General features: G+C 42.0%; 4 protein-coding genes, 5 non-coding genes and 1 pseudogene across 20 annotated transcripts; 2 read left to right on the top strand and 8 right to left on the bottom strand.

Annotated features, from left to right (window-relative positions):
• Nucleotides 1-17,748: 17,748 nt before the first annotated feature.
• On the bottom strand, nt 17,749-41,576 carry NOP58 (NOP58 ribonucleoprotein). 5 transcript variants are annotated; one of them, XM_086345774.1, is made up of 16 exons: nt 41,325-41,576; nt 36,875-36,951; nt 34,827-34,879; nt 34,511-34,631; nt 30,731-30,852; nt 29,268-29,404; nt 27,499-27,563; nt 26,542-26,676; nt 25,360-25,505; nt 24,657-24,783; nt 22,945-23,108; nt 21,953-22,087; nt 21,437-21,498; nt 20,530-20,663; nt 18,449-18,615; nt 17,749-18,046 (listed from the first exon to the last, which is right to left on the bottom strand). In XM_086345774.1, the coding sequence occupies exons 5-16, from the start codon at nt 30,836-30,838 to the stop codon at nt 17,996-17,998; spliced, it is 1,431 nt and encodes a 476-aa protein (XP_086201900.1). In that variant the 5' UTR covers nt 30,839-30,852; nt 34,511-34,631; nt 34,827-34,879; nt 36,875-36,951; nt 41,325-41,576; the 3' UTR covers nt 17,749-17,995. The 5 variants fall into 5 exon arrangements, with proteins under 5 accessions (XP_086201900.1, XP_086201908.1, XP_086201879.1 ...); XM_086345782.1 differs by having other exon boundaries at nt 34,511-34,693; XM_086345753.1 differs by lacking the exon at nt 34,511-34,631.
• Nucleotides 24,429-24,512, bottom strand: LOC147378010 (small nucleolar RNA SNORD11). Its single transcript, XR_015153916.1, has one exon. It is a non-coding gene; the product is annotated as a small nucleolar RNA SNORD11 (small nucleolar RNA).
• On the bottom strand, nt 25,221-25,306 carry LOC147378011 (small nucleolar RNA SNORD11B). The gene has a single exon (XR_015153981.1). It is a non-coding gene; the product is annotated as a small nucleolar RNA SNORD11B (small nucleolar RNA).
• LOC147378012 (small nucleolar RNA SNORD70) lies at nt 34,651-34,737 on the bottom strand. Its single transcript, XR_015153957.1, has one exon. It is a non-coding gene; the product is annotated as a small nucleolar RNA SNORD70 (small nucleolar RNA).
• Nucleotides 35,509-35,597, bottom strand: LOC147378013 (small nucleolar RNA SNORD70). Its single transcript, XR_015153961.1, has one exon. It is a non-coding gene; the product is annotated as a small nucleolar RNA SNORD70 (small nucleolar RNA).
• A 19,504-nt stretch (nt 41,577-61,080) lies between the features above and the next one.
• On the top strand, nt 61,081-90,789 carry SUMO1 (small ubiquitin like modifier 1). The gene is made up of 5 exons (XM_086345851.1): nt 61,081-64,132; nt 75,847-75,921; nt 80,737-80,814; nt 84,144-84,215; nt 89,959-90,789. Exons 1-5 carry the CDS (start codon nt 63,800-63,802, stop codon nt 90,025-90,027), a joined length of 627 nt encoding a protein of 208 aa, XP_086201977.1. The 5' UTR covers nt 61,081-63,799; the 3' UTR covers nt 90,028-90,789.
• On the bottom strand, nt 87,802-87,886 carry LOC147378015 (small nucleolar RNA SNORD103/SNORD85). The gene has a single exon (XR_015153874.1). It is a non-coding gene; the product is annotated as a small nucleolar RNA SNORD103/SNORD85 (small nucleolar RNA).
• A 1,324-nt stretch (nt 90,790-92,113) lies between the features above and the next one.
• Nucleotides 92,114-218,850, bottom strand: KIAA2012 (KIAA2012 ortholog). 8 transcript variants are annotated; one of them, XR_015143831.1, is made up of 23 exons: nt 217,779-218,850; nt 216,127-216,411; nt 200,520-200,679; nt 198,649-198,804; nt 195,688-195,830; nt 193,980-194,166; nt 193,024-193,166; nt 190,472-190,640; nt 187,003-187,149; nt 183,340-183,510; nt 180,900-181,010; nt 170,679-170,747; nt 160,737-160,813; nt 144,485-144,622; nt 135,324-135,393; nt 110,504-110,594; nt 107,781-107,946; nt 102,052-102,166; nt 99,564-99,901; nt 97,073-97,275; nt 95,914-96,093; nt 94,990-95,209; nt 92,114-93,091 (listed from the first exon to the last, which is right to left on the bottom strand). XR_015143831.1 is itself a non-coding variant. In XM_086345817.1 (23 exons), the coding sequence occupies exons 1-23, from the start codon at nt 217,860-217,862 to the stop codon at nt 92,953-92,955; spliced, it is 3,369 nt and encodes a 1,122-aa protein (XP_086201943.1). In that variant the 5' UTR covers nt 217,863-218,850; the 3' UTR covers nt 92,114-92,952. The 8 variants fall into 8 exon arrangements, 6 of the variants coding, with proteins under 6 accessions (XP_086201943.1, XP_086201923.1, XP_086201932.1 ...); XM_086345817.1 differs by having other exon boundaries at nt 95,921-96,093; nt 99,564-99,715; XM_086345797.1 differs by having other exon boundaries at nt 95,921-96,093.
• Nucleotides 218,851-254,109: 35,259 nt separating this feature from the next.
• FZD7 (frizzled class receptor 7) lies at nt 254,110-268,208 on the bottom strand. Its single transcript, XM_086345853.1, has one exon. The coding sequence runs from the start codon at nt 257,931-257,933 to the stop codon at nt 256,209-256,211; it is 1,725 nt and encodes a 574-aa protein (XP_086201979.1). The 5' UTR covers nt 257,934-268,208; the 3' UTR covers nt 254,110-256,208.
• A 9,894-nt stretch (nt 268,209-278,102) lies between these two features.
• On the top strand, nt 278,103-278,662 carry LOC147378018 (small ribosomal subunit protein uS8 pseudogene; annotated as a pseudogene).
• The last annotated feature ends 9,696 nt before the right edge of the window (nt 278,663-288,358 follow it).

Here is a 288,358-nt window from a genome sequence, read left to right on the forward strand (position 1 = left end):
AAACATTCTCCTTTTATTCATTTATTTTTTCTTTTGGTAGAGCCGAGTAGCATGTGGGATCTTAGTTCTCAGACCAGGGATAGAACCCTTGACTCCTGCAGTGGAAGTGCAGAGTCTTAACCACTGGACCACCAGGGAAGTCCCTAGTTATTCTTTTAATTTGAAATCACTATTATTGTCAGTCTTTTTTTTACATTTATTTTTAATTGGAGTATAATTGCTTTACAATGTTCTATTAGCTTCTGCTGTACAACAACCTTAATCAGCTATATGCATACATATATCCCCTCCCTCATGAGCCTCCCTCCCACTCTCTCTTCCCACCCAGTCTTGAGCATCTAGCATGCATTATTTGCCCTTCAGATTAGTGTCAACATCAGTTCCACTGTCTTCATACATAGAACAAGTATCAGACATTTTCTGAGTATTAAGCCAGCTCTTACTGGAGATAAGCAAAGCTATCTTTGGCACTTTCACATTTTGGATAAGTTTTTCCACCTTGTTCTATCCCACGTTTAGTCATTCTTTGCAACTCTTTGCAACCGCATTGGACTATAGCCCACCAGGCTCCTCTGTCTATGGGATGTTTCAGGCAGGAATACTGGAGTGGGTTGTCATTTCCTTCTCTGGGGGATCTTCCTAACACAGGGATCAAACCCATGGCTCCTGTGTCTCCTGCATTGCAGGCAAACTCTTTACCAGCTGAGCCATGGGGGACACCCCTTCCACCCATGTCTTTGTCCTTAAAGTCCTCTCCATTCAGCAGGAGAATGGGTAGTGAAAGACAGAGGATTGTGCTCGGGAGGTTTTAATGGACCCAGGCATTGTTCCTACCACGCCTGCTCACATTCCATTGATCAGAACACAGTCACATCTAGGTGTAGTGCAAGTTGGAAAATGTATTCTAGCTATGCAGTCAGGAGAAAAAGAACACAATTATGGGTGAACACCAAGTCTCTGCCACACATCAGCAATCATGTGACACCAACACATCAGTGGGCCTGCTGTCTTAAATCCCTCTACGCCCACACCTACCATGGGGCCCAACCCTGTCCACCAGATGGTCCAGAACTCTGCCCTATACACCAGTGCTCCAGCACTAGCTCCACGACCCCCAAGATCCTACAGTCAGAGACCTTGTGACCTGGCTCCACCTACCGGTTGGCCAGCACCAGGAACAGCCTAACCTATAGTCAATGAACACCAGCATCGGGACACTTTAGATGGTGCAGCCAGGCATGCTGTGACCTGGCCCTGCCCACCAGCATGCCAATACCTGCTCTGGGACCCCAGGGTCCTGAAGCAAAAGACCCAAGAGGTCTAGCCCCAGTCACTAGCAGGCCAGTACCAGCTTTACAACACCCAGAAAAGGAGCACATCAAAGGGACAAACTGAAAGAACTCCAGACAGGCAAAACTGGGACAATGTTAGCAGCATAATAACATAGTGTTGGATTATATAACTCAGAGTAAACTTTAGTATATATGAGTCCACACAGATACAAATGAATTAATGAATAAGTAAATGAATGGAGAAAAAGAAATAAATCTTCCTGACAGAATTCCATTTAATATATATATAGATTGGCCCTCTTCCAGATGAGTCTAATCTCTACTCCTCCCCCATCCTGTTCCTCCTCTACCTTCTTCTGAGTAGTCTAGATTTATTGGCTTGCTTCAAAAAAAAAAAAATAGATAAGAGAAAAAAAGTAATATTATAGTCGAGGAATCTGGCAAATTTTGCCTCAACCTAGTGATAAAGGTTAATTTCTCTAGTGATGTTACCTAAGGTCATCTACCCTTGATATAAGAAAGGCACTTCATCTCTAAAGTGTTCAGTTTCAAAAACCCATAACTCCAATCTATTTACGATAGAAAAAAAAAAAAAAACAAACAAACGCCAGAACAGAGAAATCCTAACTTGAGGGACACTCTACAAAGTATTTGACCAGTACTCCTCAAAACTATCAAGGTCATCAAAATAGAGGGAACATCTGAGAAACTTTCATAGCCCAGAGGAGCCTAAAGATTCATGATATTCAAATGTTGTGTGGTACCCTGGATGAAATCTGGACTAGATAAAAGACATTAAGGGAAAACGAGTGAAATCTACAAAGTGTGGGGCTTACTTAATATCTGTGGACCAGTGTTGGTTCCTTAGCTGTGACAAGAGTCCTATAGTAACATAAAATGTTAAAGACAGGAGAAACTGAATGAGTGGTCTATGGTAACTGTATTATTGATGCGACTTTTCTGTTAAGTCTGAAGTTATTTCCAAATTAAAGCTTTTATTTAAAAAATTCTTACTAGGAAAAGTTATTTTTTGGAGAGAGCCTCAGGTTGTAAAATATGGTTTTATATAAATTATTCCCTCTTGAAAGTGGTCCTACCAAGCAAGAAATAGTGGCTATGAAGGTGAAGATTAGGCACCCTTGGAAAAGATCCTTTAATTTTATAAACTGTGCTTTAGGTCAGAGCATATTAGCATTTGGTCTAAGAACTCCAGGCTAAGCACTTATGAGGAAAGTTCACAGAAGCAACATTAAGGGCCTACCTGTCCTTGCCTGAGGCCTTATTCATCTGTCCTTGTTCTCTGGTAGAAAGTATGGATTTGACATCTAAAGGAACATTTTCCCACTGATTTCTCATGCTAGCCTGGGGCCTCTGAGAACTAGGGGGTGAGCCTTCATGTGGAGCTCTGAATCTGGGGAGGGCCAGTAGGGGGGTGATTATGCAGACTGAGCTTTCTGCATTTTCTCTTTCTCCGCTTGGCAGCACAAGTACAAAGTTCTGAAGATAAAAGGCTTCCATTAACACCAAACCAATGGAAGTCAAAGAGATTTCTTGACTACAGTTAGGTCATATGTATAATTTCTCTTTTTCTTTCTTTCTCCATCCCCCCTCACCTCACCCTTTTTAAACATGTGTATGAATCAAAGTCAGGATTTTGACTCTGTTGGGCTGTTTTCCAGCTTCTACATTTTAGGAGTGCTGCAAAGATTCAGATGAAGCTTTAATAGTGAGTAGAAGCAAATGCCTTAATCCCTGGCAGCTCCTTTCCAGCTTCCAAGGAAGGGAGATAAATGGGGAAACAATAAAAACTGTCTTCTTCTATGCAACACCATTGTTCCTTACTTCATAGACATCTGCTCTCTTCACTCATTCAAAGAGCACTTGAAGAGCCTCCCCTGCACTTCAGGGACTCACACCCACTTTTATACCCAGACCTTATCAACAGGACTGCTCTATTTCCTTCACTAATGTGCTCTCTGGCCACAGTCTCCTTCCTTGTTCATTTATTTATTAAAAAACTATTTATTGAGCACATCCTCTTATACTGAATTAAGTGCAAGAGATACAGTGATGGACAAGATGAAACAGATCCTGCTCTTGGGGAATTTACAGTGTACCAAAGGACATAAGGATAGACAAGTAACATCGATAAAGAACTGGGGTTCTGAAAAGTTTGGGGTAGAGGGATGAGACTAATGTAAGAAACGTGGTTGGAGAAGGCTCTTTGAAAAGGTAATGCATGTACTGCAATCTGAATGAAGAATCAGCCTGGTGAGTTGTAGAAAGAATTTTTCAGACTGAGGGAACCAGAAATCCTAGGACCTTGAGGCAGGAATGAGTTTAAAGTACTCAGGGAGCTATGTGGCTGGAAGGCTGTGTTAAAAGAACAGAAGGAGATAAGGCCTGGAAGGTAAGCAGGTTCCATTTCTCAGGGACTTTGTATGTCCTAATGAGTCTTCATTTTCACGTCTTGGGAAGCCATCAGAGAGTTACTACCAGGGGACCAACATGATCAGTTTTTTTTGGAGGATATATATCCTTTTCCATATGAGTGAGTGAGTGAGTGAAAGTCACTCAGTCGTGTCCAACTCTTCACGACCCCAAGGACTATGCAATCCATGGAATTCTCCAGGCCAGAATACCGGAGTGGGTTCCCTTTCCCTTCGATAGAGGATCTTTCCAACCCAGGAGTCAAACCCAGGTCTCCTGCATTGCAGGCGGATTCTTTACCAGCTGAGCCACAAGGGAAGCCCAAGAATACTGCAGTGGGTACCCTATCTCTTCTCCAGCAGATTGTCCCGACCCAGGAATTGAACCTGGATCTCCTGCATTGCAGGCAGATTCTTTACAAGTAAGCTATCAGGGAAGCCCCCTTTTCCATATACCTTTACTCAAATTCACCAACTGTTTTTTTTTTTTTTTTTAAATATTTATACATTTAGAAGTCCCTAACCAATTGTTTATATTTTATCCTTATTTGTTTTTCTCGCATCTTATAAAACCTCTCCCATCTTGTAAACAAATATACCAACAGCAAAAACCTGTCCCTGGGATTTCTTTAGTGGTCCAATGGCTAAGACTGTGTGTTCCCAATGCAGGGGTCCTGGGTTCAATCCCTGGTCAGGGAACTAGATCCCACATGTTGAAACTAAAGATCCCCCCCAAAAAAACAAACAAACAAAAAAGAAACTAAAGGTCCCAAATGCCAAAACGAAGACTGAAGATCTATCTGTGTGTTGCAACTAAACCCAGCACAGTCAAATAAGAAAAACAACGACCTCTCCCTGGATCTCACTTTCCCTTCCAACTGCTGACCTTATTCTCCTCCTTCTCTGGCAGCTTTTCCACATCCTTGCCATTAGGCTTTCCTCTACCTAGATTGCTTACCTTTTATTACTTCCTCTTTCATGGGGCCAATAATTATTTCTTCAGGGTTGAACTTAAAAGTTACTTCCTCAAGGAGACTTTCCCTGACCTCCTGTGTTTTCCTGGAGTCCTGTACTTTCCCATCACAGCATTCCTCTACCGTGTGATTTACCCCCTTGCATGCATGCTCAGTTAGTTCCAAGTCTTTGCGACCCCATGGACTATAGCCCGCCAGGCTGTTCTGTCCATGGGATTCTTCAGGCAAGAATACTGGAGTGGGTTGCCATTTCCCTTTCCAGGGGGTCTTCCCAACCCAGGGATCAAACCTGTGTCTACTGCATTTGTAGGCAGACTCTTTACCACTGAGCCACCTGGGAAGCTCTCTTTTGCTCCGTGAAAATAGAGATTTTAGTTTTCTTGTTCACTGTGTACCCAGCATCTGACACAAGGCCTAAAACACAGTGCTCGATACATAGCTGCTGAATGAGTACGTAACTGACCTTCAGGCACTTGGTGGCTTGCAAGGGCAATGAATGATTGAAGTGAGTGCTGTATGTGATGACAGTACTTTTGTTTTTAATGTTTATTTTTATTTGGCTGCATAGAGTCTTAGTTGTGGCACATGGGATCTAGTTCCCTGACTAGGGAACGAACCCAGCTCCCCTGTATTGGGGGTGCAGAGTCTTAGCCACTGCACCACCAGGGAACTCCCGACAGTATTTTTGTAATCCTAAAGGTTTCCGTTAACTCTGCATATGGATTGTTAAATTAGGAGATGAGCATCAGTTGATGAACTTGCAGGGTGGTGGACATAGGAGACTGGATATCTGGCAGATTTCTGGCCTTAATGTCCAGGGCAGCTAACTCCACACTAGGAGTCTCTTCAAAAGCCCAGACTGGCTCATTCTGTTGTGAAGTGAAAGTCACTTGGTCGTGTCTGACTCTGCAACCCATGGACTATAGCCTGCCAGGCTCCTTCTCTCCCTGGAATTCTACCAGAATACTGGAGGGGGTAGCCATTCCCTTTTCCAGGGGATCTTCCCAACCCAGGATCGAACCGCAGTCGCCTGCATTGCAGGTGGATTCTTTCCCATATGAGTCACTAGGGAATGTCTTGAAAAAAGCTTTGCATCAGTCTTTATTGGTTTCCCTGACAAAGACAACTTTCAGATGTACAGCAAAATATTACCTGGCAGAGACACTGCCCAATCTATGCCTGGTTTTTAGTTATGCAAATGAAAAGACTCTCTTTGAAACAAACATGTTTCTATTTGCTTAAGAATCAGATATCGGTTTTAAAAGACTGGGTCAGAGTGTGAGTATTCTGACACTGGGAAGAAAAGAGCGAACAAGGAAAGCTGGTGAGCCATGAATTGATGCTGAGGTAGACACAGGGTAAGTTACGCCTTCCTAGGTTTTGAAATGGGCAGTGAGTGTGAGTAAAGCAGGTTTAGAGAAGATGAAGAACATTTTTTGGCACATGGTGAATTTGAATTGCCTTTGAGACATCTAAGTAGCAATGATGAGTATATAAAATTTATACATATGTATGTTCATAGAAAATATTCTGGAAAGCTATACTCCTAAATTTTAAGTTATTATGCCTGAGTGGCAGGATTATGGGTGATTTTAATTCTTTTTATTGTATATGTGCTGTGATGAACATGTATTATCTGTGTATCAAGGAGGCACAGGAGAGGATCTCGAGGCATCCCTGAGCTGCTCAGGGCACGCATCCTAAACTCCTTGCTCTTAATCTACTTTCCACTTTGTTTCTTGTCCATTCAAGATTTTTTAGATTCTGATGGAAAATAACTTCAAAAATAATATATGTGTCTATGTATAACTGAATCACACACACAAAAAGGAATTCTACTTTTTCAAAGTTAGTAATGTTTATCTTTTTGCCAGTTTTTCTAAATGTTCTATGGACATCTAATAACAAAGTATGAGATACAAAATTTTAAATATATTTGTGTAGGATATGATTAATTTGGATATAAATCTATTATATTTAAATTATTAATGACATCATGGAGTTCAGTTCAGTCGCTCAGTCATGTCCAACTTTCTGCGACTTCATGGACTGCAGCCCATCAGGCCTCCCTGTCCATCACCAACTCCTGGAGTTTACTCGAACTCTTGTCCATTGAGTCGGTGATGCCATCCAACCATCTCATTCTCTCTTGTCCTCCTGCCTTCAATCTTTCCCAGCATCAGGGTGTTTTCAAATGAGTCAGTTCTTCGCATCAGGTGGCCAAAACATTGGAGTTTCAGCTTCAGCATCAGTCCTTCCAATGAATATTCAGGACTGATTTCCTTTAGGATGGGCTGGTTGGATCTCCTTGCAGTCCTGGGAACTCTCGAGAGTCTTCTCTAACAGCACAGTTCAAAAGCATCAATTCTTCAGTGCTCAGCTTTCTTTATAGTCTAACTCTCACATGCATACATGACTACTGGAAAAACCATAGCCTTGACTTTGCACCTTTGTTGGCAAAGTAATGTCACTGCTTTTTAATACGCTGTCTAGGTTGGTCATAGCTTTCCTTCCAAGGAGTAAGCTGCAGTCACCATCTGTAGTGATTTTGGAGCCCCCCAAAATAAAGTCTGACACTGTTTCCATCATTTCCACATCTATTTGTCATGAAGTGATGGGACCAGATGCCATGATCTTAGTTTTCTGAATGTTGAGCTTTAAGCCAACTTTTTCACTCTCCTCTTTCACTTTCATCAAGAGGCTCTTTAGTTCTTCTTCACTTTCTGCCATAAGGGTGGTGTCATCTGTATATCTGAGGTTATTGATATTTCTCCTGGCAATCTTGATCCCAGCTTGTGCTTCTTCCAGCCCAGTGTTTCTCATGATGTACACTGCATATAAGTTAAATAAGCAGGGTGACAATATACAGCCTTGACGTACTCCTTTTCCTATTTGGAACCAGTCTGTTGTTCCATGTCCAGTTCTAGCTGTTGCTTCCTGACCTGCATACAGATTTCTCAAGAGGCAGATCAGGTGGTCTGGTATTCCCATCTCTTGAAGAATTTTCTACAGTTTATTGTGATCCACACAGTCAAAGGCTTTGGCATAGTCAATAAAGCAGAAATAGACGTTTTTCTGGAACTCTCTTGCTTTTTTGATGATCCAGTGGATGTTGGAAATTTGATCTCTGGTTCCTCTGCCTTTTCTAAAACCAGCTTGAACATCTGGAAGGTCTGTACCATTTCTGTCCTTTATTGTGCCTATCTTTGCATTAAATGTTCCCTTGGTATCTCTAATTTTCTTGAAGACATCACTCAAGATGTTCATATTCTTATTTTTTTCTGCATTTTATAAAATATTCTCAGACGAATGTTAATACGTCTCACTATGACTATATATTTTTTCTTTCCCTTATATGTCTTCTGAATTTTGCTTTATGTGTATCTTTGTCCTCTTGTTAGGTGTCTAATGGCATATGATGTCTATCTTCCTTGTGAATTATACTTTTTATCATTAAAAATATTCATCTTTGTTTTATTTAAAAATAAATAATTTTTTTTTTAAAGAAAAGACTTTTAGATTATGACATCAGGAGCTCTTTTTCCCTCCATGCAGGGGCTCAGACCAAACTCCAAGCACAGTCTCTTTGGCCTTGCCACTCGGTTCTTCCTTCTGGCACAGTTTGGACTCTCCCATAGGCCATGGTGCTGCTGAGCACCCTGAATGATAGAGAAAAGAGGCTGGGGTACACACAGCAAGGTGCTTTTCCCTGTGAAGTATTATTTCATTTTTTAGAATTCTATAGGACTTTGAGAACTTGGACAAAAAGATCACAAATGCAAAATAAAGGGTTGGCAAAATAAGACAGACTTATGGAGTAGATGAAAAGACAAGGCTTATTTAAGACTGAATGGTAGATTATTTCTTGAGAGGTTCTTAAAATGAGTTAGATAACAAACTATTCTTTGTCTCCACTGAAGGAAGAGAAGAAGAAAATGGGCTTAAGTTGAAAAGGGGAGATCCTGGTTAGATCAGTGACTTTTAAACTCTTGGCAATAGAACACTTTCTTAAAAAAAAAACAAAACAAAACTGGAGCCTATTATACAGAGTGAAGTAAGCCAGAAAGAAAAACACCAATACAGTATACTAATGCATGTATATGGAATTTAGAAAGAGGTAATGATAACCCTGTATGTGAGACAGCAAAAGAGACACAGATGTATAGAACAGTCTTTTGGACTCTGTGGGAGAGGGCGAGGGTGGGATGATTTGGGAGAATGGCATTGAAACATGTATAATATCATATGTGAAACGAATCGCCAGTCCAGGTTCAACGCATGATACAGGATGCTCGGGGCTGGTGCACTGGGATGACCCAGAGGGATGGTACGGGGAGGGATGTGGGAGGGGGGTTCAGGATGGGGAACATGTGTACACCCATGGCGGATTCATGTTGATGTATAGCAAAACCAATACAATATTGTAAAGTAATTAGCCTCCAATTAAAATAAATAAGTTTATATTAAAAAAATAAATTAAAAAAACAAAACAAAACCTAAGAATCCAACACACAAAACAGAGAAAAGGAGAATGACTAATGGAAACGTAAGTGGGGACAGCCCAGCACACCAGCTCTTTCACCCCTCAGAGGACTTGCCAAAGCAACTTGAAAACTAGTGGCTTAAATCAGGGGTCAATAAACCTTACCTGGCTGCCTATTTTTGTTTCTGGCTGCCTATTTTTGTATAGACCATGAGTTAAGAATGATTTTTCCAGTTTACCACAAGTTAAGAATGGTTTTTCCAGTTTTAAATGGCTGGAGGAAGAAAAGGATTCTTTTACATGCCATGTAAAAATTAGAAAAAATTCAAATTTCATTGTCTATGAAGTTTTATTGGAGTATAGCCAATCTCTTTTGTTTAGATATTGTCCATGGCTATTTTTGCTCTACAGGGGTAGAGTTAAATGGTTGCAATAGAGAGCATATGGTCTGTGAAGTCCAAAATATTTACTGATCCTTTGCAGAAAGTTTGCCAAACTCTGATTTAGATGAAAGAAAGGTTTTATGATATTGTTTTTCAACACTGGAATATGTGATCAACAGAATTTATATGACTTTTCTTTTTGGAAAGCACTAGGGTTAGGCCAGGCTGTGGTTTAAAGAGGTCCTGTCTGTAAGGAGGGAAGTGACTGGTCTCAACCTCCCAGGATTCCTGAAAGTCAGTCCCTTCCAGCCCTGCTAGGCTGTGGTTTTATCCTTGGGCTCCAGCCAGTCTCCTTCAGATGGCTGAAGGGAAAAGAAGGCAGTTACCTGGCGGTATGCCAAAAATTCCCCCTCCCATCCTCCTTCCACCTCCCAGTTTGGAGCCTGAAATTCCTGGCAGTTAAAAAAAGGATTTCCTTCAGAAGAACACAATTGTGGTAATGCTCTGGCCAGCCAGTCACTACATTTCACAGGGTGGGAAAACATCTGTGATTTGGGAAGAGGAAAGAAAATCCAACGCTAAGAACTGATGAGAGAGATGGGGGAAAGCACTAAGTAAGAGCATGAGAAAGAAAAGCACAAGAACAAGAAGAGGCTGGATAACAAAAGCTTTCTTCCCAATTACGACAGATCATTTAAGATCAAATCAGATTATCTGCCTTAATTTACTACAACCCTTTGGTTCAGAGACTAGCATTTCATATAGATTAGTTTTTCTCCATTATATTGAACAGGTGACCCTTCTGTGATTCTAGTTCTGCTATAAAATGGGGTGAGACCCTAATATCTTCAAAATCATAGGGTGATTTCTCAGTATAAAGTGTAAAGACTAGTAATTGGGGGCTTAGGGAGAACATGTACAGGCAACTGATATATTTCAAATAATTTGTTCATTCATACTTTATGCTCCCCACTCTGTTCTTTATTTGAAAAGGTTTGGTGATTACACTGGTGAAACCACAAAGCTAACAAAAATATATATAGCTCTCCGGCTCTCTGCAGGGAAAAAACTAAATCAACAAACAACAAAATAAATAGCCAGAATCATGGCTTTAGATACAACATATATGGTGGTAGCTTTGGACTATGCCTTCATTTATTTTATATTAAAAAATATATAAATAATACATGTGAAAAACAACACAAGGGTATGATTTTTATAAAATGAAGCCATACAGGAAGGAATGGAAAGCAAAAATCTTTCTCCCTATCCTCTGATCCTCAGATTTCCAATCACTCTCTCAAAAGGTGTCAACTGTTAATAATTGTTTCTTATATATGGGTCCAGTGGGGGGGAAAAATTACATACATATCCTTTCAAAAACTTTACACAAATGGTGTAAATAGTTAACTATTATTTCCATTTTATAGATGCAGAAATTGAGGCTCCAAGAGGGCATAGGTCGACTTGTCCAAGGAAATGAACTAGTGGTGGACACGGAAGCCTGTTGTAAGCAGTCCATGGGGTTGCAAAGAGTCAGACACGACTGAGCAACTGAACAGCTCATACTAAAAGGAAGGATATTTATACAGTATTTTTTGGCGTAAGCAGCACTTTCACGTGAATTACTTTCTCTGACCACTAGGATCTTCCATTTCTGACAGCCGGCTTGCAGCCTCTCTGTCATGCCCAGCTGGTTATTAGCATGTTGCTGGCCTAGCAGATTATAGGATATAAATAGATGTATTTGTTGTCTGACCAATTTTTTTTCCTGAAGTCAGGTACATTTAATGTTTACCATAGACAGAGGAGCCTGGCTGACTGTAGTCCATGGGGTTACAAAGAGTTGGACACAACTGAACAAGTGAGCACATACACACACACGCACACTTGCTTCTTGGTTCAGGTTAAGAAGGCAGGAGTTCTGAGGTCCCAAGAACTCACAGGATGGCTTCCCCACAGTTCTGTGTCATAGCACGGCTCCAAGTGAGTACCAAATCGCCAAGGCTCAAAGGCTGTTGAAGAGCAGTTGCGGGGTAAGGATGCAGCTGTACCAACAACTCTGTGTTGCGCTGTGCTTAGTCACTCAGTTGTGTCCGACTCTTTGTGACCCCATGCACTGTAGCCCACCAGGCTCCTCTGCCCATGGGGATTCTCCAGGCAAGAATATTGGAGTAGGTTGCCATGCCCTCCTTCAGGGGATCTTACCAACTGAAGGATCGAACCCAGGTCTCCTGCATTGTAGCCAGATTCTTTACCATCTGAGCCACCAGGGAGATTCTGAGCCACCAGGGAAACCCACTAAAAACTCTATTACCTGCCAAAGGGTAGGTCTCTGCTGCTGTTATTTCTGCTGTGCTTTACTTTCTTCAGAATTTCCATAAAGGCAAGTTCTACTTTCCAGCTTCTATCTTCATAATTTCCATATTTCTCTTCTTCTACTGAGATTTCTGCTTGTTGTTTCCCTGAATTTCCCCTTCCTTAGAACAAAAAAGACTTAAAAAGAGAACATGACCTTCATCCGAAGAGGTGTGAGGCTTGAAGCTCACTTTATAAACTCCTTGAGGGCAGCCACTGCTGAATCTGTTTCCTTGATTCTGGCCATCTAACAAGTGCCTGGACTGTAGTGGGTTTCCCTAATTGCTTGTTGACCATCAATGCTGTAGCAATCTTAAAAGTTTTCAGTAAAAAGAACACAGAATTAAAGCCAAAAAATAAAAAATAGCATGCTATTGCTTTAAAAATATTACAATTATTTTCAAGCATACAGGGGAAAAAAATAACATCCATATACTCACCAGCACATATTTCAACAGGATTCCAATTATCCCGAGGCTATTAAGAAAATGTTTCAGCATGCACTTTTCAGAATCATAGGGCAGTAGCATTAGAGTGAGAAATGGAACATGTCCTGCTCTATCAGTAAACAAGGATGTCACAGTCATCAGAGTCAACAATTATAGCCTTCCAACCTGAGCTGGTGAGTCCTGAGGAAGCTCAGGAAAGAAAACACCTGCTATCAAGCAGGCATCAGACTGCAGCCATTCCTTATGGTGAGCCCTGAGAAAACTCAGGATGTGAAAACACAGGATACTGGCCCCAGATAGCTGAGGAGCATATCAAGGGAATAACTGCAGTGAGCCCAGACTCTTGCATATTTCCATACATAGTAAAGTGCTAAATTTCTATCTAGTTTTAATTAACAACCTTTTGATGTTCCTGCCATTTGTTGCAAAACCCCTATAAACCCTAGCCCCACACTCAGAGCAATTTCTCCAAGCTATCTGAAACCTGTCTCTCAGGCTGCAGTCCTCATATTGCTCAAAATAAAACTTAACTAGAAACTTTCACATTGTTCATTTTTTTCTTCAACAAGAAGCATTCATAACGATTGCAATGGTATTGACGAAGTTCCTAAACCTCTCTGTGCATTCTCACATGTAAAGGGGGCATAAGAGTATTTGTTAGAAATTGTTGTTTGACTAAAATTTAACAGCACATGACACATTATAAGCGCTCAATAAATGACAATTATCATTTTAGGCTTCAGGTCAGTTCAGTCGCTCAGTCGTGTCCAACTCTTTGCAACCCCATAAACCACAGCACACCAGGCCTCCCTGTCCATATTTTCCAATAAATGATAGCAGACTATAAAGAACCAGAGATGCAGGGCTGTGCTTACAACTGTGCAAGTTGTTCTCTGCACAAACCTGGGGTGGGAGTCATTAATTTGTACTTTCTGGCACCTAGTGGTATAGTTGTTGAAGAAAATTTACCTTTTTCTACTCAAATTCTCCCTTTGGAGGGTTGGATGTGAGTGTATAATATGATTCAGTTCTATTCTGATAAACTGGAATCCTCTGCTGTATTTAGACTACTGAATTTCAAAAGGTAGAAAGGGAAAATTATCTAATTTAAAGCCACTTAATTTAAATTAGTATTTTAAAAAACCATATGCAAAATTGTGTTAGCAAGAAAGAGACTGGGATAACAAAAAGACAATTACGAGACTGTTTCTAAAACAGGAGCCTTCTCTTAACACTACAACCATCTACAATATTTTGGAAGCAAACTGGCACTATTTTACACTTAATCCCTTTGATACAGTAATTTTACACCTAGAAATTTATCCTACAGAAACATAAGTACATGAAGATAAACGTGCAGAAAACATTCGCTGCAGCTTTGTAATAAAACAGCAAAAAACCCAGCAAGAACAGAAACTCTACGTATGCCAAAGAAAAATACTGAATAACAATAGACAAAAATGGTGATGCTGGTATGAGCACTGGTTTAGTATGTTGATAGTCAAAGGAAGACTGAGAAATATGCAGCCATTTGCATGTCTGGGACTAGTTCATAAATTTATCTCATTGATGTTTCTTTCAAAAGATGCTTTTCTATGCGTTTTGCAATATGTTGTGTGCTGCTTCATATCTGGTGTTTTCGTCTCACAAACTTAAAACAGCAAAGATTTTTTTCATTTTTTTATACACCAACTAGGCACAGAACACTTGCAGAATCAGAAACTAAATTCATTCCTTCGAACGCAAATTCTTCTGGACAGGGAACAATTGTGATAATTGTATTTCTTGTACCTATTCAAACCTTGCCTTATTTGTGTGGGAAGAGCAATGATCTGATTAAATGCCCAGCCCCAGGGCCTCCTCTACTTACACTGAAACAATATAGCCACTGTCTGATGCTGGTATCCTGGTGGTCTTCATTTTTAGAAATTTTTATTTTTTGGTGATACTACACAGGATGTAGGATCCTAGTTCCCCAACCAGGGATTGAACCAGCGCTCTCTCCAGAAGTGGGGTCTTAACCATTGGACTGCTAGCAAAGTCCCTGGTCCTTAACAAAGTACACAGGTCTGACTTCCTGGCTATCAATTTAGGTTCTAGTTGGAGTACCACAGGGACAGCAAAATACCAGAAGGCAGTCCACCCTGAAGTCAAGTTGTACCCATCACCAGTTGCAAACTTGTGAAAATGCATTATTCTTGGGCACTACATCCTAGATCTACCCAAGTAATTTACCTTTTAGTGTTCTCCAGGTGATTATAAAGTGTTAGTTGCTCAGTCGTGTTTGACCTTTTGTGACCTCACAGTCACCTGCCAGGCTCCTCTGTCCATGGAATTCTCCAGGCAAGAGTATTGGAGTGGGTTACCATTTCCTTCTCCAGGGGATCTTCCCAATCCAGGGATGGAAGCCAGGCCTCCTGCATTGCAGGCAGATTCTTTACTGTCAGAGCCATCAGGGAAGCCCCAGGTGATTATAATTTCCACAAATTAGTAATAATATTCACTGTTCTAATTAGTTGATCCTTGATGAACAGCAAGGGTTAGGAGCACTGACCCCCATAGTTGAAAACCTGCATGTAACTTTACAGTTGGCCCGCCATACCTGCATTTCCACATCTGCATACTGTAGTATTTACTACTGAAAAAAGTTCTTATATAATTGGAGCTGTGCACTTCAAACCCATGCTGTTCAAGGGACAACTGTACTTCTAGTTTCTCCTTGAAACCAAACTCAGTATAAAATGCTCCAGAAGAATTACTATTTGACACTTTCTGCCAAATACATTTTTTAACAAAAAGCTATTGAGAATAATCTATAAAGTTGTATTTGACTTTTGGTAACAGAGCTTACAGAGAATGGCCACACGACAAAAGAGATACAAAACTGTGTTGTGTTCCAAAACCTGGATCTATCACTTAAAACATTAATAAAAAATCAGAAGTAGCATTAATTTTACTTTCATCTGAATAACACTCAAGCCTAGTTAATTCCTCCACAAGCCATTCATTCATCACTAAACAAATACTTAGTCCATATTACTACTGGCATTAGTGATAGAACACACAGGTCTTCAACTGGAAAGGGGAATGTTCAAGCAATGTAGAAGGAAATTAATGGCTTTCAAAAACCCCTTTACATTCTCTAATTCTCAGAGAAATCCAGTTTCAGGTAGGTATACAGGCTCTGAATACTTTACTACCCTAAATGTTACCTCCACACATCATCCGAGAGCTTGCTGGAGGTCTGGACCTCATCCCAGACCTACTTACTCAGATCTGCAATTTACCAAGAGCCTCAGGTGATTCCTAAGCACGTTAAAACTTGAGATATTTGGCCCTGATGCACAGCTTCCCAGCAGTAGAGCTGGCATAGGGGATGAGCCAGAGCCACATTCTAAAAGATGACCTTAAAAAGCCAACAGATGGATTGAACAGAATTCAAGAACACAGAGTGTTGAGGTTGGAGCCCTGGAGAGGGCAGAACTCAGCCAAGGTTTTGTTAAGTAAGCATACTGAGGACTCAGCAGGCACTGGAGACAACAGTCCTTTAAACCAGAAAATAGAAATTTGCATTTCTGAATGGAAATGGGTGGAGTACAATGGAGAATCAAAAGTTTTAAAGCATGGAATATTTTACGTGCTCTGATCAAAGTTCTTTAGATTTGCTAATCAAACTTCAGTTCAGTTCAGTATCTCAGTCGTGTCCGACTCTTTGCGACCCCATGAATTGCAGCACGCCAGGCCTCCCTGTCCATCACCAACTCCTGGAGTTCACTCAGACTCACGTCCATAGAGTCAGTGATCCCATCCAGTCATCTCATTCTCTGTTGTCCCCTTTTCCTCCTGCCCCCAATCCCTCCCAGCAATCAAATTTAGGTACATACAATTCATCTGAGCTTTTGATTTCAGCCTAAGTATCCAAGATTTTTCTTCTCTTTTTTTGGTCATAGCGAGTGGCTTGTAGAATCTGTTAACTGATCAAAGATTGAACCTGAGCCCTAACCACTGCACTGCCAGGAAATTCACTTGGTTAGTGTATTAAACAGTTAGGACATAGCTGTGATTCATCTAGGTTTTCCCTAGGCCTGTTGGGAGACCACTCAAAACGACTAGAAGGTTATTAACTAGTATTCTTAAGGTCTGTCGTTTCAGACATAGCCTTTCTGGACTTACAATATAACTCTTGTTGATTGACAAACCCTTCACCAAAATTCATTAAAAACACATCTGTTATGTATGTGTCTGGAGTACTGTGGTGTGACATAAAATGGCAATATTCTCCACAAGGCAAAATTTTCTAGAAATGGCTACATGTACTTCATGTAGCATTTATTTCAATTAAAATATCTATATGAGAAATTCATTTTCATCTCTGAAAATTTATATAATTTCATTTCCTACAAACCATTGTTAGGAGTAACGTTGACCATTACCTCTGATTTGCAAATGAGGAACTAAAGAGCTACTGACTTGCTCAATGTTTTGATTTCCACTTGAAATCAAAAGCTTACCATCAATATAGCTTCTTCAATGTTGAACCCTTTTATAAAACTGGGCTACTTATTAGCACCGTGCTTCTGACATACACAAAGATGCAAAACAAAAGCCCATGAAACTTGTAGCTGTCATGACTATAAGGCTGACACTCACTTATTAAATATTGTCTTGTGAAACAAAGATTTCTCTTTTTTGGTTGTGCTGGGTCTTTGATGCTGTGTGTGGGCTTCTTCCAGTTGCAGTACACTGTCTTCTCAGTGCAGTCGCTTCTCTCGTGGCGCACGGGCTCTAGGCGCAAGGTCTTCAGTGGTTGCAGCACGTGGGCTCAGTAGTAGCAGCATCTTTGGTGTTCTATGTCCTGGTTTATACTTCACTCCTACTGACATTTTATTTTTTCTCCTCTTGTTTTTCCTTTATACACCCTCGTTCTTCACTATAAAATCATTTTGTATTGTCTTTTTAAAACATCACTTTAGATTACTTTAAAAACAAATCAGGGTCTAGATTAATAATGATTTTCTTCCACATTCTAGAAATGCAAACTAAGTTAGGGACAGTTTTTTTCTTCCTAAAGAGACAGAAGGAAAGTTTGTTCACCTAATTTTAAAGCTTTGAACACAAAAGATAGCTTTACTTATATGACAAAAACAGAAAGGTAGGAGAAAAATAGAAGAGGGTCCAAAAAGGCAAGAGAAACACATTAAGTGGGATTCTTAAACTGGTCCATCTAATTATCGCCTTCCGAAAGGCTAAATTTCAGATTAATGGTTCACAACTCTCACTTTTCAGGTATAATTATCAAAATACTAATTATCAAATGCTACATAACATAAAGAGCCCCAAATTCTCGACCTAAAGTAGAGAAATCACAGAACTGTCAAAATACAAAGAAAATATTTTTATTTGTATAACAAATATCCTAAGAAATGATGACATAATAAAATTAACATAGTTGAAGTATGTCAAGACACAAATAGGTATGAAATGCTATTAATGATTAATCTTTCTTTCTCATCCAACCTCCCATCAATTATTTTACAGAGTATCTTGGGTATATTTCTGACTGAATCATAAGCATGATGTATCCAGGTGATTCAATTATGAACTCTTTGAAAGAATGGGTCCTTCCATTAGTCCTCATTGACTTTCTTTTTTTTCTTTTTCTTCTTTTTCTCTGGACTCTGAAAATAATAAACAAGAAGGCTTTTGAAAGAGCTGGAAATGTACAAGTGACTAAAAATAACTTTTCTTTATAAAAAGCAGTCTATTTTATTTCCCTTGAAAACAAGCCTGGAAGAAAGACTAAAATCCAAAAATCACCTCCGTGATTTGTAGCAAATGATATTCTCTTCCATTTCAGACCAAACCCATTTTGTAACAAGATTCTAGGTTTGGGAAGCGGCTTTTTATAACATGGGGGTTCCAAACACAATAGTGAGTTTTTTAATTGTTTCTCTTTAATGAAACCACTTTTAAAAACAGTTTTTAAAAAACTACCTGTTCATTTCTAACACACAGAGTAGAATAAAATATGGAAACTCTGCCCATGTCAATAAAATACTAATAATTAAAAACAAACATACAGCAACTGCTGTGCTGGTGCATGGCTCTTCTTCAGAAAGTGGTTCTTCCTTAACGTGTTTCTTCTTGTCCTTTTTCTTCTTCTTCTTCACAGATGTTTCCTGTTCTTCTACAACTTGTACTCCTTCTTCTTCTGTGTCTTCTACATCTTCTACTACTTCTTCTTCAACTGAACAAGTATAAAAATACTACAATTAACATTGTATCAGTATCAGGCTCCTCTCCCTTCAAACCCCTCTGAGAATGTTTTTTCCCAACATTGTAGTCAACTCTCCAATGTTTGTTACATATAATTTTATAGCGGTAAATGTCCTTCAAATATTTACCTAGTATAGTAGTACTAACAATAAATGATAGTAAGCAATTTAATACCTCTGTACACCCAACCTCCTCATTCTTTTTAAAATTTAGTAATGTCTATCTCCTTTGACTGTTTCTAGGGTTTGATGATTTAACACATGAAAATTTATGCAAAATGCTTAGCATAAATGCTTAGCACATTAAAATAAGGACTCATAATGGGTAGCTATCATTAGAAATTCACTGACCAAGCAGTTATTTAGTACCTACTATATGCTAGGGCTTGTTCTAGACAACTGGAGATACAGCAAGGAATAGCACAGACAAAAATTCTTGCCCTTACAAACCCTTTATTTTACTAGGAAATAGACCAAAAAAGAGAAAAAAGGTACACCATAAAATATTTTATGTAGTAAACAGTCTAACGGATAAAAGCAAACAAAGAAAGGAGCACAAATGAAGGCAATTCCTATGGACATTTTATACAGGGTAGCTAGGCAAATACCTAAAAAAGGAAGTGAATGATTCATCTATATTGAGGGAAAATATCCCACATTAAGAGAAGACCAAATACTAAGATTCTTTTAGGAGAGAAGGGAAGTTGGCAGGTTCATGGAATAGCAAGGCAGCTAGTGTGGCTGGAGCAGAGCGACCAAAGGAACAGAATTAGATGAGAAGGCAACGGGAGTGCCACTGCAGCTAAGAATGGCAGTGATGGGTATGATAAATGGTTAGGTGCTAGAAATACTTTCCAAGTAGAATTAAGAGGATGTGCTACCAGAATATACTTGGGTTATAACACAAGTCAATGTTAAAGGCCAAAGCAACCAGGATTCCCATTTATAAAACAGAGAATATCATGTAGAAATGGATTGGGAGTGGCAAAGATCCAGGAAGGTTAAGTTTGAAACGCTTAATGAATATTACAAGTCAAGATTCAAATCTACTAATGGGCTTACAGTTCTTTTTGTTGAGTAACGAAAATGAAACATAGGAGTTAAATAACTTGCTTATGTTTTCTTCACTCAGTGCAGAGCAGAAGTCCACATTTGCTGATAGTGCTTTTTGACCCCTAAGCTATTTAGAAACTAAAAGTTAAATTGGTAATTGCTTTAATGCTAAGCACTCAACACAAGTGCAGCTAATAAATGGGGGAATTTACTTATCAACTTAAGTGAGCCTAGTTCACTGGGGAGCACTTATTAACTATTATTCTGATGGTAGGCTATCCAGTTATTACTCTAGTTCTTTTCATGTAACACAAACAATGAAGTACTGCTGCATCAATTCTATGCTCAACAAAAATATTTCAGCTACTAATTTAGAAACCACATACCTTGTTTTCTTCTCTGTTAAGCTGACTCTCAAAATAGTTCACGTTAGAAATTAAAGTTTTGATACACTTAATATAATCCTATATATTCACAGAGATGCTTTTCCCATTTCTCTTATGATATATGATAAATTTAACAATATTCTAACTCCCTAGAGAAGATGGTTATTAGAATTAGCTTCCAATATGGTGGTTTCATAATCAAGTTCTATGGTATGCACTTTCCCCATTTTTCTTTATATATTTTTAATCGAAGGATAATTGCTTTACAATATTGGTTTGATTTCTGCCACACATCAACATGAACTAGCCGTAAGTGTGCATATACCCCTCCCACGTCCTGCCCCTCTAGGTTGTTACAGAGCCCAGTTTGAGTTCCCTGAGTCATACAGAATTCTGTACTTCTTATGCAACAGGAATAGAAATGACATTAACAAAATTCAAACTAACCTTTAATTTTAACCTTGGCCTTTTTGGCCTTCTTTTCAATAACTTCATCCTCTTTGTCTACTTGTTCAATCTTGCGTTTTTTAGAATAGGTTGGTAATGTGGAGTCACCAGAAGGATCGTAAGTCTTCACTTCACTGAAAGAGCCACAGAATCTTAGAAAATCTTTACAAATGCTTATAATCAAATTAATTCTAAAGAGATTTAAAGGAAACGGTCATTAGGTAATACATGAGCATACCACACTTTCATTTTAGTGACTTCAGGGAAGATTATGTAAGTTAAGTCTCCAAAAGGTAAAGAGATGTCTACCTATTTTCTAGGGAGGTCAGTCACATTTCACGAGAAGTGAACTAAATGAATTCTGATTTAGTAATCAATGTAGTAACTATAGCACAGGAGAAATATTCAATTAAAAAAGAAAAATGTAAGAAATCTCTTTAAACCAAATGATTATACTAGAAAGTAAAAACTGAACCAAGTCAAGTTTTAGGACACTGGGCAATTCACTGAAAACAAAAAAAAGCCCTGAATCAAGTTTAATACAGAATAATACTCCATTCACAAGATTACAAGAGGCAGAGGAATAAGAAGGGATCCATATAGATAAAGATTCCCTAAAACCAAGATACCTGCTTTTGTTCTAACAAGGTAGAAAGAAATAATTAAGGCTCTTGACACAGTTTTCAAATTGTTACCCATGTTCTATTTGCTTCACCACCACCTACTTCATCAGTTTTGAACATTTTAAATAAGAACAAAAACACTTCTCCCAACAAATATCTTTTTTTATAATTTCATAGTGAGGTCTGAATACTTATGCTTCTTAGCTGCTTTTAGACTTTTGTCTTCTGACTCTTTTTAAGCAAAAATTATTCATACATGCTTCCCCCAAATGCACTCAACTTACCTTTTATGTTCATATTTTTCTGCTTTTGCTAACGCTTTTCCTGTCCCACTTATTTTCCTTATCTAAGAAAAGAAAAATTATTAATGTTTTATAAGGGATAATCTCTTTATAATATATACATTAGTATGTCAATAATTTATTTTTTTGGCTGCTCTGGGTCTTTGTTGCTACATATAGGCTACTGTCCAGCTGCAGTGTGGGCTACTCATTGCAGTGGCTTCTTTTGTTGTGGCTCTGCCGTGAGATTTATCTCACGGCATGTGGATTGTCCCGGACCAGGGATCAAATCCATGTCCCCTGCACTGGCAGGTCGATCTTAATTAACCACTAGACCACAGCCACATACTAGGGAAACTCTTTTAACAGTAAGCAGAAATAGAATGTATTAATATTAGACATAATAAAATGTATCATAAAGTAAAACTGACTAGCAGGTAAAATGAAAATGTACATAAGCTACAGTTTATTAATTTTTGATAGGTAACATTTCTACAATGTGCAGAACATGATTCTTACCCCTCTATCTTCCAACGTTCTCAACCTGGCTTCTAGTTTCGCTCTGTTCTCAACTCCCATTGCAGAACTGGAATCCTCACCAAAAGCATCATACCGGATAGCCAAAACAGTCTTGGCTGCCAGCATCCGAGAAATCTAACAAAGAACTTGAAGTCAGATACATTCAAACTATACTCCAAGTTGAGATGTAAAAAAAATCACTCAGTTTATTCATGAAAACACTACAGCTCAATCATTGACTTTACGAGTCACTCTAGGATTTTTTAAAAGTCAGGAATTACAAATCTATTTATTGTAAACCATATTTAAGCCGTTCACCTCCTATTAGAACCTCTGCCACCATGTGATGGCTAACTGAAAAGATCTTGCCAATAGTTCATGTCTAAAACTAGCTCAAGCCATTTTCCCATCTTTTCGTTTTTACTATGTGATATTAGACCTACATTATGAGGTCATCCACAGTTAAGTATTGCCCCCTTTTAAGCTAAATAACATTTCATTTTACTGAATTTTCATTTTATTTCTTTCATCACTCTACTCTAAATTTTATAAAATTTCTGTTAAACTAGGTATGTATAAAAGCTTGAAAGTACTTTTAAGCGTCAGATTCCGCCTCTGTAAAACAGACACTAACAACTTATAGGGCTATTAAAAGCATCCACCAAAGGCCTATCCAGTGTTTAGCACAGTGTATGTGACATCATTTTAAAACGGGTCATGAATGTTGATGTTAAATTGATTTCCTGCCACACAGAAAACTTCTGATGGGCCACACCCTACCCCCGCCCACCAATGAATGGGAGTCTGGAAAAGTACTAAAACAGCAAACACTTTATCTTCTAACCTTTTCTTTCAGTGTACACTAGAGTTTAAAGAATTCACAATTCTCTATTTGATGAAAAAGAAACAACAAAGATTTATTGACCACTATAGAATAAGATCAAAATCATTTGGAGGAAAAAAAGGCCTGCGCCAGGAAAATTGTAACTCACCTTTCCTTTGTGTTTGGGGCTCGTCTGGCCTACAAGTGAAGCATGATAAATGAGACCATACTTTGGGGTATCTCGTCTAGACTTGAGGGCTCTGAAGAGTGCCTTTTCTGCTCCAAGAATCTGAACTGTAGAAGCTGCATGTTTGGCCAAATTCAAAAGAGAACCTTCAAAATAAAAGTAGTAACTTTGAGGAAAGTTCTTCCAAATACAAAAGACCTAGAGTCTAAGTATTATAGCCAAAGAGTATATAAAAATCAGATATAATATAGGATTTTACAGTTTGGAATTAGCCCAAATTCCTGATACTTCAGCATTTGTGATTTATCCATTAACACCACAAGCAGAGGTCTGTGATGAATGTCTATGGCAAACTGAAGCTTATCTGTTTAATCATACGTATCTGCCTGAAGAGATGGTATCACTACCTCACATTTCAGTAGCATACCATGGGAGAGTTCAAAGTTTATGTATTCACAGACATCATCCAATATAGCCCTTATTTTTCTGAGACTTATTTTAGACATGAAATATTCTACTCCTTTAAATATTAAAATAATAGGTAAATGAAAAACTCATTATTAAGGCATCTCAGTAAAACGATGTGATAAATTCATGCTGAGGAGATATAAACACAATCAATAATCAGGCATCAAAAGCTGTTGCTTTGCCAGATATGCTGCACAGATTTTCTGTCAGAGAATATCAATATTAATAGTCGCTCAACCACTAGATACATGTTTAAAATTCAAGAAACGTATATTTCTATTAATCCCTGCAACTCTTCCTGCTACTCATTTAGCTACATCTATGAAATTTCAGATGTAGACAACAAAACCAGCCCAGATGAGCAACCTAGAAGCTGAGGAGATGTGAATGTCCTATTTTTCTGATTAATGATGCAGGTAAAAGAAGTACTCTAGTTTAAACACTTTGATGTAAATAAATTATCTATCAATGGTATATACAGGCACACTCGAGATATAGTGGATTTCGTTCCAGATCACCACGATAAAGCAAGTGTTGCAATAAATGAAGTAAACGAATTTTTGTTTCCCAGTGCATATTGAAGCTGTATGTTATGGGTACTCTACTTAGTATGAAATAGCACTGTCTGGAAAAACAATGTACATACCTCAATTTAAAAATGCTTTACTGTTAAAAACATGTTAAACACCATCTGAACCTTCAGCAAGTTGTAGTAGTAACATCAAAGATCACTGACCAAAGACCAACATTACAAATCTAAGAATGGAAAAGTTAGAAATATTGTGGGAATCACCAAAATACGGCAGAGTCATGAAGTGAGCAAGTCGTGTTGGAAAAATGATGCCAATGGACTTGTTCTACACAGGGCTAACACAAACTATGAATTTAAAAAAGAGTTATCTGTGAAGCACAGTAAAATGAGGTAAACCTGATTTCATCCTCCTGTATTCATCCAATTCTTCAATTAACCAAAACAAACTTCTGACAATGGACCACAAGTGTCTCAGAAGAGGTAGTGACTAAAGATGCCTTCACTATCCGAAAGGAAATCAGGCATACAAATAAAAATCATCATCGAACACTTGGTCCTTAGTCCTCGCACATACACCATTCACTTCTACTTATTACCCAGATTTATCTTTAAACTCCAGTTTAAAAGAAAATAAGATCCTACCTAGAAAACAACTCTCAATACCCATGTTTACAAATTATATTAAAATCATCACCTGCATGAGCAATAAGCCGTGCTCCAACTAATTCCCCAACCATGACTGTAACATTGGGTGCAATGGCCATCATTCGATTTTGCAGATATTCATAAAGCTGGGTTCTATATTCAGAGATTTCAATCACCTAGTTTAAGAAACAAAATGAGTAAGTCATAAATAGTTTAAGAATAAAAGCAGTATAAAATTCACATGTCTAAAACATCAGAGCCCCAAATTATCACAGAGCAGTTAGTTGTACAATCCCAGGAAAATTAACCATTCCTTACCTCAGTTTTCTATAAAAAGGCTGTTGTGAAATTTTAATATTTAAAAATTAGACAATATATGTAAACCTAATACACTGCTTAAAAATGTTAATCAACATTTGTTAAAAAAAAAAACAAAACTCGAAAGGCTAGACATTTGTGTCATCCTCTGTGATTGTCATATAGCTATCTTCAAATGAGGGGTAAAAATTACAGGCTATAAACATTCAGATACTGCTAATAATAGAAATCAACTAGACAGTACTCCTTTAACCTCATTTTAGGATATATTTCTCCCTTGCAAGTATATAAGTCAAGACGGCATCAGATGAGGTAGTGACTGAACACCTTCATATTTATTTATCAGGTGAACAATACATTTAAAAATCATCACTGCCATCAGAAATTACAGAGCTGGTACCACCACCACGAGTTTCCCTATGTGCATAGTGTACCTGAGTGCAAAGGTGCAGAATATTGCAAATATCTTCTTCAGAAACTTCGGTTCCCATAGATATCTCTGCAGCCGCTTTCACTTCTGCTTCAACCTCCTCTGGCAATAATTCAGAAAGTTGAGCTGAGGCATAATTCTTTCTGTCGCCTATGGAATGTTTGCAGAGGATGAGGGAGAATCACTCTTCAGTAAATTACATAAAATCCACCAAAGAGTCAAAAGAAAAAGTAGAGATAAGCCAATGAAAGGGATGCCTGAACAAAACAAAAAGCAAACAAGTTTGACCAAGTAACTTTACACATGTAAGGGCTTGATTTTAGAGATTAAAGTAATTCATTTTATGAACAGTCCTAAGGTTCCTCTACTAGTATTATTATTATAGTAATAGTATACAATTTAATATTAACAGTATAGATAGCAATACTATTTTTAAAATTAATCACCATTAATGTATTTCAGGAAATTTCCCAGTCCCACAGTTGTCCTTATTAATGGCAACTTCAGTGAGACACATTCACCGTAAGAAGCCAGTTGAGGGGAGTGGGGAGCAGATAAATTGGGATCGACATATACACACTATGATATATAAAACAGATTACTGATAAGAACCTGTTACATAGCACAGGAAACTACTTAATACTCTGGAATGACCTACATGGAAAAAGTCTAAAGAGTGGAGAGAGATATATATATATATATAACTGATTCACTGTGCTGTACAGTAAAAAGTAACACAATGAGTGTGTGTGCTTAGTCACATCCTTTGTGACCCTATGGACTGTAGCCTGCCAGGCTCCTCTGTCCATGGAATTTTCCAAGCAAGAATACTAGAGTGGGTTGCCATTTCCTCCTCCAGGGTATCTTCCTTGCCCAGGGATTCAAACCAGGTCTCCTGTGTTTCTTGCACTGGCAGACAAGATTCTTTACCACTGAGCCACCTATACTCCAAAATTTTTTTTTAAAAAGAAGCCCAAGAAAAACCAAATTAGAGAACTATGTCCTCTACTGTGCAGGCCACTGAAACCAAATTTTGTTTTTGAAATCTAGCAGATGTTAATATGGATATACTCCTCAAACATACAAGACTAAAAACTCTGGGAAGAGAATTAAAAAACCAGTAACTCATGTTTTAGAATTTAAATAAATCACTATTTTCAATACCTTAAAGGATAAAGTTACTCACCAACTTTCTGTAAACACTTGCAGTATGTCAAATTATCCGAAATAATTTTTCCTAACTCAGGGAAATGCCAGCCATACCATTCTCTACACCGCATAATGTAGTTGTTTAGTTCTTTATCTAAGTCATCTAACAGGGCTGCAGTAGATTAAAATGAAAAAGAAAACAAGAACTTAAAAGGGTTTTTAAAAAACTTGTGACGAAATAGCCCATCATCCCAAACAGAAACTCTGCACCCATGAAACAATTTAGTCATTTTCACCACTCCAGCCTCTGCTGATCTCTTTTATTCCCTCTATGAATTTGCCTATTCTAAGTACCTCATAAGGGGAATCACACAATATTTGTCTTCTTGCAAGTAGTCTATTTTACCTAGCACAGTGTTTTCAAAATTCATCTATGCTGTACCGTGTATTAGAACTTGTAAGGATAAATAATATGCCATTGTATGCATATACCACTTTGTTTATCCCTCCGTCTGTTAATAGGTATCTGGACTGCTTCTACCTTTAGCTGAATCACGATGCTATGAACACAGCTGCATAAGTAACTGAGTAACTCCTTTCAGTTTTGGGGGCATACACACCTGGAAATACAATTGCTATTTAAAGAAATGTTTAAAATTGGAAACTGTTGAGACTTTGATGTCCAAAAATCACTGAATGATTTATTACATATATAAAGCAAAAAATACCCCACACCCATATCTTAAGGTTTTATCATTTTTCATGGAAAAATATTAGTCAATCAGCTTACATTAATAGTGTAGCGTAATTCCTATTATCCCCAAGTAGTCAAATTATAATTAGTTTTCCCGTTTTCTATTCTGCATTTCCCAATTTACTTACTAAACTTCTAGCTGGTCTTTTTCTTCCTCAACAATCATAAAAGATACAATTTTAATAAGAGGAAAAAACCACAATGAAGAGACAGGTTAGACCTCACATGTCCTATACTCACAAATTGCCTGAACAATCATGGTGTCCACTTTATCAGCACTAAATTTCAATCTGTATCGGGACAAGCTGGGGAGAAGGGAGAAAAATATAAATTACTAAAACAGCATCTAAGAAAAACATTTAATTAACATCTTAAAAAGAAACAAAAAAACTTTTACCCAAACCCCTCTTCTGGAGCTACATTATTTTTTCTACATGGGAAAAATCAGCTAAACAAGAATATAACATTCAAGATCCCAAAGCACACATTTAGAAAGAAAACAATACATCTGTCTCGTTACAACCGACGTTTCTGTAACACAAATTCATTTATGATGACAAATAGGATAATATCATGTAGTCCAAGTCATACCGGTTCATATGACACAATTTGTGCAGCATTCTTAATGCTTTACGCCACCAGTGAGAAAACTACAGCAGTTTCTTCTCTTCATAAACATCCAAAGAGAAGAAAGCCATGGAACAATAATATCGTACATATGGGTTTTCTTAATCCTGGCACTATTAACAGAGGCCTGATTACTTGTTGTGGGGGCTATTCTGGGCACTGTCTGATGTGCAAACAACATCCCCAGCCTCAGCCCAACTTGCCACCTATCTTCTGAGGGATATCTGACTGCCTCAGATGAGAGCGACTACTGTGCACAAGGCCAATTAATCTTAATTTGGATCCTAACTCAATTTAGCTATTTGTTCTCTCTTAGGAATGTTTATTAAAAAGTTTTTCCTGACTCTTGCGCATTTTGCTCATTTATAAAACTCACTTTAATCCTTTCATTAATCTATGCTCATATTTTATTTATTCAAAGGCAAAGGCCTTTGTTTATGTAGTATTTCTCTTTTTTTTTAAGTATTTTTATTTGGCTGCTCTAGGTCTTAGTTGTGGCATGCAGGATCTAGTTCTCTCACCTGGGATCAAACCAAGGCCCCTGCATTAGGAGCACAGTCTTAGCCACAGGACCACCAAGAAAGTCTCGTTAGTATTTCTTTAATATAAACTTGTCATATATATTGTCTTTAATATAAACTTTGTTTTTCTCTTTTGGCAGCACGTGGGAATTTACTTTCTTGACCAGGAATCAAACCTATCCCCTGTGCAGTGAAACGTGGAGGGAAGTTCCAACATGTCTTTTTAACTGTTAACATTTCTTTCGGGTTACAAAGTTACATAGGCTTTGAGTCTTTTACCCACAGTCTTTTTATTTCACAAACCCTAGTACTGTAGTGAAATTTCACTGAATGCCATGTTTTTCAGGAAGACATATATCACAGAAATGCCTGTTCTAATGACCTCTTGTTAAACATGATAGGTTAACATGTTTCTCTTTGCCTCAAGAAAAATCTGAATAAAAGTCAGAGTAAAACAACAAACACACACAAAGCAGAAGAGAAAGATCATTAGCAGATGAGAAAGTTCAGGGAGATGCCAAGTAGATGGAGTAGCAAATGATTTAGAAGATGTAAAACGGGGAGGGGGTGGGGGGCGCGCCGGCAGCGGGAAGCCCAAGAATCGCAGCATCTAACGCTGGAGAGGTAGAGTGCGCCATCACGAGGTTTAGAGCCCAGACAATGAAGCCAAACTGCCTGGGTTGAAATAATGGCTTCATCACTTACCAGCTATTATGACTTTATACATCAATTTCCTCATCTGTTAAATGAGGATGCTATAACTACGTTCCTCTTTAGATTCTTGAGGATTACATTAGTATTTGTAACATGCTATATAATTATTAAGTAAAAATAAGATGACTATCTTCCAGTAAATCTCACCTGTGTGCCAACCCAAGACACATAGCTGTCATTTCACGTGGTTCTACCCCAGGGATTAATCCATCCATCTGTGAACGGATTCCTCTCATAAGTTCATTAACAACAGGACTGTGGATACAACTGAGATTCAGTTTTTCCTATATGAACAAGAACATCTGTATTAAATACAGAAAACTTCTCCTAAATATTAAAATAGCATTGATTTAAACATATACATTTCTCAGTTTCATAAAAGCAGTTTTGGGTATGTGTGTGGGAAGACCACTTGAACATACTGTTGGTGGAGGTCAAAACTGGCATAAGCTTCTAGAAAGGCAGCCTGTGTACATGAATCAAAAGCAATAAATAGATCTGGGTCTCAGGTCCTTTCCCTACAGTCAGGGTCCCTGAGGAACTTTCAAAATATGCACTAATGTATGTAAGTACAAATACACATAAATCTTTATATACCTCATACAAACAGAATGAATCTGTCTTGCAAGCCTTCATTTTTTTCACTTTGTAGGGTATTTGCTAACTCCATACAAATCTACAGTTGTATTTCATCAAATGCAAACGACAGGCATGCAAAATTGTAAATGCTACATCACATTTAAAAGAAACAAATATTTAGTATTTACACAGGAGATATTCAGTTTAAGTTTTTCAAATGGAGAAACTGAAAAGGAGAAAAAGATACTCATAATCCCACTAAGGCAGCAATGTGCCCTCCTATATGCCTTACTACGTGTATGTTTTTTATGCTAAAGCTTTATGTTTTTAACAGAAAAATATGAAGATGAGATTGATAGTACAGAAACTTTATTACGTGACAGTATTAGAAATCACCTACCTAAACAAATACTAAGTTCACAATTCTACCTTAAAAAAATAAAAAAACCCTCAAATCTTGTCACCAGTTTGCTACCTTCAAATACCTACAAGGAATTAATCCTTACTTCAAGAATGAGGGGACTATAAATCAACTATACTTCAATTAAAATAAGAAAAAAGAATGAGAGGTATGTTTGTGTGCTTGCACTGTAAGACCTACTGTAACTACTGAAAATCAAACCATCACAACTGGCTTCTAAACTGTCCTGCTTTTCAAGTTTTGGGGCCTACCTATCCACTCTTTCTTTCCATTCTTACTTTATGTTTAATTTTTAGCAACTCTACCTCCAGTAAAGTGTTCTAATAAACATATACACTAAAAAAGATATGAGTCCATTTGTATTGAAAGGAAAAAAGTCCCTAAACAAAAATATGGCAGGATATATAGAGTGTTTTATCTGAGGTATTACTTATATATCCTTAGTTTTAACAACCACATGGAAAACCAATTATTACATAGTATGGGGGGGCGGGAATCAAGAATTCAATCCTGAGAAATTACAAAACACAATTCATCACAAAGGCCAGGCTTTTTCATTCATTACAAAGGTCAGCTCTGATTAGAAGGCTAAAGAAAACTGTAACTTTACCTTTATAACCCCTCCTAGTTTAGCATCAGCCACAGCCAAGGGTTCATGGGCTTCTTTAACTATTTTCTTCAGAACTTTCTTCAATTGCTTATTGATTTTGCCTTCCATTAGAGCTGTGAATGCTTGTTAGGAAGAAAAACAAAAGAGCTAACTCAAAACTTTATCTTCAAAGTTCATGATCTTATTTAAATATTTTATAAATAAAGCCAAAAAGACAACATACTTCAAAAGCTGAATTTAACATTACTTCTGAAATGAAATGATAAAGATTACAAACTTCACAATCTCATCTGATCTTCCCACCCTCATTTGCACTGAGAACCAGGAGTTAAACCAGATCCAGCATTCCTTCCCTGTACATCACTTAATCCCTGTGAGCTCAGAATTATACGTTAGAAACAATCTGTTCTGTAATAGCAAATAGATTCACTCCCCTATGTCACTATTGGAGAAGGCAATGGCACCCCACTCCAGTACTCTTGCCTGGAAAATCCCATGGATGGAGGAGCCTGGTGGGCTACAGTCCATGGAGTTGCTAAGAGTCTGACACGGCTGAGCAACTTCACTTTCACTTTTCACTTTCATGCACTGGAGAAGGAAATGGTAACCCACTCCAGTGTTCTTGCCTTGAGAATCCCAGGGACGGGGGAGCATGGTGGGCTGCCATCTATGGGGTCGCACAGAGTCGGACACAATTGAGGTGACTTAGCAGCAGCAGCAGCAGCATGCCACTGGGCATCAATTGATCTGATGTTCTGGATTGTGAAATATCATAAAAATCCTGTGACGACTGGTAAAAAGGAATTTATTCATTTTGAAGGTTCTGCCACATTGTAAGCATGCCTAAGTGGAGGTCTTATCTTTGCCAATCCTTGATCCAAATGTGCCAACAGGCCTCTACTACTAATCAATGTCCAGTGATTGGGGAATTACTACTGAGGGCAGCCAATTTGATTTGGAGACTGTTTTCATTTTTGGCAAGCTCTAAATGTGCTACTTTTAACTCTCATCCTCCTTTCTTAGACCTGTACTGAGATTCTCTGGACCCACATCTCTTCTGGTATCTATCTGGGTTTTGGCCAAATTTAAAGTATGACTGACAGAAAGTCTGTCACAATTTCTAAAAGGTCAGGCAGTTTGTGCTTAATCAGCCAGGTACTTGTTCTTTCCTCCTGACCAAATTTCCATTCATTTGAATTTCAAATCCATTTCATCTGGTATCTGGAAGATGAAAGGCGAGGACAAAAGGGATCTAGCTGTCACACACACCTCACAAAGAGGTCTTTACAAATAAGCCAAGATTCAAACTACTTCTGTTGAGTTCTAACAATTTACATATTGTGAAACACTGACCCCTTTCTAATTTACATTTCTCTAATAACTGAAATCTTTCCTTACAAGTGTTTAATCTTTTATAATTAAAAATTTTTATTCAATGTCCTCCCTCTAGCTCTCAATCTTCCCTATCATTTACTTTCACACTTTAACCTAACCTAGTGCTCTCCTTTAAGATTTCTTAAAAGTAAAAAATTTCTACTCTAGATCCTATTCTAACATTCACGATTATTTATCTTCCCTGTATCAAAAACCCTGTTAATCACTCTTCATAATATGTAGATGGTATATGGTATATGTAGATGGTATACAAAGATGGTGACAGGGATAAGGGGAAGCTGAATCTTTCCCTTTCTCTATTAGGCACTCTTCAGCATCGCTCAGCATCTTTCCCTTCATCCAAATTTAGGCTGGCCCCAAATTTTACTGTGGCTGTTTGTAAGACATGAAACTTCAAAGTGTGACCAAGACTAAAAATAAACCTTGCCATGCAAATAGCACATTTTAGCTTCTGAGACCAATATAAAACTGACATCACACCCCAGACTCATCCTTAGGCTACAAGTTTTAAATGTATACCCTGACACCTACAATCACTCAGTTTCAGTTCTGTAATATCAAAACTGCCTTTTAACAAGGAGTGGAAAGTTAATTCCCAGGAAGGATTGTTCTAATAATAAGGTGATCAAGTTCAACTTTCTGGTAAAAATAGATGGGAAAAGTCATTTTAAGTTTCTAAGACCAGATTCCTGGCGGAGCTCACTACTTTCACTCATTTACCCAAAAATATTTATGTGCTAGGGATTTGACAGTGAACAACACAGCCTTTACCCTCATGGAATGTAGACTGAGAGAGTATGGGACTGATTTTAAATTCTCATCTAGCATGACATTTTCTCCATTTATTAACATTATTTTAAGGAATACCAAAAGCTCAGTATGAGTTCAGTTCAGTCACTCAGTCATGTTCGACTCTTTGCGACCCCATGAAGCGCAGCACACCAGACCTCTCTATCCATCACCAACATGCAGGAGTCTACCCAAACCCGTGTCCATTGATTTGGTGATGTCACCCAGCCATCTCATCCTCTGTCGTCCCCTTTTCCTCCTGCCCTCAGTCTTTCCCAGCATCAGGTTCTTCTCAAATGAGTCAGTATGAGATAACCTCTCAATCCCTGGTTGGGGAACTAAGATCCCACAATTGTGCGGTGCTCCCTCTTACCAAGGGCACTTGAGATCAGAGCTACAGCCCTTTACAACTCCAGGAGGAGTTATTCAAATCAGTCTATACGAATAATGCTCCCCAGAGTTGAAGAATAGCTAACACAATTTCACTTGGGACACTACCAAAATTCTACCCATACTTATTTTTAAAACTGTGATGAAGAGAACTATCTTAAAAAAATTTTTTTTAATTTACATTTTTAAATTTTTCCCCAGGCCAAAATGACCATATTTATGCTCTATGGCTCTATGAGGCTTTAATGAATTGATCTATGCAGTCCTAGAACTATTTTAAAAATTGGCCCTACTGTTGACTCCTCCTTCCTCCGCTTACCCCTCTGCCAAGGTTGGGGTAGTCCATTGATATGCCAACATTATTTAATTAGACTCCTAATTTTCACTATATAAGGGAATTACCCTTGTCTTGTGGGGTGAACAAAAATTATTTGGATCAGTCAAATGAATTTTAGGGCTCAACTGTTAGCCATATTCTTCCTTATGATCCTTCATTTTCAAAATATACCACCAAGTAGTTAGCTGACTTGAGTACAGAATTCAAGCAACTGAAAAATTCATGATAAGTTTTATATTCAATCTTCCTGTTTTCCCCAGCATTAAAAGAACATTAGAAAACCAAGTGCTGGGCTTCCTCGGTGGTTCAGTGGTGAAGAATCCTCCTGCCAAATGCAAGGGACAAAGGTTCGATACCCGGTCTGGGAAAATCCTACGTGCCGACGGCATCTAAGTCTCTTTACCACAACTACTGAAGCCCATGTGCCCTAGAGACTGTTCTTAAATAAGCACAACAAAGAATAGCCCCTACTCGCTGCAGTGCAGCAACAAACACCCAGCACAGCCAAAAAGAAAATCAAGTGCCTACTGCCTAGCCTACTTAGTAAACGCTACTCTGTATCTGCTGTCTCATCACTAGGACTAGTTGAAAGATGTAACAGTCATCACCCATTCTTCTAATTCATAAAAAAAAAATCATGCCCTTTTAGGGAAACTCTTATGTATGCTTCTAAAAACAAAAACCCACAATGCGCCCCCCCTCACCTCTTTAGTTTTCTTAAATCTTTTAATAATATTGTGGGGTTTTTTTTTGAACTCTAAAAATGTATATACCTGGAGAGCTGCCTTACTATTTCAACTCCAAATCCTAGCTATTCTCAACTTTACTACTGAATTTAAAAAATCAGAGACCCGTGGACTTGACATTACCTTGATCCCTTGTAGAATAGCTTTTACTGAACTGTGCTTCAGCATTACGCTGTTGGGTTTCCACAGGGAGATCAACTTAACCACTTCTCACCTCTCATCACATGTAGGGGAAAAACCAGCCCTATAGTAAAAAAAGCTAACTCAATGTTGTCTCAGTGGTAGTGACGAATTTGAGTTAGATCACTTAAATTCAGTTTCAAAAAGAATGCATCATTGACAACATTGAATAAGATTAACTTAGGCAACTAAAGCAAACAATTTCTTAATAACAAATTACCAGTATTTAAAAAACAAAAGCGCTAGTCTTTGATTTTACCTGCCAATGCCTCTGCTGTATCCTGAAATTTCTCAAAATGTTTCAGCTTTACTCTAGAATTAAGGGAAAAAAAAAATGTTATGAGGGCACACTGATTTTGCAAATGCCATATATTTAGGAGAAGAGGTAGTGGACTGCTTCCAAGGCATACACCAATAAAAGAAACTTTCCTGCCACTGCATATTGCTGCAAAGGTAGACACTTCATAAAATGACCAATTTCTCTAAATGCTGGGCTAGTAACATTCAGAGGAACTATTACAGGTATTACAGGCTTTGGAAATGGCAACCCACTCCAGTACTCTGGAGAGGAGCCTGGTAGGCTACAGTCCACGGGGTCGCAGAGTCGGACACGACTGAGCAACTTCACTTTCCTTTCCTTTCCTTTAGAACAGCAGAAAAGTATGCCACCGTATCTAAACAGGAAAGATGTTGAAGCTTCAACATAATCTCTGCTGCTTAAAGCTAGACACAGATGCCTTTTACTATACAGGATAGAAAAGGTGTAAGGGTCCCTCTTAGTTTGAGAATCTCATGACACTGATTTGTCCATCTAGTCCAAGTGCCATGAAAAAACAACTCACTGTTAGATCTAAATTTTGCTAACCTCACTTCCCCTCCTCCTCTCTATTCACTTACGTGCAAGGCAACACTGTTTTATATCGAAACAAATACATTGTTAACCCATTGTTGTCTCAGTGGTAGTGACGAATATTTGAGTTAGATCATGCAAATTCAGGTCCAACAAGAATACATCATTGACAACAATGAATCGGGTTACTCAAACAACTAAACCATATAGCCCTTTAAAAGGGAAAACCAAAACCAGTCTTCCACTGAGTCTAAAGCAGTATTATCTTCAGCAATACTGTTCCCTTACCTAGTCGGGGAGCATCCTAGTGGCACCTCAAATGCACACTTAACAATACAAAGATTTTTAAGAAGAAAGCAGTTATTTCACCTTATTCCACCTCACCTCACCACCAATTTCACTCATCTGAAGTGGCATCTATTCATATCTCTATATTTGCATAAACACATATATTGCTGTACAACACATACAAAAATGCAATCATGTTATATGCATTACTCTGAAGTAGTTTTCCAGTATACCATGTTTCTGTAATAGTTTAGTATGACATCTCTTTGGGTTCAATACTCTTTAGCAAGGTTAAGTAGTTTCCTTCGATTCTAGTGAGTTTTTATTAGCATTAGCAGATAAATTATCAAATATGCTTTGGCATTCAAGGACACAATCAAGAGATTAGTTAGGTCCTTACTAAGGACCACGTTCACCAAATGGGCTATTTTACAAGGTGATTCACAGGTGGTGAAACTGCCTTCTTGACTCTACCTTGAGGAAAAGCCAGCTTTCTCCCCCACCACTCATTTCTTAATCTGGGTATGAAGGTTATCATACTCTATTTTCTTGTCCAGAGACCTTGGGGAACACAAGTCTGTCTTTCTAGGATTTATTAGCTAGTTATTTAACCACTTCAGGGTGAGTTAGGAAATATTAGCCAAGAAGAGTAAATACACTAAGTTCAAAAATATCTGAATATCACTAAGAGAATCTGTAAGTTAAATCTATTAGCAGTCCATGCTTTCTTCGTTTTTGGCCACATCTTGTGGCTTGTGGGATCTTAGTTCCCCAACCAGGGACTGAACCTGGGTCCTTGGCAGTGAGTGCTGAGTCCTAACCACTGAACTACCAGGAAATTCCCACAGCCCACGCTTTTGACAATTATTACTTTAAAGTGTATACTTAATTCACAATCAATTTACAGTTTAAAACATCTTACAAAATAGTGATTTTTGGGTGCTTCCAATCTCATCTGCAATTAACACAAATTAATTGAGACAGCCTATGTTCCAGATAAAGAATCTAATAATTAGGCTCATACCACTGTTACTCCTGAAGCTGAGTTCAAAAAGTTATGGATATATTATATGAATATGGAGGACACACAAACTCGCAGAACAAGGCAAAAACAAAAACAAACACCTCTAAATGTTAACTGTTAAGTTCTTAGTTTCATGAAGACTTACATTTTATTTGCTTTCTCTGGAGTTTCAAATTCTTTCCATAAACTATCAACTTCTTGAAGCTTCTTTTCATTTAAAACCTGCAAATAAATGGATGGAATTTAAATTGAGTTGGATATTTGTTAAAAACTTTCTATTTTTAGAGAGCCCCTCGACCCCTTCACAAAGCCTATCATATTCACAAATCAAAAAAAAAAAAAAAAAAATTTGCCTACTCTCTACAGAAGATTTGTTATTTATTGCTATGATCTCCCTAATATGAAATTACTAAGGATTTCTCTAAAACTTAGATACTATTAGTTCTAAGACACATTCTGACGTAAGAAATTTTAACATGGGAAGGGGGAAAAGGGGCACTTTTACCTATGAAACACAGTCATTAACATTTAGGTATATATTCCTCAAGACTTTTTGACTGTTTATGCTACATTTTATTAACATGTACTTTCGGGAATCATGCTATACACTTAACATATCATGGACGTAATTCTAGGTTTTAACAAGAATTGCACCGTATGAATATAACATCATTTATAAATGATGTTTATACATACCCTTTATGTATTTGTATACGTATACATGTATTTCTATAGGACAAATTACTGAAAGTGGAGTTAAACAATCATACAAGAAATGCATGTTGACAGACGTATTGTCAAAATGCCTTCAAGAGCTTCTAACAGTTTCACTTAAATCAAGAATGAATGTAAGTTATCTTCCTCACCAATAGTAGGTGAGAAGTCAACTGTTCAAATATAAGCTAAGGTAGTATCAGTCCTAAAATGCAGTTCCCCCATATTTATATAACACCTCGAAACTGGGATGTCTTACAACTGATTAATCAGCAGTGTAAAATAATGGCATATTATATTTGGTGAAATACAGTATTATAAATATATATATATTTTGCATGTGTTGTTTTATAGAAAGTTAGCTGATCAATGAAAAATTATGCTTTACTGCTAAACTACATTTCATCAAATCCTTAATATCACAGAACATTTATAGAGTAAGACGTATTTCCCAGTTATAGCCTTATACATATTTAATGATAAAACATCAAGAAATTTTCTGTCAGAGTGGCAAGATGGTTTTAAGGATTTGCATTGTTTAAATTTAACCCCCAACAGAGCCAAATCAAATATATTTACAGAACTGGAAAAACAGGAATCAGAGTAATGAAGTAGTAAATGCAAACCACACTTTCATATTAAAAAATAACGAGCTATGAACTGTTCTATTTTTGTCATGAAAACTTTAGAACCCAAAGACATTTTATCAAATCTCAAGAAAGCACTGAAACTTGTAATTAAAGTTATTTTTTTGAAATAATTCACAGAATAATTGTGGTTTTTCGAAAATAGTTCACTCAGAATGTGATCAACCATACCCAAAGGCCAATGATTGCTGAGAGGATATGTACCACCAAATAGGGGATATGACTCATGAGTAAAACTCACCTTTTTTCTAGTTGAAAAGCAAGTATATTTGAAAATAATATTTGGATAAAAAAACTGACATATTTAAGAGATATTATCAGTATTCACTAAGTTAAAGCACCAAAGGAAATGTAATGAAATCATGACCACTGAAAGGTCTTCAAACAAAACCTTGGTTACAGTTATGTTCCCATTTGTGGGCAACATATTGAAACAAACATGAAGTCTGAACAAAAATAAAATAAGGCTACATTTTCTGTTATACAACTGTCTCAAACTTTTAATCCTTCATTTTCAGACAAGGAAATCTGAAATATTAGTATGCAAAATTCATTTAGAGTTTATCATTTTGAATTAAGATGGAATGAATAGCTTAGCTATTGTTACCACTAAAATCTTTAGCACTGCTGTTATACTGTTAACTATTTTACTATAAAAAGCACTATATGTACTTATTTACATTTACAAAAGTGAGTTACACAGTATGTAATTATAGTCAATAAAGCTGGAAAAATATATTGCTTAGTAATCATGTTGTATAGGAACTTTGGTATTCACGTAAGAAAAACTTTGAGCTCTCAAAAAATAAAGGAACACACCACACTATGCTACACAGCAGCACTGTACAATGTGACTGATGAATCAGAATTAAAAATTCCATCTCCCCAGCTTTACCAGTCACATTTCAAGTGCTACGTAGCTGAATCGAAGAAGGAAATGGCAACCCACTCCAGTATTCTTGCCTGGAGAATCCCATGGACAGAGGAGCCTGGCAGGCCATGGTCCACAGGGTCGCAGAGAGTTGGACATGACTGAAGCAACTAAATATGCACGCACCCACACAGCTGTATGCAACTACTGGCTACCACACTGGGAAGCACAGCCAGGAAAGATCTGGGATAGTGAAGGATTGGGATAGTAAGGCTTAAGAATGCTGAGTCTTCTGCGTGCCACGAGACATAAGGAACAAGGCTTGAGTTTTTGCAATGATCTACAAATAATAATTCTTTTAGGTATTGTCTCTGCATTTATATATAACTTCATTAAGGAGTAACAATGTTTTAAAGTTTTAAATTCTTTTTGAACCACTGTGTATATATGGATAAAATGTATTCCTTAAAAAACAAAAGTCTGAAAAAATGTTCTTAAAGGATTCTCATTCAAGGATGAATTTTAGGCAACCAATATATTAATAATTTTATACTCCAGCATTTTGAAAGATCATAGGAAAGGGAGCTAACAACTTTGTATTGCATATTTACACACAGATATTTCATATACAGTAAGATTCACCCCTTTAAGGTGTACAATTTACTTTCTAGGAATTTTCACAAAATTGTGCAACCATCACTTATCCAGAATATTCTGGAAGTCTATTTTATTCAGAATCAATAACTGCTACTAATACTGAATATTTATAAATGAAGCATATTTCAATATATTCAAGCCTTTAGTTATTTCTAATATTGGGTTACATTATAGAAAAACTTTTTTAACAATTCTGAACAAAAAAACTTGCACATAAACATTAAAAACTGCAATGGAATACTCAAGAGTTAGTTTTATGGAGAGTTCTCTTTATTAACAGAAATCAACAATTCATCATATGACTTTACACTTTATGACCCAGATCTAGAAACCACACAATTGCTAAGCCGATTCCGCCCCACCATTAGAGGCAACTACTAACAGTGCAAAGTTACCCTCCCCTCTTAGCATCCAGATCACGACAGTACACATTAACATCAATTTAGATGAAATTCATCCACAGACACTGACTCAAAATACAATAGACTATGTTGGCTAAGAAAATTTGGGGGCACGTGCAGATCTCTAAGAATTTAGAAAAGACTGCAGGAAGCTGGGGAAAAGCTTAATAGAGCTGTTGACAGGCTCTAAGGCACTTTAGTCTCTTAAAATTGCTAATATTACCATCTCAGACAACAATAATGAGAGGAAAAATAAGCAAAATCAGCTTTGGGTTAATTATCTTATTGGTTTTCTTAAAAATAACAAACATTTACTTTAACATGCAAACAGAAGTATATTTTCAAATGTCAAAAGAATCTTGGAAAAATAAAACGAAAACGTCCCCAAGTATTTTGGTATGTATCCTTCCAGACTCTCTGCACCCACACCACACAGTTTTAAAATTCATAACTAGAATCATACCACATATTTTATCTAGCACTTCTTTTGCCTTGTCCGTACATATGAACATTTTTTTTCCTTTGCTATATTCCTAGAGCTCGAGTGCCAGGCACGTGGGTGACACCTGATTTACCTCATTCTTCCTAACATCTCAACAGCATTGTACTATATGCACGTCCCACTGTTCAATTATTTCCTTGCTGATGAACTGAAAGTTAACCTTCCTTATTAAAACAGCGAACTCAAATTGGTTACCTCCAGCTCAGATTTCTTCTCTGGGCTTCAAACTTGAAAGGACCATTGTTATTTCCAAGTTTAACAGACAGCGAAAGCTTCACATAGCCCAAACTGGAATTCTATTATCCTCCCCTCTCCCAGCTCCCAAATCCCTAAAACTTTTCTTTCCTTCCCTACCTCCACACACCCAACTTTTTAAACGCAAATCTCGCATACTTTAAAATCCGTCAGCCAATCCTGTCAGTTCTACCTCCTTTTCTGCGTAAAGAAACTTCATTAACAAAGTTTAGATGAGGTCCTTTCTCTGTTAAAACCTTCCAATCATTCCTCAAAACTCTCAGAACAAAATCTAAACTAGGAATCATAACCGGTAAAATTCTAACACGGATCTTGCTCGCCTAATTGGGCCAAAACCTTTTACCGAACCCGACGCCCCCAACAGCGCGGCCACGTGTTCACTGAAACATGCGCCTCCCAGGCCCAAAGTTTTCCCCTTTCTTTCAGAGCAGGGGGAGAGAAAAGACATCCACGCAATCCTGAACACTGTCGTCCTCTCCTACAGCTTTCCCTCTCATCTGCTGCCCAACATCCGCCTTCCCCCTCCAAGAGCTCAATCTCCCACCGACCTTAAAGATGGCGTAGCCGACGGACGTTTCGAACAGCACCAGCATGGTGAGGACGGGTCAGGGCGCTGCGCGGCTCGCCGCGAGCTCTCCTACCAGTGAAAAAAGACCAAATCTATGGTCCCCAAAGGCCCGTAAGGCCGTGGCCGGCCAAAGACCAGCCTTCCCGCAAAGAAGCAAACCACGTTGCCTAAACGTTCCACACCACACTACAAGCAGAACGCCCGAACGGGAGAGTTCCCCGCTAAGGCCTCTGGGACATGACCTCACTTCCGCCAGATGACGTACCACTTAGAGCGCCCTGACTTCCGGTATGTTCCCGCCACAGAGACTCACAAAAAAACCGCGAGATTTCTTCCGAATAAAACGAGCTTTAGCTGCTGCCAAGTCGCTTCAGTCGTGTCCGTCTCTGTGCGACCCCATAGACGGCAGCCCACCAGGCTCCCCCGTCCCTGGGATTCTCCAAGCAAGAACACTGGAGTGGGTTGCCATTTGCTTCTCCAATGCATGAAAGTGAAAAGTGAAACTGAAGCCGCCCAGTCGTGTCCGATTCTTCGCGACCCCATGGACTGCAGCCTACTAGGCTCCTCCGTCCATGGGATTTTCCAGACAAGAGTACTGGAGTGGGGTGCCATTGCCTTCTCCATTTACACTGTTAGGCTCAGGGAACTCTGAAAGCGAAAAACTTCGCTTCTGATTACTGATTTTTGAACTCCCATATATGATGTATTTTACCTTGAGAGAAATGCGGAGCTGTCTCCTGTGTTTGCCTTAAGCAACTGGAATTTGGGAAATGCTAGCCACTAGACTTTACTCCCCGATCGCCCTGCCTTGATGTGAAGTCCTCAGAGTGCCATGACTGTCAATTTATCTGGAAATGCTCGTAACCGTAATCTAATCTGGCCAAACTGATTTTTATAACCTAAATGTTGTTCAAATATATGTAGGCCATTCCCATTTTTGCTGCAAGGACTCTAGTATGCTTAGACTTTATGTCCCTATTTTAGTATAATTTGCTTTTCTGGGTCTTTTCAGTCTTGGTACCTCCTTTATTCCACCAGTGTGGCTTCCAATAGGAATAAAATTTCCTTCCCCGCTTCCCAGGCCCTGTAGGCAGATTGCTTATAAATGTTCAGTTGCAACATGTTGAAAGGTTTTCCAGTAGTCATGTTTGGATGTCAGAGTTGGACTACGAAGAAAGCTGAGCGCCGAAGAATTGATGCTTTTGAACTGTGGTGTTGGAGAAGACTCTTGCGAGTCCCTTGGACTGCAAGGAAATCCAACAAGACCATCCTAAAGGAGATCAGTTCTGAATATTCATTAGGAGGATCTTCCTGACCCAGGAATCGAACCAGGGTCTCCTGAATCGCAGGCGGATTCTTTACCAACTGAGCTACCAGGAAAGCTCATTCTAGTAAGAAGAAACAGAAAATACATAAATATCTAGTGTAGTAGATAATATAGATAGTACAGAGGAAAAGCAGGAGAGAAGTAGATGTTTTAGGATAGTCAGGAAAGGCTTCATTAAGAAGATTACATTTGAATAAATAAAGACACATAGAGGAAAAGAGGCAAACAGAACAGCATATTCAAAGTCACCAAGGCAGGAGGGTGCCTGGTATGTTCTCAGAACAGTAGGACCAATATTGGAGTGACTCCAAATGACCTAATGAATTAGAATTCTTATCAGTGTACCAATTAGTATATTTGTTGGTTTTCAGTGCTTGTCATATGATATAGTCTTCATAAGAAACTTGGGCAGTAGATACTCTTATTGTAACCATCATTTTCCTTCTCAGAAAAGTTAAGTAATCCAACCCAAGTTTTTCCCTTATCATACCCATGGGCCTTATGTAAATCAAATGCATCTGTTTCAGTTGAGTTCCTGTCTAGGTCCATTCTAGGGTTTCGTGAACACTGAGACATAAACTTTGGAGACTACTCTATCCAGAGAACACAAAGGTGATCTGTGTTCTGGTGACAAATCAGTCTAAGAAAGTCTCATCTCTGACCAGCTAAAATATGGTTTTGCCCATGCATCATGTTCTTTTGAGCTTGGACAAAATGAGCATTCCCTCTAACTAATCAGCTCTGAATACATGGCCAGAATTGAGTTTCTGAAATTAAAAGATGCTTGCTCCTTAGAAGAAAAGCTGTGACCAACCTAGATAGCATATTAAAAACCTGAGACATTACTTTGCCAACAAAGGTCCGTCTAGTCAAGTCTATGGTTTTTCCAGTAGTCATGTATGGATGTGAGAGTTGGACTATAAAGAAAGCTGAGTGCCAAAGAATGATGCTTTTGAAGTGTGGTGTTGGAGAAGACTCTTGAGAGTCCCTTGGACTGCAAGGAGATCCAACCAGTCCATCCTAAAGGAGATCAGTCCTGAATATTCATTGGAAAGACTGATGCTGAAGCTGAAACTCCAATACTTTGGCCACCTGGTGCGAAGAGCTGACTCATTTGAAAAGACCATGATGTTGGGAAAGATTGAAGGTGGGTGGAGAAGGGACGACAGAGGATGAGATGGTTGGATGGTATCACCGACTTAATGGACATGAGTTTGAGTAAACTCTGGGAGTTGGTGATGGACAGGGAGGCCTGGTGTGCTGCAGTCCATGGGGTCGCAAAGAATCAGACACGACTGAGCAACTGAACTGAACTGACTTGTAAAGCTGAGGTCCAGATCCTAAACCACATCTTAGTATGGGCCCAGGCAGACCATCAGCTGGCATTTACCTTTGACATTACCATTTCTGTTTTAACTTCTACATTCCTTGCCTGCAGGGAGCTTACTGTTTTTTCAAAAATAAGATGTATGTGTGTTAAACAATTATAAAATTCTAAAAGATACATAATTTTTAATATACCTACAACATACTGGGCTTCCCTCGTGGCTCAGACAGTAAAGCGTGTGCCTGCAATGCGGGAGACTACATACTAGATCATATATTTTGTTTTAGTCATTCAAAGACATGAAGTACATAATCCTTGCTGTCAAGGAGCCTATGATTGGTGGAGAAAGACAATTAATACAATATAAAAATGATACAACAGAAGTAAGCAAGAGTCTAAAGCTCAGCCTCGCCTCTTACTACTTATAGGTCTTTGGGTCCTTGAGTAAATGATTTAACTTCTTTGGTACTTTTTTTGTGTATGTATAAAATAAGAGTAACACTTACCTCACAGAGTTTTTGTGACTGTTAAATAAGATAATATTTTTGTTTGACATAAATGCTCAGTAAGTGGCCTTTGTTACCATGCAATTCAATTAAGATAAAATAATAATTCAGATAGACTAGTGGAGGGAGATGTCAAGAAGGAAACTAAAGAAATGTGAAACTAAATTGACACTGACTGCTTCTACTAAGGATATGCATACATACTGCATCCCCCTGATAGGAAACAAACATACACACATGAAACGGAGCAGGACCATATGGTGCTTGCCCCCCACTGTGTCCTCTGCCTGCCTTTTGCCTGTGGAAAACTTTAGTCAAAGAATAAGTTTAATCAGAGGAGTGAGAAATGCTGAAACAAAGGAAAACCAGCAAAGGAGACTAAATAATAATGTAGTCATTAAGCATAGTCACGGACCTTCAGTTCTTTCTCAAGGGCTGTAGATAATATTCTGAGCCATATCCTGTGAGCTGTCTTATGGATACTAAAACCTCAGGTGAAGAAGTTAATTACCTGATGACCAGACTGTACCCAGGACCTGAGCTACCACAATTCTGAGAATTGACTGCAAAGAAATGGGAACAAGTGCACCCAGGAACTAAAGATTAACTGTACCTAAAACAACCAAGATGATGGTAGTCAGACCAGTGATAACCAATTTGAAGATGACTGTTAGACATGACTGTGCTGTTTCTGCATGTAACCATCCCCCCACACTCTGTCTATAAAAGTTCTCACCCTCTCCTTGTGGGCTGGGTGGCGGGGGTTGCAGGGGCAGGGCAGAGTCGGCCTTTGGACAGATGTCTGTCACCCTCCACCTGCCCCTCCAGTTGTCGGTATCTGAAATAAAGCAAACCTTCCTTTCCACCAATCTGACCTGTTTACTGCCTTTGAAGCAGCAAGCAGCAGGACCCCCACGCATACCTTTCAGCACGTACACCACTTTGCACACTGGAAAAACGAAAACAAAGCAGGACAAAGCCAGGATCCAGCTCTGGATCCCAAATTAAATGAAACCTTGAGCCGTCCTATAAATTACTGACTCTCAAACAAAAACAATTCTGTTTTTGACTTTTGCAATGAGACTATCTGAAGATATGGGGGGAAGCTTTACAGATAATCGTGTGAGAAAATTGTTATTTTTCCTCTATTTACAGATTGTTAACTTGATAAACTCAGCAACTTTTTGGGTATTTTCCTTTTAATACATGTTTGTTCATTTATTCTGGTTTGTTTTGTGGTGAGCCAGCCTTTTAAATACTGGCCCCCTTAATAACTTCCTTGGCAAGTAAAATTTTTTTTTTCTAAATTACTTTCTCTCTTAGTCTTCTTTTGGCAGTTTCAGATTCCACTGAGAATTCCAGGTGGATTTTACCTATAAGATCTGAGTACACTGCCTTGCCAGAGAAGGGAACCAGTGGGCTATTTTCACTAGACATAATCTTGCTGACTCCTGAGTTCACTCTCATGTGACAACAGAGTTTACTTGGACTAAATCTGGGTTTCTGGTTCTATGTTTCTAGTTAGTGGTAAAGTCTGGATGTAGTTCTGGTTTTGATTTGTATATAACTGGTGGCAGAAACATTGAATCTGGCATTTAGTTGTTTATGATATAACCATTTGGTCTACGCCAGATGGTAGACAGCCAGAGGGAATCTGGTCATGACTGGGTAGCAGAAGTCAAAGTATCTTGCTTTTTATGTTTTTCGAGTTCTTTTTAAGTTCTTGTTGGTTTGTCTTTCTGTTTGTTTGGTTTGGCACTCTATTGTTTTTCTTGTTTGTAAGTCATTATGAATTAAAGAACTAAAATTAATGTATGTGTCTGTGAACAGAAAGTTTTTTTTGAGGTTTGGAACTGCTATAACCAACTGGTGAGTATTGTGTTCTGTGCTTCCTTTCAACCCGTGGCTAAGGTTGAACTATGACTACTGGTTTACTTTTCTGTATGAATGAAAAAAAGCCTTTTCCTTCCCTGCAAAAGAAAGGTAGACAGCTTTTATGATGGTTAATTTGTATTTCTGTATCTATAGCTGTCTACCCTTTCTCTGAAAACTATTATAGATTAATAGGTGGTAAAAATCTGTCATTAGTATGCAATCAGGAAAATCACCATCAAAGGGGAGAAAATGTATACAATGAAAGAAAAACTGGGTGAATTTCCTGGTGGTCCAGTGGTTAGGACTCTGTGCTTTCACTGCTGAGGGTGTGGGTTTAATCCCTGGTTGAGGAACTAAGGGAGATTGCAACCCCACGGACTGCAGCACACCAGGCCTCCCTGTCCATCACCAACTCCCAGAGTTTACTCAAACTCATGTGCATTGAGTCGGTGATACCATCCAAGCATCTCATCCTCCGCTGTTGCCTTCTCCTCCCACCCTCAATCTTTCCCCGCATCAGGGTCTTTTCAAATGAGTCAGCTCTTCTCATCAAGTGGCCAAAGTATTGGAGTTTCAGCTTCAACATTAGTCCTTCCAATGAACACCCAGGACTGATCTCCTTTAGGATGGACTGGTTGGATCTCCTTGCAGTCCAAGGGACTCTCAAGAGTCTTCTCCAACACCACAGTTCAAAAGTATTAATTCTTTGGCGCTCAGCTTTCTTTATAGTCCAACTCTCACATCCATATGTGACAACTGAAAAAACCTTAGCTTTGACTAGAAGGAGCTTTGTTGGCAAAGTAATGTCTCAGGTTTTTAATATGCTGTCTAGGTTGGTCATAACTTTCCTTCCAAGGAATAAGCGTCTTTTAATTTCATGGCTGCAATCACCATCTGCAGTGATTTTGGAGCCCAGAAAAATAAAGTCAGCCACTGTTTCCACTGCTTCCCCATCTATTTGCCATGAAGAGATGGGACTGGATGCCATGATCTTAGTTTGGCCCATATACTTTGGCTGTAATAAATTGTAACCAAGAGTATAGCAGCTGTCAGTAAATTCTGTGAGTCCTTCTAGTGAATTATCTGAGGGTGGTCTTAGGAACCCCCTCAGTTTGCAGCTAGTGTCTGAAGTGAGGGCAGTCTTGTGGAGGACTGAGTACTCTCTACACAGGACAGATGGCTCTAAACTCTTCAGTTTGGCTAACTCCAGGCATATAGATTTAGAATAAAGAAAAGAATCAGTTTAAAATGGATTCACAAGTATAGGAATGAATAAGTATATGAATGTGTGATAGGATGGAAATCTAAATAGAGAAGGACTTACTGTTTAAGGCTTGTCTGGAATTTCACCATCTCCTGAGAAATCTAAAGGGTTCTGGAGGCAAGACTTTTCCTCTCCCCTTCCTTGAAAGGAAATAGGAATCTCCCATATAAATATACAAATGAACTAAGTCAAGTTGTGAGGGAGAGCTACAGGTATAAACAAAGTATTAATAAATCCTAAAGTTATGCCCCTCGATTAATCCATAACCTAGATTAATCCAAACAAATATTACAAAACATAGTGCATGACTTGGGGAGAGATCCAGTGAGAATATTCTTCAGAAACCCCTTGCTTGCCCAAGATTCCAATAAGATTCTACTTATTTGTGTGTGTGAAATATTTTCTGAGTAAAGATGTTAGTATACTCTTGCCTAGCTCCAGAATAAAAGTATTTAAATTATCTTAAATTTAACAGGGTCTCTGTTTCAGATGGTAAAAGCATCTGCCTACAACTCAGGAGACCCAGGTTTGATCCCTGGGTCAGGAAGATCCCCTGGAGAAGGAAATGGCAACCCACTCCAATACTCTTGCCTTGAAAATCCCGTGGACAGAGGAGCCTGGTAGGCTACAGACCATGGGGTCGCAAAGAGTCGGACACAACTGAGAAACTTCACTTTCACTGTTTTATTTGGCTTACAGAGATTAATAGTTACTGATATGACTTATGTTCATATTGTCTCCTCTGATAAGTTTTTAATTACAGTCCTTCTCCAATTCAAATCCCAAATTCAAAATAATAAAACTGTTCAGATGACTTTTATACCTAAACCTTACTTAAATTTTCCTAGATAGCAGTAGGGGGCTTCCCTGGTAGCTCAGCTGGTAAAGAATTCCACCTGCAACACAGGAGACTCCTGTTTGATTCCTGGTTCAGAAAGATCCCCTGGAGAAGGGATAGTGAGAGAGAGGCAGGAACTGTGCAAAATCTTAATGATTTTTGAATCTGGATGATGTATGAGATTTTTGAATCTGGATATTTGGGCAAGAGATGAGGTGGTTGACTGAAATACTATTTGAGTTCTACTAGATAGGAATGTTCCAAGTGAAATGAACTAGGAAGGGGATAGGATTCTCTTCTAGTCAGTGATTGCATTATCACTTTTTTAAATAGTCCAAATTTTATGATGACCTTAAGGACCAAGGGAGGGCTGCCTCTCCCTGTTTAATTCCTAGAGATAGTAAAGGACTTGCTTGGGAACAGACAAGCCAGTCAATCCTGAGTCCACACCCCCACCCATCTCCTTTCATCAGGCTATTGCAGTTCAGCATGCTACCATCCTGCCTTAAATCACTCCCGGGCCAGATATGGGACACAGACACCTAGGGACCACCCCTGCAGTTCTCTACCAAAATCAAACTGTCCAATCCGAAACCTGCTCAGCCTGCTTACCCTGCCTTACCCTTTCCTTCCTGTGAAAACCACAATAAGGTCTTTTGCCCATGCTTTCCCCTCACTCCCGTGCCTCACGTGCTTCCGCATGTGGTCCTGTGTGGTGTGCCATGTCTCCTGCTTCTAGGGATCTATGAGTATACAAACTTCTTCCTTTATGACAGTCATTTTCGTCTGCGTGTTGCAAAAAGTCGGACAGGACTGAGTGACTGAACAACATCTTACTATACCTGATTAAAAGGAATCCTAAAACAAACAAAAAACATACAAATAAATCTGGAGCATATTTTAAAACAAGCATGTCCTTCCCAAAATAAAGCCATACTTTATTCTTGCCTGGGAAGGAGCCTGGTAGGCTAGGCTATAGTCAGTGGGGTGCCAGACATGACTGCTACTAAACCCCTGCTTCTCTGGTGGCTCAGTGGTAAAGAATCCACCTGCCAATGCAGGAGGCACGGGTTCAGTCCCTGATCCATGATAGATCTCACATGCCGTGGAGTGACTAAGCCCAAGCGCCACAACTACTGAACCTGTTCTCTAGAACCTGGGATCCAGCAAAGCCAAAATCCCAGAAGACCCAGCAAAGCCAAAAATAAGTAAGTAAATAAAATTAAAACAAAACAAAAACATACTATAGAATGTAAGCTCAGGGAGAGAAGACACTTTATTGTTTTGTTTTCTGGCCATGCCATGTGGCATGCAGGAACTTACTGTCTCCTGACCAGGGATGGGAGCCACACCCCCTGCAGTGGAAGTGCAGAGTCTTAACTACTGGAGTGCCAGGGAAGACTGGGCGGACTTTGTTTTGTTCCCTGCTGGAAGTGGAACACTACTGCAAAACAAACCAAAAAAACTCCAAAAACCTATGCGGCATTTACAGAGCAGGTGGGTTGCAACAAACTTAGTATGAGTGGCTGAAAAGATGGTTAGCCTTGAGATGCAGCAGCAATACATTTTGCAACACTGTTGCCTGAGGTTACTTGAGCAGCAGACCATGTGTCTACCCAGTCCTGGGTGACCAAAATAGAAAACAGAAATTTAATAGAGGTTATTTTTAGTGGTGTGTGTCAAGACATTATAAGAAAGAGATGAGATCAGGAAAGAATTCTTTCATGGGATTGTAGGAAATAGAAGAAAACAGAGGCAAAAATTTAGAGCCTTGCAAGTAAAAGCTCTGGCTACTTCTAGACTTCCATAGAAAGAGATAAGAAAAGTCTTTGAGCTTTTTCTTTTCCTCTTCCTCTTTTCCCTTCACTTTCTCTTCTTTTTTCTCTCTTTTCCTTCTGGAACTATGTCATTAGGTAGAGTCATTAACTAATGTCCTGGTGTTACTTGAACAGGAGTGAAGAGCCTGGGGTGAGAAGGGTGTCCTACAGAGGGGAGGGTTAGAAAGGGATGTCAGATCATATCAAAAAAAAAAAAAGAAAGGGATGTCAGAACTTGGGACTTCCCTGGTGGTCCAGTGGCTAAGACTCCACACTCCCAATGCAGGGGTCTCAGGTTCAATCTTTGGTCAGCGAAGTATTTCCTACATGCTGCAACTAAGACCCGGCCCAGTTAAATAAATACTAAAAAAAAAAAAAGATGTCAGAACTTGGGCAGGGGAGGGAGACTTCCCTGTGGATGACTACCCAGTGCAGGATATTAGAGTTTGAGGGACATGAGGGCATCCTTGTGGGGTAGCAGGCTGTTGTGAGGTATCAGAACCACATGAGGGTTTGACCCACCCCCAGAGAAGGAGACCTTCTTGTGTTTACCCAGTGGAATTTCAGAATTGCTGTGGCCCAGTGAATACTGTGTGTCTTCAGTTTGTCCTTGTTCTGATTAAGAATGTTTTTCACAGTCTTCAGTCTTCCTTGAGTTACCAGTGGGTGTGTCTGGGAAGATGACTTGTCTTTTTAGTTGATAGGTCATTGGACCATAAAGAGTCATACCTGAGCCTGATGAAGAAAACTGAACAACACCTGGAGAGCTTGGACTTTGAGCTGGATGTATTTACTGGGGTGGGAGGCAGGGTGTGGGGTGGGCATGGAGGGGGACTTTCAGGTGTCCTCTTGCAGAAAGCATTATCTATACAAAGAAAAAATAGTAACTAATATACGGTGACAAAAAGAGCTGACAGTGCCACATCCTTGCTAGCAGATGAGCAATGGCTTTTCCTTGCATTGAGTGACAAGAAAACTACATACCCTAGACTCATTTGGCTGAGGCCATGTGAGTGGATTCTGGCCAAGAGGATATGGGTTGAAATCATGTCCCATTTCTAGGTCTTCCTCATTCTTTCTCTTGACCATTTGAAAGCAGAGAGCATTCAATTTAGGACTCTGAGAAGACTGTGGAACAGGGATTGGTAAACTATGGCCCATAGGTCAAACCCAGGGATTCATCTCAGGTCTCCCGCATTGCGGGCAGACGCTTTAACCTCTGAGCCACCAGGGAAGCCCAATTTAGCCTACTATATATTTTTGTTAATAAAGGTTTATTGGAACATTGTTGTTTAGCTGCTAAGTTGTGTCTGACTCTTTTGCAACCCCATGGACTGTAGCCAACCAGGCTCCTCTGTCCATGGGATTTCCCAGGCAAGAATACTGGATTGGGTTGCCATTTCCTTCTCCAGGGGATCTTTCTGATCTAGGGATCAAACTCAAATCTTCTGCATTGGTTCTTTAGCACTGAGCCACCAGGGAAGCCCCCCTGGAACATGCCCATTTATTTACATATTGTCTATAGTTGCTTTCATGACACAATGGGATCATTGAGTAGTTATGACAATACGTCCCACAAAACCTAAAATATTTGCTATCTGTCCCTTTACAGAAAATATTTGCAGGTCTCTGCTTGAGAAGATGGTGCCACCACATGTTGATTGGAGGCAGAATTCTGAATCAAAATATGAAAAGCTGCCTGCTTGAGCACCCAATTCAGGCTGTGAAGCAAGTGAAAAAGAAAGCTTAATTTTGTTAAGACATTGAGATCTTTGAGTTATTTGTTAGTAGCTAACTACCCTATTACTAAAATACTGCTCTCCCTGGTACCTGGCTCATAGTGTTAGTGGCTCAGTCATGTCTGACTCTTTGCGACCCCATGCACTGTAGCTCACCAGGCTCCTCCGTCCATGGGATTTTCCAGTCAAAAATACTGGAGTGGGTTGCCATTTCCTGGCTCATGCCATTTACTGGCTCATGGCAGGAACTAAATAATTTTGTTTACAAAAGTAGTATATCCATGGTGTAAAAAACAATCTAAATATTACCCCTCAAAAGTTACAGAATTTGAAAGTCACTGTAATCCCTCCTTGATAAAAAACTATTGTTTAGAGTTTGATGTATATGATTATAAACTGTATGTATAAGCTTACATACAAACATTAGGTGACCTGGCATAGTGGCTTAGTCAGACTGCCAGGGTTCAAATTCCAGCTTTTTGTCTATGAATTCTTGGGTAAGTTACATAACCTATTTGTCCCCCATTTTGCTCATCTTCAAAAAGTGTTATCTCATATGGTTGTTCTGAAGATTAAATGAAATAATTTATATTTTGCATACAGCATTGTCTTATAAATGGTGTTTGCTGTTATTAGTAATTGTACTACAGTTAGCAGTAGTATAGCAGGTTTTTTTTTCTTCATAGAAATGGAAATCGTAATAAACATACAATGTTTTTTTTAACACTAAGTATAGCTTGGACATTTTTCCCATGTCAGTCTCTACAGATTAATCTCATTTTTAAAAATGATGGCATATAATTCTAAGGGTGTGGCATATTGTTTTTAATCTTACCCCTCATTGATTGACATAGGTCTCTTTTGGTCTAGAGACTTATGAACTAAAGGGGCAAGGTATCTGCACCCACATACTCAGAATGCCAAAGTGTAGCAAGGACTGGGTACTGGGTATACATAATATAATAAAGTTCCCATTTGGCAAGTGGGGAAGGATGGGAAATATACAGTAGTCATTTGTCCAAGGACCCCAGATCCTTATGGTGGGGAATATGGTCCTGTTTAGGTCTAATTCTAGTCCTTGGGAGGGACTCCCTTGTCCATTGCTCTCCAGGCTTCTTGTTGATGCATTCTGGGAGGTTTTTTGGTTATTCTTCTTGGTCATATGTGAAGTGGACATTGCATGTATTTTGGGGTAGTTTGCTCTGCTTTGTCAGCATATTTTCTGCTCATAAAATGTTGGGCCCCCAAGGTTAAGACCCTAGGGGCAGAGGGATCAATTGGGAGATTGGGATTGACATATACATACTATGATATATATCAACTAGATAACTAATAATGACCTGCTGTATACAGGGAACTCTATTCAATACTTTGTAATGACCTATATGGGAAAAGAATCTAAAAAAAGGGTGGAGATATGTATATATATATATATATATACACACACATATATGTGTAACTGATTGACTTTGCTGTACAGCAGAAACTAACACAACACTGTAAATCAACTATACTCCAATAAAACTTTTTAAAAAATCATAAAATTAAATGAAGAACAAAGTTCAAGGACTTAAATTATCTGCTTTTAAGATATCATAAAGTCTGACACTTATCAGTTAACTTACTTTTCAGCAAAGACACCAAAGCAAAAAAAAAAAAAAAAAGAATGAAAAAAAAGGCATCTGCGGCTTACTTAGGCAATGAGGATTTTCAGGGAAAAGCTGTCAGAGAAGAGAGAAGTCCAGAGAAGTGAGCCCCTACTTTGGTGCCATTTCTCACTTTGTAGAATTTGTTAACCCAAAGGTGATGACTATGGGAAAGAGAAAGTGAACATAAAGCAGTGGCTGAGAGATGGGGAAGCTAAACAGAGCTTTGGGGATGAGGGGTCAAAAACTAGAGTTCAACTGAAGAAAACGTTTTAATCCAAGGATATGTGTGGTGGTGGTGGTTTAGTCGCTAAGTTGTGTCCAACTCTTGTGACCCCACGGACTGCAGCCTTCCAGGCTCCTATGTCCATGGGATTCTCCAGGCAAGAATACTGGAATGGGTTGCCATTTCCTTCTACAGGGTATCACTTATCAAAACTAACCATATGCTAGGACTTAAAGCAAGTCTCAACAAATTGCAAAGCACAGAAGTTGTATACAGAATATTCTCTGAGATTAAAAGAGATATTCTTTGAGATAGATATTAATAACAAAAAGATAAGCAGAAAATTACCATACATTTTGAAATTAAGGAATAAACTTCTAAATAATCAATGAGTTAAGAAATCACAGTGAACATTATAAAATATTTTTAGTTAAATAATAATGAAAATATGAAAATTATATGTCAAATTTTGTGGGAAGAAGCTGAAGCTACATATAGAATGAAACCTTTTATAGATGATACAGAATAAAAAGTTAAAAATCAGTGATCTCAGTATTAACTTCAAGAAGCTAGAAAAAGAAGAACAGATTAAACCCAAAGAAAGCAGAAGGAAAGAAATAGGATAAAAGCAGAAATAAAATAGCAAAAAACATACAACATAGAGAATCAAGAAATCAAAAAGTTGGTTTTTGAAATGATTGATAAAATTAATACAACTCTGATGAGACTATTCAAGAAAAATAAAGTATAAACAAACAATATTAGGAATAAAAAGGCGGGTATCTAACTGATTTTACAGACATTAAAAAGATAGCAAAATAGTTATATACTTTATATCTGATACATAATAGTTTCAGATTAAGGCTTCCCTGGTAGCTCAGCTGGTGAAGAATCTACCTGCAATGCAGGAGACCCTGGTTTGATTCCTGGGTTGGGAAGTTCCCCTAGAGAAGGGATAGGCTACCCACTCCAGTATTCTTGGGCTTCCAATGGTGGCTCAGATGGTAAAAAAATCTGCCTGCAATGCAGGAGACCTGGGTTGATTCCTGGGTTGGGGAGATTTCCTGGAGGACGGCATGGCAATCCACTCCAGTATTCTTCCCTGGAGAATCCCCGTGGACAGAGGAGCTTGGCAGGCTACAGTCCATGAGGTTGCAAAGAGTTGGACACAACTGAGTGACTAAGCACAGCACTGTTTCAGAATAACATTGCTAACACTGTTGTTAATACTAAATTCATTTAAGATTTGTGTTTTTTGTCTCTAGAGTATGTTCCATTTGCTGGGTACAATCAAATTATTGTCCTTTAAATAATTCTTTACTAATTGTTAGATCATTAATTTCACACAGTTTAGTTTGAACTAATTTTTTAAAGAGGAAAATATAAGACATGTTACTGACACTATGTCCCAACTTTGTAATTTTTATGAGATATAATGACTTAAGTAAAATATTTTGTTTAGAAATGCTTCCCCTTGTTAAATTCATCTGTTTTTATCTGAGGCTATTTTCCTTTTGATTTTCAAAAAAAATTTACTCTGACATTAGTCAATATTTAACAGGCTTTTAAAAATGGATTTATTTCAATAAATACAATATACTTAAAATTTTGAAATCAGAAACAGAAAATAGGCTAGGTCCAAAAATCACTCCAAAGAGCATCTAAGTCATATTTTGACACTAAAAACCAAGTGGAAAAGAAGTCAAAATTTTCATTCTATGTTTCTTTCCCCTTTGACTCATTTTTTCTTTTTCTTTCTTCCTTTTCTTAAAAAAAGAGAAAGTTCTCTATCTTCTGACTTCTTTCCCCAGTGAGAAAATGAGTGTGGTGATTACAGATTTCACCAGTTTCTAATTTTAGGCACTGTTTTTATTCATATCAAACATATAGTTTTATTGAAAAAGCCTCATCTTCAGAGATAATAGGGAAATTATTAGAAAAACAGGAATAGTTGAAGTTATAAGCCTGTTGATCTGCCAATGGATGGGAAATCCTTCCACTTTGTGTTACTTTGCTTTTGCACCTGAGGCAAAAGGTACCACCTTTTAACATAGGCCATTTTCCCAACATTTCTTACTTTTACTTTTTATGCCTTTTTCAGCCCTTAAAAATGTTCCAACTACCAATGGCTTCCACCGATAGGGCTTAATTCCCTCAAATGGCAAAGAAGTTGTTTATCCCTCACCTCAGGAATTTATTCTTGGCTGGTTTGTCCATTAATTAACATAGCTGTGGAATTCTGCTTCATCCAGAGTATCCTGCTAGTGTAGGAAAACACTGTTGTGATTCTTTTTTGGAGTAGGGAAGGAGAGCTGGTGACAGCAAAGAATGGCCCAGGGCATGGGTGCAGAATAGATTCCCAGGTAATGTTTCATTTTAATTTCTTCAAGAATCTTGTTTGAGAAACACTAAAAGATTGGTCAAAGTTCTTCCTGTTTCCCAGTCTTTCCAATAGTACTTTCAGACCAGCATTCTTTAGTTTAAAAACTTGTTCTTCCCCTTTACACTAAACTTGGTCACTGGTTCACCGGCTTCCCCAAGCCCAGTGTCTTCTAGTGCTAAGTTGCTTCAGTTGTGTCTGACTCTTTGCGGCCCTATGGACAGCAGACTTCTAGGTTTCTCTGTCCAAGGGTTTCTCCAGGCAAGAGTACTGGAGTTGGATGCCATTTCCTACTCCAGGAGATCTTCCCGACTCAGGTATCGAACCCTCGTCACTTTCCTCTCCTGCACTATCAGGCATGTTCTTTACCCCTAGCGCCACCTAGAAAGCCCACTATCCTCTAGAGTGGCTTTAATTTTTATGTTAAAACTCATTTTATGTTATAACACCCTAATCTTATATTCCTCTATCCCTTCATTTCTCAGAACACTTTAGCCACTCACTTCCAAGACCACACCCTACTCCTTGTTATAACAAGAATTTCTCACCTCTGAAATCTTAAGACACTCTATTATTGTCATAACACATCTAAGGCCTCCTGGCAATAACTGTGGTTTACCTTGTCTGTGGTTCTCAAGCTGAGGAGTGAGGAAGAAAGGAACTAACTCCTAAGGGCATTCATCTGAATCTAGGAGATTTGCTTAATTTGAAAACCTCCACAGGTGACTTCAATGGGCATCCTACAGGTAGTATTTCTCCTGCCCTCTGTACCTGATATAAACCACTGAAGGAACTGGAGTAAGTGTCTCCTGTGTTCAAATACTGACACGTCACTTATTTGTGTGAATTCAATCTCTCTTGCCTCTGTTTTTGCATCTATTAATATAAGATGAGGATAGTATTATCACTTACCTTATAGGATTAAGTGAAATAACAAACATATAGTACTTGGAAGAGTGTCTGCAGGTAAATAAATGTTAAGAATGATCATCATCATCAACATTTATATGCCAGTGATTTCCACATCTCTTATCTTCAGCCTGGGTTTCTCTCAGTGCTTCAGATTGTATCAGTTGCCTGCTAGACATGTTTTCCTGAGTAACTCTGTGCACTTCATACTTACATTTAAATCTTATCATTTTTTTTCTTTTTAAATCTGTTCCTCTTCTCAAAGGTTTTCTATCAAATCTCAAAATGCATCATCACATCAGGTTACCCAAGTCAGAATCTAATAAAGAAAAATAGTATAGATGAACTTATTTGTAAAGCAGAAATAGAGACACAGATGTAGACATCAAACGTTTGGATGCCAGGGGAAAAGGGGTGGTGGTGGTGGAATGGATTGGGAGTCTGGGATTGACACATATACACTGCTACTGCTACTGCTAAGTTGCTTCAGTCATGTCCGACTCTGCGCAACCCCATAGACGGCAGCCCACCAGGCTCCCCTGCCCCTGGGATTCTCCAGGCAAGAACACTGGAGTGGGTTTCCATTTCCTTCTCCAATGTATGAAAGTGAAAAGTAAAAGTGAAGTCGCTCAGTCGTGTCCGACCCTCAGCAACCCCATGAACTGCAGCCTTCCAGGCTCCTCTGTCCATGGGATTTTCCAGGCAAGAGTGCTGGAGTGGGGTGCCATTGCCTTCTCCGACATATACACTACTATGTATAAAATAGATAACTAATGAAAACCAACTTTATAGCACAGAGAACTCTACTCAATGCTCTGTGGTGACCTAAATGGGAAGGAAGTCCAAAAAAGGGGGGATACATGTACATGTAGAGTTGATTTACTTTGCTGTACAGAAGAAACTGTCACAACATTGGAAAGCAACTATACTCCAACAACTCTGGAGAAGGGAATGGCAACCCACTCTAGCATTCCTGCCTGGAAAATCCCATGGACAGAGGAGGCTGGCATGGGGTCCATGGGGTCACAAAGAACTGGACATGATTAAAGTGACTTAGCATGCGTACTCCAAAAAAAAGGATCTAATCAATTTCCAAAACCTGTTGGTTGTATCATATCCATTTTCATCTCTACTACCATTGATCTGATTTCCTGTCATTCTCTTTTTTTCTTTTCGACTACTGCTGCAGTTGCCTTATTTCCCTCTTATTATTGTCTATTTTTCACACTGCAAGCTGGTATTATTGCTTCCACTGATTAGAAACACTTTATGCCTCCCACACCCCTTCACTGCCAACCTTATGTCTTTCAGGATTAAGTCCAAATTTCTTAAAATGGTTTACTAGACTTAGTTTTTGGAGAAGGAAATCACAAACCACTCCACTGTTCTTGCCTGGAGAATCCCAGGGATGGGGGAGCCTGGTGGGCTGCCATCTATGGGGTTGCACAGAGTCGGACACAACTGAGGAGACTTAGCAGCAGCAGCAGCAGCAGGCTTACTTTACTAGACTTATGGGCCCTTGCTTTCCTTGTTGGTGTTTTCCTCTAGCTCCTTCTTTTCAAACCATGCTCCTACTATACAGAACTTGTAATGCTTGCTTCTTTATGTCCTGTCATTTGTCTAGGCTAGGGAAAACCTTTACTTCCCTTTTTCTAGATCAAAATATGGTCTTTGGACTACTGGAGGACCTGGGACTTTTACGGAGGTCTTCAACGTCAAGATGATTTTCATAATAATATTAAGACATTAATTCCTTTTTCCATTGTGTGGACATAGGCACTAATAGTGCAAAACCAATGGTTTGTAAAACTGCTGGCATTTTAGCATGAATCAAGACAGTGACACCAACTGTACTACTATTCATTGTATTCCTCACTGTGAAGCACTTAAAGTTTCACTTGAGAATGTCATTGATGAAACAGTAAATTAATTATGGTAGCCTAATTAATGGCATCCCAAAGATGCCTACTTCCTAATCCCTGAAACCTGTGAATATGTTATTTCACTTGGCAAAAAAATATTTTGCTGATGTGATTTAAATTAAGGATCTTGAGATAGGGTGGCTACCCTGGATTATCTGGGTAGTTCAATGTAATTGTAAGAGTTGTTAAAAGAAGGAGACAAAAGGGTCAGAGTTAGAGGAGATGTGATCACAGAAGCTAAGGAGACAGAGAGAGGGAGAGGGAGAAGGGGAGAGAGGAAGGGAGTTGTGAAAGATCCAGCTAGGTCCTGAAGATGGAGGAAGGAGCCATGAACTAAAGAATGCAGGTGGTCTCTAGAAGTTGGAGAAGAAAATAAATTATCCCTGGGACTTCCCTGGTGGTTCAGGGCTAGGATTCCACATTTCCACTGTATGAGGCATGGGTTCAGTCCCTAGTAGGGGAACTAAGATCCCTCATCATGGCCAAAACAAAACACCCCACAATTCTCCTCGAGAGCCTCCAGAAGATATTGACTCACCAACACCTTGAGTTTAGGATTTCTGACTTTCAGAACTATAAGATAAATAAACCTGTGTTGTTGTAAGCCATGAAGTTTGTGGGAATTTCTTACAGCAGCAATAGGAAACAAACATTAATTTTGCTAAGTTTTAATACTTGAGATGGTGACTGCAGCCATGAAATAAAAAGACGCTTACTCCTTGGAAGAAAAGTTATGACCAACCTAGACAGCATATTAAAAAGCAGAAACATTACTTTGCCAACAAAGCTTCGTCTAGTCAAGTCTATGGTTTTTCCAGTAGTCATGTATGGATGTGAGAGTTGGACTATAAAGAAAGCTGAGTGCCGAAGAATTGATGCTTTTGAACTGGGGTGTTGGAGAAGACTCTTGAGAGTCCATTGGACTGCAAGGAGAGCCAACCAGTCCATCCTAAAGGAAATAAGTCCTGAATACTCATTGGAAGGACTGATGCTGAAGCTGAAACTCCAATACTTTGGCCACCTGATGCAAAGAGCTGACTCATTTGAAAAGATCCTGATATTGGGAAAGATTGAAGGCAAGAGGAGAAGTGGACGACAGAGGATGAGATGGTTGGATGGCATCACAGACTCAATGGACATGAGTTTGAGTAAACTCCGGGAGTTGGTGATGGACAGGGAGGTCTGGTGTGCTGCAGTCCATGGGGTCACAAAGAGTTGGACACGACTGAGCGACTGAACTGAACTGAATGCTTGAATAATGTTTAAAAATATTTTATGCAAAGAAAAGCAGTCTTTTCTGTTCCATAAGGTGGCTATCTGTAGGGGAAAAAAAGCTCACAAGAGATTGAGTTATAAGCTTATTCAGCTGTTTAAAAAAAAAAGGAACAGTATTTTTATGTCAGAATGAATGACAGGTCAATAATGGTTATTCATTGTTGGAATAACCAATGGAAATATAGCAGAGATTTTCTCAAAAAATGAACAGATGAGCCTAACACTTAAAGAAAACAACTGAGAATGACAAAATTTGACCTTTCACACAAAAATTAGCATTTTAGAAAAACTGTATTCATCACTGTGAATTTGACAGTTTCTCAGTATTTAAAGACTTTTTCTGATGTCTGTGAAAATAATATGTTCTTTATATATTGTATAATGAAGTGTGCAACATTTAGGAGACCTGTATAACTCAGCAAATCAATGTTTTTCTAAATGACCAATCCATAATGTTACAAAATTATGCATGGAAAAAAGATCTTCCTGAAGTGTAAGGTAAACCAATGGATTTGTACTGTAACAGAGTACAAAAAGTTCATTGATACAGTTTCAAATCTACATTTCAATTAAGAAACTGTACTAGTCAAGTTTGGGTGTGCTATTGAAGAAAATATTACATTTAGCTACTAATATAGTCTTCTCCCTTCCCCCAGTCACATGTCTGTATGAGGTTGGATTTTTTTTTTTTTTTTACATATTTCAACCAACCACAACCAGTATGGTAACAATTGAATGAAGTAGTATATACAACTATCCTGCTGTCTTCTACAAATCAGGCATTAAGGAAGTTAAAGATACTTGCAAAAATGTAATACATTGTGACTCTATTCACTAGTTATTTTTTGGTTTTGGAAAATATGGTCATTTTTCATACAAATATGTTATTTATGCTAATATATAAAGGATTTATAATTATTTTTCAATGAGTTAATAGTTTAAAATTTTCTCGGTTTTAATCTTTAATATGGTAAATATCAATAGATATAACACACAAAGGAAAACTCTTTATAGAGTCTTCATTCAATTTCAAAGTTTAAAGGAGTCCTGTGATCAAAACAGGACTGCTGCTCTAGCCTATTTCAACTTCCCCTCTGGATTTTAATTTAGATTTTAAAGCTTTATTTAAAAAATATATTTTTCAAATAAAAATCTGTTTATTTTGGAAGCTTTTCATGTCAATCATTATTGGATATGAAAATCCTATATACTCCCTTAATAATACATTGCTGCTGCTGCTAAGTCGCTTCAGTCGTGTCCGACTCTGTGCAACCCCAGAGACGGCAGCCCACCAGGCTCCCCCGTCCCTGGGATTCTCCAGGCAAGAACACTGGAGTGGGTTGCCATCTCTTTCTCCAATGCATGAAAGTGAAAAGTGAAAGTGAAGTTGCTCGGTCATGTCCAACTCTTAGCAACCCCATGGACTGCAGCCTACCAGACTCCTCCATCCATGGGATTTTCCAGGCAAGAGTATTGGAGTGGGATGTCATTGCTTTCTCCAATAATACACTATACTTTACTTATTAGCATTGTATTTTTTGCTTTATATAATAGTTTGAGAGATACAATTAACATATCATACAGCTCACCTATTTATACAATTGGTAGTTTTCCAGTATATTTACAGAGCTATACAATCATCACTCAATTTTATTTATTTATTTATTTTAAACTTTATTTATTTAGACTACATTGGGTCTTGGTTGTAGCACGCAAGTTTGGTTGCTCAACAGCATGTGGGATTTTAGTTCCCCAGCCAGGGATCAAACCCATGTCCCCTGCATTGGAAGGCCAATTCTTAGCCACTGGACCACCAGGGAAGTCCCTCATCACTCAATTTTAAAGCACTTTGATCACCCCCTGCAAAAAAACTTTGTCCTTTAATAGTCACTCCCATTTCCCCTCAATTCTCCAGCCCTAGTAGAATTCACTGAAGCAGTAGCCTGCTAATCTATTTTCTGTATCTATAGACTTACCTATTCTGGATACATCATATAAACAATCATACTTTGCAACTGGCTTCTTTCACTTAGCATAATGTTTTCAAGTTTCATCCACCTTGTATGAGCTCTTCATTCCTTCCCTTTTGTGCCTAATAACTTTTCTTTGTATGGCTATACCACTTTTGGTTATCCATTAGTCAGCTGATGCTCATTTGGGTTGTTTTTCTTTTGCTGCTATGAATATGGCTGCTGTGCATATTTGTGTACGTTTTTGTGTGAACATATGTCCTCAATTCCTTGGGTGTATATCTATTAGAATTACTGGGTCATGGTAATTTTATACCTAATAGTTTGAGGAAGGCAGGAATGTTTTTCAAATGAAGTGTTTTCCAAAGCATTTTATGCTCCCATTAAGTACAGTACAACAGTTCCAATTTCTTCATAACTTATTTTTTTTTCGGTTATAGACATATATCCTAAAGGATCTGAAACGTTATCTCATTGTGGTTTTAATTTGCATTTCCATGATGGCAAATGATGTTGAGCATCTTTTCGTGTCCATTCGTATATCTTCTTTACAGAAATTTCTATTCAGATGGTTTGTCCATTTTTAAATTAGATTGTCTTTTAATTGTTGAATTATAATAGTTCTTTATGTATTCTAAATATTAGACCTTTATGAGATATATTATTTGCAAACATTTTCTCCTATTCCTTAGATTGTCTTGATGAGGTCCATATTATTTATTTTTCTTTGGTTGCTTGTGCCGGATCCAAAGTCAAGAAGATTTATACTTAATGTTTTCTCCAGAGTATTTTAAGGTTTCAGCTCTTACATTTAGGCCTTTGATTCATTTTAACTTTTCAAATGTTATGAGTTAGTAATCCAGATTCATTCTTTTATATATGGATATCCAGTTGTCCAAGTAACTTCTCTTTTAGTCTGTTCATTTATTCTGGAATCTGAATTCAATTCCGCTTATCCATATCCTTATGCTCTATGCTTTTGCCAGTAGGGCCACTAATTTTGTTTTGTTTTGTTTTTTAGAACGAACTCATGGAAAGACCATTCATTAACTCAAAATAACCAAGTCAAGGGTGGGAATCAGCTTCTTCGCACTACCAGTTTAGGAGCTAAAGATGCTCCTAAAGTTTCAGGAGCATCTTTTTCATCAGCAGCCATCAAAATCCCACCCAATGCGATTACGTTTTGTTTTGTTTGTTTTAAGTCAATGTCATTGTGTTTGGCCGGGGTTGGTTAACCGAAAATGTTACCTCCAGGCTAAGAATCACTGGTATTCAGTCCAGTTTATTTAGGGAGGTAGATGAGCAAGGCCAGAAGTAGACAATAGAAGTACTTTGGCTCAGCCTTTAGAAACGCGCAAGGTGTCGGCGGGAGGAGGCTGGCCTGTCAGTACGGTTCTAAACAGAGACTGGGCACCGGAAACTTTTCCTCAGGGGATGGACTCGGGCCCGAAGCACAAGGCCTATCTCGGTGCTGCGGTGATTAATTCATCTGTGCGACCACAACTAAAGCCCGCTCTCAATCCTCCAGCCTCCGGGGAGCCCGGCCGCCCCCAACGAGTTTTCCCGCGTCGCCTTTCCTCTTTCCCCTCTCCGTCCTCACTGAGCGTAGCGGAAGTGACGCAAGGCGTAGCGGAAGTCCCTCCAGCCGCGGTGTTGTGCTGTTGGGTAGAGAGACGGATTTGTAAACCCCGGAGCGAGGTTCTACCTACCCGAGGCCGCTGGTGTGCGGAGACCCCGGGGGAAACCACCGTCACCATGTCTGACCAGGTACCAGAGTGAGAGCCATCCGATAGCGGTGGCCAAGGCCTTACTCTGCAGGTCCGCCTGCTGATCGGCTGGGGCCGGGGATGGAGGCGCGGGGGAGGGGAGCGCGGAATGGGGGAGGGGGCGGCCGGTGGGGACTGGGCTGAAGAGGGAGGGGAGTAGACTAGGGCAGGAGACGCCCGGGCCTGTCGCGGGCCTCTAGGAGCCACCCTGACCCTCTCCGGGCTGGCTCATCACCCCCTGTGCCCCAGCGCCTCTGGTCGCGGCCTCCCTCTATTCGTCCCCGTCTTTTCTCCGGGGCGGACCCAGGTGCAGAGCCCAGCTTCCACTTTCCCAAGAGGGTCGCTGAGGATCCCGCCCGCCTGCCTCTCCGGAGAACTCACTGCAGAAGCAGGGCCCTAGGCCCCAATTATGTAACGGGAGAGAATCCCTGCCCCGGAGGCTCTGTGGCCCTGAAAAGCTGGTGGACTCCACTCCCTGATTCTTGGTCTTTAGATAGTCGCGAAGGGGGACGTGGGGACGGAGGGAGGGAGACATTGTCTCGTGTTGCTGAGAACCTCGAAAGCTCCGCTTTCCATTTGGATTGCAGCTAGGCCGCCGCTGCTCTGCTCTGAGTGTTTTTCCGTGTGGGGGTGCAGAGCTGTCGCCTCTTTCCTTTTACTTTCCCATTTCTCACTCGGGATTGGTTCAGTAGCTCTCCAGTTGGAAGAGAGCACTCAGAATAACCAAGAAACAAAGTAGAACGAAACTGCTAGAGCTACAGAAAGCATTTCATCTGGAAGTTAACCTGAAGATGACTGATAACCTTTGAGGAAAAGGATAGGAAAACTTCGTGTGCGTGAAGCAGTTGCAGAACATTTGCAGAAAGCTTCGTGTTATAGCAGAGTGCTCCATCTCAGTGTTATTAGCAGGAATTTACTTGGGATTTGCATTCAATCAGGAGTGTTCGATTTTCCGTGGTGAGTTTTTCTTCCTCATTCATTCCTAGTTAACGTTGTTTGTGGCTGATGGGCTTTGCTGGTGGCTCAGCGTAAAGAATCAGCCTGCCAATGCAGGAGATGCGGGTTCGAGCCCTGGGTCGGAAAGATCCCCTGAAGGAGAAAATGGCAACCCACTCCAGTATTCTTGCCGGAGAAATCCCATGGACAGAGGAGCCTGGAGGGCTGTAGTTCATGGGGTTGTAAAGTCCTACACGACTAAGCGACTAAACAACAACAAAATGTTTATGGCTAGTTTTTACTTTATAAGGTTTTTGTCTGGCCTTCGTTTTGTTTGCTTAGATGACTTTGACTTTTTAAAGTATTTTTGAACCTTTTGCTTGTTTAATGATAGTTATTTAGAAAACTGTTTCTCATTCAACTCCACAGTGTACTTTAACTTTTAAATTTAACACACTATTCCCTTGGCTTTTAACCCAGTTCAGTTTTGTGCCACTTGGTGAGAGCAAGTGAGGCTTTTGTGGGTTTTTACTGTTGCACAAAACGTACATTTATAAGGTTAAACCATAATCTAGATTAGTTTTGAGTGGATCTTCTTACTAACAGTCTAGATTAACTCCCAAATTGATACGGGAACAGAGGTATAACTATCTCCCTAGGTAGTTGTTTACTTGATTTCCAGGGAGGAGAGAAAGGTGTAAATGCTTTATTTCATCAGCCTTTTATTTTGATGCTCAGAAGTGGCTAGGAAGTATGTTGAAATTTACTATGTAGTCTGAGGAAAGAGCAGTGTACAGAAGGAATTATAAAGTGAATTGTAGAATTTATTGCTCCAGTTTCAATTCCAGCTATTTAAGAGAAACTTGAAGAAATAAAGGACCTAGGACACTAACAGGTGGCCAAAACTATTTTCACAATAATGCTGGGACATTGTCTTTTTCACTCTCATTCTTTCATGGGGTTTTCTAAAGATTGACATGACCTGGGATATCACAACAGATTGAAACATAGAGGCAGATGTGGAAATTCAGCTGCTTTCTATTAAGCCAGATATTGAAGAGATTTGCAAAAAATGCAAAACAGTGCCACTTTTCTTACTAATTTTGTTTTTAAAAAAATGTCTTTTTAAGATTGAAGCTTTATTGCTACTTTCAAGAAATTGTTTTTTATATACACAGTACCATTTAATGAGGGTATCATCATATCCTTATAGGTGTTTCATATTGTTACTATTAAAATACTTTTCATAAGTATCAGTGTGATTTAATATCCTAAAATTAATTATGTGTTTATAAAACATACTTCAGATAAACTGCAGTAGGTACAACCAACCTAACAAAAGCTTTATGGCGTTCTAAATGATTTTTAAGAGGAATCCTGAGACTATAAAGTTTAAGAACTGTTGCTCTATGCTGATCAACCAGTATCATTATTAATAATCAGGAGCCAGTACAATATTAGTGTTGTAGTGCTAGGGATTTAAAGAGATAAGAAGTGGAACTCTTACCCTGATGAAGCTTATGAGTGAGAATCCCAAGTTACTCCTGCGCCATACCAGTAGCATGAGACGACCACAGTCCCCAGAAGACAGTCTTAATATCAACCAAGTTGTTTTAGAATGACATATATTCTGAGGCCCCTCTCCGAGGGTTTTTTGTCTGTGCTGAAGATACTGGAATTGAGCAATAATTTCAAGTTAAAATAGGTGGATGTTAAAGTCATGTAAGACTTGAATTGCTGGGTTCTGCATTGATTAATAGAAAATGATTATTTTTGGAATTTGAGTGAAATAATTTCTCATAATTCTAACAATACTAGCATTGTCCAGTGGACCGTTTTTGAATAATCCTCTAATATAGATTCTGAACCTGAGGATCATGAATCCTCAGGGCTGAAAATCCACTGAAATTTTATGGCAATCTGTGGTTTTTTTGCATGTGTATTTGTTTAGGGAGAAAGGATCCATAGCTTTCATTAGGGGTACATGATCCCTCAAAAGTTTAAGGACTAGCCTTTAACCAATAATAGAGATCCGATGGTGTGCTTACTTTTAGCCTGATTTCACCTTGCAGCAAAACTGAGCACAATATATAGACCCAGATGCCAATGTCAAACTGGTAAGGATAATTTGTACAAATATTTTTCCTTCTTTCTTCCCTGTATTCACATTTATAGTGTTTCTTTTCCATACTCAAGTCATGAAAGACAGCATGGACTTCAGCTCTTCAGTTTAGGTCTGTTAAATTTGTAATAATTGGATGACTGGTTTGGTTCAAATGCTAAATGAATCTGTTGTAGGTTTACTCTCTCCATCCCAACCTCAGAGAGAGGAGGGGTGGAGAGGGAGACAGATACTGATTGATTGAGCTCCTTTTATCTTTAGTCAAGGATTTGGAAACCTTATGTAATTTCGGCTATCTGTTGGTACCTAACAAACTGCTTAAAACATAATGGCTTAAAACAACAGTCTTGTTTTGCTCATAAATCTCAATTTTGGCAGGGCTCTGTGGTTTTGGGCTCATCACTGCTCCTTGACGTGTGGGGCCTTTGCTGGGATTACTCAGGGGGCTGTGGGCTGTAACGGATGGCTTCTTCATATAGTCTCAAGGCCTCTCTGAGTGGTCTTGTCGTGTATTCCCTTCAGCACAGGGACCCCAGGATATTCAGACGTAGGCAGCTCAGGGCTCACAGGATAGTGTTCCAGAGAACCTTGGGTAGAAACCCCAAGCCTCCTAGAACCTAACTTTGGAAATCACTTTTGCATTCTGTTTGTCAGGCAAATCACTAAGTTCAACTCAAATTCAAGGGAAAGGCATTTATTTATTTCATCGTAGAGACAATTGACATATTAGTTTCAGATTATACAATGTAATTATTTGCATATATTGTGAAATGATCCCCAGGATAGGTCTAGTTAACAACCATCAACACACACAGTTACAGATTTTTCTTGTGTTAAGAGCTATTCTCAGCAACTTTCAAATATACAATACAGTATTATTAACTATAGTCACCAAGGAAAAGACATCAAGATTCCATTTCTTAATGGGAAGAGTAACAGAGAATTTGCAGTTATCTTTAATCTACCACACTAGTTGTATTTCTTTTGTTAGGATAGCATCATTCCCTGCAGCATTATTTATATCCCCGTTTTTGGTGTTCGCTGATCTTCCTGTTAGCCTGAGATGGCAGAAGAATATGATAAACTAGGTGTATATTGAAGTTCATAATTATGTATACTACTTACCTCGTAGAATAAATATGTTATACTGATGCTATGACTTGAGCATTTAGTTACTGATACATATGCATCACCAACTCGATGGACGTGAGTTTGAGTGAACTCCGGGAGTTGGTGATGGACAGGGAGGCCTGGCCTGCTTGCAATTCATGGGGTCACAAAGAGTGGGACTGGACTGAACTGAACTGATACAAAGTATTCCATGCCCCAGGAGAGGAATGATACATTCTGTCTTCTCTCTGACAGATAGATACATGAAGTGCTGCTAGTAGATGTTGCAAACATTGATTATAATAAAACATTTCAAATAAAATGTGAACATTACTTAATAGTATTTTTAAAACTGAGTATGATTATTAGGGTTAGAGTACTTATGAGTGTTAGTGGAGTAGTTCAGATTTCAAAACTAAAGCAGTTGTCAAATATCTCTTGATTCTCATTAGCCTCCCCCCATATCAATTAGAATAATATTATATATTATAGCTTTTATATATAGTGTTACAATTATTTAAGTACCTTTCTCCATTACACTGTTTGCTTTCCAGGGTCAGAAATCAGGCTTTACTCACCCTTTTTTTCTGAAGTGCCAGCAATGACTGAATACTTAGTAAAAGTTTTTAAAGGAGTGAGTGGTAAGAGTCATTCATTTAACAAGCATTTATTGAATGTCAGTATGTTCCAGGCACCATTCTAAGCCCCAGAACTGGAAGGTTGTCTCAAAAATGTGAAGCAGCAGGTATTTTCCTCTTCCTCTTTCAATTCCCTTTATGTTTTGTTATTGACGAAGGGTTGATTGTCATGCAGTAATTTTCCTTTTATGATGTTTGCATACCTTCTTGGTCTTTACTTCTATTAGCAATAGAACTAGTAACTTTATCTCCAGAGTTGAATCATTTGCTTCTTCCAGGACATTGGGATTGTTATGGATAACAATAATCCCAAGTGGTTTGCAGGATCTCAGTTCCCTGAGTAAGGCAGTAGGGGATTGAGCCCGGGCCCAGGACAGTGGAAGTGTCAAGTCCTAACCACTGGACCGCCTGGGAGTTCCCCACAGATAATTTTCTCAGCGTCATGTTTGGTATCTCATTTTTGAATTTATTGAAATTGTGTTTTGTTCTTTTTGGTAATTAATTCTCTTGATACTCTACTTTAGAAAAGTCATGTGGGTAAGGTCACACAGATCCTATTATTGAATACTTAGTCTTACAGTTTAAATTATTTTGAAATTCCTACAACATGATTTAAGTTTATTTAAAGATGTGTTGTAATTGTTATTCTTTTATATTTTGACCATTCTTTTTGTATTTGATTGCCTTTACTGAGCTAGTGAGAATCTGAAGGAAAAGACCTGAAGGAAGCTAGGGTGGAGTTCTATTTGCTAGACCCATTGTTCTCAATAGCTAAGGCCAGATATTTTGAAAGGTTTTACTGAAGATTAATACATATATGAAAAAATGTACATAAATGTACAGTTTGCTAAATTTTCACAAACTGATCACATCTGTGCAGCCCGCACCCATATTAAGAATGACTGTCCTGACTGTGTGCGTGTGTCTGAGTGTGTGTGTGTTTCTCTGTCATGTCCAACTGTTTGTGACCCTATGGACTGTGGCCCACCAGGCTTCTCTATCTGTGGGATTTCACAGGCAAGAATAATGGAGTGGGTTGCCATTTCCTCCCCTAAGTGCAATCATACAGTATGTGGTTCTGTGTATGGCTTCTTTTGCTCAGCATTGTTTGGAAATTTGTCTGTATTATTGTGTATAGTTTGTTGTTAAATCTCATTACTATGTTGCATTCCATTGTGTGACTATACCACAATTTACTTATCTCTTCTGCAATTCGATACACACTGAGGTGGTTTTCTAGAAGCTGTTTTTTTAACATAAGCCAAATGCTTCCTATTTAGACCACCTCCTATGTCAATTCGGATTGCTTCTGGACTAAATAACAGAAAATCTGATATATAGTAGGTTAAACAAGTATGCAGTTTGTTTTTCTAATGAAACAAGTCCAGACATAAGATGTTCAGGGATGGTCAGACAGTTCCACTATGCCTTCTTACTCCTTTCTCCTTAGCAGATGTCTTCACTGAAAAGATAGTCTCCTTTTGGGCAAGATGACTTTGTTTCTTTGTTCCAGGCAGGAGAAAGGAATGGAGAAAAGAGAAAAAGTATGCCAAAAAGTATATACCAGGAAAAAGTATGTCTGTCACTTTATATTTCCGTGGCCAGCACCGCATCATGGTGCTGAGAGAAGCTTAGAATTTCCCCCACCCACCCCCTGCCGGCAAATTTAGGAAGAAGGGGGACATGGATATTGGATAGGTAATTAACAATGTCTGCCATACCTCTCTACATTTGCATGCTGTACTTCTGGATACAGTGGAGCCAGTTTGTTCTAGGCTTTGCATAGGTCCACAGTATGGCTGCAGAGAGTAGGGGTTATACAACCAGTGGGATTTTCAGTTATAATTTTTAGTTCTTGAGAAGTTGTCTGTGTTTGTCTGGTGTTGAACTGCAATTGTAGGGTTGAATGTAAATTTTCAGAAGTCCTAGTGTCTTGACAGGTTGACATAAACCTCCAAGTTATGGAGCTAAGTCTGGTCAGTTTTATTCCAAATGTCTAGTAGTGTCTCCTTAAGTTTGCACATAGGTAGCACGAGCTGAAACTATATGAGTATGTCCTTTTAGAATTGTGGTAAATCTATTGAAGTTTGAGGGAGATGACTTTATTGTAATTTGGGATTTTGTATCTTTTAACAATGGATATAATTATTAGAATCATCCAGTTTAATCCTTTGTTGAGCTTTCTTTATTAGGAAGTAAAAAACGGACATATAGTAAGAACTACAGTTACAGAAATTTTGGAAACTTTGAAGGTATTTTAAGTGATTTATTATGGACAAATTTAGTGCATATATAATTATACCCATATACCCATCTCTTGACCTATCTTATTTCATCTACATGACCCCACACCACTTCATAACATCATTTTGAAACTAGTCCCAGACATTGTATTATTTCATCCACAGATATTTCAATATGTATCTCTAACAGAGATTTACTTTATTTTTTTGGCCCTGCCATGTGAGATCTTAGTTTCTGGAATAGTGATCAAACCTGTGCCCTCTGCATTGGGAGCTTGGATTCTTAACCACTGGACTGCCAGGGAAGTCACTCAATATGTGACTTTTTTTCTTTTAACATAACCAGAAAATTTTCTAATGTCGTCAAATAAGAGTAAATGCGATCTTTATTTTTGGTTTTCCCCAGAATCCCCCCTCTTTCAGAAGAATGAACAATCCTTGTAGAACTGGAAGGGTCAGTTTCAGGCTGGGAGTAGTTAAGTGTGGTGCTCTTTCCCTGTGATTGAATTGTCAACATACGGATTGTCATAGAGATTTTTAGCAAAATTTTTGTTCTTTTGACTTTGAAATGGCACAATAAAATTCTTTTCTTGAATTCTGTGCATTTGTAAATGAGGATTGTTGTGTTTTGTGTCCTTTCCTGTTTTGTTCTTCTTTTCAGATCCAGCCATCTTCTATTTCTAGGCTGTTACATTTATATCTTGGTAAGAAGAGTTGATAGCGCCTGGTGTCTGATAAATTCTTTTCTACCATTCTAGTTACCATGATTCAATCTCTAGATGACACAGACTTGAAAATTTAGAGATTTCCAGTTCTTGCCTTTGATCTTGTACGTTCCTTTACTTTTCTTTACCTTACCAGTTTCTTCTGCTCTGGGGCTGTGTAACCTTCCCAGCCTAATAAGCCAGCCCTCTCTGGGATTCTCTTTTCTCTCATGACCTACTGTTCTGGGTCTAGTGCTGAATGCTTTCAGTGTTTTGTGACTAGTGTGCCATACCATTCTGTATTGGCAGCTTCTTTTTTTTTTTAAACAGGGGAGAGAAGGAAAGAAGGCATACAAAAGACACTGAGATTGCTAGAGACAAACTTTGGCCTTTTTCTGTACAAGATCTTCTCATTTTCCAGACTAGTTTGTTGAAGGAAAAAGGCACATGAAAAGTTAGATGACTGCATCGGGCAAGCGTGAGGCTATTAAAGAAGTGGGTACAGATGGCATTGCTCTTGTGCTTCAGAGTTGGGAAAAGATTGTCAAAATGGAGTGACTAAGGAGAGTGGCAGTATTCTTGGAAATTTCAAATTCTAGTGTTCACATGTTTTGTGAAATTGAAGTGAATGCTGAAAGGATTTTGTTTGTATTGACTGTTGTGTACGGTAGAAGTATGAAACATTAGTAAGATTTTGTGGTATAATACAGATGATAGTGCTGTCAGCTTAACTCAGCCAGCATTAAATAATTGCCTGGTGAAAATGTGGACCTCCTCCTTGTAAACTTGTAGGAAAGTCAAGACATACAAAACTGTCACAGAAAATGTTAATTTAATAAGCATATTGAGTATCCTTAAAATACTAGACACTGTACTTGACCAGAAATACAAAGAATAAGGCATGTCGATAAGGAACTGAATCTTGTGGGAAACACAGATATGCAGACATGTGGTTATAATAAAATTAAAGTAAGCAGTATGAGAACATTTAAGAGGGTGATCAGGGGAATGATTTTGTAGAAGTGATGCTTAAGTGGTCTTAAAAGGGGAATAGGGTAAGAAAGGGCATACTAAGCAGAGGTGAGTAACAGGTACAGGGATAGTGGAGATAAGGTAGAGAGTGCCATGTTTAAGGAGTTGTAGATGGTTCAGTTTGGCTGGAGCAAAGAATATTATTAGCAAAAGACGTAGGAGAATAAGGCTTGCTTGCTAGGCAGGGACCAGTACATGGAGGACCAGTATGTGTCAGCTAAGGAGTTTGAACTTAGTCCTGAAGATTCTGGGCAGATCAGATTGCGTTTTAGAGAAATGGCTCTGGTTGTAGTTGGGAAGAATTAATTAGAGGGAGCTAGACTTGGGGAGATGTGGTTCCCAGAAGAGTTCTTTACATACTGGACTTCAGATGATGGACTTCCGTGAGATGACTTCAAGAGAGGTTATGGTAAAGGGAGGATGTGTATTACAGGTAAAGGAAACAAGGACAGCAAAGAGCTGAAGATGGAAGGAAGTTTATAGACATGTTCAGGGAATAGCACAAGTCCAATTTAACCAAATCCTTGGATTGTAAAGAAAGTGGTGAGAGAAAAATGGGAGTTAAGGTTGGTACTGGAGGAACTGAATGCCATGTTGTGGACTTTGTTTCTAGGCCTTAAAGTACTAGGAGCTATTAATGCTTTCTGATAGGGGCAGTTATACAGTCAGAGAGGGGCTTCCCAGGTGGCGCTAATGGTAAAGAACCTGCCTGGCAATATAGGAGACACAAGAGAAACAGGTTCGATTCCTGGATCGGGAAGAACCCCTGGAGAAGGAAATGGCAACCTACTCCAGTATTCTTGCCTGGAGAATCCCATGGACAGAGGAGCCTGGTGGGCTACATACAATCCAAGGGGGTCGTAAAGAGTTGGACACGACTGAGTGCACGAAAACAAACCAGTCAGAGAAGCTGTGCTTTTGGAAAGGGTTCTGAAGCAGTGTGGAGGATGGATTGGAGAAGAGGGAAGAACTCTTTTGTTCTGAGTATCCTCTGTCTAGGAAACACTGGAGCACAGTCAGTCCCATTGTGCTGATGTATTGCTGATCCTCTTGGAGGGGGATGTTTTCTTCCTTGTGGAAACTCAGATAAAGCTTCTTAGCACACCTTCTCTCAGTTAAAGAGGACTCAGGGCTTCTTTGCTCTTTATTGCCTTTCACTGCATGGAATAAATTGTCCTTGTCCTCTCTCAGTACTTAAAGGAAGAAGGAATTGTTTACTTTGAATATAAATTCAGAGAAATGTGGTTGTGAGACTGTTTGAAGACAGTCTTCTAGTTTTCAGGTGAAATACTGTCTCACTAAAGAAGGTTAATTTTGCCAGCTGCCATAAAATGCAGTAGTCAGCAAATGTTGAAAGTACTGCAGAATGATAAACAGGCAAGAATTCATACTAATGAAGTCAGTTCTGTTATCTAAGCATTTCCCTGGACTCTAGCCTGTATCTTAAATTTAAAAGCTATTTCTAGTTTAATATATTTTGTTAAATTTTGAATGCTAAAGAGTTTGTTAGTTTTCAGTTACTGGCATGAAATAAACAGGTAATGGACCTGTTACTTCTGAATTACAGAAGTATATTAAATTGTTAAGAATATACAATATTCTGATTGTATGTTCTTAAGTATACAAAATTCTTATTATATATTCTTAAGTAAGTTGGTTGTATTCTTACTAAAGGGCTTCCCTGGGGCTTAGTGGTAAAGAATCCACCTGCCAATGCAGGAGACTCGGGTTCGATCTCTGGATGAAGAAGATCTGGAGAAGGAAATGGCAACCCGCTCCAGTATTCTTGTCTGGAAAATCCCATGGGAAGAGGAACCTGGAGGGCCACAGTCCATGAATTTGCAAAGAGTCAAACATGACTTAGCAGCTAAACAACAACCGTTCTTACCAAGAGTAGATTAACAACTTGAAATTACTATGAATAATAAAGAAGTATATATTTAAATAAGTGAATAATATGGTTGCCAAACTAAGGTAAAGTGCATGGGAAAGCTACTTTTATCACACCATTGAGTGAAATTTACCAAGCTACCCTTTTACTAAAAATGGCTTACCTTTCTTAATACTTCATGGCAAAGTTGTTTAACTAGTTTATTCTAACTTCATTTTCTTATGGTATAATTTGTAAGAGGGTTATACTCTTTCCTTCTGTCTTCCAATTTTGTTTGCTCTTTACTATTATTACTTACCCTGCTTGGGCTTTTTTCTTGTTCCAGTTTAATTCTAATTTTTTTTCACCCAAGCCTAATCTTTTGAAATTGGATATACTGCTTCAGATAGTCTAAAATAATAACTGATATAAAATGATTTGTTTTGACTTGGGTACATTAAGCCAATACTTTGCTGTTTGATTTTCCTTCCTAAAAAGACTTTGCTTATGTTAATATGATTAATTTATATTTCTTAGTACAGTTTTGTAATTGGAGTAGTTAATTTTTCCCACTAGGTTGTAAGAAAATAACCTTGGATTCAAAATGTTTGGTCAAGGATTCCTGGAAGATGAGCTTCCTCTGACTGGTAGTAGTTGACTGTAAGATAATGGTTTCCAGGTTGTTCCTTTGCCTAGAAGCATTAGTATTGCCTGGTAATTAGTCAGAAGTGCATATTACAGACCTACCCGAGACCTACCGAATAAAAAGCTGGGTGTGAGACCCAGCCGCCTTTTTAACAAGTCCTTCCAGTGATTCTGATGCATGGTGAAGTTTTAGAACCTTTACTGTAGGATTATAATAAAAGAGACTTCTTTCATGATTTTTAGTAAACTGTTGTTTGAGAGAGTAATTGACTTAGAACCTTTTTTGCTTGATTGACTGGCAGAGAAAATAAATGCTTGCTGTATTTTTAGTTGCAAATTTTGTACCCTAAGTCAAAGTAATGGATGAGTAATTAAAATAGCACATAGAAACTTTTATATTTATATGTACTTTCAGGAAGCAAAACCTTCAACCGAGGACTTGGGGGATAAGAAGGAAGGAGAGTATATTAAACTCAAAGTCATTGGACAGGTGAGTTTCATTATTTTTCTCCTTTGACTCTGGAATGTGTGAATGATTTCTGAAACAGAAAAAATGATTCAACTAAGGCAAGTTATTGAAAAGTGGAGTTTCATTTACTGTATGTGCATCTGTTAGAGGTAGGAGAGGGTGATACTGTATTTTTAAATTGTTCCACTAGGCAACTTATCACTTTAATTTCTTCTAGTAGAACTTTTTCTTGTTTAGCATGCTTCAGTGGCAAATACAGTGACTCCTATTAAGTGATAACACTAGAGGCCTTACACAGAAGAGCCTCTCAGGCCTTTTCCTGATCCCTTTCTCTCTGTTGGCACCTGATTTCTCCAGACTCTGATCTTTATCTTATTGACCCTTTTTGAGATGCTGCTGCTAAGTCGCTTCAGTCGTGTCCGACTCTGTGCGACCCCATAGACGGTAGCCCACCAGGCTCCCCTGTCCCTGGGCTTCTCCAGGCAAGAACACTGGAGTGGGTTGCCATTTCCTTCTCCGTTTGAGGTGCTAATAGATAATAAAGGTTAGCTGGAAATTAGTGGAGGAATGAATTTTCATAGTTGTTTGTTTAAGGGACAGAAGAACGGGTGCACTCTCACCATGGAAGTGTGAGAGTACATTTTCCCACATTCTCTGAAACATGGGGTATTATTATACCAATCTTTTAGTTTTGGGCCAGTATGATGATATTGCTTTGACTATTCATTATAATTTTTGTGTGGATATGTTTTCAATTCTCTATATATGTAGGAGTGCAATTGTTGGGTCTAGTATAGTAGTAACTTTGTTTAGGAGCCTTCAAACAGCTTTTAGCAGTGGCTGCACCATTTTATACATTATTCTTACTGACAATAAATGAAGGTTTGTTATTTTACATTTCACCCAGTATTTGTTGTTCTTTTTTTTGTTTTAAATATATATAGTCATCCTAGTGAGTGTGAAGTGGTATCTCATTGTGTTTTTGATTTGTATTTCCCTGATGGTTAATGATGGATATCTTTTCCTGTTCTTATTGGCCATTTGCACATCTTTGGAGAAATGTGTCTATTCAGATCTTTTGTCCATTTTTAGATTGGATTATTTGTGTTTATTTTTGAGTTGTAATAACTTTTCACATGTATTTTGGTTATTAGATCCTTATCAGTTAGATGGTTTGCAGATGTTTTCTCCCATCTTTGGGTTGTCTTTTCACTTTCTGGGTTGTGTCCTTTGTACAAACAGTTTTTGATTTCAGTGAATTGAATGTATCTTTTTAGAAACTTCTTGGCTGTGCTGGGTCTTTGTTCTTTGCACGGGCTGTCTCTAGTTGCAGTGAGTGGGGACCTCTCTATGTGGTGCATGGGCTTCTCATTGCAGCGGCTTCTCTTGTTGTGGAGCATGGGCTCTGGGCACTCGGGCTCAGTAGTTCCCTGGCTCTATAGAGCACAGGCTCAATAGTTGTGGCACATGGGCTTGGTTGCTCCTTGGCATGTGGAATCTCCCAGACCAGAGATCAAACCTGTGTCTCCTGCATTGGCAGGCAGGTTGTTAACCACTGGACCACCAAGGAAATCCCTATTTTTTTCTTTTTTTGCTGTGGTTTTAGTGTCATATATGGGACTTCCCTGGTGGCTCAGACGGTTAAGCCTCAGTCTACAATGCGGGCGACCTGGGTTCGATCCCTGGGTTGGGAAGATCCCCTGGAGAAGGAAACGGCAATCCACTCCAGTACTATTGCCTGGAAAACCCCGTGGACAGAGGAGCCTGGTAGGCTACAGTACATGGGGTCGCAAAGAGTCAGACACGACGAAGTGACTTCACTTTCACTTTAGTGTCATATATAAGAAACTATTATCTCAATCAGGGTCACAGAAATTCACACCTATAGATTCTTTTAAAGTTTTTATGGTTTTAGCTCTTACATTAAGTTTTTGATCATTTTGAGTACTTTTTGCATGCTTTTAGTATGGGTTTGAAGGAGAGTCTAACTTCTTTTGCATATGGCTATCTGTTTTTCCTAGAACACTGATTGAAAGTTCTGTTCTTTTCCCATTGAATTGCTTGGCATCTTTGTCAAAATCAGTTGACTGTAGATATATATGAATTTATTTCTGGACTCTCAATTTTATTCTGTTGGTTTGTAGGCATACTTCAGAAATACTGAGGATTTGGCTCCAGACCGCTGCAGTAAAGTGAATCACTTGATCTTTTGTTTCCCAGTGCATAGGAAAGTTACGTTTACTCGATAATGTGGTTTAAGTGTATAGTAGTGTTATGTCTGGAAAAAAAACAATGTACACACCTTAATTAAAAAATATTTTATTGCTGAAAAGTACTAACCATCATCTGAGCCTTCCGTGAGCTTTTTTTGTTGGGGTAGGATTTGAATTACTGAGAGAATTACCAAATTACTGATTACCAAACTGTGACACAGAGACCTGAAATGAGCAAACACCATTGGAAAAATAGTGTGGGTAGACTTGCTGAATGCAAGTTTGTTACAAACTTTCAAAAAGTTTGTAAAAACCGCAGTACCTGCAAAATTCAATAAAGACAGCACAGGGACCTCCTTGGTGGTCCAATGGCTAGGACTCTGTGCTCCCAGTGCAGGGGCACAGGTTCATTTCTTGGTCAGGGAACTGTGGATCCCATATGCTGCAACTGAAGATCCTGTGTACCACAACAGATCTGGCATAGCCAAGTAAAAAAAAGCAGAGTGTAGTAAAGTAGGTATGCTTGTGTATGTTTCTCCTATGCCATGGATTACCTTTTTAACAATTACTAATTTGTAAGAATTCTTTATATTTACTTATTTTTTCTTGTCTGCTATATATGTTAACGTGAATATTTTCTTCAGAGTCTCGTAACTTACTTATAGGTGGTTTATGTTTTTATTAAGTTGGATTTATCAGTCTCCTTTTTTTTTTTTAATGGTTTCTGAGTTAAAATCTTGCTTTAAAGTAAGGATTTACTAATGTCAAGATTAGGAAAAAAGTCTTTCCCAAAGAAGAGGAGAAGATAACTAAATTTTTTTTAATGTTTTAATTAATTTAAACATTAACTAAACATTAATTAATCGGAGAAGGCAATGGCACCCCACTCCAGTACTCTTGCCTGGAAAATCCCATGGATGGAGGAGCCTGGTAGGCTGCAGTCCATGGGGTCACTGGAGTCGGACACGACTGAGCAACTTCACTTTTACTTTTCACTTTCATGCATTGGAGAAGGAAATGGCAACCCACTCCAGTGTTCTTGCCTGGAGAATCCCAGGGACGGGGAAGCCTGGTGGGCTGCTGTCTATGGGGTCACACAGAGTCTCGGACACGACTGAAGCGACTTAGCAGCAGCAGTAGCAGCAGCAAGCTCTTTAATTAATCTGGAAATGATTTTAGTTGATGGAGTGAGGTATTGCTCTAGAAGTTTTGTCTGTTCCTGAAATTATCCACAGGATGAGAATTTATTATTATTTTTAAAGAAAAATACCACACAGCATGCAGGATCTTAGTTCCCCAACCAGGATCATTCCCAGTCCTGGCAGTGAAAGCACCAAGTCCTAACCATTGGACTGACTGCCAGGGAATTCCTTTTTTTTTATTAATAATTATAAACAAAACATGCAACTTCCACTAATATGTATCTGTGAATGTGTTATGTAATCATTAGAATTGGCTTTGAAATTTTTACAGTGTGCAAGTGCCAATATTTTTTTCTGATGGTTGCCTGATAGTTTACTTGACAGTCTCAGTAGAGGAAAATTATCTGTGATCCCATATTTCAATTTGAGTGACTCAGGTTTTTCATTTTACTCATGCAAGAGAAACCAGACTCTGTATGGTGACTTTTTATTTCAGGAAGAATTGCTCAGTCTGCTCTTTTACAGTATATGTCTCTCTTATAGCTTTGACCATCTTTAATGACACTTCAGTGTCACTTCACTTTTTATTCTGAGTTGCCTTTGGGAATTTGTGATAGTTTAGATTTTTATTGTGAAAGTAGAATAGGTATGCAATTCTGAAGGAATGCATTTTTGACATACATACTTTTACTTATACTGCTAATTTTAATACCTAAAATAGATTATGTTTTGATGCTTACTCCTTGGAAGGAAAGTTATGACCAGCCTAGACTGCATATTAAAAAGCAGAGACATTACTCTGTCAACAAAGGTCCGTCTAGTCAAGTCTATGGTTTTTCCAGTAGTCATGTATGGATGTGAGAGTTGGACTATAAAGAAAGCTGAACACCGAAAAATTGATGCTTTTGAACTGTGGTGTTGGAGAAGACTCTTGAGAGTCCCTTGGACTGCAGGGAGATCCAACCAGTCCATCCTAAAGGAGATCAGTCCTGGGTGTTCATTGGAAGGACTGATGCTAAAGCTGAAACTCCAATACTTTGGCCACGTGATGCAAAGAGCTGACTCATTTGAGAACACCCTGATGCTGGGAAAGATTGAGGGCAGGAGGAGAAGGGGACGACAGAAAATGAGATGGTTGGATGGCATCACCAAATCAATGGACGTGGGTTAGGGTGGACTCTGGGAGTTGGTGATGGAAAGGGAGGCCTGGCGTGTTGCAATTCATGGGGTCACAAAGAGTTGGACGCAACTGAACAACTGAACTGAACTGAAACTTGCTTTGAAATGGGTATAGAGCAAGTTTGAGGATGATTATTTTAATAAAACCTGTTAGGAATGCTAAAAAGAATATTTTGGAGGGAAAATATAGGTGACAAGTTGTATGTGTTTGTATGTAGTATATGTATAATTAAATAATTTGTTTCAGGCAAAGCAAGTAACTTACATGAAGAGTGATAATCCTTTTCCTCTTATCTCCTTAGGATAGCAGTGAGATTCACTTCAAAGTGAAAATGACAACACATCTCAAGAAACTCAAAGAATCATACTGTCAAAGACAGGTCTGTATGTTGTAGTATTAAATTCAGTGCTTTATATATCATTAACTTTCTTTTAAGAAAGCTTGTCAAAAGAAAAGTAATCTTTTGGGAATTCTTTGGTGGTCTAGTATTTAGGACTTTGCAAGAAGAAAAAGAGATCATTTAGGTGTTGGGATAAGGAAAACAGTGGGCTTCCCTGGTGGCTCAGACAGTAGAGAATCTGCCTGCAAGACAGGAGACCTAGATTCTATCCCTGCAGGGTCAGGAAAATCCCCTGGAGGAGGGACTGGTTACCCACTCCAGTGTTAGGATAAGTGAGCCAATAAACTTTTTTTTTTTTTTGCTGTACTGCGTGGCCTGTGGGATCCTAATGCCCGGACCAAGGATTGAACCTATGCCCTTGGCAGTAAAAGTTCAGTCCTCACCACTGAACTGCCAGGGAATTCCCTGTTTCTGTTTTTGATGTTAATTGTTAAGCTCAGTAAAGTCTTACTAATTGGGGCTCAACTAGCTCACATTTGTAATAATATTGATGGGAACTAAAACTGGAAATGAACGTGTATTAGCTGCACTATGCTAATAGGTACTTAGATACGTTCTCATTTACTCTTCACAATAACTCCAAAGAAAATATGTAGTCTTTTACCTCATCTGTAGACAATGGAGTTGATTATTGAGGAGAAACAGTGCAAAAGTGAAAATTAAACTGATTCAGAATTGAAATTGCTGTGCTGTGCTTAGTCGTGTCTGACTCTTTGTGACCCATGGACTGTAGCCCACCAGGCTCCTCTGTCCACGGAATTCTCCAGGCAAGAATACTGGAGTGGGTTGCCATGCCTTCCTCCAGGGGATCTTCCCAACCCAGGGATCAAACCCAGGTCTCCTGCATTGCAGGTGAATTCTTTACCAGCTGAGCTTACCAGGGAAGCCCTAAGGTGCCAGGGGAGATAATATAACATCAAGTTGGAATAATTTTTTATGCTTCAGAGTTTATAGTCTTTAGAAAAAGTTTCTATCTATACTCAGTTCACAAAGGCTTGATAAAATTTTTTCTTATATTTGCTGATATTCATGCAGTGGGACACTTAATTTATCTGAAGTATGGAATTCTTACCCAATAAGAGAGATTGAATCATCTTTCCATTTTGATATTGTAGACTTGCTTCTGTAGAAACTTTTATGACCACAGTATAAGATACTTACTTTTTGAAAGATCCTATATTTAAAATCAAAGAATATTTTGTCCTTGTCAGTTATGTTTAGTAGTTAATATAACCCTGGAAATAATTTAAAAGTAGAGAATTTTCTGGTGGTTCAGTGCTTAGGACTTTGCAGTTTGACTGCTGGGGCCCTGGTCAATCCCTGGTCAGGGAACTAAGAAAAAGTTTAAAACCACCTCCAGGGTAAGTTTGCACAGTCTTGTATATATAAGTGTAGTACATATTAGGAAGATTGTTTGAGTTTTTTATGATGTTTTTGGGATAGTATTTAAACGTGGCGGAAATCTTTTTTTTTTTTTTCTAATTTTATTTTATTTTTAAACTTTACATAATTGTATTAGTTTTGCCAAATATCAAAATGAATCCGCCACAGGTATACATGTGTTCCCCATCCCGAACCCTCCTCCCTCCTCCCTCCCCATACCATCCCTCTGGGCCGTCCCAGTGCACCAGCCCCAAGCATCCAGCATCGTGCATTGAGCCTGGACTGGCAACTCGTTTCCTACATGATATTTTACATGTTTCATTGCCATTCTCCCAAATCTTCCCACCCTCTCCCTCTCCCACAGAGTCCAAAACACTGTTCTATACATCAGTGTCTCTTTTGCTGTCTCGTACACCGGGTTATTGTTACCATCTTTCTAAATTCCATATATATGCGTTAGTATACTGTATTTATGTTTTTCCTTCTGGCTTACTTCACTCTGTATAATAGGCTCCAGTTTCATCCACCTCATTAGAACTGATTCAAATGTATTCTTTTTAATGGCTGAGTAATACTCCATTGTGTATATGTACCACAGCTTTCTTATCCATTCATCTGCTGATGGACATCTAGGTTGCTTCCATGTCTTGGCTATTATAAACAGTGCTGCGATGAACATTGGGGTACACGTGTCTCTTTCCCTTCTGGTTTCCTCAGTGTATATGCCCAGCAGTGGGGTTGCTGGATCATAAGGCAGTTCTATTTCCAGTTTTTTAAGGAATCTCCACACTGTTCTCCATAGTGGCTGTACTAGTTTGCATTCCCACCAACAGTGTAAGAGGGTTCCCTTTTCTCCACACCCTCTCCAGCATTTGTTATTTGTAGACTTTTGGATCGCAGCCATTCTGACTGGTGTGAAATGGTACCTCATAGTGGTTTTGATTTGCATTTCTCTGATAATGAGTGATGTTGAGCATCTTTTCATGGGTTTGTTAGCCATCTGTATGTCTTCTTTGGAGAATCAAAGGAAACTATTAGCAAGGTGAAAAGACAGCCTTCAGAATGGGAGAAAATAATAGCAAATGAAGCAACCGACAAACAACTAATCTCAAAAATATACAAGCAACTCCTACAGCTCAACTCCAGAAAAATAAACGACCCAATCAAAAAATGGGCCAAAGAACTAAATAGACATTTCTCTAAACATGGCGGAAATCTTAACACATTAGTTATTGAGCAGAACTTTCTGATACTTGTGGACTAAATAAATGATTATTGATTTATACTTGTTAGTGAAGTTACTTCTCTTTAAATGAGCCGTCTACTCTCTTTTAGCCATTTTTGTGGAATAAGTGATTAGAAAAATATATTTTAATACCTTTTGTGATACTTATAGTGCTATAAATGCCATCACAGGTTTACTGTAGTTTATCTGGCTTGCTACTGTGCTTTGCCAAATTTCTATGATTTAGTCTGTTTAAAACCAATTTTGCTTGTACAGTTGGTAGCTGGTGTTCATCCAATATCTGATTTTATTTTTATGTTAGCTTATAGATTTGAGAGGAAACTATGTAGAATAGTGGCTAAGAATACACAGGGTTGGGAACAGATTTGGCCTTCAAAGGTTGACCAGCTTGTGTGTCCTCTCTATACCTTAGATTTTCTAGCTGTAAATGAAGATAAGGTGACAATACTCATCTTTTAGGGCCGTTGTGATGAAAAATTTATGATTCTGTATATAAAATATTTGGTATCAGGAGTATCTAGCAAATAGTTTTTACTCAGTTAATGGTAATGATGATTGAATTAGCTGTCTAGTTTTATGTTCTACACATTCTGTTGGAGCTTTCATATTTGCTTTTTGTGCATCAAAGTTTCTGTTATCTCTTATAAGGTTTATATTTGTACATTTTCTGTCTTTTTAGGGAGTTCCCATGAATTCACTCAGGTTTCTCTTTGAAGGTCAGAGAATTGCTGATAATCACACTCCAAAAGAAGTGAGTATAATTTCTTCTCTGAATTCAAGACATATTTTGAATTTTGCATTGAATGATGTGGTTCGCTGGTACCATTAAACTGCCCTTTTCTTGAATATTCTCTGAGTTAACTGATATATTATTTGTCAGAGACAAAAATAATCTTTTGGGTTGAATTTCCCTTTTAGTGCCTTCAAATGTGCCAGTAAAAAGAGGTGAAAAGTAGGGATTGAGGACTTAAATTGTTATAAGGCACATACTATGCCTTTTTAAGGATGGACAGATGGTTCTCAAATTTGGCAGATTTCGGGTTCATTTTCATGGTGATAGTGACCTTTAGAGTTCGATTTTGACTTTTGGCCCATTTTGAGAACTTAATATAGAAGCTTGCTGCTAAGTCACTTCAGTCGTGTCCGACTCTGTGCGACCCCATAGACAGCAGCCCACCAGGCTCCCCCGTCCCTGGGATTCTCCAGGCCAGAACATGGAGTGGGTGGCCATTTCCTTCTCCAATGCATGACAGTGAAAAGTGAAAGTGAAGTCGCTCAGTCGTGTCCAACTCTTAGCGACCCCGTGGACTGCAGCCTACTAGGTTCCTCCGTCCATGGGATTTTCCAGGCAAGAGTACTGGAGTGGGGTCCCATCACCTTCTCCAAATGCAGAAGCTTAGTATATATTTTTGGCTCTGTCATTTTGGGTTATGTTTTTTAATGCTTCTATGCCTTCATTTGTTTTATTGAATATAATGTTTTATTTCTCTGTTTATATATTCCACCTTCTCTACGCTCATTCTCACTCCTACCCCGAGATATCTGAAAGTAATAAAATGTGAGAAAAAGAGTGTGTGTGTATTTACAGTTATACAGATTCCCCTCCTCCAAATACAAAATAACATTTCTGATATTTCTGATAGTGGGAATGATGTATGGCTATTATTAGCTTTTTTATTTGAAAACATTTCAAACTTACTGAATGATGAGACTAGTATAATATTCTCCTGTATAACCTTTTTTGTAGATTCTTCATTTATTAACGTTGTGCTGTGTTTGATTTATCATTCTCTGTGTATGTACAGATTATCACTACTGGTGGACCATTTGATATTAATTTGCAGGTGATATGGCTCTTTACCCCTCAGTATTTGAGTGTTATTGTTCTCCTAAGAGTCACAGTTAAATTATCTAATTTAGGTGATTTAACCTTGATACAATACTGTAATTGAATATACAGTCAAAATAATCTTATTTTGCACTTTGTCTCAGTAAGGTCCTTTATAGCTCACCTGCCTTTTTTTTTTTTTTTAACTTAACCTGGGATCTCATTCAGGTTATGCATTCTGCCTGGTTATCATGCCTCTTAGCTTCCTTTTCATATGAAACAGTTACTCAGTCTTCGTTTTTCATTATACTGTTGTTGTTCAGTCGATAAGTTGTGTCCAACTCTTTGTTTCCCCACGCACACAACAGTCCTGCAGCACACCAGTCTTCCCGGTCTTTCACCATCTCCCGGTGTTTGTTCAAACTCATGTCCATTGGGTTGATGATGCCATCCAACTATGAGGTCCCCTTCTCCTGCCTTCAGTCTTTCCCGGAATCAGGGTCTTTTCCAGTGAACAGCTCTTTGCATCAGGTGGCCAAAGTGTTGGAGCTTCAGCTTCAACATGAGTCTTTCCAATGAATATTCAGGGTTGATTTCTTTAGGACTGACTGATTCATTACACTGATGTTTTTAAAAAGAATTCAGGCCGACTGTATTTTAGATTGTCCTTCATGTAAAGTAATTAGCCTCCAATTAAAATAAATGAATTTAAAAAAAAAGAATGTCCTTCAGTTGGGGTTTGTCTGTTGTTTCCTTATGATTAGATTCAGGTTTGAACATTTGGTAGGAGCAACACTGAATGAAGCTGTGAAATTCCAAGTGCATGATGTTAGGAATTATATGATGTCCATGTCTTACTATGGGTAATACTAATTTTGATCACTTAGTTAAGATGGTAACTGCCAGATATTTTATCCATTGTATCATTTTATCCACTGTAGCATTGTATCAATTTATCCAAGTTATTTTGTAATTAATAAGTAATTTGTGGGGAGATACTTTGTATGAGTGATGTTCTTTAGATATTAGCCTGTGGGAACCCTTCAAGTTGGCACATCTCTTCTTTTGACATCCCTTCATCTTTTTAAATTAAAAAGTTTTTATTTTGTGATGATTTTCAAATTACAGAAAAGTGGCAAGAATAAGTGCAAAAAATTGAACTCTCTTCTACCTAGATTTACCAGTTTTTAACATTTTCCTACCTGTACTTTATGTACTTTATTATTCGCCTCCCCCGCCCCCCACCATATGTGTGTGTATGTGTATCTTCTGAACCATTTGGGAGTAGGCTGCATACACCATGGCCATTTACTAAATATTTTAGTGTGTATTTCTTAAGAACAAGTATTCTCTTTGACATAACTGCAGTACTGTTGTTAAGAGTCAGGACACTGAATACTGTTAGAATACTGTTTCGTCATGTGTCCCAATTTTCCCTTTTATGGTAAGTTTTCTCCCTCATCGTAGGATCCAGTTCAGTGTGAACACGTGGTGACTCAGCTGGTAAAGAATCCTCCTGCAGTGAGGGAGACCTGGGTTCCATCTCTGGGTTGGGAAGATCCTCTGGAGAAGGGAATGGCAACTTACTCCAGTATTCTTGCCTGGAGAACCCCATGGACAGGAAGGAGCCTGGTGGGCTATTGTCCATGGGGTCGCAAAGAGTCAGACATGACTGAGCGACTTTCATTTTCACTTTTTTATCTTTAACTTGGAACTTCAGACTGTCTTTGTCTTCATGACATTTACATCCCCCCCTCCCCCCACTGGAGATCAATTTATTTCACCTAAAATACACTTACATCTGGAAAACACTAAGTTATTTGTACTGGAAAAGGTAGTTTAGACCCAGAACAGGAATCCCAGAGAAACCAGATCAGGAAAAGATACTCAGGAATATATAGGGTAGAAAGAACAATGGTGGGGTGGGGCACAGGGAAGAGAAGGGAGACAAAAACTACTACAGTGTAGCCACTGGATCAGAAAACAAACAAAAAAATACAGTAAAATGTATATCTAAAAAATCAACAATGTATCATATTGGTGGGAGAGGGCAAAGATATGGAAAATACCTAGGAAATAAAAATTTCCTGCTTGATTTCAGTAAGTGGGCATTATGGTCAAGAGAGGGGAAAAAGTTCCATGTTCGAAAGAAACAAGAAAATTAACAAGGAAAGATTCAGTCATCACATTTTCGTCCTGGAACACCCCAGGGAAAATTAAAACTGATAACGATCTGAACATTAGGAGAAAACAAACTAGTAGCCTCACCCCTGCTTCTAATCACTTACACACAACATCCTCTTCTTACCCCTGTGCCTCCTGTGCTGGGCACTGAATGGAATGAACTCCCAACCTGCCGTGCATCTTCAACATTCCCTCTGCCCTCACCAGCATCTTGACAGGCCCGTCTGAGTCTCACAGCTTAAGGACTCGACTCCCCAGCCTTCAGTTGCCCATCGTCAACACCAGCATGGTGTTTTGTTTTGAACTGGAGGTGGTGGGTGCCTCGTCTGGCTCAGAACTTGAGTCCAGAGTAAAGATTGTCATTACCGAACTCTGTTCTCAGAGAGGGCAAGTGGCTCATCACTGCCAGACATTTACATTTTTGAAGAGTACAAACCAGTTATTTTTCCAGAAAGACTCTCAATTTGGGCTGTTCTGTTAACTCATGACTAGATTTGGATCATGTGTGTTTGTCTGGATTACTGTGTAAATGGTGATGTGTCTTTCTCAGGCTGTAATATCTGGAGTATATCACTGGGTTTAACAGTTATCGTTTTTTTTTCCTGTGTGGTTAAACCATTTTTCCTGTTATAATTGAGTAATATGTGGGCACATACTTTGAAACTATGTGACTATCCTTTTTCTCATCAAACTTTCCCCTGTAGGTTTAGTATCCACCTACTTTCTTGAGTACTTCCTTACTGTCTGGCACAAGATATTCCAAACTCATTTTATATTTTCCCTGTCTTAACTTGGTTAAGGCACAGGGATAGGGAGGGAGGCCTGGCATGTTGCAGTCCACAGGGTTGCAGAGTCAGACTTAGTGACTGAACAACAAAAGCTTGGCATAATCTCACCAACACAGAAGGTTATTTGATACATTTTAGTGACACCTCCCTTACTATCATTAAAAGATTTATCTTTTTAGAAGAATAATGGGGCAGTGGGAGAGAGTAGGTATTTAGGGAGTGACCTCTTTGTACTGTTGCTTGTTTACTCTTATCCGACAGTGTACTTCTTAAAGCTGATGGCTTCATATTCACCATAGTTTAAGGACATATGCTACCTTCCCCATTCAAGGGTTCCTTGTACTGTTTGGAATTCTAGTCCTTGCAGTGTTTACCAGGCTAAGTGTGCAATTAAAATTAAATTTTAATAGCATCTTTAATTAATAATTATTTTAACATTCATGTTTTATCACAGTCAAGATATCCATGACACCAGAACCAATTAATCACTTTAAAAAATTCTAAATCCACTTATTTTTAGATTTCTTAGCATATTTTAATTTTCACATTTTGTAATTCTGCACAAAATTGTCCTGTATAAAATATAGAACTTGTCTCATTAGAGATTACTTGAACTTTCCTTTGAACTGTTATTTTTCATTTGCTTTTGTGATTCACTGTAGTTCACTGGAAACAATGCTGATTTTTGTTTTCAGTCTGCCTATTTCAGTGTTCTTTAACCCTGGCTGCACACCAGAATCAACAGATTTGCAGTTCTTTACAAGCCTCATTGAGGCATCTATGGGTTTCTATGCAACACCAGCCTCCTTCTGTACACTTTTATTTTTTAAATAAAGAATGCTTGTAGTTAAAAATGAAAGTATTAAAAAACCAAACTACCAAAGTATATAAAATGGAAAATACACTCTAGATATCTCTGCATTCCCATTTCTCAGAGGCAACCATTATTAATAATGTCTTTAAGAAAAACATTCCAGACACTTCATGCATATAAAAAAAAATTGCATATATTTTGCTTAATGTTCTGTAAAAGGCATTGTAAAGGGTCTTTCCGCGCCCCCCGTTTTCTGGAAGAATTGAGAACTGGCCTGAAAAATCAAGCCTATAGAATTGAAGTGTCAAAAGTAGATGTATAATAACTCTTCACTGAGAGTGGTCACTATCAAAGAAAATAATAGTTAAATTCTAGAAGGAATTCTATATAACAAAGCAAACTACTTAGAAATGAACCCTTAGACAGTATTTTTCTAGCCAAAACCCACATATATTTCAAGTGAAGTCAGGTTTTTTGAAAGAGAAGAAAGAGATTCTGTCGAATAATTACATCTGGAAGTAAAATGATTTTTAGAAAACATGGCATCAAACTATTACTTAAACTATTCTATACATGTTTCATTAGATTTAAAACTCCTTTAAGGTACTTTTCAGAAACACTTAAATTTTACATGGTGAATAAACTGGGAAGTAAAGTTGGCTCAGCAAAGTAACATGAATGATTTCATATTGACATAGTATCAGAAGAAAAGAATATACCTCTCTGTTCTTTGGATTAAAGGAAACAAGATTGTTAGTTTCAGAACAGGATAACTATGGATTATTTTTGTATCTTTTTTGCACAGTTGCCACATAGTTGCAGCCAGTTAAAAAAATAGTACTTTTTATTCTACTACTAACACTTTTCTTTCCTCTTACAGCTGGGAATGGAGGAAGAAGATGTGATTGAAGTTTATCAGGAACAAACAGGGGGTCATTCAACGGTTTAGATATTCTTTTTATTTTTTTTTCTTTCCCCTTAATCCTTTTTTATTTTTAAAAATAGTTCTTTTGTAATGTGGTGTTCAAAACATAATTGAAACTGGCACCCCATCTCTTTAAAACATCTGGTAATTTGAATTCTAGTGCCCATTATTCATTATTATTTCTTTTCATTGTGCTGATTTTTGGTGATCAAACCTCAGCCCCCTTCATATCACTCTCTCCTTTTTAAAAATTACATGTGTGCATAGAGAGCCCGCCTTTTCCAGGACTGTGCATTTGCAGGCTTGTGATAAATAAGATCAACTAATGCAAGTGTTCCTAATGACTTTCCAATTGGCCCTGACGTTCTAGCATGTGATTGCTTCACTCCTGGACTATGACTTTCAGTGGGAGATGGAAGTTTTTCGGAAAACAGAACTGTGGAAAAATGACCTTTCCTTAACTTGAAGCTACTTTTAAAATCTGAGGGTCTGGACCAAAAGAAGAGGAATATCCATTTGGAGTCAAAATGACAGAGAATAATGACTAACTCCAAAGATGGCTTCACTGAAGAGAAAGCATTTTAAGATGAAAGAAAAATCTTGTCAGAAGATCCCAGAAAAGATCTAATTTTCATTAGCAGTTAAAGTTATTCATGCAGAAGTGTATACAACAGAACACTGCTCTTTTTGACTTTATTTGTACTTTTTGGCCTGGGATATGGGTTTTAAATGGACAGTGTCTGTACCAGCTTCATTAAAATAAACAAAATATTTGTAAAAACTGTACCCATGTTTATTTTATTTTTAATTGTACAGAAAGAAAAAAAGAAAATGCTTAAAACATAAGGTTTTTTTGCATCATACTGGAAATTATTGTTCATACATGGTACAGATTTTTTTATGGATTGTGTGGTGATGATCATGACTTTGAAGCACTGAAAGTTACTGAAGTGCCTTCAGAATTAAGGATTTAATTAAGGTCACAATACCTTCTTAAATACTCACTGTTGTTTTTTAAAAAAACTTGATATTCCTGTATGGTGCATTTATATGATACAGTTACCCAATATGTTGAATAAATGGGCACGCCAGAAATTCTTAATTGATATTGATAATTTCAGTTTTTCCCTTAACAATTTTCAAAATGTTCTCTGTAGTTAAGGTTGTTTATATTTTATTTCTTTATATCATCTTTTCAACTGTAAAATTAAAATACTAAATTAGTTCCTTAATTAGAGGGCTTAACTTTTTCTTTTAACTCCTTAATGAATCACAGAATTCAGAATATATATGCACATATGTAATCCAATTTTGTATTATTCCAAGTAGAATGTCATCTAGCTACTTGAGAAGAGCAAATAAAACCTATCTCTAATGCAAACTATTATAGTTTGAATACCCTCTCAAATTTCCTGTTGAAAAATAATTGGCTTGTCTTATAAATCTTATTTTGACCATACCTGAAAAATTATTTGTATTGTACATATATAGTCTAGGTAAATTAGAACTTTTAGACCATTGTGTTAAATAGTACATAGAAATAAGGCCCATTTCCAGAAAGTCCTCATTGAGTTGCATATTTCTGTCAGGCCTGAGAAAACTGATAGGCTATTTGAGCTATCCAGAATGCGCATATATGTAGTTTGGTATCAGCTTTGTTTGCATGTCTGAAGACTTGGCATTTAGGTAGTGGAGCTTAGCTATGGGGGATACTTGATTTTAGTTTATTGGATTCTTCTAAATGCTGTGCATTCTGCTATGGTTAACTGAAAAATGTGCTTATCTGGTTAGTAGTGCTGATAAAATAGGCCTTTAACAGCAACAGTTTAATAGAATATCGATAAGATTTGGAAGGCACCTCGAATAACATTTTAGTGTAGCCACTCTACCTGGTGCTTGACTGCAACTTTTGAAATTTGTAAAAGAAGAGAGAAAATAAAATCAGGAATGGTAATTTCCCACCAGGATGTTTTCCTTGAGTGTTCTTTCTTCTCTTGGTTGAGTTATTTGAGATGCTCCTTTCTCATCTAAGTATTATTGAATCAATTGAATAATGTGCAAGTAGGGTCAACAAGTTTGAGAAAGACTGTGATATATTCACTACAATAGCCAGTGTTTGGGGCATTTTATTTCTATGTTACATAAAGCAAGGAGTTGAAGCATCACATTTAAGCAAGTCCAGTAACACAGCAGTACAAACACAGAGCTTGACTTCTGGTTTGTGGAAGTGCAGCTCCTGTAGAAAGCACCTTATAAGCATTAGTGTGAGATTTCCAGGGAATCATCTGCAAGTATTAAGTTTTTAAATGCAGACTGAAGTATAGAGTGGGGCCAAAGGAAATTTGTGGGAAAATTTTGCTTCAGATACTGCTTGCTGTAACATCTTTTTATGTATCTTATGTATCTTAAAGGTTCTTCATCCTCTTTAATGATCATTCTGTAGTAGATACTTATTATTATTTTTTTTACTTACTGTTATTAAAGAGATGTTAAAGATAAATTATCTAATCAAGACTCTTGATAGAGTCAGTGTGATTTTTAAAACGGGGAAATCATGCTAGTGGCTGGTTTTTCAAGGCATAGTTCGGAGCAAAACCTCAAGGCTGGTTAATTTTCAGGGCTCAAGAGTACAGTGTTGTCCAGTGTAACTTTCTGTGATGAAAATGTTCTGTATCTGTTGTCCAATATTGTAGCCAGTAGCCACATTCAGTTACTGATTACTTGAAATGTGACTAGTGTGACTGGAGAACTGAATGTTTTATGTTTATATAGCTACATGTGGCTATTTACTGGACAGTGGTGTGGATGGAGATCCTAGAGTGAAGTTAGCTGTACAGTGAGGTGAACCAGATGAAATGGAACTAATGGAGCTCAGTATGGAACTTCATTATAGAAGGAAGGTTCTCTTTTTCCATCACCATCTTCCAACTTTTTAGTTTTCTTCTAGTCTTAAGGTCTTGGTATTTGTAGGAAGTGGAAGTAAGAGTAGACCCATGGTCTGGAAATGTTGTGTGTCCACTGTAGGCCACTGGCTTCCTTATGGAGTTCTTGGTGGAAATGAAGATGTTTCTTCAAAGCATCTTTTTGCCTAAGAAACAATTCACACCCATGATCACAACACTTGATAAAGCATCCTAGAAAATTGTCTTTATAAGCTAGTTGAATAATTTTCACTAAGAATTTCAGTAATCATCATTAGATTTGTGGTTACTGACTTGCATTTTAGTGGAAGGTCATACTGTCTTCATTCAGTAACTTTACATATGAGGTTTCAAGGATCATGATCTTCCTACTAGAAAGGTTAAAAGGAAGGGTATAATAGTTCTTAAATCTGTATTCATGAAGGGACTCTCTTGTCTTAGGGATGAAGAAACAGGCCAGAGAAGTTAAAGTATACCTGGGCCAATGTCACACAAGCGAAGATGAAATCAAGCCAGCTGGCATTAAGTTCTAACACTTGCTAGAATGAGGCTCTTTCACACCCTTCACATACCCCTTTAATTATTCTTGGTGGAGGTGAAGATGTTTCTTCAAAGCAACTTGGATTAGCGTTGCACAATAGCTCAACTTCCCCTTGTATTTCTGGCCAGTTTTCTTTGTGAAAATTGCAACTCAGCTTTGCTTTTGGTTTCAATACTTATGAACCCAGTCCTACTGTTGTGATACGTGGAATACAACTTTGAAACTGAATCAAGACTTCCCTTAATCTATTTTGTAATTCCCATAACAGCTGAGGAACATCCAGGAGAACAACTCAAGGTAAGGTGGAAAACCCTGAAATAGAGTTATTCTGGCTTCCTTTTTTTTTTTTCTCTTGTCCCCTGAAGGGTATTTATTAGCTTAGATTCAGCTTAAGTTGTAGAAAATAAATTTCAAGGGGTAAATTGTTTACAGTTAAGATTGGAATCACATGGTTTTCTTTGCCGGACTTCTTCACGCTTCAGTTGTGATGGTTCTAAACAAGGATGACTTTGTTGCTTTCACTAAGGAGGGGAAATTTATGATAATAGCCACTATGGAGGACCTGGTTTTTAAGGAGTCAATTGAAAGCACATTACTAAAGAGACTCTATTATCAGAAAGGTGTAATAATCATTGTAAGATAATAAAGGGGGAAATGCTGCTGGCCCCGATGGCTGATTCTGAGCTATTTCTACTAAAAAGGTCTATCTTTGACCTTATCTACAAGTATTCTTTGTGTCTTGTTCACTTCATTACAGCCATGCTAACTTTTCTTTTATTCTTTGGCCATGCCAGCCTCATTCTTTTCTTTGAACTTTTTTTTTGCACTTGCTGTTTACCTCCTGGGATATTTTTCATCTACATGTTTATGTGACTAACTCGTCATTCAGGTCCCACCCTTATATATCGCCTCTGCTAAGGTTTTGCCCTGGCCAACCTGTCTAAACTAAACCTCCCGCAATCCTATCTCTTTTAAAAAATTTTTTGAATAACATTTATTGCCAACTTAAAAAACCTTTGTTTAGAGTCTGTCTCCCCACCCCCATCCCTAGAATGTAAATGCTATGGGAGAAGAGATGTCTGTCTTTCTTAATCCTGAGTTCCCAGTGTCCAGAACAATGTTTGGCACATAACAGGTACCCAGTAAATACATACTGAGAAAGGCAGTGTTTCAGAATCAGGGGTGGGGGTGGAGTCTTTGGTCTAGTCTTGGTGCTACTCCTAGTTCACTGATAGCCCTGATCAGGGTCCTTCTGTCTCGGACTTGCTTTTCTCATCTGTGAAGCAGAGGGCTGAGCTAGATGATCTCTAAACCCCATCTAGCTTCAATGTCAGTTCTTTAAGCCATCAAAAAATTCTATCACCTTTGCAGCAGGAGAATCTCTATTTTTCAGTTCTTCCAAACCATGCTATGGAAGTGGGAAAACTTCACGTGTCCAAAGGCAGCTCAAAGCTAGTACTAGAAGCAGGCAGTCAAGTCCTTGAACAATCCCACTCTTGCAACTGTTGTTCAAATGTCAAATACCTGGCTTGATCCTGGGCTTGTTTCATGGCTTCCTCCTGAGCCAACCTTGCCGCTTCCTTTTCCTTCTGCCATCTGTCCTCTGCTTCCCGCCGAGTCTTCTCTTCTGCTTCCTGTTTCCGCCGCTGGTACTCCAGCCGTTCTTCTTCAGCCATTTCCATCAGGTGCTTTTGCTCTTCTGCTAGCTGCATTTCCAACTCCTTCAGCCTTTGCTTTTCTGCCTCTGCAGAACAGAAGAACAGGTAAGCTCAGCATTATTCAAGAAAACAACTCTCTGATCTGACTCTCAAGTCTGATTCCCAGGGACTCCCAATGAGATGTTCCATGGTTTACCTGACAGCTGGTTGCCAGATCTTCTGTGGGTATTACCCTGTGTTCATTTACTAACTTAAGAGTCCTTTATCAAGTACCTACTGTGTGCAGTGCAGGGCAGGGTCTGGAGAACCTTGGTGCTTACTCAGCTGGTCTGACCACTCTACAGAGGCATCATCTGCTGAAGCACTTTCCTATTCCTCAAATATGAGGCTACAGAAAATCCATACATCACCTGAAAGGCTGCCCAGCAGCCATCCAGGTGTTTGTTTCCATCTGCTAGGGAAGCAGGCAAGGAGGAGAGCTGTGTCTCCAATTTAGGCAGCTTCTGAGCAATGCTGGAAGGGCAATGCAAGGGGCTGGGTGCCACTCCAGGAGATGACTGGGACCACAAGAGTCATTGCTACAAACAAGTCTTTCTTATTTTGAACTTCTATCTCAGCTCACTAGAGTCACACCTACTAATCACTTTGAAAAAAAAATCGGCTTACCCATTTAGAGTGCTTCACACTGAGACCTAGGATAGGAATAACTCTGGGGAGAATCAAATGAACACCCACAGGGGGATAAAAATATTTCTGTCCCAGATAGAGGGAGTTGCAGAGAGTGGAGCACCTCTCACCAGCCCTCTCAGCTTCCTCCTGCTGCTTCTTTCTCTGCAGCTCCTGACATTTCCTCCGGAACTCCTCCTGTTGCTGCCGAGCTCTCTCCTGGGCCATTTGCAACTGGAGCCACTGCCTTCTCTCCTCCTCCTCCTGCCGCTGTCGTTCTTCCTCAAGTCTCTGTTTCCTCAAGCTGAGAAAACCCATAAACAGGTAAGGGAGATGGCAGAAACACTGCAGTGTCCTTACAGGACAAGCTCTATCTCTGGTGGAGGCTTTGCAGGCTGTAGTTCACAAACAGCATCTCATGCAGAGACTCCTTTTCCAAGGGAAGCCTGACTGAACAGCAGAAGCCAGAACACAATAGGACTGAAACTAGAAGCCTGAAAGTTTCGACAGCTCTGTGCTCTGGGACCCGGCCTTCAGTTCCCAGATCCTCATTTTCCATTCTTATCAAATGGATTTTGAAGTTCCTGTTTCACAGGGTAGTTGGGAAGATTAAATGAGCCCAGAAGCTTATGGAAGGGCCTTGCAAAATGCAGACAGTGTGGCAAGAGGCATAACAAATGTTTGCTGGAACGGATCTCAAAGCCTTCCCAGGAAGATCCACCAACATCTGTCTGGAGTAACCCTAACGGTTTAAGACACCTTATCTATCTTTGGTCCAGACTGTTCCTGGGATAACTGAGGATAAAATGAGACATGCCATTTCCCTTTAGGGCATGAGCCTCTGGAGAAGACTCTTTTAAAGAGTCCCTTGAACAGCAAGGAGATCAAACTAGTCAATCCTAAAGGAAATCAACCCTGAATATCATTGGAAAGACTGATGCCGAAGCTGAAGCGCCAATACGTTGGCCATGTGATGCAAAGAGTGGACTCATTGGAAAAGACCTGGATGCTGGGAAAGATTGAAGGCAGAAGGAGAAGGGGACCTCAGAGGACGAGATGGTTGGATGGCATCACTGGCTCAATGGACATGAGTTTAAGCAAGCTCTGGGAGGTGGTGAAGGGAAGCCTAGCAGTGCTGCAGTCCATGGGGTCGCAGAGTCAGACATGACTAAACGACTGAACACAACAACGATGAGCCTCAGAGCCAATGTACCCCCAGAGGAAGTCAGCCCCACTTGTCTTCAGCTTCCTGTCACAGCCGTGGCCACGACCTCTGCACCCACCGGATTTCCTCCACGCGGCGCTGCTGCTCCAGCTCCAGTTCCTCCTTCATCCTCTCTGCCCTCTCCAGCTGCTCCTGCTGGAGCCGCCTCTGCTCCTCCTGCTCCCTTCTCTTCCTCTCCACCTCCAGCCGTCTCATCTCAGCCCGCTCTGCTCGAAGCCTGTCCCGGGAAGCCTTCTCTTGTTCCCTCTTGACGAGGAAGGCCTGAGGAGCCAGAGTGTTGTCTGTGAGCAGTGATCACTGGTGACCTCATCTTGGCAGTGCGCCCTCCTCCACCCCCACCACATGGCCTCTAATCAGAGATAAGGTGGTTTCCACACTCTGACCACAGTTGTACAAACTCTGCTACCACTGGCTCGGGCTCTGGGCTCTGACTGACCTGGATCCAAGTCTCTCTCTTACTTGCTTCAGAATTCAAGGGTAACAACTTAATTCGTCTAAACTGTCTTCCTCTTGGCTGGCTATTACCAGAATTAACTCAAACAGTGAAAGTGCCAACATAATGCCTGCTGTGCTGTGCATAGTTGCTTAGTCGCTTAGTCGCCAGACTCTTTGCGACCCCATAGACTGTAGCCTACCAGGCTCCTCTGGCCATGGAATTCTCCAGGCAAGAATAGTGGAGTAGGTTGCCATGCCCTCCTCCAAGGGATCTTCTCAACCCAGGGATCAAACCTAGATCTCCCACATTGCAGGTGGATTCTTTACCATCTGAGCCTCCAGGGAAGCTCAAGAAAACTGGAGTGGGTAGCCTATCCCTTCTCCAGGGTATCTTCCTGACCCAGGAGATTCTTTACCAGCTGAGCTACCATGTCTGCTGCTGCTGCTGCTGCTGCTGCTAAGTCACTAAATGACAGCCTACGAGGCTCCTCCATCCATGGGATGTTCTACGCAAGAGTACTGGAGTGGGTTGCCATTGCCTTCTCTGACCATGTCTGCTATATGTGTCTAATAATCACCCAAGGAGCTTTTAAAGATTACTTGAGGCCAAAGCCCCACCCGGACCAATTAAATAAGAATACTTAGGTGGGAGGCCTTGGCAGGTTTTTAAATTTTAATTAAAAAAAATTTTTTTTTTTTTTGCTACTCAGCAAGGCTTGTGGGATCTTAGTTCCCTGACCAGGGATTGAACCTGGCTGGCAGTAGAAGCACAGAGTCCTAACCACTGGACTGCCAGGAAACTTCTCCTCCACCCCAACCACCTACTTAAAAATATATTATTTTTCTTGGTGGTTTTAAAAAACGTCTTGCAGTGATGCTAGTGTGAAGCCAGGGGTCAGAACCACAGGTTCGAGCTAAAGGCTCCTTTAGGGGCAGTCCTAGGTGTAGATGTGTCAGACTCCTATTTAATCTTATGCAAATCCACTTTTCCAATGAAACGTTCTCTCAGTTTCTGTGAAGAGTGTCTTAGATTTCTTGTTCTTCCTGATGCCTCCTCCTCAGTCAGAAGTATGCCTCTGAGGGGAACACTGGATGGCCACTGTCCCATGGCAGCTCTGTGTATCCAGTATGGGGTGGGTACTTCCTTATCTTATTTAGCCTTTGCAGAGGCAGTGCAGTACTGTGTACTGACAATAAATCTAGAAATTCTGAGTCTACAGCAGGCTCAGAGAAGTTCTGCCCACAGCTTAAAATTTTCATCTGCTATATAGAGTAGAATGCTGTAGCCTTGGCAGCTGGGAGAACTGAGAACCAGAAAGGAAAAAGCTTCCTGAAATCCTTTTTGGAAGACCAGGGGCTATAAAATAAATACATAATAATTAAAAATAGTGCAAGAGCTCTGGAGCTCTTTTGGAGTCAAAAGATCTAAGTCTTGACTCTGCCACTTGATGGTTGCCCAACTTCTGGCAGCAAACATCTAACCCTTTTAATCTTAGCTTGTAGGTGTATGAAATGGGGTGCATCGTACCTGGGTCACGAGTGTGGCTGTAGAGATTAAATGAAATTCAGCAGAATTGTTCCTGTTTGCATGTAACTTCTGTGAGTTTAACCGTAGTGGTTTAGCTGTGGGTATGCTTGCAGTGTTCAAAGAAAAGGCAGATAGATGTGTGTGTGTAAGTTGCCTGTGGCCCAGCTTTGTGCCACAGTAAAGCAGATTGGGGATGGAGGAATTTCTACAGTGTTGGGGAGGCAAGCCGTGCATAAACTCCTGGCTTAGTCAAGAATATGTGCTTGGCTCTGAGGCCTGAATTCACCTTTCCTTTTAACTGTGAGGCCTGTACTTCTCACAGACTAGTGCTGTGCCACCTTTCTGCTCATGAGGGGTGGGTACATGGCCTGGCAGTTCGGGAGCCTCACAGAATGTCTCATTTCAGAGGGACTTTGCCACCCTAGTGTCTTTTATCAGATCTGGCATCTTAAAGGGTCAGAAAAAACAAAGTAAAATCAATAAAATTAGGCAGTTTAATATAATCCGGGGAAGTTTTCTCCACCTCTGCAGTTGTACCAGTGAGGACAGAGATCCCTTTGGCCAGAGTGAGAATATTGAAGCCTACCTTGGAAGGGTCCTCGTGGCTTCTCTCTTCTTCAGGTTCCATGTTTCCAGGGACAGCTGCAGTCTGGGTGGGTGATGACCTTCCATCTATAGAAACTTGGCTCTCAGGAGCTTCAACTTTGGAAGAGACCCAAGGGTCCTCTACACCAGAGCCTGAGCGGAAGAAACCTCCACCTGAGCGGTCTTTGGTTTCCTTAGAGTTAATGCCATCAGGCCCACTCAGCTCCGCAGCTGTTTCCAGATTCCCCTCCTTCCGTGTCCTTTTCCCTTTGGCTCCTGTTTTTTTCCCTTTGGAAATTAGCTGTGATTTCTTTTCAGCTTTTGATTCCTTTGACTTTCCTAGGAGGGAACAATTGGGGATAGAGGCATAGCTAATAAACATGATCTCTGTATCCTTTTCAGTGACTTTAAAACTCCCATGTGCAATGGGATCATCTGTGTGCAGATACCTGAGCCCGCCCTTAGAGTCTGATTTTGTAGGAATCTGCATTTTAGCTATCACTCCAAAGATTTTGAGAAGGGTAGTCCATAGACCCAGGTGGTGCTAGTGGTAAAGAACCCGCCTGCCAATGCAGGAGACATAAGAGATGTGGGCTGAATCCCTGGGTCAGGAAGATCCCTTGGAGGAGGGCATGGCAACCCAAATCCCATGGACAGTGGGGTCTGGCCGGCTACAGTCCATAGGGTCACAAAGAGTCAGACACAACTAAAGCGACTTAGCACAGCACAGCCCATAGACCACCCTTTGAGAACCTGCCTCAACTGTAATCAGCAGTCTTGCTACTAAAAGAGTTCTGATTCACCCTGACCTATGGTGGGGACAAGGCTCTCTGGAGGGAAGAAGACCTATAGGCACAGCTGGAAAATCATGCCTCAAGAGTCTAGCTTGAGGTTGCAACTTTGTAACCTGGCACAGTTTGAGCCTTCCATACTCTAGGGCTTCTTTCTCAATTCACCACTGGGGGCCACAAGTATTTCTTTTTCCAGTCCTGCCAATGCTACCAAGTTACAGGCTACAGCAATGTAAATGCAGCAAGACTTTAAAAAGCAGACCTCAAAAATAGATCTGGATAAGCAACAGAGCCCCACTATATAGCACAGGGGACTATATTCAATATCCTGTGATAAACCATAATGGAAAAGAATATTAAAAATGTCTATATTGTATAAACGGGTCACTTTGCTGTAGAGCAGAGATTGGCACAACATTGTAAGTCAACTACACTTCAATTAAAAAAAAAAATCTGGCCCAGGAGGCTGGCTATGCAGTGTCATTTGTTGCTACGGCCTTTGATTTGTTTTGAGGGTCTTCACATGGCCAGGAAGGAATGAGTGTAGGTTTCAGGTTAAAGAAAGTCCTCAGAACACAACATTGTAAATCAACTACACTCCAATAAAAGTTAATTTAAAGAGAAAGAAGGTCCTCAGAAGCATAGGCACCTGAATTCCCAGTGAGGTGCAACACAATGAACCAAGAGGAAAAATGGTAGCTGGAGTAACCATTCAGAGCATGCTGCAAACTTCTCCCTCCCAAATGCTCTCATGGCCCAATTCTCAGCTTGTGACTTGTTTATTATTCATAGAGGCAGGGTTTGAAAGGCATGAGTTTGGAATCAAATGGCATGTTCAGACCCTGGGTCCACCACTTTTTACTGTTCAGTGTTACTCAAATCAGCCAGCCTCTCCACATGATATAATAATGGTGCTTGCTTTAAGGATATGTGGGGATTTCATGACATCATAAATGCAGAGCTCCTAATGAGAGTCAATTCCTAGGCAGGTTGATAAGAAGTCTGGGGTCCCTGAGGAGGAAAAAGGGTCTGGGGCTCTCAAGGAGGAGATAGGGGCCTGGAATTCTTGAGGAGGAAATGACAAATGTTTTTTTCTACATTCCTTAGTAAGGACTATATAACAATAATGTATCCTGCTTGAGGACATGTTTCTCCTTCCTGAAAAACCTTCTGACTAATCTTGTTATCTTAAAATGTATATTATGGGAGTGGGTCTAGTAAGATCTTTACAACCTTGAGACATTCGTTTGATTTATTGTAATAACTAATTTAAAAAGTATATAATTCCCTTCCTAAGACTAGCGAGTGGGGCACTCTCCACCCTCCTTCTGATGTCTATGTCAGAAGCTTTCTTTGTCCCTTTGAGTGATCAAGCCTGGTCCCAAAGCTAAGTCTTCTTTGGAGATCAAGAATCTGACATCGTTCGCCATAAGCTATCACTAATACACTGCGTGTTCATTTAGTAGGTGTTGGTATTATTTTTGTAATTTCCTTTCTTGTTAATTACAGGCCTCCAGGTCCCCCAGTTTCCTCTATCCCTGTCTCCCAAGATACTGACATGAAGTAAGGGCGCAACACCATCTTAGCTGTGGTCATCAAGGAGACTCAGCATAGACAGTTTGTCCCATAGGATCCATGCTGATTCTCCGTGACACCTTCTGGCTCCCATTAGGTGTCTTCTCCCAGATGGACTCTTACCAACAGCAGCCTCTGCTTCCTCACGAAGTTTTCCTTCTTTCTCCCTCTTGGGTGCCTTGGACTTATCTGTCTTGGCCCTTTTCCTGCTCTTGGCTTTTTCAATCAATTCCATCTCCTAAAGGGGAAAATTAAGGAAAGGGAACATTTTAAAGTAGAAAGCAAGGGAAAAAAAAAAATCAAAAGGAGATTATTTTGGGAATTCCCTGGCAGTCCAGTGGTTAGGACTGGACTTTCAATAGTCACTTTCACTTTGAAAGTGACTTCAGCACTTTTAATACCTGGTCAGGGAACTAAGATCCCAATAGCCAACAAATAAAAATAGAAAACAGAAGAAAAGGGAGATTATGTTGAACAAGACAGAATGGCTTAGAATGGAATTTATATGGGTTCCAGATGAAGCAAATGAATTAGACAGAGAGTGTGGAGCCAGAGGGGAGATCCTAAGATTCAGCCTTTGATATAATTTCAGGTATAATTTCATAGAAGAAAAGAGAAATAGAACGTGCTTGATGATCTGCCCCCCCTTTTTAAATAATTACAAAAATTTTTTTTTATTTAGTTATATCTTTTTGGCTGTGCTGGGTCTTTTTGCTGCAAAGGCGTTTCTCTAGTTGCAGAGAGTGGGCTTCTCGTGGGTGGCTTCTCTGGTTGCAGAGCTGGGCTTCAGAGTGCAGGCTTCAGTAGTTGCAGTGCTCGGACTTAGTTGCCCTGTGACATGGGGGATCTTCCTGAACTGGGATCCAACCCATGTCCCCTGCATTGGCAGGAGGATTCTTAACCACTGGATCACCAGGGAAATCCTGTCCCCTTTTTTGATGCTAAACCATCATCTACAAGAGCTGGATCAAAGTGAAGCAGTTTTCACCTTTGACAGATTGCTATCGCCACAATTAATGATTAACTAGTTTAAATCAAAGCCAGCTGTATTCACTGTTGCATCATTTGCTAGCTTTTGGGAAACTTCAAGCATATGACCATGGCTATGTCAGTTTTCACCTTTCCCCAAGGATTGGGACAATATAGTGTTTCTTTCTAACGGGATGGCACAGTCAGGCCATGACTACCCCCCTTAGTACCTATAATATTGTGACAAAATAAGAAATATATGTTTGGTCTTTGAACCTAGCCTCTGACACAGAGCTCCTAAAACCCTTGCACAAACGTACCTCAGAGATAGTGTGGGTTTGGTTGTAGACCACCCCAACAGTGTGAATATGGGAAATAAAGCACATCACATGAATATTTTGTTTCTCAGGGCATATGAAAATTATGTTTACTTATGTAGTCTATTAAAGTGTGCAGTAGCATTATGTCTAAAAAAACAGTGCGCATACCTGAATTTGAAAATGCTATATTGCAAAAAAACTGTTAACTATTATCTGAGCCTTCAACAAATTGTAATCTCTTTTTTTCTTTTTTTGCCGTGTCACAAGGCATGTGGGATCTTAGGTCCCCTACCAAGGATTGAACCTGGGCTGCAGCAGTAAAAGTGTTAAGTCCTAGCCACTGAACAACCAGGGAATTCCCCACAAATGTTCTTAATGGCATCTAGGATGGTGAATACTTTTCAGAAGGTTCTCAATTGACTTTACCCAGATCCATCCAAGGAATCACTAACTGTGGCAGCTATAGTCTTAAGAAGTGTATTTGTTAAAAAATAAGAATTGAAAGTCAAAATGACTCCTTGATATGTGGGCTGCAGAATGTTGTGTTAGCAGGCATGAAAACAACCCTAATTTTGTCCATCTCCATTAGAGCTCTTGGCTGGCCTAGCTGATTGTCAACGAGCAGTAATATTTTGAAAGGGATCTTTTTTTTTTTTCTGAGCAGTAGGTCTCAGTGGGCTTAAAATACTCAGTAAAACACGTTGCTAACAGATAAGCTGTCATCCAGGCTTTGTTGTTCTACATACAGAACACAGGCAGAATAGATTTAGCATAAATCTTAAGGGCCCTAGGATTTTTGGAATGGTAAATGAGCACGGGCTTCAACTTCAAGTCACAAGCTGCATTAGCCCCTAACATGATGTCAGCCTGTCCTTTGAAGCTTTGATGCCAGGCATTGATGTGTCTCCAGCTCTGAAAGTCCAAGATGGCATCTTCTTTCAACATAAGGCTGTTCATCAACATTGAAGATCTGTTGTTTAGAGTAGCCACCTTCATTATCTTAGAGCTTCTGGATAACTTGCAGCTTCACCTTCATGCCTTAAACCTTATGAACCAACATTTGCTCACTTCAAATTCATCTTCTGCAGCTTCTTCACCTCTCTGAGCCTTCACAGAATTGAAGAAAGTTAAGACCTTGCTCTGGTTTAGGCTTTGGCTTATGAGAATGTTGTGGTTGGTTTGATCTTCCATCCAGACCACTTAAACCTTCTCCATATCAGCAATAAGCCCGTTTTATTTTCTTACCATTCATGTATTCACTGGAGTAGCACTTTTAATTTCCTTCAAGAACTTTTCCTTTGCAGTCACAACTTAGCTAACCATTTGGTGCAAGAGGCCAAGCTTTTTGGCCCCTCTCAGCTTTCCACGTGGCTTCCTCATTAACCATTTCTAGCTTTTGATATAAATTGAGAAACATGAGTTGTTGTTCGCTGTTGTGAGACACAGGAGACGTTTCCTTTTACATGAACACTTAGAGGCTCCTGCAGGGTTATCAACTGGCCTGATTTCAATGTTGTCGTGTCTCGGGGAATGGGGGTGGGGGAGAGGCTTGAGGAAAGGAACAGAGGGAACGGCTGGTTGGTGGAGCAGTCAGAACACACACATTTATTGATTAAATTGACCATCTCATATGGGTATGGTTCATGATACCCCAAAACAATTACAATGGTAACATCAAATACCACTTACTGATCACACTTTAGCATCAATATCAGTAACAGATACACAGATGATACCACCCTTATGGCAGAAAATGAAGAACTAAAGAGCTTCTTGATGAAAGTGAAAGAGGAGAGTGAAAAATTTGGCTTAAAACTCAACATTCATAAAACTGAGATCATGGCATCCAGTCCCATCACTTAATGGCAAATAGATGGGGAAACAGTGGAGACAGTGGCTGACTTTATTTTTTTGGGGTTCCAGAATCACTGCAGATGGTGACTGCAGCCATGAAATTAAAAGACACTTGCTCCTTGGAAGAAAAGCTATGACCAACCTAGACAGCATATTGAAAAGTAGAGACATTGCTTTGCCAACAAAGGTCTGTTTAGTCAAAGCTATGGTTTTTCCGGTAGTCATATATGGATGTGAGAGTTGGACCATAAAGAAAGCTGAGCGCCAAAGGATTGATGCTTTTGAACTGTGGTGTTAGAGAAGACTCTTGAGAGTCCCTTGAACTGCAAGGAGATCCAACCAGTCCATCCTAAAGGAAATCAGTCCTGAATATCATTGGAAGGACTGATGCTGAAGCTGAAGCTTCAATTCTTTGGCCACCTGTTACGAAGAACTGACTCATTGGAAAAGACTGTGATGCTGGGAAAGATTGAAGGCAGAAGGAGAATGGGATGACAGAGGGTGAAATAGTTGGATGGCATCAGTGACTCGATGTACATGAGTATGAGCAAGCCCCAAGAGTTGGTGATGGACAGGGAGGCCTGGCGTGCTGCATGCAGTCCATGGGGTCGCAAAGAGTTGGACACGACTGAACTGAACTGAGCACATCACCAAAACAAATACAATAATAATGAAAAAGCTTGAAATGTTTCGAGATTATCAAAATGTGACACAGAGACATGAAATGAGCAAATGCTGTTCGAAAAAATGGTGCTGATAGACTTGCTTGAACTTTCAATATGTAAAATCACATTATCTGTGAAGCCAATAAAGTGAAGCACAATAAAATGAGAGACATGCCTGTAACTTCTGGAGCATAAACATGAAAGGATTGTCTTTTGTTATTCATTAACAAGCCCCTTTCAACAGCACCTGAGATTATGTTAATACCATTATTTTGGAAAGCCCCTAAAAAGGGGCACTGGTTACCAGGAGAACCAATCACGTGATCAGAACATTGGACTTTTCAGCCCCCTGCCCCTCCCACTACCTTAGAGGAGGGGAGAAGGGTTAGAAGTTGCATTAATCACCATTTGCCAGTGACTTAATCAATTCTGCTTGTGTAACAAAGCCCCCATAAAAGCTCTAACCAAATGTGTTCAGACTGCTCCAGGGCTGGTGAACACATCTATGTGATAGGAGGGTGGCACATCCCAAACTCCAAGGGGACAGGAGCACCTGTGCTTGGGACCCGTCAGGGCCTTGCCCTGTGTGTCTCTTCCTCGCTGTTCACGTGGACAGTGAGTCCCCTGCATATGAACCTTCAAGTTGTGAACTTCCAAAGATGTGGACATGCATTTGCATGTCCAATCACGTTAGTTCACGTGTCTGGTGTACATTGTCACATGCATGCGTCCTCTTCAAGTGGTTGTGCTTTTGTGTACTTTACAATTTGATAGAGTAGTACAGTATCTTTACTGCAAGACCAGGATGTTCACCCAATGCCAGCCCTTGTACGCCAGCACTGTTCTACTCTACTTTTCAAGTGTTAGTCGCTCAGTTGTGTCTGACTCTTTGGGACACCATGGACTGTAGCCCGCCAGGCTCCTCTCTGTCCTTGGGATTCTCCAGGGAAGAATACTGGAGTGGGTTGTCATTCCCTTCTCCAGGGGATCTTCCTGACCCAGGGATTGAACCCAGGTCTCAAGCACTGCCGGCCAATTTTAGGGAAGAATAAAAATGTTTTGTTTCTGTATTTGTTATGAATTATTTGTGTGAAAGGGCTTCCCTGGTGGCTCAGATGGTAAAGTGTCTGCCTGCAGTGCAGGAGATCTGGGTTTGATCCCTGGGTTGGGGAGATCTCCTGGAGAAGGAAATGGCAACCCACTCCAGTACTCTTGCCTGGAAAATTCCATGGACTGAGCAGCCTGGTAGGCTACAGTCCATGGGGTTGCAAAGAATCGGACACAACTGAGCGACTTCACTTTACTTTATTTGTGTGAAAAGTATTACAAACCTATTGCAGTATAGTACTATATAGCTGACTGTGGTAGCTGGGTACCTAGGCTAACTTTATTGGACTTAATGAACAAATTGAACTTATGAACATGCTCTTAAACTCATTTGAATGTAGGGGACTTACTGTATCCTTTAAAATATCTTTTGTAATAAATCAGTAGTAGTAAGTAAATGTTTCCTGAGCTATTCTAGCAAATTACTGAAACTGAGGATGGGTTGTAGGAACCCCCTATTTATAGCTTTTTGATCAGAAGTACAGGTGACGACCTGAGACTTGGTGGCTGAAGTGGAACAGGCATGTGGGACTGAGCCCTTAACCTGTGGGGTCTGTGCTAATTCCTGGTAGTTAGCGTCAGAGTAGAATTGTAGGTCACCTGGTTGGTCTCCAGAGAGCTGAAGAATTGGTTGATGTGGGAAAAGCCTTCACACATTTGATGTCGGAAATGATATGAAAGTGTAGGAAAACTAAGCTTCCTTCTAGTACCTTTGTAGAAATTAGAAAAGGGTACCCCCTGCTTCAGAAAGATGCAACCCATTACTGGGATGCAGGGCATAGTGAGTGAACCACAGAGTGGATTTGAGCTCTCACTGCCCCCTTTGCAGTTGGCCTTGTCTAGTAAGCAGTCTATACAACTGGACATGGCAACTGTGATGGGAGCACCTTCCAGGTGGGGTTTTGGACCAAGCGCCTACCTAGGTGTTTACACTCACGTTACTGATGTTGTTTGATGTCTTCTGGTTGAACAGCCTTGGCTCAGTCTTCCCTTCTTTTCCTCTTGGAAGAAAAGATGTGTCTATAGGATCCAGCCCTTCTGGTGAGTCAGGCCCATGTCCTGAAAGTCCTCTGTGCCGATGGTGTACATTATAATCTTTGCTCCTTTGGAAAAAAGTAAAACAGCAGAACCAAACTAAAAAACTCTGGTGTACACACCACTATATGTAGAATAAACAAGAGAATTTGCTGTATAGAACAGGGAACTCTAGACGATACCTTGTTATAGCCTACAATGGAAAAGAACCAGAAAAAAAAAAGTTATGTATAATTGAATCACTTTGCTGTTCACCTGAAACTGGATCACAGCCTTGTCGTGGCGAAGGGGCCAGCATAACTCAATGAAGCTATGAGCCATGCCATGCAGGGCCACCAAAGACAGAGCAGTCATAGTGGAGCTTCTGACAAAATGTGGTCCACAGGAGGAGGAAATGGCAACCCACTCCAGTATTCTTGCCTAGAGAACCTCATGAACAGTTTGAAAAGGCAAAAGATATGACACCAAGATAAGACCTCCTCCCATATGCTTTGGGGGATAGCAGAGGGCAATTACTAATAGCTCCAGAAAGAATGAAGCAGCCGGGCCAAAGCAGGAACAGTCCTAAGCTGTGGATGTGTCTAGTGTTGTAAAGGACAATATTGCATAGAAGCCTGGAATGTTAGGTCTGTGAATCAAGGTAAACTGGACGTGGTCAAGCAGCAGATGGTAAGACTGATCATGGACATCTTAGGACTCAGTGAACTAAAATGGACGGGAATGGGTGAATTTAATTCAGATGACCATTATATCTAGTACTATGGGCAAAAATGCCTTAGAAGAAATAGCCTTCATAGACAACAAAAGAGTTCAAAATGCAGTACTTGGGTACAACCTCAAAAGTGACAGAATGAGCTTGGGTCGTTTCTAAGCAAACCATTCAACATCATCGTAAATGATGACCATACTTCAATTACAAAGAAAAAGAAAACCTCTAGTGAGCAAGAAAGAGGGGAAAATGAACAAACGCTGACTGAACCACTGTGCTCTGCCAGGCACTGCCCTGTGGCGGGCATTTTACACACGTGGTCAGCCCTCTTTCTCTCAACACATCCCTGAATAAAGGAGATTAGAAAGTCTGGCCTTCACTTTTGGGGTTCTCTCAGGCTGAAGTTTCTTTTATCTGTGGCTTAGTTGAAGAAAAAGTGACCTTTAAGAAAGAGTGTCATCAGAACATGAACCTACCTATATATCCATTTTTTACACCCTCTGAATTCTATTCTTGATCAAATTCAGCCACCAAAGTTCACTGCTGTATGACTATGATCCTGTGTAGAACCGCTGTCACGGACCATTTGCCTGGAGGGCAGCTGACTTACGTTCTCCAGGTAAAAATGTCACCACGACAGAGCCACGTGGATTCAGTGACGGCTGCTGCAGCAGCTACTGTTGTGCCAGGCCTGGTCCTGAAGATTTTATTTTTTAGCTAAATCAGTATTATATTTACTGTGCTGGGCTAGTACAGAGCCTTACTATAGAAACTTGAGAAATACTTGTCGAATGAGGTAAATGGAATTTCCTATAAATAAATGAGTCTTTAAGTCATTCAATGTCACTCTATAAAAACCCATAGAAATATCCTTTAGAATTTAGTGGTAGGAAAACCTTTATTTCCCCTGAGGAATAAGCATGCTGCAAACAAGAACCACAAAACCTGATTGAGTTGCTCCTTTCTGGCTTTTTTTGCTTTCACATTCAGTCTGAAAGTCTGAAGTTTTCTATTTTTCAGTTTTCTCTTTTTTTTGAAAGTCTGAACTTTAGTCACTTATTGGAGATTGTTGATGTTGTTTTTTCTTTTCCTCCAGATTAAAATATATATATATATTTTTATATTATCTAGTTTTTTTTTTTTTTTTTGGTGGATAGGCTGGGGTGGGGGGTGTGCGTTATTATAAGCAGTTTAAATCCATTTGGAGAAGATGAAATACAAAAGTTAAAAAGTGGAATTCTTCAGATAGCTGCCTCACCACCCAAGTGCTCGTCCTTCTTTATTCCTAGGGAACGCCCAGCCTTTTTTTGACCCAGGAGGGAATCGTTCTACCACAAGGCAGGTGAGGGCAGATTCGCCAATCACTGAGGCTCATGGGAGGTCACAGGAGGCTGTCGTTCCAGCTGCTACTGCCAAACAAGGCTTAGGTCAGGTGACTGAGCCTGACTGTCTGAGCTGCTGGCTGATGAGCTCATAGTTAGCACATAGCACGTAGGAAGCACTTAATACATGTTAGCAATTTATTCGTATTAATGGTATTATTGATTTTACCCAGGGCTGAGTGAATGCTAAGAGGAGAAACCAAGGTTGAGTTGACAGACCTCTACTTTCTGGGCACGGCCGCAGAGCTCCGCTGTGGAAAAACGGAGAAAGTGGCTTCCACATGGTTCAGAGTTCAACTTTGCTTCTCACCCACCCAGCCAAAGAACAGGTTTAAAAGTGGGAAACACATCACAATATAATCCTTCCCCCAAATCTTTGTTTCTTAGCCAGTAATTTGATTCTGGTTGCCAGAGCCTGTGGTTGGTTAGCTGAGAGTCTTCACGTGGCTTAGAAAAAAACAGAAATGAAGTTCATTAAAAGCAAAGAAAAACAAAAGTTGAGAAGTCCATGTTAGGACGGCTTTGAATACTTACGCCTTTTGGACAGTATCTGCCTCAGGGGTCTGCATGTGCTTGGCCAGGGAAGCACAAAGAGGGTCAAGGGTCATATTCCTCCGCACTGGGTCTGCGAAGACAAAAAGCATCCTGAATCAGCAAAGGACAGCAGGCTGTGATCCCAGACACGAGAATACATCTACCTGGTGAGCAGTCAACAGCATGCCAATTAGAACAATAGGGTATGTTATACCTAGGAAATTCGCAAATGCTGCAGAAACTAGAGCTGACACATGGCAAGTGATATTAAAATCAGTAAGCCCCATTGGGAAAGCGATGTGACAGTACATATCAAGATCTAGAAAAACGTTCTTGTCTTTGATCAGGAATCTCACTCCTGGGTATTATCATAAGGAAAAAATTTAAAAGAAGAAACAAGCTTTTTGTACAAAGTTGTTCATTACATGATCAATAATAAAAAATTAGAAACAGCCAAACAATGGGAAATTTGCAATGCATTATTTTGACATTTAAAATTATGGTTGAAAAGATAAATCAGTAGTATGGAAAATACGATATAACGACAAGTAAAAAATAGTAAACTATAGAATTGTGTATTAAAGCTCTATAAAATATGTGTGTAGATGAATAAGAGCTGGAAGAGAAAACAGAAAGAGGAAATAATATGTTAACGGGGTTTATGTGTGTTTAAATTTTTTCTTAAAACCCCAGCGTGGTTATAACCTTGAAAAGAAAATTGATGAAAAAACTGTTATATTTTGAGGAAGGTTTATGCAGGCTACACAGCTATTGCTGGGTTCTCTGAAGACCGTACTGGGTAGTTTTTAGAATGAGAAGAGTCTCCAGACTGACTTCATATTAGACTAGGATACTTTTTATTTTAGTTACTTTAAACAATTTTTAATTATGAAAGATATATTTCATTGAAGAAAATAGGAAAACACAAGTATAAATAAGAACCCTCCCCATCAACACGTAATTATTAGAATGACTAAAAAGCCTGACTATACTGAGAATTAACAAAGATCCAGAGGAACTGGAATGTTCATTCACTGTTGGTTAAAATATAAAATGGTACAACCACTTAGGAAAACTGACCGTTTCCTGAAAAATTAAATATTAAATATACCATATCATCCAGCCATTATACTTCTAGGTATTTTACTCAAAAAGGATGAAAGCATATGTCCACATAAGTACTTATACACAAATGGTCATAGCAACTTTATTTGCAATAGTCAAAAACTTGCGACAACCGACATACCCATCAACAGGTGAATGGATAAAATGCTAGTATACACATACAATGCAAGACTGCTCAGTAGCAAATAGAAAGGAAGTTTTGATACACTCAACAATATGGATGAATCTCAAAAGAATTATGTGGAGTAAAAGCAACCAAAGAACGGTATGTATGGTATGCTTCCATTTAGTAAATTCTAGAAAGTGAAAACCAGTCTATAGTGACAGAAAGCAGATTGGTTTGGAAATGAGAGAGACTGGTGTTAGAGACCGGAGGCAGAAGAATCGTTTGGAAAAGATGAAATGTTTTGTCTTGATTGTGGTGAGTTTCACGAGTATAGATATGTATTAGAACTTACCTAGTAGATCTTGAGTTCTCATCACAAGAAAAAAAAGTAACTGTGTGTGCTGACTGATGTTAACTGTGGTAACCATTTTGCAATATATATCACATCATAGTGTGGTACCTCTTAAACTAATTACAATGTTATATGTCAATTATATCTCCAGAAAACTAGAAGCTGCCCCTTCAAATCATAGCAATATTTAATGTTTCTATAGAAGAAAATTGATGGTAGAATAATTTTATATTCTACTAAATAATTATACATAATTAAAATCTAAGGAAAAGTGAAGTTGATTGCATTAAAATCTTTATAGAAAAATAGCAATATTTAACACTTAAAGATAATTTATCTAATTGTACAATTTAAATAGGTATAATTTATTATAAGGCTGTTTAAAAAGCTTAACAAAGTTAAGTTATATGGCCACCTCATGCAAAGAGTTGACTCATTGGAAAAGACTCTGATGCTGGGAGGGATTGGGGGCAGGAGGAGAAGGGGACGACAGAGGATGAGATGGCTGGATGGCATCACTGACTCGATGGACGTGAGTTTGGGTGAACTCCGGGAGTTGGTGATGGATAGGGAGGCCTGGCGTGCTGTGGTTCATGGGGTCGCAGAGTTGGACACGACTGAGCAACTGAACTGAACTGAACTGAAGATATATTAATACAAATAAAGTGTTTAAAACAGTGCTGGCACCTGCTAAAAACAAGACCCCCCAAAAAAATTAACCCACCACTACAACAACAAAACCCCCAAAACCCAAAAAACCCTGACTCATGGTCAAGGTTTTATGTATGTAGTTGTACTTACATACAACTACAGCAAATATTTTGGTGTATATACTTTCATGCATATATAGTAAATATATACTCATATTTTAATAAGTTAATGAAATAATACATATAATTCAAATCAACTTTTATGTTATTAGACTCTCCTATATCATTAAATATCCTAAAAATGATTTTAATACCAGCATGGCATTTCATCATATGGATACCTTAACTGACTTAACCAAACATGTAGCTATTAAAATTCAAGTTGTTTTGAATTTTTGTAACTAAAATGTACTTTATATAGCATATGCTTATAAGGAATGTTTCTGTTTACCAAAGGACTTAATTCTTTGTCCACATCTATTACGATTGAAGAATGTACAGTCTTAAGGGTAAAATGTCTATTGCTGAATTGCTTCCCAGAAAATTTGTACCAATTTACATGCCAAAGAAATCGTCATTCATTCCTTCATTTATCCCATGTTTATTAAATACCTGCTACATGATGGTCATTATATTAGGTGCTGGGAATATAGTGGTGAGTAGGATGGATACATACCCTGGTCTCAGGAAGCTTAAATTTTAGTCAGGAAGATGGATACTAGCACAAAGTAAAACAAAAGAAAAATGAAATAATTTAAAAAGTTAAAAAAAAAAACTTTTTGAAACAAAGACTCTAATATTCAATCCCTTCTCTCTTTGAGCAGTAGATTCTTGCATGAATTAATTGATTTTTCCTCAATTTTGTTTATTTAAAGATATCATAACTTCAAAGAGCCCTTTGATGAAAGTGAAAAAGGAGAGTGAAAAAGTTGGTTTAAAACTCAACATTCAGAAAACTAAGATCATGGCATCCGGTCCCATCACTTCATGGCAAATAGATGGGGAAACAATGGAAACAGTGAGAGACTGTATTGTTTTGGGCTCCAAAATCACTGCAGATGATGACTGCATCCATTAAATTAGAAGTTGCTTGCTCCTTGGAAGAAAAGCTATGATCAACAGACAGCATATTAAAAAGCAGAGACGTTATTACTTTGCCAACAAAGGTCCATGTAGTCAAAGCAATGGTTTCTTCAGTAGTCATGTATGGATGTGAGAGTTTGACCATAAAGAAAGCTGAGCGCTGAAGAATTGATGCTTTTGAACTGTGGTGTTGGAGAAGACTCTTGAGAGTCCCTTGGACTGCAAGGAGATCCAACCAGTCCATCCTAAAGGAAATCAGTCCTGAATATTCACTGGAAGGACTGATGCTGAAGCTGAAACTCCAATAGTTTGGCTACCTGATATGAAGAACTGACTCATTGGAAAAGACGCTGATGCTGGGAAAGATTGAAGGCAGGGGGAGAAGGGGACAAAAGAGGATGAGATGGTTGGATGGCATCACTGAAGCTTTAGTTGGTGATGGACAGGGAAGCTTGGTGTGCTGCAGTCCATGGGGCTGCAAAGAGTCAGACACAACTGAGCAACTGAACTGGTAACTTCAAAAAAAGATTTGAAAAGAAAAAATGTACCTGTTATCCCACCAGCATTATTCCCTTAATACTAGTAATAATTTACTCATTTTTCAGTGTTCAGTGGTGTCTGCACTGCCATGCAGAGGAACTTGGGTTCCTTTCTGCTATTCCCAAATGTTAAGGATGGCATCTACGGTCTCATACATCAACCTCCAGACTTTGGAGTGTGGACAAAATTGTCAGTGTATGAGGTTGCTGAGGAAACTGGAAAGGTTGATTGGCTTGGTACCCGGAATTTATTTTGTCTTGGATAACATGTAAATATTAATAGAGAGTTGGAACTGATTTAAGTATTTTTGTGATTAAGAGGAATTCTGTGAAGGTTTCTTTCCCTAATTTGCGGGCTTAATAAAATCTGTCTGATGGAACGGATTTCACTGCTCTTCACAACTGTTTTGAAATTTGGGACAAAGCACTATATGACCAGCAGAGGGCGCGTTTGTATTGACCAAAAGCTGAGGGTTTACAACTAGTGTGATTTCACGGTTTTGATTAGAATTGATATCCTGTCGCTGGGAAGTGGACCATAGAAGAGTGTTTTGTTGTTTCTCTAGTAAAACAACCTTATATTTAGGAAGTATTGGAATAAACCAAGTCAGTATTTGACTAATAGCCTACAATTTTCAGTTCAGTTCAGTCGCTCAGTTGTGTCCGACTCTGCGACCCCATGAATTGCAGCACACCAGGCCTCCCTGTCCATCACCAACTCCTGGAGTTCACTCAAACTCACGTCCATCGAGTCGGTGATGCCATCCAGCCATCTCATCCTCTGTCGTCCCCTTCTCCTTCTGCCCCCAGTCCCTCCCAGCATCAGAGTTTTTTCCAATGAGTCAACTCTTCGCATGAGGTGGCCAAAGTACTGGAGTTTCAGCTTCAGCATCATTCCTTCCAAAGAACACCCAGGACTGATCTCCTGTAGGATGGACTGGTTGGATCTCCTTGCAGTCCAAGGAACTCTCAAGAGTTTTCTCCAACACCACGGTTCCAAAGCATCAATTCTTCAGCACTCAGCTTTCTTCACAGTCCAACTCTTACATCCATACATGACCACTGGAAAAACCATAGCCTTGACTAGACAGACCTTTGTTGGCAAAGTAATATCTCTGCTTTTGAATATGCTATCTAGGTTGGTCATAACTTTCCTTCCAAGGAGCAAGCGTCTTTTAATTTCATGGCTGCAATCACCATCTGCAGTGATTTTGGAGCCCAGAAAAATAAAGTCTGACACTGTTTCCACTGTTTCCCCATCTATTTCCCATGAAGTGATGGGACCAGATGCCATGATCTTCATTTTCTGAATGTTGAGCTTTAAGCCAACTTTTTCACTCTCCTCTTTCAATTTGATGAAGAGGCTTTTTAGTTCCTCTTCACTTTCTGGCATAAGGGTGGTGTCATCTGCATATCTGAGGTTATTGATATTTCTCCTGGCAATCTTGATTCCAGCTTGTGCTTCTTCCAGCCCAGCATTTCTCATGATGTACTCTGCATATAAGCAGGGTGGCAATATACAGCCTTGACGTACTCCTTTTCCTATTTGGAACCAGTCTGTTGTTCCATGTCCAGTTCTAACTGTTGCTTCCTGACCTGCATATAGGTTTCTCAAGAGGCAGGTCAGGTGGTCTGGTATGCCCATCTCTTTTAACTGTTTTTAAAAAAGCTAAAACAGCAGAGCATAGAAAAACTACTGTATAATGATTACCCATGTACTTACCACCTACCTTTGTGAAATCTTAACATTTTGCCATATTCGATGCACATTTTTTCTGAAGAGATAAAACAATTCAGATATCATCTAAGGCTTTATTGTATCACATAAAATCCTATTTCCCTCACTCTCTCCCCAGAGGGGAGTCACTAAGTCATGTCCAACTCTTTGTGACCCCATAGACTACAGCCCGCCAGGCTCCACTGTCCGTGGGATTATCCTGGCAGGAATACTGGAGTCGGTCACCATTTCCTTCTCCAGGGGGTCTTCCCGACCCAGGGATTGAACTCCCATCTCCTGCAATATAGGCGGATTCTTTACCACTGAACCACCATGGAAGCCCTTAAATTTGGTATTTATCAACTGACTGACTTCAGAATATGCTACCCCCTAAACACTGCACCTTGGCATATTGACTACTTTAAGTGGAAGGAATCTGAGAAAGGGGAGTGCAAATTATCAGACCTGCTACTCATGTAAGAAGTAGGTTCTATTGGGTTGGCCAAAAAGTTTGTTTGTGTTTTTCTGTAAGATGTTATGGAAAAACTCAAAAGAACTTTTTGGCCAACTCAATACCTGGAGGAAGGGAGCACCCTTATCTCTGAAGACAGAGGGACTCTGAGAGGAAAGCAGACAAACAAGCCTTGCTCTCCTTCCTCGACTTGATTACCCTTTGTATATATCCCTTTCTCCTATCACATTTTCCCACAACTCTCCACTCTTCATCAAACCTACTTAAAAAAATGCTCAGGCTTAACCACTTCTTCTGGTCCTTATTTCTTTATAAAACCTCCCATGTGACATAAAGCTTATATCAAATAAATTTGTGTGCTTTTCTCTTAGTCTGTCTTTGTCATTTTAATTTTCAGGCCCAGCTGGGGCCTCAAAGAGAGTAGAAGAAAAGTTTTTCCTCTCCTACACAGGTCTCTCCCAGGTGGCTCAGTGGTAAAGAGTCTGCCTGCCAATGCAGAAGTCATAGGAGATGTGGGTTCGATCCCTGGGTTGGGAAGATCCCCTGGAGGAGGAAATGGCAACCCACTCCAGTATTCCTGCCTAGAGAATCCCTTGGATAGAGGAGCCTGGCGGGCCCCAGTCCATGGGGTGGCAAAGAGTTGGATACACTGATTGCACACACTAACAGTACTTTCAGATTTTAACAACCAGTAGAGTTACCAGGCTGTGATGGTGCAGGAGTGGCCGAGAGGAGCTACCCCACATCTGAGGTCAGGGGCGGCAGCCGAGAGGGCTACCCCACATCCAAGGAGCGGCGGCTGCGAGGGTGCAGGAGGGCTGAGAGGAGCTACTCCACGTTCAAGGTCAGGAGGGGCGACTCATCCAAGGTAAGGAGCAGTGGCTGCGCTTTGCTGGAGCAGCTGTGAAGAGATACCCCATGTATCTCTCAAGGTAAGAGAAACCCAAGTAAGACGGTATGTGTTGCAAGAGGGCATCAGAGGGCAGGCACACTGAAACCATAATCACATAAAACTAGTCAATCTGATCACATGGACCACAGCCTTGTCTAACTCAATGAAATTAAGCCATGCCATGTGGGGCCACCCAAGACGGACGGGTCATGGTGGAGAGGTCTGACAGAATGTGGTCCACTGGAGAAGGGAATGGCAAACCACTTCAGTATTCTTGCCTTGAGAACCCCATGAACAGTATGAAAAGGCAAAATGATAGGATACTGAAAGGGGAACTCCCCAGGTTGGTAAGTGCCCAATATGCTACTGGAGATCAGTGGAGAAATAACTCCAGAAAGAATGAAGGGAAGGAGCCAAAGCAAAAACAATACCCAGTTGTGGATGTGACTGGTGATGGAAGCAAGGTCCAATGCTGTAAAGAGCAATATTGCATAGGAACCTGGAATGTTAGGTCCATGAATCAAGGCAAATTGGAAGTGGTCAAACAAGAGATGGCAAGAGTGAATGTCGACATTCTAGGGATCAGCGAACTAAAATGGACTGGAATGGGTGAATTTAACTCAGATGACCATTATATCTACTACTGTGGGCAGGAATCCCTTAGAAGAAATGGAGTAGCCATCATGGTCAACAAAAGAGTCTGAAATGCAGTACTTGGATGCAATCTCAAAAACAACAGAATGATATCTGTTTGTTTCCAAGGCAAACCATTCAATATCACGGTAATCCAAGTCTATGCCCCGACCAGTAATGCTGAAGAAGCTGATGTTGAACGGTTTTATGAAGACCTACAAGGCCTTTTAGAACTAACACCCAAAAAAGATGTCCTTTTCATTATAGGGGTTGCTGCTGCTGCTAAGTTGCTTCAGCCGTGTCCAACTCTGTGCAACCCCATAGAGGGCAGCCTACCAGGCTCCCCCATCCCTGGGATTCTCCAGGCAAGAACACTGGAGTGGGTTGCCATTTCCTTCTCCAGTGCATGAAAGTGAAAAGTGAAAGTGAAGTCGCTCAGTCGTGTCCGACTCAGCGACCCCATGGACTGCAGCATACCAGGCTCCTCTGTCCATGGGATTTTCCAAGCAAAAGTACTAGAGTGGGTCGCCATTGGGGACTGGAATGCAAAATCAAGAAGTCAATAAACACCCGGAGTAACATGCAAATTTGGCCTTGGAGTATGGAATGAAGTAGGGCAAAGGCTAAAAGAGTTTTGCCAAGAGAACGCACTGGTCATTGCAAACACCCTCTTCCAACAACACAAGAGAAGACTCTACACATGGACATCACCAGATGGTCAACACCGAAATCAGACTGATTATATTCTTTGCAGCCAAAGATGGAGAAGCTCTATACAGTCAGCAAAAACAAGACCAGGAGCTGACTGTGGCTCAGATCATGAACACCTTATTGCCAAATTCAGACTTAAATTGAAGAAAGTAGGGAAAACCACTAGACCATTCAGGTATGACCTAAATCAAATCCCTCATGACTACACAGTGGAAGTGAGAAATAGATTTAAGGGACTAGATCTGATAGACAGAGTGCCTGATGAACTGTGGACGGAGGTTCATGACTTTGTATAGGAGACAGGGATCAAGACCATCCCCAAAGAAAAGAAATGCAAAAAAGCAAAATGGCTGTCTGAGGAGGCCTTACAAATAGCTGTGAAAAGAAGAGAAGTGAAAAGCAAAGGAGAAAAGGAAAGATATCAGCATCTGAATGCAGAGTTCCAAATAATAGCAAGGAGAGATAAGAAAGCCTTCTTCAGCTATCAATACAAAGAAATAGAGGAAAACAACAGAATTGGAAAGACTAGAGATCTCTTCAAGAAAATTAGAGATACCCAGGGAACATTTCATGCAAAGATGGGCTTGATAAAGGACAGAAATGGTATGGACCTAACAGAAGCAGAAGATATTAAGAAGAGATGGCAAGAATACACAGAAGAACTGTACAAAAAAGATCCTCACAGCCCAGATAATCACAATGATGTGATCACTGACCTAGAGCCAGACATCCTGGAATGTGAAGTCAAGTGGGCCTTAGAAAGCATCACTATAAACAAAGCTAGTGGAGGTGATGGAATTCCAGTTGAGCTATTTCAAATCCTGAAAGATGATGCTGTTAAAGTGCTGCACTCAATATGCCAGCACATTTGGAAAACTCAGCAGTGGCCACAGGACTGGAAAAGGTCAGTTTTCATTCTAATCCCAAAGAAAGGCAATGCCAAAGAATGCTCAAACTACCAGAGAATTGTACTCATCTCACACGCTAGTAAAGTAATGCTCAAAATTCTCCAAGCCAGGTTTCAGCAATACGTGAACTGTGAACTTCCTGATGTTCAAGCTGGTTTTAGAAAAGGCAGAGGAACCAGAGATTGCCAACATCCACTGGATCATCAAAAAAGCAAGGGAGTTCCAGAAAAACATCTATTTCTGCTTTACTGACTATACCAAAGCCTTTGACTGTGTGGATCACAATAAACTGTGGACAATTCTTGAAGAGATGGGAATACCAGACCACATGACTTGTCTCTTGAGAAACCTATATGCAGGTCAGGAAGCAACAGTTAGAACTGGACATGAAACAACAGACTGGTTCCAAATAGGAAAAGGAGTTCGTCAAGGCTGTGTATTTTGTATATTGTCACCCTGCTTATTTAACTTATATGCAGAGTACATCATGAGAAACGCTGGGCTGGAAGAAGCACAAGCTGGAATCAAGATTGCCAGGAGAAATATCAATAACCTCAGATATGCAGATGACACCACCCTTATGGCAGAAAGTGAAGAGGAACTAAAAAGCCTCTTCATCAAAGTGAAAGAGGAGAGTGAAAAAGTTGGCTTAAAGCTCAACATTCAGAAAATGAAGATCATGGCATCTGGTCCCATCACTTCATGGGAAATAGATGGGGAAACAGTGAAAACAGTGTCAGACTTTATTTTTCTGGGCTCCAAAATCACTGCAGATGGTGATTGCAGCCATGAAATTAAAAGACACTCCTTAGAAGGAAAGTTATGACCAACCTGCTGCTGCTGCTGCTAAGTCACTTCAGTCATGTCTGACTCTGTGCGACCCCGTAGACGATGGCAGCCCACCAGGCTCCTCTGTCCCTGGGATTCTCCAGGCAAGAACACTGGAGTTGGTTGCCATTTCCTTCTCCAGTGCATGAAAGTGAAAAGTGAAAGTGAAGTCGCTCAGTCGTGTCCGACTCTTAGTGACCCCATGGACTGCAGCCTACCAGGCTTCTCCATCCATGGGATTTTCCAGGCAAGAGTACTGGAGTGGGGTGCCATTGCCTTCTCCATGACCAACCTAGATAGTATATTCAAAAGCAGAGACGTTACTTTGCCAACAAAGGTCCGTCTAGTCAAGGCTATGGTTTTTCCAGTGATCATGTATGGATGTGAGAGTTGGACCGTGAAGAAAGCTGAGTGCTGAAGAATTGATGCTTTTGAACTGTGGTGTTGAAGAAGACTCTTGAGAGTCCCTTGGACTGCAAGGAGATCCAACCAGTCCATCCTACAGGAGATCAGTCCTGGGTGTTCTTTGGAAGGAATGATGCTGAAGCTGAAACTCCAGTACTTTGGCCACCTCATGCAAAGAGTTGACTCATTGGAAAAGACCCTGATGCTGGGAGGGATTGGGGGCAGGAAGAGAAGGAGACGACAGAGGATGAGATGGCTGGATGGCATCACTGACTCGATGGACGTGAGTCTGAGTGAACTCTGGGAGTTGGTGATGGACAGGGAGGCCTGGCGTGCTGCGATTCATGGTGTCGCAAAGAATGCGACACCTGTAAACAACAGATGATGTTATTTTACATACTAAAACTTCGTATCAATAGTATTGTATCACTTATGCAACATGCTTTATTTTGCTTATCATTTTGTCTTTGAGATTGTTCTTGTTGTTTAGTCACTCAGTCATGTTCTACTGTTTTATGATCCTATGGACTGTAGCCTGCCAGGCTCCTCTGTCCATGGGATTTCCCAGGCAAGAATACTGGAGTGGTTGCCGTGCCCTCCTCCAGGGGATCTTCCCAACCCAGTGATTGAAGCCGTGTCTTCTGCCTGGCAGGTGGATTCTTTACTTCTGAGCTACCTGAGAAGTCCATGTTTTTGAGATTAATCCCTGTTAATGCGCACAGTTTCCATTCATTCATTTTAAGCTGCTGTACCTTATTCCATTGTATACGTGCATGCTAAGTCACTTCAGTTGTGTCTGATTCTGTGTGACCTTGTAGACTCTAGCCCACCAGGCTCCTCTGTCCATGGGATTCTCCAGGCAAGATTACTGGAGTGGTTGCCATGTTCTTCTCCAGGGGATTTTCCCAACCCAGGGGATTGAACCAGTGTCTCTTATGCCTCCTGCATTGGTAGGTGGGTTCTTTATCATTAGCGTCACCTTCGAAGCCCCATTCCATTGTACGGTGTTACTTGCTCAGTTGTGTCCAACTCTGTGACCCCAGGCTCCTCTGTCCATGGAATTTTCCAGGCAAGAATACTGGTGTGGGTTGCCATTCCCAGGGGATCTTTCTGACCCAGGGATAGAAGCTCAGTCTCCTGCATTGCAGGCAGATTCTTTACTGTCCGAGCCACAAAGAAGCCCATTCCATTGTATAAACCTACCACAATTTATTTATCCATTTTGCTGTTGATGGCTGTTTTATTTCCAGGTTTTTGTTTTTTGTGTGTGTGATTACAAACAATGCTGCAAGGTACCCTCTTGAGTAACTGTTTATATGTGAGTTTCTCTAAGGTATATCTAGGAATGGACTTGTTGGGTTGCAGAGTACATGCATCTTCAATTTATTCAGTTCAGTTCAGTCTCTCAGTTGTGTCCGACTCTTTGTGACCCCATGGACTGAAGCACACCAGGCTTCCCTGTCCATCACCCAACTCCTGGAGCTTGCTCGAACTCATGTCCATCGAGTTGGTGATGCCATCCAACCATCTCATCCTCTGTCCATCCATTCAATTTATTGGGTATTATTGGGTATTTCCAAATTGCTCTGAGTTTCTAAAACTCCATACCTTTATTAATAATGTTTAGAGACTTAAAATTTTTTTGCTCATCTGATTTATATGAAATGATATCTCTTTGTTTTAATTTGAATTTTCATGATTAGCAAGTTTGACTAATAAATAAATGGTTATTTATTTAGGTTCCCCCCCCTTAAAAAAACAATAAACTAAAAAACCACAACAACCCATTTTTAATTTGGGTTCATTGTCTTTTTCATTCTTTATTAGTAGCAGTTTTTGGTGCATTTGGGGTACTAATACTTTGTTGGCTAAATGCACTAAAGATATTGTCTTCTATGTTTGCTTTTTTAACTATAACATGTCAAAAACTTTAATTCTAATATAATTGGGTTTGTCAATAATTTTCTTTTTGGTTTGTATTTTGGATCATGTGTAAGAAAATTTTCCCTTCTTGAATTCATAAAGATATTCTTATATATTTTCTTCTAAAGGCTTAAGAATTTTGCTTTTCACACTTAGATCCTGAATATATCTGATACTTTGTGAAGTAAGGATTAAAAATTGGATAATCAGTTATCTCAAAATTATATAGTGAATAATAGTTTGTGCTTTCCCCACTGTTTTATAATACTTTTCCACATATCATTTCTATATATGGGTGCATTTATTTCTAGATTCTTTACTCTGTCTCTCCCTAAGTCAACATCATCAACCTTAAAGTAATTTTTGATATTTGACTGGGCAAACTCTTCCTCTTTGCTTTTCTTCAAAATTGTATTGGCTATTTTTGGCCATTCTTTATGAATTTTGGGATCAACTTCCACCAAAAACCCTATTGGGGATTTTTAAAAATGGAGTTTCATTGAATTAATAGATACATTTAGGGAGAACTGTCACCTTCAAATCTATGAATATTATATGTAGCATTATATAGAATGTTATGTTTATTCAGACCTATTTTTAGTTAATTTAATAAAATTTATAATTTCTTCATGAAAGTCTAATACTTTTTTTAGATTTATTGATTTATTGCTAGGATATATATGTGTATTCTATTTACATAGGATATATACAATATTTTATATTATAATAATTATTATCAGATCAGATCAGTTGCTCAGTCGTGTCCAACTCTTTGCGACCCCATGAATCACAGCACGCCAGGCCTCCCTGTCCATCACCAACTCCCGGAGTTCACTGAGACTCATGTCCATCGAGTCAGTGATGCCATCCAACCATCTCATCCTCTGTTGTCCCCTTCTCCTCCTGCCCCCAATCCCTCCCAGCATCAGAGTCTTTTCCAATCAGTCAACTCTTCGCATGAGGTGGCCAAAGTACTGGAGTTTCAGCTTTAGCATCATTCCTTCCAAAGAAATCCCAGGGCTGATCTCCTTCAGAATGGACTGGTTGGATCTCCTTGCAGTCCAAGGGACTCTCAAGAGTCTTCTCCAACACCACAGTTCAAAAGCATCAATTCTTCGGCGCTCAGCCTTCTTCACAGTCCAACTCTCACATCCATACATGACCACTTTATTATATATGTATATTAATATAAAATACATAAATACTATATATGTCTTAAAATTACATTTATCCTGCCTTCTAAGCAACACCATTAGACAACTAAACAGTAGAAGGAAAAAAATTCTGGTAGGAGTTTCCCAAGTAATAAATGAAGTGAGTATGATAGGATTTCTATATTACCACTTCATAACCTCTAATGAATTAATGGCTCCACAGCTGCTAGCATCATGAAGAGGCCAGTAAACACCATGCCTCCCAAGGCGAGAACAAGAACACAATGCCCCCCTCCGTACAGTCGTCTTGTCAAATGGAAAAACCAAACTTGCCTCTGATCAAGTCTCTAGAGCTAAGTACTAATTTAAAGAAAATACAGAAGACAGAGAAACATGGAAAACTATACCATGAGAATACAATCAGCAAAATCTAGATTGTGGGAAACTCTACAGGGCAAGTGATGCAATTTCCTAAAAATAAACTAAATGAGGGAGGGAAAAAAATAAATGAGGAAAACCTATAAAGCCATATGTCAACCAAAAAAAGTCATATTAACCAACCACAAACAAAATAAAAAACAATTATGATAATTTTGAGACAATTAGGATGTTGAAAAAATGGATTGGATATCCAATTATATTAAAGAATAGTTCTAATTTGTAGATACAACAGTGGTAGTATGGTTATGTCAAAAGAGTCTTTTCTTGTCTTTTAGAGATATGTACTCACGTATATATGAGTAAAATGGTATGAGCCTGGAACTGGTTTCAGATACTATGGAAGGGAAGAAGGGATTGGGAATATGGGTGAACAGTATTGGCCAGGAGATGGCTACATGAGACTCACTGTCCCATCCATCTTTGTGCATGTTTGAGGTTTTCTATAATAAGAATTATTTTAAATTTGCATTATAAATTGTACTTTATTTTGCAAACACTAATTTTTTCCACAATCGATTTTTGTATATTGATCTATACTCAGGGAAAGATTGAGAGCAGGAGGAGAAGGGGGTGACAGAGGATGAGATGATTGGATGGCATCATCGACTCAGTGGACATAAGTTTGAGCAAACTCAGAGAGATATTGAAGGGCAGGGAGGCTTGGTGTGCTGCAGGCTATGGGGCCACAAGGAGTCAGACACAACTTAAGACTGAATGACTATGTTTAGTAATCTTGCTGAATTTTGTTTGTCTTTTAATAGCTTGTCTTTAGATGCCTTCAGATTTTCTACCTGCTGCTAAGTGGCTTCAGTCATGTCCGATTCTGTGCGACCCCATAGACGGCAGCCCACCAGGCTCCCCCGTTCCTGGGATTCTCCAGGCAAGAACACTGGAGTGGGTTGCCATTTCCTTCTCCAATGCATGAAAGTGAAAAGTGAAAGTGAAGTCGCTCAGTCGTGTCCGACTCTTAGTGACCCCATGGACTGCAGCCTACCAGACTCCTCCGTCCATGGGATTTTCCAGGCAAGAGTACTGGAGTGGGGTGCCATTGCCTTCTCCAATTTTTTACCTAAGTAGTACTATTGTCTGAGAATAATGGCAGGGTCATTTCCTCCTTTGTGTCCTCTTCTGTTTCGTTTATTTTGCTTTCTCTACTGTACTGGAACGATGGTGAAAGAGAAGCAGTGATAGAGGGTCCTTATCCTAGTCTTGCCTCTAATGAGGCTGCTTCAGAAGTTCTACCATTCAAGTGTGATGTAAACTACTCTTTAACAAAATCAGGTATTCCTCTTTCATTCCTAGTTTGATCATTTTAAGTCATGAATGGGTGAATTTTATAAATTGATTTTTCCTTTTGCATCTACTGAGATGATCCTAAGTACGGACACAGGTTTTTGAGTGTTAGACCATTTTTAGTTCCTGGGGTAAACTGAATTCAGTTGTGGTACGTTTGGATACACATATACGAGTGAGACTGGTCTATAGATTTTCTTTCTTATGCTGTTCTTGTCTCTAGTTTCAACTTCTTTTTGGTTTTGATGAATTTGGGTGTCAAGTTAGAAATAAGCTTTACTTCCTGGGAGGTGAAGAGGATTTTCAGGATCAAGGGGCAACAGCTGTATTCTGGGATTCTGGGGGGTTTCCATCCTGGGCTGCGTGGAGTGAGCCAGAAACGGTCTTAAGGATGCATCACTTCCCACTATAGAGGAGAACTTTGAAATCCTTTCCAGAAGGAAAAATAAAGGAGTGATACCGTGTGTAGGTCATCTAGGCTGCTAAGAGCTAGCAGACTACGCTGAACCCAGTGCCAGGGCTCCAGACAGCAGAGCCTGGCAGTGTACGGAGACTGCAGACCAAGGCAGAGCAGTTCTGGAAGTGAGGAGCTGAGACCCACATTGCGAGGCGGCCCTTTGCAGTGGGAAGCACCTTCAGGCTATGGATGCTGGTGCAGGAGCAGTGCCTCCCCTCCTGGGCACGTCCTTCTGGTCTCCCTATTTTATCCCCAGCTTTAAGAGAAACTTTGCATCAGTGGCTGCTTCACTTCTTGGCATAGATTAGGTAGTCATTATTCTTGTTCCTTTCGGAGCTGTTTATTCCTGGTGTTGGGAACTGCTCCTGAGGAAACGCCTTCAAAACCAAAGTAAATTGATCTAAACTAAATGAAACACCTAGGAACACTGAGTTGAGGCAGACTCGGGTTACCTCGGTTTTCATTATTAGCCACGGTTTTGCATGATTCTCTTGGCTTTTAGACCTCAAGTTCCTTTACCTACAGTAGAGATTCTAAATAATCTCCAAGTTTCATGCTGGCTTAAAAAAAAAAATGGTGCCATAATTTTGTGGTGTTTCTCCGACCTTGTAATTATTTCCTAATCAGAAACACATGGATGGCTTTTCCTGCTTTTAAGAGCCAGGGGCTTGGAGTATAGAAACCTGGGTTCATGGCTCAGCTCCTTCACTTAGGGCTGTGTGACCATGGGTTAGTTACCTAATCTCTCAGCCTCATTTGTCTCCTCTGGGAAACAGGGATAAAGCACCTTATCTTATATGGTTATGGTGAGGATAAAATGAGATAAAAGTACCAAAAGAAAAAAAAAAAAGCACCTTGTAAAGTGATCTGCTTCAGAGTAAGTGTCAAACACTCCTTCCCTTTTCTCTACCCAAGTGACGATGTCCCGAAAGCTAGCCAAAAGATAAAGTATAAATGGCAAAGTTTATACTGTTTGGCTGGCACTTCAGGGTGTTGCCCATTTGCCTGCATCCCACCTTCTTCCTAGAGTCTGAGTCGGCCTGTTGGGCAGATTTTGAGACTGTCTGGCTCTGAGGGTGTTCACCCAGGCCTGGGATCCACAGGAGGTCCTGGCAGGGAAAGGCATCACACACCACCGCTGGGAGAAGAAAAACCGACACAGGAGGCCCGGAGCACAGACCCTCAGAGGGTAGCCGAGCCTGCAGTCCCAGCCTCGCTGCAAGGAGGTCAGGAACGACAGGTGGGGAAGGCCTGGTGCTGGCCGCGCTGCAGGGTCCGGGAGCCGCCGGTGGGCGGCGGGGCGGGGACCAGAGAAGCCGCCACCCGCTGGGAGGCAGAGACAGCCGCTGCTGGGCCCTTCTGTCCTCTCTACCCTCTCTCCGATTTGCCACACGTTTTTTTTTTCTTGGAAAACCTGCCTGAAGATTCTCTTCATTTCGATTTCTCCTGGGTGTGTGTGAAGCATTTCTTCTCCGTTTCCCCTTGACCTTTCTGCTTTCTCCCCTTCTACCTGCCAGCACTCCAGGGTCTGCAAACGTTCCCTTTGGTAACTGTTAACAACCAGGAGAATGGATCTCTACAGATGGAGTCTGCAGCCTTGCCTCTGCCCAGTTCTGTGAGCAAGGACATATTCCTTAACTTCGCTGTGCCTCAGTTTTCCCATCTGGCAAAATGAAAATAATAAGAGCTCCTTCTTTACAGGATTGTTATAACAATTAAATGAAGCAATTTGCAGAGAATGCTTAGTCTGATGCCTGGCACACAGTGAGGGTGAACTGCTGCCCCTGTCTCACTGGCTTCATTGCAAATGGGTGAATGCACTCTGGGTTCAGTAAACTCCTTCCAGCATGTCTGACATCACCTCCTCCAGGCAGCCCTCCCTGACTTTTCCCCGTCTCTCCCATGTTGGTCTGCACCAGCTCTCTTGGAGTGCTAAATACATTGAAGACACAGATGGTTTGAACCATGCCTGTACCTGTCTGGCTCCTCTATCAGAGTGGGTGTTCCATAAAGAGTGTGTCTTATCCAGTCATGGAGGGCCTGGCAATTAGCAAGGGATCAGCAAATGGTTGCTAAGTAAATGAAGGAAATCCCCATTTGTGTAGTGAGTGCTGAAAACTCAAGAAGGCCGGAATCTGGGATCTGAACCCTGGAGCTTCTCGGTGGTAACACTGAGACTTCTGCTCTTCGCCTTAACAGAAACAATCCCAAGATCACCGAGTCACAGGAAATGAGCAGTAGAGACTGAAAGGTCAGCCTTCTTATTTCCTGATGCCAGAGAAAGTCAAAGCCTAGAAGCCAGCAGGTTCTTGGCTGCCTCATGCTGGTATAGGAGGACTGTGGTGAAGCCAGTATTCTCATTCTTGACCTGCTGGGCTCTCACTCACTGGCTGCTGTGGCTGAGCCTGGGCTCCTTGTGTGGCACGGGAGCTGCTGGTCTTCCAGACTCTCTCGGTCAGGGCCCACCCAAGGTTGACTGGGCGGCAGAGCTTTATGTGTTGAATGGCGGTTGGCTTTCCCTGGGAGTGGGTGTGGTGGAAAGAGCTTGGGAGAGAGGTCCAGCCCCAGTCCTGGCTTTCTGCTTATCACTTATCACCAACCCTGGTGACTCACAGATGCAGAGAGAGTGAGGGTGGGACATGGACCCTGAGAGATTATCCAGGCCCCCTCCTTGGTTTAAGGGAAAGGAATCTATGGCCCAGAGAAGTGATGTTCTCTAGGCTCTGGGGCCTAATCAAAGACAGAACTGGTAACTGAATCCATATCTTTCAAATCTGAAACTCAGTCTCCTCAATGAGGCTATTCCAGGGTTTCTGAAATAATAATGGACACACGAAGCACTTGAAGATCCTGTTAAGGCACAGGTAGGCCTGGGAGGAGACCCCAGATTCTGCCCAGATTTCTAACAAGTCCCAGGTGGATTTTAATCCTAAAGGAAATCAACCCTGAATATTCATTGAAAGGAATGAAGTTCCAATAATTTGGCCACCTGATTCGGAGATCCGACTCATTAGAAAAGACCCTGATGCTGGGAAAGATTGAAGGTAGGAGGAGAAGGGGATGACAGAGGATGAGATGATTGGATGGCATCACCGACTCAATGGACATGAATTTGAGCAAACTCCGGGAGATGGTGAAGGACAGGGAAGCCTGGCAGTGCTGCAGTCCATGGGGTCACAAAGAGTCAGACAGGACTGAGCAACTGAACAACAGCAAGGTCTGGGAGGAGACCCCAAATTCTGCCCAGATTTCAAACAAGTCCCAGGTTCTAGCTAGAAAGGGTCTAGGCCAGTGATTCTCACAAAAACCAGGGCTAGACAGGCCAGCTCTGCTATGATGTAACTATTTAATGTACTAGCCATTAGTTAGACCAGACTGTTGGGTTAATGAAGGCATGCCAGCTATAGGGCCCTTCACACAGAAGCCAGCGGGGCCAGGCCCTCCTCACCGGCTCGTCCTTATTGGTCACCCCTATTGGCTGCTTCTGTGTCTTCTGTGCGGATGCAGTGCGGATGCAGGTCCTGACTGGTGGCTGTGGGTATGTAAGTGCAGTCCTTCTGGAGGACTTGGACCTTGCTAACCCCTACAGGCACTGTTTCTTCACAGCAAGTATGCCAAGCCCAAAGTTGAGTCTTCCCTATAAGCTCTTAAGGGTAGGAGCCTTGGTTTGTCTTCTTTGAATCTCCTGAATGCTCAGGTACTCATTCCTCCATTTACTGGACTGATTCATCTATGGAACATCTGCTAGGTCTGGCTAAATAATGCACATCCTTGCCTTCAAGAAATATACCTAGCATGTGGGCTCTAATGTGGTACTTAGTGGTTGCTCAATATGTATGTCGGAGAAGGAAATGGCAACCCACTCCAGTATTCTTGCCTGGAGAATCCCAGGGACAGAGGAGCCTGGTGGGCTGCCGTCTATGGGGTCGCACAGAGTCGGACACAACTGAAGCGACTTAGCAGCAGCAGCAGCACCAATAAGTATGTGTGAAATTGGATTAGACTTCAGTGCTCTGGAGGAGGTGGCAGCGTCATCAAATGATAGAGAGGGCGAAGGAGAGCAGCTGGTGTTGGCCGCTCCCTAATAAGGGGCTCATTTTCAAAGAAGGGGTCTGGCTCCTTCGGCAGTTCCTACTGGGGTTGGTGGAAATGAGAGCACTGAAGCCTCACTGAAGTCTCTGCACTTTTGAAAGGTATCAGGCAAATTCTCAAATGCATCGTAATTTTTAGCTTTCCCTTTGACGCTGTAAAGACCAATGGGAAACAGGGATACACAAGCTCCTCTTCTCAGGCCAGTCACAGAGCGGATGGCTAAAACATGTATGGTGTCTGCAGCAGAGAGAGAAATGGAACTTCCCTGGTGGTCCAGGGACTGGGACTCTGAGATTCTAAAGCAGGGGGCATAGGTTCGATCCCTGGTCGGGGAATTTGGATTCCACATGCTGTATGGCATGGCCAAAAAAAAGGAAGAGAGAAATGGCCCACCATGGTGACTCTGAGTCCATGAGGTAGGAAGTGGTAGCATCTGCCAGACAGAGCCATCTACCCAGCTTGGCAGAGATGCTGCTGCTGCTGAGGCTGCTAAGTCACTTCAGTCGTGTCTGACTCTGATGCTAAGTCCCACCTAATGTCCATTCTGCCCTGTGTTTGGGTGGCAGACCCCCTCACATTTTAGCTTGACACATGAACACATAGCAAGACATTTCATTCCCCAACCTCACTTGTAGCCAGGGAAGCCAACGGGATATGAGCAGAGGTGGAAGAGGTGCAATTCCTGAATTAGGCTCTTACAAGGCAGCTGGGCCTTTCCCTCCCTTGTCCTGCACGGTGAAGAGGAAGCTGAGCCAGCTCTGACCAGGCAGACAGGGGTGACAGCAAATGGAGTGCCAGAGAGACGATAAGAAAGAGCCTGGGTCCCTGGACAGCCCTGTGGAGTGGAGCTGTCCCACCCCCTGCCTGCCAGCTCAGACCCTTCCCTGAGAGAGAAATAAACCTTCCCTCTTGTTTGAAGTCACTTTCTTTTGGTCTTTGTTAGAACCAACATCCTAACTACTGCACGTCTGTCTCTTGCATGACAGAGCAATGATGCTCTGAGCCTTTTCTCCTGGTAGAATAGAAATGGTTGGTCTCTAAGGTTTTCTGCCAGATCTGCCTTTTGTCTCCCACCCTGTATTGTTTCAGGCTAGTCACTGGGGGCCCCCTACACTCATGCAGGGCTCCCCAGATCTTTCAAAGCTCCTGAGACTGTTTTAAGGTCTGCCACATTCCGAGGGGTTCTGTCACTACTGCAACATGACCTCATTCAGACTGGGTCTGCTACCTGGCCCTGGACCTCAGCAGAAGAAGGACTCTCAAGGAGGACTCAGTCAGTCCCTGAGAGCCAGTAACCCCACCCTGCCTCCCTGCAAATGAGATGGATTTGGAAAGTAAGTAAATCATTATGTTCCATCATGTTAAACCAAGAACAAGTCTTTCCTGATAGGGCTACTAAACCAAGCTATTTAAGAAGTAGACTGTATCTAACCTTCAGTGAGTACTCACTGTGTGCCGGGCGTTCTTGCAAGCACACTGTGTGTATTAACTCCTGTATGTCACAACCACCCCACAAGAGAAGTACTATAGTATCCCCGTTTTACAGATGAAAAGATACCCAGAGAAGTTTAGTGACTTACCCAAGGCTGCACAGTTAGTAAGAGGTGGAACCAGGATTTGAACCCAGGGACTCAGATTTGATAACTGGTGCTCTTTTTCTTTTGGCTGTACTGTGAGACTTGCAGGATCCTAGTTCCCTGACCAGGAATTAAACCCAGGCCCATGGCCCACAGTCCCAACCGCTGGACCACCAGGGAATTCCCAATAATAGATGCTCTTGATTATTGTGATGCTGCCTAAACAAAGCCCTCCAATGTTCATACTCCTATTATGTCCAAAAGAACAGATTAAACTGAGTCACTGTCAAATTCAGAGAGATAAATCCTCGAAGCGAGGCTCAAGATTGTGGTTCTCGAAGTGTGGTCCCTGGACCACTAGCCCCAGAATCACTGAGGAATTTAATAAAATTGTAAATGCTATGACCTCAGCCCAGATCTAGTGAGTCAGAAACTCTGGAGGCCCAGACATCTTTATTTTTACAAGCCTTCCACGTGGTTCTGAGGCACACTGAAGTTTGAGAGCAGTTGGCCTAAGAAATAAACAAGAATTGAAAGAAGAATGGAAATTTTGGACTTCCCTGGTTGTCCAGTGGATAAGAATCTTCCTGCCTGTGCAGGGGACACGGGTTCGATCCCTGGTCTGGGAAGATTCCACATGCAGAGGAGTGACTAAGCCCATGTGCCACAACCTCACAGCCCACGTGCTGCAATTACTGAAGCCTAGCAACTTAGCAGCAGCAGCAGAAGCAGAGCAATTACTGCTCTAGGGCCCAAGAGTCACAACTACTAAATCCCTGTGCTACAACTACTGAAGGTCTTGCTTTGCTACAAGAGAAGCCACCACAATGAGAATCCTGTGTACCTTAACTAGAGAAAGTCCACGCCAGGGATGAAGACCCAGTGCAGCCAAAAAGAAAAAAAAAGAATGGAAATTTTATCCCTTCCTCGGACTTCGGGGGTGAGAAAGAGAGGCAGAAAGAAAAGTTTCATATTTAAAATAAGAGCTGTTTCCCAAGCCCTCTCTGACTTGGGGGTTGCTGTTTTGAACTGTCTTGTGAAAACTTGCATGCTGTGTTCTCAGCAAGTCCAAGACTCAGGGTATTCTCACTGGATGTGGCCCTGGCTCATTGCTTATAGTTAATCTTGCAGCTCACTACTTAATTTAGAGGAGGAAAAAAGTCCTGACAATTAGTTGTAAGACCCACGAGGGGAAAACTGATCCTTAAATAGTTAAAAAAAAATTCCTTGGCACTCCCTCCTTTTTTTCCCTTCAAAGATTTGAAATCCTTTTTGAACATTAGCATTTATCATTCGGGACAGGCAAATGCTTTCTTTAATTTTCTGTGGTGATATTTCACTGGGTAAAAGACTGTCTGAGTAACCTTTATGGAACTGAGCCGGGGCCTGTCCCTCCCAGGAAATCTGTTTTGACTGACTTGGTCATTGCTTAGATTTGGCCATGTTCTGCACTGCATAAAACCTCCACTGCACTTGGCCAAGACCTTGGAGCCTCATCAGTGTTCATAGTCTGGATATGCGATTTACGATATGGAAGATATGAAGACCAGAATACATTTCCCTGGTTATTGTTACTCAGCTTTTAAAACGGAGGTGGCAGGAGATGTAGGTCAGCAGAAACCTTGCTTAAAAGTTTGACTGAACACAGGGATCAGGCTACTGTAGTATTTTATTGTCTGATATTCAGAAGCAATGAAAAATTTAAAAATGAGTATAAAATTATAATGAATATTAAAATTAATTTTGGGAGGGGAGTGTCATTTGAAAAAAATAGCAAAAGATAGAAACTAGAAAAAGATCAAGTTAGGGTGCAACCCCCAAATCCATGACTTGCACTCTTATCTCCAGTAAGTTCTATGGTCTCTCTCACCCTATGAGGGTCCAGACAGGATAGGAAGAATCGTGCCATCATTTCACAGACTGGTAAAATGTGGCTGTGAAGAGGGTACAAGGTTATTCATTGAGATATCCAAGTTGAGATTCATATTCATTAAAGGGCTATGGTACATGAATTACTTAATTTATCCCTCATGCAAACTTATGAGGGCAGGGCAGTACTGTTTTTTTTTTTTTCCTGACAATTTTCCGGTCAAGCCATGCAGCATGTGGGATCTTAGTTCCCCGACCAGAGATCAAACCCGCGCCCCCTGCAGTGGGAGCTAGGAGTCTTAACCACTGGACCACCGGGGTAGTCCAAGGGCAGTCCTGTTTTCGTCTCTGAAAACAGGATACTGAGGTGGGGAGGTTAAGGAAGAGGTAGGTAGTCCATCTCCAGAGCCCAGGCTCTCCACTCATCTGTTCAGATCTGCTGCTGACCGGCTATCCAGAGAACCTTATGTGACTTAACAGAAAGGTGTCCCAGTAGAAGGACCAAGTAGGGAAAGGAGCCTCCCTTGGGTGGATGCACCCAGGGGTGGAGCGCCTGGGAACAGAGCAGAGGCGGGATTTCAGCCCTCTCTGGCTCCCCCTAGGGATTCCCTGGTGGCTCAGACGGTAAAGCGTCCACCTGCAATGCGGGAGACCTGGGTTCGATCCCTGAGTTGGGAAGATCCCCTGGAGAAGGAAATGGCAACCCACGCCAGTACTCTTGCCTAGAAAATTCCGTGGATGGAGGAGCCTGGTGGGCTACAGTCCATGGGGTCGCAAAGAGTCAGACACAACTGAGCAACTTCACTTTCACCTTCTGGCTCCCTCTGCTGGACGCTTTTATACAGCAATCCACAAACGCAATTCTGGCGGACCCTGCATCCACTCCTTGAGAATGCAAGTGTTTCTCACACAACTGTTTCCACTCCTGCAAGAAGCAATGAGGATAAAGTCCACCTCTGTGGACCTGGGCCTAGCTAACTGAAGCATCCTGTAGCAAGCCCAGGTGCTCCCCGCCAGGGAAGAGCTTCCAGTTCAAGGTATGAGAATATGAGGTATGCCCCAAAGCCTAGTTCTGGGCCTAATCTTTCCCAGAGTCATCATCATTATCAAATGCAGCATCGTTTTTGGAGGAAGTCACATTCAAACAGCTCTGGTCACCCAGAGCTGTGGGTGTCAGGGGCTGGGTCTCCAAAGATGCTGGTCTCCCTTTGTTGTAAGGTCGTCCCTCCAGACAGGGAATCTAAGGTCCCTCACCTGCATACCCAAGTGCTGGGGAAAGCAGGAGAAGCCAGAGACAGACATGCATATGGGGTCTTCTTGTAATGCCCCAAAGTCTCCACTGCCTTCCATCAATCTGCAGCCGCTGGCAGGAAATAAATCTCTCAAGTCCAAGGACATAAAAGCATGTCATTATCAGTTGGCTTGTGATGCATTAAGAGTGCATCAGAGTCTATACTCTGCCTTCCAACCCATGGCCTGACAGGAAATGGAACAGTCATTCCTCATTAACATCTTTGAACAATGCACAGATGCGCAATTCATCCCACAATTATTGTAATCAGATATGATAAAACCCAACCCAACTGTCTCTACCTTGAGCGTCTGGATGATTTTCTCTGAGTTCTCCACCTTCTTCATGATCATCCATCTCTTCTCTACTTGCCTGTTAGGTAACAACAACAAAAGATACATAAGACACAATAAATGCAAGCACTCCTAGGGTCCATGCCCTTTGCTACAAGGGAATCCAGTTTTCTTAGTGGTCTCTTCTCCTCCTTTGTCAGTTTATTTTGACTTAAGTGTCCAAGAAGGCTGCTGCCAGGGTGAATGGCCCTGAAGAGCCAGGTGGGCTTAGCAGTGACCTTGAGCACTGTCTTCATCCGTCATTCTGGGGAAGGCTTGTCTGCCTGTCCAAGCTGTGCTCCATGCCTGACATACTTGGGGAAAGAATGTCACTGGCAAAGACGGACTGACAGAAGGCAGCGAGGTGCCCGCAGGGACTTGGGGGGGCCACAGTGTGACCACTGCAGAGAGGGGGCAAAGTGGAAAGGTTGGGGACAAGTTAGACTCTCAGTACCTTGGTCTTTGCCTTGAAAACAGATGGAAGGTACTGAGGGATTGAAGTGAGGGAGCAAAAGGGTCAGGCTTGTGGGGTTTCCAGGATAACCATGGATTGGATTTCTTACCACATGAAACCCTTTCTTCTTTCTCTGAGTGATACAAGCTGCTTGCAATCCCACAACCCAGAAATCTCTATAATGATGGTCCTCAACACTGACTGCATCTTAGAATTATCTGTGGAACTTAAAAAAAAAAATTCCTAGGCAGTTGTTGTTGTTCAGTCTCCAAGTCATGTCTGACTCTGCAGCCCCATGGACTGCAACACACCAGGCTTCCCTGTCCCTTATCATCTCCCGGAGTTTGCCCAAATTCTTGTCTATTGAATTGGTGATGCCATCCAACCATCTCATCCTCTGCCACCCTCTTCTCCATTGCCTTTAATCTGTCCCAGCATCAGGGTCTTTTTCAATGAGTTGGCTCTTCCCAGCAGGTGGCCAAAGTATTGGGGTTTCAGCTTCAGCATCAGTCCTTCCAGTGAATATTCAGGACTCATTTCCTTTAGGATTGAAGATTCCTAGGCCCTAACCTCCAACGTTAAAATCAGACTTTCTGGAGCTGGAGCATCTTTAAGGCTTCTTGGGTGATTCCAATATGCAGCCAGGATTGAGAACCATGGCTCTTCTCTAGAGGGCAGGAAGAGCAGTTCTTAAGTTGCCAAGGAAATGTGGCGGGTAGAGTCAGTGACTCAAATAAAGCCCCCAGTGTTCTATAAGGCCAGCTCTTGGCCTTTGTCACCTGAATCTGCGTGATACACAGCTTCACTTCAGCCATGGAGAAGGAATCTGAAGGCCCTAGAAGCCTCCCCCGGGACTCCAGTTCCTCAGCCTTTAGCTGACAGTCAGTCACTTTATCATCAAATACATAAGCTGCTTTGAGAAGAGACAATTATCTGCTGATTTGTTTTGACATTCTCTGCTTGCTTGGTGGCTTTTTACCCGGTGTGCTTCTCACCTGTTAGCTTAGTGTTTGTGGCTGCTAAGATATTCTGACTAAGAAAACCTACAGCAGGTAAGTAACTTTCCTTCTTTTGCATGTGTCCGTTTGGAGACAAAGCAGATTTGGCCTGATGCAGTTAAAAAAAAAAAAAAGAAAAATTCATCCCTGAGTAAATGGAAAGGTTTTTAAAAAGAAACGATTGCAGGAAAAACCTGCCTCAGTCTAGTAAACTGCTGTTAGAAGACTACAAAACAGATAAATTTTTAAAAATCCTGTTTATAAATCTTTTTAGTCTAACAGGAAATTGGATTAAAAGGGAAAAACAAGCTTCCTCTTTTGGAAGAATTTCAAAGCCCAGAAGAATAAACCTTCAGTCTTAATAGCAAGCAGCTATCAGCTTTCAGGAGCAAGAAATACTCTTCTCCTTTCACAGATGGAGAGATGCAGACAGAATTGGGGATTTGGAAAGAATTTTCTGATGAGTCCCTGTTAGAAACATAAATAGTTTTAATTTGAAATTCTGGGGGGTTCCCTGGTGGTCCAGTGGTTAGGACTTCCTGCTTCCACTGCCAAGAGTGTAGGCTCAATCCTTGGTCCGGGAACTAAGACCCCACAAGCCATGTGGTGTGGCCTTAAGAAAAAAAATTCTCCCTGTTGCTTAGAAAGGTGTCAAAAACCTATTATTTTTTACATACATGAACACACATGTGAAAAGACACATCTGAGGTCATTCGTTGCAGCATATTAGAAACAACTTACATGTCTCGTCAATTGGGGATGTATTAAGTAAATCATGGTAATTTACACGATGGAATACAATGCAACCATTAAAAAGGATCTCTTAATAAATTGAAGTAGAACTCCAAAATATATTAAGTAAAACAAAAAAGTAAGACCGTAAGCAATGTGTATAATACGTAACCTGCTAAGTCACTTCAGTACTGACTGACTCTTTTTGACCCTATGGATCAGGCTCCTTTGTCCATGGGATTCTCCTGACAAGAATACTGGAGTGGGTTGCCATTTCCTCCTCCAGTATAATATGTGAAAACATATATAAAATATGTCTCTACCCCAGGAAGGGTACACAGAAAACCAGCCAATAGTGGCGTGGGATGGGGAGGGAGCCCAACTGGGAGACATACCCTTTTATAGTTAAATATTTTAAACCTCCTGAATATATTTTGAATTCAAGATTTGAACTGGAAAAACTAAAACTAAATAAAATGCTGTCGCTTTTAATGAGTTACAAAAGCAATGATTGAAACACGGCAATAATACTCAAGTGAGCCAAACAAACCAAAGGACAGAAAATTCAGATCCCAGCTCAGTTATTCTGGCCAGGTCATTCACTCTTCATCGGTTCATTCAGCTTACGACTATATATTGAGTGTCTGTTGTGCGCAAGGGACTGTGCTGGACGCCGGGGGCACCGAGCTGAAAAAATCTGTGAGAAGCTCAGTAACTTGTTTCTCAGTAGAGAAACAAGAAATCTCACCGTTGCCATGCAGTGTGATAAATGTAGTGATATGACAGGTTTCTGCAGGACCTCAGGGGAGGTGAAGCTAAATTAGGCTGGGGAGGTTTGTTTACCAGTGGACGTGGTGCTAAGTCCTGCGGGGAAGGGGAGGCGGGCAGTTCCCGCAGAGCAAGGAGGCTGTGCTGGCGCCAGGGATGTTCGGCATGGCTTCAGTGCCCAGACAGTGGGAATCAGACTCTGGCCAGCCAGATATTGCATATTGCAGTCTGGAGTTTTAAAAAATATTTTTTTGTTTGCTCTATTTTTCTATTTATAAAAGAAATACATTTTTTGATGCCAGGATTTAACCGGAAGGCCAATGGGGATGTGGTAGGAAATTTCAAGCAAACCAGTGGCATGACTGAGCTGTATTTAGAAAGAGTGCTGGCAACAGTGTGGTATTCTAGGGCTGGGGAGGGGTGTGGGTGAATGGGGATGGTAACAAACACTTGGTAAACACAAACTGCAGCGCTAAAACCAGACAAGAGAGACAGTTGCCCCAGGGGTTGGGGTGCAGGCCCTGGACTCAGACCTTGTGCACTGAAGCTTGGATGCTACATCTCAGGCCTTACAGGTCATGTGAGGTAATTACTTCCTGAGCCTCAGTTTCTGCAACAGACAGGGGCTGGGCCAGGTGTCCTGAAGGTCTCAGCTGTTCTTGGAGAACCTTCCACTGGCCCTGCCCTCTCCCCTCACACCCAGCCCCCTATCTGAGCATGGTACTTCTAGGCCCATAGCAGGCTCCGGGAAAGAACTACGGGGCGGAGGGGGAGCAGGAGCCAGAGGTGGGGCTCCAGTTGGCCTCACTCTGTATGACTGATCATAGCCTCTCCATCTGTGAAATGGGAGTAATGATACATTTTGTAGAGAGTTCTTGAAAAGCTAAATTAGGAAAATATATTTGGAAATTCTTTGTAACATATCATTTAACACATGCATTATATGACCAATTTCAATGCCTTATTGATGCTTGAAGGGAATCAGGGTCTCATTTGTGAGTTTCAACTGCAAGGTCGTACAACTTTTCTCATGTATTAAAAAGATCTCACATTTATTCTTCAATAAAGCGAATGGATTTATGAAAATCATAAGGTATCTTGCATTATTAAGATGAAAGTATTAAATCTCTGTTCCTCTTCCAGGTACTGAAAGGCTAAACAAAGATATACAATTAAATTCTTCTCAGGAACAGCGCAGATAAACCTTATCAATAAGAGGAATTGTAGGTTTGGTGGCTTTGAAAACTAGCTCCCTCTCCCACCAGTTACATCACTCTTTGGTTCGCTCATCTCACCAATCCTCAGTTTCCTCATCTGCACAGTGGTGAACTGTACACTTACCAGGAAGGGGGTGGGGGAAATTAAATAAGGTTTAATATGTGGAAGGCCTGCTCTTAGCAGGGATCAGTGAATATTTCTTTCTTCTTTGTGAATCGAATCCTTTATAGATGTGAAAACTCTTTGAAAATTATTATTTCGTCTAATTCTCGCCTCACCATTGAGAGGTAGGTAGGGAGGTTCCAGTATTACTATTTCCATCTTACTGAAGAGGCAGCTGAAGAGGAGTCCCACAGTGTGACAAGGTTGCTCAGAGTCCGAGAACACCCAGGGCTTCCCAACTGCTGGTCAGATACTTTAATATTGATAAGAGTCCACTTAATTCGGGCTTTTTTTTGGGAGGAACTGTCACAGACTCAATGCCCTGAATATTCTTGCTGGCAAAATTATTTTCAAGTGTCCTGGGGTCATCGCATCTGGAAACCAGCTTGGGATTCATCTGCAACTTGCCTGCTGGTGGTCAACAAAGTAGGTTTCAATGACTCTAGGCACCGGAACTTCCCTCCTCAGGGGCCCACTCCACCTCTGGACAACGTCTTGAGCATCAAGCATCGTTTTGCCGTTACTTCTCCTCACTGAAATCCATGTTGTCTCTTCCCCACATGACCACAGGGTTCAGGGTAGTGACAGCCAGACTCTTCTTGGCAGGATGTACCCACACCTGCCTGCGTAAGTTACATCCAAGTAACACCTGACTCCTAACCAAGGACAGGGGACAACTCAGGGTACCCCATTTCAGGCAGGTCCCTCTGTCAGGATTCAAGGGCACCAAGCGATGACTGCCTGTGTGATGGCTGTGAGGTGGAGGCTTATTTCTCATTCTTCATATCCTCTGGGCATAACGTACATACCCTTTGATGTCAGTGTCGAGTATAAGCATATTCAATTCTGTATCTAGCATTAATTGGCATTATTGCTATTTTCTTCCCCACTACCATGACCTAACCCTGATAATTTATTAAAATTCCCAGGGAAAGAAATCTCTATCTTAATTTATTCATCAATTACCATTTCTTTTACAAAAAATAGATTTAAAAAGAAAAAACATGGGTCAATTTTTATGTGAACCCAGATGTACTCTGGGTTGATCATGTTTCCCCAGATCTAAGCCTGATACAGATTATCCTAGAAAATGGGCTGACAGCATTGCCTTCAGTGTTATAAAGAGGTTCTTGAATCTGAGGAGGATTCCACGTGTAATAAATGAAGGCGTCTCTCCTGTAGCAACCTGGGCTGACCTCTGCACAAAACTGTGCTGATACTATCCACTTCTTTGTTTATCTGCCTCTTAGATTACAGATTCCTTGGAAGGCCAGGGATGGCGATGATTCATCTCTGTACACTCAGCGCCTAACAGTGTCTGATACACAGTAGATGTTCAATGTATCCTGTCTGAAGGGAAATGAGCGATCATGGGGAGACAAAGCTTTATGCTGACTCCACAGAACGCAGGTGAAACGGAGGGGAATGGCAGAGCCCCGCAGAATCAGAAAATCTTCCTGCAAAAGACTGGATGAGTGCTTAGGGATGGAATTTTCTAGAAGGAGCTGTGTTGGATGCTTATCTAATTTGGTAGGCGCTGATTTTGATTGGATAGGACTCAGCTGAGGCCTGCAGGGAAGTTTTATAGCGAAGTGGTTGAAAACATGGGTCCCAGGATTTCTCTCGGAGAAGGCAATGGCACCCCACTCCAGTACTCTTGCCTGGAAAATCCCATGGACGGAGGAGCCTGGTGCGCTGCAGTCCATGGGGTCGCTAAGAGTCAGACACGACTGAGCAACTTCATTTTCACTTTTCACTTTCATGCACTGGAGAAGGAAATGGCAACCCACTCCAGTGTTCTTGCCTGCAGAATCCCAGGGACGGGGGAACCTGCTGGGCTGCCGTCTATGGGGTTGCACAGAGTCGGACACGACTGAAGCAACTTAGCAGCAGCAGCAGCAGCAGGATTTCCCTGGTGGTCCAGAGGTTAAGACCACACTTTCACTGCAGGGGGCGCTAGTTTCTTCGTGCCATGAGGTGTGCCCAAGAAACAAACAAACAAACAAAACATGGACTCTGGCGCAGGGCTGCCTGACCAACTGTATGACATTTGAGAAGTCACTTCACCTCTCAAGACCTTACTTGTCTCATCTGTAAAATGGGATAATGCTACCTAGTTTTTAGATTCGCTTTGTGAGTTAGAGTTCTTGCATGTAAAATTTACAACAGAGCCTAGCACAGAACAATTGTTCATTCATGTTAGCAATTGTGATTATTTATATTCCTTTCCATTTCCCTTTTCTGCTCCAATATTTTTGTTTCTTACCCTCATCCCCTGAAATGTGCACTGCTTCCTACATGCACCAGCCAAAAATGAATGAAGTGCCCCGTGACTAGGCAGCAAGTGCAGAGATGAAAAGTATAGACTGAGTTGAACAGCCTGTGTGCCTTTCTTGATTTGAGCTTTCCATCCTTTGATGTGCAATCCTGAGATTTGAGTCTTTCTGCGGGGCAGCCCCTAAGAGTCTGGCAGCTGCCACCTCAGCAAGCAGAAGGTCTATCTAGGGAGAGCTGTTAACACTGAGCATTTGCAAGAAAAGATGTAGTATGAGGGGCAAGGACTGGTCTGGGAGTCAGAAAGTCTAGAGTGTCCCCATCAGTCTCATGCAGAAGCAGACTGAGTTATAATTTCTGTGAGTCTTGAAAAGGATGGACTAGAAAGTGGGCCTTGGGGATGACAGTGCCTTTCCTTCTATAATATGGTGCCAAAATTGCTGAATGAAAACGTGTAACAGGAAAGCACTGTGGACACTAAATACACACACAAAAATTGTAAAATCCCTCACTTGCAGCTTCTAGAGGCTCCATAAATATGTTCTTGTCTTATTTACATAGCAGTTATTAATTTACCATATACGTTGCCTGGACAAGGCTTTATCTGTTTTGTTTGTTGATGTATCTCAAAGGCCCAGAAAGTGCCAGACACACAGTAGGTAGTGGATGCTCATTATGAGTTGAATGAATGAATAGTGCTAATGACGATATCGCATCCCAGGAAGCATCAACCATAATTCTTCAAGCCCTAAGGGAAGAACTAAAGTGTTGCTAAGGAAAAGAAGAGCATAGTTTCATTAACATAAGTGTTTGGGGATGAATGGTGTTTCTCTGAAATTCGTATGTTGAAGAACACCCTCAGTATCCTAGAATGTGACTGTGTTTGGAGACAGGATATTTAAAGAGGTAAAATGAAGTTGTTTGAATGGTCTATAAGCCAATACGACTGATGTCTTTAAACAAGAGGAGATTAGGACACTGACGTGTAGAGGAAAGATCACGTAAAGACACAGAGAGAAGACGGCTATCTACGAGCCATGAGAAGACCTCAGAATAAATCAACTCTGCTGACACCTTAAGTTTGGACTTTTGGCTTCCAGAATTGTGAGAAAATAAATTTCCATTGTTTAAACCACCCAGACTGTGGTACATTGTTTTGGTGGCATACGATGAATAATGAATCAAAGTAATTATTTTGAATACTTCTAGGAAAATCTTTAGGTTTGCTTCCCAGAACCATTCTCTTCTTCTAAGTTTGCCTTTTTGAAACACTCCTCTCCTCCCTACTCTGAGTTCCTATGGCTCCAGGCTGGGAAAATCAGTGTCTTCCATTCCTCTGGCCATGGTGATTTCATTCGTGCATGGCCATGTGACTCAAGCTAGGCCAGTGATTTAGAAAACAGAAGCTCATGGCTATCTTGAAACCATGGGGAAAGAGCCTATCTAAGAGGAAACAGGAAAGAAAAACCCAGCCACGGAGAGAGACAGATTTGGGGCATACGTGACTCGGAATCAAAGCCCCACCTGGCAGAGCTGGGACTGGGACCACTCAAAGCAGCTGGAACCTAAGAACTCTGGACCAGTGAGGTTAGGAGGGTGACCCACGTGAACTTGGAAGTCCCTGCCAGTCTACAGCACTGGAAAGTGCTCCCATCATGAGCCCCACGAGTATTTGACGTCTTCACCTTTGTTTCTATCTTTCTTAGTCACCATTCTTATCAAGGACCTGGGATCTTGTTTTTTGAGGGTAGTATGAAGGACCTGAGATGCTTCCAGGCCAAGACTTGCTTTGTTCCTGATCAGTTTATTTCACTCCAAGGTCATTTATTTCTTGTTCATTCACCTCTGAGGGGGGCAAATAATGGGGAGAAAGAGGCTCTTAAGTCAGAGGATTGTGGGATGAGAAGGGGATCCACTTATGGAGCATTTAGGAAGCCTCTTCCATGAGCCAGTTGCTGTTAGATGCCAGGGCAGGAGGGCATATTGCAAAGATGGACAAGTGCCATCCCCACCACAGGAACTCTCAGTACCCTTAGCTGAATTGAAGCTGAGCTTGGGAAAGTAATGAACTCCTAGTGAAAACAGGGTCAGACATCCAGAAGAGGATTGGTAGTTGCCTTCTAAATAGTTAACTCAAGAGTTAGCCTTCTCTATAGTAGGATTATCAGCTCTGCCCATTTACAATGGTAAAACAGTAACAATTATTGTAACAACTGTCAAGATAAAATGAGTTATATTTACCTGTTTTATGAGTGGTTCAAGGTTATCCTTTCTCCTCTCTCTTCCCTGTCCTCCACCAACCAAACCAGACACCCAACTGATTTGTCCCCGATGGCTGCCTGTGATTACTGTCCTAATTTGTTCTATCTTCCTCTGCTACAAGCTGCCTATTTTCTGTCCCTTCTGATAAAGCAGGAACTCTGAGGGACTTCTGAAGCTGTTTTTTTGTACCATGCAGAAGTGTATTAACTGGAATCCCTGTGTATGTGTCTATAAAACCCCTCGTCTTCTCAGTGTGAGATCACCTTCAGGAACGGCGTCATGTCGAGGTGCAGCTTGCGCGTGTAAAATTCTTTTCTGTTTGAACATATCAGCCCTTTATTTATACAACTTTGAGGCTCTCCTGTCTTCTGAGCTGCTGCCTCCAAGGACTGCTGGGATCCCTGTGAAGAGAAGCAGAAAGCCCAGCATTCATAGGAATGATATACAGTGCGACAAGAGCTAGTCTGAATCCCCAAATATTTATAGAAAGCAATTCTTCATCGTTGGAACACTAATAGTAACACCTATTTTTACCATGGAAGAGACAGGGGACTCATATGTGTGGAGGATAACTTGAGTCTGGTTATGAATTCACACCTGGAGTCAGCATGATGGGAAAGTGGGAAAAGGCACCTTACTGTATTGCTGGGTAGGAGTCACTTTATATAATCCTCCTAACGGCTCTGTGAGGCATATATTGCTAGCCCCATTTTGCAGATGAGGAACTGGAGGCTCTTGGAGGTTAAGTAACTTGCCCAAAGTCACACAGCAGGTAAATACAGAGCCGAAATCATGGACTGCCCCGAACTTTTTTTTTTTCTGAACTCCTTTTTTTGATGAGATCTTTTTGCTACTTCTACAGCTTTCATGAACAGTTATTAAATCTGCCTTGCAGCAAACACAGTTATATCAAGACTTCAGTTTATCTCCAAATTTAAAATGTATTTGATGTGTTAGAAAGAGTGATTTGAACAAATCTAGCAGAGAGGGAAGGAAGAATGGGCTGGTGGAGGTGTCCGGGGGCTTTTCTGATCTCCTATGGCCACAACATGCAAATGTTGTCACCCCACAGAGCATGACAAAGCATATCCTGAACTTGCTTGCCAGCCCACGCTCCGTACTGCAACCCAGGTGCTTTTTCCGGATGCAAACTGGACCACATCATTCTTCTGCTTAAGACCTTCAAAGGCCTTCCCTTCAGGATGAAGGCCAACCCGCTTAGAAGGTTTACATGACTCTTCTTGCCTGGCCTTGGACTATCTTTCCTGTCTCATTCAGTCATTCAACAAATACTTATTGTGTGCTTGTTCTATGCCCAGGAGAAAGCATGCGGCAGTGCAAGAAGCAGACAGAGGCTTCACTCTCAGGAAAACTGCACATACATTCCACTGAGAGGGATGAGGTAACACGCAAATAGGTGGAACATCAGTTACATCTGAAGGTTACTCGTGATATGGAGAAAAATAAAGCAGAGAGGGGAGTGAGGAGCAGCTGGGGAAGGTGATGGAGGTTGCAATTTTAAGTAGTCAAGGACCGCCCCCCCCCACCCCCACAACCCCTACAAGAAAGCAGTGTTTGAGCAAACTCTGAAGGAGGCGAGGGGAATTTTGGTGGGGCTCTCTGTAGGAACCATTGACCTCACCGTGGGAAGAGCAAGTTCAGAGGGCTGCCGTCAGCTCCAACCTTTCAGTTCCGGGAGCAAGGCTGCCCACATGCTCCCCATCTCTGGGGAACACACCCCTCCCTTTTAATTCCTCCTCATCTGTGGTCTGGCTCATCTGTGCCTCCCGTGACATCTCAAAGAACACAGCTCTTCCCACCGTGCCCAGAGAGACGCTCATGCATGTGCAGCCACCTTTTCCTCCCCACCAGACTGACTATAAGCTCCACGAGGGCTGGAAACCATGGCTGTCCTGTTCCCAGGTACCTGCCGTGCCCTGCACAGGGTCAGGAAATGAATACACACTTGCTACATACTGGCCAAACAAAACAAATATCGTATATTAGCACGTATATGTGGCATCTAGAAAAATAGTACAGAAGAACATTTTTGCAAAGCAGAAATAGAGACACAGACATAGAGAACAACCGTATAGACACCAAGGGAGGAGAGGGGGTGGTGAGATAAATTGGGATATTAAGATTTATATATATATATACACATATATGGAGAAGGAAATGGCAACCCACTCCAGTGTTCTTGCCTGGAGAATTCCAGGGATGGGGGAGCCTGGTGGGCTGCCGTCTATGGGGTCCCACAGAGTCGGACACAACTGAAGTGACTTAGCAGCAGCAGCAGCAGCAGCTTACACATATATACACTATACATAAAATACATACATAGGGCTTCCCTGGTGGCTTAGCTGGTAAAGAATCCGCCTGCAATGTGGGAGACCTGGGTTTGATCCCTGGGTTGGGAAGATCCCCTGGAGAAGGGAAAGGCTACCCACTCCAGTATTCTGGCCTGGAGAATTCCATAGACTATGTACATGAGGTCACAAAGAGTCGGACACAACTGAGCGACTTTCACTTCACTTCATGTACAAAATAGGTAACTAATGAGAACCTACCACACGGGGAGAAAAAGAAGGTACAATCTGTAGGACATAAATTAACCTTAAAATGCATTCCAATATACATTAGGTGCAAACAAATACAGTTTGATTCCACTCATACAAGGTACCTAGAATAGACACATTCATTGAGTCAGAAACTACATCGGTAGATGCCAGGGGCTGGGGAGTAGGGGCGTGGGGTTGGGGATAGGGAGTTAGTGTTTAATGGGTCAGAGTTTCAGTTTAGGAGAGGTGAAAAATTTGGGAGATGGATGATGGTGAGACCTCCACAACAATGTGAAAGTTCTTAATGCCATTGAACTGTACAGTTAAATATGGTTAAAATAAGTATATTTTATATTATATAACTTTAACCACCATAAAAAAGCATGGGAAAAAAAAGAGTAATGATAACATTGTGCGCAAGCTACATGTTATGGCCCAACTTGGTTGGGGAGGGCAAGAGAGACATCCAGGGAGCACGTGCTGACCTCGAGGACTGTCCTCTGCGTAGGACTGGGTTCCCTCATTCCCAGAGGAAAGTGACGTGTTATTTTTCAGGGCTGATTTCCTGGGGTCACATACATTAGTGTGCTATGAGATCACCCTGGGTGTGGATTTGATCATTTCCATATTTTCTAGGAGACTAACTCTTGGATGGCTGTCTCTGGGCATAGCTCTCCCTTCCATCACATTTGTATTACTTTTAAGTGTTAATGATGAATTAACAGTGAATCCCCATAAGCAGCCATCATTCTGATGAACATCCACACCCTTTTCCTTTGTTTTGAAATGGGGCTAGAGATAAAGATTTTTCTGGACAAATACATACGCATTTTTTTTTTGTCATTTCAGTTATATATCTGATTAGCTTCTCCAAGTGAGACCTCCCCTCCCTGTTTCTAAATCAAATGAAAGCATGTGGTCCAAACAAGAATCAAACAAAGCATTTGAAGCTTTCTAGCTTCCAAAACCATACATGAGTCACTGGGTGGAATAATAGAAATCAGACAACACTGATTTTGAGGGAAGTTTCTTCATGATCGTCAAGAGAAGATTTTGTGTTAAGTTGGAGGACAAAAGACACAGCCAAGACTCAATCCAATGGCTAGAATTATTTTAACTCCTTATGTGGTGCTCAGATTAAAGAGTAGGGAGTTGAGAGACTTTGAGAAGTCTCTCCGAATCACTTAGCTTATAAATCATTTGATAAAACAAGCTTCTTGACTGTATGGCTCATCTCCCTAAGGTTCAGGGGCCATCAATTCTAGCTTGATGGAATGTTTCCAGTGAGACTCTACAGTCACTGGAATGTGCAGTACTGTTTTTTAACATTTATTTATTTTTTGGCTGCACTGGGCCTTAGCTGCTGCACGCAGGCTTTCTCTAGTTTTGGAGAGCGGGGGCTCCTCTCTAGTTGGGGTGTAAGGGCTTCTCTTGTCGTGGACCATAGGCTCTAGGTGCGTGGGCTGCACACGGGCTTAGTTGCTTCACGGCACGTGGAATCTTCCTGGACCAGAGCTCAAACCTGTGTTCTTTACACTGGAAGATGATTCTTATCCACTGTGCCACCAGGGAAGTCCACACAGCACTGTTTTCGCTTATTACGTTCAAGTATTCTAACAAATACATTATAAAGCAAGGGGGTTTGGGAGGTGAGAGGAAAGAAGATTAAATACATAAATAGGATTCTGGAAAGTAGTGATAAGAGGAAAAGGAAAGCTATGCATTGGGGTGGTTTTTCATTTCACTTATTCATTTGCTGTTTTTCAGTTGCTAAATAAAGTCTGGTGCTTTGTGACCCCGTGGACTGCAGCCCCTTTGCTTCCCTGTCCTTCACCATCTCCCGGAGCTTGCTCAAACTCATGTCGATTGAGTCAGTGATGCCATCCAACCATTTCATCCTCTGTTGCCACCTTCTCCTCCTGCCCTCAATCTTTCCCAGCGTCAGGGGCTTTTCCAATGGGTTGGCTCTTTGCATCAGATGGCCAAAGTATTGGAACTTCAGCTTCAGCATCAGTCCTTCCAATAAATATTCAGGGTTGATTTCCTTTAGGATTGATTGGTTTGATCTTCTTGCTGTCTCTAGAGAGTCTAGAGAGTCTAGGGACTCTAGAGAGTCTTCTCTAGTACCACAGTTTGAAAGCTTTATTCATTTAACTGTTATTTATTGAGTGATACCGTGTGTGCCAGAAAAACACATAAACGAGCAGAGTGATTTCAGATGGTGATAAATCTATGAAGACAATGAAATGGTGATAGGATGGAGGTTGGTGGGGGAGGACTGGGGTTTTCCTCTGGGTGATCAGGGATGACCTCTCTGGGGAAGTGACATTTGAGCAGAGAGCTGGGTGACAGGAAGCCAGTCCTGGAAGGATCTATCTTTGGCAGTCAGCATAGCCTGTATCTGATTATTTGGAGGGATTCTTTGGAAAGGAGAGTTCCTGATATCCAGGCCTGTTCAGCCCCAGCCTTCTGACTCCATCCGGACCTTGTGAGGCACCCCTCTGTTTTCTGGGTGGTAGAGTCACACGCTAGGCTCTTAAAGATCGCAGAATAAATAGTCACAGGGTGTCAAGGTCTCAGGGAGTAGAGGGGAGGAGAAAACACAAATTGAGAGAAGGAAAACAGGGCAAGTAGAAGAAAGCAGAGATGCCCGAAGCTTTTTTTTTTAATGTGTCTGCTTCAGTGAGAATGATTATAAAACTGAGGCAAGGGTGAAATGTTTAGCAGAAAATCAAAACCCATTCCTTCACCTGTATTGTGCTGTACATACTTTAATATTATTATGTTCTGCTAAAAACCCCAGGGAGCCTTTCTCTTCAGGAAATGAAATAATAAAGATTAATGAGCTAATTTGGTAAAGCTGATTTGAATTGCACAGAAGCCATTGTGTTAAGTGCTTGGCATTTAAGAATTTATCTGACATTTAAAAGGAGATGACTGTTAATGAATTCAAGAGCTAATCTTATGCTCTGACAGACTGAGCCATGGAAAATCCAGGATTATTATCACGCTGTAAACATAATGGGAGTCACCTGAAAGCCAGAACAAAAGACAGCTATTGGCTGTGTACAAATATCAATTTGCACACACATATAAAGTAGGAAAACCAACAAAGGACGTCCATCAAATAAAATAAATATCATTTCCTTTCTTACTCTGGGATTATAATATCTGAGCTACAAACTCAAGGTGAAACCCTCTCTTGGATAATTCTCCTTCCTCCTTTCAAGTTGTTTTTCGAAGGCTCACGACCATGGGCTGCAGCCACCGGAACGTCTTATGTTAAGAAGGGAAGGAGATTCTAACACAACCAGCTAGACTGTCCCGCCCCCCATAGGTCCCACAGAGCCACACAGATTCAGATCTGTTGCGGGTGTCTCTTCACTTCTCCCACTCCTTTCTAACTGGGGTCCCCCATCTCTGTAGCTACAGCTTCGTGGCTCCAAGAGGAGCTATTGTCCCACATTAAGGAGGCTGCAACACTCTGGCTGTCTCACCGCCTCCCACGCAGTTCACAACTTCAGTTCTGCCTGAGAGCAAGCTGCCAAGAGTCTCTGGGAACCTGTGGGCCAGCTGGGCTGGAGAAGGAAAACAGAAGGAAGGAGGGCCTTTGTAGGCAAGATCTGAAATATGCTACACACCCCAGCATTATCTTAGTGCATGGAGAGCGGGGTCGGGAGGCCTTTGCTGAAACCCTTATGTGGTCTATCAAGTTGTCACATCAAACCTCTCTGCACACTGGGCGTTTGTCCCCTCCTGTGAGCAAACAAAAGGAAAAGAGTCAGAGGCTCCTTTGGACCACCAGGCCCCCTCCTTGGCCGAGAGTCTGTCCCTCCGCTTCCCTGGAAGGTGGGGGTGGGAGGTGGCTCTGAATCCCAGTGGGGATGAGTAAGTCACTGGGGATGGGGACCAAATCCTGGAAAAGGTCACTCCTGCCTGGAGTTATGAGCTGAAGGGCCTGGCGAGTTCCCCTGCACTTGGCCTTCTCAGGCTCTTTCTTGCCCTTAGCAGCCTGTGGAGCTATTATAAAAGCAGGCGGTAGGAATGGGGACACAGGTGGGGCTGAGCGGGGCTCCCCATGGCTGGACTGCCTGGGGAGGGATCTGAGCCCTGTATACACTGTCAACTCAGGGTGACGCGGAGGGAACCAGCCGTGTAAGGCCAGCACTTGGCCTTCCCAAGTCCCACTCTGAGACCTTGTCTGTCTAGGTTTCCCTGGCCTGGAAGATGGGGAGACCTTCGGTCTTCAGGAGGCCAGAGGAAACACCAGGATCTCAATTCAACAACCCGGCCTGCGAGACGTCCCTGGTGGTGGTCCGATGGTTAAGACTCTGCATTTCCACTGCAGGGGGTGAGGGTTCGATTCCTGGTTGGGGAACAAAGATCCCACACGGTGTGTGGCCAGACCCCTGCCCCCAAAGCCCCTAAACAACCCTGTCTGCCTGCACAGCCTCTTTCTGAGGAGCACATGGGACCCCAAATGACAGCGTGGTTCCACCCACCACAAGTCTGCTCAGTGGTCCATGTGCCTGTGACCTGTGGTCATCCTGCCCATCTGGGCCACTTGACATCCTGGCCCTCTTTTTACATCCTCAAGGCAATTTGTGCTGGGGAAACAGGCCAAGTGGACAGTGTTTTAGAAGTTCTCCACAAGGAGGTGTGGTGGAGGTACAGTTTTGTTGGAGGCCAGAGAAGAGCTTTCTTGTTCCCTGCCTGTCTTCATTCACTTTATCCTCACTTCTGTGGAAGGAGATTTTACATCTTCCTAAGCATTTAAGGGCTTCCCAGGTGGTACAGTGGTAAAAAAAAAAAAAAAAAAAAAATTCACCTGCCCATGCAGGAAATACAAGAGACTCCGGTTCGATCCCTGGGTTGGGAAGATCCCCTGGAGTAGGAAATGGCAACCTGCTCCAGTATTTTTGCCTGGAAAATTCCACGGACAGAGGAGCCTGGCAGGCTCCATGGGGTCTCGAGGAGCTGGACACAACCGAGCACACAAGCATTTACAAATTAGCCTGATAGCCAGTAAACATTAGACCAGGAAGAGAAACACAGTGATGTCTAGATTTAGTTTCTGGGAGAGACTGGTGGTGACTTTTGTTGTCAACTCGTTAAGCTTTCTGTGCCTCAGATTCCGTACCTCAGTTCTCAAGGAGCTTTGGAATAATCAAACACAGGACACTTGAATTCCAAACTTCGACTATCTGGAAGAAAATCTTATCCAGGAGTTCTAATTGATATTGTCCTCAGTTTAATTAAGTGCTTTGTTGACACAACAGAATCATTGTTTATCTGGCTTAGCAGGGGTTGGAGGAGAAAAAATTTAAGCCAAAATAGTGATCTCTTCTGCTCCAAGGGAGATGGAAACTAGCTTTTTCTGTGAGGGCGTGTCTGGCCATATTCAGGCTGGAACTCTGCCTGTATTTGAGACATGACATATTCTATTTTAGACTTAGATGGGGAGATGGGAGGTGGAGGGTTGTGGGGCAGGCAATCTGAAGAAGTCCCGAGCTCCTTCTAACCCCAAACTTTAACCCCGACTGTGTGCCTTCTGTGTTATGTTGACTGTGGTGTGTCTTTTCCAACCTAGCAGCTGGGAGACAGGGGATCTCAACTGGCAAACTGATTTCATTGTAAAAAATGAAATTTTCACTAAAAAAGAAATGTTACCTGTGGTGATTTGATTTCCACGTGGATCCATTAAAAACTTATTTAACCCATAATTTAGCTAGGCTGAGGAGCTGAACTAATCTAGTAATGCTGGTACAGCACGGGGCTGGGAGAAGAGAAAGACATCCTTCCTTTTCTTTCCTGCCCCCTTCCCCTCCACTGCCCTCCTGACCTCTGACCTCTCAATGTTTCTGGGCAGCCACCTTCTGGGGGAGCTGGGGCACTGCTGGATACAGGATCCCTCACCCCCCTACAAAATCTCTGCTTCCCCTTTCCCCTAGCATTCTGCTGTGCTCCCTTAGGTGCAGGTGCTAAGTCGCTTCAGTCGTGTCCGACTCTGTGCGACCCCATAGATGGCAGCCCGCCAGGCTTCCCTGTCCCTGGGATTCTCCAGGCAAGAATACTGGAGTGGGTTGCCATTTCCTTCTCCACCCTTAGGTGCAGGGGGGAGAACAAATAAATAGCAATCCACAATGGGATAGGAGAAACCCAAAGGGAAGTGCAACAGGTAGGATTACATAAAGGAATGAAACAAAAAATTCCAGACGGTATGGAGGATACTTGTAGGGCCTTGGGGGCTGAAGGTGGGTGGAGTGGGTAAGCCATAGTTGGATTGACTCATAGTCCTTTAGGTTATTCCTGCCATTCAAACTTCTCCTTTTCCACATATGAACACTTAGATTGCTTACAAGCTCCAAATTCAGCTTTATAGCAGTTTTCAAGCAGAGAACAAGGGCTTAGAGTAATAATTACTATTGTAATTTATCAGGATTGCCTAGTGACAACATTGTGCTAATCCTTTTCCATATGTTGTTTCATCTAATCCTTGTCACGACCCCATGAGGGAACTACCACTGTCCTTTAATTTTTTTTTTTTCCACGCTGTGCAGAATATGGAATCAGGGAGCAAACCTGGGCCCCCTGCATTGGAAGCACAAAGTCTTAACCACCCGGCCATCAGGAAGATCTGTCATTTTCCTTTATAGATGAGGAAATTGAGCCTCAGAGAGGTTAAGTAACCCCCCTGAAGTCACAGTCAGTACAGAAGAAGCTGGGATCTAAAATCAGCTTTGTTGTTGTTGAGTCAATAAGTTGTGTCCAACTCTTTGTGACTCCATAGACTGCAGCACTCCAGGCTTCCCTGTCCTTCCCCATCTCCCAGAGTTTGCTCACACTCATGTCCATTGAGTCGATGATGCCATCCAACCATCTCATCCTTCTCTTCCTGCCTTCAATCTTTCCCAGCATCAGGGTCTTTTCCAATGAGTCAGCTCTTCGAATCAGGTGGCCAGAGTATTGGAGCTTCAGCTTCAGCATCAGTCCCTCCAATGAGTATTCAGGGTTGATTTCCTTTAGGATTGACTGGTTGGATCTCCTTGCTGTCCAAGCATCAAAAGCAGCTTTGAGGGATTCCCAAACCAGAAGGCCTTTTGGCAACTGCAGGTTGCGTGTTAAATGGGGCCGTGTCTGTCATGACATCTGTTTCCTCATCTGTAAAATGGGGACAATAACTGCACTTATCTCATAGGGCTGTTGTAAGGATTAAGGGAGATAATCCTAAACTCTGCATATAGTAAACCTTAAAAACGCTGGCTGCTATGACCATTTAAAAAGTCCCTCTTGATAACGGAGAGATAATTGTTGAAGGCTATGACAGGTACATTGGAGTAGGAAATGGCAACCCACTCTAGTATTCTTGCCTGGAAAACTCCATGCACAGTGGAGCTGGGTGGGCTACAGTCCATGGGGTTGCAAGGAGTTGGATATGACTAAGCACGAATGCATGCAGGCATGATAGGTACATGGAGGTTTGTTACACTGTTCTCTCTACTTTTGTCTGCATTTGAAATTTTCCATAATAAAAATAAAAAAGAAAATCAGACACATATTGTGTCTGTCACACTAGTAGCCAACATATCAATAAATACAGAATTATTGGAATAAATAATAGCTGCAGTGAAAATTCAACAAACAAAAGCCTCAGTTTGGTAATTAAAAATAAATCCCTCTCAGTAAATTATCCTTACATTGTCAACAGAGTTTTTGGGCTGACAAAGTAATCCTGTGGGTAAGACTGAACTAGAAGATGAAGTTTGCTTAGATTTTAAAAAACAAAAAACACAAAACCCTTTGAATCAAGTTTCCTAACCAAAGCCATTTACAAAACCAGGGAGAAAGAAAGCAGGAAGGAAAAGAGAGGGGCTGGCTGGGGTGGGGAGGAAGAGCACGGAGCTCCGGAAATGCTGTGCCATGCTATCACAAATGAGAAGCAGAAGGTGAGCAGTAAAGTGTGCTTTTCTGGATGGGGAGATGCAGATGGTTAATTCTCCCAGGCATTCCTGCTAGGTCCAATCTCACTCCTCAGCCTCAAAAAGACTCTAAGAAGTATGTCTAGTGACATCTCCAATGTGCACAAGAACAAAAGTTTTCAGAGCATGAAATGCCAAATCATGGCAACCAACGGCAGCAAGTATTCTGAGATGGTGTGAGTTATTAGAGAAATGGGAGCTGAACTTCCATATCATTTCCTTGGAAATAAAACAAGTGCAACCTGGGACTTCCCTGGTGGTCCAGCGGCTAAGACTCAGTGCCTCCAATGGTAGGGGCCTGGGTTTGATCCCTGGTTGGGGAACTAAAAGAATTTGCATGCTGTAACTAAAGATCCTGCATGCCACAATGAAAGACGGAAGATCCTGAATGCTGCAACTAAGACCTGGTACAGCCAAAGCCAAATGAAATACAGCAATAAGTATTAAAAAACCTGCAATCTCTGAATCCTATTTAGAGGCTTTTCCCATCTAGGACATGGACCTTAATGTCAGTAAGAGATTTATTTGTCAATTTTTCTTTTTTTGAGGAGGTAGCATATGCCAAGAACTGTCCTAAACATGTGAGATGTGAGGGTGAGTAGAGCAGAATAAAAAAAAAAAAAAGTCTGTCTTTAAAGAGTAGTAGCTTGTTCTCTAAGATGACAGCTAAAAAGTTCAACAAAAGGCAGGCTATGGTTCAGAAGGACACTGAAACAAAAGGTTATCTATGTACCCTTGCACAAAAACTTAGTGTGTCTACAGGTGTTCTTTTTTTCTCCTGAAAGAGGAAGGCTGAAAGGGGATATGAACACCATCTGTGAAACCACCAAGGAAGCAGATGGGGTAAACATAGGTTTATTCAACCTAAATCCTTAGTGCGCTAGAATTACAGGCTGCTCTTTGAAATCTGAAAGAGGTAAATTTAGGACATACAAGATCAAATATGAATTTATACTGTCATACATTCATGAAATCTGAACTCAAGAAGACAGTATAGGTTGAAATAGAAGTGGCTTTGTGAAATGGGAAAAAGAGACATAATTCTTGTTTAACAGCATTTTTAGGATACTACCGAAGTTCTAATCCCCACAAAGCAACACAACAAAACCCAAGCTAAAGCAAGTGAGAAAGGATGTTTGCTCTCCCTAACAAAGGGAGAGAAAAGACAATGTCAAAACTGGTGAGATGGTTTCTTTATTTTAAACAGAGACACAGTGATTCTTGGAGAATCTAATAAAGTTTGAGTTTGTACTCTGATACTCTTTTAACTGACAACCTTTCTGTCCTGACAACTCCATAAATCAGTGGGCTCAGGGCCTGTCTAGACTCCAGCTTAAAAAGATGGATCTGGATGATTAGAGTTTGATACTTTGAGATCCAGACTTTTCAGAAAAATAGGTGAATTCGTTGCCTCCCCAAAGTCTAGGATCAGAGGGATAAAATGCCGACAAGGGCTTGAGATCCTTAAGAGGAGAATTTTGATGGTCCTATCTAATAATCTAATGAAAACCTAATTAATGTTAAAGAACTTCAACTAACAGTAATTAATAATGGCACTACAGTGTTGACCCTTGTTTCACTTGCTGTATATTTGCTGTTTACTGTGACTCCTGATCATTTTAAGCTAGGTTTGAATAAAACCAGCTCTGCTCATAGTCCCACTTTTCCTCCTTACAGCGAGAATTTTGAAAAAATAGAAAAGAAAGAAAAACAATAAAAAACCAGGAAGATAAAATAAAAATAAAAAAACTCAACCCAACATATTCATAATTTCAAACAAGTATGCCTGTGCTCTTTTGCATGTATTATTTGCAAGTCTTTAAAGTAATTTTTTTAATATAGTTGCAGTCATAGTTGACATCACTTTGATTTCCACTTTTAAAATGAAATTGGTAGTTCTCAACGTGGAGTTGGGGCTGGGGTGTGTGTAATTTTCACCTTCCATGGGGCCGTTTGGCAAAGACTGGAGACGCTGTCACCGAAGAGTGGGTTGCGCTACGGGCACCTCGTGGGTGGAGGCCAGGGGTGCTGCTCAGCATCCTGCGATGCCCAGGAAAGCTCCCTGCAACAAGGACTATCAGGCTCAAAGTGCTGAAGTTGAGAAACCCTGTGTTAAACCTTTTGTACTAAATCACATTTCTAGGATGAACAAGCCTCATTTTTTTTAATGCCGGAATTAAACCCTTCACAATTAATTGAATCGTTTCTCTGACTGTTTCCAGTTTTTCTCTAGGACATCCTCACTCGATTTCCCCCCTCCCCGCTGCTGAGTTATTTCCTTAGGATAAATCCCCAAAAGTCAGAAATACTGAATCAATGGGTATGAATATTTTTTCATGTTATACAAGTTATACTGCCATTTTCCCCTTACAAGTGGTTTGAATCAAATTACAACCCGCCAGAAGTGTTTAAGTGTACCAGTTTTGCCAAAAACTCAAGAGTACTGGGTGTTATTAAAAAAAGGTGAGAGGAGGCACATATCTCAGATATAAAATTGTACCTCCAGTTTGCCTCAATTTGAATTTAAATTGCTACTCAGAAATGAATATTGTTTCCATATGTTTTCTATTACTATCATTTTTGATATGAATTATTTATGTCTTTTGCTTATTTTTCTAATTGGTTTTGTTTTCTTCTTATTTTTAAAAAAGATTTACTTATTTTTTTTGGCTGCTCTGGGTCTTTGTTGCTGCATACAGACTTTCCGGACCTACTCTCTAGTTCCGGTTCTCGGGCTTCTCTCATTGTGGCAGCTTCTCTTGTTGCGGAGTGCAGGCTCTAGGGCACTCAGGCTTCAATAGCTGGGGCTCACAGACTTATATGCTCTGTGGCATGTGGGATCTTCTGGGACCAGGAATTGAAACTGCGTCCCCTGCATTGGCAGGCAGATTCTTAACCAATAGACCACCAGAGAAGCCCAATGTTTTTCTTTTAAAATTGAATGTGATCTTTACCAAGCATAGATAGTAATACTGCTGTAGTTACTGCAATTATAATTATTTTTCTTACTTTTTAAAGAAAGTTTTACTTTCTCCCCTCTCAAGATAGATATGTTAACCCTTCCTTATAGAATTTTAATTTACACTTTTAATAATCTTTTTAGATTCTGCTCACCTCACCCAACCTTTGGCCTCTTACATAGAGAGGCCCTGGGGAAGAGGAAAATCTCTAGTGATTGAGGTCAGCCACTGAGGTAAGAGCAGTGCTTCGTTTCTGATGGTATCCCAGGAACTAATTTCCCTTAATCAAATGAAATGCCTTAGGAGGAGCCACAAGGCAGAAAGGAAAATATATATGAAGAAGAATACCAAATTCTGTGAGGAGTTTGAAGGACCTGCATTAAAAAAAGGGCACCATACCTTTAGGACTTCAGAACTGGAAATGTTCCACATGCAGCTATTAATATGCAAAAAATGCCTTCATAAATACTTGATTCTGTTCACAGTGGGGAAGCAGCTCATTTGAAAGAGGAAATGGGAGCTTGGAGTTGAAACATGTCTGCTTGTCTCCTTTTTCTTTTTTTCATTTCTCATCTCCGAATTTCCTCTTGTAGGCTTCTTCCCCACCCTTTCCCCACTAAACCACCTCCTTCAATTCCTAGGAAGTGGTTGACGTCGGTTGCTACTCCTCTCTATTTATGGATTTACCGCCTAGGCCCTGATTCTCGGCCAGGTGCGGAAGAGCTGCCGTCCTGTGTGCTAGAGGCAAGAGCTCTCGTGACTCCTTATCCCCACAGCGTCCACCGCCTCTTCGGAAACGCACAGCGGAGGTTTTAAAATCCAACCACTAGGGGGCACCAGAGGCAGCCTCCAGAACTGGGTAAATCCAGGAACCCAGGCACGTCCTGCAAAGCGCTGTCTGGCTTTCTCACCCGCCCGTCAGAAATTCTTTTCCAAATCGAGGTGTGTGACTTCTCATTTAAAGCATGGTGATGCCAAAAGATTCCTCTCAGCACACTGATATAAAAGTCAAAGTATCTTGTGTGACTAAACTCCTAATATGGTCAGATCCCAGTGGTGGGAGGGGGCGGGGTGGAGGGGGGAGTGGGGGTGGGAGTGGGGATTCATGGAAAGGAAAGAAGAGCAGAAACTGCTGGCGCTGATAAAGATCAATTTTGTGTGATACCCTAGCCTGCTTCAGAGAGGGAAGGCGACACTGGAAGGAATCTACTACGTTTGTCAGTGGCCCATCAAGGTACATAACTGAAATTCGCTGGGCAGAAATTTGTTTCTAAATCCTTTCCAGATGCTTTATAGTAAACATGAAATTAGCCATTTACATGGAGTAGGTTGAGGAAGTAGTTAAAGTTGAAGTCAGTGATTAATCTAATAAAGAGCCATTAGCCTCAAGAAGTAAGGGGGTGAGGAAGGCATGGAAGGCACCTCCCCCTCTCAGACCTTACCCCCATTTTCTCTGGGTTTGGAGGCTGGTGAGACTTCCTAGACATTTCCTCGATGGCTTTCCTTTCTGGTACTACTTCTCAAGGAAGCAAGACTATTGCAACTTGAACAAACCAACAGGTTCTGGTGGGAACAACTCCCGTCCTTTCACAAAGCGAGGATGTGGGCAAGTCTCAGAGTGAGTGGGTTTGCCAGAGCCTCACAGAGGAAACCCAGGATTAGAGTTGAAGACCCTGGGTCTGGTGTTCCTTTTTCTGGCTGCAAGGTTAATAATTCAGTTTAGGATTTAATTTGACGTGGCTGAGCCATTCTTATTGCAGGTGATATGAGGTCTCCTGGAATATAATGATGGGGCTGTGTGAATTTGGAGTACATGAGGTATTTGCAAGGCCTCTGGAGTCGTGGAATTATTGAAATACAGCATATTTTCCTCAGTCACAGTCGCTCTTGAAGAAAACCTTTCACATTCCATATAAAGGGTATCTTCAAAACAGGCATATTAAAAAAAATGCAAATGTTGGTTGTGTGGCTCCTTAGTAGCAGGAAGGGTCGACTCAGTTGTGTTTTAGCTCAGGGGAGGCCTGACCCAGGCCTGGGGTCCTAACAGCGAGAGTTCAGGTCCTTCCTCAGAACCAACTAGGCACACGCAGGGAAACAAAGTTACTTTTATTATTACTGTGTTTTAATGAGTGTGAGGGAAGAGGAGAAAGCCAGGAAGTTGGAGATAAGGGAGAAATAGAGGCCATGTTGGTTCATCTCTCAACCACCAGCACCCGCCCCAGCCCCCCGCAGGGAGAGCCCGGGGCTGTGCTGCGTCTGCTGAGATCCGCAAAGTTCTAGGAAATACCCTGAGTTATCTCTCTAGAGTGAATCTCAAGGCAGTGCCAGCTTCAAATCTTTAATTTTAAGGAACCAATTTATAAATATTTGTAAACATATGTCCTCGAATCACTAATAAGTATTTTTTTTTAATTTTATTTATTTATTTGGCTGCTCTGGGTCTTAGCTGTAGCATGTGGGATCTAGCTCCCTGACCAGGGATGGAACCTGGGCCCCCTGCACTGGGAGCTCAGAGTCTTAGCCACTGGACCACCAGGGAAGTCCCACTAATAAGTATTCTTAATCCACCCGGATAAAGCATTTTTCTCCTTTCTTCACAGTCTCCTTGCATTTTTTTCTTGGTTGCTATTTTTTCTCTCCCCATTGGGAATGAGAATTAGAGTAGGAAAAAAACGGGCCCATTGGCGCAAAGTCTTAGTCCCCACTGCCTCCATGGAGGATGCGTTTCTGTGTTTCCCTGTTCCCTTTTGACTTTGCAGAAGTCAGGGAAAGGCCTCTTCAGCTTATTCGCGCTTATGAAGAGCCAGACAAAACAGTCCAAGTTGAGTTAAGACATTCCAAGTCTATGAGTTAAGGAACCTCTGTGATTTTATAGTCTGCTTGTCTCATTTAATTGATGAAGCAAATGAGGCCCAGAGAGGTGAAGAATCTCACCCAGGGTCACACAGCAAGCAGGGACAAGAACCTCAAAGTCCCGACTACCAGTCACTTGCTCATGCAGAATCAATACTGTACCTGATTCTCTGGCTTTTGAGTCAAAGGTGAAGTCTCATTAAGATTCATATGAAGATCTGTTCTGGATTCAGTGTTTACTATGATGAAAATCAGAGAGAAAAGGGTCAAGGTTGTCAGATATAGGTCTCATGAATTTTTATGTATACAATACACCTACATACCTAGTTCATATGTGTAAGACTATAAATGTACACATGCTTATGGCATTCATATTTACTTACCAAATAACACATGTAACCTCTATAGGCACAGTCTAAATGCTCCATTTAATAAAGTGTTATAGACCTTATATTCAAATTTCTAGTTTTCTTGTTTTGGTTGCTCTTTAAAAGAACAAAAGTAAATTCTTTGTGCTACTAAAATTCAGATAAAGCTGAAATTAAAAAGGAAATATTGATGGAAAAAAATCTGCTGATACTGTTGAATATAAATTTTGTATGATCCGACTTCACTGAAGTAGGAAAATGCTTCTGCAACCTTCCAGATAGAGAGATCAGAGCCTTCCCTTTTCCTCATTATGTGGAGGGGCAATAGGAGAGGTGGAAACACAAGCAAACAAAGGCAAAGGTCAAAACGGGGCTGGTGGGAGGGGACTAACAGAAATCTTGCCGCTCACCCAGAAGCAGGCACATACGGACAACCACATGGGCTGGCGTGTAACCTTCACGACTCCCCTCCATGGTCGTGCTGTCATACTCGCTATAGGTGTGGAAGCTGAGGCTCAAAAGATAAAGTAATCCACCCAAGGGTGTGCAACTAGTGAGGTTTTGAGTAAGGATTTGAGTCCAAGACTGCCAGACTCAAACTTCATGCTGTTAGAGGATAGGATTTATTTTGTTTTTCTTTTTTTCCCCTAAGAAAGTAAATTTCATGTCTGTAAAGGAATGTTTATTTGAGGAACAGATTCAGCTAAGTGCATGGCTCCTCTGAAAAGGATTTTAGTCTCTTGTACTGGACTAGTGTCCAACACAAAGTTCTTTACATACTTGCTACTCCTAAGTAGTTCTGTGATGAGTCTGGCCGTATGCAATTCTGCATCTTTGCCTCTTTGACCTGAAGCCTCTATTCTTTCTTTGTGGGCTGACTTTCCCTTTCCCTTTTCTGTTGTTTCTCAGCTGTTCTATCTTGCTGGAAAATGGCTTCTGCACAGATTGAAAACATTTGTTATTTGAGATAACTAGGGAAACTGAGGCCCAGAGAGTGATTTCATGTGATTGGCTCAAGGCCATACCTTGAAAGAGTGCGAGACCAGAACTTGAACCCAGACCTCCTGACTTAGTATCTCCTACTTTTCCCCTCCACTTCACACCTCCTCCTGTTAGCCTCACTTGATCTTGCCACATCACAGCTGTTTGGCCCTGATCCATCCTCTGGACAAATCCAGCCCAACAAAATTGCGTTGCAATGAGGTTCACTTGACCGTGGCTTGGAAGGAACCATGAGTCTCTTAGAAAAGAAACTTATAAATTCTAATGCATAAGGAAAGTTCTTGCAACACCAGGAGAATGAATCAGTCAGCCAGAGTTCAAGAAATGTAAACACGTTTTTAGATAGGAGACTGAAAAATTGCTTAAGACTTCTCCATCTCTTGGGTCAAGACCCTGGTAATTTACTGAGGTCCAAGCTGTCAAGGAGGAGACACAACTCAAATTGCATTCCTGGGAGATAGAGCAATGGGGGTGGTAACACTTCCTCTCTGAACCATGTGGCAGGATCTGCCCCTCTTATCAAGCTGAAGAAACTGACTAACCCATCAACCATCGCAGGCAGCTGGGTGTGAATACAGGCACAGTTTTTTCCCATTATTCCTGAGCTGGTGTGTACATTCACAGACCACACACTACACAACTTCCAGGCCTGCCTGAAACTGGGAGCTCAGAGTCTTTTTGTGGTGACCATTTCTGCCACTAAAGAGAGAAACAAAAAACACATCCTTCCCCTGCTGCCCACCATTGGGCCCAAGTAGATTTTCAAATGCTAGCATTAATCTAGCGGCAGGCTTTTAGCAAGGAGATAGCATTCCTGCCAGATAATCGGGCAATTTCAAAGATGACCCTTGCTAGGTGGGGTCTCATGCCAAACCTCTTTTGCCTTCTTCAAATCATGGGATCCTTCAGCAAGCACTCAAAACTTGAAAAGCAGTAAAGAGCATCTGATACTAGCATGCAATATAGATGCCTTAAAATTTCACTCAATTTCGAGAGTAGAATGGAAATATATACTATATGCTACCATAGGTAAAACAGATGAAAGTGAGTGAAAGTGTTAGTTGCACAGTCATGTCTGACTCTTTGCAACCTTATGAATGATAGCCTGCCAGCCTTCTCTGTTCATGGGGATGCTCTATGCAAGCATACTGGAGTGGGTTGCCATGCCCTCCTCCAGGGGACCTTCCCAACCAGGGATCCAACTCACATCTCTTATGTCTACTGTATTGGCAAGCGGGTTCTTTACTGGGAAGCCCTGGATATATGTATACCTATGCCTGATTCATGTTGATGTATGGCAGAAACCAACACCATATTGTAAAGCAATTATCCTTCAATTACAAATAAAAATAAATTTAAAATTTCCTTCAATTTCAATCTATGTTATTGTTGTTGCTGTTCAACCTATGTTGCTGCTGCTAAGTCGCTTCAGTTGTGTCTGACTCTGTGTGACCCCATAGACGTCAGCCCACCAGGCTCCACTATCCCTGGGATTCTCCAGGCAAGAACACTGGAGTGGGTTGCCATTTCCTTCTCCAATGCATGAAAGTGAAAAGTGAGAGTGAAGTTGCTCAGTCATGTCCGACTCTTAGAGACCCTATGGACTGCTGCCCACCAGGCTCCTCCGACCTTGGGATTTTCCAGGCAAGAGTACTGGTGCCATTGCCTTCTCAACCTATGCTGGCCATGTTTAATTCCCAAGTTGTTGTTTATTGTTTTAAATAAAAATGAAACATGGCTATATTTATTGTGATTGTTTCAGAATACTTATTTCTCTTGGTATAGGATGCTCATCTGATATCAAAATAGAGACTGAAAGTCACCTTATCAGGCAGAGTGGGCCACCTGATTCCTTCCCAGTTGTGTGTCAGTTCTTGTGAGAGAATGTCAGACCTGCAGGCTCCAAAGGGGTCAAATGCTTGGTGGGTACAAGGGCAGGAGCTATCAAAAGTGCTGGCGGGAGCCTCTTAAATTATGCATAGCGTCTTTTTCCATCATGCTGTTCCTGAGGCGTGAGTACCCTTTGACCGCTAATGTTCACTCACGGAACTGCCCCCATAACTTGCAGTGGTTCATCATTGAGGGGATGTACGAAGATCATGGCATCCGGTCCCATCACTTCATGGGAAATAGATGGGGAAACAGTGGAAACAGTGTCAGATTTTATTTTTCTGGGTTCCAAAATCACTGCAGATGGTGACTGCAGCCATGAAATTAAAAGACGCTTGCTCCTTGGAAGGAAAGTTATGACCAACCTAGATAGCATATTCAAAAGCAGAGACATTACTTTGCCAACAAAGGTCCGTCTAGTCAAGGCTATGGTTTTTCCTGTGGTCATGTATGGATGTGAGAGTTGGACTGTGAAGAAGGCTGAGCGCTGAAGAATTGATGCTTTTGAACTGTGGTGTTGGAGAAGACTCTTGAGAGTCCCTTGGACTGCAAGGAGATCCAACCAATCCATTCTGAAGGAGATCAGCCCTGGGATTTCTTTGGAAGGAATGATGCTAAAGCTGAAACTCCAGTACTTTGGCCACCTCATGTGAAGAGTTGACTCATTGGAAAAGACTCTGATGGTGGGAGGGATTGGGGGCAGGAGGAGAAGGGGACGACAGAGGATGAGATGGCTGGATGGTATCACTGACTCGATGGACGTGAGTCTGAGTGAACTCTGGGAGTTGGTGATGGACAGGGAGGCCTGGCGTGCTGCGATTCATGGGGTCGCAAAGAGTCAGCCACGACTGAGCGACTGATCTGATCTGATCCAATGCCAAACAGATCTCAGAAAGTACTTTTGCCTTCCCACAGCTTTGCATGTGGACTTGCAGCAGAAACCAGTGGGAGGAGGCTTAAGAGTTAGTCTTCATACCTTCATGGTTTTGTGTTTTTGGTCAAAAATGGAAAATGCAAAGGCAAATTCCAGATTGTTAAAAAAAATTCTTTCCAGTAGAAATGAAACCATAAAAGGAAGGATAATACTGGCCCCTTTACATAGCCTTGCTGACCTTTCCTTAAGAATAGTATCTAAAAATACTTTATTTTCTATGATATGACTCAAGATGCCTATGACCTGTAGAGCTCTTGTTGTGTTATAATAAATCTTGAACCTGTTTGTTTAATGCAGGAGATCAAGACCCAAGATGGCCTTTTGGTATTGTCATTAGCAAATTCTTGGAACAAGATTTAAGGTCTTGTTTATGCTACACATTTTCACTTTAAATCTTCCTGGATGAGGAGGAGGATGAGATGGGCATATCAAACAGTTGCTTAAGACCTGTGAAAGTCTCCAGCCTAAAGATGTACCCCAGGGAACTCTATTAAAGGAGCCAAGTAGACAGATGTAGAAGATATGAGTCAGCCTGGGTTTAAATATGGAAATGTCTAGTTAAATGCAAGGACATTATTTTTATTCCAATTTGAAATAACTTTTTTTACTTACTTATATCTTCTTAGACCAAGGCTAACTCAGTCTCAAGAGTCTAGCTTTGGGAATACCAACTTCTCTCAAACGTTCATAAATTACTTTTTATGGAGAGGTCCAAAGGTGTGTGGCAGTTTACCAAGCCCCAGATGGAAGGCAAATTGAAATTCAAGTTGTGTAGCAATAAAATATCAACTACACTCGAAATCCTCCAACTGACATACATCATACGACTAATAAGGATACTTGTGGTAGAAGATGGCATAGAAGAAAGGAGTTCAAAGAAGAGGCTGAAGGTGGAGCTACATACAGAGTGGCCAATCAATTCGGTTCAATATTCTGTGGAAAATACTGTCCTTGGACACTTGCTGTCAAGCAAGTGTAGATCTCTGGTCTTACCCTGCTCAATCCATTGTCTACATAGTTGGGAGAGTCATTTCTCTAAAATAAAAACCTGGTTATGTCAGTTTGTGTGTAAACAGGATCTCACAGCCTTTAGGATAAATTTCTTTGTTGCTACCTATGAGCCTTCCTGATCTGCTCCTGTCTACCCCACCAGCTGCATTTCTCACCACTTCCTCTCTTAAATGTACCCTGAGGTCCAGGCACTACGAGCTACTTACATTTCTCCCGTGCCACCATGCTTTCTAACCTTCTTATGGTCCCTTTTCCTGGAGCATTCTTTCATCTTTGATACGGCTAGTTCCTATCTATATCCTTAGAAACTCAGCCTTCTTAACCCCCAGACTGAGTTAGCATGTACTCCCCATGTGCTCTCAGCACACTCCACTAGTCTGGATGACTTTAAGGCATGGACTTTATCTCTCAACTCTTATGCCCAGCACATTATTTGGCATTAGTAGATGGTCTATCAGTGTTTGTTGGATGAATGAATGAGCAATCTTTATGTGTCCCGTAAAACAGATGCACTAACCCTTTCCATTGGACATGTTCTGATGCTGGTGTCTTCATTAATTTTCAAGTGAGGGATTTCTAGGAATGAAGATGATGGCAAATGTAAATCCTCAGGCCATAGGGAGATGTGTGAAGGAAGCAAGAGAGAAACCAGGAGAAAAAAAATCCCTAAGAAAACCTCATGCTTCTTTATCGTCCTTTTTATGAGAAGGTAACACAAATGTCTGGAGAGTGATGGAACAGAAAACAGTATTTATGGATTACTAGTTAATAAAAGTTATCATTTTTTAATCAGTCTGACAGGACAAAACTTAATATTCTTAACTTTATTACAGCTGATACATACACACACACACACACACACACACACACACACACCGAGACATCTTGAAATCCATACCAGCCTTAAAGTGCATTGTGCTAAGCATGACTTCACTGCTTGAGCAAGGCCCTGATCCCTCATGCATGTCATACACTTAATGGACAGTGGATCCTGCTACTATAGAAAGGACACTTCCTGAGCATTCCAAGAATCCTTAGATTTGTGAATACTCCTAGTGTGTATCACATCCCCAGTAAAACTAAACTAAAAATGAAGAAAGAGGGGGAGCTCTTCAGACTCTTAATGAGTTGATAGATATATAGGATTTGAATGATTTATAAAACTATTTTTTGGCAGAGAATCATCAAATTGTTAGACCACTTCACTTTCTCTTAATCCCATTACCAGTCACAGCAGTTGGTATACTTTTTAGGGCCGTTAAAAAAAAATCAAGAACTTACTTCCCTGGTGGTATAGTGGATAAGAATTCACCTGCCAATGTAGGGGACACAGGTTCGATTCCTTGTCTCGGAAGATTTCACATGCCCCGGAGCAACTGAGCCCATGTGCCACAATTATTGAGCCTGTGTCTAGAGCCTGAGAACCCCAACTAAAGCCTACATGCTACAACTACTGAAGCCTAGAAGATGTGCTTGGCAACAAAAGAAGCCATTCAATGAGAAGCCTGTGTCCCACAAGGAAGAGTAACCCCAGCTCATCGCAACCAGAGAAAGCTGCAGCAATGAAGACCCAATACAGCCCCAAACAAGCAAACAGTGTTCGTCTTTTAAAAAAATTAACTTCCCAAGAGCTCCTGCAGGTGTTACAGTGAATATAGACCACAAGGCTGAGACGCTTTAGTGTACTCACTAGCTTCTGTCTCCTAGCCTGGCCGTATCTATAATTTGACTTCTTACCTCTGTAAAATGATAGATTGTATGTGTCCCTGACTTCTGAAGTCATTTGCAAATAGTCAAAACTGTCCTTCAAGTACACAAATACCTAAAGTCTGTCATCTATATAATTTTTAAAAATCCCATCATTTTTATCTGAAAATATTCCTTGGGGCAGAGATCTAGATGGCAGAAAAGAAGGATGTGGAGCTTACCTCCTCCCACAAACACATCAAAACTACATCTATATGTGGAACAATTATCATAAAAACTATTCCTTAAAACCAAATGGCCAAGAAAACAAAAAGTTGTTAAAGCTCTATAGATTCTGATGAATAGATGTTTTAAATTGCTCTTTAAAACTCAATCCCAGCGGGTATCTGGTATTTTCAGAGTAGTGTTACATCCATTTTCTTAAAAACAAATGGGGAGTGTTAGGCTTAAAGAGATGTAAGAATTTTTTGTTAAGGTCTTTGAGCAAATCAAGGGAACAAATAAGTTTCCTCTATTCTAAGCCCTGAAGCAGGTAGTCTATGCTTCTATGGGTAGTCCCATCGGAATGGGAGTTGTCATTTAACGGGGATAGACTTTCAGTTTTGCAAGATAAAAAGAGTTCTGGAGACTGGTTACACAACTAGTGTGAATCTACCGAACACTACTGAAGTGTACACTTAAAAATTGTTAAGATGGCAACTTTTATTTCCTGTGTATTTTGCCACAATTAAACAAATGTCAGAGGACAGAAGGAGATGAGGAATTATGCTCCAGGCAAAGGGAACAGTGTGTTCAAAAGCTTGGAAATGAGAGAGAGATTTGCGTTAGCCTAAGGTCTTTCAGTTACTAGGAATAGAAGAGAGAAGGAATTAAAAAAGTTTTCTTTCCTTCCCCTGGATACAAAGCTTGCCATGGGGCTGTTCTGAAGCAGCTCAGGTTTGTCTTTGGCACTTCACCGTTTCCCTTCCTATACTTGTCTTTTTGAATCTCTTTTTCCATTTAGCTAATATTTTCCTGTTCATCCAAGCCCTCCAATGTACCACAACTACCAGGAATATTTCAACTCTTAAAGCTCCACTTATTCCCAAATTCTCCAACCTTGTTTCCATCCCATCAGAATTTTTAGTCCCTCAGGGCAGCTGTTCTTACCAGGTTGTGAGAGGACAGTTACCCGATTAAACACATTTTTACTAAAGTGTGAATGACTGTTAGCTTCTCAGAAGTATCAACCTTTTAAGAGACTACTTCAGAATTCAAAGTGAATCTATTATTAGTGAGATTTTAACAGTAGAGTGAAGTGAAACTGTACCATTTTCAGCCATATTAGGAAGAATATTTTTGATCTGGAGAGCTACCCTGTAAACAGGCTTATCTGGCTTGATAATCTATCTTGGCAGTTTAGTTCTCCCAAACTGTTCTGACTTTGTTTCAACTTCTTTCCATATCTCTAGAAGTTATAAATAATTTTTGGTGTTATCCACAAAAAAGTGTCTGATGCTGAGTAAAGGTCATTGAAAGGTGAAAAGGATGTGCAACAGAAATCATTTATTAGTGTGAGTCATTATTAAGTCAGGAACTTCCTAAGCTCTTGTATGTTAGGCAGACACATACCTGTCTATTCTATTTTACATTTTATTTAAGTATAGTTGATTTACAATATTGTGTTAATTTCCACCTTACAATAAAGTGATTATATATGTGTTTATATATGTATATATACACAATATTCTTTTCTATTATGGTTTCTCACAGAATATTGAATATAGTACCCTGTGCTATATGGTAGGACCTTGTTGTTTATCCACTGTCTATACAGTAGTTTCCCTCTGCTAATCCCAAACTCCCAATCCTTCTTCCCCACCCCTGCTCCCCCTTGGCAAGCACAAGTCTGTTCTCTGTAAGTCTGGAAACATGTGTGTTTAGATTGACACCACTAACCATGCGTAGTCTTAAAAATACAGGTTCCTATGGTTCAGATCCCAGCTTCACCAGTTAGGTGTATGACCTTGGGCTAGTCACTTCACCTCTCTGAGCCACCTTGTCTTAGATGAAAAGTGAGGACAACGATAGAAATTACCTCTTATCATTGCTATGAGGATAATGTGATCTAATGAATGTGGAACATTCATCACAGTGTTTGGCGTGTGGAAGACAGGTAGCGATGGTAGTTCTCATCTTGATCGTCCTCATCCTTCCCTGGAGGGCTCCTATGAAGAGCTGCTTTGGCCCAGTTCCAGCCCAACAAGTGAGAATGAACAGAACTGGCCCCGGCACTCTTCCCACCATGATCAGGATGTCCCCCCAAGGAGAATGGCGAGAGGACCAATGCCGGGCTCTCTGGTATTCCTCTGCTTACAGATTTTGACATTGGCAAGCATGTGACAGTGCTTTTCTCCTTCAAATTTTGCCGTCTCTAGCAAAACCAGTGCCCTCCACCCATCTGGCTCCAGCCCTCTGTCTGTGGCCTCGCTTCCTGTTGCTATAGCAGGTCTCCCATGCAGGATTCATCCCTGCCTGTCCCAAAATAAGCAGTGAGGAAGACCACACACATTTCTCTATTAATCAAAGACTATTTTTAGGAGTGAGAGAAAAATCTTTACATAATCATCCTCCCCCCTGGTTTGAAGCAGAAGCAACAGTCGCAGCAGCTGGAAGATGAGCTTCAAAGTCAAACCTATAGTTCCAGTTTTTGCTTATTTCTCCATGGGGGAAACGAAATGGAAAAGGAAGCATGGAAGAGGCAGAACTGACCTCACTCCTGCATTTAGAGCACAAGCCTGAGAACCTTTTCCGGATAGTTTTTTAGTTTGTGGATATGAAATTTGAACTGTGCCCAACCCTGGGAGGCAATACTCACCTCGTTATAATGTGAACTGTGCAGCGTTTGGTCTGCAAAACCCACAGGACGTGTGTGCAAATTCTCCTTTGGGAGCCAGCTCAGCACAGGCATTTGGTCTGACTTTTCTTCTCCCCTAATATTTACACTCAGACCACAGCACCAAGACTGCCCATGAGTAACTCTAGAGGATGCTGTATTTCTTAGACTTTCTATGAAAGGAATCTTATTTCCTACTTACTGCTATATTTGGGGAGAAACTGTGTGCTTCTGGAGGTCTGGGTATGAAATAAAATGTATATGAGTCCAATAACCCAGAGGAGAAGTAGAAGTGACTCTTTAGGGGGAAATCTTACCTTTTAGTAGATGTTGAATACTAGATTCCTCCTCTCCGTGGCCGGCATTTGAACTGACAGATTCATAGGCTGAAAAACAATAAGGGTTTTACCTGAGTCTATGAAAAAAGTCTTGCAAAAAAGCTATTTTCCTTACCCCAAGACGGGGGAAAACACAGTGGGATGGCTTGATGCCTAGGTCTCCTAATGAATTAAATACTTTTGAAAACCCTTAGATGCCATCATTGAGGGAAGGCTGATCTAGGATTTAAAAAGCATGGAAGAAATAAATAATATTCTTATTTGAGGTGTTGAGGGTGAAACCCTGTAGGTACTGTGACGTGTAAATTCGGAGAGGCGAACCTGCGACAGAATAAGAACATGAAACAGTTAACTCCTGACACCCGCTGTGAGGAGATGCCCAGATCTGAACAGCAGATGTGCCGTGGGGGCCCCAGTGCGGACAGCGATGGGGGGATGACAGACAAGTGTGAGGAGCCCCCGCCTCCAGCTGTAGCCAAATTCAAGGGTTGGACCAGGGAGACAGGAGGGCTTCTAGCCCATCTGATCCCAGCCAGAAAGACAGACAGGCTTTTGTACAGCCCTGATGAATTTTTTTTGCAATCTCTTCAGAGTCACTCTGGATGAGAAATATTCTCCTAGCTGCCCTTGTCAGTCAAAATGAAAACTAGTTAAAATAATGGCTGAAGAAGGTAGGGTTAACAGGCCAGAGAAAGGCAGTTAAGGGAGAGGTAACGGATAGCAAGGAGATCAGCTGAGTGGACCTGAAATGGGTCTTTTAATGAGAAGTGTGTGTCTGTTTGTCAGAGAGACAAAGGTGTGAGATATCAGAAAGATAGAAATAGGGAGGAAAAAAGTCAGAGAATCAAATACATCTGAAAAAGATTTTGAGACCTATCTAACTCCCCCGCCCCCACTTATTTCCCTATACGTGTTTGTATTTATATGCTTCATCGTCTCATTACTGATAATACATATACCAGAGACACTGCCAGAAAAGAATGTTTGGTTTTGCTGATTTGCTAAACCATGGTGGAGCTTGGAAAAGCCTGCTCCTTGGTGCTTTCCCACCCCGTCATTGCATGCGCACAGCCACAAGCACACACATATCCTAGGCTGAGCATGGCAACTTGGGATTCTGAGAGGCAACACTGGAGAGAGAAAAAGCCATAATTAGTGTTAATTGTTGACCCTACAGTTCAAGAATAGATGCTCTGGAGAATGGGAAATGAGAACAAACATTAATTATTGAGTAGGGACCTTGGAGACAGGCACGCTGGATTAAAAGGAGAGAGATAAATTGCATAATGAATGTTAATTTTCCCTCAAAGAATTGAGTGGTCGGTGGTTGGAAGGGAAAAAGAGGCTAAAACAATCATGAAAGAGAAAGCTCAATGTGTGTCAGGGTGAGAGGGTGCAGGAGGGTTATACAAACACTCTCCATCACGGCTTGCCCCTTCCTCCTCACAGCTCCAGGGAATCTGCGATCAGGGCTTTCCTTAGAACTCTTGTTATTTACCACAGTCTTCTGTAGGGATGCTCAACCAGTACCCCAAGAGCACACACGCCTGAAAACAGCCACGGTGCATGACAAGCGGAGAGGCAGTTTATTTTTACTGTGGAATTTATTTTTTGTGCGTGTTGGTGGGAGTTTGACTTTAAATCAAGGGAGCTGAGGGAACTGAGGGCCACACGGGGAAGGACTGTGGTCCTGTGTGTGCCCCCGTGGGGGGACTCGGGCTCCAAGGTCTTGATTTTTGTTTTACCTTAATTATAGCACACAAGATGCATGCACATCCCCCCCAACCCCAAAGTAATCCTTTTAACTGAAAGTGAAAACAGAAAATGGTAGTTTGAGTAGAAAATTGGAGAGGAGGATGTGCTAAGTTGCTTCAGTCGTGTCTGACTCTTTGTGACCCCATGGACTGGTCTCTCACTAGGCTTCTCTGTCCAAGGGGATTCTCCAGGCAAGAGTACTGGAGTGGGTTGCCATGCCCTCCTCCAGGGGCTCTTCCCAACCTGGGGATCAAATCCAAGTCTTTGAAGTCTCCTGAATTAGCAGGCAGGTATTTTACCACTAGTGCCACCTGGGAGATGAGAATTGTAGCCAATTTTGTGAAGAGACTCTACACACAGGCTTGTCACTGGCTGCTCAGATTCAACGTGCCAGTGACCCTCCCCACATGCGGCTGGTGGCCCTGGGGGCCGTCGCCTTGCTACATCTGCTATGTCTGCCCACTGCCTGCCATCCAGGCCCCTGGCAGCTGCTGTCTGGATGGTTCTGTAGTCGTCTGAGCACTTGGCCTTTTCTCCTGCCTGCTGCTGGCACGCCTGTTCCTGACATCCCTCCTCAGGCATCTGTGGTTTCTTGTTGCCTAAAAAGCAGCATTTCAGCTCTTTTCTGGTGCACAAGGCCTTCCCTGGCCTGGTCTTGGTCTACCTTTCAGCCCCATATCCCCTGCCCCACAGGGCCTTCTTACAGACCACTCATCATTTCCTGCATGGACTCTGCTTTCCTATCTCTTTGGTTCATGCTGGTCCCTCGCTGGGTCATGTCTTTCTTCTTTGTTTATCTACTTCTACCAGTTTCTTAAAGGTCAGTGCAAATGGGAATTCTTCTACAAAAATCCTTTCTCATCCCCCAGGTTAGAATCCATCACGCCTTCCACCAAGGCCCCTGCATTCTGTTGTTTAGGCCGCTGTGACAATGCTCACCTCATTCTGCCTTGTGGGAGAGTCAGTTGCTTGTGAATCTGTTTTCATGTGGGCTGTGAGGTCTTTGAAGGCAGCAGCCACAGGGCCTGGTGCTGAACCCTGGGCAGTGGAAAGAGAAGAGCACCATTTCTGGAACAGATGGGCCTGGGAACAATTATGCTGAGCTGTTCCCCAGGGGCGATTAATGTGCACAAGGGGGTTAACCTTGTGTTTCAGTTTCCTCACCTGTGATGTGAATGAAAATACTCCCTTCATTGGATTATTGGGATGATGGAATGAGATGACATAGATGCCTGAAGATGTCTGCTCTTGGTATTAACATCCTTTTCCATCCCTTGAACATGGTAGGCATCTTGTCCATTGATAGAGGAGTCAGGCACAATGTAATGTGTCTTTTCTGTTTTAGGTCCAATGACATTTTATATTGAAATTTTACTTAATATTTTACAAGATGTACTGTATGTATGATCTGGTTTGGTTATCACAAAGCAAAGCAAACTAGGATGGCAGGTATTGTCATAGTTGCATTATATTAAGGAATGTGGTGAACTGCTGTAGGCTCCCCAGGTGGCACAGTGGTAAAGAATCTGCCTGCCAATGCAGGAGATGCAAGAGACGTTGGTTCGATCCCTGGTTGGGAAGATCCCTGGGAGGAACAAATGGCAACCCACTGCAGTATGCTTGCCTGGGAAATTCCATGGATGGATGAGCCTGGCGGGCTACAGTCCATGGGGTTGCAAAGATTAGGACATGACTGAGCACACACACAAGCTGCTGTAACAAAGAGGTTCAACAAGATAAACATTTTTTTTTTTTTTCCAGGTAAGAGTCCTGAGGGAGGTGGGTAGACTGGGGTGGCGCTGTTCCACAAAGTTATCCGGGCATCGTGGTTCCTTATATCTTTTGGCTTCATCATCCCCTAGAGCACTGCCCTTTTCCACATGTTTGAAGTTACTTCACCACTACAACCAAGTCCAAGGGGAAAGAAGAGGAAGAAAGAGGAGGAAGAGAAGGAGGAGGGCAGTGGTTTCTTTTTAAGGAGATGACTCAGAAGTTGTACACATTACTTCTGTTCACATTTCATCAGTCACACCTGTCATACCTGGCTGCAAAGGAGGCTGGGAAATATAATTTCTAACCAGGCAGCCATGTGTTCAATTAAACTTCATGGTGAAAGTGAAGTGAATTCACTCAGTTGTGTCCAACTTTACCAGGCTCCTCTGTCCATGGAATTTTCCAGGCAAGGGTGTTGGAGTGGGTTGCCATTTCCTTCTCCAGGGGATCTTCCCAACCCAGGGATCGAACCTGGGTCTCCCACCTTGCAGGCAGATGTTTTACTATCTGAGCCACCAGGGAAGCCAACTTTATGGTAGGAGATTCTAGAAATAATAGGGATAATGGAAAAATATATATTGGGAAACAGATAAAATCTTTGCTACTCACAGTTTCAACCAATATTTATGGATAGTGTTCTGGGAGTACCTATGGTGTTCTCTGGTGTATTCAGAAGTAGATGTGGGGGATATATCTATAGGAATTTTAAATCTCAGAGGAGAATGAAGAAAAAGAGTAAAAAAGATAAAAAAGTGAGGGAATGCCTGGTGAGAGACCCAGGTAGTAAGAATTAGCAGAACCTAAGATAGTAGCAGTCAGTGTGGGCTTCGATGGTCAGGTGAGGTAGTGCAATGAAGATGGGACTTCAGCTAGTCCTTAAATCCTAGAAACCAGAGGCAATAAGTTTTAAGGAGAAGATCTTTGGCCTAAGTTGTTGCAGGAAGATCTGGGCTTGAACCTTAGATTTGTCACATAGAATCTGTGTGACTTTGAGCAAGTCACCATACCTCTCTGGGCCTCAGTTCCCTTCCATAAAATGAGTTTTCAACTGTGGTCTCATAGTTCTAGTGACTCTGCACAGACCCCACAGCCAGGAATCATTTTAGGAGGGAAAGAATTAGCTGGGCTCTGAAGAAGTTGAGGGGGTGGGCGCACAGTCAGGCCATCCTCACTTTAACCAGGCAGCTCTGCTTCTGTTTTATCTATAGGTATCCCCAGAAAAATCTGTTTGATAAAATGCATCCCCTACTTACACACTGATGAACGTGATGCCTACATTCCCTAAAGTTCTATGAAAAATTGTGAGGGGAGTAGAATTTACAGCCTCACAGGCTCTGAGAGAAAAATATAAGTACATATGCAAAAAATAAAGAGGAATTAAGTATTCTTCAACACTTCATATTGAATTTCTTCTTAAAAAAGAGAATTTCCAGCAGATTCAGAAAGAACTGTTATTTTTAATATTTTTCTTCTCTGGAAGGCATAAAGTGGTGATAATATCACATTTTCAGCCAAATACGAGGGAGGGGAGTCTTTGTACTTAGAGAAAGCATGAGAGGTTTCTGTCAAAGGAGAGGAGACCGCCCAGAGGTTTTCAGTGGCGCTCTGCAGGTGGCCAGCAGAGCACCGTCCAGCGTGGGCTGCTGAGGCTGTGCTGGGTTCACTGCAGTGAGGGAAGGAACTCCGCTTCGCTCTGAAGTCCTAACAAACCCAGTGATCACTGCCCTGTGGTCCATGGGACAGACCCAAATTAGCCCCACACCTGGCCTCCTGGGAACTGCCCATGATTTCTGCAAGAGGAGGAGAGTATATGGGTCAGGACTCAGTAGAGAACAGAAACCACCAAAGTATTTTAAGAGGAAATGAAGCTGCTACAGAAAACTTGGTGTTTCCAAAGTTGCTGCAGCAGCTGCCTCTTGATACCAAGTCTTCACCAGCTGGCTTGCCGGCATTAAGTAGCCAAAGTGCCTCTACCTCATTTCTGCCCTTCAAGCCTCATGCAAGTGCATCTATTGGGCAGAACCTAATTTGCATTCAGGGCTTCCCTGGTGGCTCAGATGGTAAACAATCAGCCTGAAATGTGGGAGACCTGGGTTTGATCCCTGGGTCAGGAAGATTCCCTGCAGAAGGGAATGGCAACCCACTCCAGTATTCTTGCCTGGAGAATTCCATGGACAGAGGAGCCTGGTGAGCTACATTCCATGGAGTTGCAAAGACTCAGACATGACTGAGTGACTAACACACACACACATTTGCATTCAGTCTCCCTCACTGCAAAGGTTATCTGGGAAACGTGGTTTTCAGCCTGCCAGCCTCCAGAGTACAGGAAGGTGCCCTGGAAGGAACTGTTGGGTGCTAAATGACCATATCCAACCACGTTTTCCTTTATTTCAACATCTGAGATCTGCTAAATCCACCAACATGATTGCTTATTAACAAACACTGACTGGGCAAAAGGGTCTTATCACCACCCAGGTTTCCTCCACCTTCCTTTTTACATGGAGATGGAAGGATTGTGGATTCAGAATGAGGTTTGGGAAATGAAAACAAGAACAATCATGAATTATTGAATAGCTGATATCCTGCTTCAGGATTTAGACAACAGAACTCCTTTATGGAGAGAGTCTCCTTGGGAAATGGGGTTATTTACTAACATACAGCATCATAGCTAGAAAGAACCTTAGAAATCATCAGTTTAGCATTTTCCAAAGTGTGTTCCAAAAACTAGTTAGATGTGCATGACACTTTACTCAAACAAGAAAGAATTCAATGGTCAAATAAGTTTGGGAAACACTGCATATTCTCATCTTGAGGAGCCATAACCCATATTAACATAGTAGAGGCTCTGGCAGGGAGGAATCTGCTTCACTTTGGCCCACTGGTTTCCAACTTATTTAGTCTCAGAATTTTTTTTTAAAAACAGAATGCCTGCTAACCTTCCGAGGACTTGAATTTCTATGGGACATACACTGGGAGAACTGGAATGATTTCCAGTTCCTCTTTTTCCATACAGAGAAGCTGAGTGCCAAAGCAGTGAATTCACTTGCAATGATCACAGAAATCAGGGTGATAGAGCTGTGGATAAAACCCAAGACTTTGGACATTTAGTCCAGAATTCTTTCTTCTTCATGCTGTCTCATCTAATGGACTTCTCCACTTTCAAATCTCCAGGCATCTTTGCTAAAGCAACAGCTGCTAAGAGATAGGCTACTCAGGGAAAAGTGCATTTTGTCAAATATCCCACCAATGTGGAAGGATCCTTTTATCCATGAGTCCCAACAACCAACCTTATTACAAAGGACAAATGGGGAGAACACAGAGAAAGTCAATCACTTTGCCTTTATATAATATTTGCCTTCATATAATCAGTGTTTTGAGAGTAACTGGGATATTCTTGAACCCTTCTTTCTGTTTACCAAATTGCAGACCATCAGGAAATGGCACTAGTATATAATCTATTATGAAAACAAATTATCCCCAAATCTAGTGACTTACTATATTTAGTGATATAGTAAGCCTTTATTATATCTCACACAGTTGCTATGAGAATCTGGGAAACTCTTAGGTTGTGATTCTGGTACAGTCTTTTGTGAGGCTTCAGTACAGTGTCAACCAGGGATATAGTCATCTGGAAGTTTCATTGGGGCATGACTATCTCCTCTCATGGTAGCTCATGTCTCAGAAGTCACACACCATCACTTCAGTTTATCAGAAATGAGACTCTATGTCCAGCCCACACTCAAAGGGAGGAAAATTGGGCTCCCCCTTTTGAAGAAACAAGTGTCAAAGAATTTGTAGACATATTTTAAAACCACCACACCAAGAAAGAGCTGCAAGAGAGAAAGATGCTAATTAAATGACCAAAAACCAAGACATGATTTGGGGGTGAAAATCCATTTAGGACAAGAGAAAGTGTTAACTGAAAACTCTGAAAGAGATGAAGAATTTAAATTTGCTTGGGGCTTGGAGTCCCATACTGAATCATGGGCACAGAGATCCTTGAACTTCTTGCAATAAAGAACTCAATTAAAGATCTTCTAAAAGAAAACTTCTATTGCTGGCATTGTGACTAGGGGAATAAATGAAGGATTTGAATCAAGGATAAGCAACTTGAAGTGAATATCCAATGTTTTGACTTGTATCCTTCCAAGTTAAAATTTCCTTTCTTAAGCCTTTGAATTTTCTAAGTGTAGCAACATCTCAACATGACCAAGAGGGTCAAATTCCAGCTCAAGTCTTCACATCTTTTTTTTTCCTTCTTCTGAAGGTTTATACTTATTTCCCTATGCTATCTGAAAGCAAGATATCATGATCTAATTGCTTAAGAATTTATTTCCAAATAGATGTTGACAGAGTCTGAAAGTTTCAGAAAGATCAGACAGATCATATTCCCACTTTTACCCACGGCTTTTTTTTTTTTTTTTAATTAAAAAACAACTATGATCTCCAAAAACTTTCCTTTGTGGCACCTGGGGTATTGCGTCAATCAACATGCATTTCTTGGACATATGATAAAGATAAGAAGTTCTCTAGGACTCTTCTAATATATTTGGGAGCTCAAAGGAAAAACAGATGTAGATAAATGCAGTAATCAAAAAAGTGGGGTTGAGAGAGAGAAATGGACTGAGGCTTCACTGGGGCAGTTCAGTGAGTTGAGGAGGATTTATTTAGGACGATATCCCAGAAATGATGAGCCTTCCCCTGGAACTTAAAACGATTCTAAATATTTGAGGGCAGTTTAGGCAAGGCTGGGAGACAAGAGAAGGGAGACTGAATGTTTGAGTCACTGGACATATGAGAAAAAGGTGGGCCTGAATATAGTGGGAGGTGAGATTGGAAGAGTGGGATGGGGATGGTGATCAAGATGAATGTGAACAAACAGCTGCAAAGAATTTGGTGTGGTTGGAGCAAATCCTTTGCAGGAATTGAAATTTTTTTCCAGTATACTGCTTTTCAAAACAAAACAACAAGGCTTTCCCATTAGCAGAGACTCTTAGAGAGCTGGACCTGTTCTACGGGCGCTTGTGGGAAATGTGGGTTTAAGGGTTTCATCCACCACCCTGGGCCCTATCCAGTCACCATCAAGACTGCAGGTCCACCAGCCTGCAGTATATGGAGGATGGGATAGAGAGTAGGGAGAGGCCAGGGACTGACTGACTGATGGACTGATGATTCATTTGTTCATTATCTAGCTAGCTCACAGTGAATGTCTGTAGGTTTGAGAGGCAAGTAGGATTAAATACATTGTTCAGGGGAGTAGGACAAGATAGTACATTTTTTTTTTTCCTTATGCGAGATGGTTATTGCTCAGAGCAAGTCTTGATTTATTCAGCATAGATTTCATTTCTCTCTCTCTTTCTTTCTTTTGTGTGGCAATCATTGAAAGATTTTTTCAGTAAACATTTGCTGTGATCCTGTGACACTGGTGTCAGGGACCGCGCTAAGTGCCAGGGACACCAAAATGACTGAAATATGATATTGACAATGTGACAACACACTTAAATATGTAACTTGAAGATGTTCCCTTTTGCTTCTGGCTTTTGCTTTGCCCGAAGGAGGGCTATTTCTCTTGGAAGAGAGTGGACAAATGTGCAGCAGATGAACAGAATCGTGTTTGCGTTCCGGCTGTTGTACCAGCTGGGTGGCACTGACACTGACCTCCACCTGTCTAACTCCTGCTTCCTTTAGTTCAGAACCAAGTTATTTTTATGCTTGTATCATGGGACAGACTAAGTGGTGATGGAAGTTCTTAAATGCTGAATTTGGAATGAATGCATTCTTGTTTCTAGAAATCCGTGTATTAATACTAAGTGGCTACTTCCACAGCAACAGACACAACACACAAAATGAAGTAATAACCAATAGCTGCAGGTGGCAGAGTCCATCCCCTTATTTCAGTGGGATGAGGGGCCTTGGACACAAGGAAGGACTGGACCCAAAGTCACCTGAAAATACAGAGGACCAGCCAGGGTTACTCAAATCTCCTGGCTCTGAGTCCATGCTCTTTTTATTGATGCAGTCATGACATCACCCATGAAACAAGTGCAGATTTTAATCTTCCTCATCAAGAGGCCTGATGGCTGTACGACTCATGCATACATATCATCAAGGTTCCTGGGTGGTTGACACTCATCACCCTCTGACTTCATTTTTTTTTTTTCCCTTTGCAAGATGGTTATTGCTCAGAGCCAACATCCCTTTTCCAAAAAGTGAACATTGCCAGAAGGGTTTTTGGAAACTGCCTTGCTATCTGTCAGGAGCCAGATGATTTGCAGCAGTGAACCAACGCTCATAACAAGGAGACCTGATTGGATTACCAATTAGCCACCTCCACCTCTGGAGGGTGGTTGGAAAGAAGAGAAAATATGGTGTTTAGTTTGGGCAAATACCAAGAGGGCTTTATCATCCTCATCGAGGCATCAGCACAGCACATTAGGCCTCCTCCGAGCCATTCCACAGGAACGTCTCTCTCCTGATGCAAGAGCGAACTTGTTAAGCAAACATTGGGTTATTGTGTCTGAACTACAGAAGCACCTCTGTGTCAGCGAGAGGAGAGAAACTGGCTGACTTGCGTCTGTTTTTAATGATGTCTCTGCTGCTGGGAAGTTTTGGAAGCTGCAGGTAGAATCTTCCCCCAAGGAAACAGGGCTGACCTGGGCTGTCTCATCTTACCTTCCCCTGACGGAAGCTCCTGGGTGTGGGTGGGCCCTGGGAGGGACAGGCAGATGTTTTCTCCACCTGGACCTTGCAAGAAGTGTCCCAATGTAGGGTCTCCAGATTTTTCTTGAAAATAAGCACAGGCACCGGCAGTGAGTGTTAGCACTAGAGCAGGGGAGGGAGGCCGAATGTAGCCTGCTCTCCCCAGCGGGGAGCTGCTGGAGGGTGTGCTCAGGAGCTCGCCAGGGTGCAGAGCTGCCCTCTCCCTCCTGGGGTTCTCCAGAGCTGCGCCATGTTTGGGCCCCATTGTCTAAAGTTAGTGTGGGATGAATGGGGTGGGGCTGCCACTTGCCTATGCCATGGCTTCCGTGAGGTCTAGAAAAGAAGGGTCCTTTGGTTTCAGGCATCCCTGCAGGGACAAGGTGAGGCTGGTAGGGGCATCTTGTGCGAAGGAAATGGAGCCGTGTCCTTCAAGCACATGTGCAGCCCAGAGCCTCGGCGCAGGTCTCAGAGCCTCCAGCCTCTGCTTCCTGCTCTGCCTTGTGCCTTTGTGCCCTACTCAGCAGCATAGCTGTGCCCTGACGGTCAAGTGTGGCCGCTCTTAGTGACTCCAGGGGCTTGGGCCAGGGAGGAGAAGAAAACTGTATTTCTCCCCGTTGCTTAGTTGAAGATGTTTCTTTGACTTGACTTTCCCCATTTCCAAGGCAAAGGGGTCAGGAGAAGAGCTGGCAGTCAATCACAGTGGATGCTTACAAGTGTGTGTTTATACACATACACTGAGGCCTGACACACACGGGAACACACACTCACACGTACTTACACCGAGGTGTGCATGCACATGTACCCATACACATAGCATACATGCACACACATGTAGGTGTGTGTGCACAGACAGGGACGCACAGCAACACAAGCACAGGCAAACCTGCATGCCTGCTTAATCACACATACACACGTGAGCACACGAGTACACACATGCACTCACATAGCTATATAAGCACACGCATGCCATCAGACACACATGTGCCCTCGTATACACATTCATTTACACACACTCAACCTATGCACTTAAGGCTTCAGGCCACACTTCTCTCATAGTCACAGCCCTGTTGTTTATTCTAATCAGATTCTCCTTTTGTAAGGGTGTCCAATTAGGAGGGTGTGTGTGTGTGTGTCTGTCTGTGTGTTTGGTGTGATTTGTCCTGGGTAATGAAACCTCGTAGGAATACCCTTGGTGGTGACATTATGGTACCTAAAGTTTAGGTAATTAGCTCCAAATTAAGAGAGCATCATTGCCCTGCAAATATAAAAGGGAGGGAATTGTAAGAAAAAGGTTCCACCTTGAAACAGTTGGGAAGTTTCTTTGGTGAAAGAACAGAGGTGGAGGAGGGGGAGACAGGATTTGATTTTGACCATTTCAGCCTTAAACAGAGAAGATGCAAGCACATAATGGGGTTATTGATCCATGTATTGAATTTATGCTCACAAGGCTTCAAATATACACGCTGGGTTTGAGGCAGGGGGAGCAAGAGCAAGCAGGGTTTGAACAGCGAGGTGTCTGTCCCTGAGTGAGTGTGGGATGGGACGAAAGTGGTGGTGCCTGTTGTTTCTTGGTGGCTCTCAGTTGCCATGTTCCTCTCTGAGTGTGAGCTTCTGGAAGCCCCGAGTGAGGCTCTACTGTTAACAGAGGCATTTTCTTCACCAAACATACTCCATCTCCTTCATCTGCTGCTCAACCTGAGAAATTTGCCCATCCTCCGATGAAGGAGGAACAGCTGGTTGAGCTGCACTTTCTAGAAGTTTGTGGGTTCGTAGGTCTCCAGCTTGGACCCTCCCTAAGGGATTTTCAGGGGTGATTTGGACTCTAAGCAATTTTTGCTTTGTGCGCTGCCCCCACAGAAGCTGTCACTGCACTGTCTCCTCCTGATCTGTTGGCTCTTAAGGATGAGAACTCCGAGTGGGGCTAAAGCACCGAGGGTGTGGTCCTGCCTGCCTCACCCTTCAGAAGAGATCTGGAGTCCTCTCTGTTCACAGGCCTCAGGCCCTGCCCTGGGCTGGGGAGGGTGATTCCTTCCTGGGGACTCTTCCCCTTAGCCAGGTCCCCCGGCAGGCAGGGTTATGGCTCGGCGTGGAGAATGCCCCGTAAACCCAGTAGGGAGTCTCTGTGATGAGCGCAGGGAGCCGCGTCATCACGGGTGCTGCCAGGAGGGAGGGAAGCACAGAACAGCTTGGCAGTGTGAGCTGGTGCAGAAAACCCTTTTTAAAAACATGGACTGACTCTTGAGGAATAAGCATGGTGAGCGTTAATCCCACTGACATGGTCGGAAACACTGCTGATTTCCCTTCTTCAGTGGGGTGGCTTTCAGACAGCTTATGTGTGGCCCTGGAAGATGACTAAAATGAGCCCAGAGTCACAGACAAGCCAAAGGGGTGCATCTACCCCAGAAGTGATTACCTTGTCCTGCTGCTGGAAGTGCCCCCCCAGCTGGTCTCTCACATGGGGGGCCTGTGGAGCTGCTGCGGCCTGATGTCCTGGGGCTGTCTGGGCCTCTCTGGCTCTCTGGACTTTTCTTTCCTTTCCTCAGGGACGGTGATGAGGTCCCCTTCTGGGGCGGAGCAACATCCTCTTCAAAAGCAAAAGGAGAAAAAGCATGAGTAAGAATCAGGATCAGCAAGAAGCAGAGGGAACCTCTTTGCTAACTCTCCGAGTGATGGCTCCTGGTGTCTAGAATTGGTTATTCCCCACATTCTCACATTGGTCTCTCTTTTTTCCAGCCCTGCTAAGGAGCAGAGGCCAGGTATCTCCCATAGCCAAGGCGGGATTACTTTTGACCCTTCCTTGGGGGAACCTCTAAGAACTGGGAGAAGCCGAACAGTGGTTGTTCTTATTCTTGTCCTGCTGATGGACTCCTGAGATAGAAGAAAGGCAAGGGAGGCTGCAAGGTCCTTCCCTAACTGGGGAGACCCAGCCTTCAAGCTCATGGGACTATTGGTTACAGAGTTCCAACCACAAAGCAATTTTCCTAAGCAGACCAGTGATCACATGGCCCCTCTGGGTCATAAAGCACACAGCAGCCCCTTCCAGATGATAGAGGGTAACAGCATGGATGATAACACTCCACAGAGCACATCCTGGCCTCCATCTCTCTCTCTTTTATTCTTTCTTAAAGTCAGCAGGGACTACTCTAGAGAGGGTAAAACCCAGTAACCTAAAAGTGATTGAGACCTTGTCTTAATCTCAGAGAGAGTGGTCTTTATTTCATGTTCAATGCACTCTTGCTGTTTGTATAGAAAAGCTGGCTTCACACACAGTCTCAAAGTACCATAAGCCACTTCTTACAAAGGGAAAAGTGTCTTTACAATGGATAAATCTAGCAGACACATCTTTAACCAAATGAAGAAGTTTAACATCACCTATAATGGAGCAAATTATAACTAATGGGATAAATATAAAGGCATATTTATGTCCCTTGATGTAATGCCCTGGGAAGAGCACATAACCAACTTAGTATACTTGTCCAAAATGTTTGATCTGCATCTAATTATGAGGAAACAGACAAACCTAAATTGAGGATAATTCTGTAAAGCAGCTTAGCCTATCCTCTTCAAAGATGTCAGTGTCATGAAAAATGAGACTGCGAAAGTGTTCTAGAGAAAAATATGCTCAAGAGATGTGACAGTTAAATACAATGCATGATTCTGAGTTGAATCCTGGATTGATTGGGAAGAAAACAGCTATAAGAAATGTTACTGGTATAATTAGAGAAATTGGAATGTGGACTATATATTAGAAAACAGTATGACATCAATGTTAATATTTTTGAATGTGATAATTGCACTGTGGTTATGAAGAACATCCTTGCTCTTGGGAGACATATGCTGATAAGGGATGAAATGTACAAAGTCTGCAGTTAAGTCTCAGATGGTTCAGCAATAAAATAAAATATGTATGTATGTATGTGCATACATAAAATCTGGCTTCATTTTTATGATATGAGAAGTGAAACAATCCAGGGCTAGGCAAGTAAACGGGTCTGTGCAACCTCTGGACAGTGGGATAGTCTCACTTACTAGTTTTAAACACCTTTGCCTCAGGGACCCTTGGATGAGAAAGATTCCCATGGAAATCTTGCCTGTTTGAACCCCCACATCCTTTTTTTTTAATGCATCTGCTACCCGGTTGAGTTACACACTGAACTAACATATTAACTAATCAAGAGATCAGGGACTTCTTAGCCAACTTCCTTCTGGCAGGGTAGTAGATCCTCGTAGATCTAGAGGATGGACAAGTTCTAGATCCTCTGTCCCCAGTGGACACAGCAGCTCAAAACAAGTGGAGGGCTGGTGAGGTGAGCAGCACAGAAGACAAAATTCCCTGGTGTTGCCATCCATCCTGGTGGCTCAGGCTGTGCCTTGAACGTTGTGGTGCACAGGGAGGATCTGCTTTCTTCCCTGTCTACTCACAGAGTGACCCTTGCCATGTTTGGAGTTTTTACAAACAACTTCAAATTCTTTAGGACGATTAACTCTCGCTTAAGAAATATGGTAAACAAGCCCCTGCCTCAAAAATCAAAGGATTTGCATTTCCCTAATAATTAGTGATGTTGAGCATCTTTTCATGTGCCTCTTAACCATCTGTGTATCTTTGGAGAGATGTCTTTTTAAGTCTTCTGTCCAGTTTTTGATTGGGTTGTTTGCTTTTTTGATTTTGAGTTCCATGAACTGAAATAGCTAGTGGGAACCTGCTAAAGTACAAGAAGCTCAGCTCGGTGCTCCAGAGGGGCAGGATGAGGGGATGGGAAGGAGGTCCAAGAGGGAGGGGATATATGTATACATATAGTTGATTCACTTCATTTGTGCAGCAGAAACTAACACAACATTGTAAAGCAATTATACTCCATTAAAAAAATGAAGTTGAAAATTAAAAATAAAGAAACTACCTATATACTATTACTGTTTTAATATCTAAAATGACAAAATAAAATAATATATATAATAATACACAGAAAAATCGAAGGACCATTCTCAAAACTGAAATGTGTCAAGAATGTCGTGACCTGGGTTCATTGCTTTGTTTGTTCTGAGAGGCAGTGCAGTTTGATGAATAAGAGTACAGGTTCTGAGACTGGAAGGCAGCTCCGAGCCCAGTGAGGCCACTTGTAATTGCATGACCTCAGACAAGTTCCTCATCTCCCAGGGCTTCAGATTTCTGATCTGTGAAACAAGGGTAGGACTGTTGTGAGGAGCAAATGAGATGAGAGGTGTTAAAAATTGAGGAGCGTGCCTGGCACTGAGGAGGAACTTAAATATTAATGTGCCTCCTTCTACTTCTGATTACCACCAGTCAGAGATTACCTAGCATCTGTGATCCTGTCATTTTGCCCTTGGGGAAGGAGGTTGTTTTCTAAAAGTGAAGAGCTTTCTAAATATGGCCCATTATTTCCAATCTATCCACACCTAAAAATATACACTTTGATATATACATAATTTCAGATGTTCATATGATGTTTTGAAAAAAAATGAAGACTTTTATTGATATTATGAACTTTTATTGAATAAACACATATTCCTAAGTAGATTAGGTTAAAAAGATAGAAACTAGAGTGTGCAGTAAATGTTTAGTAATTTGGTGCTGTTTTACATCTGCAATCAGAATATATTCTTGTGTGCTAAGTCTCTTCAGTCGTGTCTGACTCTTTGTAGCCCCATGGACTGTAGCCTACCAGATTCCTCCGTCCATGGGATTCTCCAGGCAAGAATACTGGAGTGGGTTACCATTTCCTTCTCCAGGGGATCTTCCTGACAGAGGGCTCAAACTCACGTCTCTTATGTCTCCTGCATCGGCAGGCAGGTTCTTTGCCACTAGTGACACCGGGGAAGCCCATAGAATATATTCTTAGGGGGTTTCATTAGTCACTAGTGAGCTAGATACGAAGTTGTTTTCACTATGGCACTTTGATTATGGCAGCTGCTGTCTGAGCAGAAGTACCTTCAAGTAGCTGGGGAGGAGCTTTGTCCCTTCTAGCCTCGTTTTTCGTGGCTGGGGACCCTGACATGTCTTGCCTTGCTCTCCTCTGGAGCAGGATCCTGTGGGATGCTGGAGGGAAGGAGTAGCTACCTTGAGGCGAGAGTGTGTCCCTGTCTGTGTCCATTGGGAGATGCACTCTTAACGCCCTTGACCTCCTTAGGGACACCTGCTTCAGGGGAGGTCTCCATGACGACGTGTACTCTTCTGTTTCTGGTGCTGACTCAGGCTGTGGAGCACCTAGGAGACAGAGAGAAAGCCAAGTTGTGCTGGACATCTGTGGGTTTTGCCAGCTGTCTTTTCTTCTTTTTTAAAAAAAATCTGTTTTTTTTTTTAAATGCTTTTTATTTTATTTATTTTTCTTAATCCCCCAAGAAGGGATTGAACCCATGCTCCCAGCAGTGGAAGCACAGAGTCCTAACCACTGGCCCACCAGGAAATTCTCAAACATTCAGCCTTTAAAAAAATTTTTTTTGGGGGTACAGCATGCGGGATCTTAGTTCCCTGACCAGGGATCAAGCCTGCACTTCCTACATTGGAAGCATAGAGTCTTAACCACTGGACTGCCAGGGAAGTCCCTGTCTCTTCTTTTTGGGGACCCATCTCTTTGTCACTCACTCCATGTGGTTTTGGGTGGTCTGTTCTCTGACTCCAGGGACGGGCATGTGACTGAAGCCTGGCTATGAGAGCATCTCACTGTCATAGCCACAGTGATTGAGTCCAGGGAGGACACAGAGCCCAAGCCTGGCCAATCAGAGGCAATTTTGGTACTTTTTTCAAGAGCTTTTAAGAGGTATATCCATTCTACTGGGATTAACAAGCTATCATGGATTTGCAAGAGGCCATCTTTACATGGGGATAACCTACTTGAGAGGAAAGATTAACAGAGCTGAGAGACTCAGACAAATAGTGTCCAGAGGACATTTTCTGAAACCTGGATCCAGTTCAGCCTGGAGTTGGCTGATCCTTGTACTATCCAATTACATGAGTGAATACATTTCTTTTTTTTCGCTTAAGAGCGTTTGAGTTAGCCTTCTAACACTTGTTATTCAAAGAGTCCTCACAGACATACACAAGAAGGAAGAACTCAATGGATTCACTTTCTCTGTATTTTATTCCTGGTTTTCATTTGGCAGTGTGTTGGCAAGCTCAATGGATCTAATAGCTTTAAGAATCTGGTGCATGATGTCCTTGTGACCTTCCTTCCAAGGTCATCATGGAAGATAATCAGGATTCAACTGAATCCTGCTGATAGTCCTGTCTTTATGTGCCTTAGGCATGTTCTTTTAAAAATTGGAGTATAGTTGATTTACAGTGCTGTGTTAGTTTCAGGTGTACAGCAAAGTGAGTCAGTGAGCATGTCTTTTTATTCTAGTGTTTTGACTTCTGGGACTTTACTGACCCTGGGGAGACTGTCTCTCCCAGGGCTAGCCAGGCCCTTGAGACAGTAAAGGCAAGTGCATATTTCATACGGCAACTAACCAGTCTAGAGCCCCTCCCGCTGCTCCCCAGGCATGACCTCCTTTAAGCAGCTCTTACACTTCTAGGACCCTATGTTGTTGTTGGTTAGTGGCCAAGTCGTGTCTGACTCTTTGCAGCCCCATGGACTGCAGCATGCCAGGCCTCCCTGTCCCTGCCAGGCCACTATCACCCTGCCTTTATGACCCCAGGGCCAGGTATCCAACAACCAGGGACAGCCCTGATGCACAGAGTCTGCCCAAGTTATTCCAACTAGCCAATGCCAAACTTGCTTAGCCTGCTTGCCCTGCCTCGGCCATTTCTTCCTGCCAAAAATGGAATAAAAACTCTTGCCCATTCCCTGTACACCCCCCATCCGCCCTCCCCTCCTCACACACACTGTGCCCCCTGCCAGCACTTCTGCCTCCTAACTGACCCTGGTTCTTTCCATGTGGCCCTGTGGGACATGGCATGCCCTCTGCTCTTGGGAACTGTGAGTAACAGACTATCTTTTCACTGGCAAGTGTCTCCTGATATACTGGCCTCATTAGACCTGAATAATAATTTTAAAAACCCTGCATTTAAAAATACTGTAATACTGTGTGTGTGTGTTTTAAGGAGCTACATAATTTTTTGGAAAGGTAAAATCTACATACAGTGAAAGCAAGCAGATCCTAAGTAAACAGTTCAGTGAGTTTTGATAAATGTATATATCCATGCAACCAACTAAGATTTAGAACATTTTCATCATCTCAGAAAGTTCCTTTATGCATCCTTCCATTGACAGTCTTTTAAGCTTAACAGTTATGATATTCTTCATAGTGAGAATTCCAAACAGCTGGAGAGTGAAAACTCAGAAATCAGTGGCAGTTTTTCTGAAGTTTCTAGAAAGCTCAGAACTAGGACTTTTCAAAATTGGAGTCAGCTGTTTAGAGAGTTGCCTTTTGCCTCAGGCTGCCCAGAAAATTCCCAGGGGCAATAATGTGTCTTTGGCCAGGGTGTTGTGGAATGGCTTGGGAAGATCAGAAAGAATTTCTGCTTGTGTGCAGGGTGAACTGAGTGGTCACTCAGAAGCCTCTTTCTAAGTCTTAGGTTGGAATTGATCTCTCCTTACTTGGACTCTCTTAGCACTTTGCTTAGAAGCTCAAAATCTCTTTCCTGACAAGGACTGTAGAAATCATCTAAGTTACATAATAATGTTACCTAATTCACAATCAGGAAAATGGAACAGACTCAGAGACATAGAGAATGACTGATGGTTGCCAAGGGGGACAAGGGGTTGGGTAGGGATGGAGTGGGAGTCTGGAGTTAGCAGATGCAAACCGGAATATATGGAATGAACACACAACAAGATCCTACTGTAAGGCACAGGGAACTGCAGTCCATATCCTGTGATAAACCATAATGGAAAAGAATGTGAAAAAGAATGTCTCTCTCTCTATATATACTGTATATATATACATATAACTGAATCGCTTTGCTGTACAGTAGAAATTAACACAATATTATAAATCAACTATACTTCAATAAAATAAACTACAAAAAATCAGGAAAAGTGGCTCTTCAGACAAACTTTGATCTTTCATAAGAGTAAAATCCAAAGATCCAAATATCCTTTTTATCCTGGCTGCCAGGTAGCTAGCTCATCTAAATCCAGTGCTTATCAAAGGCAATGAATTCATTGCAGATGTCTGATAAAATTTATTTCTCTACTCTTTTTAACCAGATTTTTATTTTTCCAATTTCAGTTATATATGGCATTTACTTGTTGTAAACTGCCTGAAAATCCTTGCACCTTTATAACATCTATGGTGCCCTGGACTTATTTATGTGTATGGCTGACTGCCATTTTCTTCCACAGTTTAGCAAAATGCCCTGCTTAATGAAGGACTCAATGCATATTTTAAAAACTGAGTTGAATATGACCAGTAGAGACCTATTTGCAGATTTATCCTTTTTGTTTCTTTTTAAAAAAGTTCTCATAAGGGGGTGACCCTGGAGAGGGTCAGCCGTGATTTAGGAGAGGGCTGCATGAGTGGGTCCCACACTCCAGTCCTTCCTGGCTTGCCTCATTCCCTCAGGAGACCCGTTCACAAGGACCCACCTCTTCTTTGTGCCTTGCCTTTTGGCGGGTGTTGGCTATGATAATGAATCTCCACAGGGAAGATGAAGAGCTCTGCTGGGGGCTCACTGGCTTTAAGTTGACTCCTCAGGGGGTCCAGGACTCTGGGTGGTTCTTCTGAGATAAGAGGTAATTTCAAAGCTTTAGGTGCCTGGAGAAAATGTAAAAACAAACAGACCCCAATATGGCAGGTATCTAAATCCTGTTGCCTGCAAGGGATAAATGATATGGTATCTTATTGACTCTCTAGCATCAGAAGCTGCTGGGTGTGATGTTGCTTCTGTATCCAGGGCTGAGAAGGAAAACTGACCAACCTGGAAGCTGGTCAGCTCACTAGAGTGGGGCTGCTTTGCTTGGTGGGAACTAAATTATGTCCCCATTAACCCAGTCTCCAACTGCTCTGAGAAGTATAAACATGGTAAATTCAAGAGCCTTTGTGAGGATATGCAGTCTTTCTTTCTCTTGTAGCCCTGAAACAGCCGGATTGACATGTTGGAGCTATTTCCATGTCTGGAGAGGGAAAAATCTTGACTTGTGTCATTATGGGGAAAAAGGCAAGGCTCAGACTGTGGACTGTGCAACCTTTCAGGTAAGAAAGGGCAGAAATAGGAACACACATTTGCATATTTGCTTGCCTTGTGTAATCTAAGCCTCAATTTCTCCTTCTGTAAAATGGGGGTAATCATACTGCCCACCTCATAAATTGCCATGAGGATTAAATGAGTTAATTATACATAGTTACAATAGTGTTTGGAACTAGGCTTATTTCTATAATATTTCTTTGAGAGAAGACTGTTCTGTCCTTAGGGTTTAATACTGAATCTTGCCACTAGCAGAATACCTGGGTGTCTCCACACGTCTGAAATATGAAGATAGCTAGAAAAAGAAAATCACTGTGCGTCAGGATCAACCACAGCTTTAACCCAGTTTCCTTTATGTCCCCAAAGCTCCAAAACATAGGCGTATGTATGCACGGTGGGGGTGGGGGAAGAGAGAGGCACTAGGGCTAGTACTTAGAGCTTCCTGTTTCCAATTATTCAGAAGTTGCTAAAAATTTTTCCTTTTAGTTTGCAGCTTTTAACATATGAACTCGGCTCTATGAAATGTATATGTGTGCTGGGTTTCAGGGAGTTCAATTTCACAGGAGGAAAAATAAAAACGTTTCTCACTTTTTAGTGTTCAAAAAGAAAAAAAGATCAGACACACACAAGCATCCTACGTGTTTAGAGTTGAATGAGGAGGAAATTCACCCAGCAACATTCAGGGTAGTATGTATAGTTTTGAGACGTTAAGAAAATGATTAACCCAATGCATGCACATGGGATCTTTCTGTTCCTAGAGATCTCCACTCTCCAGGAGCCAGCTGCCCACCAACTGCCCTTTTCTGAATACCGACCTTTGTATTTTGTTTGACAAGGTTTGCATTGGGAAATCTATGTGGAAACTCTAAATGGTTCGTGTGAGATATGGCTGACAAGCTATGCCTTAAATTTCTCCATTGTAATTAAAAATTTACAGAGTTTTAATATAGTGGAAAATATTGCTTTCCTCTGCTAAATCGTATACATAGGTTGATGGGAGGGATTCCTATCCTCTGAACCTGGCTCAGTTCTGGGATGATCTGCGTGTGAGACTGAGGACTTTCCTTGGGCTTGGGTGACCCTGGCAGGTCAGGCCTGCTGTTTACTCCTGGTCCAAAGGAACCTGAAAAACCAGAGGTCCTTCTGGTGTGAATGGAAAGATTTAGATCACCTTAGACATAGAGAATCTGAGAAAATCCTGAACAGACGGAAAACAACCTCTTCGCTGGCACTGGGGCCAGCTGGCGTGCCCACGGCTCCTCAGGGCCACGTCAGATGGCATGGATCCCACTAACGTTGTTGTGGGTCCCTATTGGACACAAGATACTTTCACATAAGTGCTTCGTTCCCTTTCATCCTTCCATCAGCCCTGTGAGGCTGGTGTTATCCCTGTGCACAGAGGAGGAGCAGCTCAGCGGTGAACCGCTCGCTCAAGTCATACAGCTGCCACGATGGCCGAACATTCCAGAGCCCCTGCTCAGTCCCGCTCAGCACAAGTTCAGGAAGATGTACCTGAAACTTCTGAAGGGGTTGATAAACCTGCAAAATTTATCCTACATTTTCGAAGCTGACAGACCCTCAGTTAAGCAAAACCATTGCCAGGTTCCAAGCATTTTGAGTTTGAAGTGGGTCAGCTGCTTACAAACTCAAATTCTGTCCTTACATGCTTACAGATAACCCTCAGCCCCTTAACAGAGTAAAGGGTTCTATTGCCATCAGTGTGGTAACACCATCTGCTTTAATGCAGGGCAGCTGAAATTCCTCTTACTCACTGTTTTCAACATTTAGTGAATTACTACCCCTTTAGTCCAACTCCACACAGTGAGCTCAAAAGCAAGTAAGGCCAGTTCTTGGAGACATCTCTTTGAATCACCTCGTTCCTAGACTGAGGTTAATCTTTTAAGCATGTGTGTGCACATGCGTGCGTGCGCGCGCGCACACACACACACACACCTTTTTCTTCTTCATGTCCCCAGGCATGTTTTTTTCTGAGCCAGCAGCAGATGCTACAGGAGGGAAAAGACATCGTTCAGCAGGAGGCTCCTTGAACAAGTGGCTGCTTCTGCCCTGGTGCAGCTTCAGAGTCCCTTGTTTGTCTGTAGAGATAGGATGGCAACAAGAGCTTATTAGTTGCAGGCATGGGGATGAAGAGTTGACTTTCAACTTTAATCACCTTTGGGTTAATGGGAAGAGAGGCAAGGAGATGCTGAGACACCTGGAGAGCCACAGTGGCTCAGGCAGCTTCAGGGAGCCCTAATCTCATGATCTGGGTTGGGTTCTTGATGGCTGAGTCAGGTGATGGAGAGACTAATAATAATCTTAATAGTTACTATGTGTTAAGTGCTGACTGTGGGACGAGAATTGTGCAAAGTATTTTACATGCATTAACTGAATCCCCATAATAGCTTTAGTGTTAATACGTTAGTCACTCAGTCATGTCCAATTCTCTGCAGCCTCATGGTCTGCAGCCTCCCAGGCTCCTCTGTCCACGGAATTCTCCAGGCAAGAATACTGGAGTGGTTGCCATTCCCTTCTCCAGGGGATTTGCCTGGAAAACTCAGGTTTCCTGCATTGCAGGCAGATCCTTGACTGTCTGAGCAAACAGGGAAGTCCATAATAGCCTTATGGAGGTATTATTATTATTCACATTCCACATATGAGAAAATGGAGCCTCAGTGAGATTAAATAACTTGCCCAAGGTCACAGTTAGTAAGTGGGGGTCATTTGAGCACAGGCAGTCTGATTGTGGAATGTGTGTGATTGAAGACTAGTCTCATTCCCACCTCTGGCTGAACTTCAGTGGTTATTTTCTAAGGTGAGTGGCATGAGGAAGAGACACTCAGCATGCTCAGTGTTCTCTGCAGGATCAGGTTTACCCAGATCAACAAGCAAGGCATTCGGCTTCTTACCGCTGAGGTCTGCCTTCCTGTTGGGGAAAGTGCCTCCGTAGTAGAATGTCGTGTGGGATTTGTCATGCAGGAGCCAAGAGTGATCGAAGAGGGCATGCCCGAGGGTCCTCCTGGAGGTTTGCTGTGCTTTTTCTTGGTGGTTTTCTTTTGAAGTATGGATACAATGGTGATTGTCTTTTGACGTGTCCTAGGGAACGACAGATAGGCATTCCTGAAAACAGGTTTTGCAAAGGAACAGAGCCGGTTCCTCTAACAGTCAGACCTTGTGGCTTGACTTGTGATTCCAAGGATGAAATCTTCTTAGCAGCCTGGGAAGAAAAACATGGTTATCGTGGCCAGATCTCTAATGCTGTTTATTACATTCATAAAATGTTTTATTGCTAGTGATAGAAAGAATGACATTTAGCCATGCCTGATGTATACTGCTTTCTTGAAAAAAAATTAAAAATCAAAATGGAGCTCTAGTATCGTTGTTTTTTCTTTTTGGCAGACTTCTTTAACACAGTAAAATATACATAACATAAATGTATCATTTTAATCATTTTTAAGCATATAGTTCTGTGGCATCAAGTATATTCATGCTAGCATCACTGTTTTTAGCCATCATGTCTCTTCCCTCCCACTAGGTGGTACTTCTCTTCTCCCCCTTTCCTATCTCATTGGCACATGATCTTCTTGTAAGTCATGTGTGTTTATTCAAGATAGGAGCATGCGTTATCTATGCTTCTCTGTTGTACAGACACACACACACAGGCCTTAGAGTTCAAAAGTTTATTTTTTTCCCTTTGGCTGCACTGAGTTTTAGCTGTGCCATGTGAACTCCTAATTGCAGCGTGTGAGATTTAGTTCCCTGACCAGTGGTTGAACCTTGGACCCCCTGAATTGGGAGCACAGTTTCTTAGCCACTGGAGCACTAAGGAAGTCCCTAAAAAGCATTTTTACATTTTTACTGATTTAATCCTCATAGCAAACTTGAGAGGTGTGTGTGATAACAGCTCTATTTTACATAAGAGGTAGTTCAGGCTCAGAGTTAAGTTTCTTAGATATGCTCATCACAGCTAGCAAGATACAGGACTCAAAACAAGGCTTTTCCAACTCTAAGACCAAAAGCCCTTTTTTTCTAGAGATGACTAGAGATGCCTAGATGGAGTGAAGAGTGTAGGGAGGATCTGTGGTTAAGTGAGATTGGAAAACTACAAGTTAAAGTTAAACCAGCTCTTCTACTACAGAACTTCTCAAATGGTCCATGGTCAAATGTGCACTGTGCCTCTCTGGGAGGAGAATGTGGTGCACAGCATTTCCCAATTTTTTTTTTCCCATGGAGCATCTGCAGTGCTAGGGTTCTACCAGTTGCACCTTGAAAATCAGGGATCGATAGGCTCAAAGTAGTAACACTTTTCTCTTCTCTGGAGGACCCCAGGAAATGGTGACGGGAGAGAGTATCATCTCCAAAGTCAAGAAGAACAATGACAGAAAATGAAAGTGAAGTCGCTCAGTCATGTCCGGCTCTTTGTGACCCCATGGACTGTAGCCTGCCAGGCTCCTCTGTCCATGGGGATTCTGCAGGCAAGAATACTGCAGTGGGTTGCCATTTCTTCCTCTAGGGGATCTTCCCGACCCAGGGATTGAACCTGGGTCTCCCACATTGCAGGCAGACTCTTTACCCTCTGAGCCATCAGGGAAAGGGGACCCCCATTAGAAACAGTACCTCTGTCTGGGTTTCATCTTTCTGCCAGGGCTGCTTCTTGAGTGGTGGCAAGCAAGTCCCCTGGATCCCACGGTCCTTGACTACAGAGCCCTGGTCCACTTGTCCACCAGCCCCAGCTTCCCCTTCATCCAGGTCCTGCTGACCTGCAAAGGTGAACAGTGGGTCAACTTTGCAAGCCCAAATACGAGTATGACGCTGTTAGCTGCTTACAAACTACCTCCCTTCTTGCTTTTCTGAGCAACAGTGTTGATCAAGGCCCTTGTTCCTCCGCTGTCCTGATTTCTGTATTTCTGGTAGTGTCTCTATGGAAGTGGCAGCCAGCTCAGTGGAACAGACTGTTCTGGGAGTCAGGAGCTTAAGGTTGAGTCATTTCTTGGACTCAGTTTCCTCATCGGTAAAATGTGGATACTGATTTCTTGCCCTTGCTTCCCTGCAGAGTTGTCTGGAGCTCAAATAAGATCATGCATGTGACAGCCCTTTGTCAACTGTGAGGGGCTAGGGGATAACCGAGGTGTGATGATGGTGGGATGACCTGCAGCTTTGCTCTGTTGTCACTGAGATGTTCAGTCTGAAGCACTTGATTTCTGGGGCTGTCTACTGGTCGTTTCCTTGTAAAGAAACTCAGACGATCCTCTGCGGTGGGACGGCTGCTTAGCAAGCTGCACTTACCCTGTCTGTGCAACCCCCAGGAAGGATCTGAGTCAACAGATGATTCCAGCACAGTGAACAAATCTTTCGTCGATGGTTTAAAGGGTCCTGCAGCTATTTTCATCACTTACTCAAGGTAGATTTATTGCTGAAATAGTCTGGCAAACCTTCCCTGTTTGGAGCTGCTATAGCAACACCTCAAATCTCTGCTTGTGGCTCTGAGGCATGATGTAGGGTTGTCTTTCAACCAGGGGCTCTGGAAGCCCTCAGGGACTCTGTGTGTGTTGGAGCACTGGACTTCTGGAGGCTCGCAGCCAGCCTCACCGTCCTCCTGTATTCCCCAACCTTCGTCATTCCTTACGTCATCCTTGGTGTCACTGGATCAACAGCCAAGTGCCCACCTATGGAGCACTCCCTCCTTGCAGCTCCCCTTCCTCTGCCCATTGGCTCCTGAAGGCGACCTTGGCTCAGAGCTGATGCTGAGAGTGTTGGTGGAGCAGATGCAGACTCACGCTTAGGTTCGGGGGCTCTGCTCAGTTTAGTGACTCAGGGAGCCCCTCGATCTGCCTGTCCCCAAGAAGCAGCTGCATATAGGATGCAGCATAAAACACATAAAGACATAAAGACCTTCTTATGTGTTTAGAATGATCCTTTGAGGTCAAGCCAGGCTCCAGGGCCACCCTTCCTGGTGAGATGCACTTGGTAGCCTCTACCAGCATTTCTAAGGGTATAGGAAGTGAAACTCTGGGCAAATGGCTGCTGACCTGCTGAATGGTCTTACATGGCAGACTGCTTAACCTGGGGCAGGGTGTTTTGTGTAGGAGGATACAGAGAGGGATTCTTCCTTTTGGCTGTATCCCAGGTGATATTGAATATATGACTCAATCTATGTGAGGGAAACCAAGATTTTTCTCAGCAAATGTCAGCTCTGACTCATTTGTTTATGCTTAACAGAAACAGGTTAGCAAGCAAGGTATGGGAAGTTTCAGTTTTGAAAGGAGACCACACCATGTGCTCTATCTCAAATACGGGTTCAGATTACTCAAACAGTGTGAATGGGGGTAATAATTTAGAGCTCTTAGACAGCTTTGTACCTATGTCTTCCCCTATGATTTTTTTACAACAACCCAGAGAGGGTGGAATGCAGATAGCATTACTCCCATTTTATAGATAAGCAAATTAAGGATGCATGAAGCGTAAGTAACTTAGCCAACATCACACTGTTGGGAGATCTGAAATTTGTGGCCAGGGCTTTTGCTACTTTCTCCAGTACAGTGTCTGGCAAGGAGAATGAGGCCAAGGGGAGATAAAATTAAAACCTATAAAACCATCAGTCAGGGTTCGAGATATAGTCTGAGCTATTTTTCCTTCTTTACAAGTTGATTTTCGGTCCTTGTGATCATAGGCAATTGGGTGTTACAATTATGTTTAAAAAACACAAGGTAGGGATGTCGATAACTAACATTTATTGAGCACTTGCTGTGTGCCAGATACTGCATATCCCATTTGGTATGCAAGGTGGGTATGGTCATCTTCATTTTATAAATGAAGAAACTGAGGCCCATACTGTTCACGGGGTTCTTAAGGCAAGAACACATAGCTTTTCTTCCAAAGATCAAGAGTCTTTTAATTTCATGGCTGCAGTCGCCATCTGCACTGATTTTGGAACCCAAGAAAATAAAGTCTGTCACTGTTTCCATTGTTTTTCCATCTATTTGCCATGAAGTGATGGGATTGATGCCATGATCTTAGTTTTTAGAATGGTGAATTTTAAGCCTGCTTTTTCACTCTCCTCTTTCACTTTCATCAAGAGGCTCTTTAGTTCCTCTTTGCTTTCTGCTATAAGGGTGGTGTAATCTGCGTATCTGAGGTTATTGATATTTCTTCTGAGAGTGAAAAAGGCATAATAATCTAAAATCTAAACTCTAGACATGCACTGTCCAATACAGTAGCCACTAGCCACATGTAACTATTTAGATGTAGATTAATTAAAAGTAAATAAAAATTTAAAACTCATTTTCACAGTCACACTACCTACTTTTCAAGTGCTCAGTAGCCACATGTGGCAGGTGACAACTATATTGGAACTGGACACTATATATATATACATACACACACACACGTATATATATATGCAAAACATTCCATCATCACAGAAAGTACTATTGGATGGTGCTGGTCCAGACTAACTCCCTCATTTTATAGGTGAGGACAAGGAAACCAAGACTCTCTAGACCTTATTTTGAAAAACTTCATTTTATGCTGTTAAAAATCCCAATATTTGAGATCTTGTTTGATAAAATCAACATGTACCTTGTCCAAAAGATTTTCCTTGTTGAATCCAAAATGGAGGGAAGACAGGCAGGAGATGGTATTTGAGGGGTACACCTGAAAGGTCCTGTTGTGGTCTGAGATTCTTTGGTACGTTAAGTTGACTGTCCTGAAGCAGCACAGAATCCTTGATGTATCCTGAAGAGTAGGTCAGGAGTTATTGGTAGAAACAATGGTTGTCAGTCTAGAGTCTTGATGGTAACCACAATTTCCCCACTTGCATTAGTCTTAGCTTTGGACATTGTGCATTAAGAAAGACAATTAGAAGATGGAAGAGATTAAAAAATCAGATAGAACCCATAAAGGGTTCTCTAGCCAATGTCTTGGGTGCCTCTGGTTCTGTACCGTATACATACTTCTTCCACCCCACCATTCCCAGGAATTGGGTTCCCCTGGTGGAAGGAACATGGCTGTTTCTTTGGGGTTGGGTAAAAGCCTCCTCCTGCCTTAGATGAAGTCTCAAGGTTTCTCCTGGATGTACCTGGCTTGCTTCGTAACCCCTGTGATTCTCAATCCATTCTACAAGTATTTATTGAGGCTTACCAATGGTCCCACCTCTCTGCTAGGTAGGAACTATGGCAAGAGGCCCAAGAATGCATGGACACACGGACCTTTCCTTAAACAACACCTTGTAGCCACATGACTTTCACAGAAGGGTCTGAGACATCTTTTGATATTAAGAAGGGCTTTCCCCCTTGAAGATTTTGGGCCTGGGCTATGGGGCAGTGGCCTGCCCTACCCTCTGCAGCACCTAACAATAAACATATCTCTGGTTAAGAGGCTGTTTCTCACAAGCGTTAGACAAATGGAACTGCCTGGAAACGTGGGCCAGCCATGAAGGGTAAACCAATTACTGGGCAAGCCCACAACTCTCATTTTCCTTCAAGTCATCACTTAACTGGGGAGAGAGTTGTTTTCTCTTCTCTCCCAAAGTAAACCTATAAAGCAAGAGAGAGTCAGTCTTCCCCTGGTCCCGTCTGTTTGTTGGTGCTGAAGAGATGGCAACTAGCCAGGCAGGCTTTGGCAGATCCTACTGCTCACCCTTGTCTTCCCCAATAGGTTTGCCAAATGCAATACGGGATGTCCAGTTTACGTTGAATTTCAGATAAACAACGAATACCATTTTTTAAAAGTAGGAGTATGTACAAATATTGTAAGCTTAACTTTTTCTCTTTTTTGGGTTAGTGCCTCTGTGTGTGTGTTTGTGCACATGTGTAGGTGCTAAACTGGCAATTCTAATTCCCAGCCACTGCCTGCTTTCATTTTCAAGCCTTCACAGAGTGCATTGGGGGTGTCTGTTCAGCAGCAGGGTGTCTGTCTAGTGGGTAGTGCTGGAGAGCCACCATCTTCGAGGAGAAAGTCTAACATTTCTACGTCCTAGGGGATTGAGGTCCCCTCCGAAGGGGAAGCAGTGGTGTTGGGAAGATTGTGGTGTCGGAGATGAGGGCAGGACCTGGCTTCCGGTCTCAGCGCTGCTTTTGGCTGAATGACCTTGGACATATTCCTTTACCCCTGGGGCTCTTTTTCCTTCTCTTGTAAAAGATCAAGATTGAACTGGAGGACATGGAGTCTCTGAGTGGGCAGGCCTGGGAAGCGCGTTTTGCTCGGGATGAAGGGCCTGAGGCTGCGGAGGGGTGCTAGAGGGAAGGCAAGACTTCAGGCTGCCGTCCCTCCGCATATGTAGGAGAGGCGAAAGGTGTGATGGTTGCTTGCAGGCTAACAAGATCGAGCACGTTTAACACAGAATTGGGCCTAAAATTCTGATGTTTCAGACACTCATGGAAAACACACTCTTGCACCAGAATGCGGGGCGGGGCAGCTCAGGGCACACCTCCTCCCACGTCCCCACTGACCTGCACATTGGAGCTTGTATATGGTGCCAGGGGGCCATGTCCGCAAGAGGCCACGGAGGTATCTCTTGGCTGAGTACCCAGGTTGGATCTGCCGCAGGCCCTGGCTTTCTGGTTGGCTTCGGAAGTGAAGGTACGGCTGCCAGGCTCTGTCCTGCTCTCTCTGTGGGGACACCAGTCAGGAAACAGCAGGGCTGCTGAGCCCGAAGCCCCCCAGTGATACAGGCTGGCTAGCACAACCATCCTCATCAGTAATCCGGAGACTCCTGATAGATGCTGCAAGACACCAGAAACGGATGCCACGGCCAACAGACATAAACCAAGAGCCCAAGGAGCAAAGCTCTGAAAGTCCCCTGAGGATTTGCAGTTGGAAGGAGAAGGAGAAATGAGAACTACCAGACCCCATCTTGAGACAGAGCATCAGAAAAGGATAAAGAGCCTCAAAGGAAAACAGAGTATTTAGTTTAGCCTGTGGAAATCGGTACCTTAAAAGTAGCTCTGTACAGCGGTGGGAAAGACAGCTTGACAAGTCAGTGTTAGCGTTCTATGTTTGCCATATGAGTAATGGGACAGACAAGCTCTGTCCGTGTTCAAGGGGAGCACTGCATTTTGAAAATATCTGGCTCTGCAGCATTTCATTTCAGCCAGGGAGAAGTTTCTGGGCACCTACCTGCCAAAGCCACTGTGAGTCATCATGGCAGATAAATGTGAATAATAACATCTTACATTTGGCTAGGTAGGGCTTTATATAAATACAAATAACTTTTACCTCATTATAATCCTTTAAGGTAGATAAGTTAATATCATAACCACTAAGATGAGGCAGAAACTCCCTCAAGCACACAAATAGCAAACATGTGGTACTTGTGTTGATATCTCTTTTCATCCCCCTGGTGCCTGGCAGACATCACCAATCAATCACAGGACTCTTGACTGATGAACTGATTGTGATCTCAGTATCCTTCTCTTTTAAAAACTGAGGCATAACATATTTAATAATATGCACAGAGCTTAAATAGTCAATTTAATACAACCTGACAATTCAATTATACACCTTTGTAGCCTCCACACAAAATAAAATATAGAACACTTCCATCAGCCCAGAAAATTCTCTCATGCCACTTTCTAGTCAATGTCTCCATACGTACCAGGTCATCACCATTCTTAGGTGTGGTTAGTAAGATACTGGCCTGAGTTTCTTTGCCATATCCTGGCAAATTTACCAGTGAAGGTTTATAGTTTAACAAAAAAAAAGAGAAAGGAAACAAGAAAAATATGGCAATTTAAAACCTGATTGATGGGTGAGAGGAAGGCTTTAGGGTTTGGGTGCTTGCCCTGCTACACAGAGCTGTGATTTGCTTGCATTCTGATTAATTTAGGAGATGGAAATGCCACAGAGTGGACACGCACAGCCATTGCTGAGGATTCAAGACCACCAGGGACTTCTCTTTAGCTTAAGAGAGGGCTGGAATGCCAAAGTCCATAAAATGAAGGAATTCCTCTGCTGGGAAGAGGTAAACAGGTATCTAAGGCCTTCATTCATTCATTCATTCACTTATCAAGCAATTCTAATGCCAGGCACTGGAGAAAAAGCAACAAAAAAAGTAGGTCGATAACTGATAAATAAATTCAGTAAAAGGTAAAAGAAAGCATGGCTTATTATTCAATTGACTCTATTTTCTTGAAATTTGTTAATTAAATGAATGCTTGGAATCCAAACACAGAACATCAAGTGGTCCTTGATGTCTAGACAGTTTATATGGCAAAAAGAGTTTACTTCAAGTGCTAACAGAGCCTGAAAAATTCAGCCCCACTTGAGGCTTTTTCCAAAGAACATGAAAGGGTTCATGTAGGGACAGCAGTGAACACAAAATGATTTAAGTTCTTTCACTCATTCCATTTTTTTCATTCGTCATGTAGCAAGAATTTGTTGAGCACCTTCTATGTGCCGGGCACTGTCTTAAGTCCTGTAATATGGAGCCATCATAATAAGGCCTTTTCTGGATAAACTGGAACTTCATTTCCTCCCATAAACCTTTGCTTTCAATGATTCTCTTCTAAATGTGATAAGACCAAGGCTCCTCTGAGATGCTGTGGCCCTGAGCAGACTGCACGATGCACTGTCTGAAGTGGACAAGAGCTCTTGTTTCTCAGCAGTGTGCATTTCTGAAGCTCCTGGTTGGTTCTGGAGCTTTACTGGACTGCTTGCTCAATGGGGCAGAGATTTAGGAAATTCCTTATCCTGGAATTTGGCACATCTTGGTACATTTTTGCTTCAAGTTTGAAGGCTGATCTTGGCCTCTGTGTTCGTTTCCTGTTGCTGCTGTAATAGATTACCACACATTCGGTGGCTTTATTTTTAAATTATTATTATTTTTTGGCCATGCCACCCAACTTGTAGGATCTTAGTTTCCTGACCAGGGGTTGAACGTAGAGTAGTGGAGTGAAAGCACTGAGTCCTAAGCACTGGACACCAAGGAATTCCCCTTGTAGTGGCTTTAAGCAATACACATTTGTTATTTTACAGTTCTGGAGATCAGAAGTTTGAAATGGGTCCCACTGGGATAAAATCAAGTTTTACAGAGCTTTCCGGAGGCTCTAGAGAGGAATCTGTTCCTTTGCTCTTCCCAGTTTCTAGAGGCCGCCTGCATTCGTTGGCCTGTGACCCTTTCCTGCATCTTCCAAGCCAGCACCAATGGACTGAGTCCTTCTCATGCTGCCCCCTCTCTGGTTCTCTCTTTTGATTCCTTCTTCCATGTTTAAGGATCCCTGTGAATATACTGGGTCTGTCCAGATAGTCCAGGATAACCTCACTGTTTCAAGCTCATTTGGTTAGTGACCTTAACTTCTCTTTGCCATCTAACCTACTTTATTCATAAATTCCAGGGATTGGGATGTGGACATCTTTGGGGGGCCATTATTCTGGCTACCACAGCTTATTTAAGTTTTTTTTTCCCTAGTTTTCTGGTTCCAGCTGGTAATTTCTCAAATTATGCCTGTGAAGTTGGTTGATAAAGTTCACATCTCATTGCATAAATTGAAGCACTGCCAAAGGCCTAAGACCTGCTTAGGTTACTGAAAAGCTCACTCAGGGTTAAACCTGTTCATTCATTTCCAACATGTGGAAAAAGTGGCAAAAGCAGAGTGAATGTATATTATATTGGCAATCTCATAAAAGTTTATTTTATAAATGTATAATCATGGTGGAAACACTGGAAGAAAATAACATTAGAATTTTAATAACAATGGTATTAGAGTGTTGGGCATAAGATTACAGATAGTTTTTTCTTCTCTCTTTTTTAGAGAATCAAAATTTCCATAAAATAGATTATATTTATAAATGGAAAACATGTTAAAAATTGATGAATTGATATTTTATTGCACCCACCGCCATTACATAGTTTCTGCATACTTCTCTCTTCCTTCGCCAACATGATCCTGGACCTCTAACTACCAAAGATGACTCTAAAACATGAAAGGAGGCAGAAGGGGTCCAGGAAAGGAGTTCCTGGAATGGGGAAATACACGACAGCAGGAGGGTGGCTGCCGACGGCTCCAGACTTCTTAGGCTTGCCTTGGCTTTGCTGACCAATCCCAGCTTTCAGTTTCTTCTGAAACAAGTGATTAATGTGTACAGAGGGCTCTCTCGCTCTTTTAAAATTAATTAATTAATTCATTGTTTACTGTACTGGGTCTTCCTTGCCGTACGGGCTTTTCTCTAGTTGTGGAAAGTGGGGGCTACTCTTTGTTGCAGTGCTCAGGCTTCTTACTGTGATGGCTTCTCTTGTCGTGGAGCAGGGCTCTAGAGCACAGGCTCAGTGGTTGTGGCGCAGGGGCTCAGATGCTCTGTGGCATGTGGGATCTTCCCAGACCAGGGATGGAACCCACATCTCCTGCATTGGCAGGTGGATTCTTTACCACTGAGCCACCAGGGAAGCCCAGAGGGCTCTCTTATCCACATTCCACTAGGAGTGCGTCCTCTAATGAGGAACTTACTTGGCCCACGGTCTTCTCGGCGGAGTCCAGTGTCCTCTCCTCTGTGTCCTCCGGCCCCATGTGCAGAGGGGTGAGGGGGTTGCCCTTACATCTGGCCCCAGCCCCGCACTGGCTGTCATGGCCATGTTATTCCACTCCTGGCAGGCGAGGGTTTTCAGAAGATAGAAGGAGCCCATATGTGCAATGTTCCCACTTTGCAGATATGGGGTGGCAGGGTGCCAGTGTCCCCAGGAAGACAAGAAACACCCGGATTGCCAGCTGCCATCGTAGCACAGAAGGTGGCCAGCCTTTGTGTGCAGAAGTTCACAGAGAGATGAAAAGGGAAGTTCAGATATCCCAGGGCTGGCAGGCAAAGCCACCTGTAACTTGATCCTACCCATTTCTCCAGGTAAGAGCCACACCTGTCTAGTTATTCTGACTTTCCTCTGCCACTCTCCTCTCTGGGCCTTCACTGACCTATGCCCAGAGAGTCTCTCTCCAATTATTTTTACCACAAGACTCAGCTCAAATTCTACCTCCTCCAAGATGTCACTCTAGATTTTCCTAGCAAGAAGCAATCACAGTCTCTACTGTCTTTATACTTTGACTGCATATTAATAAATTGTAGTCTAGATCCTATCCTAGGCTGCCTTGTATCAAGTGTCATGGGGGCGCAAATCTGCCTCCCTGATCACATTGTACACCCACCCCTGCTGGGTAGAGGTTATGGCCTCCCCCCGCCACACCCTGGCAACTACTATGTTCATCTGACAATTATTTGTTGAGAATTTGTCATGTGCCAGGCAATGTTCGAGGCATTATTTAATAACTATTCAAGATGTTAACTCAGAGGAATGGAAATCCCCCAAATATTCCTGTACTTTTCTGCTGACAACTTGTCTCCTCAAGCTGCCCACTCCAGTCAGAAGTCCTTCTCTCCAGAGGAGCAAAGCCCGTTTTCTCCTGCTCTGAGACACAGAGTCCGTGTGCTCTGGCAAAGACCAAGCTTTAGGACAGAGAGTGACCATCATTGTTGTTATACATGTGTAGCAGCCAGACTTGGGGCTGTGAGGTGAGTGCAACCAGAGTCAGGTGAGGGTGAGGTGGGGAGGGGAGAGGTGTGTGTCCACTAAAGCTGTGCCTGAAAAGACTTCTCAACCCCAGCCTGACTTTCATCAGTCTTGTGTAAACAGTGCCACTTTCAGCCAGCTCTTTCTCTGCAGGTTTAATTTCTGAGAGTCTGTGCAAATGGCTCAGAGGATAAAGCGTCTGCCTGCAATGCAGGAGACCCAGGTTCGATCCCTGGGTTGGGAAGATCCCCCTGGAGAAGGAAATGGCAACCCACTCCAGTATTCTTGCTTGGAGAATCCCATGGACAGAAGAGCCTGGCGGGCTACAGTCCACGGGGTTGCAAAGAGTCGGAAACGGCTGAGTGACTTCACACTCACTCCCAAATATCTTTGGTAGTCATGTGTTACTGAATATCAGGCCATTAAGAAGGGAATCATAAAGTGGTTTGAATTTTCCCATAGCTGCAATGTTGTAACAGGGTTTGATTCCTGACCAAACCATTTAGTATCAAAGATTTGACTAGTCATATGCCACAAAAGCAAAGATAAAAGAACTAGAATTGAAATCAGAAAATATGAAGCTTCAGTTCCTGTAAGAACTCAGTCTGCTTCAGTTTGAATCTTGGCTCCATCATTTACTAGCTGTCTGGCTTTGGGGAAATTACTTGACCCATCTGTGCCTCAGTCTTTCTGTCAAATAAGGATGATGAAAGTACATACCCTGCATGCAAAAAAAATGAAGTCGAATCCTTACTGTGCACCATATATAAAAATTAACTCAAAGTATAGTTAATATAAGAGCTAAAACTATAAAACTCTTAGGATAAAACTTAGGGGAAAAGCTTCATGACATTGGATTTGGTGAGGATTTCTTGGATATGACACCAAAAGAACAGGCAACAGAAGAAAAAGTAGGTAAGTTGGATTTCATGAAAATGTAAAATCTGGAAATTCCCTGGTGGTTCAGTGGTTAAGTCTCCATGGTTCTCTTGCAAGGGGCACGAGTTTGATCCCTGAACAGGGAACTAAGGTCCCACATGCCATGTGGCCAAAAAAAGAAAAGAAAATGTAAAACTCTTCTACATCAAAGAACACTATCAGGAGTGAAAAGGCCAACCCACAGAATGGGAGAAATTATTTTCGGGTCATACATTTGATAAGGGATTAATATGCAGAATGTTTAAAGAACACTTACAACTCAAAAACAAAAATCAATCTGATTTTAAAGTGGGCAAAAGACTTGAACAGACATTTTTCCAAAGATATATAAATTGCCAATAAGCATATGAAAAGATGTTCAATATTACGTGTTATTAAGAAATGCAAATCAAAACCACAATGAGATACCACTTCACAAGTTTGAGCTATTATTAAGAGCTGTTATTTAAAAAAAAAAAAAAACAGAAAATAACAAGGGTTATTGAAGGTTTGGAGAAATTGAAACCCTTGGGCATGGCTAATAAGAATGTCAAATGATGTAGTGGCGGCTATGGAAACCAGTATGGTGGCTTCCCAAAAAACAAAAAAATAGAATTATGTATGATCCAGCAATTCTACTTCCGGGTATATACTCAAAAGAATTATAAGCAGGGAAATCGACAGATATTTGTACACCCATGTTTATAGCAGCATTATTCATAATAGCCAAAATGTGAAAGCAAGCTAAGTGTCCATCAACTGATGAACAAATAAACAAATTGTGGTATATACACATAGTGAAGTGCTATTCAGCTTTCAAAAGAAAGGAATAATAATAATCAGAATATTAATTCTGATACCTGCTACAGTATGAACAAACCTTGAAGACATTATGTTAAACAAAATAAACCAATCACAAAATACTAAAAGGATAACTACCATATGATTTTACTCTTATGAGGTACATACAATGGTCAAATTCATAGACACAAAGATTAGAACAATGGAAAATAGGGAATTACTGTTTAATGTGTACAGAGTTTTAGTTTTTCAACATAAAAAACGTTTTGGAAATGGATGGTGGTGATGGTTGTATAGCAAGGTGAATGTACTTACTGCCACTCAGCTGTACACATAAATTGATTAAAATGGTAAATGTTATGTTTATCTATATTTTACAACAATAAAAAGTACACATAAAGTTGTTGTGAGGATTAAATGAGATAATTAGTATAAAGTGCTTAGAATGCTGAGGGGTACAATACTATTACTTAAGTGTTTGCCTATTAAGTATTAGCTGTTATTATACATGCTGCTGCTGCTGCTGCTGCTAAATCGCTTCAGTTGTGTCAAACTCTGTGCGACCCCATAGACGGCAGCCCATAAGGCTCCACCGTCCTTGGGATTCTCCAGGCAAGAACACCGGAGTGGGTTGCCATTTCCTTCTCCAATGCATGAAAGTGAAAAGTGAAAGTGAAGTCGCTCAGTCGTGTCTAACTCTTAGTGACCCCATGGACGGCAGCCTACCAGGCTCCTCCGTCCATGGGATTTTCCAGGCAAGAGTACTGGAGTGGGGTGCCATTGCCTTCTTATTCTCCATCAAATGGTTATACCAGGGACCCAATGGATGAAGTACATACAGCCAAGCCTACTGGGTTGTATGTATGCTTACTTGAACATGTTACCTACAACCCAGGTTGGTTTTAATGAAAATCTGATTTGTGTTCCTAGAAGTATAGTAAAGGGTTTTGAAGGATGTGTTGGAAGAACCAGAGCCCTTTTAAAAAATGCTGTTAAATCAGGAGAGATGTTTTTTTTCCCCTGGAGCATCTGGAATCTTCAAAATCAGGCCCTCTAGGTATTAAGAGTGGGGCTTTGGGATCAGTTGTCCAAGCTCTAATTCTAACTCCACTACTTAGATATATAACTTTGGGAGAGTTAGTTAACCTCAAGCCCCCATTTTTCCTGCTACACTATGGAGGTAATAGTGGCACACCACTCATAAACTTGTGCAGATTGAGTGTAGTTATAGAGATTAAATGGCTGACCTATGCCAAGTATTCAATAAATGTTAGCTATTATTGATAAAACCTTTGACCTCGTCATCACAGATGACCCATGCATCTCTCCTGATGTTTCCTACTTCTAGTTTGTTAAAAGCTCTAAGTACAGCTGCTCAGGAGCTGCCTAAATGGAGCACACTTAGCAGAAGGAGTGAAGTCAGGTCACACTCCCCTCACTGCTTTGGTGCCTCTCTTGATACCTCGTTAGCTTCCCCAGTGGCTCAGATGGTAAAGAATCTGCCTGCAACGCAGGAGACCCAGGTTTGATCCCTGGGTCCAGAAGATCCCCTGGAGAAGGGAACAGCAACCCACTCCAGTATTCTTGCCGTGAGAATTCCGCGGGAAGCTACAGTCCATGGGTTGCAAAGAGTCAGACATGACTTAAGTGACTAACACTCTGACGCCTTGTTAACGGCCATCAGAGCACTTCTTAGGGGCACCATCAAACCAGTAGCAGGTAATTAAATTATTCAGGACTTGCAAATGGACTTTGTCTTCTTTATCACTGGCTGAAAGGATAATGTATTATTCTTCCTGCTTTTCTATATCTTTCTATTTTATATAACGAGCTGACATGATTAGGATGGGAAAATAAACTTTATTCAAAAAATATTATCACAATATTACTTGATAAAATAGAAGCCTGAAGTTACCTTTGCGGGCTGTATAACGACTGTGAACACCCATTGGATAGTTAAGCGCCTTGAGTACAGAGATTAGGCAGTATGGAATCAGCGAAGAAAGGTTGACAATGCTTTTAAGTGTGCGTGTGTGCTAAGTCATTTCATTTGTGTTCAACTCTTTGCGACCCTATGGACTATAGCCTGCCAGGCTCCTCTGTCCATTGGATTCTCCAGGCAAGAATACTGGAGTTGGTTGCTGTGCCCTCCTCCAGGGGATGTAACACCATTTATAAGGTAGATGACAGACCCAACACAACCTTGGTTGAAACCAGTTATAGTAAACTGAATCCTGTTCATCCTTCAATGAGATAAAGAAATGAGATGCTCTGTGAAATGAATTTTTAAACAAATTATTTTTAATACATTATTTAGTCAAATACCATGTTAGACATTTAAAAATATTACTGGACTTATACAATTCTAAAAATATAAGAAGAATAAATGCTAAAACAATGAAAATTAGCTACATTTTCTGATGATTTGAGAGGTACTTGAGGTTTCTGCTAGGCTTCAAAAGCATCATGTTGATTGTTATCTAGATACTACTCCAAATTATGGTTATTTAGATTTCATAGATTTTTAAATACATGATAGAAAGCTGGATGAATTACAGGCCTCGTGGTTTTAACTCTGAAAATATTTGAACAGTATATCCTTCTGTTTTTGTTTTTTTTTTTTTAAACCAAAGCAACATATCTGTGTGTATCTAGAAGAGTAAGAACTCTGACATCTAATGTCTTGACTTAGCATTTATCTTTGCTCTTTAGGAAGTTGGGCCGTCAAGAAAGTTAAAGAGTAGGTGTGTGTTGGGCTATAACACTCAGACAGATTTCTGCATGCTTGTCATTAGATCCATATATAGCACTGGAGATGGTGTGAGATGCTTTAAAAATGTGATTTCACCTTCCTGCGACAGCCTTGATTCTCACGGGTCTGAGTGGAGCCTGCGTTGTATAGGTTTCCTGATTCACAGCTCAGACAGGAGAGACGTTTCTGTGAGCAGCACTGCTCTATTGATTACCCATTCTCACTTTTACCCCCTCCGCTTTTGGCTCTTTTGCTTTGAGTGTGGTGTTTTTAACTCTTGTACTATATTATTTGGATGATGAAATACTGACCCTGAGGGACAGATGGTGTGATGATCGCAGGGCTCAATTTACAGCACTGTTTCTATTCCGCTTCCCTGCCCAATCCTACCTGGCTCACTACAGTCAACCTGGAGACTACTTTTCACTACCCTTTCGAGGCCAAAGTTTCTTATTTTTTAAATCCCATGACTTAAAAAAAATTTTTTTTGGAAAGGATATGTAAAAATAAAAGTATGACATAATCTCACCACCATGGTTAAATTTTGATGTGTATCTTCCTGCTTATACAACTAATTTTTAAAAATTGGGATTATAGTCGAGAGGTGATGTTTTCTATACTGTCTAGTCTTGAATGCTGGTATAATTATCTACATGGCTGTATAACTTTGAGTGAATTACATGGATTCTCTATGGTTTAATTTCCTTAATTTTAAAATGAGATAATAATAGTACCTATCCCTACAATTGATAGAAAGTATATTGAGTTATATAATAGAAAGTACTTAGAACAGTGGCTGGAACATTTTAAATACTAAAAAATGTTAATGAATGTTGGTATTTTTATTAAATGAGTACTATTTTTTAACCTGCTTTTAAAAAATACACTGTATTTTCTCATGTTATTCATGACTTTATTATTTACTCGTGATATGTTATTCATAAGTAATACCTGACTTTATTGCCTGACCCCAAATTCATTGTATGACTGTTTAATCAATGTCCCATTGTTGGACATGTATTATTTTCAGTGTTTTGCATGGTAAATAACCCTGTAGTAAACATTCTTGTGCATGAATCTTTGGCCACATCTCTGATTATTTCCTAAGGCAACTTCATAAAAATAGAATGCTAAATCAAAGAGTATTAGCCCTTTTTAGGTTTTTGCCAAAATGCCCTCTAGAAATGTCACGTGAATTTGTACTTCTGTATGAGACAGCTCATTTCCCCATAGCCTTCTCAGTAGTGGATATTATGATTTTAAAAGTTTCTTGCCAGGCTGTAGCTTTTGCAATCAGATGGTGCTCTGTAGTTTCCAAAGCTCTCCTCTTCTGACCGTGTTCATTGTTTTTAATACCAACTCACTCTTGAGTTATTTTTTCTTCTATTTTAGTCTACCATGTCCTCTAATCTTAAATTCCTGCTTTATTACTATTCCAAACATTTTCTTTCCTTTCCTAGTTCCTCACACCATTTTCCTTCTGTTCACTGGAGTTAGACTACAATGTTCTGTTTGTATATTTGTAAGTAGGGAAAAACCACTAGACCATTCAGGTATAACCTAAATCAAATCCCTTACGATTATACAGTGGAAGTGAGAAAGAGATTTAAGGGACTATATCTGACAGACAGAGTGCCTGATGAACTATGAACAGAGGTTCGTGACACTGTACAGGAGACAGTGATCAAGACCATCCCCAAGAAAAAGAAATGCAAAAAAACAAAATGGCTGTCTGGGGAGGCCTTACAAATAGCTGTGAAAAGAAGGGAAGTGAAAAACAAAGGAGAAAAGGAAAGATATACCCATTTGAATGAAGAATTCCACAGAATGGTAAGGAGAGGTAAGAAAGCCTTCCTCAGTGATCAGTGCAAAGAAAAATAGAGGAAAAGAACAGAATGGGAAAGACTAGAGATCTCTTCAAGAAAATTTGAGATACCAAATTTCATGTGAAGATTGGGTCAATATAGGACCTAACAGAAGCAGAAGATATTAAGAAGAGGTGGCAAGAGTACACAGAAGAACTGTACAAAAAAGATCTTCACAACCCAGATAATCACAATGGTGTGATCACTCACCTAGAGGCAGACATCTTGGAATCGAAGTCAAGTGGGCCTTAGGAAGCATCACTTCGAACAAAGTTAGTGGAGGTGATGGAATTCCAGTTGAGCTATTTCAAATCCTAGAAGATGATGCTGTGAAAGTGCTGCACTCAATATGCCAGCAAATTTGGAAAACTCGGCAGTGGCCACAGGACTGGAAAAGGTCAATTTCATTCCAATCCCAAAGAAAAGCAATGCCAAAGAATGCTCAAACTACCGCACAATTGCACTCATCTCACATGCTAGTAAAGTAATGCTCAAAATTCTCCAAGCCAAGGTTCAGCAATACGTGAACTGTGAACCAGATGTTCAAGCTGGTTTTAGAAAAGGCAGAGGAACCAGAGACCAAATTGCCAACATCCTCTGGATCATGGAAAAAGCAAGAGAGTTCCAGAAAAACATCTATTTCTGCGTTGTTGACTACGCCAAAGCCTTTGACTGTGTGAATCACAATAAACTGTGGAAAATTCTGAAAGAGATGGGAATACCAGACCACCTTACCTGCCTCTTGAGAAATCTGTATGCAGGTCAGGAAGCAACAGTTAGAACTGGACATGGAACAACAGACTGGTTCCAAAGAGGAAAAGGAGTACATCAAGGCTGTATATTGTCACCCTGCTTATTTAACTTACATGCAGAGTACATCATGAGAAACGCTGGGCTGGAGGAAGCACAAGCTGGAATCAAGATTGCCGGGAGAAATATCAATAACCTCAGATATGCAGATGACACCACCCTTATAACACAAAGCAAAGAAGAAGTAAAGAGCCTCTTAAAAGTGAAAGAGGAGAGTGAAAAAGTTGGCTTAAAGCTCAACATTCAGAAAACTGAGATCATGGCATCTGGTCCCACCACTTCATGGCAAATAGATGGGAAAACAGTGGAAACAGTGGCTGACTTTATTTTTTGGGCTCCAGAATCACTGCATCTGGTGACTGCAGTCATGAAATCAAAAGATGTTTACTCCTTGGAAGAAAAGCTATGACCACCCTAGACAGCAGAGACATTTAAAAAGCAGACATTAAAAAGCAGAGACATTACTTTGCCAACAAAGGTCTGTCTCATCAAGGCTATGGTTTTTCCAGTAGTCATGTATGGATATGAGAGCTGGACTGTAAAGAAAGCTGAGCATCGAAGAATTGATAGTTTTGAACTGTGCTGTTGGAGAAGACTCTTGAGAGTCCCTTGGACTGCGAGGAGATCCAACAAGTCCATCCTAAAGGAGATCAGTCCTGAGTGTTCATTGGAAGGACTGATGTTGAAGCTGAAACTCCAGTACTTTGGCCACCTGATGCAAAGAGCTGACTCATTGGAAAAGACCCTGATGCTGGGAAAGATTGAAGGCAGGAGGAGAAGGGGACAATAGAGGATGAGATGGTTGGATGGCATCACTGACTCAATGGACATGAGTTTGGGTAAACTCCAGGAGTTTGTGATGGACAGGGAGGCCTGGCGTGCTGCGGTCCATGGGGTCACCAAGAGTCGGACATGACAGAAGGACTGAACTGACTGAATGTTGTCAATATGATACATGGATACCTCAAGAAGATGGGAACTTCTTTTTTCCATCGAGCCCAGGTCTAACTAAAAATGAAGCCATTCCCCAAAAGACTCATCTATTTTATAAAGAAATAAGATTCCTGTTGCCTGGAATATTTCAGCCATATGGACGAGCATCTGAAAACTGTAGAAGGTATTCTTGCTTTGGGCAGTAAGTCAGCCTATGTATCAACGTCCACCCAGTAAAACAGAAACCACTCTAAATATTTAAACATAGAAGGAATTTAATTTAGGGAATTGATTACACCAGTGACTAGAAAGCTCAGACGCCAAAAAGATGTTGAGGCAACACTGAGATTACTAACATCAGGAAGCCAGTCTGAGCCCTAGGCTAAAGGGCAGAAGGAGTAGCTGGCAAGGTCACCTGGAGGAACCTGGAGCCACAATGGGCCTTCCTGGAGCTGGACCACAGAGGTGATGGGCGTACTTCTTACCACCACGGGTGGACTGGGAGAAGAGAAATCCCCAGGCTTTTCTCTCCTCCCTCTCCAACCTCCTTCCAGTGTCACCCAATGGCAAATGCAATTAGAAGCCAGTTGACACAGATGTCTGTGGAATTACATGCAGCCTGTGGCCAACCCCACGGTGATACAGAGTTGAGTGAGGTAAGGGCGAGGAGACGATGTGAGTGCAAACAGACTAAGGCCTGACACAGATTCCTGGAGGCCCCCCGGTCCACAGACAACAGGGTGAAGTGCAAAGCGTGGAGAGGTAGGCAGTCTTGGTGTGAATCTGGGCTCTGCCATTTACTAGCTTTGAGAAGTTGGCCAAGTCACTTAACTCCAAGCTTCAGTTTCCTCATCTACAAACGGAGGCAAGAGAAACCACATCTCACAGGTCATTGTGAAGATTTAATGCAGTAATAGTTGTAATATAATAAGTATTCAACAACAATTGGTTTCCTTTCATCCAATTTATGATTTTTAATATCAAGGGCAACTGGGCATGCGGTCAAGGTCATTAAGCTTCTTTGAAATATTTTGAAAGAAGGAAAGAGGGCAGAGAAATTTTCCTTTTGGAAGCTCTCCATTGGAGGGATATGATAAATTGCTCTATAATGATACTGGGGGATGATTTAAAACACACTGAGGGTATCGTGCATGATTGATTCATTCATTTCACAAACATTTATGGGTACTCACTATTTTTTTTTCTGGAAACTAAGATTTAGATGTGGTTTCTGCCGTCAAGGAGATGGCAACTGATGGACCAGAGATGCCTTGTGATGTACGATGGTATGGGAATGCTCACAGAGGAGGGAGCAATGGGATAGCTCTGTCTAGGGAAGTGGGAGAAGCTTCAGTGGGTGATGATAGCAGAGTTGTGTTTTGAAGGATGAAGAGGAGTTTTCCAGATATAGAGGCACATGCAAAAGTGTAGAGTTACAAAAGGGCACAAGATACTAGTGGAATGGTGAGCTCTTCACATGGACGGGGCCTCGAGGGGTCCACAGTCATGGTGGTGGTTAGAATGAGTGGCAGATATGGCTAGAAATGAAAGAGAAAGCCAGTGCATGAAGGGCCTGGCATAGAAGTTAACGACTTTATCCTACGGAGAAAGAAAAGCCAGCAGAGACTTTTAAACTAGGGAGTCTCCCACCATCTATGACCTAGAATTTCATGAAGTGACACATCATCCAGTCTCTCTCATGGCCTGAAGCAAAGGGCTGATGCAATGCTGATATATAAAACAGGGGACATATATACATCTCATAAGAGATTAGAAAGCCTGAATCAGAAAAATGAGCACAAGGGTTTCCCCTTAATATTAAATTCAGGGTGGAAAAAGTCATTAATTTATCCTGCAGATGCTGAAGGGCTCAAGGTAAATATTTAAAATATTCTCCTTTCCACAAAGCCAAGAATATCAGAGGTGTGAAGATGATGCTTGTGGCTATGAGACAGGATTTCAAGGATGCTGATGAAATGTCTGCTGGCAGGACCTGTCTGAATTCTGAAAAGGACCTTGTGTTATATAATGGAAAGGAAAACACAAAACGATAATAAAATAGTCCAGGTGGGTCAAACAGTAAAGAATCTGCCTGCAGTGCAGGATACCGGGGTTCCATCCCTGGGTAGGGAAAATCCCCTGGAGGAGGAAATGGCAACCCACTCCAGTATTCTTGCCTGGTCAGTTCCATGGACAGAGGAGCCTGCTAGGCTATCATCCATGGGATCACAAAGAGTCAGACATGACTGAGAGACTTTCACTTCAATTCACATGTGTTCCAGAGCCCTTTCATGTAGATTATTTCATGTAAGCCTCATGACAGTGGTGTGCCATGAGTACAATCCCATTCTGGAGATGAAGAAATGGAAATCTGAGGGTTTCAGAGCTTCCTAGGATCTCTGAAGAAGTTATACCCAAGTCTGTAGCTTGACTTCTAGACACACAGAACAGGGCCTTCTCTGAGCCCTGGACACTGCTCTGCTTACCTGTCTCCTTCCGTATGCCAGGATGGCTTCCTGGAGGTCCTGCAGTGTGTGCAGTTCAAGATCTGGCCTCTTCCTGCGGCCTTTGGGGCGGTAGGGGCCTTTTCTCCTCTCTTCGGGGGTCCATGCTGAAATAGCCAAACCTTCCGAGTAGAGGATCAGGGCGCCTTTTCTAGTGCTGAATGTTTTAGGAAGAAAGAGGCTCCATGTGTGCTGGTCAGCATTGCCCTCATCCTGTGGTTTTCTGACCAAGATGTAATCTTCCGGGGACTTCCAGTTCAAGTAATCCTGCAGTGGAAACAAAGCACCTTAAACTGGTCCCCAGTGGAAGGCCCTTCCACGGCAAATACTGTACGGGCAAGTGTTTAACATGTTGTCCGTGACTGCTTTTCTCTGAATTGTTCACATGGTGTCACGAACACAGTATTTCTTTTAATTTTTTTTCATTTATTTACTTATTTATTTTTTAACACCGAAAACATTTTGTCTTGGGGTATAGCCAGTTAACAATATTATGATAGTTTCAGGTGAACAGTGAAGGGACTCAGCCATATATATACATGTATCCATTCTTTTCCAACCCCCCACACTCCTCTTAGCAACTGATTTTGTTCTCCACCTCTCAGAGTTAGTAGAACCCAGGGCATGTTTCTCTTTTACCCCATATAACTTTCAAGAGAGCCTTTTTATGCCTACAGGCTTGAATAGGGTAGAATGTGGCTTCTAGGCCAGTTAAAATTTCCTGGTATGCAAGGAAGTAGTAAGAATTACCAAGGGCAGCAGATAACTTTGAAATTAGACCTGGAGTAGCTGGCAGTTTAAATGGGAGAAAACCATGCCAACCCATCACTTCAGCTATATACAGGGAGAATTTCTATACATTCCAGATGCTATGTAATGTTACCTAATTTGGCTGTTTAGGAGCCTATAAAGTAGTTACATATCTTGTAAGTAAGTGAACGCCATTGGCCACAGAGGTCTTTTGAAACTTTATATGTCTTTTAATACAGTGAAGGTCGAATATCATGACAAACTACCATGACAATGGAAATCTCTGTATGATCCAAAAATTTTCAAACACCCCCAGTGGATTTCTTATTCCTGGCAGGAGTCAATGAAATAAAATTCCAGTACAACAAAGGAATTTTGCCACCTCTTTAAAAATCTTCTAAAATGAAAAAAAAAAAAGGTTTTTTTTTTTTTGCTTATATTAAATATGAGTCCTTGCGGGTTGAATTCCAGAAGGTTCAAGGAAGCCATTGAATTGGCATGAGCACACTCAGCATTTCAACCACAGAACATGATGTCTAAAAACCCAAACAGCCATCAGCTTGCCTAGAACCCAGGTGGAGATGCTGGTCTTGTACCAAACCGCCCCAATTCTAGACCATGTGGAATCTCCTCCTGTCTAAAGCAAATGAGGCCATAAATCAGTGAGGGAGGGGGAGGACAAGGGCCCAGGTGGCAACTTCTGTGGGTCAAGCAAACTACCTTATTTTCTTGAGTTTCACCAAGGAGGACAGATGATCTCTCGGTGACCCCCATCACCTCAGAAACAAAACCAACCAAAACACACAGGGCTCAGCCCCAAGTGGAAAAACAGAACGTTCCCCTCCCATCCCCCAAATATGCTTTTATTCGTTGGTAAGACTCACCTCCGGTTCAAAATAGACTTCTAGCTTTTGTTTGTTCTGGACCAGCTTGCCATGTCCCCGGCTCAGGAGAGAGAGGGTGAACATGGTTTTCCTCTGAGCACCCTTCTCAGGGGCAGTTCATCTTGGTTTTGAAGGCTGAAAACCGGTCACACCTCAGGGTTTCCTGAGCTCAGCAGTGAGCCCAAGAAGACCACAAACACTGGGCCTTTTATGAAATACATTTTTTTTCACTTATACAGCAGCTTCTTAATAACAACTAGCCACAGAGTTTAGACAGTGTGTGTCTTTGTCGGGAGAAAAAATAAACCACACACCCAGACTCCTCAAGCCCTGGATTGTCTGCTCTCTGGGCCGCCCTCTCTCCTCTTCGCCTGCACCCTTGTTGTGCCTGGTCCTGTTGCTCGGGTACCGGCCGTGTGCATCGGCAGATCTGGGCCACAGGCACCCTCCTTCTCACTGTGACCGGAGGTTGTTTCCTGGTTGCTATGGCAGCACAGGGACGTGAAGTCGCTTAAGCCAGTCTAGGCAAGGCAGGGACTGTTGAGGGCAGGGTTCACACCCTGTGGGGAGGGAGGGTCAAATGGACATTGAAGGGACCAGGCTCAGATTTCAGGTCCTGATTTCGGGGATAGGGGGCATGTTGGGATATTCTTTCTGTTACAGGACTTGTTCTGCTGATAGAGAGTGTCTCCCCCTTCTTCAGATATGAGAGCCTTTTCACTGTCAACCAAGCATTAACAGACTCAGAGGAGTCGTCTAGGTCATCTAAAGCAACCTGTGACATTTTCTTTGGCTGAGCTCCAGCGTCTTCTTAGCTGGACATGAGGCCCCTTTTCCTGGTATTTGCTGCTTTGCAGGAATGAGTGCAGGACACCTGGACTCTCGAGATTCCTCTGCACACCTGGATCTCACTTGGGCAACTCCCATCTCTAGAGGGGCTTCCGTGGTGGCTCAGATGGTAAAGAATCTGCCTGCGATGCAGGAGACCTGGGTTTGATCCCTGGGTCAGGAAGATCCCCCTGCAGGAGGAAATGGCAACCCACTACAGTATTCTTGCCTTGGAAATCCCATGGCCAGAGGAGAGGAGCCTGGCGGGCTATGGTCCATGGGGTCACAAAGAGTTGGACACGACTGAGTGACTAACACTTTCACTTTCATCTCTAGAGGGAGGGGGTACTTGGGAGATGTGGGTAGTGGGCATTTTGGTTGTCACAATGACTGTCTGCTGTCCTGCCTAATGAAGAAATGTCTCACTCTGAGTGCCAAAGTCATCCCCTTTGAGAAACACTGTTGGGGCCTGGGCTGCTTGTTCTCCTTGGTGCTGACACCATGAGGAGGACAGGACTGAGGGGAGGTGGCCAGGGAAAAAAAGAGACCCTTTTGCAGGTGATCTGGGACTCTACTTTGGTCTGGAAAGGCGACCTGTCCTGTCATCTGTCATCAGAGTCTTCAGGCAGTCCTGTGGGAGTGCTCCCTGCTGACCTGGAGGAAGAAGTACAGCTAGACCCAGACCAATGTACTTTTCCATCTCCCGCTGTGACTGTCACTTTTCTGGGAGGCAGGCTCAAGTCTCATAGGGAAGAAATAGAGGTCATGGTGTATAATGAGATTGGATTTATCACAGGGAATCAAGGCAGTGAATGCAGTGGCTCAAAACTGAATTTAGTCAAAACCACCATGGATACCACTTCGACAGTCCTTGCATGCTATGTGCTAAGTCACTTCAGTCATGTTTGACTCTGAGACTCCATGGACTATAGCCCACCAGGCTCCTCTGTCCACAGCATTCTCCAGACAAGAATACTGGAATGGGTTGCCATTTCCTCTTCCAGGGGATCTTCCTGACCCAGGGATCGAACCTGGGTCTGTTACATCTTCTGCATTAGCATTGTCAGGCAGGTTCTTTACCACTAGCACCATCTTAGAATGACTATTAAAAAAAATAAAAACAAACAGAAAAAGTCCAGAAAATAATAAGTGTTCTGAAGATGTGGAGAAATTGGGATCCTTGTGCATTAGTGGGAATATCAAATGATGCAACAGGTATGGAAAACAGTATGTCAGGAATTCTTTGATGGTCCAGTAGTTGAGACTCTGAGCTTTCACTGCCAAAGATCAGATTCAATCCCTGGTTATGACCAACCTAGATAGCATATTGAAAAGCAGAGACATTACTTTGCCAACAAAGGTCCATCTAGTCAAGGCTATGGTTTTTCCTGTGGTCATGTATGGATGTGAGAGTTGGACTGTGAAGAAAGCTGAGCGCTGAAGAATTGATGCTTTTGAACTGTGGTGTTGGAGAAGACTCCCGAGAGTACCTTGGACTGCAAGGAAATCCAACCAGTCTATTCTAAAGGAGATCAGTCCTGGGTGTTCTTTGGAAGGAATGATGCTAAAGCTGAAACTCCAGGACTTTGGCCACCTCATGCGAAGAGTTGACTCATTGGAAAAGACTCTAATGCTGGGAGGGATTGGGGGCAGGAGGAGAAGGGGACGACAGAGGATGAGATGGCTGTATGGCATCACCGACTCGATGGATGTGAGTCTGAGTGAACTCTGGGAGTTGGTGATGGACAGGGAGGCCTGGCATGCTGTGATTCATGGGGTCGCAAAGAGTCAGACAGGACTGAGCGACTGAACTGAACTGAACTGAACTGATGGGAGCTAACATCTACAAGCCATTTGGCATAATACATAAAGAAAAAACTGTATGGCAGTTACTCATAAAATTAAACATAAATTACCATATGATCCAGTAATTCTACTTTTGGGTATATGACCCAAAAGAAGTGAAAGCAAGGGCTTAGATATTTGAACACCCATGTTTATAGCAATGTTATTCACAATAGTTGAAATGTGGGAAAAATTCAACTGTTCACTTGACAGATGATAGACGAATGGAAAAACAAAGTGTGACAAATATATAAAACAGAATATTATTCACCCTTGAAAAGGAAATAAATTTGGATACACGCTACAATATAGATGAACCTTGAAGACGTTGTTGTTCAGTTGTTAAGCTGTGTCCGACTCTTTGTGACCCCATGGACTTCAGCACACCAGTCTTCCCTGTCCATCACTATCTCCCAGAGTTTGCTCAAATTCATGTTCATTGAGTCAATGATGCTATCTAATCATTTCATCTTCTGCTACCCCTTTCGCCTTTTGTCTTCAATCTTTCCCAGCCCAGAATCTTTTCCAAAGAGTCAGCTCTTTGCATCAGGTGGTCAAAGTATTGGAGCTTCGGCATCAGTCCTTCCCATGAATATTCAGGGTTAATTTCCTTTAGGATCGACTGGTTGGATTTTCTTGAAGACATTATGCTGAATGAAATGAGACAGTCACAAAGGAACAAATATTGACATTGCATGATTCCAATTGTATGAGGTAAATACTTTGAATAGTTGAATTCATAGGGACAGAAACTAAAATGATGTTTCCCAAGAGATGTGGGAAAAGGAATAGAAAGTTAGTGTTTAATGGGTACAGAGTTTCAATTTTAGAAGATGAAAAAGTTCTGGCAATGGGTGGTGGTGATAACTGCACAATAATGTGAAAGTATTTAATGTCAATGAATGGTACATTTAAAAATTATTAAAATGATACATTTTATGTTATGCATACTTTAGATTTTGAGCTAAAATCTAAAAAAATGTAGAGCAAAGAAAATAAAAAACTGAATTTAGCACTTTATAATCTGAAAGCCATTGGTCAGCATTATTATAGAGTGAACTCCTTACAGCAGATGAGACAAAATTCTACAAAATGAAGGTTCCAATAGTTTCCAGGGCTTTTAAGCCATTGATGCTCTCTCCCATGGGCTTCCCAGTTGGTGCTAGTAGTTAACAGCCCGGCTGCTGTGACATGAGTTGGATCCCTGGTTTGGGAAGATTCCTTGAAGGAAGGCATGGTAACCCACTCCAGAATTCTTGCCTGGAGAATCCCATGGACAGAGGAACCAGGTGGGCGACAGTCCATGGGGTCACAAAGAGTCAGACACAACTGAAGTGCATGCACGTTCTCTCCCATCGTCTTCTCCATCCCTGAAAGGTCAAAATGACCTTTCAACAAAACTCTACTAGGAGATTACTACATGTGAGATGTGGTCTCTGCCTTCAAGAAGCTCCCATCAGGGTGAGAAGACAGGTGTGTGGGGGCCAGCAACTGGAAGATGATGTGACAACAGTGATTTGGAGGTGGAAATGAGCAGGTGCTCTAGGAAAAGAAGCAAGGGTGGTGGTGGCATGATGCATGGTGGTAGTGGCGTGATGTGTGGTGATGGTGGCATGATGCATGGTGATGGCTGGGTGATGTGTGGTGATGGTGGGGTGATGCATGGTGGTGGGCCTTGTAGAAGGCCACAAGGATGAGGGGTACTAGAGGTGGGCTTTAATGGACATTCATGGATGGTGAGCAGGGAGGATGAGAGGGGCAGGAGCCATGGACAGGAAAGTCTGAGATCTCTGGGGGAGGGCCACCTTCTTTAGTATAGTCAGCTTCTTAGGTGTAGCCACAGCTTCGGCTCCCATGGACAGAGATGAAGCTGGAAAGACAGGCCAGGTAGCCAAGACCACGAAGACAACATGTCCCTGCAAAGTCATCTTGGACTTCAATCTTCTAGTAGGATTTTGAAAACAGGGGGTTGTTGTGAATCTACCTGTATCTTAGAACGATAACTCTGAGAACAATATAAAGGATGGATAGAACAAGGGATGTTAGCTTATCATAAACTTCTGGGTGAACTTTTAGGACCTGGCATCCCACGCCAAACTTCCCCTGGATTTGAATGAATTTGTTAAATAGGCCAGGAATAGTCACTTGCTAAATAGCCTTTGAGTGAGACATAGAAGAGAAAATTCCATACCAAATGTAATGATATATAATGTTACCATTTCACATGCTAGCAAGGTTATGCTCAAAAGCCTTCAACCTAGCCTTCAGCAATATGTGAACCAAGAGCTTTCAGATGTACAAGCTGGATTTAGAAAAGGCAGAGGAACCAGAGGTCAAATTGCCAACATTCATTGGATCATGGAGAAAGCAAGGGAATTCTGGAAAAACATCTACTTCTTCTCCATTGACTACGCTAAAGCCTTTGACTGTGTGGATCACAACAAACTGGAAAATTCTTAATGAGATGGGAGTACCAGACCACTTCACCTGCCTCCTGAGAAACCTGTATACGAATCAAGAAGGAACAGTTAGAACTGGACATGGAACAATGGACTGGTTCAAAATTTGGAAAGGAATACATCAAGGCTGTATATTGTCACCCTGCTTATTTAACTTACATGCAGAATATATCATGTGAAATGCCATGCTGGATGAATCACAAGCTGGAATCAAGATTGCCAAATATCAACAACCTCAGATATGCAGATGATACCACTCTAATGAATTAAAAAGGCTCTTGATCAGGGTGAAAAAAGAGAGTGGAACATCTGGCTTAAAACTCAACATTTATAAAACTAAGATCATTAATCTCGTCCCATCACTTCATGGTAAATAGATGGGGAAAAAATGGAAATAGTGGCAGATTTTATTTTCTTGGTTCCAAAATCAATGTGGACAGTGATTGCAGCCATGAATTTAAAAGATACTTGCTCCTTGGAAGGAAAGCTATGACAAGCCTAGACAACTTAGAAAAAAGTAGAGACATCACTTTGCGGACAAAAGTCCATATAGTCAAAGTTATGGTTTTCCAGTAGTCATGAGAGATGGACCATAAAGAAGGCTGAGCATCCATTATTAGAGAAAAGCAAATCAAACTACAATGAGTTATCACCTCACAGTTGTCAGAATGGCCATCATCAAAAAGTCTACAAATAATAAATGCTGGAAAGGGTATGGAGAAGGGGAACTCACTTGCACTGTTGGTGGGAATATAAATTGATACAGTGACTATGGAAGAGATAGTATGGAGATTCCTTTAAAAACTAGAAATAAAACCACCATATGACCCAGCAATCCCACTACTAGGAATATACTCTGAGGAAACCGAAGTTGAAAAAGACATGTGCCCCAATGTTCATTGCAGAACTATCTACAATAGCTAGAACATGGAAGCTAGAGGTCCATCAACAGATGAAAGAATAGTGAGGCTGTGGTACATATATACAGTGGAATATTACTTAGCCATAAAAAGGAATGCTAAGGTGGATGAACCTAGAGCCTATTAAACAGAGTGAAGTAAGTCAGAAAGAGAAAGAAAAATACTGTATACTAACTCACATATATGGAATCTAGAAAGATGGTACTGATGAAATTATTTGCAGCACAGCAGTGGAGACACAGACATAGAAAACAGACTTATGGACATGGTGTGGGGGTGGGGAGGAAGGAGAGGATGAGATGTATAGAGAGAGTAACATGGAAACTTACATTACCACATGTAAAATAGATAGTCAACGGAAATTTGCTGTATGACTCAGGGAACTCAAACAGGGGCTCTGTAACAACCTAGAGGAGTGGGATGGCGGGGAGATGGCAGGGAGGTTCAAGAGGGAGGGGATGTATGTGTAGCTGTGGCTGATTCATGTTGATGTTTGTCAGAAACTAACAAAATTCTGTAAAGCAATTATCCTTCAATTTAAAAATAAATTGATTAAATAAAAAAGAAAGCTGAGTGTCAAAGAATTCATGCTTTCAAATTGTGGTGCTGAAGAAGATTCTTGAGAGTCCCTCGGATAGCAAGGAGATCAAACCAGTCAATCTTAAAGGAAATCAACCCTGAATAGTTATTGGAAGGACTGATGCTGAAGCTGAAGCTCCAATACTTTGGGCACCTGATGCAAAGAGCCAACCCATTGGAAAAGACCCTGATGCTGGGAAAGACTGAGGGCAAAAGGAGAAGAGGACAGCAGAGGATGAGATGGTTAGATAGCATCACTGACTCAATGGACATGAATTTGAGCAAGCTCTGGGAGATAGTGATGGACAGGGAAGACTGGTATGCTGCAGTCCATGGGGCCACAAAAAGTTGGACATGACTTAGTGACTGAAGAAGAACAACATTTTGAAAATGCCGCTGCTCAAGGGAGACAATAAGGAGCATAAGAGGAAAGTGATGGAGTGACTGGAACTTGGATGAGAGCCATTGTTGTTGGCTACGGAATAACTCCAAGGTTTCCATTGGCAATTCTTTCTCTGAGCTTACCTGACTTGGAAATGTTAACTCATGCATAGGTGGTGAAGCCACCTGGGAAGTGGTCTTTCTGAGTCTAGGTTGGATGAGCATCTCACCTGGGAAAATAGCTGGGTGCCCATCTGGCTCTCCCAATGCTGTGCAGCCAGGCTGGGATGGTAGTCTGGGAGCAGCCAAACCATAGTCCAAAGAGGGCCTCTCTTGAACTGTCGTGTTTACATCCATGCTGTTTAATACAGACAATGAACAGATGTACAGATCAATTAATAGACATTTAAAAGCATTTACTCAGTCCCCACAGCAGTTTATGGAAAGTGCATTTAGAAAGCAATCGAGGTTATTGCTATTCTAAAGTGCTAGGGGATCCCAGATGAAAGGCCCTTGTAACTGGAAAGTATTTATAACTCAAGAAGAAACCCTCCACACCCATGTTATATAACACCAACACCATCTCCTGGCATGCCTGACCTGTCAGCCCATGCAGCATGTCTGTTTAAATTACACTGTAAATTCTATAGGGTGGAGACCTCATTTTTATGGTTTGTAAAGCATCATGAATAACCATGGCGCTCTGTAAATAAATAGAAACCACATGAAACAAAGAAAAGAGATGTTATTCAGTGGCCATGTCCCCAGCACGTCCAGGAATTTGTCCCTTGCTCCAGAGTGTTTTGCAGTAAATGGATGCCACGTTGGCGAAGTAGCCTATGGGATGGTGCAGGTCCTTATACCCCTTTAAAGGGCAGTGTGAGAATGTGGTCTAGGAATTCTAGTTACCTGCTCAGGCAGCCTACAAGACAAATCATTGCTGCTGTCTTAGTTACTCCATAAGGCAAGGCCAGAACACAGAGAAATGAAATGATTTGCACAAGACTTCCCTGGTGGCTCAGGAATAAGAATCCACCCGCCAATGCCAGGGACAGGGGTTCGATCCCTGGTCCAGGAAGATCCCACATTCAGTGGAGCAACTGAGCCTGTATGCCGTATCTACTGAAGCCTGCACACTCTAGGGCCCATGAGCCATAACTGACAAGCCCCTGTGCAGCAACTACTGAAGCCCATGTGCCTAGAGCCTGTGCTCCACAACAAGAGAAGCCACCGCAGTGAGAAGCCTGAGCACCCCAGGCTTGCCACACTGTGGCCAAGTAGCCCTCGCTTGCCACAGCTCGAGAAAAGCCTGCACAGCAATGAAGACCCAGTGCAGCCAAAAATAAAAAAATAAAGCAGTGTGTACATGTAAAAAAAAAAAAAAATGATTTGCACAAAGCCAGACAAACCAGAGGCGACATAAGACCTAGTCCAAATTTGGTCCTGCCTGCATGAGTGCTAAGTCGGTCAGCCGTGTCCAGCTATTTGAGACCCCATGGACTGTAGCCCTCCAGGCTCCTCTGTCCGTGGGATTCTCCAAACAAGAATACTGGAGTGGGTTGCCATGCCCTCCTCCAGGGGATCTTCCCGACCCAGGGATAGAACTGTGTCTTTTCTGTCTCCTGCATTGGCAGGCAGGTTCTTTACCACTAGCACCTCCTGGGAAGCCCTAATCCCAGCCTATTGGTCATCCCACTTCTGCAACAGAGTAGCAGCAATGATTCATAAGAAGCTACATTACATCCTGGCTAATATCCACCAGTCTAGAAGCTGCTAACTGAGGCCATCACTACCATCAAACTGGTGACTGGACACTGGATTTGTGTCCAGCAGCTGTGATAACCTCAAAATAGTCACATCTCTTCAACCTTTCTTCTCTTCACTTGATCTTTCAAATCTAGTTGCAGTGGAGGCCAGGCAATCACATTTTTAGCTTTCCAGCATCCCGCACTGAAGGGACATGGAATGAAGATTGGTAAAGCCATCTGTGGTCATCTGCCACAAGCACCAAAGAAAATTGTCCAAGAAAGTCCAAACAAAAAATATTAAAAATGTGGGCTGTGTATGTCACAATCAGCATGGCTTTGCATTATGAAAAGCTCTATTTGCTTGTGTTTTATACTCCCGACTAGACTGGAAATCTTTGGAAGGTAGAGACCACATCTTATAGTTCTTGAAAGTGAAAGTTGCTCAGTCGTGTCTGACTCTTTGTGACCCCATGGACTGTAGCCTGTCAGGCTCCTCTGTCCTTGGAATTCTCCAGGCAAGAACACTGGAGTAGGTTGCCATTCCCTTTTCCAAGAGATCTTCCTAACCCAGGGAATGAACCCAGGAATCCTGCATTGCAGGTAGATTCTTTACTGTCTGGGCCACCAGTACTTCCCCTAGCACCCCTTATATATAGTAACAGTTGAATAAACATTTGTGACTTGCTTTTTAACATGTTCAGAGAGATATGTGAGGATCTTTGAGCCAGTAGGACTGATATATGGAGAGAATTAGGTTAAAGCCTGTTTCAATAGTTAGTAATTCGCCTGTACTATAAAGCTTAGGAAACACTGAAGGTGCTGGGAAACATTGAAGGCAAAAGAAGAGAGAAGCAGAGGATGAGATGGTTCGATGGCATCACTGGTTCAATGGACATGAACTTGGGCAAACTCCTGGAGATTGTGAGGGACAGGGAGGCTTGGTGTGCTGCAGTCCACACAGTTGCAAAGAATCGGACATGATTTAATGACTGAACAACAACAAAAACAAAGTTTAGGGTCATAGGTGAAAGTCACTGACCAACAAAAACCTTGATATTTAGAGGCTGACAGGGCACCAAGAGAATTAATGAGGGAGATACAGAGCTCTCAATTTGCTGGAAGACGCACAGACTTGCTGAAGATGTCTTCCTTGGCTTGTTCAGAGGCTAGGGTTAATTTCTCATGCGGCCCAGATCAGGTTTGAAAGAAGAAAATACAAAAGGGAATAAAGAATACTCTAGAATCACAGCAAGGGAGAAAGTGTCAGCCATGACTCCCTGCTCCCTTCTTCTTCTCATGGATAAATTATGACCACATGGTTCATCTAGTTGAGGAGCGAGGGGGCTGGAGATCTATTTACTTCAGATCTTTCTGAACAGTTTGCGTTGAGAGTCTAAAATATTTAGCTTTGCTTTTGCTCAGGGCTTCATTTTATTAGTAGGAGTGCTCATAGTAATTTCAAGCTTTTAAATTTACGATGGAGAGATAGTAAGGTTGGAGAAGAAATACAAATCACACATTCTTGATTCTTTCCTAACATGTGGGAAATCAATCATTCTGGCTAGCGGCTCAGTCACCAGGGGCAAACATAACACACCTTTGAAGGGAAACTTGTGAGGGGCGATGAGAACAGTGATTTTAATTCTAAGTGGAGAGTCTCAGAGCAAATGTCATTCATCAGAAGTACACAGATTCTGATCATTTGGAACCATTGAATATTAGAGTAAGAAGGTAAAATACTTTATTTGTGTCATTACATGGTGGTAGGTAAATTGTTTTCTTTTGATTTTCATTAATTATTGGTACAGTGATGTTTCTTTAATTAACAAATAAGATGACTTATGTAAGACACTGGGTGTGCCTGGCACACAGTACCTGCTCAGTAAATAGAAAAAAATTTTTTTCAATACATAATGGACATAGAACAACAGACTGGTTCTAAATAGGAAAAGGAGTATGTCAAGGCTGTGTATTGTCACCCTGCTTATTTAACTTACATGCAGAGTACATCATGAGAAACGCTGGGCTGGAGGAAGCACAAGCTGGAATCAAGATTGCCAGGAGAAATATCAATAACCTCAGATATGCAGATGACACCACCATTGTGGCAGAAAGTGAGGAGGAACTAAAGAGCCTCTTGATGAAAGTGAAAGAGGAGCATGAAGAAGTTGGCTTAAAGCTCAACATTCAGAAAACTAAGATCATGGCATCTGGTTCCATCACTTCATGAGAAATAGATGGGGAAACAGTGGAGACAGTGGCTGACTTCATTTTTTGGAGCTCCAAAATCACTGCAGATGGTGATTGCAGCCATGAAATTAAAAGACGCTTACTCCTTGGAAGGAACGTTATGACCAACATAGACAGCATATTAAAGAGCAGAGACATTACTTTGCCAACAAAGGTCTGTCTAGTCAAGGCTACGGTTTTTCCAGTGGTCATGTATGGATGTGAGAGTTGGACTGTAAATTAAGCTGAGAGCCGAAGAATTGGTGCTTTTGAACTGTGGTGTTAGAGAAGACTCTTGAGAGTCCCTTGGACTGCAAGGAGATCCAACCAGTCCATCCTAGAGGAGATCAGTCCTGGGTGTTCATTGGAAGGACTGATATTGAAGCTGAAACTCCAATACTTTGGCCACCTGATGCGAAGAGCTGGCTCATTGGAAAAGACCCTGATGCTGGGAAAGATTGAGGGCAGGAGGAGAAGGGGATGACAGAGTGTGAGATGGTTGGATGGCATCACCGACTCAATGGACATGGGTTTGGGTGGACTCTGGGAGTAGGTGATGGACAGGGAAGCCTGGCATGTTGCGGTTCATGGGGTCGCCAAGAGTCGGACACCACTGAGTGAACCGAACTGAGCTGAATGGCATCGCACAATTGAGAATACACAGAAATTCTGCCCCCACCGTTAGCACACAGTGGTGAAGCTTTGTTGTACAAAATGATGTCCTGAAAGCCATTTTCTCACACTAGGGAATCTCATGTGTTGTTCACAGTAAGTCGCTGGGGCTGCACAACTAGATAGTTCTCCATCACCTGGCTCCCAGTTCACTCTTTAAACCACGTGATGGTAATGGTTTTTATACTTCCTAACTACTATGGAGTGGAAATTGTGAGCTGTCTGCTAATCATTTTAGCAAAACGCTAATTTGATGTACAAAGCATTCATATCTTTCCAGGGACATATGTATTGTATAACCCAAGGTACACAAATACCTCCCCTCTATTTGCCCACATTAGTGAGGTTTTGATATACCAATCAGTGTCCTCACTCTTAGCCCAGGAAGGGAGCTGCCAGGAAGCTGGAGCTGACAGTCTGAGGAAGAGGAAGGGGCATCACGGAGCCTGGGTTCTGGGAGAACTTCACCTCAAGGCCCTTGCTGCTAGAGTTCACTTTGTACCAGGAGCCCCTGGCCCACAGGTAAGCCCACTGTCTGTGACTCAACCTTTATAGTTTTCTTTGGGAAAGCATTCATATCTTCTGGAGAGCCGAGTTCAGATGCAAGTCCTTCTGCAGAGATGGCATTAACCATACTGTATAGGAAGGGGACCCAGAGCACATGCCTGGGTTTGGGACTGATGGGGGAGAAATGAGGGAGAGGAAGAGTTGGGGCAAGACAGTGGGTAAGTCTCCCTTGGGAAGTGGGTTCATGAGGCCCATCCTCAGTGGCTTTGCCTGTTTCCCCATTTCCCCAGAAAGCTAGCCTGTGCCTACACTCCTCCAGGCAACAATATTAAAGTGGGGCAGAGGTTGCCAACCTCCGGCTGGCCCTAGGAAGCTCCATAAGTAGGTGTTTAAGGAGGGAAGAAGCATCTCCTTCTGATCTTGCAGAGCAGATTCACCTAGAGCAGCAAAGTCCTTTCTCAGAGGCCAAAGACCTGATGCAGGCCTACTGAGAGTCCAGAGGACCCACTAGTGTCACAAAAAGTGTGGTCAGATGTGAGCATGTCCTCTGCAGAACCTTGGGCCTTAACCAGTCCTTGCACACGCCCACCTCTGATGCCAACCCCTTCTAAAGCAGGTTTCACAGGGCAGTTGTTAGGTAGGAAAAACCTATTTGAAAGAGTACATTCCAATGGAATTGGCTGAGAGGAGGGGCAGCTTTTCAGATTTTACAAAAATCCTTGTCTTGATTCACTGTCTAGACATGGTTAGGTGCACAAAGAGTTAACTGGCCTCGTAGGACTCGGCTGCCAAGTACACTTAACGCTCAGTCCAGCACTCCAGGCTTGTATTCTTATGCTGCTGGAGTGGCCTGTTCATGGCATCTGGTTCCCTGGCAACAGCTTTCATTGGCTCAATCAAAGCCCTTTCTTCTTAAGAAAGCTCCTACTGAGACACCCACCACCACCACTAATCACCATCTTAACTCGGGGTTTAGGATGCAGCTGGTATGAAAAATAGTATTTGTATATGTGAGAAGATAAAGCAATGGACTGGGTTGGATACACCTGCCTTGCATGATCCTTGTACTGGTTTTCTACAGGACCAGTTGGAAATTACCTGCTTTTCCACTGGGACAGAGGGAAAGCCAGGGCCAGAAAGTTTCCCAGAGCTGGCTTTCTTTGTTCGGCAGAAATCCATGTGCCTCCGTGATTCATGACTCGCTGTTTCCTGGGCTGATCTGTGATATAACTGCAGGCTCTGTGCTCTGACAAGGGGCGTTGCTGAATTGAGGGAGTTCAGACAACGAAATCCATATTGTAGAAGGCTTGTCCCCAGTCTGCCACAAGCTGGGGAAAGAAGTCTGCCTCCAACAGAACCCAGGGAGCCTGGCGTCTCCTCCACCCACCCCAAAATGTCTTAGCAGCTTCAGATTTGCTAAGAAGAACAGGGTAAAGTAGCTCTTCATGCAGCATTTGCGGGGAAGAAAGTTGATGAGATTCTCTAACTAATAAAGATGGGCATTTTTAGGGGAATCCTTTAATCTTACAGAGAATCACTTTGAGTTTTCTTGTTTTGTCTAGCGAATGGATAGATGAAATCAATAGAGATGGGGAAGAAGGCAAGCTGTTCTCACTTTTGGCTCACCTATACCAATCCATTTAATTCATTTTCATCTTTCTTTTTTTAATCAAATGTCATCCCATGTCCTTATTATACTCACTGAAATCTAAACACATAGCCTCATTCAAGAATTAAAGTGTTCAAAATGCACAGTAATCTTTAGAAAAGATGTTGGCTTTTGGCTTGGCCATCCATCCTAACATTTATGCTGCCCTAACCTTCTGGTTCTCAAGAGAAAACCGTCATCCTGGTCGTGGTGCCAAGATGTAATGGGACAGTTGACAATTCAGAGACAGTTAGGGTTTGTGGCTGCTCTGCTTGGCAAGCCAAGGTCCTCCTCTGCAGCTGTGTATGCGGATGAATGGGTCTCTGTGTTTGATACCAGCCTGCCTGAAGCTTAGCCGAGTGAGGGCTCTGGGTGGTGCTACCTCACAAGTCGTTAAAAGATGCTGTTGAGGACACTTAACAAAAACAACATATATTTGAGAGTCATTTGGGGACTAGGCTTGTGCCAACTCTTGATAGATGTGTAATGGAAAAATTATTCCCATCTCTGAGCCTCAGTTTCCTCATCTGGAAAATGAGGATAATAGCATCTGTCACATGGGGCTATGCAAGGACTAGGAGAAATGATGTGCCACCCCCACTGATCCTGATTATTCTGAAGTAGGGTCCTGACACTGATCATTTTTATTCACAGGAGCTCCTCAGGTGTTCAGCCAGCATTGAGAACCACATGCAGCAGGTAGGAGACTCTATGGTTATTTATTTTTTGGACTGAGGAATTCCTTGAATATCAGGAATTCTTGGGGATGGAGATGAAGAGGATGTAATAAGAGAAATAAAATTCCTTAGCTCTTTCTTCAGATCCAGGACTTACAACAGATTGGAATAGAGGTGTAGTCTGGTGCAGTGGAAATGTTCTCTGTCTTTGAGCCTTTTCCAGATAGTTTTTACATTCAAAAAAAAAGGAAAAACTATGGAGCATCTACATGAAGGCTTTGATAAAAGATAGTGTGATATGGGTAAATAGATAAATATATAGTTCCTGGGCTCAGGAAGTTTACATCCTAGCAATGGAAAAGAAGACATGTTACAGTGAGCCTACACATTACAGGGAGGGGCACGATTAAGTATTAAGACTCCAAGCTGCTCTTGCCTGGGGGAATCTTAATGGTGTGACACAGGAAGTTTCAAGACACTCTGAAGTGGGAACACATTTTCAGCTTGGATTCTAAGCAGGAAGTGATTCTTATCCTTTCTAACAAAGGATAGTGCACACTGGTTAAAGACCAAGAGAATAAAGACACAGAACTCTTGGTTAGTGCATTCAGCTTTATGACATACTACACCGATATTTTCATTAGTTAGCAGAATAGGTAGTAAACAAGCATAAGTATGGCATATTTTTAGAAAGAAAATCTTTCATATGCATCAAGTGAAAGATTTGTTGTTGTTGTTTAGTCGCTCAGTCATGTCTGACTCTTTTGTGACCGCATGGACTATAGCCTGCCAGCCTCCTCTGTCCGTGGGATTTCCCAGTCAAGAATACTGGAGTGGGTTGCCATTTCCTACTCTACAATTGAAAGGTGCTTGGTACTTAAAAGCTGTATAGGAGTAAATATGTAAACAAATATTTTGTGGTTATTAACAAGGTGGGATGGCCACAGCAACACGAGGGCACAAGGTCTAGAGATTCCAGAACTTGCAAGAAGATTCCAAGCTAATCCCCAAATGGTCCTTTTGGCCACACTGTTGTGAGTTTTCACTAATCCTTAGGATGGAGAGAAAGGAGACTGGGGTTAAAACTCCTTGCATTTTCTTTGGAGTTAAGTCTACAAAAGAATATATCACAGGCATGGCATATAGGTTAACTGTTATGCACCAAGTAGAAGCAGTTGGTAGTGGCTCCCTAGAATACTTGATTGAAAATAATTCCACAGGACCCCAGCCTAGCAAAAAAGAGTTCCCCAGCTGATTTTACTTATGTCTTCCATAGGTGAGGGAGAAAGAGTAAATTGTGATACATATACTGAGCTTGCCAATTCAATATTATAAACTGTACAGATTCTCATTTCAGGGTGTAGATTTCATTATTCTTAACAAATTCTTTGGGTGTTAACATAGAATCAAAAGTTAACCATTCCATTTATTAGTATGTTAAACCTAATTCCTCAATTCCAAGACGTCATATATTTTAAGATATATTCTTGATTTAATAACAGGTTTTAAGGATAAGAAACTACAGTAAATCTGAACACTAAAAGTAACATTTACCTCAACATTTTTTTTCAGTGCTCCATCCAACTTATGAGGATAAACATTTTAAAAATTCAGCCTGATGATTCTTCCTGAATCATTTTTGACCACTGGCAGCTGTATGTAGCATTATAGCTTCTCTTCACCTTGCCTAGTGATCTTGACCTCCTTAGCAAGTGCAGGCCAGGCATTTTAATTGTTAGTCATATTGCAGACTACCAGGGGCCTGGCAGGTTACAGTCCATGGGGGGGTCCCCAAAGAGTCAGACATGTCTTAGAGACTAAGCGACAACAACAACAACAAAAGACTATTAGGGATTCATTTGTATTTCTTGTTCAGTTAAACTCATAGTTTTGTCCTACTCTTAATTAAATTACTCCTTCCTGGAAGGTAAACAGCTTGTCTTGAAAGTCATCCAGAAGGTTCAGAAAGATATTTGGCACCTGCGGGTGACTTTGCAATGAGTGAATTGATCGTTCCAACCTCCTTTAACTTTAAAAATTCTGTTTCTCCTAAGAGATGTGTCACTTTTTATTGTATGTAATTACAGTGCCCATTGTGTAGACTGGCAAATCCCCTTTCTGTGTCCTCTGAAATGCTTGGCTGTTGTTTTGCTATGAAAACATGAAAGTGTAGTCATGCCTTCAGCAATAAATATTTGCTTCACTTATTGTAAATATGCCTCGCTAAGCTATCCCATGGGTAGACAATGACAACTCTGTCTCAACTCACTCTCCTGCCAGCAGGTGGCAAATTTCTTTGCCGTGATATAAGCAGCATCCCAATTTTAGAAAGGTGAAGATGTGAAAAAATAGAGTCTGAGAATAAAGGGAATACGGCAGATATCTAAGGGAAGCAAACTCGCAATATTCATTTTAGGATTCTGGTGCTCAGGGTTAGCAAAGAGACAAGTAGCCTCCTCCCCCTTACAGAATCATGTTTTCCAGGAATTAGTTGTATCTGGGTGTGCTGCATATAACACACACAACACAAAATGGAAAGTATTACAAGAAAGTAAGACAATATAGAAAGTATTCAGTTGTGTAAGAGAGGAGTGGAGAGATGCTATGGGAATTCAGAGGGACGGAGTACCTTGGCTTGTATGGATCAGGGCAGAGGAGCAGACGATATTCAAGTGCTCTTGAAATAGGTTGGAAAAATAGGTACTGGATGGGGTCTTGTGAAGAAAACAGGCCGATTGTGGTGGCCATGAAGAAGCACCTCTCGGATCTCTGACTGTGCAGAGCATAACTGATTGAGGACCCCACCTGTGCACTCTGAGCGCCATCATCACATTGGCACGGAGGCCAAGCTTCCCGCAGACCATTCCTTGTGGAGGACTGAGAATGACAGAGTTGGTGTGGCAGGCAGGCTAGCTCTTGGGAGGCACTGCTGGTGGGAGTGACTTTGGCTCCAGGACTTCTGGCAGCCTTGCTTCTTCAGAACTGCATCGAGTCTAAGATGCTTCCAATGCAAACTTTCTTCTCCCCTCTTCATGTGGTCAGACCCTGTCCCTGGTAGTTCTCCTGGCTCCCTTCCCATTTTCCCTCACAGGCATTTTTCATAATAAATCCCTTGCACATCTAATCCCCTCATGGTGTCTGCTCCTTGGAGGACCTGGACAGACACCCAGTCTTTGTGGAGATGCCAGGTGGGTGTCTTCAATGCGTTCCGAATCTGTTGCTGCATTTGCTTCGATATTTCTCACCCCTTTTCCAATTACCACTGTGTTTTAGAAGTTGGTGCCGTTGGGTATTCACCAGGGTGAGAGATACTTTGGGCAGTAAGAAGTGCATATGGGAAAGTCTCCTGGAGAAAAGGAAGCAGACCTAGAGGATGATTAGAAAGGCATCCTAAGAGGGTGGGATGATTTGGGGGAATGGCATGTTGGAGAAGGCGATGGCACCCCACTCCAGTACTCTTGCCTGGAAAATCCCATGGACGGAGGAGCCTGGTAGGCTGTAGTCCATGGGGTTGCTAAGAGTCGGACACGACTAAGCGACTGACCTCACTTTTGCTTTTCACTTTCATGCATTGGAGAAGGAAATAGCAACCCACTCCAGTGTTCTTGCCTGGAGAATCCCAGGGACAGGGGAGCCTGGTGGGCTGCTGTCTATGGGATTGCACAGAGTTGGACACGACTGAAGTGACTTAACAACAACAACAATAACAACAACATGGAAATGTGTATAATATCATATAAGAAACAAATTGCCAGTCCAGGTTTGATACAGTATCCTTGCTTGGGGCTGGTGCACTGGGATGACTCGGAGGGATGGTACGGGGAGGGAGGTGGGAGCGGGGTTCAGGATGGGGAACATGTGTACGCCCATGGCGGATTCATGTTGATGTGTGGCAGAACCAATACAATATTGTAAAGTAATTAGCCTCCAATTAAAATAAATAAATTTAAATTTAAAAAATCATTGTAATTTCATAACCATAACATCCATAAAAAAAAGAACAAGTGAAAAAAAAGGAAAAAAAAAGAAAGGCATCCTAATATTTTCTTATTGTGCCAATTATTTATTTAAATAGAGTTTGTTTTTTTTAAAGAAAGGTTTGTTTTGTTTGTTGGGACTCTTTTTGTTACAAATGACAGAAACCTAAGGCAAACTAGATTAAGCAAAAAAGGGTGAACCATGATGCTGATGGGGCTTCCCTGGTGGCTTAGCTGGTAAAGAATCCTCCTGAAATGTAAGAGACCCAGATTTGATCCCTGGGTTGGGAAGATCCCCTGGAGAAGGGAATGATCACCCACTCCAGTATTCTTGTCTGGGAAATCCCCATGGACAGAGGAGCTGCAGTCTGTAGGGTCACAAAGAGTCAGACGACTGAGAGACTAAGCACACCTGATGCTGATGATATTGAGTTCCTGCGTCTCAGGGACAAGCAGAATCTGAGATGGAAATGGCAGCCGGATGCTATTGCTGCCTCTCATTTCTGAGGATCATCGGATGGCCACTAATGGCTTCTGGCCTTTTACATCCTGCAACCCAGAGACCCCAAAAGAGACTGATTTCCTTTTCACTTCCCATTCTGAGTCCCAAGGGAAAGCTCAACTTGGCCCAGCTTAGGTCAGATGGGTACCCTCACCACGAACAGCCATGTTCATGGAGACTGGGTCAGGGAAGAGACCGTGATGGTCCACATTATACCAGCATGGGGGGTTCATGGTCATTCTGTGCACGTTGGAAGTTCTCAGAAGGAAGGAGGGTTGCTGAGAGGACAAAATCATTTTTATACTGTGCAGAATATGTTTGCAATATGTGTTTCTGCACCAGTGCTCAGCCATGTATAAACACCCAGACCTCCCCCTTCTCTGGAGAGCTCGATAACCTTTCAGGAGGAGACTGGTTTTTATTGCCATTCTGTCAAGAATAATAAAACAGTTTTTGGAGCTAGCACATTTGTTCATTTAACAAATATGTTTTGAACATCTAATATGTGCCAGGCATTGTGTTAGGAGCCCAGATGGGGTGACAGACCATAAGTACACAATGAAACAAAAAATACATAATTACAAGTGATAATAAGTTTCAAAAAGGAATTAAACAGGGAATGTGGATGGAGAATGATGGGGTAGGGAGGCACCTGATTAGATAGTAGAGTTGGTGAGATCCTCTTGAAGGGGACATTTCAGCTGAGACCCTTAGAGAAAAGGATCCTGCTGAGCTAAGTGGAAGTAGTAGGAGCACGGCATTCCCTCACTGAAAGCCTTGTGGTAAGAGTGTTTGGTGGGTCTGACCAAGGGGAGGAGGCCAATGTGGTGTGGGGTGTGGTGGGGGGAGAAGTTGGCACAGGGGAGGATAGTAAAGGATGAGGGTGGGGGGAGTAAAAACCAGGTCAGGTGGGGTCTTGTGAGTTAGTGTTAACGGGTTTGGGATGGGAAGTCACTGAAAGCTTTGAAGCAGCAGCGTGACTTGCAATTTGTGCTTTAAAAGTCGGTTCTGACTATTCGGAGTGTTCCATCTTCTGTCTGATGGAAGTGGGTAGGAGTGTGTTTTTTGAAAGTTGTTTGGCAGGTGCTGAGAGAAATAGAGGAGGAAAGAGAAGTTGCTCTGCTCCTATCCTGGTTCAGCACATCCTTCAAGCGAACCATGTGGGCCAGATGGAGAAATGGGGGAAGCTTTCTTTTCTCCTTTGGCTGATGACTCTTCATTTAATGGAAAGGTAAAAGCAAATAGGAAAAAAAAAAAAAAGAGAGGAAACTGGGATATTAGACTCAAATACTGGCCAGAAGATCCAGGACCAGTTACTTAACCTCCTTCAACCTCTTTTTCCGTATCTGCTGAATTGGAATAATACCGTGAACCTTGCAAGGTCATTGTAAGGGTGAACTGAGGCAGAACTCGCCACAGGTGTGCCAAGCACATGGCAGCTGTTAGAACTGTGTCCAGAGCCAGCCACCTTTTAGGCCTTAAGGATCAAACCAGGCTTTGAACCCCCCACTTCCTCTTTCAGGCCCCCAGTGGCTGGCTACCTTCCTTCTTACCTGAAACTCCCATAAAGAAAATGTCAGTTTACTAGAGCTTAGAGCAGTGAGGGACTTCAAAATGTGCCTCTGCTTTCAAGTAGGTAAGGATTAGTTTTATTTTGCACTTTATTAAATTCCTCTGGAATGTACTCATTTTTAGCAGGCACCTGGCAACACTGCTTTTGGGCATTTGAGAGCCCTGGGAGGAGAAAGGTTTTGCACTCTCCTCCCCCACTTCATTGTAGCCCCTCTGGACTGACTCAGTGTCAAATTGTTAATGCGGTCTCCAAACGCTCACTGTTGGCTCCTGAAGTCACAGCCTCTGGCGACCTCCGTGCTTTGGACACAGGGAAGGTGAGGTTTCAGAGATGCCTTCCATTGCCTTGATGGCCCTGCTTAATGCTGGGCTCCTTGTCCAACCCCTGGTGCAGCTGCAGTGACTGCCACCTGGTGAAATTGCCTTTGAAGGCCGGTGTTTCCTTGGGAAGAACTTAAGCCCCAGTGGCAGACTTAGGTTGCAATGGAAAGTGGATTCCAAAGCTGTCCCTGGAATGTGAACTTTTCCTGGAAACTTTCCATGTTGCCTCTTAGAGAACAGCAGGCATCAACTTATTCACACCAGGAGTCAATTAAAGAAACCCAAATTATTGCCATTCCAATAAACAATGATCTCTCTTCCTTTTCAAATAAACTTGTTAGAATGGCCTAAAAGCCGGGTGTAATTACATGATCAGATAGCATAAATCTGATTAGAAGCTTTTCATCTACTTTATTTTCTCCTGCAATCAGAGCTATTTTTAGTAAATGCTAAAAATGTATTTGAACAACTTCAATGTATACCTCTTCTAAAACCTTTTTGGGGTCCTTTTCATTCATCCTTTATCCTTTTTGATGAGGCATGAATGTTCCTACGACACTATTCAGAGAGGAAAAGAGAACACTATACCTTCATAATTTAGCCTATGATGTCAACACATGTGTCCTGGATACAAAGATTTATATCATAGGTTTTTGAGGGGAGTCATTTAAGTTCTGAGTTAAATGTTTGATCCACTGGAGGGAAAGTAGAGGAAGTAACACGGTGGGAATATTAGCAGTAGCTCATGACTATGCCTTTCAAAATTGTCTTAAAATAGGACCTTGAAATAGGACCTCCCAAGGGCAATCATTCTTAGCAATTATCCTTCTTCTTCTCCTCCAACTTCCTGCCCGCCCCCCACACACATCAAAGACATTTTCCTTATCCCAAAGTGCATCTTTGTCTGTCCAAACTTGAGATAACTGCCAAAACCTCCTAATCTTACAGGAGTACGATGTATGTCGTTCCCCTTTGCTTAGCACAGTACCTGATACATAATGGGAAGTAGGGAAAGATGGAGGAAAGGAGGGAGGGAAAGGGGAAGGAAGGAAGGAGAGAAGATGCTCAAACTCTGCATTGTTAGGGTTCAATAATCTCTTTGAAAGACCATTCTTCTGGTTGAAATGCATGACTGGTGAATTTTGGTAATATGTATTTTGACCAAATGCAGAGCACTGACTAATATCATATGTCAGATACCCTTAGTATGTGGCATGAGGAGTGGGTAATTGTGGGTGAACACTTTTCCCTTTGTAGTGGGATTTCTTAAGGGTCTGAGTTAAAATTCCATGTCATCTTCATGTTGATGAAAATTACTGCTGTCATTTTAGGTTTCTCTTAGTTCACCATGTCCTTGTCAATTCTGATGATGAAAAAAGCTCCCTTGAGGTTTTTTTTTTTTTTAAAAACAAATTCCCATAGAACTCAAGCAATTGCCCTTTTTTTCTTTTGCCTTTTTTTGGAGTGTAAAAAAATGTTAGCTTGAAACATTTGAGTATAACAACAATTTACTAATTGTAGAAATTCCTCTTCTTTTTTTGTTATGCTTATTAGTTCTAAAACCAATGTCCCTGAAACCAATGGTCATCACGTTTCTCTGTTTTTTCAAATTGCCCAAGAACACCAGAAGTAAAGGGGGGAAATTCTAAAATCCTTTTAGGTGATTAAAAAAAATTGCAACCACCAAACATGAAATACCATTTATTTTCCTGTTGATGTATTTGAATAATTTGCATCGAAGTTAACACACACAGCAAAGGAAGAACTCCCTAAAGATTTTGCTTTAATTTGTATGCACAGAGAGATTTAGGGCTAACTGTTAGTAAAGGATGGAGCCTTTAATCAAATGTAGTCAAATGAGCTGTTTGCACTGCTCAAGGGGAGGTGATAGGGTCCACTTATCAGAATCCCCAACACTAGCTGCAGGAGACCTCCCATACTTTCTGCTTTAGAGAAAGAACCCAATTTGGCCAAACAGTAGATAAGAAAAAGGACTCACCACTGGCTAGGTCAATGCTGGCAAGGCTGAAGTTTGATAATGTCTAATAATATCTCATGTTTACATAGGAACCTTTCCCTGGGGCAAAGTACTTTACCAGCATTATCTCATTAACCTGTCCTCTGACCCCCAAAAGCATCCACATTTTACTAAAGCTGAGTGTGAACAGAAGAGAGAAAGAACAAAATAATTAAATGGCAAAGCTTTAGAATTCAGGTCTCTAGACTGGGTTGCTCACCCATAGCCTGTCTTCACTCTTTGGTGAGGCCCTGAAGACCAAGCAAATGATGGAGGCCTTCAGATTTGGCAAGGCCTTTGAAAAAGGAAAAACAACTCTTGCTTTTCTCTGTTTTCAGTGTGTCCAAAGAACTGGTGAAAAAGCCTAAATAGTCTACCTGTATCTTCTAATTCAGGGGTTCTTAATCTTGATTCAATGGGTTTTGGGTAGGCGGAAATTATCTGCAATCTTGGGCATATATGACCATATTATGCATCTTTCTGGAGACTGAGCCCATAGTTACATCAGATTTTCAAAATGATCTATGCTTCCTTGCAAAGGACCTCTAAGGTCTTAGTTGTGTTCTCTAACTGGAGTGAGGTATTGTAGCCAGTCTACAGCAAAACTAGTAGAGTTCCAACTATGTGTTCAGCTCTGATCTAGTTATGGGCAATGGAGCAGGAGAAATTGATTTTGCCGGATAACCTGTAAGTCATATGTCTAAGGGTGCTAATACTTTATTTGGCTCCAAATAATTTTCCACCTGTGCTTCTTTCATTGTTTTATCAAAACAGACATTCACTGAGTATACTAATTTCCTGCTGCTGCTGCTAAGTTGCTTCATTTTTGTCCGACTCTGTGCGACCCCATAGACGGCAGCCCACCAGGCTCCCCCATCCCTGGGATTCTCCAGGCAAGAGCACTGGAGTGGGTTGCCATTTCCTTCTCCAATGCATGAAAGTGAAAAGTGAAAGTGAAGTCGCTCAGTCGTGTCTGACTCCCAGCTACCCCATGGACTGCAGCCCACCAGCTCCTCTATCCATGGGATTTTCCAGGCAAGAGTGCTGGAGTGGGGTGCCATTGCCTTCTCCACTAACTTCCTAGGTCTGCTCTAATAAGTTACATAAATTAGGTGGGTTAAGACAACAGAAATTTATTCTCTAACAGTTCTGGAGGTTAGAAGTCTGAAATAAGATGTCAACAAGACCATGCTCTCTCTGTAGGCTCCAGAAGAACAACTGTCCTTGCCTCTTCTGGCTGCTGGTGGTTGCCAGCAATCCTTGGCATTCCTTGTCTTGTAGATACATCACTCCAATCTTGGCTTTTGTTATCACATGATGTTCTCTTTGTGTGTCTCTCTTCTTCTTACAAGGACAATATTCAAACCAGATTAAGGTTTCACCCTACTCCAGTATGATCTCAGCTTAACTCAATTAACTGCACCTGCAGTGACCCTATTTCCAAATAAGGTCACATTCTGATGTTCTGGAAAGGACATGGATTTGGCGGGGGACACTATCCAACCCAGTACACTGAGCATCTCTCTGTATTGGATATTACACTGGGCACCAGAAACTAAATATAAGGCAAATCACTGCCTAGGTACTAATAATATATAATGACCTTGCTTAAAGTCCAACAGTATTCCTTCTTCTTGGAATTCCCTTAGTTGTCCTGGAGTGATGTAGGAGTGTCCCAGGGTGATGGTGGAGGTATTTTGGTCTCCACTCTGATTTCCTTCTGGATCTATATTCCTGTCTATTTTTGAAGAGAGCTGGAGTGCATCCAATAAGGGGCATGAAACTTTCAGCAGTCAAAATAGCTACAAATTCTCCCTTTCATCAACAAATAATTTTGTAATAGAAAATCAACAAAGATTTACTTGTTAGGATTCCCTAACAAGTTTACTTGTATAGGATTCCCTATAGCATGGGGAATGGGTGGTGCAATGGTAAAGAATCTGCCTGCAATGCAGGAGATGCAAGAGATGTGGGTTCGATCCCTGGGTTGGGAAGATCTTTTGGAATAGGAAATGGCAACCCACTCCAGTATTCTTGCCTGGAAAATCCCATGGACACAGGAGCCTGGCAACCTACGGTCCATGGGTTACAAAATGTCAGACATGACTGAGGAACTGAGTGCACACACACACACACACACACAGACACACAGGAAATTATATTCAATAGCTTATAATAACCCATAATAGAATATAACCTGAAAAAAAATATAACTGAATCACTTTGCTGTACACCTGAAACTAACACAATATTGTATATCAATCATACTTTAATAATAATAGTAAAAAAATAATTTGTGTGAATCATGAGTGTGTAGGACAGGTGTTAAGTAGATCAGCACTACCAGCGTACTCTTCGCAGAGCTGGAATGCTGAGAGCTGAGGCTGGAGAGTTAGACAGAAACCATGGAGGACTTTGTATGCTGAGTTTAGGGTTTTCAATAAGGAAGAGACATAGTTGCGTTTACCATGTTTCCTTCTGGCATGGACTGGGATGACTTGGAGGAGGGATCACAGTGAAGGCTGGGAGCCCAGTTAGGGAGACATTATCTAAGAAGGAGATGGTGGTCATAGGGGAACTGGAATCCAGGTTGGTTGGCTGACTCCAGGTTAAGGGAGAGGATAGAGCGAAAGATAAATTGCAGCTGCTGGCAGAGTGAAATACCGACCATGTCGTGGCAGCCACAGTGCTTCTTAAATGTTAAGAGCTTGCAGGACTGCAGGGGAAGACAGCGGAGCAAACCAGCCCTGACAACAACAGGGGAGCACAATTTCCCTTATAACCACCTCTTCTCCCCTGAGGCGAGTCCCATAGAGGAGTTACAATTACTAGTTACATCTCTCTAGAGAGATGCCTGCTCGACTTTATTCTTCCAGCAGTGCTCTCTTACTCAGGATGCTTCTGGTAGAGAAAGAGGGCATGTCAGGTTAGGAGATGGCAGAGCCTAGTTGGCTTGGAGACATCCTTTTGTCCTTTGACCATCTCGGCATCATGCACTAAACAACTGAGCCCAAGATACTCCCCCAGACTGGAATAATAACACTGACTTTTTTTTTTTTTTTAATGTTGTGAGGGAGCCATTAACTCATTTTCCCAAACAACCCCCAAACTCCTTAGGGAACCTGTCATTATTTCTCAAATCACTCATTTTCATGGGGGGGTTTGGAGACTGGACTCAGAGTGAACACTTGGGGAGCACACACAGTTGTCATGTGGACTTGGATCTTGATCTTCTGGAGTCACTGTGCCCAAGGGGGGCTCTTATTGGGCTCCCCTGCAACCCCTTTAAAGTAAGAACACAACTAGATGAACTCAGTCCAAATCCACTTTGGCTCCACCAGTCATCAGCTCCCCCACTGGTGGCCATGATTCTCCTGTGATACCCTGCCATGTGGGGTGAAGTCATTAGACATAGATCATGGAAAAAACAGGGTCTAATACCCTGCTAACCAGGAACACATGACTTGGAATAAATATATTTCACAATCCCGAGAAAAGCTAATCACAGTTTTAGAGATATTTCAAAGAAACAGAGCTATTCTATGTACAACAATAATTCAGTAGTCAGGGTAGGGAAAAAAAAGCAGGAAGAGGAATGCAGTACTGCATAGCAATCAAGAGGTCTTGAGCAAGTAACTTAACCTCTTGGTGACTCAGCTTTCCCTATCTTTAAACTGGGATAATAGTATCCATCTCAGAGAGTTGTTGAGAGAATCAAATGAGATAAGATGTGCTTAGTATACTCTGAGTTTGTGCTTGGTACATCAAAACCCTCAATGTTACCACTTATAATTCTGGGGGCACAGGGGATGAGACTAAAGATGGAAAGTCAACTAGTAGTTGTCAAAGGAATGATTGAATTGAGGTGTCAGTGGCTCAGAAGCAGGGCTGTGTTCAGAATTTTCTCTTGCTATCTTGCTCTCTCTCCTTCCTGGGTTTTCCCTTTGATCTTTTTTTTTTTTTTTTCCCAAACTCATTCCATCTTTGTGTTTCCTTTTTCTTAGTTCAGAGTGACAGGTAAGAAGGATCTCTAGGTTAAAAGAAGTGTCTCTGAGGAAAATGAGGCTAACTCCATTCTGCTTTTTCTTAAAGGCTGGTCCTATGCAGAAGGCTAACCCTGGGTTAAGCTGTTTCATTTTTAAAAATCAAATAGCCAGGATTAAGAGACACCGTAATGTTTATCCTACCCATGCTGTATCTGTCTTGGAGGTGGAACCCATTTAGTATTTCTATTCATAAACAGATTACCAAGCTGGTGGTTTGACTAGGAAAAAATTGTGTTTTATTGTTTCAAAATAAGAAAGGCATTTCAGGTGGATTCTGATTGGACAGCAGAGATCGAGTTTAGATTTTTTTCAGCCAGCACTGCAACGGATCAGACAGATTTGGGCGATGCTGAGAGACGAGCACAGAGCAGTTATAAATGCATGATAGCAGTGGTGTGCACTGAAAGAGGACTTGGTTATATGGAGTAAACATGGGTACAATCTGTAGACCAAAAACCACTTGGTGAACGGAGGAACTGTGTGTCTCCTTCCTCTCATCAGAGATGAATTAACTGAATTTCCTTGCTGTTTCACTTACCTCTTAGAGTGAAATAGATTCCCACCTTAGATGAAATATGAATCTACTTTTGTGGAGGGAATTCCCCTAAGTGAACCCCAAACCCTGAATGGAGAACTTGAAAGCTTAATTTTTAGCCTTCCTTTTTGTCAGCCACTGGTTCTAGCAGTAAAATGAAATGTCTTTGTGACTTGAGAGGATGATTTGGTTTGAACATTTGTTCTCATTTTCTGGGGCTCTTCTGACTTTATCAAGCCTTTTGGCTTTTTTAAGAAAGCTGCTAGAAGCATTGGCAAATGTGTGCTCTGCTGGAAGTCGGAAGTACTGGTGGCAAATTAATATGGCATTGACTTTTTCCTAAAGAAAATATGTTATTTAGTAGTTTTATTCCTTGGAAATGCTAAGTGCAGATGGTGATGAAAATGGCAACAAATCCTTTCTGCTAAAAATTAGTTTCCTTCTAGGCTGGTATGTGTCTTTGTGCAAGGGTGTCAAATGGATGCCATTTGACATCCATGTCAACCCTCACTGAATGAGACCCAGAAGTTAACAATGAGAAATGCAGCTATTACCACAGTATTCAGTGTTAATCATAAAGGACTGAGAAAGGAAAAAAGAGGAGGTGGGGGGTAGAATACATGTAAGATATATTTTAAATAACGTATTAAATTTAAAAAGATCTTACCTTCACATTTAGATTTTCCCCTCAAGTCAGCCTCCCATTAGAGCATCAAATTTCAGTTTGAACTGTCTCTCACATGCAAGCTTCCTTGCACACACACACACACACATACACACACAAACACACAACCAACACCACCACCACCACCACCACCACTACCACCTACCTTTCATTTCTTTTATGCATGACTCGATTTTCTGTGAGACTCTAATTTCTAAGCAATCTAAAGCTCACCTAGTCCCATAAACTAATGGGGTCTGGATTCTCCTTATATCTAACTATCAGGGTTTGATGAGAAGATTGGCAGATAATTGTACTGGGCAAAACCGTTTGCAGTTCTAATTTATCAGTTTCTGCTATGAAGTCCCCTACGACTACACCCTTCTCCCGGTCGGAAATCCAGTTATCTCACAGGCACATGTTGTAAGCCTGCAGAAATGTGGCAGGCGAGGTGCAGTGGGTTCAGGGTTCCTGGTGTTCACCATCAGGGCAGAGGCACTGCTCTCTCACTTCTTTCTCTGCAAATGCACTGGACTTATTTTTGCTGTTTTATTTGTTTTTATTAAAGAACAGCAACAACAAACAGAGTGTTCCCTGAGAATTCACACTTTCCAGAGCTAGGGGTGGGAGGAAGAAGAATTGAACTACAGTCCCTGGAATTGTTTTCATTCTTTCCCCTCAGTCTCTTTTTGTTAAAGAGCACTCCGAGGGGGAACCGAACTAAAATATGCCACAATTTTTTTGGGCTCCAAAATCACTACAGATGGTGACTGCAGCCATGAAATTAAAAGACGCTTACTCCTTGGAAGGAAAGTTATGACCAGCCTAGATAGCATATTCAAAAGCAGAGATATTACTTTGCCAACAAAGGTTCGTCTAGTCAAGGCTATGGTTTTTCCAGTGGTCATGTATGGATATGAGAGTTGGACCGTGAAGAAAGCTGAGCACTGAAGAATTGATGCTTTTGAACTGTGGTGTTGGAGAAGACTCTTGAGAGTCCCTTGGACTGCAAGGAGATCCAACCAGTCCATCCTAAAGGAGACCAGTCCTGGGTGTTCATTGGAAGGACTGATGCTGAGGCTGAAACTCCAATACTTTGGCCACCTCATGTGAAGAGCTGACTCATTGGAAAAGACCCTGATGCTGGGAGGGATTGGGGGCAGGAGGAGAAGGGGACGACAGAGGATGAGATGGCTGGATGGCATCACCAACTCGATGCACATGAGTCTGGGTGGACTCCGGGAGTTGGTGATAGACAGGGAGGCCTGGTGCGCTGCGATTCATGGGGTCGCAAAGAGTTGGACACGACTGAGCGACTGAACTGAACTGAACTGAACATCTTAAGGGCTTCCCAGGTGGTGCTAGTGGTAAAGAACCCGCCTGCCAATGCAGGAGACAATAAGAGATGCAGATTTGAGTCCTGGTTTGGGAAAATCCTCTGGAGGAAGGCATGGCAACCCACAACAGTATTCTTGTCTGGAGAATTCCACGGACAGAGGAGCCTGAAGGGCTACAGTCCACGGGGTCTCAAAGAGTTGGACATGACTAAAAATGACTGAACATGCACACATGCACTACATCCTTAAGGCCCAGATCAATTCTCTGTGCCTCAGTTGCCCCTTCTGTAACCTGGAGACAATATAAGGCTATTTAGGGTAGGATGCTTCCATACGTGCTCTCTTATTCAACTCTGATGCTCAGTGAGATTCCAGAATCCCATACTGAGAGCCTATAAAATGAGAAAAAGAATAGTTTCCAACTCATAATGTTGTATAGATCGAGTTAATGCAGGTGCTTCACACAGAACCTGTACAGAGTAAGCTACCATATTATCATTATGATATAACACTGATATAATACCCATGATAACAGTACTGTGGAGGCTCCTGTGATTCTTGCAACGGGGCTTTAGGAAGGGGGTCTCTGCCACACGAGGGCTGTTGTCCTTATGCTCCCACTCACTGACTCCTGGTTAGCAAGGAGCAGGAGTCTTCCCTCTAAGCCCCTGTCCCAACTCTCAGGCTGAAACTGGCACGGAAGGTTGAGTAAGCCTCTTGAGGGACTCAAACCACCCCTTTGAGGGGCTGCATCTGGGGTGGGGAGCGGTTCTGGGAAGCACTTCCACAGGTTCCTTCTTGCTGCCAGGCCCTTGAACTCCAAATTAGAAAGTCAGGCAAGAACAAGGGAGCATCCAGCCCTCAGAATTTAAATAGCACTTATGAGTCTTCTACTTCTCACTAAAAAACCAAAACACTTCCTGGGACTAGCACTGCAAAAGTCCTGCTTGATTCCATTCTGTCCTGATGTAACTTATTCTCGTTGCTTACCCTCACTTCAATCCTGGTTTAAATTAAAAAGAATGATGCTTAGAAGATTTTGAGACCTCAGTAAATATCTGTAGCTGGGTGACTAGGGGCACAGGCTATAGTCAATTTGCTGCTCTGAGGCTCACCTTTCAGAGCTTGTAAACTGGGGGGTGGGGGGGATGATACCTACCTCTCAGAGTTATTGTGAAGGATAAATGAAATAATTATATATTAATAATAGTAATGCTGACATTTATCCATCACTTATTAGGTGTCAAGTACTGTGGTTCCGGGCTGTGGATTATCTTAACTGCTATACTGTGCTGTGTTGTACATACAGCTTAGCACATGGCCAATATTTAATACATGTTAGCAATGATAAAGATAATGATTATATCAACAAAGTATGAAGAGCCAGTCTTCACTGCCCTTGGCAACGTGTTTGTGTAATCATTCTCCCTTTCCTAAAGCTGGGAAATCACCCATCACTCCCCTGTTCCCCTTTGGTCCCTTTTCTTCTGGCCACATCATGTCTTGAAGCCCACTGCTCTGGTGGAAAAGATGGCCACATTCAGGGTCTTTGGGAATCCTGAGTGTGTCCTTCACTATGGCCTGGCTTTTATTTACTTGTGACACTCAAGCTGCTTTTAGCCTCATCAGTTTCTCCATCTTCAGAGTGTGATCAAGATACCATTAACCACTTATTGTACTTTAGTACAGTGGGGAGAAAGAGTTTGTAAACACTAAGAATGGTTTTTCTGGCCTATTCCCTATTCTAGAGGTTGGGGTGGGAAATATATGAGGTGAGAAGTATGTGCTTAGTTCTGGCTAAGACTCAGGATAACAATTTCCAGAAGTCAGTCTGCTATATCCAGGGCCTGGCATAGCATCTGGCATGTCCTAGGTCCTCAAGAGATGATTTATTGGCATTGAAGATAATTCATGATTTTTAACTCGAGGGCTTATTCTGTACGTCTGCTGCAAAAAGCAACTCAGGGACCAGCTGCCACTCATCTCTCCTTCCAGTTATCCCAGATTTGGAATCTGGAACTAAATGCTACATGCCATTTATTTTCCTTTGGAAATGAAAATATATAACTGGTGCTAGGTTATGCCACACATGTTTCATTATTGGTTACTACACTTCCTATTTGCTATCCCACCATACCCTCCCCAAGATGCTTTCTCTTTGAATGAATTGTCCTCCAGAGTCTGCAATACCATGCTGAAGTTGAAGGATCACATTTTCTAAGAGTGAGTAATATTAGGTGGTTGTCTTACTGAAACCAGTTGAGCAGTTTGTTTCCATTCATCGAGTATAGGGCACTTTATCTCCTTACTCTTCCTCCCTTTGTTTCTACCTCCTAAATGCCCTCTCTTGCTTCCAATATGTCCATCTCTTGGAGACCCACTTCTTGAACTCAAAGCTGAACTGATGCCAGGGCTATACCACATAAATAGATTTGTAGGTGGGAAGCAGTTTAAAGGAAGGTCAATAGCAAAAGAGGTGGACTTGAGCTCCCCAAAAGGACCATTCCAAAGTGAGGTAGACCCCCAGCCAAGGCACGATGGAATCCCTCACAGTAGCTCCAGTTTTATTTTGTTAGTTTGAAGTCTTCTGAAAAAGGCTTTAGGGACAATGACCTAGAGAAGCATTTAAGGTTTTGGCTGGTATAACTGTTCAGAATCAAAAACCTTTGTCCTATTAGTTCAGCCACATAGAATGTTGACTTGGCTGAGAAATATCCAGTAATGGGAATTCCAAGTTAGAAGATTGCAGCCAACCAGGAAATATGGATGTGGTCTTTGAGAGAAACCAGGAAGATATGATGCAACATAGCCCTTTGGTGTTGAGGAAGGCATGCTTCCAGTGGCAGAAAGCAATTGCTACAAAGAGGCACGAGGAGAGGCACGGTAGCTAGCTCAAGAGATTAGATAGCCCCCAATCTTGCATTTTGACTTCAGTGTACAGTAATACAGTGATGATCTTACTTTTTGAATTGTGCTTAAAAAGGCCAGTGGGAAGTTCATCTTCCTTCACTGAGCACACACTGGCTTGGCTGGCTGAGAGGTGGGACACATTGGTCTACAAGAGGGTAAAACAACTAGTCAGGGATTTCAAAATAGCCGTGGACAGTCCACAAACGGATGAGTCAGTGCGGCCTTCATACTGGCCGCATGGAATCACAGGCCCCTGGAGGAAGGTCTTCATCTCAGATGTCATCTTCAGCTGATGAAAGAAAGGCCTCTGGAGATGAAGGAACCGATCCAAGAGGATGAAAATCATGGAGAATCACATAATCTGAGTTCTTGGGAAAGGCATTCTTGCTGGATACACACCCTCTGCCATTAGAAGCATCCTTCCCGTGACTCACCCTCACAGTACCTTTAGAGAGGGGCTATGTGACATGTTACAGAAAGTGGGCTGAGCTCAGAATCTGAGGATGGGATATGATCCCTTCCTCTTCCCGTGTCACTTCAACACACTAAGCTCCTCAGCTTCTTCATTTTTATAATAGGATTTATTCCATGTCATAAGATTGTTACAATAATTTTGAGGATAAAGTCAAATAATGAGTGTGAAAGCAGCTTTTAAAACAGTAAATGCCACCAAATGTCAAGTAATATTATTCCAAATAACATTTGGGCCTCTGTGATGACTTACCACATTCTGTCTAGAAAGATAATTATTTGCTTATTCCTCCACTGGGGAGGCTGTGCTCATTCACCCTGAATTAGGCTCCAGGTTACCTCAGGTGGAGTGTCTTTTTTTTTATCTTGAATCCCTCCAGCCCCTGGGAAAGCACGTTTTCTATAGTGGCTGCTTGGTTAGTACTTCTTGGACTGGATCACTTATAATAAACAATTGTCTTGGTCAAAATTCCTTTTTTCCACCACTGTGGTACTAATTGAGAAAATTCCAATTAGAACTTTTTTTTTTTCAACCAGAGAGTAAGAGGCACAGTGTGTGTTTACCAAAGACTTGACATTTTAATGGTACCCTTTTAACTAGTTTACTTTTTTATGAAATGTGAGGAATATAGATTCAGAGGTAAGAAATGTTACAAGTTGAAAAGTAAGAGTTGAAGAACCAAGTTTTATTAAATTACATTAATGTCACTGAGAGTGAAATAAGAGAAAAATAGAACAGACCCACACGTAGGATTTCCTGAAGCCCTGTTAGACTGTTATTCACCATCCACATATGCATATACAAAAATATACTATCTATAAATAGCCACCTGCCTTTTCAGTGAAATTAAAGATGGGAGAGTTAGAAGAGAATTTCCCAGTATAATTACAGGGTTCAAACCTACAGCTGTTAGACTCCTGTAGTTCTGTCCAGAGAACTAATATCACTATTGCTAATATCACTATTTTCTATCAAGCACATTAAAAAAAAACAAACCTACTTTTAATGGGTAAGATGTTGTCAATAGGGCTTTTATTTGTTTCTTGCCAAGATTCTCACAAACCTACTTTAAAAGATTAGGTGTTGCATATTGTATAGACTAATTTTGTTTGATAAACTGAAGTCAATTTTCACAAGTCTTTCTGCTCCTCATCTAGGGATTAACACCAAACTCCCACCAGTGTTTTTCCTCAACTCCACACATGCCCTTCCATACACACTTCCTTTCACCTATTTTCTGCGAAGATGTACCTCCTGAAAGATCCTTGAGCCTCTAAAATTCTTAGGTAAGAATCTACTACCTTAGGACGCACCACAGTGTGAAAGGAACAAAACAGAACCCTTTCATCTTTGCTTACAAAAAAGCAGGTAGTAATTTATTCATATGCAGTCTTTGTTCCCTCACTAAAGACCAGTGCTCTTCAGTCTGCGAGAGCTCTGAAGGATGAGGCCATGCTGACGAGAGGAAGGGGACACATTTACAGGAGCAACCACCTCGCTCTCCCCACAGAAGGGTCTAAGTGCCTTTAGCAGTTAATTTGAGAGCAAAAAACCCCATTGGGAGCCTTCCATCGACTCTAAAAGCAAACATTCTTAACAGGCAGTATTAGTGTGGTGTTAAAAGAGGCATGCTTTAACCTAAAAGGTGTCATTTTATGAGCAAAAACTGGATAAACCTTAAGAGACTTGAAGTCGTTTTTTTTTTTTCTTTCCTAGCCGCCAAAATCTTCACCGTTTAAGATGACCTCACACCCATTGTGATGTTCAAAACCCAGGAGGATCTTAAAGCCGCTTTGCACACACTGTGTGGTTGCACGCCTTCCTCCTCCTGGTGAGGACTCTCTGTCACTGGTTTTCATTCTTTGTGTTTATAAAACACACCAGCCATGTGTGTGTGAGCCTGTTAATTAAAACAAAAACAGAAACTGTTTCTGTTGAGCTTTAGAAGTGCAGAAATTTAGAGCTGAGGGAGGACAGGAGAAACAGCAGCGTCCTGTCTGTTGCTGTGATGGCTGCGGAGAATGAGTGGACTCTAGACAGACACCTGAATTAAAGTGGGGAAAAAAAGAATCTGGTGAAGCATGAAAATGGAAGTCTTTAGAATGCCTTTATCATTTCCCTGAGGGACTGTTGAATATCAAAGCGCCTGGATAGTGAAGGCTTCTTCGTCTAATCTGATTCCAAAGTTAGCCTCCCCGGCAAGAGGAAAGAATAGTTTCAGTGGCTTCTGAGGCCATGCCGGGGTCAGGCGTGGAGTCTATTACTGCTGGAGCTGCTGAGTCACTGCCACCTCGGGGAATCACTTGACCTCCAGCTCAGTTGACCTAGAAGGGAGAGTGAAGCCTACAGCCAGGGAGGCTCCCAGAGCAAGGCTCCCATTATAATCTCTGGAATCAACTACAGACCTTCCAGTCACCTGAACCCAAAGGATTTAAGCCCTAACAATTCAAATAAGGGGCCTTAGAATCAGTAAAAAAAAAAAAAAAAACAAAAAAAAAACATTCATAGCATTCTCCCCAAGGAAAATATCTCCAGAAAAGTGGACCAAAAATATCTAGTCCTCTTTCAAATATGGACTCCATGCCTGAAGGGTAGTAAAAACATGGATCAGATAGCACCTCTCTAAAAGAGATGCTTATTCTGTACCTTCAGTAAATGATTCAGGGCAGGATGTGAAAATGCTTAGGGGTGTCTGTGCGCCAGGGTGGTGGGAAGAGAGGCAGGAAGCAACAACAACAGAAAAAAAAAAAAAATTAAAGGACAGTTAAGGCATTCATTAAACTCTGTATTTTAAAAGGCAAGGAAAAAAGACCTTCATATATATAACATCTTCTTTTCAGTTCAGTTCAGTCGCTCAATCGTGTCTGACTCTTTGCGACCCCATGAATCGAAGCACGCCAGGCCTCCCTGTCCATCACCAACTCCTGGAGTTCACTCAGACTCACGTCCATCGAGTCAGTGATGCCATCCAGCCATCTCATCCTCTGTTGTCCCCTTCTCCTCTTGCCCCCAATCCCTCCCAGCATCAGGGTCTTTTCCAATGAGTCAATTCTTCACATGAGGTGGCCAAAGTACTGGAGTTTCAGCTTTAGCATCATTCCTTCCAAAGAAATCCCAGGGCTGATCTCCTTCCGAATGGACTGGTTGGATCTCCTTGCAGTCCAAGGGACTCTCAAGAGTCTTCTCCAACACCACAGTTCAAAAGCATCAATTCTTCGGCACTCAGCTTTCTTCACAGTCCAACTCTCACATCCATACATGACCAGAGGAAAAACCATAGCCTTGACTAGACGGACCTTTGTTGGCAAAGTAATATCTCCGCTTTTCAATATGCTACCTAGATTGGTCATAACCTTCCTTCCAAGGAGTAAGCGTCTTCTTTTATGAGGGACATATTCAGTGGGTGTCCCTCCATACCATCTTTCCATAATACAAAATTCTGTTCTTTGGCTTATATAGGAACTATAAACTAAAGAAACGTTCACTTTGTATTTAAAAAAAAAATTTATTTGTGATCTGTACATGTGATAAAGTGGGGCTTCCTTGTAGACTTTGAAAGGCAAAACAAAACAAGAATTCAAAGTAAAAATGTATAAATACAATATATATTTTCTTACAAAAATGGAAGATTTACAAAATATACATACTGCACTCGTCTCTATTTTACAAATTTCACATGCAAGAGATATAACACAAAAGATGCCAAAAACTGTGTAGTGGGCGTTTTAAAAATCTGACAAATGAGACAGTTTTGGAGGTTTAAGAAACATAAGGTCAATGTTAAACTTTAATATAAAAAGCAGCTTCACTCAACTGAACATTACATGTATAAAGCAACTTGTACTCTCGTAGTACCCTCTATGATTTAAAAACTGTTTCAAACAGCATTTAAAGACCGTTTTGAGAAACAGGATAGTGTTGCTGGATTGGAAGGTGATGTCAAAGGTGGAGTAAAGGTTAGCTCCCATGATTCTCTGTTCAGCTTTAGACCATTATGCAAAGGAATTGGAGTTCTATTATAGAGGGAAAAAAAGTACATGATTTAAGATTAATAAATTTAAGTCATCCAGCACATTTCAAAGAACTCCAGACTTACTTTGAAGTTTACCTTCTTTTAACGACTTTCCTTAAAAATGGGGCCCATGGTTTGAACTGTCCTCTTCACTCACTGTCATTTCTGCAGGTCACCTCCCCACCCAGCCACACAAAGACAGGGTCAGCATACACATGATATTTTATAAACGGATTTATGGAACAAAGAAAACAGGACAAAATGCTCCTTTGACTTTTAAAAAAATTTAACGTTCCTTTATTATGAGGCTAAAGGCATTATGCTTCTCCTTTTATCTTAGAGGATTCAAATTGGAAGGAAAAAAAAATCGAAAAACAAAACCGAAATGCAGGTTTAAGGGAAGAAAAAGAAAATGAAGGGAGAGATTTCCCTGAATGTTTTAACAGAGCCTGTTGGATCATGTGTTCTGAATTAAATTTACTTAAACACAGCAAAACCCCTTGCATTTCCTTTAGCCAAGTCAGTACCTCTGACAGAAAGGGGTATGGAAGCACAGCGCCCTTCACTTTTCCTTAAAAAGGAATGTTTATTACAACCAAATTAACATCCAAAGGGAAACGTCAGATTTGCGCTGCTTTGCCTATAAAAGTTGCTGTCTTCACAGTTGTGCCTTTCCACAGGGAGACACTTGTTTCCTCTTTTGTCTCTTACAACAAAGACAAGGGGAAAAAATGCATTCCTGTTTTGAAAAGCAACAAGTCATCACTTCTTTTCAGGATATTAAACCAAATAAAACAGCCTTCTTTCTTCTGCCTGCTTCCCCAGAAAATAAAAAAGTAGTAGAAATACCTACTACTAGCCTCCTTTTCCTTGTTGCAAAATGTTGTCATTTCTTTTTGCATCCTCACATCAGGATTCTAGGAGGCAGGCCTCCCAAGACTTCAAAATGCTTATTTTACAAGACTTGAAAGGAGTAGAGGAAGAAAAACAGGCGGGGAGGAGGCAGAGGTGGAGACTGTAATGTCTGACCCTGGAAATTAACCCATCTGGGCTCCAGTTTGGCCCCAGTGAAAAGAGATTATGGTTTGACCACCGCTTGACAAGGACACTGCAGGGAGTCCTCCCTTTTCCCAACAAAGCGGCGGCCGCAGACAGCTGTACCTTTCACCCGGGCCTCACAGGAGTGAGGACAGGCCACTTGTCTTGCATCAGGGGAATCGCTCACAGTCCCAGTTCGGCCCAGAGCCGGGAAGAACTCACAGCAACCTTCTGATCTCAATCTTTTTCGACAGGCCCAGGGCGGCCCGTACCGCACATGATTAACGTCACTGTTAACATCACCAGCATCATCCTGCAAGTCTTTGCCAGAAGTCTTTTCATCCAAACCGTATTTCCACCCAGGCCTCTTTTCCCAACCCACATATATCTACATATATCTTCTCATTTCCAGGTCACTTCTCACTGGAGCGGAAGGAGGTTCCAGAAACAAGTCCCCCCACCCCGCAGTTCTTTCCCTACCGCCCCTTTCCCACCCCCGGCGGCGGGAAGGAAGGGTGGGGGAGGGGCCGGGGTTCATACCGCAGTCTCCCCCTTGCTGCTGTGGCTGAGTCTGTGGTAGAAGCGGCGCCACGACTGCAGGGTCTTGCCCGACCAGATCCAGAAGCCAGTGGTGATGCCGACGATCATGGTCATCAGGTACTTGATCATGAAGACGGTGAAGTCGGGGCTCATGGGCGGGAAGTGGCCGGGCGGGCAGGGCACCGCGTAGCTCTTGCACGTCTGCAGGAGCCAGGTGCGTTCCCAGTGTTCGCGGAAGGCCTGCTCATAGAAGTAGCAGGCCAGAACGATGGTGGCCGGCACCGTGTAGAGCACGCTGAAAACGCCGATGCGCACCATCAGCTTCTCCAGCTTCTCGGTCTTGGTGCCGTCGTGCTTCATGATGGTGCGGATGCGGAAGAGAGACACGAAGCCCGCCAGCAGGAAGGACGTGCCGATGAAGAGGTAGACGAACAGGGGCGCCAGCACGAAGCCCCGCAGCGCGTCCACGCTGGACAGGCCCACATAGCACACCCCGCTGAGCAGGTCCCCGTCCACCTGGCCCATAGCCAGGATGGTGATGGTCTTGACAGCGGGCACAGCCCAGGCGGCCAGGTGGAAGTACTGCGAGTTGGCCTCAATGGCCTCGTGGCCCCACTTCATGCCGGCCGCCAGGAACCAAGTGAGCGACAAGATGACCCACCAGATGGAACTGGCCATGCCGAAGAAGTAGAGCACCATGAAGAGGATTGTGCAGCCCTCCTTCTTGGTGCCCTGCGCCACCGTGCGGTAGCCGTCGTCGGAGAAGCGCTCCACGCACACCGCGCGGTCCTCCAGCAGGAAGCCGGCCACGTGCGCCACGGCCACCATGAAGTAGCAGCCCGACAGGAAGATGATGGGCCGCTCCGGGTAGCTGAACCGCCGCATGTCCACTAGGTAGGTGAGCACGGTGAAGAGAGTCGAGGCGCAGCACAGCACAGACCACACGCCCACCCAGAGGCGGGCGAAGCGCCTCTCCTCCTCCTTAAAGTACATAAGGCCGTTGGCGCGGCCCGGCTCGCAAGGGGCGCCGCAGTCGCGCTCGCCCAGGAAGCGGTAGCCCAGGTAGGGGGGTACCTTGAGCTGGCGGGGGCACGAGAAGGGGAAAGCGGAGCGGCCCCGGCCGTCAGCGGCCCCCGGAGGCAGCGCGGTGAAGGGCAGGTCGGGCAGGTAGGGTGCGGTAGGGTAGGCGGTGGGGCCGCCGCCCGCGCCCCCGGAGCCGTCCGACGTGTTTTGGCCCACGCAGATCTCGCCAGCGCCGTGCACGGGGAAGTTTTCGCAACGCAGCCGCTCAGGCCATTGGAAACCGAACTTGTTCATGAGTGCCTCACAGCCCTGGCGGGCACGCTCGCACAGAGAGCGGCACGGAGGGATGGCCTTGTCGAGCACTGTACACACGGGTGCGTACATGGAGCAGAGGAAGAAGCGCAGCTCGGGAGAACACTGCACCTTCACCAGCGGGTAGAACTGGTGCACCTCGAGGCCCGCTTCCTCTTGGTTCGTGTGACCCAGCAGGTTGGGCAGGATGGTCTGGTTGTAGGCGATGTCCGTGCACAGGGGGATGGAGATGGGCTGGCAGAAGCCGTGGTCTGGCACTGAGATGCCCTTCTCTCCGTGGTACGGCTGCGCCCCGGCGCCCGCGGGCAGTGAGCCCAGCAGCGCCAGCACCACGGTGCAAAGGTCCAGAGGCAAGCGCGACGCCGCCGCGCGGGAGCCCCGCATCGCCGGCCGCGGGTGCAGCGGCACTCTCAGCCCGAGAAATGCGACCAGGCAGCCGGGAGCGGCTGGGATCCGGGGAGGCGCCGCTGCGCCGGGCGCATGAGAGTCCTCCCGGCGCCGGGGCTGGGCCGTGGGCGGCGCGGAACAGAGGGCGCTGCAGCTGGGGTGCTCGCGCCACGGGGGCGCCGCCGCCTCCGCCCAGCACTGGCGCAGCCGCCTGGGGTCCAAACTCGTCTCCCTGGGCTGGGGGCGCAGATGGGGGGGCCGCCTTCTCCTCTCGATGCGACGTAACGGTGCGGCTTTTTCTGCGGCGAGAAGCAACAAGCGTCTCCGGTTACCCTTCAAAGTTTGCCCAAGTCTCCTGACTCACTGAGCTCAATAAGGCGCGCGCCCCCCTACACACCAAGTCTGGCCCCCGGCAAGCGAGAGCCCGGCGCCGCCGCCTGCTAGCCAAAGCCGCCGCCTCAACGGTGCTGCTCCGCCTTCTCTCCTCGAGGCTCCGCTCGCCGCCGCCGCCGCCGCCTCCTCCTCCTTCGCCTCCTTCTCCGCTCCTCGCTCCTTCAGCCCCAAAAGCTTGGCTCCAACTTTCAGCCAAACGGCTGATTCTCGCTGTGAGTCCGATCGGCGTCTTGGAGCCAAGAGCTCGGCGAGTTCTTTTAAGAAATCCAGTCACACTGCGTCCGAAGCTGCGAGGTCCTGGTGCCCGCGGCCTGGCCCTGGCCTCTCCAGCCCCGGGCAACTCTGAGCGGTGAGGGAGCGCTGCCCGCCGGGAGGGAGCGCAGAGTAACGCCTTGGAGCCGCGCAACTCTACAGAAGAAGCGTCGGGCTCTCAGGGTTCCGGACCGCCCCGCCCCCTCCCCTCCCCCCATTCACAAACCACTCCGGGGGCGGGCCCTCGAGCTCCAGGGAGGCCCAATAGCAGCCTTTGTTTTCTGTGTGACTGCCTTCGGATTGGGTGGAAGTCGGAAGGGGCGGGCGAGGGAACGCGAGAGGCTAGGTCTGCGGAGCTCTGGGCGGATTCCTGAGGGGAGGGGCAGGGGGCTGGGAGGGAAAAGTTAAGAAAAACTTTTACCCTGAATTCACTAGGGGGAGGGGGTAGAGAAGCGCATCAGAAAGGGAATTTGCTTGAAAGATTTGTTCCTCTTCCGGGTACACTAAAATACACATTCCTGAACAGAAGGGCACACCGGGCAAAGCTTTTGCATGGAGAGGCTGAGAATAAGAGTACTGCCTCCGCGGAGAGAGACGTGACCCCGAGTCGTGTTTAGCCCTCCTTGGGCTGAAAATGCTGGGTTTGGCGGGGGACATTTAGGTAGCAGGATCCTAAATGTGGGGTTCGGAATGGGGCAAGAAATGGGTGCGCCTCGCGGATTGCTTTTCTCTCCGCACACTCAGACCACGTGAGGCCACAATCCCCGCTCACCCCCTCTCCGGGTTGTAAAAAAGAGGAGGGGCCGAGGCCGAAGAGAAGTAGGAGTCTGGCAGAGGGGGCCGGCTTAAGGCAGGAGGAAGTGTCGACCCCTCCAAGGGGACAGGGCCGACGAGCGGCGGGCGCGGGGGACCCAGGCATCAGGCCACCCTGCCCGCACGTACGGCCCAGAGTCTAGGGATTTGGTATAGCTTTAGTGAAGTCATAAGAAAACTAGTGCGGGAAATTATTGTAAAAAAACCTGCGGCCGAGTGCCCAGGAACACTGTACAGGTTTACAGCGAGTATTTAATTGCCCTATTTTCTTTAGTTCTGCGGCGTGTGGCCCTTGGGAGTCCCACCTTCGTCGCGGAAGCAATGATTCGATTCTTGGAATCTGCGTAGAAAAGTTTTAATGCGTATTAGAAACCAAAGGCATTTGCTAATTAAAGAGTTTTCAAAACACAAAGAGAAGTACTTCTTGTTCTCGGGTAGCGTTTTCTGATTGGCAAGCGTTCTTTTGTTCTCGATCAAATCTTCGCCCCGCTGAAGGCACTGGGCCTTGGCGCGCGCTCTCTGGTTACTCCCGGCGAAATCAGAAGTTACAGCGGGTGGAGGTGGGGGATGTTACTACCCTCTCACCGGACTGAGAGGAATAGCATGAATTCCCATGGAATTTCCATGCTAAGCAAGGAAAAATCTTCTCTGTGACATTCCCTCTACCTCCCCCCGCCTCCCCCCCTACCCCCGCGCTATCCTCTGCCTTAAAAAACGTTACTCCTGGCCTAGCCCTTCCTCCTGCCAGCTCAGTTCCAGGCGCTAGAGCCCTGAGGGATTCTGATCAGGATGCATGTTTGCGGAAGTTAGAAGTTGCTGCCTCTGCTGCCCCCGGTGAGCCTCTTCTCCAGCAAGAAAAGACTAATCCTGAAACCGAAGACAATTAATTGGGTTCCCTTCCATAGGAGACTTTGGCCTCCTCTGTTTTTCTTTTATTTATTTTCTATTACTGGTTTATGGGGAATCTGTTCTTGCACTTCACAGTTCTTTGTCCTCCACTCTTGTTAATGGGTCTGGAAGGCTGAATCATTTAGGCCAAGGTAGGGTGTCAGACTGCTCACATTCTCCATCCGGTCCTCAACAGGAATCCTCGTCTTTTTTCTTCCAAAGGATCAGTTTTCCCTTCACACCCAGGACTTTTTTTTTTTTTTTTTCCTTTTCTTTTGGGCAATCTGCCTCAAGGTAATATGAAAGATTAATAATATTTTCTTTAAACATATTTCCTTCTCTCTTTGTATTTTTTCAAGGGCTCCTCTTTTTCTTTCTAAATTATTATTCTTATCACCTAACATTGGGGAGCCTTGATATTGATTGCATTGAAAGATGCTGTTTAAAGACAATGCAGCTTCTTTGCTTTGTCATTTAAAATGTGTGTGTGGTGGGGGGTTGGAAATCCTTTTTTCTCTCTGTGAGCTCCAGGATGTTCTCCTTTCCTAAATCAAATTTTCATGCTTATTCATCAGGCCACTGATCTAAGTCATCTTTGCTTATTGAGGGAGAAATTGCAAGCACTGTCATCTAATAAAATGAAAACCGACAGGATAAAATACTGTCTTAAATACAACTAAACCAATTTAGTTATGAGCTTCTTCTCCTCATAGCCTCAGACAGCTGCCTGATGAGGTAATAAGGATAATTCTTTTTTTAAGAGGGGGAAAAAATAGCCATTTAAAAATTCAAGGGACAAATGAAATATTTTTTAAAACAATCTGTGTATTAGATGCAGAAAACCCATCCCCATTTATCTTGATGAACTGTATCACAGATGAGAGTCTTGCTCTGACTCAGGTAGACAAGCGCAAAAAACAGAGAAGCAAAGGCCAATTTTGGGGGGAGTGTTTTGTGTTTTTTAGGAGGATTAAAAAAAAAAACACTCCAAAATTATCTGGAAAATAAAAATTCACTGTTTATGAGAGAGGTGTGGTAGCTTTCTGTGCCTTACCTGACATAGCATGCTGATTTCAAGGAGCTAAGGAATAACAGGGAATAGTTCAGAAAAGTAAGCTCACTGTGTAGGGGGCTAAATAGTCTGTTTTAGGCTCTGTGATGGATGTAGTAGTAGTAACATTGGTTCACATCTGTTTAGAATCAATTTAATTGTCTTTCCAAGTAACACCTTCCACACCCAACTCCCAAAGCCACTAACTGGTATCTTCCTTGGAAAGCTAAGGGTGGAAAATTTTGTAACCGTCTGCTGCAAAACTTCCAATTGTCTCTGCCCTTTAAAACAACAAAAGCTTTTATTTCTTCACATCATAGTCATGTGGTTCCATAGAAAAGTGATGCTATTCATTGGCTCCAGTTATTTAAATATTACTTATCTTGGCCAAGTCCCAGGTTTATCTAGTTGAATTTCATTCTGATGTCAGGCCAGATTTGAAAATGGCCACCTTCGTAGTGCCACAATCCTGTGGTTGTAGTGAAACTCCAGCTTCAGGAATTACTCATGCAAGACCAGAAAGGGCAGCTTTTAGCATATACTTTCTGGCCTCTCTTTTACCAGACAATTTGTGACTTTATAACATTGAGGATTTGTGATTACCAATGGCCAGGTTGCCTTTGGCTTCTTTTCACTTTAGTTGGGAGTGTTGGATCATTCAAAATATGGAACATTTTGATCCCTAAGGCAGACTTTCAGGTATTAATGCAAGTTAGAAATGTCTAGATTGAATTAGGAGAATTAGAGGGGGGCCATGCTGAATTCTTCTAGACCCTACAAGTGGAGGTGGTTTGTGTGGCAGATTCAGTGATTGTGTCTATTCCACCATTTTCCTTGTTGGTTGAGGACTGTATTAGTTATCTGTAGTTGTATAACACATCACTCCCTAACACAACAGGTTAAAACAACAAATATTCAATATCTCACAGTTTCTCTGTGTTAGGAATCTGGATATGCTTAGCTTGATCCTGTAGCTTGGGGTCTCTCACAAGACTGCATCAGGATGTGGTCAGGGCTGCAGTTATTTCAAGGCTCGATTGAAGGAAGATCCACTTCCAAGCTCATAACAAGGCTTTTGGCAGGCCTCAGCTTCTTTTATAAAAAAAAAAAAAACTTTTTATTTTGTATGGGTATAGTTGATTAACAAACACTGTTGTGATAGTTTCAGATGAACAGCAAAAGGGACTCAGCCATACCTATGCATGTATCCATCCATTCTCCTCCAAACTCCCCTCCAATCCAGGCTGCCATATAACACTGAGAGGAGTTCCATATGCTATACAGTAAGTCCTTGTTACCTATTTTAAATATAGCAGTGTGTACAGGTCCATCCCAAACTCCCTAACTATCTCTTCCCCCCATTCTTCCCCCCAGCAACCATAATTTTGTTCTCTAAGCCTTTGAGTCTCTTTTTGTTTTGTATGTTCATTTGTATCATTTTTTTTTTTTTTAGATTCCACATATAAGGGATGTCATACAGTGCTTCTTCTTCTCTGATTTACTTGACTCAGTATGATAGTCTCTAGGTCCATCCATGTTGCTGCAAATGGCATTATTTCATTCTTTTTAATGGTTGAGTGATATTCCGTCATGCATGTGTACCAAATCTTCTTTCTAGTTGTTGGCCAGAGACATGGGTCCCTTACAGTGTTCACCTCTCATGTGGCCCACTTTGACTCCTGCCTCCCCTCCCCTGCCCCGAGATGGAAGTCATGGTCTTTTTGTAATCTAATCTTGGAAGTGACATCCTCTCAATTTTGCCTTACTCCATGCATTAGAAGCAAGAAACTAGGTCTATCCACAATCAAAGGGTAGTAGGGATTCCTCTAGAATGTGAAAACCCATTAGAGGGTGAGCCATTGTAGAGATGGTTCACCACTAGGGTTATTTATTCCTTCCCAAAGTATTATGGAGATAATGCCTCAGAGAAAAACAACTCTTGGGTCTCTGACTTTGGAGTGTTCAGAGAAAGGGTCACAGATAACATGAGTTGGTTGATTATAATGCCACTTGCATCTGCTGAAGTCGGAACAGAATCCTAATTCTGGTCAACTGTTTTTTCAAACACATGTCTTTGGTCTAGAAGGAGAAAGAATATAGGACAGTTGATTAATACAAGGCTATCAGCAGCCCTGCAGAAAAACCTCCAAGTTCAGAAGGTAGCCATTCTGGGGAGTCAGATTGGTACTCAAGGACCAAAGGCTTCCCTGGTGGCCCAGATGGTAAAGAATCTGCCTGCAATGTGGGAGACCTGGCTTTGAGCCCTGGTTGGGAAGATCCCCTGAAGGAGGGCATGGCAACCCACTCCAGTTTTCTTTCGGGAGAATCCCCAGGACAGAGGAGCTTGGCGGACTACAGTCCACGGGGTCACAAAGAGTTGCATACCATTGAGCGACTAAGCACAGCACAACACACACCAAGGACTTGGATCAAGTCTGTAGAGAGACTTTGGCTATTTGGGTTGTGAGGTTAAAGCATCACTGGTAATTGTTTTGTTGTTATTTAGTCCCTAAATCGTGTCTGACTCTTTGCAATCCCATGGACTATATAGCCCACCAGGTTCCTCTCTCCATGGGATTTTCCAGACAAGAATTTACCCATGTCTTTATGCCAGTTTGGACAATAATGATGTGTGGGAAGGGTGGCAGAAGTGGTTAGTACCGACTAGGTTAGTTCTGCTTTTCACCATTTGATTTCCTGTGCTGCCTCAGGCGTCACTTAACATCCCTAGCTCTCCAGGATGTTGTGAGAAATAATGAGATAATATTTGCAAAATGCTTGTAATCTATGGGCAAAAAATCATGAGGGCAGAATCCTGGTTTAGTTATATGGATGCAAATCATAGATATAAAATAAAAGAGCAAGTTAAGTGCATATTTTCTGGTGCTGGCTTTTTGTTGAGGTTGTGATTTTTTTACAGTAGTGTGCTGGGAAGTGTCTACCAACTAGCCCTCTAGGGAAAAAAAACCCTGACCGATGTACATTTGCCAATTTCCATGGTGTAAATACTGATACCATGGCTGATTTCATGTCACATAATATCACTGAACTTGGAGTTTGGAAAAGATACACATAATCAGCTCTCACAAGTCCCTGAGTACTGATCCTGTCACACCACTGGATTTGTAGGACTTATTCTGTTCAGATGATTTTGAGCATCAGAAATAGTTATATTTTTAATAGAATGACAACCATTTATAAGATACCAGTTGCTTTAGGTACACTAACTCAAATTTTATAACAATGCTTCACAGTTCCAAGTATAAGCTCCTTTTTATAGACTCAAAGCTTGGACTAAAACCTGGTCTATATAACATTTTTCACTTCACATTGCACTGCTACTTGATGTCTTCATGGCAAATTTCACTAATATTGGTCCTTTTGTTTCAAAAGGATCAAAAGCCATCCCCAAATTTAGAGATGTCCCAGAATTTCTAGGCTTGGGTTATCAAGCCCAGATTGGTGATGACCCCCTGAATATTATACCTATACAGGTTTCAAACCCACTTGGTAATGACCACTACTTTTTTCTAATTTTTCAAGGAGCAATTTAATTCCCATCACTGAAACTGCACCAGTGAGTTTCTAGATTAGGAGATGTCAGTGCTCTGCCCCAGCCCACGAGGGCAGATGGAAAATTTGACAGGGTACCAGGCCTTCCCATTTTGGCAGGCCAGGACAGTCAGCAGAGAGCTAGGAAAAGCTGCAAGAACAATTGCTCACAGTAGTAATAAAAGCCCCAGTGCCTTCTAGAAAAGTGAAGATGAGAGCTACAGCAGTGGATCTCAAAACTGGCTGGTCATCAGCACCACCTAAAGAATTTTTCCAAAAGTTTGGGCCCCACCTCAGACATGTTGAGTCAGAATCTCTGGCGTTGGACTTGGGATTTAATTTTTAAAAGCTCATCAGGTGATTCTTTTGAATTAGTCAGATACGAGAACCTCTGACCCAGACTCATATTGCAAAGCAATGTATTGTGTTGCTCATGGCTCATAGAAGGTCTTTGGCCTTGCATAGAGTCCTCCTTACTCTACATGATGATGTTTTGAACTGAAGGATGAAATAATGAGGATGAGATATGTGGGGTGTGTGTGTGTGTGTGTGTGTGCACGCGTGTGTGTGTGCGTGCGCATGTGCACGCAGAAAGAGAAAACACAGGGGCGGGGGAGGGGTGTTGTTGGTTGGTTGGTTGCAGGGTGTGATGTTGGGCCTGAGATCTCATTTATGAAGCTCAATGAGTTCCCAGTGGCTATTCTAAAAGGTAACAGCTTCTATTCCCAACAGTTAATTCATAGCATTTCCTCAGATGATGTTGCCATCCGTGTACCTTAAACCACATTAACCCTCCCCTCAGATGACTGAGCCAGGAATAGGCAAGCATCTGACCTAGCCATGAGGTTGTCTGGCATGAGACCTCTGTCCAACAAATATGCCCACTGGCCACCCAATCAGATCCTTTCATTTGGGGAATCTGAGTGTAAAACATATTGGCAAAGAGCTGAGAAACATTCAGTGAGAAAAGAATGAGCAGAAACCAGGAAACAGAGTTGTTTCCTAGCTCCTTACCTTGGAATTCCACTATCCCCATTAATGAAGTCACCTGCCTCTCTGCCTGCTCTAGCAACTAGAGAGACCCTTTCTAACCATAGTGCTGGGGTTTGCAAAAGGGTGAAAACACAGATCTCTTCTGGCTTTCTCCTGGGGCATGGGCCCATAGCTTTTGGAAGGCTGACCTCCAAGTATCAGCACCAACCCAGGAGAGGCATCCATTCAGGCTTGACTAACAAGGCTCAGTCTTGCAGTCACCTTCATCTTGCTCAATGGCCTGAGTAAAGCATTTGAAAAGATACTTCCTAGGACTGCAGTTGTCATTGAGTTGACTCAATTGAATGCTTGCAAAAGTGTTTCAAGATAGGAATTATCTATAAAGGCACAGGAAACCTCTTTCTTCTGAGTTATTATAAGAAAGAGAAATAAATGCTCTAAAATCAGATCAAATTGCCAACATCTGTTGGACATAGAAAAAGCAAGAGCATTCCAGAAAAACATCTACTTCTGCTTTATTGACTATGCCAAAGCCTTTGACTGTGTGGATCACAATAAACTGTGGAATATTCTTAAAGAGATGGGAATACCAGACCACCTTACCTGCCTCCTGAGAAATCTGTATACAGGTCAAGAAGCAACCATTAGAACCAGAATGGAACAATGGACTGGTTCAAAATTGGGAAAGGAATATGTCAAGGCTGTATATAGTCACTCTGCTTATTTAACTTCTATGCAGAGTACCTCATGCAAAATGCCAGGTTGGATGAAGCACAAGCTGGAATCAAGATTTCCAGGAGAAATATCAATAACCTCAGATATGCAGATGACACCACGCTTATGGCAGAAAGTGAAGAGGAACTGAAAAGCCTGTTGATGAAGGTGAAAGAGAAGAGTGAAAAAGCTGGCTTAAAATTCAACATTCAAAAAGATTGTAGCATCTGGTCCCATCACTTCATGGCAAATAGATGGAGAAACAATGGAAACGGTGAGAAACTATTTTCTTAGGCTCCAAAATCATTGCAGATGCAGACTGCAGCCATGAAATTAAAAGACGTTTGCTTTTTGGAAGAAAAGCTATGACCAACCTAGACAGCATATTAAAAAGCAGAGACATTACTTTGCCAACAAAAGTCTGGCTAGTCAAAGCTATGGTTTTTCCAGTAGTCATGTATGGATGTGAGAGTTGGACCATAAAGAAAGGTTACCATCGAAGAACTGATGCTTTTGAACTGTGGTGTTGGAGAAGGCTCTTGAGAGTCCCTTGGACTGCAAGGAGATCAAACCAGTCAATCCAAAAGGAGATCAGTCCTGAGTATCCATTGGAAGGACTGATGATGAAGCTGAAGCTCCAGTCCTTTGGCCACCTGATGCAAAGAAATGACTCTTTGGAAAAGACCCTGATGCTGGGAAAGATTGAAGGCAGGAGGAGAAGGGGATGACAGAGGATGAGATGGTTGGATGGCAACACCAACTCGATAGACATGAGTTTGAGCAAGCTCTGGGAGTTGGCGATAGACAGGGAGGCCTGGTGTGCTGCAGTCCATGGGGTCGCAAAGAGTTGGATACGACTGAGTGACTGAACTGAGCTGAACTGAAAATATATAAAGTCCTTAGCATGGTGCAGATGCTGCTAATTGCTTCTTAATATATGTTTTTCCTTTCTTTCACGGTAGTGGAGGCCCCAGACATATGACCACTTGGAATAAAGACCCCATATAAAAACCTCCCTTGGGTCCTTCCATTAAGTTCTGGCCAGTGGAATATCAGCTGTGTGTGTGCAACAACACAGCTGGAACTGTGTCCCCTCCCCTGAAAGGCTGGAACTCTGGAGGCTATTATAGACCATGAAGTGACCTTGAAAAGGAGAAAAAGATAGAAGGAGCGTGGTCCCTAGCACTGTGGTGGACTATACCAGCCTATGATGAACTCCCTCGGGATTCTCCAATATGAGATCAAAATAAACTTATGTCTTGTTTAAGCCAGTGTTATTTTAGGATTTCTTATGCCTCTCAGCCAAGCCTAATTCTAATACATCTCATATCTCCTAATTCTAATATATCTCATATCTCCTAATTCTAATATATCTCATCACATAGTAGGTACTCATCAAATGTCAGTTTCCTTCACCGTCTTTCTCTGAAGGTTCTATAGCTCTTTTGATGTTACTTCTATTCTCTCTTCTCTTTTAGGGCCTATCTTATACCACGTATTCATCTCAAAGGTCCTTGAGAAGAGAAACGATGTCTTATTTTTCTGTTTTGCCTTTCATAAGGTTCCATTTATTGAATCAAATTGAGTGGGATTGAGTCAGATGAAGTTAAGTGAAAAAAAAATTTTTTAAACCTCTAAGTTGCAGAAATATAGGGTTGTGAAAGACTAGCTAAGGACACAAGATCTGGGGATCATGACAGACCACAAGCTAAACATGGGTCGACAGTGAAATGTTTTAAATTGAACATGCTTTGGGATACATGAACCAAATTAAGTGACATGAAGGCAGCAGCAGAAACAGTAGTAATTAGAACAAGTTGAAAGGGAGATCCTCAAAGGGGAGGTGGCCATGGCGGGTGGGGGTGGTTAGTGGTGGAGAAATTTAATAATTAAAAAAATCTACTTTAAAAAAACAAAACTAGTTCCTGAGTCCTACCCCAGAGAATCTACTTAAAATCTCCCATGTGCCCTGGAATGTACAGCTGGGATCCCAAACAGTTGAGAAGACTAGGTGAGAATGTTTGGTTGTTTCACTTGGAAAAATATAGGAAGTCATTTAACTGTCTTCCCGAGTCTAGGGACACTCGTTTTAGGATTTCTCTTTCCAGAGTATCAAACACAGGAGAAAGCCTTCAGTTACAGCTAAGGAAATGAAAGGAATTCCCCGGGTCTTGATCCAGCCACTAACCGCCTTGGCCTTGAGCGAATCGGTTAACCTCCGTGGGCCCGTGTCTTCATTGATAAGGCCAGGAAGCTGGGCTCTGTGATCTGGCCCAAGGAGAGCCTTAGGCTTCTTTGGGGTTCCTCCCCTGGGCCACGACTTCTCACAATAGGGGCTTTGTCGTGTATTCTGTGGAAGTGACCCTCGAAGCCAAGCCAGCCTCTTCTCAGCTCCTGACGGAGTGGCACAGAGCAGCCCCTTCGCTGTGCCCGACGTGTGCCCTGAAGGCGAGCGCGCGCTCTGAGAGCGCCCTTGAGGGCCACTTACCCACCGCTTTTCTTCTCGTTCACATTTCCACTTACTCCCTTCCGCCTCTCCCTGCCCCTCCTTCCTATTGTAAAATAGTACTTTAAGCTCTCGAGCCAGGCTCTTCAATTAAGGTGTAGACAAAGTGGTTTGACTCCACTTGATTAAAAACGCTGTGAATGGAAGAGAACACAAACCTCAAAACATTTGCTTTTCAAAGCCGGGGAACAGGGGGGTGGGGGTGGGGGTGGGGGGCGCGGCGCGGAGGAGAAACTGTGACGGGATCTCGAATTTGCCAGATGTCAGTTTAAAGGCACCTAAAGAATTCCTAAGCCTTTGTTTACCAAATCCTCTCTCTACTGGGTCAGAAACTCACTGCAGCCGGAGCCTGTGGCCCCTTGCAGGAGGGGCCACCGAAAGGCCAAAATCGGTTGGTCAGGGGCCAGGGGGTTGGGGGAAGGTATTTGATTTTTGTTTCTTCCCCTGTCTTAATTATCTGGGGCTGCCCTTCGAGAAATGGTCCTCTTTGCATTGAGAAATTAACTCTTAATCGCCACAAATGAGGGCAATCAACCCATTTACTAAATAAACACAGATCATTGCAGACTGGCTGCCCCTCTTTGTGATTTAATTTGAGAACAGCTTCACCTGAGGGAGGAGCCGAGGCGTGGCTGGGTCCGAGCGACCTGGCAGGGTCCCTAAGGGAGGGTGGCAGGTTGAAGAGGTGGTTAGGAGAGGTTGGAGGGAGCTTGAGAAGGCTTTGAGGTTTCCTTTCCCTGTGTAAATTGAAGTCCCTCCCTGGTTTGGGTCTTACCTTCTGAGTTTATTTGGGGCCTTCCGTTAAATGGTGTTAATTTTGGCTTTCAAAGTGTGAAGTTGGTAAAAGCAACTTTTATTAGAATGCTGGCTATCAGAAATCTTGGGGGAGGGGAACAGAGAAGCCCTTTATTTCTTAGCTAACTCTCTCATTCATGTGTTGAGGAATCTCTCCTTGCTTTTAATCCCCCTTCTCAGTCAGCAGTTACTTTGTTTTTAAGTGGTCACAGACGTTTATTCAAGTCCTGGGTAGTTACACTGCAGTCAGATGCTGGTGTACATGATTGAATGAATGAAAAAAAAAAAGAAAGTTGCTCAGTCCCCTGTCTGGCTCTTTGCAAGCTCATGGACTATATATAGTCCATGGAATTCTCCAGGCTAGAATACTGGAGTGGGTAGCCTTTCCCTTCTCCAGGGGATCTTCCCAACCCAGGGATCAAACCCAGGCCTCCCACATTGCAGGTGGATTCTTTACTAGCTGAGCCACCAGGGAAGTAAGGCACCTCTTAAAGGATGAAATAAAATCCCATGGCCTTCATTTATTTAAAAAAATATGTGTTTATATATATTTACAGATTACAGTGTGTTAGGCACTGCTTGGAGAAGGCAATGGCACCCCACTCCGGTACTCTTGCCTGGAAAATCCCATGGACGGAAGAGCCTGGTCGGCTGCAGTCCATGGGGTCGCTAAGAGTCGAACACGACTGAGCGACTTCACTTTCACTTTTCACTTTCATGCATTGGAGAAGGAAATGGCAACCTATTCCAGTGTTCTTGCCTGGAGAATCCCAGGAACGGAGGAGCCTGGTGGGCTGCCGTCTATGGGGTCGCACAGAGTCGACACTACTGAAGCAACTTAGCAGCAGCAGCAGGCACTGCTGGTAAGGTAATGAATGTATCCCTGCCATCATGGAATTAATAATCTTTTTAAAAACTGAAGTATAGTTGATTTACAATGTTGTGTTAATTTCTGCTCTATAGCAAGCTGACTCAGTTATATTTATATATATATGCTTATACATATATATGTGACTCAGTTATATATATATACATGTCTTTATGTACGTACATATGTATATATAACTTCCCCCACCCTCCCTTGCTATACAGCAGAAATTAACACAACATTGTAAATCAGCTATACTTCAATTTTTAAAAAGATTATTAATTCCATAATATACATATGCTTTTTTAAAATATTATTTTCCATTGTGGTTTACCATAGGATATTAACTGTATTTCCTTGTGCTATGCACAAGGACCTTGTTATCTGTTCTGTATATACTCCAAGCTTCCACTTCATCCCTCCCCTACAGAAAAAGTCTGTTCTCTATGTCTGTGAGTCCATTTCTTTTTCGCAGATAAGTTCATTTTTGTTGTATTTTAGATTCCAAATATTATAATGTATTTATTTTTGTCTTTCTGACTTACTTCACTTAGTATGATACTCTCTAGTTCCACCCATATTGCTGCATTCTTTTTTGTGGATGAATAGTATTCCATTGTATATACATACCACATCTTTATCCATTCATTTGTTGATGAACCTTTAGATTGTTTCTGTGTCTTGGCTATTGTGAATAGTGCTACAATGAACATAGGGGTGGCATGTATCCTTTTGAACTATAGTTTTGTCTGGTTATATGCCCAGGAGTGGGATTGCTGGATCATATGGTAGCTCTATTTTTAATTTTTTAAGGAATTTCTATACTGTTCTTTTTAATAGCTGCACCAATTTATGTTCCCACCAATAGTGTAGGAGGGTTCCCTTTTCTCCACACCTTCTCTAGCATTTCTTGTTTGTAGACTTCTTTGATGATGGTTGTTCTGACTGGTGTGAGGTGGCACCTCATTCTAGTTTTGACTTGAATTTCTCTAATAATTAGCATTATTGAGCATCTTTTCATGTGCCTGTTGGCCATCTCTATGCCTTCCTTAGATAGATGTCGATTTAGTTCTTTGGAATTAATAATCTTGATGAACAAATGAATTGGCTTTTTGTGATGACATTGAGTTTGTATCAAAATTATAAGGGGAGTCTGGCACTGAACTAGGAGCCAGCCCATCCTGTGATTAAAAAGGAGAGACTGAACTGGAGAATGGTTTGAGGGATTTATTTTTCAGAAAGGACATCAGAGTTCAGTAATTTTTCTCTTTCATTTTACAGATGAGAAAACTGAAGCCCAAGATGGTGGATTGAATTGTCTAAGGGTTCAGAGAATGACAAAACTAGAATTCACATGTTTGGGCTCTTGGGCCCTGTGATTTAATCTAAGAACTTTGCATATGATGACCTGACTTTACCTATCTATTTATCAACTATCTATTTATTTATCTCTGCTTCATGCTGACCTCACATTGGAAATGACTTGTGGGCGCTCCAGAGTGAAAGGTCACAGGTGACTGGCGAAGCGAGGGGCCTCAGGCTGGCTTGTGCCGAGAGTTGCACAGGGTGCTCGTGACGCGTCTGCTCTGCTTATGGGCCACAGTCTGAGCTGAGCCCCCACAGCTGTGCTGTGTCAGGAAGGTGCTGGAACGGGGGCTGCAGAAACTACTGTGGAGCCAGCTGGACCCCACAGTCAGGGGAGGGGCTTGGGGCAGCTCCTGCTGGCTCTTTGAGCTGGGGAGAGGACTGTTGGCCCATTCCTGTGGCCTCCAGCAGACTTGTGAAGAGCTGCTACCAAAATGGAGGAGTTTTGAAAACAGCCCAGGAGGTGGGAGAGGAAACATTTAGAGAAGAAATAAACAAAAGAGGCGACAGACTTCTCACTCTAGCAAAAGGGGCTTTGGCTTACCTGTGAAACTTCACTCCTCCTCTTCCCCTGGCCCAAAATTTATCAAGCTAGTCCACTGCTCCCAGAGATGACTCATTGTTTTAAAGCCTTAGTTCTGAAGACCATATTGGTCCTGCTGTGTCTTAGCACCCAGTGTTGACGATACCCTGGCTTAAATTCCAGCCGAACAGTTAAGACAAAGCCAACTGACAGACTCCAGTGTCTGGTATTAGTCGTATCGTTACTATGTTTATTAACAGCTAATGTTTATCAAAGGCTTACCATGCCAGGCATTGCGCTAAACCCTTAACTGGCACCGTCTCCTTGAATCTTTGTCCTCACGACAGCCCTTTGAGATGGTGACTATTTATTGGGCCCATTTTATAGATGGGGAAACCAACGTAAAGAGAAGTCCAAAATCACACAGTTGGTGGATAAAAGAACAGGACTTTGAACCTAGTTTTCACTTGGAAGAAAAAAAAAAAAAAAACTAGTGGGAAGGAAAGTAGTAAAGGGAAGAAGTTGAATCTGCTTCTAAGCACCTAAGTATGTCTGGCCTGGAGAAAGCCCCAGAAAGCAAACAGACAGAGTGAGCACATGTTTTTTATGGAAGCTTCCTTGAGGATGTGTTTCTATCTAAATACCCGCTTTGCAGCCAGCTGTCCAAGAGGACATCACAAGAACAGGACATTCTTGGGATACTGGGTCACTGTAAGGTCTATAGGATGCTGGGCCTCCCCCAAGGGCCAGATCACATTTTTCACTCTGCTAGGGGGAGTGATGAAGTAGTTTTCCCATTAATTATTCTGGAAGTTCTTATATTTGTTGTAGTGGGGACTTCTCTTTCTTTGGAGATGCAGTTTGAAAGTAATGGTTGAGAGCAGAGGTTTTGTAGATTTAAATCCTTATTCAGGGACCTCCCTAGTGGTCCATTGGCTAAGGAGGGGGCCCAGGTTTGATCCCTGGTCAGGGAACTAGGTCCCGCATGCTGCAACTAAGGATTCTGCATGTAGCAACAAAGACCGAAGATCCTGGGTGCTGCAGCAAATACCCAGCACAGCCAAATAAATACATAAAATAAATATTTTTTAAAATGCATGTTCAGCAGTTTGTTATTTTGTGGCTTTGGACAATCTGCTTACTGCTGTGGGTTTCAGTTTCCTCATCTGTAAAATGGTGATAATACAAACACCTGCTTCACAGGATTATGAAGATCAAATGAGATAATGCAGTGACCTTAGTGTCTGGCATGTTGTAAATGTTCAATAAAGGGTAATTATTATGGTTCTTTAATGGTTTTAAAGAGATCTAGGTCTAGGCAGAGGGGGGTTAAAGTTTCTGGTTTCTCAGAAGGCCACCAGCATCCTCTATGTTCAATTGAGAATGAGAATACTGTAGAAACGGCAGGGTCAAGGAAAAGTCATGTTTCCCATTGAGTATTTTGAGTATTCCAGTGAATTAATAAGCTGCCGAGAAGGATATTTGAAAGTTGTGCTGCAGACCACAGCAGCTACCAAAGAGAAGGTTTTCTTTTCCAAATGTGGATGCCTACAACCCATAGAAAAAAGATATTTTGGGCATCCCATGTTTATTTCTACCCATGTCCTTTTTAGGCAGAGGGCTTTCAGAACCAAGAACTGTGCTAAGTACAAGTGAAAGGGAAAAAAATTTATTTTTCATTCCTAGGCAATATGTACGTAGTTTATCAACATGATCACAATCTTTAGAGAAACTAAACTTTAATGGAAAATGCGAAAACAATTTAAGTGGTACATTTTTTGCCATACTTTATATTCTTGTCCTGCCCATTTATTTTAGAGTATAAACCAATCTAAAATGCCCTACAGAGCATTTTAATTTTACAGAGCCTGTGGAACATGGCCCATTTTTCAAATGGAAGGGTCAGAGGCAGTTATTTGCTAACACAGCAAGCCCCAGGCAGGCAGATTTGCGTCCCAGCCATATTTGTGTTTCCCTAGAGGCTTTGCATGAGGTGAGTGCTTAATAAAATTGGTTGAATAAGTAAGTTTTGTTTTCTACCTTTCTTTCCCCTCTGCAGTTCAATTTGTTGGTTTAAAAAATTTTCCTCATCACAATTTCCGAAAGTTTAAACACTAAGGTTTGTGTTACATATGTAGGTATGTAAAATAACAATTAATTACAAAATGCTGTTTTATGTTGTAGCTAGTGAAAAATGGTGACCTCTCTTTTACTACTTGTATAAACCAGTAAGAGCCTTGAGAACCCAAAGGCTTAGAACACTATCTTACTGCTTAAAGACTCTTTTGATAAGCCTTAAAAACACATACACACACACACACACAAACCCTCACAATTGCCAGAAAGTCTAATGTGTTTTTATCTGCATTTTTTGGAGAGGCTAAATAACTTGCCCAAGATCATAGACTTAGTGAGTTTTAGGGCAGGATTTGCACCTGGGCAGTCTGGCTTTAGAAATGGAGGCATTGCTTAATCACACTGACAAATGGGAGGAGGTGTGTGTGTTGCTGGCCATCAGGCAGTTCTGGCTGGAGAGATCTCACTCCTCCTTGAACTCCAGGGAGACAGGGGTCTCTAAAAGGGTTCCCTTCCATTTTTCTGACAGCTTTAATTGTTAAAAAGTCCTTCATTATATTGAACTGAAGTCTGCCTCTCCAAGGCTTCCATTGATCTTCACAGTATAAATTTAATCCCTCTCCCACACAGCCGCTCCTCAGATATGTGCATGCCGCCCTTCCCCCCCACCTCCTCCTCTGGCCTGTTGGTGGGAACATTGGAAATAGACCCTCTCAAGATTCCAGGCCCCCAGAGTGGCTGAGGCCAAGGGGAGGCCGGACAGGGCTTATGCAGGAGGCGGAATATGAAATCAGGTATTGTAAATAGCTCTTAGGCAATGTTTAGAATAGTGGGCAGGGAATTCCCTAGGAACCAGCTAAGGATGGCTCATCATCCTTGAATTATACACTTCCCTGTAACACAGACATTGCTATAAGATGTAATTGGGACCGAAAGTGGTGAGCGCAGTGGAATAGCAATGACTTGAGCCCTCTCATTTGTAGCTGAGTCTTTATTTCAGCCTAGATGGGGTTCAGTGGGAGAGAAAACCAGACGCACAAAATTGGTGAGGACTAGACCAAAAAAGACAGTGTACTGGGGAGGGGCCTGAACGGGGATACAGAGAAGGTTGCTCAGGAGGGATGATTACATGATTCCTGGTGGATTGGAAATGGCAGAAAACCCTTGCTAAGTGCAAAGGATATACGAATACCCTGGCCAGAGAGCCAGAAATGCTGATTAAAAAATATTCTGTCCCCTCCATTAATTACATTGTAGAAATAAAAACGCATGTGTATACTAGGGGTGGGTGTAGTGTACAGCAATGGGGACCAGCTCCACTGGGCAAGCTCAGTCCAGAGGAATGAAGGAGAAGCACCTCTGGGCAGCTGTTTCTAGCTGTCTCCAACCCATGCCCCCACCCGCCTTTGGCTAGCCTATGGTGCCTGATGAATGGATGGCTTTTTCTTGTGTAATCACATGGCTGAATATCTCTAAATGGTCACCAAAGATGTGATAGTCCCAGAGTGCTGTGGAACCCCAGACTTGATCAGAACTGAGATCCTTTGAAGAGGCAACAAAGATAGCCAACCAAAAAGACATCTTCACTGCCTCCAGATGCATGTGTTCAATTCTTCCATCCCATACTGTGCGTACTGGGTGCTGTGCTAGGTGCTTGTGTTTGTATACATACATACGCTGTATGTATCTACACATACAATGATAAACAGGACCAGCACAGACCCTGAGTCACGCCACTCAAGCTTCTTGGGTACCTACTGTGAGCAAGGCTCTGGGCTAGCCTGAGTTGCTTTGGAGGCTGTGAAGGTTCCATCCTCTTTTTAGAGCTTTTGGGAAAAAAACATGGAGGGTGGAATTCTGTGCTGTTGGAATAATGATGTTTCTGGGAGCAGGAAGATTGGACATGGAGACTGCCCAGGCTGGCTGTCTTCTTGGAGGTGTGAGGTCTGCTGGGTTCCTTGGAGGAGGCGTACTTACAGGACCTCTTGGCCCCTTCCCCCTGTCAGTTTTTACATCTGTCTTATGGAGACAAATTCCCCTTTGTCTAAATTTTGGATATTGTCCTCTTTAATGGAGTGGAGTAAGGCTAGCAATGCCAGCGTTCCTTGGAATCTGAAGCCAAGCCTTTGAGCAGATAGGCATTCTCAGTCTCTCAGCGTCACCCAGCAATTAACATAACATGACACCAGGCCCATTGAGATAAAGATCGTAATGGCCACAATGGCTTCCCTTTCTTCCCTCAGCCCTTTATTGCTCTGCACGGTATGCTCACTTCCAGCAGGGAAGAGTTTATAAGCGTGGGGCTAGGCGAGCCCGTTCGGCAGGCAGCTCCCCGCAAGGCTTGTGCGAGGGCTCCAGGGACAGAGATGCGTTTCCCTTTAATAAGCTTCTCACACTACATTAAAGATAAAAGGGGAAGGGAAATATTTATATTCTGACAAAGCAGCTCTTCCCTTCAGGCTCTTGTTTTATTTATTAACTTGCTCTGTCCCTATCCCAGTTTTTCTGTTGCAGGGGCTAGGCCTTTCCTCTCCTTCTCCCCTTTAGTCATTAGTTTTGCAGGTGAGTGACAGTGACAACGGGACTTTAGCATCATTGTCAAAGAGATGAGGTTTGTATGTGGGTGCCCTTCCCAGGTGACACAAACAGCTGTTCCTCCACCCTCCTAGGAGCACCCCCACCCCACCACCCTTATCACATAGCGCTTGAACGGCATCGCACTGGTTAAGTTACATCATTTGAAACGGTTCTGTGTCAGTCCAACAAATGGTTTAGAGATACAGCAACCTGGACCCGTGACTGCCTACACCTGGGACTTCTTCAACCTTTTGTTGACACACATTTCCTTCTCTCACTGAGGCAATCTCTTAAGGGTGCATACTTTCTCCAGCTAATCTGTCCAAAGCCAATAAAACACAGGTATGCTATTTTGAATTTCGATTCAACACTTGTGCAATGATTATTTTTAAAGTCTCAGACCACCTATTGTTCAAAGCCTATGCTAGTTTGTGAAGGAGTTAATCCTCTGAACACTGCTCCCCACCCCCCCCACCCCCCAGAAGTCGCCTAGATGAGTAGTCAGGAGGAGGATGTGGGGGGGGCTATTTTAGGCTCTGCTCAGTGGGCCTGTATGATACTTGGAGTATTCATCCTGTCTTCCAAGTATGAGCTCTTTTATAGTTAGGTAATGACATTTAAAAAAAATGACACATAATCATCAATTAAAAATTTAAAGTACAAGGACAACAAAGAATGACCTACCTACCTACTTGTGGACAAGCAATATAGGGTGATGGCTAAGAGCGTGGACTTTTGAGCCTGAAGTCTTGAGTTTGACTCTTAGCTCCTCCAGTTACTACTTGTGCCATGATAGGAAGCATCTCTATGTTTGTTTCCTCATCTGTAAAATGGGGGTGATGATCGTATCTACCCTTTAAGAATCTTATAAGTATCAAGTATGTAGATGCATATAAAGCACTTAACATGGTGCTTCACACAGTGTAGTAAAGGTAATATGTTCTTTCCGCTATCTTTCCATGCTGCCATAATGATGTGCATGAATGTCCTGGCTGATGCTCTCAAGAGTATCATCAATGCTGAAAAGAGAAGCAAATGCCAGGTGATTATTAGGCCATGCTCCAAAGTCATTGTCAGGTTTCTAACTGAGATGATGAAGCATGGTTGCATTGGAGAATCTGAAATCATCAATAATCACAGGGCTGGGAAAATTGCTGTGAACCTCACAGGCAGGCTAAGTAACTGTGGAGTGATCAGCCCCAGATTTGATGTGTGACTCAAAGATCTAGAATAATGGCACAATAACCTGTACCCCTCCCATCAGTTTGGTTTCACTGTACTGACAACATCAGCTGGCATCATGGACTGTGAAAACACACAGGAGGGAAAATCCTTGGATTCTTTTTCTAGGGATGTAATACATACATGCAAATAAAATGCCTCAGAGGAAGCAGTGACAGATTTTATTCTCTTGGGTTTCAAAATCACTTCTGATGGTGACTGAAACCATGAAATTAAGACACTTGCTTCTTGGAAGAAAAGCTATCACAAACCTAGATAGCGTATTAAAAAGCAGAAATATCACTTTGCTAACAAAGGTACATATAGTCAAAGCTATGGTTTTTCCAGCAGTCATATATGGATGTGAGAGTTGGACCAAAAAGAAGGCTGAGTGCCAAAAAATTGATGCTTTCGAACTGTGGTGCCAGAGAAGACTCTTGAGAGTCCCTTGGACAGCAAGGAGATCAAACCAGTCAATCCTAAAGGAAATCAACCCTAAATATTCACTGAAAGGACTGATGCTGAACCTGAAGCTCCAATACTTTGGCTACCTGATGTGAAGAGACAACTCATTGGAAAAGACCGTAATAGTGGGAAAGACTGAAGGTAAAAGGAGAAGGGGGGACAGAGGATGAGATCATTGGATGACTCAATGGACATGAATCTGAGCGAACTTCAGGAGAGAGTGGAGGACAGAGGAGCCTGGCATGCTGCAGTCCATAGGGTTGCCAAGAGTCAGACACAACTTAGTGACTGAACAATAGCAACACAACAAAGAAAACAGATAATAAGAATTACCTATTGCTACTATTACCATTCAAAAATAATGAATATATAACATATAGTAAGTATATTCTAAAGAGAGAGAAAGAATAAGGGGAGGGGGCAGCAATAATTTTGTAGTAATAGGATCATATTATGCATGCTTTTAAAAGTAATTTAAAAACATTAGGTTTGGTTTTACGAACTTAACAGAAGAAAAGCACTTAGTTGAAATGGATGAACTTCAAGTATCTGTTCCTGAATAATAAGATATGTTAATTCCTAAAAGATCACTCCCAGGTTAAGAAATGACATGAGGGACATGAACTTGGGTGAACTTCAGGAGATAGTGAAGGACAGGGAAGCCTGGCCTGCTGCTGTCCGTGGGGTCCAGAGAGTTGGACCTGACTTAACGACTGAACAACAACAACAAGGTTAAGAAAAAATAAAGCGATGATGAAAATAAAGTTTGGGTGGGTCGTTTTGATTGACTTCCTATAAGGTGACTAGATGTTTTGGTGCTGTCATATTTCTTCCTATCTCCCAATTTTTGATACTTCTATTATTTTAAATTTGTTTGGATTTATAGTACCTACATTTTGATCTGCATTTATTTATTTCTTCAGAGGTTTAGTTCTCTGGATTCAGTGTTATTGCTAGTCTTTTAAATCACACTTTCATATTACTAATCCTCTAATTTGATGAGTTTCTTGATGGCTATATTTCATTGTTAAGTAGTTTTTTGAAAAAAATTATTTTTGGCTGCTCTGGGTTCTTTGTTGCTGCATGCAGGCTTTCTCTAGTTACAGCGAGTGGGGGCTACTCTCTAGTTGCAGTGCATGGACTTCTCATTGCGGTGGCTTCTCATTGTTGCAGAGCATGGGCTATAGGCTGTTACCAACCAATGTTAGGATTTTGGTCAAGTCACCTAACTCCTCTGGGTCTGATAGTCTGCAAAACAAAAGTATTGGACTAGATTTTGAAAACTTCCTTAACTCTGAAATTTCCCTTCTCTTTTCCTACTTTGGAATCTTAGTGTAACAATCTGAAGGTATGTGTGATGGATAGACTACTTCAATTGCAAGCAAAAGAAACCAACTCCAATTCATTTAAGCCCAAAAGATATTTATTGAGGATATGAAGGTAGGTCACAGAGCTAAAGGGAAAGCAGAAAACACAGGTTCAGAGAGGACAGAAGTCAGAGCAGGTCCTGGGGTCCTGGCAGCAGAAGCTAAGGAATAATCTCTTTGGGGCACTGTAGTTTCAGTTGATATACACAACTGCACTCATTTCACAAGCTAGCAAAGTAATGCTCAAAATTCTCCAAGCTAGGCTTCAACAGTACGGGAACCAAGAAATCCCAGATGTTCAAGCTGGGTTTAGAAAAGGCAGAGGAACCAGAGATCAAATTGCCAACATCCGTTGGATCATCAAAAAAGCATGAGAATTCCAGAAAAACATCTACTTCTGTTTCATTGACTATGCTAAAGCCTTTTCTTGTGTGGATCACAATAAACTATGGAAAATTCTTTTTTTTAACCTTTTTATTTTTAAAATTTATTTTAACTGGAGGCTAATTACTTTATAATATTGTCGTGGTTTTTACCATACATTCACATGAATCAGCCATGGGTGTACATGTGTTCCCCATCCTGACCCTCCCTCCACCTCCCTCCCTAAACTTTGGAAAATTCTTAGAGAGATGGGAATACCATACCACCTTACCTGCCTCCTGAGAAGCCTGTATACAAGTCAAGAAGCATGAGTTAGAACCAGACATGGAACAACGGACTGGTTTAAAATTGGGAAAGGTGTATGTCAAGGCTGTATATTGCCACCCTGCTTATTTAACTTATATGCAGACTACATAGTGTGAAATGCTGGGCTGAATGAAGCACAAGCTGGAATCAAGATTGCTGGGTAAAATATCAATAACCTCAGATATGCAGAAGACACCACCCTTATGCAGAAAGTGAAGAGGAACTAAAGAGTCTGTTGATGAAGGTGAAAGACGAGAGTGAAAAAGCTGGCTTAAAACTCAACATTCAAAAAACTAAGATCATGGCATCTGGTCCCACCACTTCGTGGCAAATAGATGGGAAACAATGGAAACAATGAGAGACTTTATTTTCTTGGGCTCCAAAATCATTGCAGATGGTGACTGCAGTCATGAAATTAAAAGACACTTGCTCCTTGGAAGAAAAGCTGTGACCAACCTAGACAGCATATTAAAAAGCAGAGACATTACTTTGCCAACAAAGATCCGGGTAGTCAAAACTGGTTTTTCCAGTAGTCGTGTATGAATGTGAGAGTTGGACCAAAAAGAAGGCTGAGCCCCCAAGAATTGATGCTTTTGAACTGTGGTGTTGGAGAAGACACTTGAGAGTCCTTTGGATAGCAAGGAGATCAAAGCAGTCCATCCTAAAGGAAATCAGTCCTGAATATTCATTGGAAGGACTGATGCTGAAGCTGAAGCTCCGATACTTTGGCCACCTGATGCAAAAAGCCAGCTCACTGGAAAAGACCTTGATGCTGGGAAAGATTGAAGGCGGGAGGAGAAGGGGACAACAGAGGATGAGATGGTTGGATAGCATCATTGACTCAGTGGACATGAGTTTGAGCAAGCTCCAGGAGATGGTGTAGGACAGGGGAGACTGGCAGTCCATGGGGTTGCAGAGTTGGACATGACTGAGTGACTGAACAACGTCTCAGTTGAACTTTGATCATTTGCAAGAACATTCCAGACTGAAATTCTGATGTTATGTTTCTAGCCTAGCTTAGACCTGTGTGTGTGCATGCTCAGTTTTGTCTGACTCTTTGTGATCCCATGGACTGTAACCAGCCAGGCTCCTCTGTCTATGAGATTTCCCAGGCAAGAATACTGGAGTGGGTTGCCATTTCCTCCTCCAGAGTATCTTCCTGACTCAGGGACTGAACCTGAATCTCTTGCATCTCCTTCATTGGCAGGCAGATTCTTTACCACTGGGAAGCCCCCCCATTGTATAAAAGAACCATGATGATTGTATCCACTAGGGAGGGGTTATTCCTAAAGCCACTGAGGGGGTACTACTAGAAAAGGGGGGACTGGATACCAAGCAGGGGTCCATGATAGAGTGAGGGGCAGAGTTGTCTAAATGCTAAACATTATACCATGAGAAGCCAACAGATGATTCCAAGAAATTGAAATGGTGGCATGAGTGCTTTGTTCATTCTCTTAGTAAATACTTACTAAATTCGTGAATGGCATTTTGGAGGAGACTAGATAAACATAATAATGACCTGTGAAGCTGGTGGGAAAAGGTTCTTGGATCTTACTCAAGATGATCTGGAAACAAAATGATGTTCCCTTTTAATCTGAATCATTAAAATATACCTGGGCATATGCAACTGCAACTCATTATAGGAGAGATGTTAAGTAATTCTCTAATTATATGTATTACACTGTAGGCAGAGGATCCCAAGACAAGTGACTTATCTCACATGTCAAGGGGCAGAGCTAAAAGCAGGACTTGACTTCCTGACTCAAATAACTGTTCTGAACCAGCTGCCTAGCAACCATGGCCCCCATTCAGGAGCTGCTATCATGTGAGTCGCCTTGGCATCTGGCTCCCCAACTAAATCCTGAATTTGTCAACCCAGGAACTTCTGGGTTCGGTTCCTCTGTACTCCCTCAGGGCCTCTCATGGGGATGGACACGCAGAAGGGGGATATTCAGTGAGCATCTGCCCGATAGCCTCCCTGGAGGATGCCGAGCCTATCCTCACTTTAGATGCAGACTTGAGCTGCAGAGTATTGAAAACAGCTCTGGCTACTGTCACAAAGGCTTGGCTGGGGGCACAGGAGGAAGGACTTATTTCAGAGCTGAAGGATTTCAGAGACTTTTTCCAGCAGGAGGTGGAGCCATAAGCTGGGCGGTATCCATGTTAGGTGGCTCATTCATTTCAACATGGACATATTATAATGCTTGTGGCAAATAATGAAATATAAAGACTTCATCAAGAAAACCTGAGGGTGCAGGCATTTCTATTAGCTCCCGCCTTTTCCACGGGAGAAAGCTGACCTGTGCCTTGAACTCTGCTCAGAAGGAAATGTTTATTGAAATTTGTCCTCCATTAAGGACGTGTGTGCGTGTGAGCTCTTTGCTTAAGGAAACTTACCAACCAGCATGATTCACCTTCAGAGGCTCCTGGCCAGGCCTCTACCCAGCTGTCCCGGGTTCCACAGTGCCCTTGGCCCAGGCAGGCTCCCCTCTCTAAGACTGGAGCTTGGCAATACCAACCCCACAGCTGGATCCCAGAAGGATGGAACTCTGAGGCCATGAAATCATGTATTAATTACTGTTGCTTCTTCTTTTTATGATTAGTTACCTGCAAAGGAGGGAAGGGGTTTCGGTTACTCCTGTTTCTTTCTTTCTTTTTTCCCTGAGGCGGTCAGTCTATTGCTCTAAACCCAGTTTTGTGGGATGGCAGGAACTTCTAGCTTCAGCTTCACAACAACCAGGCTGTCTCCAATTATCGGAAGCCGGTTGTGAAATCCTCAAAGTTAAATTACCCTTGTTCACTTATGCTTCATAAACTGACATCACTCTGCCCTGAGAGGAGCGGAAGGCAGCATGTTGGGAAATCAGAGACTTTATAGATGGTTGTATCTCCAAAAAGGTAGGTGCTCTTGGTGAACGTTTGGGGCTGCTTCATCCTCACTTTTCATACTTCCATGGCACAAATATGGTATTGATTTGTTTAAAACAAGATTTTTTTCCCCCTGAATCTCAGCATCAACCAGTCTTTTACATGTGCTCAACAGCCCTTGTCTCATTGTATCCATGTAACTCTGGTTATTTCACCCCCCTCTTTGCCTTCACCCCATCTTCCATTCCCAGTGCCATGTCACGTCCATCCCCTGCCTTGTGTGTGACAGTGAATCTGAGCTATTTATTAATAAGGCCTATTTGAGCTGACTTCTCCACGCCAGTTTCCCTGGCAACTCCAATGAATTTACATCAGAGAAATTTCTGCTGGGCCCTTAGCTGCGTGCATGCATGCTTAGTGGCTCAGTTGTGTCTGACTCTGCAACCTCATGGACTGTATGTAGCCCGCCAGGCTCCTCTGTCCATGACATTTCCCAGGCAAGAATACTGGAGTGGGTTGCCATTTCCTCCTCCAGGGGATCTTCCTGACCCAGGGATGGAACTTGTGTCTCTTGTGTCTCCTACATTGGCAGGTGGATTCTTTACCATTGAGCTACACTGGGAAGCCCACCCTTAGCTACACCTCCCTTACAATCCAAGAGATTCTCCAGAGAACTCAGCTCGCCTCCTCAACTTGTTTTCTAATAGTCACTTAAAAGCAAACTACAAGAAAATAATTTTACTTCTACTTCAGTTGGACTTCAGTTTTCTTCATGTAGCCACAGAGATTTAGAATCACATAGATCTAGAGTGATGCTGAAGGGTGTTACAAGAAAAGCCCAGACAGAGGGTGGCAGCAATATCAGTATCAGTGATGGGCTGTCCAGATGTCACTCATGTCACACTTGTCCTCCAGAGCCTGCCCTCTGGCTTTCTGTGTGGATCCATCCCAAGATAACACAGGAAGACAGTTCCTGCATTTCCCCTCACTGTTCCCCCTTTCTCACTCCAAAAATTTCCAAACTTTTTAATGTCAAACACATTTTATATAGTGATTCAAACACCAGGAACATCCAAAGAATGTTTCAAGTTTCTATTCATCAAGTGGCTTTGAGTGAAGAGCAGAAGTTCAGGCAGGACACACCCAGGGCTATGGGTGGACTCTGTCAAGGCTGCAGCTGAGCACTTGGGGAGTGGGGATTGGGGAGAAATCTGGGACTACGTGTTCTCCAGGGTGAAAGGTGCACGAAGGAGAAAGGAGTTGTATAGAAAGGATGCTTGTGCAGCTGACTCCAGCCTGGGCTAATTTCCCTTTCTGTAGACTGGATATTTCTGTCTACTGAAGTTGACCTCACTGACACTCTAGGTTTGAATAATTAGCATTCTGTGCAAACAGAGCTTTTGTTTAGGGCTTTTTCCTCTAGGGAACTTGTGAGGAGGGTTGGAGAAAAGGGAAATTTTTCAGCAGGGACAAACCCACAAAAGAAGGAGTTGTGAAAAGCAGAGACATGCAGGAATTTTTTTTTTTTTCCTTAAATTTAAGTATAGTTGATTTACAAGGTGTTGGTTTTTGGTGTATGGCTAGGTGATTCAGATTATATATGTATATATTCTTTTCCATTATAGGTTTTTCCAAGATAATTGAATATAGTTCCTTGTGTTTATACAGTAGGGTCTGGTTGTTTATCTATTTTATATATAGTAGTTTGTGGCTGCTAATCCTCAACTCCTAATTTATTCTTCCCTGCTTTCTCCTTTAGTAACCATGAGTTTGTTTTCTTTGTCTGTGAGCAGGACTATTCTTTATGCTGTGTTTTGTTGATCAAATAAAAACCTGTGCCAGAGCCTGATTCCAATTTATCTTTGTTACATCAGAAGAAAATCAGCTCATATGTTATGAGAAGGGAAAAAAAAAAAAAAAAACCAACTCACACCAAATCTTGTTCCAAAGTTTGGACTATGTTCCTTTCAGTTCAGTTCAGTCGCTCAGTCGTGTCCGACTCTTTGCGACCCCATGAATTGCAGCATGCCAGGCCTCCCTGTCCATCACCAACTCCCGGAGTTCACTCAAACTCATGTCCATCGAGTCGGTGATGCCATCCAGCCATCTCATCCTCTGTTGTCCTCTTTTCCTCCTGCCCCCAATCCCTCCCAGCATCAGAGTCTTTTCCAATGAGTCAACTCTTCGCATGAGGTGGCCAAAGTACTGGAGTTTCAGCTTTAGCATCATTCCCTCCAAAGAAATCCCAGGGCTGATCTCCTTCAGAATGGACTGGTTGGATCTCCTTGCAGTCCAAGGGACTCTCAAGAGCCTTCTCCAACACCACAGTTCAAAAGCATCAATTCTTTGGCGATCAGCTTTCTTCACAGTCCAACTCTCACATCCATACATGACCACTGGAAAAACCATAGCCTTGACTAGACAGACCTTTGTTGGCAAAGCAATGTCTCTGCTTTTGAATATGCTATCTAGGTTGGTCATAACTTTCCTTCCAAGGAGTAAGCGTCTTTTAATTTCATGGCTGCAGTCACCATCTGCAGTGATTTTGGAGCCCAAAAAAATAAAGTCTGCCACTGTTTCCACTGTTTCCCCATCTCTTTCCCATGAAGTGATGGGACCAGATGCCATGATCTTCGTTTTCTGAATGTTGAGCTTTAAGCCAACTTTTTCACTCTCCACTTTCACTTTCATCAAGAGGCTTTTGAGTTCCTCTTCACTTTCTGCCATAAGGGTGGTGTCATCTGCATATCTGAGGTTATTGACATTTTTCTCAGCAATGTTCCTTTCGTTCTACCCAAATTGATGGCCACCAAATATCTCTGTGAAAACGCTTAAATTTTTTAAAAATTGAAATGTAGTTGACGTACAATATCTTGTTCGTTTCAAGTGTACGACATAGTGACTTGATATTTGCATACATTATGAAATGATCACTCTGTTAAGTCTAGTAACCATATTTGTTGTTTAGTCGTTAAGCCATGTCCGACTCTTTTGCAAACCTATGCACTGTAGCTTGACAGCCTCCTCTGTCCAGTAGATTCTCCAGGCAAGAATACTGGAGTATGTTGCCATTTCCTCCTCCAGGGGATCTTCCTTATCCAGGGATCAAACCCGTGTCTCCTGCATTGGCAGGCAGGTTCTTTACCACTGAGTCACCAGGGAAGGCCTCTAGTAACCATACATCTCCATACAAAGTCATTACAATATTATTGGCCATATTCTTTACGTTGTAATCTATGTGAAAACTCTTAACTGTAGTGTCCAGAGCCCTGCTTGCAGCCAAGCCAGTGAGATTATTAAAACTCACCCAAGGGCTGCAGACAATTAAAATAATGATGTACAGCTCCACAAATTGGCATGAGTAACTCGGGTGATACCAAAGAGGAAAGGAGGATTTTGAGCCTCTCCAGTAAATCAGCTTTAATGAGGATGTCCTTTGCTTTTCCTGCCATCCTTTCTAGTTATAAAATAAAGCTACCAAGATCTGTTGATGTAATTCCAAAAGACGATGCTGCCCCCACACACAGGATGGCCCTCAGTCTAAAAGTCACATTCCCCATCTGATCACCTCTTTTCCTCTTGAACGGAAAAGTTCAGCTTGAATCAGGTACTACATGTAACCCTCACAATTTCCATTTAATCCTATAAGGAAAGAGGGCGATTAGTTTTGAGCTGTGAGAAAACTCAGTGCTTGCTTCACTGCTCTCTCTTCCTGTACATGGGGTGGTATGTTTTCCAACCCAAGTGATTAAACAAGACTCATCCTGAGTTTGAATCAAATACGAGTTGAGGGCTTGGGAGGCCCCAGCTTTGTGAAGGACCACCTGTTTGCAAATAAACCTTTAAAAAAAGGAGTAAAAAGATTTTTCTGGGGATAGAGTTAGCTCTGGCAAGGTATTATCTTAAGGGAATAAGCTTAACAGAATTAGAAACAGGTGGATTAGCTTTTCTTAAAAATACCCTTCGTTAAAACAATGAGGGGAAAACACTTGGCATGATGCATTTCAGATTTGGTGCAAGTAACATTGGAGACAGGGAGGTAATTCACTGAACCCATGGACACGTCAGTTAACTTGTGACATGTCAGTTAACTTCGATGCTATGGCGTACGAGTATACAATGTATACTTACTATACATGTTACCAATAAAGCCTTTCACTGGCTAATGTGTCTCTGATTTGCAAATTAACTCTGTGTGCTTACGCTTTTGTTTTAAAATCATTAGCTTGTGCTAAAGCACTGCTACCATGGGCAACCAAATCTCCAACTCCATCAATAAGTAATTCTAAAAACAGAAGTTTAAACAAATATCTGTCTTATTATCTCATCTTTTAACTGTATGTCATTTGACACACTCATAGCTCCTAATAAGGAAAGTAAAGATTAATTTATTAGCTTAGGAAAGGGCATGTCAAGATTGGCCCACTCTACAAAAAAATGTGACT

The sequence above is a fragment of the Bos grunniens genome, chromosome 2 (assembly GCF_055505025.1).
Source record: "Bos grunniens cultivar Pamir isolate PY7600 chromosome 2, Bosgru_T2T1.0, whole genome shotgun sequence".
NCBI classification, from domain to species: Eukaryota; Metazoa; Chordata; class Mammalia; order Artiodactyla; family Bovidae; genus Bos; species Bos grunniens.

What these genes read in the sequence shown, in the direction of transcription:
- NOP58 (XM_086345753.1), bottom strand. Translation starts at nt 41,369, where the DNA reads ATGCTGGTGCTGTTCGAAACGTCCGTCGGCTACGCCATCTTTAAG. An exon ending in ACGGCTTATTGCTCATGCAG is followed by an intron (nt 23,109 to 24,656) that starts GTGATGATTTTA and finishes TTTATTTTGAAG; the next exon opens with GTTCTCTTTTGAATTTGGCC. An exon ending in GCCCCAAACACAAAGGAAAG is followed by an intron (nt 22,088 to 22,944) that starts GTGAGTTACAAT and finishes GTTCTTTGTTAG; the next exon opens with ATTTCTCGGATGCTGGCAGC.
- SUMO1 (XM_086345851.1), top strand. Translation starts at nt 63,800, where the DNA reads ATGGACTCGGGCCCGAAGCACAAGGCCTATCTCGGTGCTGCGGTGATT. An exon ending in CCGTCACCATGTCTGACCAG is followed by an intron (nt 64,133 to 75,846) that starts GTACCAGAGTGA and finishes ATGTACTTTCAG; the next exon opens with GAAGCAAAACCTTCAACCGA. An exon ending in ATAATCACACTCCAAAAGAA is followed by an intron (nt 84,216 to 89,958) that starts GTGAGTATAATT and finishes TTCCTCTTACAG; the next exon opens with CTGGGAATGGAGGAAGAAGA.
- KIAA2012 (XM_086345797.1), bottom strand. Translation starts at nt 217,862, where the DNA reads ATGTTCACCCTCTCTCTCCTGAGCCGGGGACATGGCAAGCTGGTCCAG. An exon ending in AAGTCTATTTTGAACCGGAG is followed by an intron (nt 216,412 to 217,778) that starts GTGAGTCTTACC and finishes TTTCCACTGCAG; the next exon opens with GATTACTTGAACTGGAAGTC. An exon ending in GCCACGAGGACCCTTCCAAG is followed by an intron (nt 97,276 to 99,563) that starts GTAGGCTTCAAT and finishes CTGGCTCCTCAG; the next exon opens with GCCTTCCTCGTCAAGAGGGA.
- FZD7 (XM_086345853.1), bottom strand. Translation starts at nt 257,933, where the DNA reads ATGCGGGGCTCCCGCGCGGCGGCGTCGCGCTTGCCTCTGGACCTTTGC.